Source organism: Pseudophryne corroboree, chromosome 1 (genome assembly GCF_028390025.1).
Source record: "Pseudophryne corroboree isolate aPseCor3 chromosome 1, aPseCor3.hap2, whole genome shotgun sequence".
Taxonomy (NCBI): Eukaryota; Metazoa; Chordata; class Amphibia; order Anura; family Myobatrachidae; genus Pseudophryne; species Pseudophryne corroboree.
In genome coordinates, this window is record NC_086444.1 from 1161773872 (window position 1) to 1162062229 (window position 288358).

General features: G+C 47.0%; 2 protein-coding genes across 5 annotated transcripts; both read left to right on the plus strand.

Annotated features, from left to right (window-relative positions):
* The first annotated feature begins 22513 nt into the window (after positions 1 to 22513).
* Positions 22514 to 192792, plus strand: SPON2 (spondin 2). Of its 4 annotated transcripts, XM_063924956.1 has the most exons (7): positions 22589 to 22660; positions 164104 to 164408; positions 176036 to 176258; positions 180462 to 180685; positions 182225 to 182416; positions 186250 to 186424; positions 191998 to 192792. In XM_063924956.1, the coding sequence occupies exons 3-7, from the start codon at positions 176048 to 176050 to the stop codon at positions 192174 to 192176; spliced, it is 981 nt and encodes a 326-aa protein (XP_063781026.1). In that variant the 5' UTR covers positions 22589 to 22660; positions 164104 to 164408; positions 176036 to 176047; the 3' UTR covers positions 192177 to 192792. The 4 variants fall into 4 exon arrangements, with proteins under 4 accessions (XP_063781017.1, XP_063781026.1, XP_063781020.1 ...); XM_063924947.1 differs by lacking the exon at positions 164104 to 164408 and having other exon boundaries at positions 22514 to 22660; XM_063924950.1 differs by lacking the exons at positions 22589 to 22660; positions 164104 to 164408 and adding an exon at positions 174734 to 174866.
* Positions 192793 to 209879: 17087 nt separating this feature from the next.
* Positions 209880 to 241483, plus strand: LOC135050803 (transmembrane emp24 domain-containing protein 11-like). Its single transcript, XM_063957127.1, has 5 exons — positions 209880 to 210012; positions 211196 to 211296; positions 214080 to 214205; positions 239757 to 239903; positions 241318 to 241483. Exons 1-5 carry the CDS (start codon positions 209880 to 209882, stop codon positions 241465 to 241467), a joined length of 657 nt encoding a protein of 218 aa, XP_063813197.1. The 3' UTR covers positions 241468 to 241483.
* The last annotated feature ends 46875 nt before the right edge of the window (positions 241484 to 288358 follow it).

Sequence of the window (288358 nt, forward strand, 5' to 3'; positions counted from 1 at the left end):
TTGTCTGTGGAATATAATCACCACCCCTCTAGACTTGGAAGAGTAAGAGGCTTGCACACACTCCGCTATCCAGGGGGCACACAGCGTAGACTCATCACCCAATCTCCAATGAGTTTCTGGGTTTCCTGTAAAAAGGCTATAGAGGGGCATTTCCTACGGAGGTGGGTGAGAATCTTTTTCCTTTTAATTGGGGTGTTCAGTCCTCCCACGTTCCAGGATAGTATGGAGCAATGGGAGTTATCCCTAACAGTAGGGACGCCAGAGGTATTATCCGCCATCAGTAAAGAAAATGGTAGGGGAATAGCTACGACCCAACCTCCCTCTCACAAACATAAGGAAAAACCTCCTCATACCCAGGAGGGGAATCGGGTGGGCTCTAAGTACAAGGAGACATGGGCCCCAGCCCCCTCCCTCCACCTCACATCTCTGAATCCCCGACATATAAACAAGGCAGGTCAGTACAGTTCGGTAATGAAATTGAAGCAATACATTAACTTTTTTTTGTAAACATATGAATCTGGGTCAACCAACAGACCCAAAATATATAACTGAGGATCCCCAACTCCGTCAGAGGGGATGCTCCGTCCTGTCAAAAACCATAACACAAGTAACAAGAACCATATCAATGCTTTGTAAAATTGACAAAGCAACATCAAGTTAGAGTAAAAAAATAAATAAAAACAAGTTAGAAGATGTAAACATTCAAGGTCATAAATTGTGACTTATCTATATAATAAGACTCAATAACAGGGGCTCATGATTTATTCGGATACCTCCCAGAGAACCCTTTAGGGAATATAGCAGAACCCGAGCTAGTGGCAATGATAAGGGCAACATTCCCCGAGTAGGAGACCACAAGGCACCCAGACCCCTCAACTGGTAACATTCCCGCATGTTGGGGAAAATCCATGAAATTAGTCATCAGTACTAACGTTAGAGCAAGCCGGTGAAGGAGGGCCATTTTGCAGGAAATGTGATTTCGCCTGTTGAGGGTCAGTGAATAGCTGAGTACGGCCATTCTCAACAACCCTCAATTTGGCCGGGTAGAGCAGTGCAAATTTTATTTTTTTGTTTACCAAGAACTTACAGACCTCCGAGAAGGCCTTGCATTTTTGAGAGACCATGACAGAGAAGTCCTGGAACACTAAGATTTTGTGGCCCTCCACCCTCAGCTCGGGGGCAGCGCGATAAGTATGTAATAATTTCTCTTTATCTCTATAGTCGAGAAATTTGGCAATAGTTGGTCTGTGCTGTGCACCCCTGTCCCTGCGTTGCGCACCTAATCTGTGTGCTCTTTCCACCGGCAGTGGAAGATCTGTATCTGGAAACCCCAGTGCCACCGGAATAAGAGTGCTTACATAAGCCTGCAACTGTGTATCTGAAACAGACTCTGGTATGCCTATAAAGCGCAAATTACATCTCCTATTTCTATTTTCTAAGTCATCAAGTTTCTCCGTCATAACATGAATAGTTTGAGACTTAGTGGCAAGTTCCTGTTGTAAAACATGTATGGAGTCTTCGGTGTCACTGGTTCTCTGTTCCAGAGTGTCAAGTCTAGCTGTGTTTGCGTCTATCTTAGCCAAAGAAGTATCCAGCCTAGTATGCAAGTCCTCAAATTTCATATCAATAAGGGGCATTAACATATTAATAACCTCTTTAGCGTTCTCAGCTGGCGATGGATAGGCAATATTGCGAGGATATGACTGGGAAGCAGAGTCCTCCCCTCCGGATAATGGAGAGGGAGGGGTAGGCGGATGGGTGGAGACCTCTTTTGGGCAGTCTGACGTTTATAGGTTGATTTCGCATTAGAGGTAGGCATGTCTGCTGAGGAATTCTGATGTCTTTCTAGAAATTTGTCCATAACACTATGGGCCAAAATAAAGAAAAACCTCAGGGCAGGCACACCTGTACGGTCAGGCAGGGAAGCCCAGAAAATGTGTTATAGTCTTACTAAAGTGTGCAGATTAGTTTTACCCTAACATCTACATGTCACATAAAATAACGAATTGACAGTGATCGGTACCTTTCAGAATAGCCAAGCAGAAAAGTGGCCGAGCGCCGCTCTCCAGAACACAGTAAAGATAACGGGCTACTCAACACATCAGCTAATGCAGCACATTTAAAAAAATAAATAAAAATAATAATAATAATAATAATAATAATAATAATTTGAACACAGAAACAGTACTACTGGTAAGTATGAGGAAATAAATGAAAAGTGAGAAGAAAAATACACAATTTAACCACAAGGTGGCAGCGTGATCAGCAAGAAAGGAATCTTTTGATACCTGAGGAGAGACAAATGAACAATCCAATGCAGACACTCCCGGCTTGACAGTATGATAGTGCGGTTTGTAAAGAAATAAACAATTAGGACGCCTCCCCCCTTATCCCTGATGGGGTGGTATGGGTGAGCTATTATATACCGTAAGACAATCAAGTAAGGTATTAGAAGTGTCCGACTTGTAAAAAGGTAATATTGAAACTACATCATCGCACCGCCAAATGGCACCACAAGTATAATAAATGCGGTACTCGTCTCCCCGATAGGCATACCCCCATACAAAAAAGTACAATTAGCATGCAGTAATGTTAGTTAAATGTCTAAACAATCCTCTCCAATTTAGATCGCGGCAGAAATGCAGAAACACATGATTACGGAGATAGTGTTTCCATAAACTTCACAAAGGAGAGAGTGTTCAACAGCTCATCAACAGAGCAGACAATATGCAGTCCCCTTCAGAATACTGGGTACTTCTCCGCAGTCCCAAAAGTACCTAATCATATGCGGATTAGCGGGTTGAGACGGTGTAGGGGCCGTCCATTGAACAACCCTATGCAAGTCACCCAGCAGTCCCTCGTAAATATTAGAATAGGAGGTGAGAATCCCCGAATGTGGAGATATCACCACTGTCCTGGAGTAAGAGGAAGAGCAGAAAGGGGACACCAGGGGGATCAAAGAATGGGTAGGGAAGAGAGGTTTGGGGGGCACGGGAGACACACAAGGTGGGAACGGATCAAAGTATAGGGACAATTTAAGGACATCAGAGAGTGTTAGTGGAAGAGAGAGAGTGGTCCACGAACAATATTAGTACCTGGGGGAGAACAAGACCGGGTGCACAGACTGGAAGCTGCAAGTCCTGGTGACAAGGGTTAAATAAAGCCGGCACTACTATCTCCGTGCGAGGAGTCCAGGCACCCCACCTCCGCCGAGAACCAGGAACAGCTCCTCCGACTCCCACCAAACTGCAGCTCACCATCGGAAGCCAATGCTAGCCAGCACCCTCAGGACGGGCAATCGCGGAGGTCCCCCAGGTCGGAGCGGCTCGCAGCAGTCGAGGAGTAAGTGGGACAGAGTTGGGTAGGCAAGCGGCTGTGTCCCCGCCAAGCGCGTCCCGTAGTGCGTCCTCTACTGTCAGTAAGCGGCCTCCGGATTCTGAGCTCCGTGGCCAGATAGGGCTGCTCCGCAGTGTCGAGGCAGGTCCTATCACCTGGGGCAGATCAGCAGGTCATCTCGGTGTGGTGCCGTCTCTCCCGCAGCGGCCCCCCCCCTCTGGAGTAGCCAACCGCACCGGCCGCCGTATCTCACCCGTTAGGCGGGGCGAGACAGCAGTCGGAGACTGTCAGTAGTCCCTGAAGTCTTCTGGTTGTGTGCGTCCCGCTCCAGGCTCAGCACTAGTTTCGCGCCATAATGGCGGTCATACAGGCCGTCTCCTCCGATGTCCGGACTCCGGGGCTATTAGTGGTCCTCTCTAGTAATCCCGCTGTCTCCGTGCTCAGCAATATTGGGGCCACAAAGACATGTAACCCCAATGTAGAAATTGCAGGTGAAAGGAGAGGATTACTGAGAAAACATTCCAGCTCAGGGGAGCCGTGTTAAAAAGCAGCCATGCTCGCTGGCTCCGCCCCCGGAATTCCCTCTCTCCTATTCTTAAAAAAACCTACCCTTGATCCAAACACTCTCTCCAACTACCGACCCATCTCTCTCCTCCCTTTTGCCTTCAAACTCCTTGAGCGTATAGTCTACAACCGCCTTACTTCCTTTCTTTCCTCACACTCACTGCTTGACACATTCCAGTCTTGCTTCCGTCCTCTCCACTCCACTGAAACTGCCCTTACAAAAGTATGCAATGACCTCCATGCTGCTAAATCTAAGGTACACTACTCTCTACTTATTCTACTGGATCTCTCTGCTGCTTTTGACACTGTGGATCATCCTCTCCTACTGCAAATTCTTCACTCCATTGGTCTGCGTGACACTTCCCTTTCTTGGCTGTCCTCCTACCTTTCTGACCGTTCATTCTCTGTCTCTTCTCATGACTCCACCTTCCCCTCACTTCCACTAACTGTAGGGGTACCCCAAGGTTCTGTCCTTGGTCCTCTTCTCTCTCTATACGTCCTCACTAGGTAAGCTCATTAGTTCTTTTGGTTTCCAATATCATCTCTATGCTGATGACACTCAAATCTATCTTTCCTCTCCAGACCCCTCCCCTGCTCTCCTCACTCGTATCTCCAACTGTCTCTCTGCTACCTCTTCCTGGATGTCGCAGCGCTTTCTTAAACTTAACATGTCTAAGACCGAGCTGATCATCTTCCCTCCCTCCCGCATAACCTCACCTCCTACAATCTCATTATCTATTGATGGCACTACTATCTCCTGTAGCCCCCAAGTGCACTGTCTTGGAGTAATCCTTGACTCCTCCCTCTCCTTCAAACCACACATTGAGCACCTCTCACAAACCTGCCGTTTTCATCTAAAAAATATTTCCAGGATCAGACCCTTTCTGACCCAGGATGCTACTAAGACTCTTATCCACTCACTGGTCATCTCCAGACTAGACTACTGTAATCTCCTCTTGACTGGCATTCCTGACAAATACCTCTCTCCACTCCAATCTATCCTCAATGCTGCTGCCCAGCTCATCTTCCTCACCAAACACACTACGTCCACCTCTCCTCTCTTACTAGACCTTCACTGGCTCCCCTTCCCTTTCAGAATCCATTTCAAGCTTCTCACACTTCCTTACAAAGCCCTCATCCACTCCTCTCCCATCTACATCTCTGACCTTATCTCCCTTTACACTCCCACCCGTCCTCTTCGCTCTGCTAATGTACGCCGACTCTCCTGCCTACGGATTACTTCCTCCCACTCCTACCTCCAAGATTTTTCACGTGCTGCACCACTTCTCTGGAATTCCCTACCTCTCAACTTCAGACTCTCCACCTCTCTACAAAACGTCAAACAGGCTCTCAAGACCCACTTCTTCACCAAACCCAGCCAAATCTCATCCTAAACCTCTGTTCCACGCTCTCTATGTACCCCATCTGTCTCACCCCTGTCTGTCTACCCCTCCCCTTTAGAATGTAAGCTCCCACGAGCAGGGCTCTCTTCCCTCATGTGCTTATCCTTTTCTTACTTTAATAATATTCAACTGCACCAAATCCAGCAGTCTTCTGCCACCTGATACTTATTCCAGTGTCATCTGCTGATGTAGCTATGTTTATTTACCCTGTACTTGTCCTATATTGTCGTCAACTGTAAGTTGCTGTTTTCCTGCTTGATTATTTGTTTATGTACTCTGTAATTGGGTGCTGCGGATCCCTTGTGGCGCCATATAAATAAAGGATAATAAATAAATAATAGACAGGTATTAACCCGTGTGTGTGTGTGTGTGTGTGTGTGTGTGTGTGTGTGTGTGTGTGTGTGTGTGTTGGTGGCACTGACCCTTGTGTGTGTGTGTTGGTGGCACTGACCCCTGTGTGTGTGTGTTGGTGGCACTGACCCCTGTCAGCAGAGGTTATAAAAACACGAAGGACTCATGTTTAGAGGAGTCAATCAGTGTCAGTGATCACATAAATTAGTGATATTTTGTGACTGCACATGCCACCCATACACAATCCCCCACTGGCATCATACTGCACTTGGCGGCAATAGACACGCCCATAGGTGGAGCTAGACACACCCTTTAGGCAGAGCATGACACACACCCTCAGTGGCATACCGTGCAAACTCTTTTATACCATCTAGATGCAGAGTCACACATGCAGCAGGTTACAGATGCAGAGTCACACATGCAGTGGGTCACAGATGCAGCAGGTTACACATGCAGCAGGTCACAGATGCAGAGTCACACATGCAGTGGGTAACAGATGCAGAGTCACACATGCAGTGGGTCACATATGCAGTGGGTAACAGATGCAGAGTCACACATGCAGTGGGTCACATATGCAGTGGGTAACAGATGCAGAGTCACACATGCAGTCACATGTGTAGCAACTCCCAGATGCATACCCTCTAACTGTCCATTTTTTGGGCAGGACAGTCCCATTTTTTGGTCACAGTGTCCCGCTGGGGGGAAATGATGGGAAGCGTAATCTCACCGGCTGCTTTACAGAGTGACACAAAATAAAGGTGTGATGCAAGGCCACGCCTCCGTGACTTGCGGCCAGTAACTAATGGACATGCCACTTTTTCACTAAGTCCGGATTTCCCACTTCCAAAAGTTTGTAGGTATACAGATGCAAAGTTACATGCAGTGGGTCACACATACAGTCATACTTGCAGGGTCATACATACAAAGGATCATAAGTGCACCCAGATTCTGAGACACTCACACACACATATACTTACAGGTACACTCCCTCTTACCTTACAGGCCAGGTAGTCCAAGGTGTCACTCTGGGGAGCTGGGACTGCAGCAGTAGGTCCATCCCTATTATCTCCCATGGTACCAGCTGCAGCTAGAAAGACTATTTCTGGGTAGGCTAGCCTCGCCCCTTCTCAGAACACGCCCCCTCCCCAGCTTCTCGGCTTACACTTACAGGCCACTGCAGCCCTGTGGAACAGCTATAACTTAAGTCTGAGGAGGGCCCTCTAAGTGATGGGGGCCCGGGGCACATATACCCTTTCATTATTTAGGCTCTGTTACAGACAGCTCTCTCTATGACAACTTAACCCTATTACAGCTCTCTTTATCTGAAGCAACCATCTTACTATGATATTTAGAAGTACATCTAATAGCTTGTGCGATGAAGGCATCGGCAAGTTTATGGCGAGTCTGCCCGGCGCTGTAAAGTGGCAATATTTAAAAAGGCATCATGCAGGCTATCACAACGTGGAAAAGCTGCCTATAGCACCCAATTGGCTTCTAACTGTCATTACATAAGCTGAGCTAGGTTAAAGATAGCTAGAAGCTGAAGGGCATCTTCTCGACTTTATCTCACTCAAAGATTTGATACATCTCCCATTCTGTCTTTACCCTTCTCTGAAATCATTCTATCCTCTATGTTCAATCTCCTCTGCTAAACATACATATGTGGCAGACTCAAGGGGGTAACTTGGTTACACTTGTAAGGGGAAGAGCCGGATTTATGGGGAAGCACAGGGGGCGAGTGCCCCGGGCCGCCTTCTCTCAGCCTCCCCCTTCCCAGATCAGAGCACAGAGTCAACAGCAGCCTAGAAGTCCAGCGCATGTAGTCAAAAGTCCGACGTTGAGGGCAGCCCCACTATGCTCCCATACAGATCTGCTGAGGCAGCTCTATGAAGTCCCTGAGGACGGCCCAGGGACAGTGGTTACTTGTGAGCTGATTCAGGTGAAAGGACCAGGGCTTCCAGCTGCCAATAACTAATCTCCCTGACCAGGAGTTACTACTCCACTGAAAGTCCAGGCCCAGGGGAAAGACTCAGCCGAAAAGCACAGAGAAGCCCCACACCAAGGGAGCTACAGCCGGTGTAAGGCAGCAGGAGAGTGTCCAGTCGCAGCAGTCGAGGTGTGATTACAATGGCAGCAGGGTCCAGTTGACTTGTGGGACGACACAGACGCTACCCCAACATTACCAAGAAACAGGCAGCTACCAGATATGCTGTAGGTCTCCTGAACTCCCATCAACTGGAAATACTCCCAGAGTTTCCACTTCGCATCGCAGGTACAAGTAACTGAGGGGTAGATGTATTATATTGGCACAGATAGTCCCAGCATAGCTCTTCCTGCTACTGAGGTAAAGCAGGAAGCACTCGCAACGAGATGTATGAACATCAGACCTGATTGTAGATGCGCTAAATTTAGCACATCTACGATCAGCTTCTCTGACATGCGGTGGGACACCTAGAACAGGGCTAGTCCGCCCCGCATGTCAGACCCTGCCCCGTTGTACAAGTACAAAAGTATTGCACGGCGGCGATGCTTTTGTACTTTAAGATTAGCTCCCTAACAGCACAGCTCCTGCGTGCGGGCAAGGAGCTACTCGTCGCTGCCCGGGTTGCATCAGCTGCGTGTGACGTCATGAAGGCGCCGGGGCCACCCCCCCACCTCAACGGTCCGGGCACTCCTGCGTTGCCCGGAACGCGCCTCCTAAACGGCGGCCAAACGCCTGCCCCCTCCCAGCCAGCGACCGCCTCTGCCTGTCAAACAGGCAGAGGCGATCGCAGGGCTAAGACAGCCATTAGCTGTCTGCCATGCGCCGGCGCACTGCGGCACCAGCGCATACGCAGTTCAGACCTGATCACTGCTGTGCGAAAACGCACAGCACCGATCAGATCTGATTCAGCCCCTGAATCATTTACATTTAGCAATGGGAGTACTGTATTTATGCTGAATTAAATATGGCCACAGTGCTATCACTCCTCTGCTGCGATGCTATGTATGAAGCAGTGATAAGAGGGGAGAAGTGAGCCAGTGGAGAAGTTGCCCATGGCAACCTATTAGCATTGAACATTTATAATTTGCATACTATAAAATTGTACAGAGCAGCTGATTGGTTCCCATAGGCAACTTCTCCACAGGCTCACTCCTCCACTCTTATCACTGCTTCATACATTTATCCCATTATGAGAGAGGTTCATTTGAGCATCATTAAAATTGGGATCTGGACTATTGGTTGACATACATAGATCGACAGTCAGAAATTCAACCTCATACGGTCGACAGACACAAGGTCAACATGGACAAAAGGTCAACATATGAAAGGTCGACAAAGACGTCAGGTTCATATGGTCGACATATGTTTTTGGGGGGTTTTCATGTTTTTTTTAATTTTCTCCTTCCTTGACTATCCATGTCACAAATCATAACCTTTAGTAACCTTGTGGTGAGCAAAGCAGAGCGAAGCGAGACACCGTTTCCAAAGAGTAGCAAGTGAAGTGAGCACGCAAATGGTGTTCCCGGATGCCACGCTAACCCCACAAAATGCACAAAAAGTGTGTTGACCATTGCCAGTCATGTTACTGTAAGTTGCCAGGGAAACACAGTTTATATTTTATTCCTATTTCCTATGAGTAAGCAAAAAGTCACAGAAATTCCGACCATCTGTGTTATACAATAAATGCAGCAGGATCATTATTGTGGGATCCGGTCGTTTTACCGACAGTGTCTAGGTCGACAATGTTTAGGTCGACCACTATAGGTCGACAGTCACTAGGTCGACATGGATGGAAGGTCGACAGGATTTCTAGGTCGACATGTACTAGGTCGACAGGTCTAAAGGTCGACATGAGTTTTTCACATTTTTTTTTGTGATTTTTTCATACATAACGATCCACGTGGACTACGATTGGAACGGTAAAGTGTGCCGAGCGAAGCGGTAGCGGAGCGAAGGCACCATGCCTGAAGCATGGCGAGCGAAGCGAGCCATTCGAGGGGACGCGGTGCACTAATTTGGGATCCTGGTCACTTTACGAAGAAAGCGACACCAAAAAAAAAAAATCCTCATGTCGACCTTTAGACCTGTCGACCTAGCACATGTCGACCTAGAAACACTGTCGACCTTCCATCCATGTCGACCTAGTGACTGTCGACCTATAGTGGTCGACTTAAACATTGTCGACCTAGACACTGTCGATAAAACGAACCACACCCCATCATCGTAATCAGAAATGTTTTGCCTAGTGCATTCCGTTTATGTGTCAGTGTCGGCAGTAATACTGGTATAATAATTATGTTGGCAACATTAATTAGAATAAGCTGAATGCTGCTGCTTTTTGAGTTACTGTCAGATAGGGATAAATGGCTTTGAAAAATGTATTTTCACAGATAAACTTGTTTTGTGTTGTTTACATTCCTTGTATACTGTGTGCTGTGATTTTGCATGAAACATATGAACATAAACATACAGTACCGTGTTCTAAAAATATGACATGTCTTTGGACATCATGTGATCCCTAGGAGATAGAACAAAAGAATAGAAAATGCAAATATTCAGCCCCATTTCATTTTCCATGCGGAGAAGGAACAAGTTAAAGGGGAAGACGGAAGGTCATTTTTACCTCAGAAATTACTTTTTTGCTTTGTATATCCTTAAAGCCAGATGGGGAGATGTAATAGTCCTTGAAGAGAGATAAAGCGGAGAGAGCTAAAATAGTAACCAATCATATCTTACCTGCCATTTTTCAGACACAAGCTGTAACATGGCAGTTAGGAGCTTATTGGTTGGTAATTTCTCTCTCTGCAAGGTTTGGTACATCTCCCACATTATCTTGTACCCATAGGTGTTTCTATAATGGGTGCAGTGTGTGAGGTGCATATGGGCCCCCACCGCACCCATAGAATATACTTACCCCTCCGGAGTCCCCGCGGCGGTGGCTCTGCAGTGCGGGCACATATCACTAGGAGAATGGGTGCTGCGGCCATTTCCGTGTGATTTGCGCATGCGTACTGGAGGTGTCCTCGGGGGTATCCGTTCACTTGGTCGACCATGTTATGGTCGACAGTCATTAGGTCGACCACTATTGGTCGACATTGACATGATCGACATGGACACATGGTCGACACATGAAAATGGTCGACACATGAAAGGTCGACACATGAAAAGGTCGACATGAGTTTTTTAACTTTTTTTTCTTTTGGGGAACTTTTCCATACTTTACGATCCACATGGACTACGATTGGAACGGTACAGTGTGCCGAGCGAAGCGGTAGCGGAGCGAAGGCACCATGCCCGAAGCATGGCGAGCGAAGCGAGCCATGCGAGGGGACGCGGTGCACTAATTGGGGTTCCCAGTCACTTTATGCAAAAAAACGACACCAAAAAAAGTTAAAAAACTCATGTCGACCTTTTCATATGTCGACCTTTCATGTGTCGACCATTTTCATGTGTCGACCATGTGTCCATGTCGACCAATAGTGGTCGACCTAATGACTGTCGACCATAACATGGTCGACCATTCATACCGGAACCGTCCTCGGGAACATGGCGCCTGCGCAGTAGGCTCTGACTTTAAGCCAGAATCTACTAGCTGCCGGAGAGGAAGGGGCGCATGACGGTGGCTGCACGTGGGTACCCATCTCTCTTAAAACGCCCCTGCCTGTACCCCAGGGTTAATGGGAAACGTGTCGCATCAACCCGGCAACCCATTCACACCGCACGGCGACCCAGTTTGAAGCCGTATTCAACCTTGGTCTCTTTAATTCCCCTGGGCCCTTTCAGACAGTACAGCAACCCGGGTTACTGCGCACTCATGTGCAACAACTGCGGTTACAAGCTGGTGGCCTGAAAGAGGTATTATTATATACTAGGAGCTTCATCGCGCCCTACGGGCGCTCTTCACACCGTCGCAAGGGGCTACGCCCCCTTAACCCTTGCATGCCTTTCTGGGGTTCAATATTTGTGTTATATGGAGTATCACCTGCATTCCTTTGTTAGTGGTTAAATATTGCACAATGAAAGGGTGTGCGATGGTGAAGGAGGCGCAGCCCCTTGCGACGGCGTGAACAGCACCTGCAGGCCACAATGTACAGAATGCGGATGGTGTCTGTAGATGCTGCGGATGGAGGGGGTGCGGAAGTGGGGGTGGGGCCCGGATGGGGAAGGTTTGGGAGGTGCTGCGGGTGGGGGAGGGGCAGAGGAGTGGTGGATGCAGATGGGGGAGGGGTCCGGAGGCACTGCAGGTGGGGAAGGGGCAGGGGTGCCATGGGTTAGGGAGGGGCACGTGTGGGGATGTTGCAGATGGGCGAAGGGTTCCGGAGGTGCTGTGGGATGGGAAGTGCCGCTGGTGGGGTAGGGGTCAGCAGGCGCCATGGGTAGGGGAGGGGCAGGTACGGGTGTTGCGGCGGATGGGGAAGGAGGTCCGGAGGTGCTGCAGGTGGTGGAGGGGCAGGTGCGGGGGTGCCATTGGTGGGGGAGGGGTGGGTGAGGGGGGGACCGCGGATGGAGGAGGGTGTCTGCAGATGCTGCGGGTGGAGAGGGGCAGGTGTGGGGGAGACATATAAGAGGGGTGAATGGTGGAGGGGGCCTGGAGATTGCTGGGGGTGGTGAAGGGGCGGAGGAGTGGGAGCCGCGGGTGGTGTAGGGGGTCTGGAGGCACAGCATGTTGGGGAGGGGTGGAGTGCCGCATGTGGTGGAGGGGAAGGTGCGGAGGTGTGGTGCATTGGGGAGAGGTCTGGAGGTGCTGCGGGTACTGTACCTGCCAAAAAGGTAGTTGGAGGGTATGCAGTAACAGGGCCAGGGCAGGGGTGACAGGGTCAGAACAGGGTTGACTGGGCCAGGACAGGGGTGACAGGGTCAGAACAGGGGTGACGGGGGCCAGGACAGGGGTGACGGGGCTAGGACACGGGCGACGGGGCCAGGACAGAAATGACAGGGACAGGATAGGGGTGACAGGGTCAGTGTAGGGGCGGCAGGACCAGGACAGGGGTGACAGGGCCAGTATAGGGTTGACAGGGCAAGCACAGGGGTGACAGGGCCAGGATAGGGGTAACAGGGCCAGCATAAGGGTGACAGGGCCAGGATAAGGGTGAAAGGGCCAGGATAAGGGTGGCAGGTCAAGGCCAGGGGTGACAGGGACATGACAGAACACAGGGCACGGGAGAGATTGATATTAGGGACAGAACAGTGGTGACAGACAGATGTGTCTTACCAGAGTCACTGCTGCTGGCTGCTGCTGTTCCACTCCAACCTGTTGGGATCTGCTGCTGGTGGAGACTTGGCATGGCTGACTCTCTTAGGCTGTAGTCCTGCTTCCTCTGCCCGTCCGCATCACTCTCCCCCTCCTCAGTCACACACCGCGGACCTCACGGCTGCTGGGCACTGTGGTAAGGGGAGACTGGGAGTGACTGGTTAGCTCCCAGGAGACGCTGCTGCTGGAGGGAAGAGGGGGTCAGAGTCTGCAAGCAGCGCGGACTTCTGCAGCGCTACCCGCCGGCTAAAGTGTGTGAAGGTGCTGCGCGCACCTCACTGCGGGTGGCAGCGCTGCAGCTAGCGGTGGGGTTGCCGGGGCTGGAGATAACAGAGGCAGTACGGAAAGTGCACAGCGGCTGGTGACCCACAAAACTACAGCTAAGAAGCGTGGAGTGTGCCAGAAAGTGACGCTCCTCCCCGCCAGAGAGACCCTGCTGAGTATGCTGATGTGGGGGTCAAGTATGGCATACCCCCTCACACACCCCCATACCTCCCAAATGTCCTGATTTTCGCGGGACAGTCCCATTTTTTGGGGTCTGTCCCGCTGTCCCACTCGCGGGTCGCAGTGTCCTGCGGTGGGGGGGGGGGGGGGGCAGTTGGAAAGCCCCTGTACTCGCTGTTCTGCTTAGCAGAGCAGCGGTGAATAGTGGAGACAGAGGGAGAGGGGGCATCAGGGGGTACGGATTAAGGGGGGGTTCCATCAGCAGAGCCGGATTAAGGGGGGGGGCAGGCGGTACGTACCGTTGGCCCCACAGTTTTAGGGGTCCCCCCGGCTCGAGTAGCTCTGTCCCAGCTCAGAAGCTCCCCCAGCAACAACGGCAGCATTGTGCTACAGTCAGCACACGCTGCTGCGTATTGGCAGGTCTGTGGTGTTGCAGGGAGGCAGCAGTCTCCCTGCTTTCTTCTGCCTGTGCGGGTGTGTAGGGGGAGCGACCACCTCCTCTGGATTTAGCCCTAGCTGAGGGGCCAAAATTCCATAAAAAAAAAAAAAAAAAAAACCGGAATTTGCATAAGGGGGCGTGGCCTCGCGAGGCGCGATTAGGCCACGCCCCCAACCCCACAGCAGGCACAGCAATGAGATAGGGCTCCCCTGTCTCAAGTACCCTGTGCCCCCCGGACTCATAATCAGCCCCTGGGGGCATGCCAGCAGCTCACAGAGCGCTGGGCATGCCCCCTCACTGACGAAAACGGGGGCCCTCCCGTGAAGCCACGCCCCCTTTTCGCTGTGTGTGTGTGTGTGTGTGTGTGTGTGTGTGTGTGTGTGTGTGTGTGTCCCTCCTTCTGACTGAAGAAAGCTCATGAAGAAAGCTGGGAGGTATGCACCCCTGCCTGTGCCATGTCCATACTATCTGCTTCTGCAGCGGCTCCTAGTGTCCTATAGATTTGGCCAGATCTGTGACTCATTTGAATAACTCCGCCCACTGTTGTGACTCCGCCCAGCATTAGCAAATGAATCACAAAATCACAGATCTGGGCTATTATATAGGAGATAAGTCTAGATTTAAATTTCAGTACAAAACCCAATATTCAGCCAAAACTCACCACAATCATGTCTAACGAGGTCACACACCGTATGTGGTAGACAAATCAATTTGGACATTAGAAATTGCGCTGATCTAGTAACAATTTCTACACCCCTCACAGTGCTTTAGCTAGCCTGATTTTTGACACACCTCCAGTAATCAATGTACGCACTTATGGGGTCATTCTGCGTTGATCGCTCGCTGTTGATTTTCTCAGCGCAGCAATCAGGTAAAAAAACGGCAAAACTGCGCATGCATATGCACCGTAATGCGCACGCGCGTCGTATGGGCACAAAGAGCATCGCTGCTGTGCACTGGATCTAGCGAAGATTCCATTCGCACAGCCGATCACAAGGAGATTAACAGGAAGAAGGCGTTTATGGGTGTCAACTGACCGTTTTCTGGGAGTGTTTGGGAAAACGCAGGCGTGTCCAGGCATTTGAAGGGCGGGTAGCAGTAGTCAATTCCGGGACCTTCGTCACTGCAATCATCGCACAGAATAAGTAACTACAGGGCTGGTCTTGTTTTGCACAAAATGTTTTTGTACCACTCGGCTGCACAGGCGTTCGCACACTTGCAAAGCGAAAATACACTCCCCCGTGGGCGGCGACTATGCGTTTGCACGGCTGCTAAAACTAGCTAGTGAGCGAGCAACTCGGAATGACCACCTTACTAAGGCCTACAACACACAGCATAACTGTATTACTACTTAAGGAAGCCATACACTGTTATTATCGCCTGATCAGTTGATTTAGGATAACTGCACAGTGTATACCTAGCTGCAACCAAGCACCAATTGCCACGCAGTCAGATATAACAAGTCCTTCAGCATGCCAAACTGATGCGGTAATTGCTGCTCATATCTGATGGTGGATATACTCACCATCAGACAGAGAGACCAGTCTGTCAGTGTATGGTAATGTCATATAATTGGTCTGCCTATGGTGAGTTATAGCTCCCATTGTAAGGCCAACACTACTCAGATGGAAACACTGTATTCCTCTATGAATTCTGCTACTGTTTTCCTTAAGTTGTAAAACATAGACACTAAATAATAATACTAATAATACTACTACTACTGCTACTACTACTACTACTACTAATAATAATAATAATAATAAAACATGGATGAACTGTGTACATACAGACAGAAAGGGGTGTGGGGGAGGGGGGGGTGTTGCAAATTCCACCCCTAAATTTCCCTTCATCACAGTAAAAATTACCTGTAACCATACCTGAACCTATCTGGTAATAGAAATTCAGAAAATTAGTCACACATGTTTGCAAACACATGTTAAGCTGCTAAGCCACTTCACGGCTTCTTCGATATCAGCAGTCCTAACACTACATAATAGCAGTATAAATGGTCAGAAGTGTGATCACAATAGGGTGCGCTTAAAACACAGTGTGCAGCCAGACTAAAATATCCTATTTGAAGGATTCCCCAACACCTTCACCAAACATCAGAACACAAATACAAAGTAGGATAAACTTATCTGGCGCTACTGAGAGATTAAAGATCCATGCGAATGTTCTTCAATGTATATCAACCATGAGGATTTGTATCCACCCAAAAGTAAAGCAAAATTGCATATAGTGAAGTATAGTTTTTAATTTTTTAGGGTATTAACAATTAAAACAGATAACGTATAAAAGCTCCACACACAACTACACAAATTAAATGAAAGCCTCAATGACTGTGATTGAATGAATTACCAGAAGCCAAGAACTGACAAATCAGTTCAGTATCAGCATGTGTGTAGTGGGTCCCGGGTTCCCACGGATGTTGTATCACCGCTGAATCAGCTGACCTGGACTTCACCTCGTCACTGTCACGTCGGCTGCCAGATATCGATGTCCCCGCTCCAACGCGTTTCCACCTCTCAAGCTGAGGTCTTTTTCAAGGAGAATCCGGGACGGCTGCAGCATCTGATGGGAGGAAGAATCATACACGGTACGCTGGATTCCAAGGTTTAAGCGGATCCTGCATTCTCAGGCAGGTAACAGGTTAGGTACACGCAGCACACATGTAACAGCGCGGCACTTTACAGTTCAGAAGCAAGTTGGTAACACATCCATATGACTTTCTATCGTATCCCCACAGCCTATCATCTGGGCGACTGGTTCACCATCGGAAGCCTCCGATGGTGAACCAGTCGCCCAGATGATAGGCTGAGGGATGTGGGGATACGATAGAAAGTCATATGGATGTGTTACCAACTTGCTTCTGAACTGTAAAGTGCCGCGCTGTTACATGTGTGCTGCGTGTACCTAACCTGTTACCTGCCTGAGAATGCAGGATCCGCTTAAACCTTGGAATCCAGCGTACCGTGTATGATTCTTCCTCCCATCAGATGCTGCAGCCGTCCCGGATTCTCCTTGAAAAAGACCTCAGCTTGAGAGGTGGAAACGCGTTGGAGCGGGGACATCGATATCTGGCAGCCGACGTGACAGTGACGAGGTGAAGTCCAGGTCAGCTGATTCAGCGGTGATACAACATCCGTGGGAACCCGGGACCCACTACACACATGCTGATACTGAACTGATTTGTCAGTTCTTGGCTTCTGGTAATTCATTCAATCACAGTCATTGAGGCTTTCATTTAATTTGTGTAGTTGTGTGTGGAGCTTTTATACGTTATCTGTTTTAATTGTTAATACCCTAAAAAATTAAAAACTGTACTTCACTATATGCAATTTTGCTTTACTTTTGGGTGGATACAAATCCTCATGGTTGATATACATTGAAGAACATTCGCATGGATCTTTAATCTCTCAGTAGCGCCAGATAAGTTTATCCTACTTTGTATTTGTGTACATAATAGCAGTGCCCACAAAGGGACATGTAATTTGTCACAGTAAGCCTCATGATAAAGGCTATTACTAAAACACATCCAGACAGAGAGCTAACTTGCCCAGGAGCCCCCCCTGGGATCTCCCATTGGCACTACAAGGAACAGCATGCCTTCCAAATACTGCTGCCATTCAATGCCTCTCGCACACAAGCAGACAAACAATGGTAGTTGCTCGGTCATTCCTGGAGATAATTATGTATCAGGTGCTGGAAAGGGGGAGGGGTCACAGACAAACAGACAGAAGGGAGGGTGATGCAAATCTCACCACTAAATTTCCCTTCAGCACACTAAAAATGACCTGTAACCATACCTGAACCTATCTGGTAATAGAAATTCAGAGAATTAGTCACATATGTTTGCAAACACATGTTAAGCTGCTGAGCCACTTCACGGCTTCTCTGATATCAGCAGTCCTAACACTACATAATAGTAGTGCCCACATAGGGCCATGTGATTTGTCACAGTAAGCCTCATGATAAAGGCTACATATTAGTATAGGATATGAAATGTATTACATACAAAATATATAAAATTAAGGACAGATCAATATCACAGTCTTCCCCTGAGTTACACTGCCACTCAAATACAATACCATATATAAATTATAAATGGAAAGGCCAATAAATCGCTGTTTCTTGTCTCCCCGTCCACTTTAAAATGGTGGGGATAGAGTGATATTCCTTTGTCTTCAAGAGATCATCTTCTCCTTCCCGCGCTCACAGTACATAAAAAAAAGGGAGTGGTAGATTAATGAAAACTCCAAAGGTAAGGGCCGTATTCACGGGCAGATGTGGGGAGAGGTGTGTGATGAGCGAACCGCTCAGCACACATCTCTCCCCCTGCTCAGCACAGCGCGATGTGTGCTGAGCATGCGGGAGGGGGGCATTCATTTCACCCAGCAGGTGACATGAGCGATGTGATAGATTGAGCTTGCATGCAGGCCAATCTAGCACCAGCGATAGCGCCGCGTGGGGCCGCGCATCGCTATCGCTGTGTGTGGTACACACGGACAGATCAGATTACTTAGATTGAGTAACCACCTTTACTCTCCTAATACAAGACGTTAAAGTCCAAAGGGACACTCACCTAAAACAGGTGGTAGCTGCTCAGATAAATATTTTTTTGGCGTCTTGGAGTGATGTAGTCACAATCTCATGCCACCAATGTAACGGATGTCTGTCTTAGTTTATCCATATCGGTACCCTAGGATCTACCTGACACAGGCGTGTAGTTGAAACTGGGAGATTTTATAGGGTTTCTGCTCATCTAGAGAACACAAGGACGGGAGTAGCAGTGAAAGGCTCTTGGACCAGGGACTGGATTGTATTGAGGGACTGGAATCCTCCTGAAAGATCCTAGAACTGATCATAATGAACTGATCATGTCTTGGAGTAATCCTTGACTCCTCCCTCTACTTCAAACTACATATTCAGCACCTCTCACAAACCTGCCGTTTTCATCTCAAAAATATTTCCAGGATCAGACCCTTTCTCACCCAGGATGCTACTAAGACTCTTATCCACTCACTGGTCATTTCCAGACTGGACTACTATAATCTCCTCCTAACTTACATCCCTGACAAATGCCTCTCCACTCCAATCGATCCTCAATGCTGCAGCCCGGCTCATCTTCCTCACCAAATGAACTATGTCGACTTCCCCTCTCTTACAAGCCCTTCACTGCTTCCCTTTCAGAATCCAATTCAAACTTCTCACACTCACTTACAAAGCCCTCACCCACTGCTCTCCCATCTACATCTCTGACCTTATCTCCCTCTACACTCCCACCCATCCTCTTCACCCTGCTAATGCACACCGCATCTCCTGCCTACTGATTACTTCCACTCCTACATTCAAGATTTCTCACGTGCTGCTCCCTTTCTCTGGAATTCTCTACCTCTCCCCCTCAGACTCTCCACCTCTCTACAAAACTTCAAACGGGCTCTGAAGACCCACTTCATTACCAAACCCAGCCAAATCTCATCCTAAACCCGTTCCTCATTCACTGTCTACCCCATCTGCGCCACCCTTGTCTGTCTGCCCCTCCCCTTTAGAATGTAAGCTCTCAGGAGCAAGGCCCTCAACCCCTCATGTGCTTATCATTCTCTTACTTAAACCATCTTTGACAGCCCCAAATATCACAGTTTTTTCCACCCTTATACTTATGTTAGTGTCGTCTGCTGCTGTAGCTATGTTTATTTATCCTGTACTTGTTCTATATTGTCTTCAACTGTAAGTCACTATTTTCCTGATTTGATTATTTTGTTTATGTACTCTGTATTTGGGCGCTGCGGAACCCTTGTGGCGCCATATAAATAAAGGATAATAATAATAACTGAACTCCAGCACCTGAACCCAGGAGCTTGCAGATGGAACCCACTACTGGGAACTCGGGAGAATGTGACACAAAGAGACTCAGAACCATACAAGCCTACACTGGAAACTGAGAAGCTAATATCTGGGCACCTCACATACCTAGGACTGGAAATGGAACCTGAGACTCAGCACTAGCCCCGGTTATGGTATGCTAGCTGATGGACTGGTGCGATGGAGTAGTAGCTAGACAGGTGCGGAGTGACGATACAGAGTCCCAGGATGGCATCATAGCGCCCGAATACCTCCGGGTATTTTTTACCTTATTCTTGCAGAGTCCCAGGATGGCATCAAAACGTACTGGACACTTGCAGGAAAACCAGCAGAGCCAGGAAATATCTTTATGATGAATAGAATGTAAATCCAGAAGTGCTACCGATGGACAGGCCGAGTCACTGAAGCGCTTGCAGGTGAATGGGAGCTCATAAGTGAACAGGCTGAGAGAATCCAATATTGCTGCACCCAACAGTGCCAAAGGCAGCCACAAGGGACATCCTGCAAGTAACAGAGTACAGAACCTGATGTTTGACAATTAATAAGAAAAACATTTAAAATCAATAATATACTGTAGATGTCACAATGGATCACTTGAAGATTTATACAGGAATAAGATACACTTCCAATAGAGTAATTGGTCATGTAAATTTTACTGGGTGGTTAATTAATTATCCTTTAATTGCCACTATATGCTCTTGTGTCAATGGCCAAATAAAGTATTGAAATCAAGGCCCCAGAGCGACCAACAAGCCTGAGAACGAGCCAGTTCAAACCATAGGATAATCCTGTGACGTATGACTGACGTCAGCCATGCGCGTACCGTCACCTGCCAACCGCACAGTCAGACTTCATAATGGTCCAACCTGTTCTACTTCTGTCCAAATTGAGCAATGAAGTGTGTGGCTAAATTGGAAAGAGATCCTTTTAGTCAAGATCAGACCACGGGTGGCCTCATTGCACATTTATGGCAGATTTCAGTGGGAGTTTGTCAGCGAAACTCATTCTGACCTCTGGTGTTGTTTTATAGCAGATTACAGGGTTTCCATCTTGCAGTTCCAACATGTGCTTACAGTTTACACTCTGGATTATGTTTATATGACGACCTCCATAACTGCAGCTTCATAATGGGTTCAGGCCAGAGTTATAACATGTCCATGACAGTCACGCACCACTCAGCACCAATTACTGCTGGCATCCACAGGACACGCTAACTCCCCATAATCTAACCCTAAGTAAAACATGAATATGTTAAAGACTTCTATACACATCCTCATCTGTTTCTAATTGGTGTGATGCAAATGGGAAAGACTAGGAAATTAAACAAACTTCATCTCACAATTTTTTGGACCAAACACAGGAAAAGGGCAAAGAAACCAGACACAGGAAACGGATTATTCAGCAACACCATTCAGGCTTGCACTGTATATGCATAGACTCTTGTGCTTGTTATACAACACTAGTTCTGATGTCATCACTTATAACTGGTCAGTTCCATGGTAGACTCTAGGGGGGTAATTCAGAGTTGATTGCAGCAGGAAATTTGTTAGCAGTTGAGCAACATCGTGTGCACTGCAGGGGGGAGGGGGGGGGGGGGGGCAGATATAACATGTGCAGAGAGAGTTAGATTTGGGTGGGTTATTTTGTTTCTGTGCAGGGTAAATACTGGCTGCTTTATTTTTACACTGCAATTTATATTTCAGTTTGAACACACCCCACCCAAATCTAACTCTCTCTGCACCTGTTATATCTGCCCCCCCTGCAGTGCACATGGTTTTGCCCAACTGCTAACAAATTTGCTGCTACAATCAGGTCTGAGTTACCCCCTAGGTGCATACACACTTAGCAATATCGTAAACGATATCTCTCATTTTCCCCGTCCTGAACGATATAGTTTACTATATCGCCCAGTGTGTATGCAGCTGATAGCGGCAGATGCGCGGCCCGCGGGTACGGTGTCGGCCGTGCACACAACTCAATTTGGACTCATTGTCCAAAGCTGCATGTACAGCCTGGCCATGGCATGACGTCACTGTGCCCTTCATCACCGAGCACATCGCCAAGTGTGTACCCACCTTAAGTGGTGCATTGTGATGATTATCTATCTATCTATCTATCTAATCTATCTATCTATCTAATCTATTATTATTACCAGTTATTTATATAGCGCACACATATTCCATAGCGCTGTACAGATAATTTTTTGCCCATTCACATCAGTCCCTGCCCCAGTGGAGCTTACAATCTATATTCCCTATCACATGTACACACAGGCACATTCACGCTAGGGTTAATTTTGATGGGAGCCAATTAACCTACCAGTATATTTTTGGATTGTGTGAGGAAACCGGAGTACCTGGAGGAAACCCACGCAAGTACAGGGAGAACATACAAACTCCACACAGTTAGGGCCATGGTGGGAATCGAACCCATGACCTCAGTGCTGTGAGGCAGTAATGCTAACCATTACACCATCCGTACTGCCCTATCTATCTATCTATCTATCTATCTATCTATCTATCTATCTATCTATCTATCTATCTATCTATCTATCTATCTATCTATCTATCTACAGTATCTAAAAGGATAAGTAATTATAGTATACCCAGGCTTGCCTACCCTCCCGCATTCAGCGGGAGGCTCCCGATTTTTACATGAGCCTCCCGCTGCCCCGCAAACCTCAGCAGACCTCCCGGTTTTTATTTCCCTCTCCGCAAATCTGGATTTCTCACGCGTGGCAGCGGGGGTCAGGGATTGCATGTTAGACGTAATGACGCCTGGCGTCATATTACATAAAGGTCGGCCACCGCGGGGTTGTGTGGGTAGCCGTGGCCGAGCTGCACTGCACTGAGAGAGAGGAAGTGTGGGCGGCAGCGGCTGTCTGTAGGAGGCACACACAAGGAGGAAGTGAGAGAGATGCGATGACTCGTCTCCCGGCAGCATCAGGAAGTGCTGATAAGTCAGCTGCCTGTCAGAGAGGAGCTGAGACTGCGGAGGACAGGAAGGAGGGGGGCTCTTCTACTACTGTAAGTAACTAACTAATGGGGGGAGCTGGATAGGGGAACAGGAGCCCTATAAGGAACATACAAGTGGTGGTGGGGAGGTTGGGACTCATTAGCCATAATAAAGAAAAGAGGTGTCACTACACAGACTGATGGCTCACTATATGCAGACAGAGAGAGGGGTCAGTACAGGGGATATACAGACATGGGGGTCAGTACAGGGGATATACAGACATGGGGGTCAGTACAGGGGATATACAGACATGGGGGTCAGTACATATACCTGCTGTATAGGATAAATTATAGGATATCTATCTTACAGGAAGCCAGCGATCTTCTTCATTCATTGTATATTTCATCATATGTATATTTTATGCTGGTAGAAAAGAATGAGCGCATGATGTACAGTAACATATAATGGCTGCATAGAAACAGAACAATGCAATCGGCTGTTTATCTGTTAATAAACTTTACTTTTGGGAAATGTTGTTTATGTTTACAAACAATGAATATACAAATATATTAATTGTATGATTTTGCTGTGGAGGTATCTGAAGGTGCATACACACTTGCCGAGAAAATGAACGACGTCGCTCATTGCCCCCCTTCCTGAGCGCCGCCGCTCATTTTGCCACCAGAGACGATCGATGCGCGTCCCCGCGGGTCTGCAACGATTGTCGCTGTCGGCAGTGCATGCATGCTCGATCTGGACTGTCGTCCAGGAGCTGCATGCAGGGCCAGCCGCTGCGTGATGTAACTGAGGGATATGAATGGTCATATCGCTCAGAGTGTCGTTGTCTAGTGTGTAGGGACCATCAGATAGGTTGTGTTTTGGAGACTAGATTGAGGTGGTTTAGCGGTTGGGGCAGAATTTTAAATTGCGATTCAGTGCTTGAATTCCAGTATTAATATGTACATTATCACCCAAGTGTCACTGAAGATATATATGTGTTCAGACGATATGTATAGATTGTAAGATTGCGAGCAGGGCCTTCCTACCTCTATGTCGGTCTGTTTTTACCCAGTTTTGTTCTATAAATGTTGTTCTAATTGTAAAGCGCAACGGAAAATGCTGCGCTATATAAGAAACTGTTAATAAATAAATAATATGTGCATGTTTCAGCTGGTGGTATATTATGATGCAATCCCTTTAGTATGGTAACATACCTTGTAGAATGATGTGTTACACACTTGTATTCTGGGAAGGACATTTGAACATTCATGAGGGACATTTTAACAACCAGTACTTCCTTCAGTAGTTTGTTTTTGAGAGTCTTTTTTTTCTGACGGGTAAAAGGAAATGGGAATCATGAGGAGTTCCCAATATCAGCCTGGTTTCCCAGTACAGTATCTGCTTGTTGTAAGAGCTAAATTAGGGGGTTATTCAGGTCTGTTAGCAAACCAAAAAAGCACACTAATGGGCAAAAACCACGTGAACTGCAGGTGGGGCAGATGTAACATGTGCAGAGAGAGTTAGATTTGGGCGGGTTATTTTGTTTCTGTGCAGGGTAAACACTGGCTGCTTATCAGGGCCGGTGCAAGGTTTCTTGGCACCCTAGGCAAAACTTCTGCCTACCGCCCCTTCCCCATACCCACCCTTTAGGTGAAAGGCATGCTGCTGCTCTCCCACTCCCCCAGCATACTTGCCTACTTTTCAAAACTAGTTTCAGGGAGATTATAGGTTCGAGCAGAATGAGGGAGCATGTAATGCTCCGCCCAAAGGGCATGTGTTATATATATATATATATATATATATTTATATATACACACACAATTGGATCCCTCTCAGTATCAATGTGGAAAGAAGCCCATAGGCTTCTATAAGGTAACGCCAACAATAGCTGGCATTACCCTCCGCACTGAGCCCCCGGCTGGGCTTAGAACATATGGAAATGCGGTAAAAACCCAGGAAGCAGGGGTTTTACCACATTTTCCCATTAGTACATACCACCCGGAGAAATAGACAGTGGGAATTGAAGTGGGAAAAGAGAGAGAGACATGGAGGGGATACGGTCAAGATCCTGCCGGACGGAATCCCGGCAGTCGGAATACCGACACCCTGACTGGCACAATCCCGACATATTCTTCCACCTATAGAGGGAGAATAAATTAGTGTGCCAAGTGTACTGAGGCACCGTGCCCGCAGTGTGGTGAGCGCAGCGAGCCCGCAACGGGCTGCGTTGCGCTCCCCCCCGTCGGGATTGTGCCGGTCAAGATCCCGATGTCGGTATTCTGACCGCCGGGATTCTGTCCGGCGGTATCGCGTACTGATCCCACATGAAGGAGAAAAGATGTGTGAGGGAGAGTGAAGGATGTGGGGGAGAGATTGTGAGAGGTGGGGGAGATTAAGCAAGACAGGGAGAAAGAGGTATGGGGAATGTAGGGGGATAAAGAGAGTGTCTGAGGGGAGCAAAGTAAAAAAAAAAAAAACCTGTAAAAGCTAGTGACCCTTCAAATGATGGGTCCAACCAAAATACAGTGTGTGCTGTATGTCCTCAATGTCACCCTCTACTGCAGCCGTGGCCAACCTGTGGCTCTTGAGCCGCATGCGGCTCTTTCTTTATTCAAATGTGGCTCCTGACACTCAAAGTCACCTGACCACAACAGATCCTGGAAACCGGTGCACTCCAACCAGACACACAGCAGCACTACAGCGACTGAAAACTGAGGGAGCCAGATACTGGGCTGTAGTGACATATGAGGGTGGGCTGGAGTGACACAATGGGGTGCTGGCTGGTGTGACACAGAAGGATCCTGGAGACATAATGGGGGAGCTGACTGGAGTGATACAGGAGGGTGCTGGCTGGAGTGACGCAATGGGGTGCTGGCTGGAGTGACACAGGAGGGTGCTGGCTGGAGTGACACAATGGAGTGCTGGCTGGAGTGACACAGGAGGGTGCTGGCTGGAGTGACACAATGGGGTGCTGGCTGGAGTGACACAATGGGGTGCTGGCTGGAGTGACACAGGAGGGTGCTGGCTGGAGTGACACAGGAGGGTGCTGGCAAGAGTGACACAATGAGGAGCTGGCTGGAGTGACAAAGGAGAATCCTGGCAGGAGAGACACAATGGGGAGCTGACTGGAGTGGCACAGGAGTGAGGTGGCTGGAGTGACACATTGACACATAGGGGAGCTGGCTGGAGTGACACAGGAGGGTGCTGGCTGGAGTGACACAGGAGGGTTCTGGCTGGAGTGACACATTGACACATGGGGAGCTGGCTGGAGTGACACATGGAGGAGATGAAGTGTATTATGTGAATATGGCTTTTTCAATATATTTTATGTGGATCTGGATTTTTAAATTATTTTATGTGGAAGTGTCTTTTTCAATGTATTTTATGTTGATTCTGGCTTTAAAATGTATTTTATGTGGATCTGGCATTTTCATTGTATTTTATACCAGGGGTGTGGCCTAGCAGGCACAAGGTCACACCTCCTTCGGCTTGATGTCGGCTCTTTGACATACCTAACAAGATTTGTTGGCTCTTTGTCTCTGACTGGTTGGCCACCCCTGCTCTACTGTGAACAAAATAACCCCCATTTTAGTGCGTTTTGATTATCAAATTAACAGTGCCCCAGAGGATCACACTTACAGTACCAGAATGATTTATCCTGCAGCTGTGGCTCAGGCTCCCTCAGCCACCGGTCCACAGCGTTATCTTCAGAGGAGGAGGAGCAGCTCGTGTCCCGCAGTCAGGAAGGTAGGGGCTGGGCGGCTGTGGCCATACAGGCTGCACAGCCCAATTAACAGTGATCTCAGGCTCTCACCTCCGCTGCCGCTTACATATGCAGCCGTACAGGCACATCTCGGCTTCTGAGAGCAGTGCCCTAAGTGCAGCCGTGCCTGCTGAGTGGAGGGGGTGCCGCGGGCCGCGATCAGTACATGTGTTTGAACTTAGCTGGCAGCGCCTTCAGATGTCATCAGCGTGGTGGATATGTCCTCACATAGCGTGTGCGGCAGAGACAGGCATAGCCAGGGCCTGGCCTGCCCTGTGATTGCAGGAGACAGGAGGGAAATTGTCCGTGACAGCATTAGTTAGGGTGGCGGGGGGCGTGGTCTAGTATGACACTAGCCTCCACTGCCTCAGGCTGCCTATGTACAGTGCGCACTGCTGGATGTCCGACATCCTGGACTCCGCGTTTCTGCAGTTTTTTAGAGTCACGGTCAAAAAACCGGGAGGACAGGCAGGGTTTGAGGGGCAGCGGGAGGCTCAATGAAAAAACGGGAGCCTCCCGCTAAATGCGGGAGGGTAGGTAAGCCTGGACTAAGTAGTCTGTGAAAGAACCTGGAATGAAGAGCAGTGCCGCATGTCAGCCCTGGCCAGTACTCCAGGAGATGTCAGAGTTACTGCCTGTGGCGGGTGGAGGCGGAGCTGGAAGCTGCAATACGAGAACTTGGCAGTCGCAGCTATTGTAAGAGTGCTGGGGGATTGCGGTGGCTGTAAGAGGTAGGACCACGCTACCTTTTTCAGGTAGCTGTAGCAGGCCGCCCCCTCAGGTCCCGGTGCCCCTAGGCAACTGCCTAAAGCTGCCTAGTGGAAGCTCCAGCCTTGCTGCTTATTTATTACACTGCAATTTAGATTTAAGTTTACACACACCCCACCCAAATCTAACTGTCTCTGCACATGTTACATCTGCCCCACCTGCACTGCACATGGTTTTGCCCATTAGTGTGCTTTTTTGGTTTGCTAGCAACACTGAATAAGGTCCAAAGTGTGTAGTTATCAGTGCTACAGTAACATCATTTTGTGATTTAATGAAGTTGGAAGTTTCTGTGGGAATATACTATTGGGCACATGGGAAATTTGCATTCTGGGAAGCATTGGCCATGGGAACTGCTGGGAGGGACTCTGATAAGGCTGATAGATCTTCAGTAAAAAGATAGACAGTCAATAGGTCAACTGCAAATGGTCGACATACAAAAGGTAGACAGTGCTTAAGGTCGACATATTCAAAAGGTCGATATGACAATGGTCAAAAATAATTTTTTTCAACCTTTTCATTATTTACCATCCACATGGACTACAGTTGAGAGTAGTAACCTGTTCCGAGCGCAGCGGTATTGGAGTAGGCAGCTTGCCTGAAGTGTGGTGAGCGAAGCGAGCCTGTGAGGTCACATGTTTCCACTAATTTGGCTCAGGTATAGTAAAACACACAAAATGACACACACAAAAAAACAAAATGCGTTGACCATTTTCTGTGTCGAACATTTTAATATCGACCTTTTTACTCTGTAGACCTTTGGTACCTGTCAACCTTTCCTACTGTCTATCTTCTGACTCTGTTGACATTTTGACCCTGTCCACCTTGCATGTCAACTATTTGGGGTTGTCCTATTGACTGTCTATCTTTTTACTGTAGATCCATTGAACCACGCCCTTCTGATAAATAGGTCTGTGGAGCGCCCATCTCTCTTTCTGCAGTCTGAGACAGCTTCGCAGCCACATTTATAAAGTGATGCCCAGACCGGTCATAGCAAGAGATACTTGTCACTCACTACTGCGGGTTCTGGGGTCTGTCCATTGCCGGCGTGGTTGCTCACGGTGCTGTACGGACATGTGGGGATGCGGCATGATCGGCGGCAGAGGTGATGCAGGTTCTGGGAGCCGGGAGTGCGGGGACCGAATGGCCAGAGGCACCTCTGTGTGTCTGCAATATAGGAGGTGGCCATGTTGGAGACCAAATGCAGCACCTGTGAGCAACTGTGAGCACCTGTGGGTGTTAGCCAATCCTGTGCTTGTGCTGCCTATAAGTAGGCTGGGATTATTTCACTCTTGGCCAGTACTTTGTTGTAGATACTCTGTACCCTAGCTCTGTGCTCTCCCTGTGGCTTTCTGTGTGATTCCAATGATTCTGATATCACCTCCACTCCAAGAGGTCTGCCTGCAGCCTTCACCGCAAGCGATCCACCAGCTCCCAGCTGTGCTGTCAGTCAATCGCTCACCATGTGGCAACAAGTGGATTCCCGGAGGCCCGTGAGAGGTTACCCTGTTCATTCAGTGACTGCCTGCTATAATCACACAGCCTGTGGAAGTTTCTACTTAATCCTGGTCCTCATTCTCTCATCACTCAGCTTAACCCATTCTTCACCGTTGTCGTCTGCTGCAGTTCTTCACAGTGTTTCAAGTATAATCTTCACAACCTGCAAGTACTCCTTTCAGCATTGTATCTACATTTTGCATTATTCAAAGACAATTCTTCACAGTTTTTCAGTTCAGCCTTTTAAGCTTCAGTAACAAGTCCTTACAGTTATTCATCTATGTCTACAATATCCAGTTAAAATGTCTTTTACAGTTTGGCATCAATCATTGCTTTATATTGGACAATTCTTCATTAATCTTCAGGCACATTTTATCTTATTCATATGAATTTTTCTTCAATGCATCTTTAATACTGATCCTGCTTATCTTTATGCCATTCATTGCAATACGTCAGTTTATATATGGTGACTAATGATTGTCATTTAACTCCTTATTGGAATTGTTGCCTATTAATAAATATATGAAACAGAACTATCTTCGGCCTCCCTATTTTCACCATACTCCAGCACCTACACCTTCGGTTGGTCCATGGATCCGTTGGGTGACCAAACCGCAGGAGGCAGTGCTACGGCAAATATTTTCTCCCATCTGGATAATCAGGAGTCTATACAGACACAAATAGTTCAGTTCATGCAAACTATGGCGGATCGTCTGGATGCTCTTCATAGAGCTATATTGACACCACCAGTTCAAGTTCCAACTCCAGTGGTCTCTGCTTTTCGCAGCGGTTCCTCCAGCAAGTTTGACGGGACTCCAAAGTTTTGCAGAGGATTTCAGAATCAATGCGAGATTCAGTTTGAACTGTTGTCTGGTAGTTTTCCATCAGCCCGTTCTAAGATCGCATATATCATTGCCCTCCTGTCCGGTCAGGCTTTGGAGTGGGCGTCGCCGCTGTGGGAGAGGGGAGACCCTATTCTTTCTAATTATAATAAATTTGTATCATACTTCCGGAAAATCTTCGATGAACCGGGAAGAACCACATCAGCGTCTTTGGAGATTCTCCATCTACGTCAAGGCTCACGCCCCGTTAGTCAATATATTATTCAATTTCGCACTTTGTCTTCAGAATTAAACTGGAACGAAGAGGCCCTGGTCGCAGCATTCTGGAATGGACTCTCAGATAGAATCAAGGATGATTTAACCATTCGTGATGTGCCAACTAAGCTGGACAAATTAATTTCCATCTGCAATAAACTTGATCTACGTTACAGAGAGCGTTGCTTAAGGAAATCCAAAGTTGAGCGATTTAACTCGCGTTTTCGACCCAGACCTTGACAAGATGCTTCTTTGTCTCAGTCTCTTGTGACGACAGAAGAGCCTATGCAGCTCGTACACTCTCGTCTTATGGAAAAGGAACAAACTCGTCATTGACAGGGTAACCTCTGCATGTACTGCGGGTCCTCTGAACATTTCATTAACTTCTGCAAACTTCGGCTGGAAAACTCTTGCTTCTAGCTTATTCAAGAGAGGTTAAGCTAGAAGTTACCATGGAATCATGTTCCGGGAAGGAGCCAACTTTGCCTATTTGTTTAGAAGTTCCGAGTTCAACTGTTAAAGTTTCAGCTCTCCTGGATTTCGGTGCAGCCAAGAACTTCCTCACTTCAGCCTTTGTCATACGATCTAAAGTTCAAACCGTGCCTCTGGAAGTAGCAGTTTCTGTTACAGCAGTGGATGGAAGTCGAATTCCAGAAGGCATAATTACTCATCGAACCATATGTCTCAAGATGAAAGTTGGTGTGCTCCATTCCGAATATATTTCCTTCCTCGTGATTCCCAAAGCCTCTCATGATGTGATACTTGGATTACCTTGGCTGCAGAAACATAATCCACAATTAATCTGGCAAACCATGGAAATTCTTTCGTGGAGTGAATCTTGTACCAAGGATTGTTTAGCTTCAGTTTAACCCCTCCAGTCAGTCGGTTTTCCCGAGTTACCTTCAGTCTATCAATCTTTTGTGGATGTCTTCAGTAAACAAGCGGCTAACTCCTTACCCCCTTATCACGAGTGGGACTGCCCAATCAATTTGGTGCCGGGCAAAACACCTCATAGGGGGGCGAATTTATCTGCTGTCCATTCCGGAGACTCAAGCTATGTCTGATTATATACAAGAGAATTTATCCAAAAGATTTATTAGACCATCTTCTTCACCTGCAGGAGCCGGATTCTTCTTTGGTAAGAAGAAAGATGGTGGTTTACGACCATGCATAGATTATCATGGATTTAAAGAGATCACTGTTAAGAATTCCAGAATTATTTGACTGGATAAAGGGAGCTATAGTTTTTATGAAACTAGATCTTCGTGGAGCCAACAATTTAATTCGTATCTGTGCAGGGGATGAATGGAAGACTGCCTTTAATACCCGGGATGGGCATTACGAATACCTTGTAATGCCTTTTGGTCTTTGTAATGCTCCTGCAGTTTTCCAAAGCTATGTGAACAAACTTTTTCGAGATCTTCTCTACAAGTGTTTAGTAGTGTGTTTGGATGATATCTTAATATTCTCCGAGGATCTGAAGTCTCACCGTCTCCAAGTTAAAGAGGTACTGACCTGTCTGAGGAAAAATCGACTATATTGTAAGTTGGAGAAGTGTACATTTGAAGTATCTTCTATACTGTTCCTTGGTTATGTAATTTACAGATCAGAGCTACGTATGGATCCTTTTAAGGTACAAGCTATCTGAGACTGGTCCACTACTACGACTCTTAAGGGGATTCAGCGATTCCTTGGGTTTGCCAATTTTTATAGGAAATTCATTAAGAATTACTCTACTTTGGTTGCTCCTATCACAGGGAGCAAATCCTACAAATGGGTCTTCTGAAGCAATCAAAGCCTTTTTCGATTTGAAGCAAACTTTAGTGTCAGCTCACATTCTTCGACAGCCAGATTTGAACCGTCCCTTTCTAGTGGAGGTAGACGCATCTACGGAAGCAGTGGGAGCTGTGTTGTCACAAGTCTTTGAAGATAAAAAAGTCCATCCCTGCGGATATTTCTCACGTAAGTTTCTACCGGCTGAACGTAATTATGCTATTGGGGAGCAGGAATTACTTTTTATCAAATTGGCATTTGAGGAGTGGAGATACCTTCTAGAGGGAGCACAACATCCCATCACAGTATATACTGATCATAAGAATCTTCTTTATCTGGAGTCTGCTCAGTGTTTGAATCCACGACAAGCTCGATGGGCTCCTTTCTTCACCTGATTTAATTTTAAGCTCGCCTATCGTCCAGGGTCTCAAAACAAAAAAGCGGATGCCCTATCTCGGTCCTTCAATTCTTCCAACTCAAATGATGCTGCCACGAATCAAGCCATTGTAAGTCCTACGTCCTTTTTAACGACTCGAACTTCTCCAATCCCTTTGCCTGGCAAAACTTTTGTCGCCTCAATCTTCGAAACAACTACTTACTTGGGCTCACTCTTTGTCTTTCATGGGTCATCCTGGGGTCCTAAAGACTCTTAAATTTATTCAACAGTCCTAGTGGTAGCCACATCTTAAAGCCGACGTTCTGGAGTTTATAGCAGCATGCCCTAAATGCGCCCAACATAAGAATCCAAAGGGTTCTCCTCCAGGTTTGTTACATCCATTATCTATACCCAAACGACCTTGGACTCATATCTCAATGGATTTTGTGACCGAGTTACCTCCATCAAAAGGGCGGAATACCATTTGGGTGGTAGTGGATCGATTTTCGAAAATATCACATTTTATTCCATTAACAGGATTACCATCAGCTCCTTCTCTAGCCAGATTATTAATTTCTGAGATCTTTAAATTGCATGGCCTTCCTCAAGAGATCGTTTCTGATCGTGAGACACAGTTTGTAGCCAAGTTTTGGAGGTCACTTGGTTCTTCATTAAACATTAAGTTGAATTTCTCTTCTGCATATCATCCGCAGACAGATGGACAAACTGAAAGAGTAAATCAAGATCTTAAAACTTTTCTCCGGTTATAAATATCTTCCTCACAGGATGATTGGATAGACTTTCCATTGGCAGAATTTGCTCATAACAATCATTTTCATTCATCTTCAGAGACTACACCGTTTTATACTAACTTTGTCATCCTCGTGTGCCAGAGTTCCATCCTTTGCCAGCTCAGGAGGTCCCAGCGGCAGAACAAGTGCTTCAATGTTTGTCTAAAATCTGGAGTTGTGATTAAATCTTCTGCTCGTTATAAATCTTTTGCAGATAGAAAACGTAAGGCTGTACCTAACTATAAGGTAGGAGACCAAGTTTGGATTTTTACTCTCAAGTTCAAAGTTCCTTCTAAGAAGTTTGCTCCCAAGTTTATTGGTCCATTTCCCATAGAAAAGGTACTTAATCCTGTAACATACAAAGTCATGCCTTTCATACATCTCTGCTGAAACCTTTGATCCTCAGTAAGTTTCGTGCTGCCCTGCCCAAACCTCCTAAAATTCCCTCTTTGCAGAATAAGGAATTTGAGGTTAAGGAGATTGTGGACTCACGTCGTCATTATAGACGTCTGCAGTTTCTTGTTGACTGGAAAGGTTATGGTCCGGAAGAGAGGTCCTGGGTTTTTGCCGAAGATGTTCATGCTCCAAGACTGGTTCAAAAAGTCTACTCCAAGAATTCTGACAAAATTCAAAGGTGTTCGGAGTCCACCCTTAAAGGGGGGGGGGGGGGGTACTGTCATGAACCGATCACTCGCCACTACAGGTTGACCCGTCCATTGCCAGCGCGGTTGCTCGCGGTGCTGTGCGGCTGTGATCGGCGGCAGAGGTGATGCAGGTTCTGGGAGCCGGGAGTGCAGGGACCGAAAGGCCAGAGGCATCTCTGTGTGTCTGCAGTATAGGAGGTGGCCATGTTGGAGATATAATGCAGCACCTGTGAGCACCTGTGGGTAACTGTTAGCCAATCCTGTGCTTGTGCTGCCTATAAGTAGGTTGGGATTATTTCACTCTTGGACAGTGCTTTGTTGTAGCTACTCTGTACCCTAGCCCTGTGCTCTCCCATTCTTCACTGTTGAAGAATGGGAGAGCACTGTTGTTGTCTGCTGCAGCTCTTCACAGTGTTTCAAATATAATCTTCACAACCTGCAAGTACTCCTTTCAGCATTGTATCTACATTTTGCATTATTCAAAGAGAATTCTTCAGTTCTTCAGTTCAGCCTTTTAAGCGTCAGTAACAAGTCCTTGTAGTTATTCATCTATGTCTTCAATATCCAGTAAACAAGTCTTTTACAGTTTGGCACCAATCATTGCTTTATATTGGACAATTCTTCATTAATCTTCAGGCACATTTTATCTTATTCATATGAACTTTTCTTCAATGCATCTTTAAACTGATCCTGCTTATCTTTATGGCATTCATTGCAAAACGTCAGTTTATATATGGTGACTAATGATTGTCATTTAACTCCTTATTGGAATTGTTGCCTATTAATAAATATATGAAACAGAACTATCTTCGTCCTCCCTGTTTTCACCATACTCCAGCACCTACACCTTCGGTTGGTCCAAGGTTAATGGATTCACAAAATCATTCGGCCCTGACAATACTATCCTAAAAGCAGTGGGTTGTGTCGGAGTGCAGGGGTCTGAATGTGAGGAAACCCCACTCTGAGCCCACCACTGACCTAAGATACTAACTACTCTGCTATTTGTGAGCACAGTGGAATCCAGGAAGCCAAAATGGTACTGCCAGACCTCTACCCAAGTTTTCCTATGGATGTCCAAACTGGGAATTTTTGCAGTGCAAAGGGCATAATTAACCTGCAATGCCTCTGTGGTGAACAGGAAAATGTCCCACTGGTGTCGGGTTCAAATGCAGCCACATTCCGATTGAGGTTGGATTGCAAACGGAATGTTGATAAAATTGTAGGCATCACCCTGACCCAAGAGTAGCCATCATCATTATCAACGGCAATTATAACCTACCCCATTTATCGGTGGAAAAGGCTTCCCTCTCTGCATATGCAAAACTCAAACTATGGTGTTTCTCTGGCAACATGGCCACGACACTTCCACGAGATAACATGCCCAGTTGACAGCTAGAAACATGGCCACATCATGAGCAGACACAAACATTCAGCGACTCAGAACCAAGGGGGTCATTCCGAGTTGATCGCTCGCTAGCTATTTTTTGCAGCACTGCGATCAGATAGTCGCCGCCTATGGGGGGAGTGTATTTTTGCTTTGCAAGTGTGCGAACGCTTGGCAGATGAGCGGTACAAAAAAGTTTTGTGTAGTTTCTGAGTAGGTTTGAACTTACTCAGCCGCTGCGATCACTTCAACCTGTTCGTGGCCGGAATTGACGTCAGACACCCGTCCTGCAAACGCTTGGACACGCCTGGGTTTTCCAACCACTCCCTGAAAATGGTCAGTTGCCACCCACAAACGCCCTCTTCCTGGCAATCGCCTTGCAATCGGCTGTGCGAATGGATTCTGCGTAAAACCCATCGCTCAGCAACGATCCGCTTTGTACCCATACAACACGGCTGCGCATTGCAGTGCACATGCATGCGCAGTTTTGCAGAGTGTTGACCTGATCGCAGCACTGCAAAAAATAGCTAGCGAGCAATCAACTCGGAATGATCCCCCAAGACCGATGTGCAGAACGGGTGTGGTATGGAAGGTAAATAGTAACTAAGTCGACAGTGTCTAGGTCGACCACTATTGGTCGACAGTAACTAGGTCGACAGGGACTCTATGTCGACAGGGTCTTTAGGTCGACATGGTCTAGGCCGACATGAGTTTTTAATGTTTTTTTGGTGTCGTTTTCTTTGTAGAGTGACCAGGAACCCCAATTTGTGCACCGTGTCCCCTCGCATGGCTTTCTTTGCTCGCCATGCTTTGGGCAAGGTGCCTCGCTCCGCTGCAGCTTCGCTCGGCACAGATTACCAATCGTAGTCCACGTGGATTGTTAAGTATGAAAAGGTTAAAAAAAAGAAAAAACATCGTGAAAAACTCATGTCGACCTAGAACATGTAGACCTAGAGACCCTGTCGACCTAGTTACTGTAGACAAATAGTAGTCAACCTAGATAGTCGACCTAGTTACTGTAGACAAATAGTAGTCAACCTAGATAGTGTCGACTTAGTTACTGTCGACCTAGAGATCGGATCCCGTGCAGAACATGTAATTGTGGTAAAAGTGATCTATAACGCACGCTGCTCTGTTATACTTGGTCAAAGAAGAACCCCATGATAACTAACAGCTGAGTTGAGTTTGTAATATGAAAGATAAGGGGTCTATTTATGTACATAACAAAAAATGAATAGTTACTTATCACTATACATTACATAAGTGTGATGCGCTATATAGCTTTGATAAATAGCAATTCATGTACACTCACCTTTCCGGCGATGCGATCCAGTATCCTGGAATCCAGCATTGCTGTCTTCTCCTGCGGTCCCCTCTGCGGTGCTTGGAGTCAGTCGGCGGGTCCTTTCAGCGCATGCGCAGATGGCTGAGGTCTCGGGAGGCTGCTGGTTGTTCAGTGGGTGGAGTTAGTGCCGGGCAGAGAGAGGGGAAGGGCGTTTCCGCACCCAAGTGCACATTACGATAGCGAATCTAAACTCCCTGGAGAAGCGGAAAGCAGAACTTTATGACCTTTCATGAATCGAAGTCAGAAACTTCTCCACGGTAACCTGCTCTTTTGAATAGCCCAAAGTAGAGAAAGCCGTTTCCTGCACAACGGGGCTTTTCTCTACTTTGTGAATAGACCCCTAAAGCGTCGCACATCAGGAGTTGATCAGCCACAGAGTAGATTCCCGGTGGGCTGATGTGTTTGTGGGACCTATTTTGTATGTTGACATGTGAGGGGTGGATCAGGGTATACCTCTGGTATTGCCCATGTGAGGTCAATTCTACAAATTTTTCCAGGGACACTTTTAGTTCCCAATCCGCCCCTGTTCGACTTTTAAAGAAAGTGCAATGGAATATGCTAGCGCTACAAATATGTTAATATATAAATTAATATATAGATGTTACAGCCAAGAATGATAAAACCTCTTGGGGTCACTGGGCCTTTCAAACAGCAGTGGAAATTTGAAACAAACTGTCATACCAAAAGCTGTATTATACATTTTATTTTTATTTTTTTCCTGTGGGGGTCAATATATATAGTAACATAGTTTCTGAGGTTGAAAAAAGACAATTTGTCCATCGAGTTCAACCTATATGTGGTTTCCTACGCTGTATTATTTTTTAGGACTAATTTTGTCTGTTGCTAATGTCGGCCATTGTGTTTATTCCTTATTCCTCTTTTTTAATAACTATAGTGTGTGACTACGCACCATAACCCTGTATATCCTTATCCATTAGGAATTTATCTAGCCCATTCTTAAAGTGTTGACCGAGTACGTCATTACTGCTCTCTCAAGGAATTCCAAACACGTATTGTCCTTACTGTGAAGAGACCTCTGTGTGCGAAATCTCCTCTCCTTTAACCTAAGCGGGTGTCCACATGTCCTCTGTGTCGATCTTACCAAAAAATAGATCCCCTGAAAGCTCTGTGTATTGTCCCCTTATATATTTGTAAAAGTTGATCATGTCCCCTCTCAGTCTCCTCTTTTACAGTGTGAACATGCATAGCCTTGCAAGCCTTTCCTCGTATTCCAACTTCTCCATCCAACCATAATTAGTTTGGTCGCCCGCCTCTGAACCTTGTCTAGCTCCAAGATATCCTTTTTGTAGTATGGTGCCTAAAATTGTGCACAGTATTCAAGATGTGGCCTCACTAGTGATTTATACAACGGGAGTATAACACTCTCATTCCTTGCATCAATTCCCTGCTTTATACATGCTAATACCTTGTTAGCCTTATTTGCTGCAATCCTACTTTGGGTACTGCTGCTTAGTTTGCTACCTATGAGAACACCTAAGTATTTTTCCAGTACAGAATCCTCTAATTTTACCCCATTTAGTATGTAGGTATTATTTTTGTTCTTGCTACCAAAGTGCATTAACTTACACTTATCTGTATTGAAGCTCATTCTCCATTTTGCTGCTCATGCTTCCAATTTAACTAAGTCGTTCTGAAGAGACTCAGCATCCCCCACCGAATTTATAACTTTACACAATTTGGTATTGTCTGCAAAAATTGACACCATGCTCTCTAGATCTACTGCTAGATCGTTAATGAAAATGTTGAACAATAGTGGTCCAAGTACAGACCCTTGTGGCACACCACTTAGTACTTCAGTCCAATTTGAAAAAGATCAATTTACCACAACGCGCTGCTCCCTATTATCTAACCAATTTCTGACCCAAGTGCCTATTGTGCTTCCTAGCCCTAGTTCTTGTAACTTATAGATACGAGTTTCATGTGCGGTACTGTGTCGAAAGCTTTAGCAAAGTGTAAAAAGATTACATCCACCACCTTACCCTGATCAAGGTTTGCACTAACTGTTTCATAAAAGCTAGTAATTTTGTTTGACATGATCTATCCTTCACAAATCCATGTTGGTTTATATTAATAACCTTATTGGCTTCAAGGAACTTCTGTATACTATCTCTTAGAATATCTTACAGTACTTTCCCCACTATAGATGTAAGACTAACTGGTCTATAATTACCCGGTTCAGCTTTACTTCCGTTTTTGAATATCGGCACTACTTCTGCTATAAGCCAGTCTTTAGGAACCATGCCTGATGTACAGGTAAGTGAGTAATTAAAGATCAAAAATAGCGGTCTTGCTAGTTCAGAGTGAAGCTCCATGAGAAACCTTGGATGAATTCTCTCGGGACCAAGTGACTTATTAATCTTTTTTTTTTTTTTTTAACATAATTTTTATTCGTGGAATCACAAAAGCGAACAGAAGCCAACAGATAATGGTTATAACATAATACTTTGCAAATACAACTTAATAGTTGGTAATTATAAAGATAACCAATAAACGGTGATCCATTTTTGACCCATAGAGCGGGTAGTATAAAACAGAAAGAATGGCAGTCAGCAGAGAAGCTAACCGACTGAGATTAGAGAGGAGAGGTAGAAAGAGGTTGAGAAGAAAGAAAGACAGAGAAGAGGAAAGAGAAAGAGTGAAAGACAAAATAGAGTAGGATAGAGACCCCGGGAGGGTCCCAACAAATATAGTGTGAGGCATCACTAATTAAAAGGTGAAGGGGCATGTTGGGTAGTCAGCCATGGGCTCCATATTTTATCGAATGATTTAGAGGAGCAATTTATAATGCTAGTCATGTAGTCCATGCGGTAAACGTACCATATACGGGCAATTATAGATTGCATGGAAGGCGGGATAGAGTTTTTCCAATCTGCAGCTAATTGACATGTCCTTGCAGAGACTATATGACGCAACAGTTTATTTTGAAATTTTGTCAGTGTTGACAGGTTTAAGGGGAGGAGAATGTATTTAGGGTCAGAAGGAATAGGAGTCTGCAATAAACTGGAGATAAAATCAATCACATCCCTCCATATATTCACGATTTTAGGGCATGACCACCATATGTGTAGAAAATAGCCCTCTGCTCCACATCCTCTCCAACACCTATCCGATGTGTCCGGGTACATTTTGCTCAAACGAGATGGTACATAATACCATCTATATAATAATTTATAAACAGTCTCCTTGATTCTAACGCAGATGGAGCTAGACGCCACATTACCCCAGGCTTCAGACCATTCCTCATCATCTAAAGCCGAGCCTAGGTCCAGTTCCCATGCTTTCTAGTGAGAATCACGCTGAGAGGGAGTTTCCCCAATGAGAGTAGTATATAAAAGGGAGATTAGGCCCTTGGTTGAGTGACGTCTGAAACATATAGTCTCGAACATGGTCAGAGGTCTGCTAGAGAGGACGTGGCTCAGTGAGGAGTGAAAGTGTCTGAGTTGTAAAAATGTATAAAAATATCTGGAGGGAATATCAGTATTTTCTTGAATCTGAGAAAATTGAGGAAAGCTAGTGTCCCTGGTGATATCATTCAGATATAAGATACCTCTATCCTGCCAAGGAGCAAACAATGATCTATTTGTACCAGGAGGGAATGCAGGGTTGTGTAATATTGGGATGATAGGGGATGGAGCTGGGGCCAAGCCGTATTTCCTATTGGCAAAGTCCCAAACCGTTAGTGAGCGGGAGACTATAGGGTGGGATGCTACATTTCTAGGGTGGCAAGGTCTCGGAAGCCAGAGAAGAGAGAGTAGAGAGACCTAGTTCAGCGGCTTCTATAGATACCCATACCCTACGAGAGTCGGGGTTGCACCATTGTACGCAGTGTGAAAGCTGCGTTGCTAGGTAATATCTTTTAAAGTCTGGGATGCCTAGGCCGCCACTACATGTGGGGCTCTGTAAAAGTTTCAATCGGACTCGGGGACGCTTATTTGCCCATATGAATTGTGACGTGTGGAATTGCAGAAATTTAAAAACAGATGGAGGAATAAATATCGGGAGGGTCTGGAATAGGTAAAGTATCTGAGGGAGCACGTTAATTTTCACCGAGTTTACCCTACCTATCCAGGAGATAAAGAGGCTAGACCAAGAAGACAAATCCGACTTAATTCGATCTTAAAGTCTAGGGAAGTTAGCTTGATAAAGTTGATGATGGCTATGCGTTAGGAAAATGCCTAAGTATTTAATTTTTTGCTTGTGCCATTGGAATGGAAAGGAATTTTCCAAAGAAAGCTTAAATCGGGCCAGGGATGTAAAAATTTAACACTTCAGTTTTACCCGTATTAAGTTTATACCCTGAGTGTTTAGAATAGAGGTCTATCTCAGAGAGGAGCGGCTGTAACGACTTAGACAGGGATCCCAGGGATATGAGGACATCGTCCGCATATAACGCAATTTTGTGTTCAGAAGAACCTACCCGCACTCCAGCTATAGCCGTATTAGCTCGGATCCTTGCTGCCAGCGGTTCCATAACCAAGGCGAATAGCAGTGGGGAGAGCGGGCATCCCTGTCTGGTGCCGTTAGTGATACCAAATGTGGAAGAGGTGAGGCGATTAACAGAAACCGTGGCAGTAGGGGATCTATAAAGCGCCGAGACACAATCCAGAAATTTGCCAGAAAAGCCCATCCTCCGGAATACCGAGAAAGCAGAGGGCCAGGAAATCCTGTCAAAAGCCTTCTCGGCATCCAGTGCTAGCAACAATGAGGGCAGCTTTTGTTTATGGATGGAGTAAATCAAATCTATGGCTCTCCTGGTATTATCGGAGGCCTGACGGCCAGAGATGAAGCCCACTTGGTCCGGGTGTATCAATTGTGTAAGTAGGGGAGCTAAGCGGTTGGCTAAGATTTTAGCATAAATCTTAAGATCAACGTTCAGTAATGAGATCAGGCGATAGTTGGAACATTGCGTTGGATCCCTCTCCGGCTTCGGAATCACTACAATGTCGGCTTGCACAGTTGCTGGCGCAAATGATGCTCCCTCCAAAATACTATTAAAGAGCGAGGTAAGATAAGGGGCTAATTCCATGAGGAATGTTTTATAATACTGAGCGGTAAAACCATCTGGGCCAGGTGCAGCTGACTACCGCATAGATTTGATATCTGCAACCGTCTCTTCCAGCGAGATATCCTCATTGAGAAGAGAAATCTGTTGCTCTGTCAGACATGGTAAGGGGGTATCTAAGAGGTATGAACATGCTCCCTCCGGACCGTCGGAGGGAAGAGGGGGGGCAGGGAGATTATACAAAGAGATATAAAAGTTCCGAAATCCTCCACCATCAGTTTAGGATCATAAGTGAGTGCGTTTAATGTAGCAGAATGCAGTTTTTCTATCATTCCCATAGCTTGCTTATTTCTCAGTTTATTGGCTAAGAGACTATCTATTTTATCCGCTTTATCGTAAAATTTTTGACGGAGCTTCTGTAGTATAGCTGCCGCTCTTCGTGATAAAAGGGTATTTAACTGACCCCTGAGGTTATTTATCTGAGAGAGTAGGGAGTCACTCAGGGTATTTTTGTGTTGGGCTAAAAGCACAGAAATTTGAGATTCCAATGTGTCACGATCCGGGTATCTGGTCGCCATCGCTTACCCTTCAGATGCCTCCTAAGGCGGGCTCAGCGTTCCAGGACCGGATTCCGCTGTTCCTGAGTTTCCACATGCAGAGTGGTCTTTTCATCAGCCGCGGCCTCCGCTGTGCCCGCGTGGTTAAATGTGCATCTATCAGCCTGGCGTCTCCTGTCTCCGGTGGCCGGCGCCGCCATTACTGTTTCCCAGACCACATGGATTACAAACCAAACTTCCCTCCAAGTGTCTGCATGGGCGCAGCCATCTTGGATTCTGTCATCTGATCATTTCCACCAATCTGCTGTCTGTGTTGTTGATTTGCATAATTGCCTAGCCAACCCCTTCCTTGCTGCAGGTATAAGTAAGCTGTACCTGAGCAAGGAAGACGTCAGTGCTTTGGTTGTCAAACCTAGTTCCTGTTTGTCTCTCTTCTATGATTGTCTTCCAGGTTCCAGCTCCTGTCTCAAGACTTCCACCATAGAGACCCGCACCAGCATTCCACCTGCGGTGTAGCCTGACTCTCCAATCCATTGTGGATTCATCTGTTTCCAGCTACAACACTACCTGCTTCCAGCCTCAGCTTCCAGCAGAGTACAGCTTCCCTTAAAGGGCCGGTGTCCTTTCTACACTTTACCACTCTCCACCGGAATTATTATTTCTCCGCTCTCAAGTTCTACATTTCAGTTCACATTTCATCGCTCCCAAAGTTCATTTATTATTTAACTGGTTCCAGCCAGTATCCACTCCGTGCTAACAACAGTCTGGTTCCAGCCAGTATCCACAGCAGCTGTTTTACCTTCAGCAACCCAGCTCTTCCTGGAACACCAGCTGGTACAATCCTGGGTTATCTCCATTGCTACAGCCGGGCCTGGTAAGGACTTTCCATCTAGAAGATCATAAGAACTATCTCACACTACCAGTGCCCTGTGGCTCCTGCCATGCTGTAGTACTCAGGAACTGTATTTATTCTTTGCTGACTTTTACGTTTTCTTTTATTGCTGCTGTGATGCGGAGTTGTCATAATAAACATCATTGACTTTTATCTAAGTTGTCGTGGTCACGCCTTCGGGCAGTTATTATTCATGTTACTTACATGTCCAGGGGTCTGTTACAACCTCCCAGGTTCCGGTACATCTCAGCCCCTACAACTGAGGCTGCCTCCCGTCAGCTCAGGCCCTCAGTTGTGACAGTAAGCACTGACCTAATGAATCCAGCCGGAGACCAGGATCAAGCGGCCAGGCCGATGCAAGAACTGGCAGCCCGACTAGAACATCAGGAGGCTGCACAGGGCCACATCATCCGCTGTCTCCAGGATCTCTCTACTCGGCTGGATGGGATTCAGACAACTCTCCGTGGATCAGGCGCGTCTGGTGCGTCAACCACAGTGACTCCAGCTATAACCCCACCCACCTTACCCATTTCTGCTCCACGTCTTCATCTTCCAACGCCAGCAAAATTTGACGGATCTCCAAGATTCTGCAGGGGATTTCTCAACCAGTGTGAGATTCAGTTTGAGCTACAACCTGGCAATTTTCCCAGTGACCGTACAAAAATTGCCTACATTATTTCTCTTCTCAGTGGCTCAGCCCTTGATTGGGCATCACCGTTATGGGAGAGGTCCGACACCCTGCTATCTTCTTACACTGCATTTGTGTCAACATTCAGGCGCATCTTCGACGAGCCAGGCCGGGTAACTTCAGCTTCGTCTGAGATTCTCCGTTTACGCCAGGAATCACGTACTGTAGGACAATATCTTATACAGTTCCAGATCCTGGCATCCGAACTGGCATGGAACAACGAGGCCCTGTATGCTGCATTCTGGCATGGTTTATCCGAGCGTATTAAAGATGAGTTAGCTACCAGAGACTTACCCTCCAAGTTAGATGAGCTAATCTCACTTTGTACGAAAGTGGACTTACGTTTCAGAGAGAGAGCAACTGAGCGTGGAAGATCATCTGCTCCAAAATCTTCTACTCCTCCTCCTCGCCAACTGTCACCAACTACAGATGAACCCATGCAAATTGGCCGTTCCCGTTTAACTCCTGCTGAGCGCCGAAGACGTCTCTCCGAGTTTCTCTGTCTGTATTGTGCAGCTCCGTCTCACACCATTAATGCCTGTCCCAAACGTCCGGGAAACTCCAAATCCTAGCTCGCCAAGGAGAGGGCCGGCTAGGAGTAATGATCTCCTCTCCATCTCCTCAAGATTGTAACCTCCCAGTCTCGCTTCAAGTTGCTCAACGTTATCAGAACGTCATTGCCCTCCTGGATTCCGGAGCAGCTGGGAACTTTATTACTGAAGCCTATGTTAAACGGTGGTCCCTACCCACCGAGAGACTTCCTTCGTCCTTTTCCTTAACTGCTGTGGATGGCAGTAAAATTTTTGATACAGTTATTTCTCTAAGGACTCTACCAGTTCGTCTGAGAGTGGGAGTTCTTCATTCCGAACTTATTTCATTTTTAGTGATTCCAAGAGCCACACATCCTGTGGTCCTGGGCCTTCCATGGCTCCGTCTTCACAATCCTACAATTGATTGGACGACTACGCAAATCCTGGCATGGGGTTCCTCCTGTACTAAGACATGTTTGTTTAAAGTGTTGCCTGTCTGTTCTTCCTCCCCCAGGTCGTCTGATGTTCCACCTCCTCCATATCAAGATTTCACGGATGTGTTCAGAAAGCTTCTGCTGATATCCTTCCTCCTCATAGAGAATGGGACTGCCCGATTGATCTCGTTCCAGGGAAGGTTCCACCTCGAGGCCGAACTTATCCGTTGTCTCTCCCCGAGACACATTCTATGGAGGAATACATTAAAGAGAACCTAGCAAAGGGGTTCATTCGACCTTCTTCTTCTCCAGCCGGCGCAGGCTTCTTTTTTGTAAAGAAGAAAGATGGTGGTCTGCGGCCGTGCATCGACTACAGAGGTTTGAACGACATTACCATCAAGAACCGCTATCCTTTACCCCTGATTACTGAGCTCTTTGACAGAGTTAGCGGAGCTACCATCTTTACAAAGCTGGACCTGAGAGGTGCATACAATCTCATCCGGATCCGTGAGGGTGACGAGTGGAAGACCGCATTTAACACCCGTGACGGACATTATGAGTACCTCGTCATGCCCTTCGGATTGAGCAATGCTCCAGCTGTCTTCCAGCATTTCGTCAATGAGATCTTCAGAGACATTCTATACCGTCATGTCGTGGTCTATCTAGATGATATCCTCATTTTTGCCAACGATTTAGAGGAACATCGTTTCTGGGTAAAGGAGGTTCTGTCCCGTCTCCGTGTCAATCATCTCTACTGCAAATTAGAGAAATGCGTCTTTGAAGTCAAGTCCATTCCGTTTCTAGGGTACATTGTGTCCGGTTCCGGACTAGAGATGGATCCTGAGAAACTACAAGCAATCCAGAATTGGCCGGTACCCTTAACCCTCAAAGGGGTCCAGAGGTTCTTAGGGTTCGCCAATTATTACCGAAAGTTTATACGAGACTTTTCCACCATTGTGGCGCCTATTACTGCTTTCACCAAGAAGGGTGCTAACCCGTCCAAGTGGTCTGAAGAAGCCATGCAAGCTTTTCATCTTTTAAAACAGAGGTTCATCTCTGCACCTGTCCTGAAACAGCCTGACATCGACTCTCCTTTCATCTTAGAGGTGGATGCCTCCTCCGTTGGAGTAGGAGCGGTGTTATCTCAGAGGGCTTAAGATGGTCATTTACATCCTTGCAGTTTCTTCTCACGGAAGTTCTCCCCAGCGGAGCGCAACTATGCCATTGGCGACCAGGAGTTGCTAGCCATCAAGCTCGCTCTAGAGGAGTGGAGATATCTGTTGGAGGGAGCTTCTCATTCAATCACCATCCTTACAGACCACAAGAACCTTCTATATCTAAAAGGCGCACAATGTCTCAACCCTCGTCAGGCCAGATGGGCACTTTTCTTTTCCAGGTTCGACTTTAAACTCCAGTTCTGTCCGGGCTCTCAGAATCGCAAGGCCGATGCCCTTTCCCGCTCATGGGAGCAAGAAAATGAGTCAGAGTCTTCAGACAAGCATCCTATTATAAATCCGTTGGCATTCTCCACGGTAGGGATGGACTCTACGCCCCCATCAGGGAAAAGTTTTGTGAAGCCGACACTAAGGAAGAAGCTCATGCATTGGGCCCATGCTTCCCGTTTTGCCGGACATACAGGTATCCAAAAAACCCTGGAGTTTATCTCTAGGTCCTATTGGTGGCCAACTCTGAAAAAGGACGTTTTGGAGTTTATTGCATCTTGCCCAAAGTGTGCTCAACATAAAGTATCCCGCCAGTCGCCTGCGGGGCAACTGGTTCCACTATCTGTTCCCCGTCGACCATGGACCCATTTGTCGATGGATTTTATTACAGATTTGCCCATGTGCAACAAGTTCAATACCATCTGGGTGGTAGTTGACCGGTTCACCAAGATGGCACACTTCATTCCTCTCACCGGTCTTCCGTCAGCTTCCAAGTTGGCTCAAGTATTCATACAAGAGATCTTCCGACTCCACGGTCTTCCAGAAGAAATTATCTCAGATCGAGGAGTTCAATTCACAGCCAAATTCTGGCGAAGTTTATGTCAAGTCCTCCAAGTCAAGTTAAAGTTTTCCACGGCTTACCATCCTCAGACCAATGGTCAAACTGAGAGGGTGAATCAGGACTTGGAGGCCTTCCTCCGCATCTATGTGTCCTCCTCTCAAGATGACTGGGTTCAATTACTTCCCTGGGCCGAGTTCTGTCATAACAACCAGTATCATTCTTCATCTTCCTCAACACCATTCTTCACCAACTTTGGATTCCACCCTAAAGTCCCTGAGTTCCAACCGCTTCCAGCAACTTCTGTTCCCGCAGTGGATATCACCTTGCATCAGTTTGCCAATATCTGGAAGAGCGTACGATCAGCTCTGCTCAAAGCATCGTTCAGGTACAAGAAGTTTGCGGATAAGAAGCGTCGAGCAGTTCCTGCTCTCAAGGTGGGTGATCGGGTATGGTTATCCACGAAGAACTTGAGGTTAAGAGTTCCCAGTATGAAGTTTGCACCTCGCTACATCGGTCCTTTTAAAATTGATCAAGTCATCAATCCTGTTGCTTACAGACTCCAGTTACCTCCCTTCTTAAAAATACCCAGGACATTCCATGTTTCCCTGTTGAAACCGCTAATCTTGAATCGGTTTCATTCCTCACTTCCACCAACTCCGAAAGTCCAAACTCAACGAGGCGTTGAGTATGAAGTGGCCAAGATCCTGGACTCACGTCACCGTTACGGTCAACTTCAGTATCTCATTGACTGGAAGGGCTATGGTCCTGAAGAACGCTCTTGGACCAATGCCTCTGACGTCCATGCTCCTGCCTTGGTCCGAAATTTCCACGCAAAGTTTCCTTTAAAGCCTAAGAAGTGTCCTGGGGCCACTCCTAAAGGGGGGGGTGCTGTCACGATCCGGGTATCTGGTCGCCATTGCTTACCCTTCAGATGCCTCCTAAGGCGGGCTCAGCGTTCCAGGACCGGATTCCGCTGTTCCTGAGTTTCCACATGCAGAGTGGTCTTTTCATCAGCCGCGGCCTCCGCTGTGCCCGCGTGGTTAAATGTGCATCTATCAGCCTGGCGTCTCCTGTCTCCGGTGGCCGGCGCCGCCATTACTGTTTCCCAGACCACATGGATTACAAACCAAACTTCCCTCCAAGTGTCTGCATGGGCGCAGCCATCTTGGATTCTGTCATCTGATCATTTCCACCAATCTGCTGTCTGTGTTGTTGATTTGCATAATTGCCTAGCCAACCCCTTCCTTGCTGCAGGTATAAGTAAGCTGTACCTGAGCAAGGAAGACGTCAGTGCTTTGGTTGTCAAACCTAGTTCCTGTTTGTCTCTCTTCTATGATTGTCTTCCAGGTTCCAGCTCCTGTCTCAAGACTTCCACCATAGAGACCCGCACCAGCATTCCACCTGCGGTGTAGCCTGACTCTCCAATCCATTGTGGATTCATCTGTTTCCAGCTACAACACTACCTGCTTCCAGCCTCAGCTTCCAGCAGAGTACAGCTTCCCTTAAAGGGCCGGTGTCCTTTCTACACTTTACCACTCTCCACCGGAATTATTATTTCTCCGCTCTCAAGTTCTACATTTCAGTTCACATTTCATCGCTCCCAAAGTTCATTTATTATTTAACTGGTTCCAGCCAGTATCCACTCCGTGCTAACAACAGTCTGGTTCCAGCCAGTATCCACAGCAGCTGTTTTACCTTCAGCAACCCAGCTCTTCCTGGAACACCAGCTGGTACAATCCTGGGTTATCTCCATTGCTACAGCCGGGCCTGGTAAGGACTTTCCATCTAGAAGATCATAAGAACTATCTCACACTACCAGTGCCCTGTGGCTCCTGCCATGCTGTAGTACTCAGGAACTGTATTTATTCTTTGCTGACTTTTACGTTTTCTTTTATTGCTGCTGTGATGCGGAGTTGTCATAATAAACATCATTGACTTTTATCTAAGTTGTCGTGGTCACGCCTTCGGGCAGTTATTATTCATGTTACTTACATGTCCAGGGGTCTGTTACAACCTCCCAGGTTCCGGTACATCTCAGCCCCTACAACTGAGGCTGCCTCCCGTCAGCTCAGGCCCTCAGTTGTGACACAATGAGGATATTCCCTGTGCTGCTTTCTTACGTATGGCTGAGGCCTTGGACATGAAATGACCACGAATAGTGGCTTTATGTGCCTCCCAAACTAGACTAGGAGAGACTTCTGGGGATGCATTTTCCTCAAAAAAAATTTCAGGTTTAACTTAGCGTCTAAGAGAGTGGAGGGATGCGAAAGAAGAGTGTCATCGAGACGCCATTTACGTGTCTTATTAGGGGTTCTATAGAGTTCTACCAGGATATAAACCCCCGCATGGTCTGTCCATGAGCAGGGAGTGATACCTGCATCAGAAGTCAATGTTGTGAGTGATTGAGACACATGGATCATATCAATTCGAGAGTAATGCTGATGAGGTGCAGAGAAATGGGTATAATCTCTAGCAGAAGAATGTTTAAGACGCCAGGTGTCTCGTAAATCAAGCTGTGTGAGGGAAGATATTAATGTGAGGGCGGCTTCAGTCGGGGATGCTTCCTTCTTATTTTTAGGAGGGTTAGATTTATCTAAGAAAGGATCAATCACAGTATTAAAGTCCCCACCTAAAATGATGTGGCCCTGCGCTACTCTATTAAGACGCAAAAAGAGTGTGCGGAAAAAACGTGATTGGTCTTGATTAGGGGCGTACACTGACACAAGTGTTAAAATTTCAGTGCGGAGCGTACCAATCACTATGAGGTATCGGCCTTCAAGATCAGCCATGGTCGTAGTGTGCCCAAATGGGACGTTACGGTGGATCAGTATAGCAACCCCCCTTTTCTTACAGTCTGCAGAGGCAAAAAAGGTTTGGGTAAACTGCTTACCTTGAAGTCGAGAGTGTGTACCAGTGAGATGGGTCTCCTGAAGGAAGACTATATCAGCCTTTTCTCTCCGACAGGCGGATAACATCACTATATGTTTCTTGGGAGAATTAAGCCCATTAACATTTATAGAAAACAATTTAAGTGCCATGTGATACCAAAGAAAGAAAAAGGATCAGTGGAAACCCATCCCGGGGAGGAAAGGAAAGGAGAGAAGAAGAAGAACAGCAAGAAACAAGAAGCGGAGATGTAGGAAAAGCGAAATTGACAGAGAACCCATACGGGAAAAAACCCTGAAATATAGGGTCCCAAGCAAGGACCGCTACACAAATGTTAAACATCATACTTCTAAGTAACAAATAAAGGGAGCACGGGGGTAGTGGGAACAGCAAACCAATGTAGGAGAAGCAGGTCCCTCTGGACCGCAATAGTTAAATCGGTCGGAGCCGAAAATTCAGTCATATAACCCAGAATATTGAAAAGAACAAACAAAAAACGTACTGTGTCATAACAAAAAAGGGAGGGGGACGACGACAAAGGAAAAATAAGATGAGCAAGGTAAGCCCATCGCAGTAATACAAAGCTAGGCGTAACATATAATAGACATCAAAGCCTGGTAAACGATCTCAGAACAAACATTAATGTCTGGTAACCAATAACATTCGCATTAAAGAAAATAAGATGGAGGCCAGTGTCCCCACCTTTCAAACAAACAAACAAAAAAAAAACATAATACAAGGAGATGTATCCCTAAAACAGTGAGGACTATCTGATTAGATCTAAAAGTGTCCGCCAAGATCAAGGGGGGTCATTAGTGCCATTGCGATGATGAGTCACCCTTGTCCATTCAGGCGGTGGAATCTAGGGGCGTTTTGGCCCAGAGGAAGAGGCATTACCACCATCAGATGATGATACAGGGAGAAGGTCAAGTGTGACCCTGAGTCAAAGTTTTAACGGAGTGAGTGGAGTTGTTCACTGTAACCTGTAGCATAAAAGGAAATCCCCATCTATAGCGTATTTGATGCTGACGTAGTATCCTAGTAATAGGCTGGAGGTCTCGTCGCTTTTGAATGGTAGAGGGGGCCAGATCCTGAAAAACCTGCAGTTGCATATCTCGGAAATTGATCACTAGGGAGTCTCGAACAGACATTAGGATCCGTTCTTTTGAACGATAATAATGTAGACGAACTATGACGTCTCTGGGTGGTTGAGTCGGAGCAGGCTTTGCCCGAAGTGCTCTGTGTGCTCTATCGCAAAGACAGTCGCCATCTGAGAGATCAGGCAATACGTGCTGAAAAAAGTCTTTCAAGAAGGATGGTAGAGCGGAGCTAAGGATTGATTCTGCCACGTTACATATGCGCAGATTATTGCGACGGGAGCGATTCTCTTGATCTTCTTGACGTTCTTTGAGACCCTCCATCTCATCATGGAGTCTAGAGAGTTCCGAGTCAAGACGTTGCTGAGAGCGGCAGAGGTCATCCATTTTAGATTCAAGAGCGTCCGTACGATTACCAAGGGCCGTGAGATCAGACTTGAAGTCGGCAATGGCTGTGGAGAGTTCTTGTTTAAAGGCAGATTGAACCCCCTCAAGTAAACTGGTCATAACTGCTTGGATCTGTGGGTCTATACCCGTCTCTGAAGAACAGGGGGAGGAAGGAGAGTCTGTAAGCAATGCAGGAGTCGGAGGGCCCTTAGACTTTGAACCAAAAAAAATTGTGGGGGCCTGTGTATTTTTCTTATTTTTTTTGCGCCATTATGGAGGACTAATAGGGTAGGTGGGGAGTCACAAACGTAAAAGGAGGCACAGACGCTGCTTGTGAGATGTATGTTAAGTAGAAAAGGGGAAAGTATAAGGAGAACCATTGCGGTCCAGGTAGGACAAATTGCGCTGCTAGGCCAGCATTCCGGGTAGCAGAGGGCAGGCAGTGCCCTAAGGTGACACTCGTATAATATCAAAACAGAGCCGGCGGCTCAGTGTTGCCCCTGAGCCTGACTCTCTACCGGCCAAATGGAGCAAAAGTCTGGTAGCACCAGAGGGAGAAAAAAGACCAGTGACCCCACTGCAATCTCCTTAGGGCAGCCAACAATCAATGAACAGCATCGAGATCATGCAATTGCAGTGCAGCTCTGGGGCATATATCCCTGTACTCTGGAGGGAGGAAGAATTATGTGACGCCAGGGGAGGAGACTAAAGTGCCACTACCGCACTTGTAGTGCAGCTGACTGTTAGTGGCTGTTAATGAGTGGCACTGGGAGCCAGCAGCTGCAGCGCAGCCCCAGAGTTGGGCTCCCCTCAGGGCAGCTGATAAGCAGTAGATTAATCCAAGAGCCAGCAGCTGCAGTGCAGTCCTGGAGCCTGTCTTCCCCCAGAACGGCTGTCAGGCAGCATATGACTCCAGGATGTAAAAATGAAAGAAATAGGTGAGTGCGCAGTCAACAGCAGCTGGTAGGGGGATGGTCATTTCCTCCAATAATAAAGGAATAAATAAAAAACAGTATAACAGCGATGGCTGAGAATAATAAGACGGTTTGCTTTGATAAAATGATATAGCAGATTTATTATAACATTTAAAAATACAGGAATCGATTCCTATTTCCCATAAATATGGCACTTGCAGATAATATTATCTCACTGGATAAAGGATGATTTTTCAACTCCCCTTAATTGTTCTGTATGAATCCTTATAGCTAGGACAGTCTCCAAATAGCATACACCGGAACACAAAAGTAGTTACCGAATCCACAGTGTGATATGATGGCATCAGCTTTAGGAAGAGTCCATTGCTAGCTGTAGAGATGGATCGGGTCTTTGTTTGCAAAGTGTCCTCAGTGGTTGGAAGTGTCCATTTAAAGCCAAGGTTTAGACAGTCCCAGAAATGGGTATGGGAGTGATATCCAGGTAGATGAATAAGCTCAACGCGTTTCACTGGTAGCAGTGTAATCCAGCATCCTCAGGAGCATGTTGAAAAATCATCCTTTATCCAGTGAGATAATATTATCTGCAAGTGCCATATTTATGGGAAATAGGAATCGATTCCTGTATTTTTAAATGTTATAATAAATCTGCTATATAATTTTATCAAAGCAAACTGTCTTATTATTCTCAGCCAGCGCTGGTATACTGTTTTTTATATGACTCCAGGAGCTGGTGGCAGCCGTGTAGCTCCTGCGCTCCCCTCCCCACCCACTAGAGAGAGAAGGGACCAGGCAGCGCTGGAGGGTATGCAACCCCAGCCGCAGACGTGCGGCGCCGAGGCGATCCCCCTCCGCCGGAACCAGCGGTAATCTCCTAGGGCTGCGATCCTCCGTATGATGCCGCGGGGTCCCGCTGCTCCGTCCTCCCGCCCAGAGACGTCCGCCGCACACACAGATACCTGGGGCTCTGAGGCAGGAATCACAGGGCCGTGGTCCGCTCCAATCCACAGCGCTTCCCCACAGTCGGGACGGAGGGATTCGCCGGCTGCGCCCTTGGCAGCAGCACCTTCGATAACAGGGGGGGGGCGTTGTACCCGAGGTCCCAGTTAGGCGCCGGTGAACAGGCCGCAACCCGCAGGAGCCAGTAGACCGACTCCCCGATTCTGCAGCCAAAGTCCACCAACACCAGAGGCACCCAGCTCTTATAGGCTCAGTCGTGGGGGCCGCAGGTGGGAGCAATAGGTGGTAGAAAAGGGGATTTAGATGCCCGACCTCAGGAGCACTCTGAGGATGCGTCCCACTCGTTCAGCTACCAGGCCACACCCCGTGACTTATTAATCTTAATTTTTTTTTAAATCAGGCACAGACTACCTCCTCACTTAAATAAGCACTTAACAGTGTGACATTATCTTTGTTGAGATTGTGTGTTAATCTCTGCATCTGGTCCTCTCTTGTGAAGACTGATGAGAAAAACTCATTTAATTCGTCCGCTATGTTATTATCATTTTTGATTAAGACTCCCAGCTTGTCCTTTAAAGGGCCTATACTCTCCTTCTTTAATCTTTGCTGTAGATATATATATATAAAAAAAATATATATGGGGGTTTAATTTGCTTTCCTTTGCTACTAGGTTTTCAGTTTCTACTTTAGCCGCTCTTACTTATTTTTTGCATATTTTATTACAATCCTTATACAGTAGTGCTGGAATGACTCCGCATTCCCATCTGATTTGTATTTTTTTTAATGCTCGCCTTTTTTTTGCCCATTAGTTCATTAATCTTTTTGTTAAGCCACATTGGTTTGGAAATTTTAGTCCTTTGTTTGCTGCCCATGGGAATAAATTTGCGAGTATTATTAACGAGCAGTGATTATAATACCTCCCATTTCCCTGTAGTATTTTTTCCTTGAAACAAAATTTCCCATTCAATGTCCCTTAAAGCTTTCCTCATCATGTCAAAGTTGGCTTTGCTAAAGTTTAGAGTCCTAGTTGAGCCAATATAGGGCTGCTTATGAAAACTGATATTGAATGTGTGCATATTGTGGTTGCTGTTTCCCATGGGCTCCCCTACTATAATATTTGATATCAATTCCCCATTGTTAGTTACTACCAGGTCTAAGATTGCATTGTACCTAGTTGGTTCCTCAATTAGTTGAAGTAAGTAGTGATCATTTAGTGTGTTTAAAAACATATTACCAGTACGGATGGTGTAATGGTTAGCATTACTACCTCACAGCACTGAGGTCATGGGTTCGATTTCCACCATGGCTCTAACTGTGTGGAGTTTGTATATTCTCCCCATGCTTGCATGGGTTTCCACCGGGTACTCCGGTTTCCTCCCACAATCAAAAAATATATTGGTAGGTTAATTGGATCCCAACAAAAAAAAATAACCCTAGTGTGAATGTGTGCGCATGTACATGTGGTAGGGAATATAGAGTGTAAGCTCCATTGGGGCAGGGACTGATGTGAATGGCCAAAATATTGTCTCTGTAAAGCGCTGCGGAATATGTGTGCGCTATATAAATAACTGGTAATAAATAAATAATAAATAATTACCACTAGCAGTATCACATGAATCATTTGTCCAATTTATCTCCAGATAGTTAAAATCTCCCATCACTAATACGTCTCCTACTCCTGCTGCTTTTTCAGTTTGCTTCAGTACATTTCCTCATCAGACACATTAATACCAGGCGGCTTGTAGCATAGACCCAATACTATCTTTTTTGTTCCCTTTCCCCCCGCATGCAATTTCTACTCATAACGTCTCAACAGTATTTACAGTCCCCTCGTGAATATCTTCCCATATATCAGGTTTTAAAAACTGCTGTACATAAAAACATACCCCTCCACCCCTTTTATTTAATCTGTCTCTCCTCGTCCCACCAAGTTTCAGTAATGCCTATAATATCATACTGCTTGTTTGCTGCAAGGACTTCTAGTCCCCCTTTTTACCTGTAAGGCTTCTAGCGTTTACATACATACATTTAAGATAAGTATTTCCCCTAGTGCCAGGGACATAATTTTCTATATTCAGTCATGATGATGACCCATAATTGTTGTTAGTTAGTGTTTTGGCAATACCTTTGGTAATACCCTTGTTAGTACCAATGTTAATACCCTTGTCCTTGCTGGCTGCTCTTTCCCTCCCCCCTTCTCCACCCCCATTTTGTTCGCTACCTCCATCCCCACTATTCTCACTGCATGACCCGTAGTTTCTAGCTAAACTCTCCCCCCAGGCACCCCAATTAGTTTTATTGTTTTCTGTGGGGGTCAATGTGTGTGTTTTTTTCATGTGTAGGCCAATGTGTTTTATTTTTTTCATGTGCAATCTTTTTCACCTGCGCTTGCATCTGAGTTGTACCATGCAAGCATGCACCGTCATGTTAGTACAGAGTCATAAACATGCATCAAGAAGTGTATTATAAATGTGTTGGGCATTCCTGTGTGGTTACAGGAGGTTGGCTAATCAGACGCAGATATAACGTAGTGTGGGCGTGTTGCTGAAAGTGGTTGCATATAGAGATGCTGAATTGCTTACATTGGAAGCTATACTCAGATGGATGATCTGCACCTAGCATAGGGCTGGTGAAAGGTTCAATGGTGCAGCATGATTGTAGACACTGAGGGGGGAATTCAAATGTTTGAAAAGTTGGTTGGGTGTCTGGTTTTTCCTGTCTATTAGACAGGAAAAAACAGTCACCAAACTGACTTTTCAAACAATTGAATCTTCCCCTGAAAGTGGCCATCTCAGTACACTAGGGAACTGCACTGTAGCATCATTAGCATAAAGTCACCTACGCAACAACAGCAAAAGCCGCAAATGCGTCCAATTTAGAATTAGACCCTATGAGAAGGAATCCCGCCCCCTCAACAGACCCCACCCCCACAACAGATCTCGCGTCAATTAGGGCGGCCTCCATACATTTCCCGGGCTGGTTTTCCATCTCAATCCGCTTTAAGAACTAGAAAAGGAAAGGATTGTGTTTGTTTTATACCATTTTGAGAAAGAGCTGTCAAGTAATTTAGTAGCGAAATGCCCAGCTGTTTTATACATACACAGAATCACATTGTACTTATTGTTAGCTACCAATATAAGTGAATTATTTCACAATTTGTTTAATACGTTCACCAGGGCAAGTGTAAAGTCCATTGTGAACTCCCATTGCCATACTGAATGACATTCGGTCACTCCCAACATTGCAGCTTATTAATCACATTGACTTCAGTGTCTACTGTTTCTAGTTGAACACCAAATTTCATTTCCATGATCTTGTCATGACATAGACTTCATAGCTTTCTCGTTTTTCTGTCCTAATCCCTTTCTGGGAAAGCTGCTTCCATGTTTGACCTTTTGGCTGCGCATAATCCAGTTAGCTGTTTTTCTATGCTAGTTAAACCTGCATCTGGAAATCTATTTAATGGGCCCACTAGGGTAATTTATTTTACATACTAAACTAACATGCAAAGCTGAGAATTGTGCGGCTGAGCTTTATTTCTCCAATTGCAATCAATTAAAAAGGTTATGATCATCATTTGTGTTTTAATTAGAAATGCTTGTTTCATATTTCCTGGTGATATCAGCCTGAAACCTGTATTTTTACCTAACCATTTTAATACTGGGCAGAACATTTCTGTTGGAGTCTAAAAGTGATGTGTAGTGCGGATGCCTACAGTATATGGTGAGGCCAGGTGACAAGAGAGCAAACTTGCCCATGGTGGAGTGACTGACATCATGGTGGCCGCAGACCCTGCTGTACAATGCCACAATTTGTGTCTCTGAGCCCCCAGACTGCCCACTTATCTGTCTCCCAGACCCAATCACCTTGCCAGAGATCTCCTGCTTACCTTACAGTCCCGATCTGGCCCGCTGTGCCCGTACATTATCCTAAAATTATCAAACTCTGAAAATAGTACATTTTCGAAGCTTGTCAGTGGGAACCGTCAACATTTTCAGAAGGCGCTGATTCCCAGCACCCGCACCTTCCCTGTAGGAAGAAGTACCGGCTTGTGCTAAAGGACCTCTTGGATCCCTCCGCTCCTGTTTAGTTCCCTCCACTGGAAGTCACACATGTGCACTTGTGGCAGTGCTAAATTCACCGCTACCAAAGCTGTCTCTGCACTGGAGCAATGCTGAATTGCCAAAGTGATTTTGTATCCACCGCTGCTGTTTGGATGCTTAGCCACATGGCCCCCAATAATAAATAGGCTCCTAAGCATTGAATAATACGGGTGATTTCTTATTGTTCTTACACTACAAAGAATGAACTAAGTGCTTAGAAGACTTACATACAGTATCCTAGAGGTGGTGTTTTATTTATTTTCTGCTTGCTTTTGTCTCCTATATTTTTCATGGAAATTCCAGTAATTTAAAATGACCCCAAAATAGTCACACTCCTGGGTAGGTCGCAAACAAATAAAATAAAACCTGTGTATTTTTGGCTGTCATCTATTAGAGCTTGTCATGAAGGTATGCATTAATCTCTGTTGCATTATTTAACAACCCCAGATTTTTCTGGAAAGCTTTACGGGTATTAAGTAAAATATGGCGATCCGGAATGCTGGATGTCAGGATTGGTTAGAGGCTACGGCTTCTGCTGGACTGACTGAGACTGGAAAACCTACAATTCCTGCAGGTCATGTGGATCTGTGGGTTGACAGTGAAGTGGGACCACTCTTTTCCAGCAGTAATGTGAAAGGATCCTTGCTAGCCTGATATCATGCCTGAAGTGAATACATAGTGAATAATCTGTGAGACATTGTTTATCTGCAATTATTAAGTACTAGCATTGTGGACCCATCATTAAATGCGTCACTGGCTGTAGCTATTGTTCCCAGAGTTGCAGGGCTTTCCTTTCCCTCGCTCAAGCCCAACCTTCCTATCTCTCGTCTCCTTTCTTCCGTCTCCCTCTCACATCATCTCTCTCTCTCTCTCTCTCGCGCGCGCTCTCGCTCTCTCTCTCAACCTCTTCCTCCTATCTCTCCTCCATTTAAACCTGTTCCTCCCATTTTTTCTCACGTCTCTACCTCTGTAGATATATCCTGTATGTGGATGGCAGAAGTTGGATCACTGCCACACAGGAAATTGGATCACTGCCATCACAGGAAATGCCTCTGCAGCCAGTGTTCAGCATAATGCAGTGAATAAAGAGTAAAGACACACTACCATACCTCTCAACTTTCCAGAGCAGAGATTCAGGACCCTTGCGTGTCAAGGGGAAATGGCCTTGTGTGGGAGGGGCATGGTCTCGGGGCACGGGCCCGTTTTTCTGCATTTTGGGAATGTCCCCAAAGCTCCGCGAGCAGCTGGGCAGCCCCCTGCTCACCTCCATGTACTATATAGATGCAGAGCAGAGCAACGGGTGACCAAAGGATCCCCCAACTGCCCCCACCCCCACCCACGGGACACTGTGGCCCGTGGGTCATTGGGACACTGTCCGAATAGCGGGACTGTCCCGCTGGAATCCGAACAGTTGGGTGGTATGCACTTCTGCAGCTCTCCATGGTGTCAGAAGTCTTGTTGTGATAGCACAAGGTCTCCAACTCATAGCTCCACTGTTTTATGACAAAGCTATAGGGGGTGCATGGCTCAAATTGAAGATGGAATGACGCGTATACTGCTGTGCCACGCTTACAGACAAATAAAAAAATACAGGCATATACACTACACCTAGCTGGTGCTGAAACTTGATATAGCAGGCACATTTGTCTATTTGGAGAGGGAAGATCAGGGAGATCAGACACACTAATAAATAAGTTTTATGCTTACCAGTGAAGAATGTTATAATGGACAGACATGCTTATAACACTGCGGTGCAGATTCCCTCTGAGAGTATCCAGTCATAATGAAACTACTAGCAAAGAAATGTGATAGTGGTGCATTAGCAGGTGAGCTCTTCAGGGACAGGATTGTGTGTGGGACTTATAATGATATTACTCATGCACATTAACTATATGAGGAGGAATTAACACTGGACACTGCTGTACACATATGCATGCTAAATGAGCAGGCCAATAAAAGTATAATGAAGATCAAAAATGACTCTGATATACAGTATGTGACCTCCGGCAACATCTGCAGCAACATACATGCTGAGTGAATTGCGGCGGTTGCCATTCCCATGAACACCACAAATGTCTGCTTTCAATAAATGTTGCTAAGCCTGTGGCAAACAAAATAATTTTGCATGCTGGTGTACTGTAGGTCCAAGCCTAAAGCTGATGACAGACAACCTTACACTGCACGTTCCATCAGCCCACTGCACAGATTTCACACTGAGGACACTCTGCCAGAAAACACCCCAGACATCGGTCTCCACTGCTAGACTACTGACCTCAAGGCCGAAAAAGGGCTAAAATATTTACCACCATAATAGATAAGGAGACAAATAAAGGCATCAAAATAAAAATTTACTCTGGCTTCAAGTGCAACATTATGTCATGTGACCTCCTCCAACGCACAAACCACAAAATACCTACAGATGGCCAGATAATAAAGACCATGTGCGTGGCCACGCTGTACTGCAGTTTCATATAGTGGACAATAATATCAAACTGCTCCTAGGTTTGCCGGACAGAATAATAAAATTGGAATTAATAACTCTGAGTGCTGATATACATGTCATTCAACAGGATGTTTCAGAGTTAAAATATTTACCAAGCTGTTCAAATGTAATACCACTGGGAAACTCCCAGTAACCTAGCACATGCATTTAGACAATACTGTTTCTCCCACAGTATGAGCACCCAGACGTGTTCAATGAAGAACAAAGTGAGTTTAATGACAGCATTGGGGGTCATTTCTCCAGGGGTAGAAGCCACACCGTGGGTGTCGGCTATGGTTGCTGAGGTGAAAAAATATGTTTTTTTACACATCTGCATTGACCCTGTGTCTCTAAGTTGAGTCAGCAATGCATTGTGGGTATGACCAACTGCCTCTCAAAATTTCTGCCACAGTACAGTGAGGTCACCGCGCTGCCATCTTTTGAACAACGATGCTAAATGGTGTTGTTTGGACCATTGCTGTTGTTATTTCTTACCTCAAGGCTATGCTCACTTCCAGCCCGCTGCTCCAATTTTTGATGAGTTTGATCCGGTTATGATGCTGTCTACACCAAAACCATGGAAAGAAACTCCATGTCACTGACACCTCCTGGACTTAGGGCTCCCTGATGCAGATGATGACCTGGATGTCATGGAGATTTATGTCATCTCCTCCAGTCTTATGGAGAAGCTCCATGATGCAACACTCAGGGATGACCTCTGCCAATAGTTGTCTCATGACGGCTTGCACGGCTGGCCTTCTTCCTACAATGAACTGACTCATGACCTCAAGTCTTTCATTGCCATCTGCAATGAATTGACGATTTCAGATGGTATCCTTTTGTGTGGTCAGGGTTTCATGATGCCTTATGCCCTTCAAGGTTTCTGTGCTCAGCAGGCCCACCTGGTGGGCTAAGGTTGCCCTGTTGTTGCCCTCTATGCTGCTGACATGTAGCGGTTTGTCTCAGCCTCTGGTCTGATACTATGATTTACATGAAGTCAAGGAACCAATTACTCTACCTGAGGTTCCTGACCTACCTTGGTCCATCATTACTGCAGACATCTTTGAATAGATTCAAATTCCAGTTAGTTTAGGATAGAGTATCTTTCCAAACCGACAAGTTCCACAGTATATTATCCTCCCAAACTGACAAGTACCACAACACAATGGCAAGTACCACAACAAAATGAAAAGACACTATTCAGCACGTCATACTAAGCAAGCTACTTACTGCTGTTTATTAGTGATGAGTTCCAGACATCCAACAGTTAATGGGCCGTCTTCAGCAGTTTTTGCTATCCACAGTCCAACAGACTAGCAGAATGGGTAGTACTTTCTGTGAAGCACCTGTTAGACAATGTTATAAAAATGGTTCTGGCATGTTTATGGCCCTCCTCAATTTGAGAAATACTCAGAGAGACTGCCTTTCCTTTCCTGCTCAGTGCCCTCTGTCCATGCACCCCCCACTAGCATTCCCACCAGTTCAAACCTTGACCCTAAGTTGAAATTAACGTGCAAGATGCTCTGCAGTATTACAGGTTGTGGCTCCAAGCTACTCCTAATAAAACATCCCATAACTTAGAGCCAGTTGTCCCCTGGACAGATTGTCTGCATCCAGACCCCTGTTGAGTCAGAACTGTGCAGGGTTCTTCCAATAGGCCCAATAGTTAATGGTGCAATCTGGTGATGTTTTGTATGAGTGCAACAAGCACCAATGGGTGTGTGAGCCCTCACCTCCACTTCACCTGACACTGAATGAGGGAATATTGGTATGATTGAGCAGCTTCCAAATTGTTTGTCTGCTTGTGTGCAAGAGGCATTGAATGGGAGCAGCATTTGGAAGGCATGCTGTTCCTTGTAGTGCCAATGGGAGATCCTGGGGGTGGCTCCCGGTTAAGTTAGCTCTCTGTTTGGAAGTGTTTTAGTAATAGCCTTTATCATGAGGCCTACTGTGACAAATTACATGGCCCTATGTGGGCACTGCTATTATGTAGGTTAGGAGTGCTGTATCAGAGAAGCCGTGAAGTGGCCAGCAGCTAAACATGTGTTTGCAAACATTTGTGACTAATTCTCTGAATTTTATTACCAGATAGGTTCAGGGATGGTTACAGGTAATTTTCAGTGTGCGGAAGGGAATTTAGGGGTGGGGATTTGCACCCCCCCTCTTTGTCTGTTGTTAATATTGGAACACCCATCATCATGGACAAATAGTCCCCTGAAGAAGTACCCCTGAAGAAGCACCTATTACGGTGAAGGACAGAACGATTTAACTCAGAGGTATGCCTGCTGACTGTGTATAGAAGCAACTGCATAGTAGGCATAGTACACAACTAACAGTACACAAACAAAATGCATGTTTAACTCCATCTTTGTACAAAGTACATACCAGACAATACAAACATACGTACATGATTAACACAACACAATATAATACACTACAAGCAATATTAAATACAATTTGGACAAAAAGGGTGTCCAGCATGCTAAACCCATATTATCAGTGCCCTGATACATAATGTTACAGTGGGGGAAGTATGGTATGTCGGCGGCAGGGCTCTTGGCGGCCAGCACACCGGCACCGGAATCCCAACCACCGGCATACCGACAGCTGGGCGAGCGCAAATGAGCCCCTTGCGGGCTCTCTGCACTCTCCACGCTTCGGGGACGGTGGCGCGCGCTATCTATTCTCCCTCCAGGGGCGTCATGGACCACCAAGAGGGAGAAAAGGTGTCTGTATGCCGGGAGTCTTGATTCCGGCGCCGGTATACTGTGCGCCGGGATCCCGGCAGCCGGCAACCTAAATTCCACCTGTTACAGTGGACACCACTGTCAATGCACAACTGGGAAAGGGGCTGAATCTATAGTTCTCAACTGAGGAGGACTGAAAGGCATGAATCTCCAATGCCATTGTGCAGGCAGTAACTAGGTGTGTGCGGAGGGGGCACTGCACATAGCGCCGCAGGGAAAGGGGCGCAGTTGGCGGCACTTGTCAATTATCTGCTTTAATGACTTTCACTTGCAGCTTTCCCCCTTTTTGAAGCCCAGCATCTCCTGACCGCCTGTCTCCTACCTTGACCTCTTCTGTCGCTAATACCCACTGGCGTTTCTATAATGGGTGCAGTGTGTGTGGTGCACATGGGACCCTGAGTCTAGAGGGGGCCCACACCGCACACAATGAACCCATTTTTTAAATACTCACCCCTCCGGAGTCCCGCGCCCATTAAAACCCAGTGGAAATGGCGCAGCGGCCATTTTCACGGAGTTCTGTGCATGCGCAGCAGAGAAATCTCTGGGAAAATGGCCACCACGCCATATTCCCGGAGATGTGCGCCCTCTAGTGCTCAGACTCTACAGTGCTCCTACAGAGAGGAGGGGGCCCGTACGGCGAGGCAACACACGGGCCTCCTCCTCTCTTAAAGTGCCCCTGCTAATAACTATACAACATTCTTGATCTCAACTTGACAGCTCTTTGTTATTCAGTCACACTGTCCTTTATTACATTTCAAGATGCTAACATACCCGGGATTCAAACCCATTGCCTGTGCCATTGCAGTCAGATAATATATTCATTGAGCTATCTGCCCTTACATAGACAGCAAGATAATTCTAAGCTAGAGATTTCTAACTATTAGAAGCTTACCTTGTAGTTTGTGAAAAAATGATCAGCATTGCAGCTGAGTAGATCTGTGTAGTGTGTGGCTACAAGTGATTGGATATGTGACTGCACACTACATAGATCTACTCAACTGCAAATTGCAGTGCTGATTTATTTATTTTTACAAAGTACCAATAGCGTCATATACTGTTCATAGTTTTTATGCAGGATCAAATAGCTCAATGAGTAGGGTGTTTGATTAGAATTCAACAGGTTATGGGTCTGAATCCTAGGTATGGCAGTATATTGAAATGTGTTATTTAATAATTAAGTGCAGGAATGTGGTATAAAGAGGATTTGTGTCCAAATCCATTTTCTTGCAGTGGTCTATATATGTGTGTGTACCAAAAAGTCTAGTTACGGCTCTGCCATTGTGTTTTCCCTTATATGCTATACATGACAGAGGTCAGGTTATGTTAGGGATCAGTTGTTTATAAGTGAACAAACCCTTCACTATATTCAATTTTTTTTGTTACATATTGTTAAATGAAGATAGAGTCATATATCTGTTTGAACAGTAACATGATTTCTGTACCCATATAATGGGTACGATGATTACTCCTTCGCTACTTACATCCTAGCTGTATTATGTTTTGAGACTTGTGATGCTCTTTGTTACCTGTACTCTATTTTTGTTATTTATTTACTGTAATGCTAAGTTTTGTTTCCCTGTACTGTCCTGTGTACGGCGCTGCGAAACACTTGTGGCGCCTTAAAAATAAAATGTAGTAATAATGATAATAATAATAATAATGGGTTATTTCCCCTTATTGCAATGACAAGGATTGTAATACACCTCTGCACTGCAGCAAGAAAGAGGCACTTCCACTAGCTTGGCACTGAAGTAGGAAACTGCAGAACACATTTAGCAAAGGTGGAGATAGGATTAGTTCTTAGAAAAAAAAAAGCATTTCTCCAACTTAAAAATCAGATGTTCACAGTGAAGTAAATGTTTAGTGGAGAAAAACAGAAACCCTGTTACTAGGGTATTAGCAATTGTATATTGCAAGCAGTTTATGACATAGTAAAATGACCTGGTGTGAGTAGTAGCCAGAGGCAGGGTTGGACTGGCCCACAGGGGAAATTTCTGGGGGGCCCTACTGCCTGTGGGCACATCCCCTAATCTAGATCAGGTTCCATACTGTGCATTTGTATTACTGTATACATTACATGGGATCTGTTCAGGAAATCGTGGTTTGGCATCCTGGCAGCCGCAATGCCGACCGCGGAATCCTGTTCCAGTTCTGCCAAGACTCCTGTTTGGTAAGCCTCGGGAGGAGGCTAGGTTTTTGTTGCGGGGAATGGAGGGTTAGGGTTAGGCTGAAGGGAGGCGGAGTCAGGGTTAGGCAGCACTAGGGATGGTTACGGTTAGGCTGTGGGGGTGGGAAGGTTAGGTTTAGGCTGCGGGGGTGGGGTGGGGGAAGGGTTAGGCTGCGGGAAGAGGGGGATGGTGGTGCGGAGGGTAAACATACTTACCCGTCCCCTGGGATTCTCAGCTTCAGGATGCCAGTGTCAGTCATATCACAGCCGGCATCACATCCACCGGGATAGCATATGTATCCTTATTACAAGTATATTACATTATACTGTACAGAACTATGGTGTGTTTTCTGCAGTACATTACTGTTATTAGAATACACAGAGCTGATCACACTGCCGGTTCCCCGCCTAGGAGCAGATAAAGCCGTGCAGAGGTACAGGATCCGCAGTGAGCTGAAGCTGGCGTTATTATCACAGGGCCCACTGTGGTGTTTTATGTTTGACAATTTTATTTAGTAAATTCGTCCAGATCGCATTTCTCATTATAAGTATAGGAAATGCGATCTGGTTACTAAAAAAAAACTGCTTCAAAAGCCCTTTAATAGGTGATACTTAAATAATGTGAAAAGGGTGTTTTTAGTAAAAAAAAAAAAAAAGGTTAATAAATATGCTCCTAAGTATTAATATAGGAAGCATGATTATTTAGTAACATCAGCTTCATGTGTTATCTAATTCCTAATGGACTTGGGTTACATTAGTAGGAGCGCAACACTTGTATACCAGACTTGTGACACTACCAGGGTAAGTATGTGCTATTGTGTATTTGCATGTTGGCGTTTGTAGTTCTACAAATGCCTTGCATAAAACAGCAGTCATTGATGAGTGCATGCTGTCACTTTTAGTGCCACAGGTGCTTGCACAGAGTTACAGAATACAAAGAGCAAAACTTGACTTATACCCGGTTTTACCATGCTGTTTCACCTAAACCAGTGGTTCTCAAACTGTGTGCCGTGGCACCCTGGGGCGCCTCATGGCACTTGCAGGGGTGCCTTGGATTGGTGGTCCAGGACCAATTCAAAACATTCATGGTCAATGTAATAGGCAAAACCAGTGCAAAACCATATTTGTAAACATAAAATAAATGTCTGTGTAAATTATTTATTGCTACATTGCAGAATTTGCTCAAATTGACTTTAATGACCATTTTCCCAATTACTGCAACTTCAATGCACATGCAGTGTCGGACTGAAGCATGTAGGGCCCACCGGGGAAATGCAGTGGTAGGGGACCATGTTAGGACTGGAGTGTGGCCAGTCTGCAGAGGGGGTGTGGCCTGCCACCTCATCGGTTTGACTAACCATTAGAGAGTGTAACATCTGGGCCCCTTCATAAATATATACAGTAAATACAGCTGCTGCATGCATGATAATGTGCCAGATTAATAACCTAATGCACTGTAATAAATACACCATAGTCCAGTATAAGGTAACATAGGTATAAATAAGAATTTACTCACCGGTAATTCTATTTCTCGTAGTCCGTAGTGGATGCTGGGTACTCCGTAAGGACCATGGGGAATAGACGGGCTCCGCAGGAGACTGGGCACTCTAAAAGAAAGATTAGGTACTATCTGGTGTGCACTGGCTCCTCCCTCTATGCCCCTCCTCCAGACCTCAGTTAGGGAAACTGTGCCCGGAAGAGCTGACACTACAAGGAAAGGATTTGGAATCCAGGGTAAGACTCATACCAGCCACACCAATCACACCGTACAACTCGTGATAACTATACCCAGTTAACAGTATGAATAACAACTGAGCCTCACTGAACAGATGGCTCATAACAATAACCCTTTTGTTAAGCAATAACTATATACAAGTATTGCAGAAAATCCGCACTTGGGACGGGCTCCCAGCATCCACTACGGACTACGAGAAATAGAATTACCGGTGAGTAAATTCTTATTTTCTCTGACGTCCTAGTGGATGCTGGGTACTCCGTAAGGACCATGGGGATTATACCAAAGCTCCCAAACGGGCGGGAGAGTGCGGATGACTCTGCAGCACCGCATGAGCAAACTCAAGGTCCTCCTCAGCCAGGGTATCAAACTTGTAGAATTTTGCAAACGTGTTTGACCCCGACCAGGTAGCAGCTCGGCAAAGTTGTAATGCCGAGACCCCTTGGGCAGCCGCCCAAGAAGAGCCCCCTTCCTCGTGGAATGGGCTTTTACTGATTTAGGATGCGGCAGTCCAGCCGCAGAATGTGCAAGTTGAATCGTGCTACAGATCCAGCGAGCAATAGTCTGCTTAGAAGCAGGAGCACCCAGCTTGTTGGGTGCATGCAGGATAAACAGCGAGTCAGTATTTCTGACTCTAGCCGTCCTGGAAACATAGATTTTCAGGGCCCGGACTACATCCAGCAACTTGGAGGCCTCCAAGTCCCGAGTAGCCGCAGGCACCACAATAGGTTGGTTCAAATGAAACGCTGAAACCACCTTAGGGAGAAATTGGGGACGAATCCTCAATTCTGCCCTGTCCATATGGAAGATCAGATAAGGGCTTTTGTCATGTAAAAGCCGCCAATTCTGACACACGCCTAGCCGAAGCCAAGGCCAAAAGCATGACCACTTTCCACGTGAGATACTTCAACTCCACGGTCTGAAGTGGCTCAAACCAATGTGATTTTAGGAAATCCAACACAACGTTGAGATTCCAAGGTGCCACTGGAGGCACAAAAGGGGGCTGAATAAGCAGCACTCCCTTAACAAACGTCTGAACTTCAGGCAGTGAAGCCAGTTCTTTTTGAAAGAAAATAGACAGGGCCGAAATCTGGACTTTAATGGATCCCAATTTTAGGCCCATAGTCACTCCTGACTGTAGGAAGTGCAGAAATCGACCCAGCTGAAATTCTTCTGTTGGGGCCTTCATAGCCTCACACCAAGCAACATATTTTCGCCATATGCGGTGATAATGTTTTGCTGTCACATCCTTCCTAGCTTTTATCAGCGTAGGAATGACTTCAACCGGAATGCCCTTCTCCATCAGGATCCGGCGTTCAACCGCCATGCCATCAAACGCAGCCGCGGTAAGTCTTGGAACAGACAGGGCCCCTGCTGTAGCAGGTCCTGTCGGAGCGGCAGAGGCCAAGGGTCCTCTGAGATCATTACTTGTAGTTCCGGGTACCAAGTCCTTCTTGGCCTATCCGGAACGATGAGTATAGTTCTTACTCCTCTCTTTCTTATTATCCTCAGTACCTTTGGTATGAGAGGAAGAGGAGGGAACACATAAACCGACTGGTACACCCACGGTGTCACTAGAGCGTCCACAGCTATCGCCTGAGGGTCCCTTGACCTGGCGCAATATCTTTTTAGCTTTTTGTTGAGGCGGGACGTCATCATGTCCACCTGTGGCCTTTCCCAACGATTTACAATCAGCTGGAAGACTTCTGGATGAAGTCCCCACTCTCCCGGGTAGAGGTCGTGCCTGCTGAGGAAGTCTGCTTCCCAGTTGTCCACTCCCGGAATGAACACTGCTGACAGTGCTATCACGTGATTTTCCACCCATCGGAGAATCCTTGTGGCTTCTGCCATCGCCATCCTGCTTCTTGTGCCGCCCTGTCGGTTTACATGGGCGACCGCCGTGATGTTGTCTGACTGAAACAGCACCGGCTGGTTTTGAAGCAGGGGTTTTGCTTAACTTAGGGCATTGTAAATGGCCCTTAGTTCCAGAATATTTATGTGTAGGGAAGCTTCCTGACTCGACCATTGTCCTTGGAAGTTTCTTCCCTGAGTGACTGCCCCCCAACCTCGGAGGCTTGCATCCGTGGTCACCAGGACCCAGTCCTGTATGCCGAATCTGCGGCCCTCGAGTAGATGAGCACTCTGCAGCCACCACAACAGAAACACCCTGGCCCTCGGGGACAGGGTGATCAGCCAATGCATCTGAAGATGCGATCCGGACCACTTGTCTAACAGATCCCACTGAAAGATCCGTGCATGGAATCTGCCGAATGGAATTGCCTCGTAAGAAGCTACCATCTTTCCCAGGACTCGCGTGCAGTGATGCACCGTCACCTGTTTTGGTTTTAGGAGGTCTCTGACCAGAGATGACAACTCCTTGGCCTTCTCCTCCGGGAGAAACACCTTCTTCTGTTCTGTGTCCAGAATCATATCCAGGAACAGCAGACGCGTCGTAGGAACCAGCTGCGACTTCGGGATATTCAGAATCCAGCCGTGCTGTTGTAGCACTTCCTGAGATAGTGCTACTCCGACCAACAACTGCTCCCTGGACCTCGCCTTTTTAAGGAGATCGTCCAAGTACGGGATAATTATAACTCCCTTCTTTCGAAGGAGTATCATCATTTCGGCCATTACTTTGGTAAATACCCTCAGTGCCGTGGACAGACCAAACGGCAACATCTGGAATTGGTAATGGCAGTCCTGTACCACAAAATGGAGGTACACCTGGTGAGGTGGGTAAATGGGGACATGTAGGTAAGCATCCTTGATGTCCAGTGATACCATAAAATCCCCCTCTTCCAGGCTTGCAATAACCGCCCTGAGCGATTCCATTTTGAACTTGAACTTCCTTATATAAGTGTTCAAGGATTTCAAATTTAGAATGGGTCTCACCGAATCGTCTGGTTTCGGTACCACAAACATTGTGGAATAGTAACCCCGTCCCTGTTGAAGGAGGGGTACTTTGATTATCACCTGCTGGAGGTACAGCTTGTGAATTGCCGCCAGTACTACCTCCCTGTCCTGGGGAGTAGCTGGCAAGGCTGATTTGAGGTAACGGCGAGGGGGAGACGTCTCGAATTCCAGCTTGTATCCCTGAGATACCACTTGTAGAACCCAGAGATCCACCTGTGAGCGAACCCACTGGTCGCTGAAGTTCCGGAGACGGGCCCCCACCGCACCTGGCTCCACATGTGGAGCCCCAGCGTCATGCGGTGGACTTAGTGGAAGCAGGGTAGGATTTTTGTTCTTGGGAACTGGCTGTATGGTGCAGCTTTTTCCCTCTACCCCTGCCTCTGGGCAGAAAGGACGCGCCTCTAACCCGCTTGCCTTTCTGAGGCCGAAAGGACTGTACTTGATAATACGGTGCTTTCTTAGGCTGTGAGGGAACCTGAGGTAAAAAGGTCGACTTCCCAGCTGTTGCTGTGGATACGAGGTCCGAAAGACCGTCCCCAAACAATTCCTCACCCTTATAAGGCAAAATTTCCATGTGCCTTTTAGAATCAGCATCACCTGTCCACTGCCGAGTCCATAATACTCTCCTGGCAGAAATGGACATCACATTAATTCTTGATGCCAGCCGGCAAATGTCCCTCTGTGTATCTCTCATATATAAGACTACATCTTTAATATGCTCTATGGTTAGCAATATAGTGTCCCTGTCAAGGGAATCAATGTTATCAGACAGGGAATCAGACCACGCTGCTGCAGCACTACACATCCATGCTGAAGCAATAGCAGGTCTCAGTATAGTACCTGAGTGTGTATACACAGACTTCAGGATAGCCTCCTGCTTTCTATCTGCAGGCTCCTTTAAGGCGGCCGTATCCTGAGACGGCAGTGCTACCTTTTTTGATAAGCGTGTGAGCGCCTTGTCCACCTTAGGGGATGTCTCCCAGCGTAACCTATCCGTTGGCGGGAAAGGGTACGCCATTAGTTACCGCTTAGAAATTACTAGTTTCTTATCTGGGGAACACCACGCTTCTTCACACAATTCATTTAACTCATCAGATGGGGGAAAAGTCACTGGCTGCTTTTTCTCCCCAAACATAATACCCTTTTTTGTGGTAACCGGGTTTATGTCAGCAATGTGTAAAACATCTTTCATAGCCGTAATCATACATCGGATGGCCCTTGTGGACTGTACATTTATCTCATCCTCGTCGACACTGGAGTCAGACTCCGTGTCGACATCTGTGTCTGCCATCTGAGTCAGCGGGCGTTTTTGAGCCCCTGATGGGCTCTGAGACACCTGGGCAGGTGCGGGCTGAGATGCCGACTGTCCCATGGCTGTCACGTCGTCAAACCTTTTATGTAAGGCGTTGACACTGTCGGTTAAAACCTTCCACATATCCATCCACTCCGGTGTCGGCCCCGCAGGGGGCGACATCACACTTATCGGCTCCTGCTCCGCCTCCACGTAACCCTCCTCATCAAACATGTCGACACAGCCGTACCGACACACCGCACACACACAGGGAATGCTCTGACTGAGGACAGGACCCCACAAAGTCCTTTGGGGAGACAGAGAGAGAGTATGCCAGCACACACCACAGCGCTATATAATCAGGGATTTACACTAACAAAAGCGATTTTCCCTATAGCTGCTTTTATATATAGTTTGCGCCTAAATTTAGTGCCCCCCCTCTCTTTTTTACCCTTGATGCCTGGAAACTGCAGGGGAGAGCCTGGGGAGCTGTCTTCCAGCGGAGCTGTGAAGAGAAAATGGCGCTGGCTGTGCTGAGGAAGATAACCCCGCCCCCTTCTCGGCGGACTTCTCCCGCTTTTTTATCTGTATAATGGCGGGGGATTAAGCACATATACAGCTTAAAAGCTGTATTATGTGTCAATTAGCCATGTAAGGTACTCTAATTGCTTCCCAGGGCGCCCCCCCCCCCCCCCCAGCGCCCTGCACCCATCAGTGACCGGAGTGTGTGGTGTGCATAGGGAGCAATGGCGCACAGCTGCAGTGCTGTGCGCTACCTTAATGAAGACCTAAGTCTTCAGCCGCCGATTTTCAGGATTCTCTTCTGTCTTCTGGCTCTGCAAGGGGGACGGTGGCACGGCTCCGGGACCGGACGATCGAGGTCGGGCCCTGTGTTCGATCCCTCTGGAGCTAATGGTGTCCAGTAGCCTTAGAAGCCCAAGCTAGCTGCAAGCAGGTAGGTTCGCTTCTCTCCCCTCAGTCCCTCGTAGCAGTGAGTCTGTTGCCAGCAGATCTCACTGAAAATAAAAAACCTAACAAATACTTTCTTTTTCTAGAAGCTCAGGAGAGCCCCTAGTGTGCAACCAGCTCGGGCCGGGCACAGATTCTAACTGAGGTCTGGAGGAGGGGCATAGAGGGAGGAGCCAGTGCACACCAGATAGTACCTAATCTTTCTTTTAGAGTGCCCAGTCTCCTGCGGAGCCCGTCTATTCCCCATGGTCCTTACGGAGTACCCAGCATCCACTAGGACGTCAGAGAAATGTATAATTCAAGTGCACAGTCTGGAACCTGATCCTTAGAGCAGAAGGTGGGCCCCCCCAGACAGTAGGGCCCACCAGTGGTTTCCCTGTATCCCTGTGGGCCAGACCAAACCTGTACACATGTGTGAGTTTCTGCAAAGTGCAAAGGCAATGAGCTACGGAACAGTAAGGTAAGGTTGTATGCTCATGAATAGAGGCTCTGTAATCGAAGTGCTTGTTTCCAGCAGAGAAGGATTCTGGGAGCTTTGAAGTTAACCTGGGCCTATATTTACTAAAAATCCGAGTTTGCCCGATTTGTGTTTTTTTTTCTAAGTCCCAATCCGGAAATTCACTAAGCACCAATCTCGGCAGTGTTTGGGCTATTCGTAATGGTTTGATTTGCAAAGTTTAGAAATACGAATGAATAGACCATCGGTCAAACGCGGCTGTTATTTCATACAATACGGGAATGCACTATTCATTCGTATTTGGGTGTTAGTCTCTGAGTGCTCAAATGCGGTCGTATTTTTTTGCGAATCGTTAAAAAAAGCGGCAAAAAAATAGACCTAATTTTTTCAGCCGTGTTTACATGTGTTGCAACTCAAAAATCAATCACACCTGAATACGGATGCCTATAAAAAGGATGTTAGGCCCAATTCAATCCACCTACACTCAGAAATGGCAGCAGGACTGTGGACCAGTGATATTTTGTGTGCTGTGGGATTCCTCAGACTCAGACATCAGCCTGTAAGTAACCAGGGCCAACAAACTGAACATGGTCAGCAGGTTGTACAGGTTCCGCGGAGGCTGCGCAGGCCTCGTTTTTTTAGGGGGCGTTTAAACTTGAACGCATTGTCCGATGATATGGTCATACAGATGTTCCGTCTAAATCGTAACAACATTTTCCGTCTGTATGACCTTGTCAAACTGGGCCTAGACCCTGAGACAGCACGCTCTCGCTCTGTCTCAGGCCTGCACAAACTCCTGGCTGTGTTGCACTTTATGGCTACTGGTAGCTTTCAGGCTGTGTCTGGGGATGTCATAGGAATCTCACAGCCCTCATTTTCGAGAATATTAACACAGGTGATGTATACCTAACTACCTCTTCTTTTTTTTGTTTGTTTTAATTTCTCGGTGGACAGTTCTGTCCTAAAATCTCATGTTTATTGTTCTTTCAAATATATATATATATGTTTTGCAGCCCCACATCAATGCCTCAATCTGCTTCCCTACCCAGGAGTCTCAGTGGCATGCCGTCAGGGTAGATTTCTATGAGCTGGCTGGCATGCCCAATGTGCTTGGAGCCATAGATTGCAGACACATTCAGCTGAGACCACCTAGGGGCAGGCAGCACATATATACTAATTGCCATCTAGAACACTCCACAAATGTGCAGGTGGTTTGTGATGCAAATCTCAAAATAATGAGTGTTGTTGCTGGTTACCCTGGGGGCTGCCATGACTCCTTCATCCTCAGTCAGTCATCCCTCTTTGATAAGTTTGAGGACGGACAAATGCCAGATGGATGGCTGCTGGGTATGTAATTTGATATGTCTAGGCCTGCGTATACTTTGTCCAAATACAGGGGCAGATGTATTAACCTGTAGAAGGCATAAGGAAGTGATAAACCAGTGATATGTGCAAGGTGATAAAGGCACCAGCCAATCAGCTCCAATATGTAAATGAACATTTAGGAACAGATTGTCCGCTGCCTTTATTACCTTGCACATATCACTGGTTTATCACTTCCTTATGCCTTCTACAGGTTAATACATCTGCCCCACAGTGTGTTACTTATGTGTTTCTGTATCTTAACATGAATCACGTTACTATATCTGTCTTTTAGGTGATGGAGGATATGGCTGTTTCTCTTGGCTTCTAACTCCATTGTCCCGACCTGATACCCCTGCTGAACACAATTATAATCATGCACATAAGTCCACGCGGAATGTGATAGAAAGATGTTTTGGTATGCTGAAATCTAGGTTTCGGTGTCTGGATAAGTCTGGTGGCCTTTTGTTGTATAGTCCCTCAAAGGTGACTCAAATTGTGTTCTGCTGCTACTTTCTTCATAACATGTGTTTGCAACAACATCTGCCACATGTTGAGGAGGAGGAGGAGGAGGAGGATGAAGAAAGCAGCCAGCAAGCAGAGGAATTAGAGACATCTGGTGATACTTTGAGTACAGATGTAGGGAGGCAGGTTAGGCAAGAGCTCATCACTCGCTATTTCTAAGGTAAGTTTGGTTTGCTTATTTCATTTGATGTGTAATCATAAATAGATGTTGGCCCATTGTTATTGTAAAAACCATTACTCAGAATGTGTCTGTCTCCTTGAGACATACAAACATACCCTCGCTTTATGCAAAACTAATGTTTCATGTGTATTGTGTTTATTTTAAAAATCAAAACAACAGATTATGAGTGGCATGCATTAAGTCTGGATAAGTGTTCGTAAACTTGCACTGATAATTTATTACAAGCACACATAATCCACATAGTAATTTATTTAGTATTTTACTTTATGATTGTGTGTAACGTCCTAATGCACAGGTTCTCAAACTCGGCCCTCGGGACCCCACACAGTACATGTTTTGCAGGTAACCCAGTAGAAGCACAGGTGTATGAATTACTCACATACACATTTTAAAAGGTTCACAGGTGAAGCTAATTATGTCACTTGTGATTCTGTGAGGAGACCTGCAAAACATGCACTGTGTGGGGTCCTGAGGGCCGAGTTTGAGAACCTGTGTTCTAAATAAACAGTCCTCAACATATAATATGTTAGCCTTGAGGAATACATGTGTCCCTATGTGTGATGCTCCATCATATTTAAGGGACACAAACTTACTCTCATCCAAAATAATTTATTTCGTAATGTTTGCTGCAGTAAACTTGCTGATTTGTAAGTAAATACACAGTTTGCCACATATATACATTATTATACACATTATTATTTTTTTTTGGTTAAAAGTTTCTTATTTTTTGGTTTCTGCATCATGTGTAATAACATTATTACTCATTTTTAACACACACAAACATGGCCCAACAATAATGACATTCATTTTGGCAATGAATTATCTCAATTCAATGACAACATATTAAAAGCTTTTTACGCAACTCAATTGTGTTATTCTTGTAATGTTGTATAGAGAAGAAAGGTAAAATAGTTAACAATCACATTGTAATGTGGATTGCCTGCAGGATAGGAGAATGATTGGAATCTAGAAAGAGTAATGATTAGAAAAAAATCAAGTGGTCTGGTTACTTCCTGCTAACATGTATGTGGCTGCCTGGCAATGATTGTGTGTGCAGGATAGGAGAATGATTGGAATCTAGAAAGAGTAATGATTAGAAAAAAAATCAAGTGGTCTGGTTACTTCCTGCTAACATGTATGTGGCTGCCTGGCAATGATTGTGTGTGCAGGATAGGAGAATGATTGGAATCTAGAAAGAGTAATGATTAGAAAAAAAAATCAAGTGGTATGGTTACTTCCTGCTAACATGTATGTGCAGCTCCAACAACATTTCCCTCCTCCAAAAGAAAACAAAGATGGTAAAGAATAAATGTGCGTACAATTTTTATGCTGTTGTTTGTACCACTTATAATTAATGATGTTGTATAAATTGTCAAGGAGCTAAGTGTTATATATATTTTGCCAAACATACACTTACTAACTATTTTGAATTACTTATCAGAAATGTAAAATTTGTTTGTTTTGTGTTAATTTTTTTTGGGTTCCTGCTTGTCCTGCCCTTTGCCTTTAGCACTGTCATGTTGTCGTGCTCTGGTAGAGCGTCTTCGTGGTGATGAGACTGGTGTGATATTTGGAGTAGTCGTACCAGAACTGCTGCTTGTTTGCTGTTGGTGCATGGATCTGAGTGTTTCATTCAGGTTAGTGAGGGTGGCATTGAGTTCACGTGTAGCAGCATTTTGATTGTCTACAATTCGGAAATAAACTTTTATGAATCTTTTGATTGTTTTGAAAAATGTTCATATAACTTTGCTGTTGTCTGTGCTGTTCTTCCATTATGCGCTGTAAGTTGCCCATGACCTGTGTAATGGCTGTACGCATGAGTTCCATGGTATTGCCAATTCTGGTTGTTTGTTCATTTTGTCTACTCATATTTCTGGTTATTCTTCTGAGATGAAATGGTAGGCTTGAAAACATTTGTGTCTGCCTACGCAGGCAATTTTCATTAGTGGCCTGCTGTCTAGCCCAAATGGTCCAAAACACCTGATCAGGGCCTTGTGTTACTGGTGTTGTTGGGCTGTGTTGTGGTGGTGGTGGTGTGCTTTGCTGTGGTGGTGTACTCACAGGTGCTGGGGGGCTGATTCCTTGGCTTAATGGCTGCATTTCTAAGATATTGTCTCCTCCATGTCACTGTGTTGCTGTTGTTGCGGAGGGATGCTGTTACCAGGACTAGAAGCTGAAATGTCGAAAAATTCGCCGTTAGCTATCCATATGTTTGATAAATGAAAACAAATCACTACACATGGAACACATGTCATTCACTGTTGCTTTCAGATATTCTGCCTAGCAACATCATCACTCATAACTTAAATACATACATATGCCTGTTTGTGGCAAATGTGTCTGGTTACTTAATTGTGAAAGCAAACACTTTAGTTTTATTGTAGATCAGACATACGCCACCATAAAAACACATTGTAATCCATAATGTGTTACCTTATAGCAGGGGTGGGGAACCTTTTTTCTACCAAGGGCCATTTGGATATTTAAAAAATCCTTCAGGGGCCATACAAAAATTATCAACTTAAAAATGAGCCTGCCCCCAGTAGATATGCCTCCAGTAGTTATGCCCCAGTAGATATGTCCCCAGTCAGTTGTTATGCCCCAGTAGATATGTCCCCAGTTACTTGTTATGCCCCATTAGATATGCCACCTGTCAGTTGTTATGCCCCATTAAATATGCCCCCTAGTAGCGACGCTTACACACACACATTAAAAAAAAACAACCCACAATACTCACCAGCCCCGCTCCTGCTTCCGGACTGTTGCCCTCCGCCTGGCTGCTCGCTCCTCAGAACCATGGGAGAGACGTCATGACATCTCTCCCATAACACCGCACAGCTGCACACGCGCACTGCCAAAGCCGGAAGCCAGAGCTCAGGAGTGAGCTCCTGCCTCCGGCTGCTGCTGAGGGTAAGAAGCCGGGCGCCCGCTAGTAACAAGATCTCAGCAGGCGCCCGGCTAGGTGAGCCTGGCCGGGCCGGATCAAGTGGCTCTGCGGGCCTTATACGGCCCTCGGGCCTGAGGTTCCCCACCCCTGCCTTATAGCTTTTCTAAAACAAACATAGTAATGTTTTTATATGTATTTGGCAATGTGAGCTCAAACACACATGTGAAAATTTGATAAACAACCTTACTATTTGCAAACATTAAACATGAGTTTCTGTTGCAGCATCTTACACACAATGTGCTACTGTATGGCTCAAGTGGACATACATATCTTTACTGGATGTGGACAAGGCCATTTTGCTTGGATTCCATTTCATGTTTTACTTACTTCGGTAAGTATATAAGTTTTTGATGTGTTTTGACTTAATGCGGTTAAGAAAAAGTTTGATTACGATCTAAAATTGTTTACATTTATTTCAGTTTGATACTCACAATCAAGATGAGGGGAGTGTGGATGACGTCTTGGAGGTGTGTCCAAAATTTGGAGTGGGGGGACCGAACATACGGTCGATAATCTTCGTGGCGGGGTAGCCTGCTGTGGTTGGCCCTGGACATCAGACCTTGCTTTCTTTGCTGCCACAGGTTTTTTGTGGTGATGTCTTACAGAAGTCCCACTTCTGCTGCTCCAGACTTCTTTTGATGGACCTATTAATGAAAGTGAAATTTTGCTATGGCCATTCCTTTACAAACATACCCTATACTACAATGGACACTTTACCTGCTTCCGCAGCGTCATCATCATCAGATGTGATGGGAGTTACTGGAGGACGAGTAGTACTGCTTTTTTCAAACACTGTAAAAAAAAAAAAAACACTCATGTATTCATGCTATTGTTGATACATCCACCCATTATGCTTATAAACATTTATTCTTTAAGAAATGCTTGCTTTATTTTTATGAAAAACATAAGGACCGGAAACAAAAAAACTACTACATAAAACAATAAACATTGTCCAATAGCCATATACACTATGGAAAGTTCAACACAGGAAAACATGTACAGGACACTGACATAGGCCACAAATAAAAATACATACATTAACAACCACAAACACACACATCTTCATTTTGTAATGAAAGGAAAAATATTACAGATGCAATATATAAATTGCTCTGTGATGTGGCACTCCAAACACACATTACCACTATATGAGCCAAACAAACAAAAAAAAACAAATTAAAAAATTACACTGCAGTGTTGTGTCACGGTACAAATACAAACTCAAACTGAATAAACAAATATTTTTTTTTTTTACTAAAAAATATTACATTCTGTAATAATGACATTACACATGTAAGTGGTTTCCAAACCACTTTCCACTACTCCAGCCTCTAACATGACAACCACTGTTTTTGAAACATTGCACATGAGGGGGGTGGGGGGGAGAGTGGGTTAGCTACGGCTAACCCTCAAGAGGTGGTGGCTAGGGCTAACCCCCTCCCCATAATGCCTAACTCTAATCCCCCCTAATGGCTAACCCAAACCTTCAGACAGTAAAGAAAAAACAACGCAATGGACACAAGGTCAGCTAGGGACACAGAAACAAACCTTAGGCTGTGAAAAGCAAAACATTTGTCCCACTACAGCCCTGCTAGAATGAGCTAGATAAAAACAGTATGTTTAGGCTTTCTGCAAGCAACAGATCTCTCCTCCAGGTTTGCAGCAGAGAATCCACTCCAGTTCTTCTATTGTGTTTTTTTGGTTTATTTTCTTTGGATGGAACTGCAATTATCAAGATATTAATGACTTGTCGGTTTGATTTGAAATTGTATTTGAAATTGCGTCTATTTATAAAATAAATAGTTTCCCGTTCTCTTGTCACTTTGTAAAGAAACCCCAAAAAACTGTTTTTCATAACACTAACGAGCAATACTGTATAATGTCTTGTGGCGCACTTGCTCCATCAGGCCTGATTCAGAGTGTGCGCGAAAATCCCTAAAAATCCCACAGTTAACGCACAAAGGGGCTGATTGACACGTACAGTAACACAAATGTCTTGGATAAGTGCTGGGCATTCCTGGGAGGAGACTGGGCGGTGACTGGGAGGTGGCTAAACAGACGCACGCTGAAAGTGGCTGCATACACAGAAGCTCACTCATTCCCACTGGAGGCACTTGCACCTGCCAGAAGGCTGCTGCAAGTTTCCATGGTGTGAAAATTGTAGCGTCCAAATACGTAAAGTGTCTACAGGTGCTGACTGGGCATCTCAGTCCTTGCAGCTTCCTATGCAGGGACTAGCGTCATTTGCATAAAGTTGCAGATGTTCAACTACCTCTGAATCAGATCTGTCTTGTACATGTAAGAGGTGCGGCGGTGCGTGTGGTGGTGCCTGCTGCCGTGCAGGTGTAGCTTCGGTACTCACCAGGCGCCGCTCCCTCTCACCTTCAGGTACCGGAACCTTCAACGGACCTGGCAATCTTCAGTCGGATCCGGACACGATGACCTAGGAGGAAGGAGATTGCTAAGTGCCGTCCTCCTGACTGTGGACCGAAACGCCCTCCGGAGCCGAGGAAAATAGTGCTTTCGGGCTAAGTGAGGGTCATCCCAGGCGTCCGCCTCAGAGCCCGAATTTCACCTATTGGCACTCTCGCACCAGGTGGAAATTCTACCTTGCACCGGCGTGCAAGGTTCACCGTTCGCCCTGAAGGAAGGGAGACAGATAGGGACACACAGACAGATGTTACTCACCGTCCTACGTCTTGTACTCCGATCTTCTCCACTTACAGGTCCCTGTAAGGAGGCAAAGAGAGAAACAGCCGTGCAGGGCCTACTCTAATCTAGTGTGCGTCCGCTACACTAGCTGCATAACAAAGCCCTCAAACTGGCTCAAGTGTAAGTTGTGCAACACAAACTATGCACAAACTCTAAAACAACATTTTGCCCTGCACGGTAACACACACATCAGAGTACATCATCAAACGGTGCTGTCCCTTTAAATCCCTACCTACCGCTGGAAGGGGGTGGGCGCCACACAGCTTGCCCACCTCCTGTACATTTCCGGGGGCTCAGGTCAAGCGAGCCTGCCTACCTAAACACCCTGGGGTGGACTGGACCTAGTGCCCAGTACCACCTGTATTCACCTTCGGGGGAAACCGCTTATCTACTGGGCCTAACGCCCCCTAACTGCACACAGGCCGGAGGCCTGACTTTATCCCTCGGGCCTAGCGCCCGACTAACTCGTCGCCCGTTGTGTGACCTGGGCCTAATGCCCTGGGTCACCTTGTATCCCTAGCGGCCGCCAACTGAACTAGGGCCTAATGCCCTCTAATGTCCCCCAGGCCTATTGCCTGCGCTTGCCCTCGGGCCTAATGCCCGCCTATCTTGTCCCACAGGCCTGTGGTCTGACTATTCCTATGGGCCTAGTGCCCAAACTGTGCCCCCAGGCCTAGTGCCTGCCTATCAGGGCCACGGGCCGGGGGGGCCCCCGACTACACGTGGCCACGGGCCTGGAGGGCCCGCCTAAACGTGCCCACGGGCCAGGAGGGCCCGACTAAATGCCCCCACGGGCCAGGAGGCCCCGACTAAATGCCCCCACGGGCCAGGAGTCCCGACTAAATGCCCACAGGCCGGAAGGGCCTGACTGTGCCCACGGCCTAATGCCCGAACACCCGGTGGTCTAGGGAGGAGAGGGGGGGGGCACCTTAGAAGGGCCTACCTGCGGTGGAGAAGGCTGCAGTGGGGAACTGCACAGCTCAATTGCTTCCCACCACTGCAGCGCTTCTCGGCCTGGATGAGCTCTTCTGCCGCTGGCCCGTCCTGGCCAGCGGCGCCGCCGTCTCCTCTCCGTGTCCAGCCGCCGCTGGACATCTTCTTTCCGGAGCCTGGAGTCTTCTGGACTCTTCCGTGGCCACTGGAGCTTCTTCCGCGACGTCTTCCTCCTCCTTGCGCCACTCCGAACTTCGCCGCTCTTCGGCACGGCTTCTTCTCTCTTCGGCTCCCGCCCGGCGTCTGACGTCAGGCGCCGGGGCCTATGATGCGGCGAGCGCCGATTAGCTCACCGCGCCCCTCTCTGATTGGCCGCCGCTCCGGGAGCCGCTATTGGCTCCCGGAGGGCGCCAACATTTAAACTCCTCCGCAGCCTCCGGTCCGGTGCAAGGAAAAGGGTAATCCCTGCACCGGACACCCACCGCCGCCACACACTGACAGGCGCTGGGGACAGACAAGCTGCCCCAGCGCTGCCCACAGCCAGGAACTGCAGGGGATGCAGATCCCCTGCACCCTGCCGGTCCGATGTGCCCTGGGACACGGGGCACATCTCCACATTTCCCCCCCCTTTTTCCTTTGTAGTCCCTACAAAGGTCTCCACGACGTCCATCGTCCGCGGGTCAGGGAATTCCGAGGTCCCTCCGGCGAGGTTGTGTTCGAGGGCCCAGCCCGGACAGGCTGTGACCCCACATCCTTCCACCTCCAGCTCCGGGTTCCTCTTCTTACCTCCTGACCTCCATCGGCGGATCCTCTGGGGGAGTGGCATCTCCTCACGGTCGCTCGACGTTGGCCACCAAGGGGAATCTTCCTCCACGGGGACAACAGTCACCCACCCCTGGCCTTCCATATCGTCTGTGGCATCGTCCCTGTCTTCAGGGTGTGGTACCGACCACCACCCAACAGTGGAATCCTCTGGGGCATCCGTTTCCTCCCGGGCAACAGCCACCATATGTCGCATTTCCTCGCGGGGCATCTCCAAAGGTCCTATGTCTTCCTCTGGAACGGGTCCTCCCACGGCATCACGATCCTGTCCCCGTACGTCCGTCCATTTCGGCACTCCCGGTAGGTATTTTTGCTCCAGGACTATCTCCTCCTCTTCACGGAGGGCATTCAACTGGGAGCACGACTCCACCCGATCCTGCCAGTCACTCTCGTCTGCGCTTCCGATGCCAGAGTCGTCCTCCATCTGTTCTTGGGATTCGTCGGCGGACAGCTCACCATAGTCCGAGTCCTCCTCCGATATCTGGACTGGGGTATTATTTTCCTCCTCAGCGTACTTAGTCTCTTCCGCTGGCACCTCTGCTTCCTCAGCGTACTCCTCTTCCGCTGGCATCTCTAGGTACCCAGGACACACCTGTTCCGCACGTCCTGGTCGTGGACGGTTCCATCGCGGGGAGATTCCGGACGTCTCCGTCACTGGGTCTTCACGCTTTTCTTCGCAGCGTGGTCTCTTCACCTCCCAGTCGTCCACCTCTGCCTTATGCGGGAAAGGATTCTGCCTTACTGGGGTCGCTTTCTTGGGACAGAGTAGGTCCACGGCATCTTCCCAGGGGCACTCACTGGCCGCATGTCCTGGTCGCCGACACTTCCAACAAGGGAGGGCCACTGCCACCTTCTCCAAGACGGGTTCCTTGTCCACCTCCTTCACTGAGGGATCTTCACCCGTTGGTTCCGGCTCAGAGGAAATGGGCACCTGCGAACTACCTTCAAGCAGGGTCTTCTGCTCCATTTCCCTGGTTTCCTCCTCCCATCTCTGGGCACGACCATCCGCAATCCTCCGGTCTTCATTCCACGGACAATCGGGAAGCGCGTGTCCTCTTGCCTCGCAGAGCGCACACACGGGCCCTGCAGCCACCCGGTCCCAAAGCTGCTGACGAAATTTCGTCAGCTGCTTCAACGTGGCCTCGTAGTCCGTCCTGTCTTCAGTCCATGGACATTCCGGGAGGCTATGTCGGGGATCTCCACAGCTTTCACACTGGAAATCAACCTCGTCTTGGCTCCACTCTTCATCCCAGGGACAACGGTTATGCTCATGCCCGTAGTTTTCGCAGAGCAAACACCAGGACTCCTTCTTCGCTTGGCCCTTCTGACGTCTACGGTCCGCTTCCTGGACCACCTTCTTTAGGGACGTCTCTCGCCAAGTACACTCGTCGGCAAAGTGCCCCGTTTGCCGACATTTCTTGCAGGGCGTCACAGCGGCCTTCTTGCGCACCTTCTCCCGGCGCTCCTCCTTTTCACGCTGGACCGACCGCTGCACCATTTTCAGGAGGTCTGCCCCAGACACCGTCACCCAGTCGCTCTGGTCCGCACACGTCCGGGGGTGAGTCTGTTCCGGAGCCGTCCGCAGGGAGGTCTTCTTGGTGGCGTTCCACATCGTGTCCGTGATCCGGTATCCTTGATCCTGCCGACTACGCCAAAATGTAAGAGGTGCGGCGGTGCGTGTAGTGGTGCCTGCTGCCGTGCAGGTGTAGCTTCGGTACTCACCAGGCGCCGCTCCCTCTCACCTTCAGGTACCGGAACCTTCAACGGACCTGGCAATCTTCAGTCGGATCCGGACACGATGACCTAGGAGGAAGGAGATTGCTAAGTGCCGTCCTCCTGACTGTGGACCGAAACGCCCTCCGGAGACGAGGAAAATAGTGCTTTCGGGCTAGGTGAGGGTCATCCCAGGCGTCCGCCTCAGAGCCCGAATTTCACCTATTGGCACTCTCGCACCAGGTGGAAATGCTACCTTGCACCGGCGTGCAAGGTTCACCGTTCGCCCTGAAGGAAGGGAGACAGATAGGGACACACAGACAGATGTTACTCACCGTCCTACGTCTTGTACTCCGATCTTCTCCACTTACAGGTCCCTGTAAGGAGGCAAAGAGAGAAACAGCCGTGCAGGGCCTACTCTAATCTAGTGTGCGTCCGCTACACTAAGTGCATAACAAAGCCCTCAAACTGGCTCAAGTGTAAGTGGTGCAACACAAACTATGCACAAACTCTAAAACAACATTTTGCCCTGCACGGTAACACACACATCAGAGTACATCATCAAACGGTGCTGTCCCTTTAAATCCCTACCTACCGCTGGAAGGGGGTGGGCGCCACACAGCTTGCCCACCTCCTGTACACTTCCGGGGGCTCAGGTCAAGCGAGCCTGCCTACCTAAACACCCTGGGGTGGACTGGACCTAGTGCCCAGTACCACCTGTATTCACCTTCGGGGGAAACCGCTTATCTACTGGGCCTAACACCCCCTAACTGCACACAGGCCGGAGGCCTGACTTTATCCCTCGGGCCTAGCGCCCGACTAACTCGTCGCCCGTTGTGTGACCTGGGCCTAATGCCCTGGGTCACCTTGTATCCCTAGCGGCCGCCAACTGAACTAGGGCCTAATGCCCTCTAATGTCCCCCAGGCCTATTGCCTGCGCTTGCCCTCGGGCCTAATGCCCGCCTATCTTGTCCCACAGGCCTGTGGCCTGACTATTCCTATGGGCCTAGTGCCCAAACTGTGCCCCCAGGCCTAGTGCCTGCCTATCAGGGCCACGGGCCGGGGGGGGGGCCCGACTACATGTGGCCACGGGCCTGGAGGGCCCGCCTAAACGTGCCCACGGGCCAGGAGGGCCCGACTAAATGCCCCCACGGGCCAGGAGGCCCGACTAAATGCCCACAGGCCGGAAGGGCCTGACTGTGCCCACGGGCCTAATGCCCGAACACCCGGTGGTCTAGGGAGGAGAGGGGGGGGCACCTTAGAAGGGCCTACCTGCGGTGGAGAAGGCTGCAGTGGGGAACTGCACAGCTCAATTGCTTCCCACCACTGCAGCGCTTCTCGGCCTGGATGAGCTCTTCTGCCGCTGGCCCGTCCTGGCCAGCGGCGCCGCCGTCTCCTCTCCGTGTCCAGCCGCCGCTGGACATCTTCTTTCCGGAGCCTGGAGTCTTCTGGCCTCTTCCGCGGCCACTGGAGCTTCATCCGCAACGTCTTCCTCCTCCTCACGCCACTCCGAACTTCGCCGCTCTTCGGCGCGGCTTCTTCTCTCTTCGGCTCCCACCCGGCGTCTGACGTCAGATGCCGGGGGCGGGGCCTATGACGCGTCCAGCGCCGATTGGCTCGCCGCGCCCCTCTCTGATTGGCCGCCGCTCCGGGAGCCGCGATTGGCTCCCGGAGGGCGCCAACATTTAAACTCCTTCGCAGCCTCCGGTCCGGTGCAGGGAAAAGGGTAATTCCTGCACCGGACACCCGCCGCCGCCACACACTGACAGGCGCTGGGGACAGACAAGCTGCCCCAGCGCTACCCACAGCCAGGAACTGCAGGGGATGCAGATCCCCTGCACCCTGCCGGTCCGATGTGCCCTGGGACACGGGGCACATCTCCACATACGGGTGATTGATTTTGCAACCCCTCCCCCTGAAAAAAGAATTGAAACCAAACCTTGCCTGTCCCTGTCCCACAACCAGACCCACAAATGCTTATGGCCCAAAGGGCAATCTCTTGACCCATCTAATCAGCTGCCTCTTGATCATTGGACTTTTACTTCACGACATTGGCACACATCTAGATGGGCGTCATTGCGTCAGGTATTAATAAATTCTCCCACTGGTGAGAATATCCCTTGGAAGGAATTGTTTCCTACACGTTAAAGCAGGTAAATGTCTTGATTGAGGCTAATCTTGGTTTACTCTGTAAAGAAAGACCTCTGTCTGTATATGGTGTCAGAGAAACATTTCCTCACACACTGAATGTGCTGTATGATTGGTGATTTCACCAGGAAAGTTACCAAAACCATATACTTGTGTATGAACTGTAGATGCGGGCCTGGCTTTGGAGCATGGGGGTCATTCCGAGTTGTTCGCTCGCAAGCTGCTTTTAGCAGCTTTGCACACACTAAGCCGCCGCCTACTGGGAGTGAATCTTAGCTTATCAAAATTGCGAACGAAAGATTCGCAATATTGCGATAAGACATCTCTGTGCAGTTTCTGAGTAACTCGAGACTTACTCTGCCAGTGCGATCAGTTCAGTGCTTGTCGTTCCTGGTTTGACGTCACAAACACACCCAGCGTTCGCCCAGACACTCCTCCGTTTCTCCTGCCACTCCCGCTTTTTTCCCAGAAACTGTAGTGTTTTTTCACACACACCCATAAAACGGCCAGTTTCCGCCCAGAAACACCCACTTCCTGTCAATCACATTACGAACACCAGAACGAAGAAAAAAACGTGAGTTAAATTCCTAACTGCATAGCAAATTTACTTGGCGCAGTCGCAGTGCGGACATTGCGCATGCGCACTAAGCGGAAAATCGCTGCGATGCGAAGAAATTTACCGAGCGAACAACTCGGAATGACCCCCCATGTGCAGTGTGAAAACATGCACATCTGCAAAGCTGACTCAAAGGGGGAGATTCAAATGTCTGAAAAGTCGGTTGGGTGTCTGTTTTTCCCTGTCTATTAGATAGGAAAAAAACACACTCCCAACTGACTTTTCAAACAATTGAATATCCCCCATAGTGTTTGCAAATAAATACCACTGAGCAGTTGTGGTAAGCAGGAATGAAGAGCGAGTGCAAATAGCGCAAGGCCGTAGGATTGCATTGGCCTTGCACAATTAGCAGGTTAGCAAACAGTTAAAGAGGTCTGGGGGGTTGGATGTTAATTAGAATAATGGGAGTGTTAAAGAGGAGCTACTGTAGCAGACATTTTGAGTAGAGCAGGAGTTTCACCTGCCTCTTTCTCTCCAGAATTTTACCGGCCTCCCACCCCAAGTCACCTCACGTTTCCCCACCCATTTTTTTTTTCTTTGCTGGTTGGGGTTTGTCAACCTATCTCTGTGGCGGGAAAGAACGGCAGTTACAGTGGCTATTGCGCCGCTGTTTGGAGGTGCACTCTTTGCCCAATACATTGTATACTCCGGCCCTATTGCGATGTATTGGGGAGAGAGTTGGAGACTCAGCGCTTATTGGCGTAGCCAATGAGATAAATAAAGTCATGTCGTGGACATGCGTAGCAGCAATAAGTCGGAATGTCACTGCTGATCCGGCCGTTCTTTCTTATTTGCCACCATACTTAGTTTAAGTATTATAATTTAAATAAATAACGGTTGACCGATTTTAATGGCATTTCAGTGGTCTGTGTCGTTATTTCTCTGTGTCGTTATTTCTAGATAAGTTAAGTTAGTTCACATTTAGTGGTAAGGTTATTGTGTAATGATGTCATGCGGTCCGACATCGGCCGATAGAAAGTTTATGAAATGGCAATATGGTAACCCTGGCAAATGCTGACGTGCTCTAGTTTATATCCCCATGCTGGTTATATGCCCAACTAGCTGATAACCCCCTTCCCTTCCCCACCCTGGAAAGAAGAGTTAGATAAAAGTAGAGATGTGCACCAGACCTTTGTTTTGCTGGTTTTGGTTTTAGGATTAGGCTACGGGAAGGGGGGTTGGGTGTGTGTGACTGGTGGTCACAATACCGATGCCGGGATCCCGGCTGTGAGATGGCCAGTGGTGGCGAGCGCAACTAAGCCCCTTCCAGGCTCACTGCGCTTGCTACGCAGCATGCTCGGTTGCTTGCTGAGCTCGCGATATGTTATATTCCCACTCTATGGGTGTCGTGGACACTCATGAGTGGCAATAGTCACTGTTGGTCGGCATGCCGACCGGCGGGATTTTGAGTGGGTGGGATGTAGTGGTCGGTATTGTGACCGGCGGTCTCCTGACCGCCTATCGCATAACTACATCCTGGGAAGGGGGGGTTAGGTGTAGGAACTAGTGGGGATGGTTACGGTTAGGATATGGGGGTTAGGGTTAGGCACTAGAGGGACGGTTATGGTTAGGCTATGGTAGGGGAGGTTATTGTGAGTCTCTGGGAAGAGAGTGTAAGGCTAGGCTACAGGAGGGGAGAATTAGGCTACGGGAGGGAACAGTTAGGGTTTGGCACTGGGGGGAGGGTTAGGGGTCAGTGATATACTTCCTGCCAGAGGCACCACAGGAGCCACCAGAAGTCATCCTGACGTCACCGCCAGACCCAGAAGACATTGCAGGAGCTGCGGGACCCACCATACCAGGTAAGTTCCCATTAAACCACCATGGCCTTTTTATTCAAAATTCTATTTATGTCGACATTTCATCAGTGTCAACTTAATAAATGTCAACATGGTCATTGTCGACACGCAGTCTCTCGCACTGGGTGATGGGCATAGCCAGATTAAGGGGGGGGGATGCAGGGCATACTGTACCCCAGGCCCCCCTTTGTCAAGGGGCCCCCCAGCCAGAGCACACTGACATCTCTAGCTTTCCCTTTTATGCAGCAGCAGCAGCCAGAATGCTGGCAGAACAGTATGCACAGTATACAGTGCAGGCAGAGACACAGGAGTATCATCTTTCATGAGCTACCGATGGAGCATTCTGACTAGAGGACAGATAGGAGGGTGGACAGAGCTGTAAGTGACACAGGGATCCCAGCTTCTCCTCCTCTCCACCTGGATGTCTGAGTCCTGTGTTATTTAAGGAGGGTTTAGAGAGACACACACACACACACACACACACACACACACACACACACACACACACACACACACACACACAGTCCTCCTGAGTCCTGTCCCAGTGTGTAAGTAGTAAAGAGGCTGCTGCTATTCTTGCATGTGACAAGATAAATTATAGATTTTATTTTTCTATATGTATTAAAAAGGTTAAGTTGTCTTTGTTCCACTACAAGAAAATTTGATAAAATAGTTGTCTTTCAATTAGGTGACACTATAAACAGTACCCAGGCATTATTAAACTATTAGTTTAAAACTAATATACACCATTGGTTTAAATTTAATAATAAGAATTTACTTACCGATAATTCTATTTCTCGTAGTCCGTAGTGGATGCTGGGAACTCCGTAAGGACCATGGGGAATAGCGGCTCCGCAGGAGACTGGGCACAAAAGTAAAGCTTTAGGACTACCTGGTGTGCACTGGCTCCTCCCCCTATGACCCTCCTCCAAGCCTCAGTTAGGATACTGTGCCCGGACGAGCGTACACAATAAGGAAGGATTTTGAATCCCGGGTAAGACTCATACCAGCCACACCAATCACACCGTACAACCTGTGATCTGAACCCAGTTAACAGCATGATAACAGAGGAGCCTCTGAAAAGATGGCTCACAACAATAATAACCCGATTTTTGTAACAATAACTATGTACAAGTATTGCAGACAATCCGCACTTGGGATGGGCGCCCAGCATCCACTACGGACTACGAGAAATAGAATTATCGGTAAGTAAATTCTTATTTTCTCTGACGTCCTAGTGGATGCTGGGAACTCCGTAAGGACCATGGGGATTATACCAAAGCTCCCAAACGGGCGGGAGAGTGCGGATGACTCTGTAGCACCGAATGAGAGAACTCCAGGTCCTCCTCAGCCAGGGTATCAAATTTGTAGAATTTAGCAAACGTGTTTGCCCCTGACCAAGTAGCTGCTCGGCAAAGTTGTAAAGCCGAGACCCCTCGGGCAGCCGCCCAAGATGAGCCCACCTTCCTTGTGGAATGGGCTTTTACAGATTTTGGCTGTGGCAGGCCTGCCACAGAATGTGCAAGCTGAATTGTACTACAAATCCAACGAGCAATAGTCTGCTTAGAAGCAGGAGCACCCAGCTTGTTGGGTGCATACAGGATAAACAGCGAGTCAGATTTTCTGACTCCAGCCGTCCTGGAAACATATATTTTCAGGGCCCTGACAACGTCCAGCAACTTGGAGTCCTCCAAGTCCCTAGTAGCCGCAGGCACCACAATAGGCTGGTTCAGGTGAAACGCTGACACCACCTTAGGGAGAAACTGAGGACGAGTCCTCAATTCCGCCCTGTCCGAATGGAAAATCAGATAAGGGCTTTTACAGGATAAAGCCGTCAATTCTGACACGCGCCTGGCCGAAGCCATAGCCAACAGCATGACCACTTTCCATGTGAGATGTTTTAAATCCACAGATTTAAGTGGTTCAAACCAATGTGATTTGAGGAACCCCAAAACTACATTGAGATCCCAAGGTGCCACTGGAGGCACAAAAGGAGGCTGTATATGCAGCACTCCCTTGACAAATGTCTGTACTTCAGTAACTGAAGCCAGATCTTTCTGGAAGAAAATCGACAGGGCCGAAATTTGAACCTTAATGGACCCCAATTTGAGGCCCATAGACACTCCTGTTTGCAGGAAATGCAGGAATCGACCCAGTTGAAATTCCTCCGTTGGGGCCTTCCTGGCCTCGCACCACGCAACATATTTTCGCCAAATGCGGTGATAATGTTTTGCGGTCACATCCCTCCTGGCTTTGATCAGGGTAGGGATGACTTCCTCCGGAATGCCTTTTTTCTTTAGGATCCGGCGTTCAACGGCCATGCCGTCAAACGCAGCCGCGGTAAGTCTTGAAACAGCCAGGGTCCTTGCTGGAGCAGGTCCCTTCTTAGAGGTAGAGGCCACGGGTCCTCTGTGAGCATCTCTTGAAGTTCCGGGTACCAAGTCCTTCTTGGCCCAACCCGGAGCCACGAGTATAGTTCTTACTCCTCTCCGTCTTATAATTCTCAGTACCTTGGGTATGAGAGGCAGAGGAGGGAACACATACGCCGACTGGTACACCCACGGTGTTACCAGAGCGTCCACAGCTATTGCCTGAGGGTCCCTTGACCTGGCGCAATACCTGTCCAGTTTTTTGTTGAGGCGGGATGCCATCATGTCCACCATTGGTTTTTCCCAACGGCTCACAATCATGTGGAAGACTTCTGGGTGAAGTCCCCACTCTCCCGGGTGGTTGTCCACTCCCGGAATGAACACTGCTGACAGTGCTATCACATGATTTTCCGCCCAGCGAAGAATCCTTGCAGCTTCTGCCATTGCCCTCCTGCTTCTTGTGCCGCCCTGTCTGTTTACATGGGCGACTGCCGTGATGTTGTCTGACTGGATCAGCACCGGCTGCCCTTGAAGCAGAGGTCTTGCTAGGCTTAGAGCATTGTAGATGGCCCTTAGTTCCAGGATATTTATGTGAAGTGATGTCTCCAGGCTTGACCACAAGCCCTGGAAATTTCTTCCCTGTGTGACTGCTCCCCAGCCTCTCAGGCTGGCATCCGTGGTCACCAGGACCCAGTCCTGAATGCCGAATCTGCGGCCCTCTAGAAGATGAGCACTCTGCAACCACCACAGGAGAGACACCCTTGTCCTTGGTGACAAGATTATCCGCTGATGTATCTGAAGATGCGACCCGGACCATTTGTCTAGCAGATCCCACTGGAAGGTATCTGAGATAGTGCTACCCCGACTTCCAACTGTTCCCTGGATCTTGCCCTTATCAGGAGATCGTCCAAGTAAGGGATAACTAAAACTCCCTTCCTTCGAAGGAGTATCATCATTTCGGCCATTACCCTGGTAAAGACCCGGGGTGCCGTGGACAATCCAAACGGCAGCGTCTGAAACTGATAGTGACAGTTCTATACCACAAACCTGAGGTACCCTTGGTGAGAAGGGTAAATTGGGACATGTAGGTAAGCATCTTTGATGTCCAGAGACACCATATAGTCCCCTTCTTCCAGGTTTGCAATCACTGCTCTGAGTGACTCCATCTTGAATTTGAACCTTTGTATGTAAGTGTTCAAGGATTTTAGATTTAAAATTGGTCTCACCGAGCCGTCCGGCTTCGGTACCACAAATAGTGTGGAATAGTACCCCTTTCCCTGTTGTAGGAGGGGTACCTTGATTATCACCTGCTGGGAATACAGCTTGTGAATGGCTTCCAATACTGCCTCCCTGTCTGAGGGAGACGTCGGTAAAGCAGACTTTAGAAAACGGCGAGGGGGAGACGTCTCGAATTCCAATTTGTACCCCTGAGATACCACCTGAAGGATCCAGGGGTCCACTTGCGAGTGGGCCCACTGCGCACTGAACTTCTTGAGACGGGCCCCCACCGTGCCCGAGTCCGCTTGTAAAGCCCCAGCGTCATGCTGAGGACTTTGCGGAGGCGGGAGAGGGCTTTTGTTCCTGGGAACTGGCTGTTTGCTGCATCCTTTTTCCTCTCCCTCTGCCACGGGGCAGAAATGAGGCGCCTTTTGCCCGCTTGCCCTTATGGGGCCGAAAGGACTGCGCCTGATAATACGGCGTCTTCTTAGGTTGAGAAGCTACCTGGGGTAAAAATGTGGATTTTCCAGCAGTTGCCGTGGCTACCAGGTCTGATAGACCTACCCCAAATAACTCCTCCCCCTTATAAGGCAATACTTCCATGTGCCTTTTAGAATCCGCATCACCTGACCACTGCCGCGTCCATAAACCTCTTCTTGCAGAAATGGACAGCGCGCTAACTCTTGATGCCAGTCGGCAAATATCCCTCTGTGCATCACGCATATATAGAAATGCATCTTTCAATTGCTCTATAGTCAGTAATATACTGTCCCTATCTAGGGTATCAATATTTTCAGTCAGGGAATCCGACCACGCCACGCCCGCACTGCACATCCAGGCTGAGGCGATTGCTGGTCGCAGTATAACACCCGTGTGAGTGTATATACATTTTAGGATATTCTCCAGCTTTCTATCGGCAGGTTCCTTTAGGGCGGCCGTATCAGGAGAGGGTAGTGCTACCTGTTTAGACAAGCGTGTGAGCGCTTTATCCACCCTAGGGGGTGTTTCCCAACGTGCCCTATCCTCTGGCGGGAAAGGGTATGATGCCAATAACATTTTAGGAATGATCAGTTTTTTATCGGGGGAAACCCACGCCTCATCACACACTTCATTTAATTCCTCGGATACAGGAAAAACTACAGGCAGTTTTTTCTCACCAAACATAATACCCTTTTTAGTGGTACTTGTATTATCAGAGATATGCAATAAATTTTTCATTGCTTCAATCATGTAACGTGTGGCCCTAGTGGAAGTCACGTTTGTCTCCTCATCATCAACACTGGAGTCAGTATCCGTGTCTGTGTCTGCCATTTGAGGTAACGGGCGTTTTAAATAGAGATGAGCGGGTTCGGTTTCTCTGAATCCGAACCCGCACGAACTTCATGTTTTTTTTCACGGGTCCGAGCGACTCGGATCTTCCCGTCTTGCTCGGTTAACCCGAGCGCGCCCGAACGTCATCATGACGCTGTCGGATTCTCGCGAGACTCGGATTCTATATAAGGAGCCGCGCGTCGCCGCCATTTTCACACGTGCATTGAGATTGATAGGGAGAGGACGTGGCTGGCGTCCTCTCCATTTAGATTAGAAGAGAGAGAGAGAGAGAGAGAGATTGACCTGATTTACTGGAGCTTAGGAGTACTGTAGAAGTGTAGAGAGTGCAGAGTTTACTAGTGACTGACCACAGTGACCACCAGACAGTGCAGTTTTATTTAATATATCCGTTCTCTGCCTGAAAAAAACGATACACACAGTGACTCAGTCACATACCATATCTGTGTGCACTGCTCAGCCCAGTGTGCTGCATCATCTATGTATATATATCTGACTGTGCTCAGCTCACACAGCTTATAATTGTGGGGGAGACTGGGGAGCACTGCAGTGCCAGTTAATAGTTATAGGTTATAGCAGGAGCCAGGAGTACATATTATATTAAAATTAAACAGTGCACACTTTTGCTGCAGGAGTGCCACTGCCAGTGTGACTGACCAGTGACCTGACCACACTGACCACCAGTATAGTTAGTAGTATACTATATTGTGTGATTGCCTGAAAAAGTTAAACACTCGTCGTGTGACTTCACTTGTGTGGTGTTTTTTTTTTTATTCTATAAAAAACTCATTCTGCTGACAGACAGTGTCCAGCAGGTCCGTCATTATATAATATATACCTGTCCGGCTGCAGTAGTGATATATATATATTTTTTATATCATTATTTATCATCCAGTCGCAGCAGACACAGTACGGTAGTTCACGGCTGTAGCTACCTCTGTGTCGGCACTCGGCAGTCCGTCCATAATTGTATACCACCTACCCGTGGTTTTTTTTTCTTTCTTCTTTATACATACATACTACTACATCTCTTTATCAACCAGTCTATATTTGCAGCAGACACAGTACAGTACGGTAGTTCACGGCTGTAGCTACCTCTGTGTCGGCACTCGGCAGTCCGTCCATAATTGTATACCACCTACCCGTGGTTTTTTTTTTCTTTCTTCTTTATACATACATACTACTACATCTCTTTATCAACCAGTCTATATTAGCAGCAGACACAGTACAGTACGGTAGTCCACGGCTGTAGCTACCTCTGTGTCGGCACTCGGCAGTCCGTCCATAATTGTATACCACCTACCCGAGGTTTTTTTTTCTTTCTTCTTTATACATACATACTACTACATCTCTTTATCAACCAGTCTATATTAGCAGCAGACACAGTACAGTACGGTAGTTCACGGCTGTAGCTACCTCTGTGTCGGCACTCGGCAGTCCGTCCATAATTGTATACCACCTACCCGTGGTTTTTTTTTCTTTCTTCTTTATACATACATACTACTACATCTCTTTATCAACCAGTCTATATTAGCAGCAGACACAGTACGGTAGTTCACGGCTGTAGCTACCTCTGTGTCGGCACTCGGCAGTCCGTCCATAATTGTATACCACCTACCCGTGGTTTTTTTTTCTTTCTTCTTTATACATACATACTACTACATCTCTTTATCAACCAGTCTATATTAGCAGCAGACACAGTACAGTACGGTAGTCCACGGCTGTAGCTACCTCTGTGTCGGCACTCGGCAGTCCGTCCATAATTGTATACCACCTACCCGAGGTTTTTTTTTCTTTCTTCTTTATACATACATACTACTACATCTCTTTATCAACCAGTCTATATTAGCAGCAGACACAGTACAGTACGGTAGTTCACGGCTGTAGCTACCTCTGTGTCGGCACTCGGCAGTCCGTCCATAATTGTATACCACCTACCCGTGGTTTTTTTTTCTTTCTTCTTTATACATAAATACTACTACATCTCTTTATCAACCAGTCTATATTAGCAGCAGACACAGTACAGTACGGTAGTTCACGGCTGTAGCTACCTCTGTGTCGGCACTCGGCAGTCCGTCCATAATTGTATACCACCTACCCGTGTTTTTTTTTTCTTTCTTCTTTATACATACATACTACTACATCTCTTTATCAACTAGTCTATATTAGCAGCAGACACAGTACAGTACGGTAGTTCACGGCTGTAGCTACCTCTGTGTCGGCACTCGGCAGTCCGTCCATAATTGTATACTAGTATCCATCCATCTCCATTGTTTACCTGAGGTGCCTTTTAGTTGTGCCTATTAAAATATGGAGAACAAAAATGTTGAGGTTCCAAAATTAGGGAAAGATCAAGATCCACTTCCACCTCGTGCTGAAGCTGCTGCCACTAGTCATGGCCGAGACGATGAAATGCCAGCAACGTCGTCTGCCAAGGCCGATGCCCAATGTCATAGTACAGAGCATGTCAAATCCAAAACACCAAATATCAGTAAAAAAAGGACTCCAAAAACTAAAATAAAATTGTCGGAGGAGAAGCGTAAACTTGCCAATATGCCATTTACCACACGGAGTGGCAAGGAACGGCTGAGGCCCTGGCCTATGTTCATGGCTAGTGGTTCAGCTTCACATGAGGATGGAGGCACTCAGCCTCTCGCTAGAAAAATGAAAAGACTCAAGCTGGCAAAAGCAGTAGCACCGCAAAGAACTGTGCGTTCTTCGAAATCCCAAATCCACAAGGAGAGTCCAATTGTGTCGGTTGCGATGCCTGACCTTCCCAACACTGGACGTGAAGAGCATGCGCCTTCCACCATTTGCACGCCCCCTGCAAGTGCTGGAAGGAGCACCCGCAGTCCAGTTCCTGATAGTCAGATTGAAGATGTCAGTGTTGAAGTACACCAGGATGAGGAGGATATGGGTGTTGCTGGCGCTGGGGAGGAAATTGACCAGGAGGATTCTGATGGTGAGGTGGTTTGTTTAAGTCAGGCACCCGGGGAGACACCTGTTGTCCGTGGGAGGAATATGGCCGTTGACATGCCTGGTGAAAATACCAAAAAAATCAGCTCTTCGGTGTGGAGGTATTTCAACAGAAATGCGGACAACAGGTGTCAAGCCGTGTGTTCCCTTTGTCAAGCTGTAATAAGTAGGGGTAAGGACGTTAACCACCTCGGAACATCCTCCCTTATACGTCACCTGCAGCGCATTCATAATAAGTCAGTGACAAGTTCAAAACCTTTGGGTGACAGCGGAAGCAGTCCACTGACCAGTAAATCCCTTCCTCTTGTAACCAAGCTCACGCAAACCACCCCACCAACTCCCTCAGTGTCAATTTCCTCCTTCCCCAGGAATGCCAATAGTCCTGCAGGCCATGTCACTGGCAATTCTGACGATTCCTCTCCTGCCTGGGATTCCTCCGATGCATCCTTGCGTGTAACGCCTACTGCTGCTGGCGCTGCTGTTGTTGCTGCTGGGAGTCGATGGTCATCCCAGAGGGGAAGTCGTAAGACCACTTTTACTACTTCCACCAAGCAATTGACTGTCCAACAGTCCTTTGCGAGGAAGATGAAATATCACAGCAGTCATCCTACTGCAAAGCGGATAACTGAGGCCTTGGCATCCTGGGTGGTGAGAACCGTGGTTCCGGTATCCATCATTACTGCAGAGCCAACTAGAGACTTGTTGGAGGTACTGTGTCCCCGGTACCAAATACCATCTAGGTTCCATTTCTCTAGGCAGGCGATACCGAAAATTTACACAGACCTCAGAAAAAGAGTCACCAGTGTCCTAAAAAATGCAGCTGTACCCAATGTCCACTTAACCACGGACATGTGGACAAGTGGAGCAGGGCAGGGTCAGGACTATATGACTGTGACAGCCCACTGGGTAGATGTATGGACTCCCGCCGCAAGAACAGCAGCGGCGGCACCAGTAGCAGCATCTCGCAAACGCCAACTCTTTCCTAGGCAGGCTACGCTTTGTATCACCGGTTTCCAGAATACGCACACAGCTGAAAACCTCTTACGGCAACTGAGGAAGATTATCGCGGAATGGCTTACCCCAATTGGACTCTCCTGTGGATTTGTGGCATCGGACAACGCCAGCAATATTGTGTGTGCATTAAATATGGGCAAATTCCAGCACGTCCCATGTTTTGCACATACCTTGAATTTGGTGGTGCAGAATTATTTAAAAAACGACAGGGGCGTGCAAGAGATGCTGTCGGTGGCCAGAAGAATTGCGGGACACTTTCGGCGTACAGGCACCACGTACAGAAGACTGGAGCACCACCAAAAACTACTGAACCTGCCCTGCCATCATCTGAAGCAAGAAGTGGTAACGAGGTGGAATTCAACCCTCTATATGCTTCAGAGGTTGGAGGAGCAGCAAAAGGCCATTCAAGCCTATACAATTGAGCACGATATAGGAGGTGGAATGCACCTGTCTCAAGCGCAGTGGAGAATGATTTCAACGTTGTGCAAGGTTCTGCTGCCCTTTGAACTTGCCACACGTGAAGTCAGTTCAGACACTGCCAGCCTGAGTCAGGTCATTCCCCTCATCAGGCTTTTGCAGAAGAAGCTGGAGACATTGAAGGAGGAGCTAACACGGAGCGATTCCGCTAGGCATGTGGGACTTGTGGATGGAGCCCTTAATTCGCTTAACAAGGATTCACGGGTGGTCAATCTGTTGAAATCAGAGCACTACATTTTGGCCACCGTGCTCGATCCTAGATTTAAAGCCTACCTTGGATCTCTCTTTCCGGCAGACACAAGTCTGCTGGGGTTGAAAGACCTGCTGGTGAGAAAATTGTCAAGTCAAGCGGAACGCGACCTGTCAACATCTCCTCCTTCACATTCTCCCGCAACTGGGGGTGCGAGGAAAAGGCTCAGAATTCCGAGCCCACCCGCTGGCGGTGATGCAGGGCAGTCTGGAGCGACTGCTGATGCTGACATCTGGTCCGGACTGAAGGACCTGACAACGATTACGGACATGTCGTCTACTGTCACTGCATATGATTCTCTCACCATTGAAAGAATGGTGGAGGATTATATGAGTGACCGCATCCAAGTAGGCACGTCACACAGTCCATACTTATACTGGCAGGAAAAAGAGGCAATTTGGAGGCCATTGCACAAACTGGCTTTATTCTACCTAAGTTGCCCTCCCACAAGTGTGTACTCCGAAAGAGTGTTTAGTGCCGCCGCTCACCTTGTCAGCAATCGGCGTACGAGGTTACATCCAGAAAATGTGGAGAAGATGATGTTCATTAAAATGAATTATAATCAATTCCTCCGCGGAGACATTGACCAGCAGCAATTGCCTCCACAAAGTACACAGGGAGCTGAGATGGTGGATTCCAGTGGGGACGAATTGATAATCTGTGAGGAGGGGGATGTACACGGTGATATATCGGAGGATGATGATGAGGTGGACATCTTGCCTCTGTAGAGCCAGTTTGTGCAAGGAGAGATTAGTTGCTTCTTTTTTTGGGGGGGTCCAAACCAACCCATCATATCAGTCACAGTCGTGTGGCAGACCCTGTCACTGAAATAATGGGTTGGTTAAAGTGTGCATGTCCTGTTTTGTTTATACAACATAAGGGTGGGTGGGAGGGCCCAAGGACAATTCCATCTTGCACCTCTTTTTTCTTTTATTTTTCTTTGCGTCATGTGCTGTTTGGGGAGGGTTTTTTGGAAGGGACATCCTGCGTGACACTGCAGTGCCACTCCTAAATGGGCCCGGTGTTTGTGTCGGCCACTAGGGTCGCTTATCTTACTCACACAGTCAGCTACCTCATTGCGCCTCTTTTTTTCTTTGCGTCATGTGCTGTTTGGGGAGTGTTTTTTGGAAGGGCCATCCTGCGTGACACTGCAGTGCCACTCCTAGATGGGCCCGGTGTTTGTGTCGGCCACTAGGGTCGCTAATCTTACTCACACAGCTACCTCATTGCGCCTCTTATTTTCTTTGCGTCATGTGCTGTTTGGGGAGGGTTTTTTGGAAGGGACATCCTGCGTGACACTGCAGTGACACTCCTAAATGGGCCCGGTGTTTGTGTCGGCCACTAGGGTCGCTTATCTTACTCACACAGTCAGCTACCTCATTGCGCCTCTTTTTTTCTTTGCGTCATGTGCTGATTGGGGAGGGTTTTTTGGAAGGGCCATCCTGCGTGACACTGCAGTGCCACTTCTAGATGGGCCCGGTGTTTGTGTCGGCCACTAGGGTCGCTTATCTTACTCACACAGTCAGCTACCTCATTGCGCCTCTTTTTTTCTTTGCGTCATGTGCTGTTTGGGGAGGGTTTTTTGGAAGGGACATCCTGCGTGACACTGCAGTGCCACTCCTAGATGGGCCAGGTGTTTGTGTCGGCCACTAGGGTCGCTTAGCTTAGTCATCCAGCGACCTCGGTGCAAATTTTAGGACTAAAAATAATATTGTGAGGTGTGAGGTATTCAGAATAGACTGAAAATGAGTGGAAATTATGGTTTTTGAGGTTAATAATAATATGGGATCAAAATGACCCCCAAATTCTATGATTTAAGCTGTTTTTTAGGGTTTTTTGAAAAAAACACCCGAATCCAAAACACACCCGAATCCGACAAAAAAAATTCGGTGAGGTTTTGCCAAAACGCGGTCGAACCCAAAACACGGCCGCGGAACCGAACCCAAAACCAAAACACAAAACCCGAAAAATTTCAGGCGCTCATCTCTAGTTTTAAAGCCCCTGATGGCGTTTGAGACCCCTGGACAGGCACAAGCTGAGTAGCCGGCTGTCTCATGTCGTCAACTGTCTTTCGTAAAGAGCTGACACTGTCACGCAATTCCTTCCATAAGCTCATCCACTCAGGTGTCGACTCCCTAGGGGGTGACAACTCTATAATAGGTAATTGCTCCGCCTCCATCTCATTTTCCTCCTCAAACATGTCGACACAATCGTACCGACACACCGCACACACACAGGGAATGCTCTGATAGAGGACAGGACCCCACTAGCCCTTTGGGGAGACAGAGGGAGAGTATGCCAGCACACACCAGAGCGCTATATATATATATATATATATATATATATATATATAGACAGGAATACCACTATAAAATGTGCTTTTCCCTTTATAGCTGCTGTTATTATTAAAACTGCGCCAAATTAGTGCCCCCCTCTCTTTTTTACCCTTTTCTGTAGTGCAGGGGAGAGTCAGGGAGACGTCCTTCCAGCGGAGCTCTGATGGAAAATGGCGCCCGTGTGCTGAGGAGATAGGCTCCGCCCCCTTCTCGGCGGCCTTTTCTCCCGCTTTTTGGCGAGTTCTGGCAGGGGTTAAAATACATCCATATAGCCCTGGGGGCTATATGTGGTGTATTTTTGCCAGCCAAGGTGTTTACATTGCTGCTCAGGGCGCCCCCCCCCCTAGCGCCCTGCACCCTCAGTGACCGAAGTGTGAAGTGCGCCTGAGTAACAATGGCGCACAGCTGCAGTGCTGTGCGCTACCTTGTTGAAGACTGATGTCTTCTGCCGCCGATTTTTCCGGACCTCTTCTTGTTTCTGGCTCTGTAAGGGGGCCGGCGGCGCGGCTCGGCTCTGGGACCGAGCTCCGAGGCTGGGCCTGTGTTCGGTCCCTCTGGAGCTAATGGTGTCCAGTAGCCTAAGAAGCCCAAGCTGGCTGCAAGCAGGCAGGTTCGCTTCTTCTCCCCTTAGTCCCTCGATGCAGTGAGCCTGTTGCCAGCAGGTCTCACTGAAAATAACAAACCTAAAACTAAACTTTCACTAAGAAGCTCAGGAGAGCCCCTAGTGTGCACCCTTCTCGGCCGGGCACAAAAATCTAACTGAGGCTTGGAGGAGGGTCATAGGGGGAGGAGCCAGTGCACACCAGGTAGTCCTAAAGCTTTACTTTTGTGCCCAGTCTCCTGCGGAGCCGCTATTCCCCATGGTCCTTACGGAGTTCCCAGCATCCACTAGGACGTCAGAGAAATACACAATCCATACCACCCAACATGACCTGTTTCAGGAGGGATAAAATTCTCTCTACCTAGAGTTCCCTCTTAATTTATGATTGCAATCACCTGTGTTGAAATACCCTCTTATAAGTAAAATAGTTCAACACAGGTGACACCAATCATATGTTAAGTGGGAAGTCCAGGTGGAGAGTATTTTGACCCTCCTGGAATGGGTCATGTTGGGAGGTATGCACAATCTAATATACACCTGCCCGCCAACCCCTTTCAGTGCCCTGGGCACCCCACATTCTTAATACGGCCCTGGGGATGGGAAATTGGGAGGACCCCCTGTCACTCACTACTTTGCATTGCATAGATGCTGCGCACAGGTGCACAGCATCTATTCTGTGGAGAGAGGGACTGGGGCATTGACAGCAGCTTCCTGACGCTGGCCATGCCCCCACCATGATGAAAATGGGGGAGTGAGTTGTGGGCACGGCATTTCCTGCATGGCTACACCCCTTCCTGATAGGCTACTCCCCCTAATTTCAGGCGCACACCATTGGTGCATGCAAAAGTCCCAATCTGCAGCAGGAAAATGTTGTGAGGTAAGTGCATATCAAAAAATCTACCACACCAGGTGCAGGACATGTCAGGTGATCTGTTTTACATCACACAGACATAACAGACACAACTGAGATATCAGAACTGAGACTGTGGAAAATAAATAAGGGAGACCTTACAAGTATCTGGTAACTCCTAAATGTATTCCCTTAAAAGAAAAAAAAAAAGAGAAGACAAAAAAAAGGAGAAAAGAATAAGAAACACATACAGTACTCCTGCTTCTGCCCAAACATGTTCCTAAAGCCTTGATCTAAAAAACATTTGGAGCTGATATACTCAGGATAGATCTATGAATACTTCTCATGGTGCTGTCATTTCTGTAATTGCTCTTACTAAGTGAAATGACCTTTTGGAAGAATTCTGGAAAACTGAAATTTTTCTAGGATTTTTGTTTTCCGCTTAGGTAATGGACATATAATAAAAAGTGGTAAATTTCTGTTCAGTACTGGCTTTTAATGATTAATGCACACAGTAGTACTTTTACAAAGCATGGAGGCTCTGTGCAGGTAAGGAGCAGCAGAGGTCTGCTTAGGGATGATAGGGAACCATTGACAGAAAACCACCAAGGTAGATGCTAGAATCAAGTGGGCTAAAGGACCTCTGACATCAGGGGTAGGAGCCACGACACCAGGGGAGGGAGCTATGCCAGCGGGATAGTTCTTCTACTATACACGCCACCAACTACTCCCTTTAGTAACCCGAAGCGTGGTGAGTGAAGCTAGCCCGCGAGGGAACATTAAGGGTACCCTGTTCGGCCATGGCTCCTCCCCCTGGTGACGTGGCTCCTTCCCTGGTGACGTCAGAGGTCCATTCTCCAACTTGATTCTAGCTATAACCATACCACCAATGCTTTGAACCAACGATGAGCATCACTACTGTGGCTTTTGAGAAGGCGTCTGGAGAAGGGTGTGTGGCTAAGTGTCAAAATGGGAGCAGGGCAAAGCGTGTTCGCCAACAATAAAAATCATTGATGGCAGAGAAACATTGGACCTTTGCTATCAATAGCAAAATCTTCAACCTTCGGTGGGAAACTATTGTTGGTTGTTAACCATCGATGACTGATGGCCATCCCTACCTCTGCTCCACTATTATACTTACTGTATGTACTCCATGTATATCTGTCCCTCTGTAAAGTTTAGCCCAACTTTTCATGTAAACTTTCCCCTATATATAAATAGTCACTGCCGGCAGTACTCCCCTCACCTGGGCAAACTGCTGATTGATCGGCATTTGGGTATTACATGAGTGGACGAGCTGCAGCCTGCCTAGAGAGATACAGAGAAAATGGTCTGGAAGACTGATCAAGGTAACCTAACTCCATCCTGGCACTCTGGGGGGAAACGCAGAATTCCAAAGCCACCCGGAATTGACCACACCTATCCTTTCACCAATGCCTGCCGCTGCACTCTACAGCCCTGCATGTTATGCTATGTACACTAACTAGCATAGTGATCTCTGTTCATCATCCCCTCTGTAGCTCTACAGTTGGTTTTTATGTTGTCACGGTCTTATTTTTGAGCTGGTGTCTGAAGTATTTTCCATTAGCGTTACATAGACATATATATAACAGGCTCATATAAAGGTCAAGTATGTGGAAGCAATTTATGTGCATCTTCTGAACTATTCATGGTACATCTATTATGTAACTATTTTTACTGTCATTTCTCTAAGTGCTTATTAAGTACGTACTGTACAGTAGCCATGTATTGCGCCTGACTACAGTGTAGTGATGTATCTATATGGTTCATTCCATGAAATCTAGGACACGACAATACATGAAAGTTACATTTCTATTTCTTTCACATAACCGCTCACATTTTAGTATATTTATGCTGCTTAAAGATCGTAGTATATGGGCCCTCATTCCGTGCTGATCGCTCGCTAGCTACTTTTAGCAGCTGTGCAAACGCATAGTCGCCGCCCACAGGGGAGTGTATTTTCACTTTGCAAGAGTGCGAACGCCTGTGCAGCCAAGCAGTACAAAAACATGTTTAGCACACCCATGTTTACTTAGTTACCTTTCCAGAGCCCTGAGTCGGCACAGTAGCTATGCAAAAATCACTAGGAAAATGGCTGCTGCGCATGTGCTGTAGTTATTAGTAGTCACAACATAGTGGGTGCCATGTTTCCGGAGGCCTGCTCATGCGCAGTAGGCTCAATGCCAGAGTCTACTGCGCTGTAGAGAGTAGGGGGCCCTGGATAGGCTTCCAGCAGGACTCCAGCAACTACAGCCTATGATGAGAATGCAGGTAAGGTGTAAAGATGGGAGAAGAGCAAGAAAAAAGGGGTGACTGGGTGCAGCAAAAAGGGTGGCGAGAGGCACAGAGGAAACGTGGGTAGTGTGATTGATTGGATGAAGAGGTAAGGGGGGTGGAGCTGAGGGGTAAATGAAAACTAGCAGACCGCAAACACTAAACAGGAGCCTTGCTTGGTGGGTGGAGGGGGGAATAAACTTACCAAAACTGTGATGTGTAGGAAACAGGGAAAAGCAGACATCTGGATGTGGTGGCACAGCTCCAGAGAGCGGAGCAGAGGTTAGGGTGAGAAGCATGTGAAGATGAAGAGCTACGACCCATATGGGGATACATTAACCACATGCTGCCTCTGGCAATAGGCATCTTAGCAGCATTCTGCCACCGGGAACCAGATGGGCAATCCCAGCAGCCAGTCACTAATATTGTGTAATATAAAATCATGAGCAGTCTGCACCTGACAACGCTCCCTGTCCCCTCTGGCACCAAGAGCACACGCTCCACTGGCTCCAAGTCCTGCTGTTACATATGAACTTCATAACATAACATGGAGGACTATCCGCCATGTTCTTCAATAGATAGCACTCACACAACAGACAGTGATAACTAGACACAGCGCCACCTACTGTACCCTCCAATATAGCTTCCCAAGCATCACTCAACCTGTAACCTGCTACAGATACTGTAGTTCTCCAAATACATGCTGCACTTGAGCGGTACTGTCAGAGCTGCTGCTTGTCATTATAAGAATTATAAGAACTGTTAGAACCATGCGCCAACCAAAAGCCTCATTACATGCTACCCTACTGAGTCTTGTCTGCAGAATCCTAGTTACCAAATCTGTTTCTTATTTATATCTGCTTTCGTGAAAATTGGCCTATTACTGCCATGTGTGTGACATTTGCATTATTACAGCATTACGGGATCTTTCCATGGTGTTACCACACACACCCTTCCATATTGTCCTGCTACCAGTCAGTCTGTCCTGTCTGGACACACAAGATTCTGCATTTTCCATTCTTAACGTCTGATTTCTTCATAAAACGCCTTTAATTCCCGTTATACGCCTTTTTCCTGATGGCAGTGGCACTTTATGATGAATGGTAACGATAAGCTGCAAGGAAGCTAAAATGACTCAATATAAGGTGGATAGCTACCCGTGCTGTAATCATTCAGTAGGATAAGTATCTTACAATAGACTTTTTAAGGGGGTTGATGTTCGGCTAATTACTAAGCAATCTGACTAGATTGCTTAGAAATTAGCTGAACGTCGCTCCGTGTGTAGGGGTGCCGGCGACAGCGATGCGCGGTCCCGCGCGACGCTGTCACCAGTGCTAGATTGGCCTGCATGCAAGCACAATCTAGCAGGTCACTCATTTCATCGCTGCCCCCCCCCCTCGCCCCTCATAAATAGACAATTGAAGGCTTTAATAGTTTTGATGACAGTTTTATCTTTACTGTGTATTTTAAGCTTGAGTAATGCATTTAGATTATTTCTGAAATAGTGAACTATGGCCCTCATTCCGAGTTGATCGCTCTCTGCCGTTTTTAGCAGAATAGCGATCAGGCTAAAAATCGGCTGTTCTGTGCATGTGAATGGTCCGCAGGGCGCACACGCTAAGTACTTTCACACAAAACTATGCAATTTTACACAGGGTGGTAACCGACCGTTTTCCGGGGGTGTGCTAAAAAACGCAGGCGTACCAGACGAAAACGCAGGAGTGGCTGGGGAAATGGGGGAGTGGCTGGCCGAACGCAGGGCGTGTTTGTGACGTCAAACCAGGAACCAAACAGTCTGCAGTGATCGCAATCTAGGAGTAGGTCTGGAGCTACTCAGAAACTGCATAAAAAATTTTACGAGCAGTTCTGCTAATCTTTCCTTAGCAATTCTGCTAAGCTAAGATACACTCCCAGAGGGCGGCGGCCTAGCGTGTACACTGCTGCTAAAAGCAGCTAGCGAGCAATCAACTGGGAATGAGGGCCAATATGCTTACAACTCCTTTTTGTTTTAGTTAATCAAATCTCTGTCTTACTCCGGATGTAGTTTTTGCTGGAAATGATGTGTGTGCAGGTGTTGATATCGCAGAGTTATACTGTATATAGGAACACACCAGCGGATGACTCAAACTATGAGCAGCCCAGTTACTTAACCAGTGGTGTTGGTTTGTTGAAAGATAACAGGGATAACAAGTACATACAACCGTACTCACTGTTACACACTGGTTCTTCTCACGGAGGGGAGCGGGATGTCATACAACTCATCAATCAATGAGTCTATACTGCAAACAGGTAGGGGATGCGGTCAAGATCCAGCTGGACGGAATCCCGACCTGCACAATCCCAACATATTCTCCCTCTGTGGGTGTCCACGACACCCATAGAGGGAGAATAAATTAGTGTTCCGAGCGTAGCAAGGCACTGTGCTCGCAGCGAGTCCGCAAGGGGCTGCGTTGTGCTCGCCCCCCTGTCGGGATTGTGCTAGTTGGGATTCCGATGTCGGTATTCCGACCGGCGGGATCCCATCCGGCGGGATCTCGTACTGATCCCGGTAGCGGTGCTAGAACACTGGAATCGTTGTGGATTGCAGATAATCGTAGGTCTTTTTAGAGCTTAGTGGATGACATGTGTCTTCCACTGTGAAGTTCCAACACAGTCTCTTACATAGTAAAGAACAAGATGGCCCTTGCACATGCTCAGTAAAGATCTTGGTGGCCATCTTGGCATAAGGCCTAACGCCTCCCTGGAGAACAGGAAGACTGGACTCTGCAGGGCAGCGCACTCCCCTTTAAACATTTTTGAGCATCTTGTATGGTAACTTGATGTATATGGAAAATAAATGTACTTTTTAAACTACAACAACAAGTTGCATTGGAGGATAATTTCTAATTTTTACTTTTTTAAAATTTATCCACTAAACTGGCACATTTATTTATTTTTTTATTCCAAAAACCGCTCAGAAATTGTGATTTATTTTTTTTATGGGTGAATTAGGTGAAGAGCATGTATTTAAACTTATCCAAAAAATAAAAAATACTTTCTTTCAATTTTTGTAAAATATTGGGTTTTCAAACATCAGAATACTGGATCATCACCATCAGAACATTGGAATTTCCTCAGCAGCTCATCTGAGCAGCTGCCAGGTACACACTAGGGGACTGGGCTGTGTGTGTGTTAATTTACGTATTCCCGGGTAGCTGCTTCTCTGTACAGGTGGGTGGTCCTGCTGTGCTGACCGATCAGCAGTGATTGGCAGTGCGGCAGACACTGGGGGAAGGTGCAGGAAGGCCGAAGAGCCGGGAGGTTATCTTCCGGCAGCCGGCCACTCTGTGTATCTGACTGCTTGCATCGTTTGCAACCAGATCATATAACGCAGTGCCTGGTGAGGTCACAAATGATGCAACCATGCCAGGCAAGTGGTTAACCGTACTCATTTCAGTAGATAATAAACTGCACATACTGTAACATGTGCTGGGAAGGATAAACATCTTAGTGATATTTGGTGGACCCCTTTCTTTGAAAGTAAAGCATTCATAGCCAATAACCAGAAATAACGACACTGAGACTTGAATTTTGGCAGAAAATTGCTAGCTATTTATTTGTCCCTAACCATTAGGAAACCTGTAATAAAGAGATTAATTTAATATGCCGCTCCAGTTGGCATATGGTGGCGGCCCAAAAGAACGGCTCAATTAATCTAAATTAACCTTAAATAACTTAACCCTATAAATTTACTAAAAACTTACCATAAACCGGTAATAGGTGACAACTCAACCCCCACAGTGACTACCCACCGCTCCTGGATGCCCTGCCGCTGCCTTCCCGGACGGGTGGTCAAGCGGCCATAAGTCGATGGAGGTGAGTGCACCTAAACCACAACAAACTGTAAAACACTACAGTTTTCCCTACAATACGAAACTGCCGTTCTTTTCCGCCAATAAATAGCCAACGAAAACAGCCAACAACTTAGAGCCAAAGCACCACGTGCCAAAACTTCCAAATACCAGGGCGGGAGGGTGGGAAACCAAATCACCAAGAGACTTAAAATGGCTTCACCTTCCCTATATATATCAAGCCCTCCCCCTAAAGAAGGCTGTACTTTCCTCACAGCTAGGTCCACCCCTCCCCAGATGTTTAACTCTTTTCTCTCCTATGCAGTCAATACTCTCTCCATCTTGATCTAACAGGTTTGTTTTACTTGGTTGGGGCAATTTGCCTTCCTGAAGATAGAGCTCGATTAAAGGGCATCTGGAGCACTTAAGACAGGAGGCCCCTTCTATGATTAAAATAAATAGCATATGTGTAAGAGCTCCCTGATGACTAGTAGGAAACCAATTGTGTGCGTAGGGGTAAACGCACCTCAAGAAGTGCACAAGCCTGCATATAGTCAAATGTATACATTAAATCCATGCACACAGTTCTGGATCAAAATACATTATGCCCAATTTTCATCCACTTCTCCATCAGGCCCTGTGTACTGAATTATATGCTGCTGCCATCTTACTAACACTGACTGCTAGCAAAAGGCAGTAAGGTTCAACAAAATGGGAAGTCTCTGTAAATGGCTGAGGAGGGGCTCCAAACAAAAGGAAAAAAACACAAAAACAAACCTTGTCACAATATGCCTGCAACGCACAATTTATTGTAGTTACAAAGTGTTGCTCATACACATATAAACATACAAATACTCAAATAAACGTACACAAATACACAAACAATATTATCTTGTTCCTGTTTATTTCATTTGAGTCTCCTGGATGGTACAAACCAACAATCACTTCTCTAGCCATCGCTGTTATTACGAGGCCCACTGTCTATCTTCTCTCCTGGCTCCCTTTTATCTGCCAGATAGTTATTTGCAGTTTCATCTGATTTTCTTCCTTCCTTATACTGTACACCCCCCCTCCCCCACGTACACACACACCTGAGCCGTCCTCCCCACCCCAAGCTCTGTATTTTCTAAAGGTATCGTCTAGTTACTCTTCTTGGAGAGGACCTTTCCCATTAGCCCCTGAGTCACACTTGCCTACTTTTGAAAGAGCATTTCAGGGAGATTGTGAAAGTAACATCTAAAAGCACAGACGTGTACTGCTACATCAGAGAGGCGTGTTATGAAAATGACTTACATCCAAATGTAAATGAGCACCAAACTTAGTAAGATCTATTTGTTGAAGAAAAGACACTGATATTTTTCAGGATTTATTTGTGTATTGTGTTTTACAAGAAGTTCCATCTACTGTAGGGGGCCACAGAAACCTTATTTAAAATGCATGTAGCCATAGGGATCATTGGGGCAGATGTATTAAGCCTGGAGACGGCATAAGGAAGTGATAAACCAGTGATAAGTGAAAGGTGATAAACGCACCAGCCAATCAACTCATAACTGTTCATTTACATAATGGAGTTGATTGGCTGGTGCGTTTATCACCTTGCACTTATTACTGGCTTATCACTTCCTTATGCCATCTCCAGGTTAATACATCTGCCCCATTGTGCCTTATAACCAATGTAGGGAAATGGCACTGATGATCCCATTTGAATGTATTTATCTCTGATTTATTTCCCCCCCCCAAGAAAGTAATAGCTACAATGAGAATAAGGTGCAATCGGGGAGATTGCTGGACTATTCAGGGAGTGAGGGAGATTGCTGCTATCTCAGGGAGTCTCCTGCAGAATGAGGGAGGGTAGGTAACTATGCCCTGGGTCCATGACACCAACTATTTGGAATAGTAACCTGTGGCGAGCGAAGCGGAGTGTAGCGAGACACCGAGCCCGAAGTGTGGCGAGTGTACAATGATGCTTAGATAAAACAAAATAACCTCAAACAAACGGATAATAGATAAAACATTAAGGTGCTGTAAGGGCGGAAGTTCGCTTCTGTCTTCTCGTGCTGTCACTTCCTGGTCCTGATCACGAAGGGAACATAGACACAACCATTTTCTAAATTCTCCCCTCAGTTTTCAATCTACCAGCTTGCTTTCTTTTTTACCCCCAGATCTTTTTTGTTCGACATGCAACCATTTATTTTTGTTTTTATTAATTACCCAGCTCTATTCACTTTCCCAGATTTGTCTTCCATCCCTGGTGTTCTCTCCCCATGCTTTCTTTTCTCATAACTCAACCTTTAGTTGATTCCCAATCTCTCCTTTTCTCCCCTTAGCTGGCAGACCCCATCCCTGTCGCTGTTCCTCCATGCCACTGCTTCACAGTAACATGTCCCCTGCTGATCAGACTTTTCCTCCTCAGCACCTCTTTGGCTCCACTGTGAACTGCTGCCAAGGCACACTCCATGCCATCTAATCAGAGGTGACCTGGAGAACACATAACATATGCCTTAATTGGTCTGCACTGTGAGGTAGACTGCCCTGGTTGTGGCACCTCCCTGTGACAAGATGGCTACACTGCGGCACGCACAGGCAGGCACTTCAGCAGCAGAAGCATAATAAAAATATATCTGCCCCTGGTTTGCATATTATATGATTGCAGCACACAGGAGGTTTCTGGACCACAGGAAAACCTCCCAAATTGCACCCCTAATAGGTGTTTTTCACACCAAAGCACTGTAGTTAGTTGTGTGTGTGATGCACATTTTGAGTGCTCTATGAAAGTGAGCCCCAAAATTCATTTACATAACTGTATATTCCCATATTTAATATTCTTTAAAGTGCAAGTGTCACCTAGGGACAGTGAAGGCAGCCATTTTGTGAGCTTAACCAACACTCAAAATGCAGCCATAAATAATGTTAGGAAATGGAGTCACCACAGAATCAATGGGATTTGCCAACAATAGGATCGTCCGTTGCTACTTTTGTGTCTATTCAGGGGAGTAGACAGAACTTTGGTGGCCCCATAGCAACACTTTGAAGGGGCCCCTTCCCAATGCTTCTAGAGAGACACTTCTCTGCATCAGATGTTCATTTTATACCCTATGATAGTGCCCTAGTTCATTTTCTGAACCATAGTAGAGCCTTATTTAATGTTATGCCCCATAGTAGTGCCCTAGTTTTTTTATGAATCGTGGTAGGGCTTAAGTTCAGCCTATGTCACATTTCAGAGCTGCCATTACACATTATGCCGCACAGTACCCCAAATTCACATTATGATATATAGTGCTCCCCGTTCATATTGTGCCTCATTACAGTTCCCCCAGTTCATATTATATAATATAAAAAAATGCCCTCCAATTAATTTTATACCACACTACAATTAGCAAGTCCAAGGGCATACCTAGAAATATTGCAGACCCCAAAGAAAGAGTTTGAAAGGACCCCTACGTACCACCCAATGAAACTTTCACAGGGAAGGTGGGCCCTTCTCAGCTCTGGGCCCCATAGCAGCTGCACTGCCTGCACCTATGGTAGCTACGTCCTTGTATCTATTACAGAGCCGTACCTAGACTTTTTGGTGCCCTGTGCCAGAGAGAGCATTGGCGCCTCCACCATTTTTCCAATAGGGGCATAAGACGCAAGCCTCGTGGGGAAGGGGCATGACAAGAATGATCCCAGAGCAGCCTGTGATATGAATGCCCCCTCCAATATTTTATTTTATGTATGTATATATATATATATATATATATATATATATATATGTCCCTGAGGAAAACCACTCTTGGTTGAAACAGTTGTCAGGCTGCAGCTGTAAGACTGTGTTTGTTATGGACTCTTTTTGAGGAATAAACGCATCACTGCATTCATCTAAATGTGAGTGCTGGTAATTCTTCTTTTGCTAAATTGCTGGGAAAAGTGAGTGTGATTATAAATAGTTTTTCTTACCTTGCACCACCATTTTTTCTTTCTATTTTTTTCTTTTTCTGAGTGCTGTCTTGATCAATATATAGATAGATAGATAGATAGATAGATAGATAGATAGATAGATAGATAGATAGATAGATAGATAGATTGATTACACATACATTTACAGACCACTGCATGAAAATGCATTTGGATACAAATCCTCTTTATATCACATTTATGCACTTAACTTGAGAGATCGTTGTTAATGAGTTACAATAAACTTTATTAAATAATACATTTCAATATACTGCCATACCGTGGATTCAAGCCTATCACCTGTTGAATTCTAATCACACACTCTACTCATTGAGCTATTTGATCCTGCAAAAAAATAATAATATATGAACACTATAAATAGCTACTGGTACTTTGCAAAAAAATAATCAGCATTGTAATTGAGCAGATCTATGTAGTGTGCAGCCACACATCCAATCTCTTGCAGCCACACACTACATAGATCTGCTCAGCTACAGTGCTGATCATTTTTCAACAAAGTATAAGGTAAGCTTCAAATAGTTACAATTTTCTAGCTTAGAATTATCAACCTTTCTATTCAAGGGCAGATAGCTCAATGAATAGATTGTCTGACTGCAATGCCACAGACAATGGGTTTGAATCCCGGGTATGTCAGCATCTTGAAATGTAATAAAGGACAGTGTGACTGAATAACAAAGAAATCTCAAGTTGAGTTCATGAATGTTGTATAGGTATTAGCGACAGAAGGGGTCAGGGTAGGGGACAGGGGCGGACAGGAGATGCTGGGCTTCAAAAAGGGGGAAAGCTGCAAGGGAAAGTAATTAAAACAGATAAATGACAAGTGCTGACAACAGCGCCCCCTACCTTGCAGCACTATGGGGGTCATTCCGAGTTGATCGTAGCTGTGCTAAATTTAGCACAGCTATGATCATCTTCTCATCTTCCCTGACATGCGGGGGGACGCCCAGCACAGGGCTAGTCCACCCGGCATTTAACTGCCCCCCCCCCCCCCCCCCGCAGAAGTGCAAAGGCATCGCACAGCAGCGATGCCTTTGCACTTCAAGAGTAGCTCCCGACCAGCGCAGCTTTAGCGTGCTGGCCGGGAGCTACTCCTCGCTCCCCGGCCTGCAGCGGCTGCGTGTGCCGCTGCGGGCCGCCCCCCGTTCGGTCCGGCCACGCCTGCGTTGGCCAGACCGCGCCTACAAAACAGCGGCCAAATGCCGCCGTTTCGCCCACTCCCGTCCAGCGACCGCCTCTGCCTGTCAATCAGGCAGAGGCGATCGCTGCCCTGCTACGGCTTTCTGCCATCTGGCATGCGCTGGCGCACTACGGCGCCGGCACATGCGCAGTAGAGACCTGTTTGCTCGGCTGCGATAAACAGCAGCGAGCGAATGGGTCAGAATGACCCCCTATGTGCAGTGCCCCCTACGCACACACAGTAGTTTCGGCCCTGGTCTATTATGACTGCATGTGCAGCAATGGCTATAACCTTGTATCCCATGTTTTGAACTGTAAGGGGTACATTTACTACAGCTTCTAAAAATGAAAAGTGGTGATGCTTCCCCTAGCAACCAATCATATTCTGTCTACTGTATCATTTCTCTATTGCATCCTAGAAAATGATAGACAAAATCTGATTAGTTGCTATGTGCAACATCACCACTTTATATTTTTAGAACCTTTAGTAAATAATTTACCCCAAAGGGGGAAATGTACTAAGCAGTGAAAAGAGTGGAGAAGTTGCCCATGGCAACCAATCAGCTGCTCTGTATAATTTTATAGTATGCAAATTATAAATGTTACTTCAATGCTGATTGGTTGCCATGGGCAACTTCTCCACTGGCTCACTTCTCCACTCTTTTCACTGCTTAGTACATTTCCCCCTAAGTCTTTTGCATTGTTTGCACTGCTTCTGTTTACGTACTTTGGGGGTCATTCAGACCTGGTTGCAAGTAGGCGATTTTTGCACTGCTGCGACCACGTAGTCGCTGCCTACAGGGGTAGGGAGTAGTCGCTGTGCAGGGGTGCGATCAGATGTGCAGAGAGCTGCACAAACAAAAGTTTGAGCAGTCTCTGCACAGCTCAGGACTTACTCTTGCCGTGCGATGATCGGGGCCGGAGCTGACGTCAGACACCCTCCTTCCGAACGGGTGGACACGACTGCGTTTTCCCGGACACTCCCTCGAAACAGTCAGCTGCCACCCCCAAATGGCCTCTTCCTGTCAATCTTCTTGTGATCGCTTTCTTCGTTTATCTCGTCGCTGTCTGGCGATCCCCGTCGCCGGGGGAACAGCGCACCTGCGCATTGTGGTGCATACGCATGCGCAGTTTAGGTGCACAGCAGCGATCGGGTCTGAATGACCCCCCTTGTCAGGCGCTGCAGACCGCTTTTGGTGCAATTTAAGTAGCGGATAATAATAACAATAATAATAATAATAATAATAATAATAATAATAATGTCTGTTGATTAAATTCTAAAACATCTCTGTCTTTCACTGCACTGGGCGGAATGAGAACAGGAATATCTGAATATTATACATTGCATACACCTTTTACACGACATGCAGTGTAAATTGAGGGGACCGCTTGGAGGGTGTATGATGAGCAATTTCGGCACAAGCAGGATTGTTTGCGAGTTATAGATTTTGGTTGCAAGGACGTCGAGGTTTGGCTTGACGTTACATGGTCACCTCAGGATGGTAAAGAGATCTCTCGTGTTGCGTCGGAAGTGCAGCATGCGGGGACCCTCGCACTTCGCACTGTTTCAGATGCTCCTTCAGGCTGGAGATCCGGGGTGATAAAGCCTAATATTTATCCTATATAACACACTATAAAGAGGTTAAGAGACACAGTACGCAATTGGCGCACGAGGTACCGTAAGGGTACGCTCTTAGCGTAGCGGACGCTGTATCGGGAGCGAGCCGCTCGAGCGACACAAACGCTCGCGAGAATACGCTGTTGGTATCGGGCACACTATAGATGAGCAACTACCGTAATGCTACGCTATCAGCGTAGCGGACGCTCGAGACCACGAGGAGATCACGAGCGGCGCAGACGCTCACAAGATAACAATCAGTAGACCTTGAATGTAACACACAGAAATTATATTCTTATACTGTAGACCTTGTACTGAAACACTGTAGCGATATAACGCTGCTTAACCTTGTTTACACTAAAGCTGTTTGAGCGATAGAGACGCTCCTATTACCCTCTGCAATATAATGAACACTCAAATACCGGTCTAAGGGTCTAACGCCTTTTAGTGAGAGAATGAACGTTCAATTGCAAAAGAATAATACAATACAAGTTATACACTACCAAGATAACATAAAATATCTAACCAAGTAACTACACATAAAATACAATAAAGATACAATTACTTTTAAAGGGGGAAAGGGGAGAGAGAGAGAGAAAGTGAGAGAGAACGAGAGAGAATGGCTTATAACAATAAAGACAACATGATTGCAGAGAAACTTACGCACAAAGGGAAACAATCGCATGCGCCTTCTATCCAGCTCCCGATTATCAGTGATGAGAACCGTTGAAGAGAATAGAGAGCTGGCCCAGATCGGCTTGTCCTTTTATACACTACACACAATACAGTACAATGGTCCCTATATTCTTATTGTTCATTGGACACAGGAATTCGTCTTCGCATTATAACAAAAGGTCATAGGTTGATTCATACAGGTGGGCTGTGACTATTCCTAACTGCTCAGGTGGGTGGGAAACTAGGTTTCCCGCCGCATGGATAATAAAGTGCAAATACAGTAAAAGTCCATAAACTTCTTATGTCCATAACTATTTGCACGAGCGATTAATCCGCTTCAAACCAACACCGGAATATTGCTAATTAAATACTCTTCCGATGGATACTAAACACCACTGTATAACCCCTGTCTGACCCTTCGTATCAAACAAAGAGGGATCTCTTTGTCTATGAACATGCTACATTAACTAAACTTTCAGATTCTATCAAAGGGACCATAATCTACAAAATACATTATATGGTTAAAATATGTAACGATTGAGTCGCACGCTAGACGTATACAAACTCTACCGTAAATGCGCATACCGCGCGCCTGCGGGTGCACGCAACTGAGAGTATGCGCACGCACGGGAGGGCTCATGCACGCGCAGCGGGGACACGCATGAGGTGCAAATATGGCAATGTGCATCACGATATTTTTCTGACTTTGACAGGGGGATCTGGATGGTCTTCTTCGCTAACCCCTGTGAAGGGCAAATGTTTTGCCTTTAACAATTCTATATGTACCCTGGGACGGAGGTGCCGTTTTCGACACCTCTGCTTGCGTTGCAGTGGTTTTCACCCCGCGTCTAATTGTTTTCGATCAGGTTGGCAGGGGTCCAAGCCTGGGAACTGCACTTCCAAACCAGCAGGGAATTCTGGAGTTAAGTAGGGCTCCTACCCCAGTCCGTTTGGATGCTATGTCCAAATGGCTGGGGTGGTACCCTGACAGAGAGGTTTCTCAGTTTTTGTTTTTAGGTTTTAAGTTTGGTTTTCGTTTGCCGGTTGCAAGGTGGCGGTTGGTTGTCCGAGGAATTTACAGTCAGCGCGTGCTTTTCCCCGAAATCCTTAGGGCCAAAGTTGAAAAGGAGGTGCTGCTAGGTAGTATGGCGGGCCCCTTTGCGCAACCGCCATTGGAGAATTTAAATATTTCCCCAGTGGGGGTGGTGCCCAAGAAGACTCCAGGCAAATTCAGGCTCATTCAGCATTTGTCTTACCCATCAGGGTCATCTGGTAATGATGCTATACCTCCGGAGCACTGCTTGATGGTGTATCAATCTTTTGATGATGCTCTGCATATAGTTCGGTTCTATGGGCCTGGGACGCTGATGGCTAAGATTGATGTTGAGTCGGCCATACGTTTGATTCCTTTGCATCCCGATTCATTCAGGTTCATGGGTTTTCGCATCGGGGAGGAAGATTTCATAGACAAGTGTTTGTCTATAGGGTGTTCCATTTAATGTGCATTTTTTTAAATTTTAACACCTTTTGTTCATTGGTGCGTGAGGTTTTCTTGTGGTGGTTATGGGTTTTGCTCACTATCTTGATGACTTCTTGTGTGTTGGTCTCGCGGGTTCTGGCCGTTGTGGTGAGCTTTTGTTTTCTTTGCGTACCTTCTTTTGCCAGTTCGGTGTACCGGTAGCTGAAGACAAAACAGAGGGCCCCCTCTCTTGTTTGTGATTTCTCGAGATAGAGATTAACACCGTGTCGGGCTCTTGCAGTCTTCCGGCGGAGAAAGTTTCTAAGGTTATAGCACAGGCAGTTGCAGTGCGTAACATAACCCTTAGGCAGGCCCCATCTATTTTGGGGCTGTTGAAGTTTGCCTGTAGGGTTATCCAAATGGGTAGGGTATTTTGCCGTAAGTTGGAAAGGGCCACGGCAGGGGTCTCCAGATCTCACCATTTTATCAGCCTATCTTCAAGGATTGACGGCGGGACCTGGCTGTTTGGGTTTCCTTCCTGGAGGATTTTAATGGTGTTTGGATCTGAAAGGCCAACTTTGTTGATAATGCCGTTTTGCAGCGGGTTCTTCAGGGTTCGGTTGCTACCTTTAGGGATCCTGGTGCATACTTACCTACATTGTATTTCTCCTCTCCGGGAGAAGCCCGGAGAGGAGACGCTGTAGGTGTCTTTGGGGGGCGGACTGTGACATCACTAAGCCTCGCCCCCCGCATCGGGAAATGCCGTGATTCGCGGGTCCGCAGAAGGGAGCGGGGCTAAAATGACGCGATTTGCGTCATTTTAACCCCTTCTCCACCCGACGAAGGTTATCTCTTATCCTGCTCGCATCACTAGGGTATGAGCAGGATGCGGGAGACCTGCCCACTCTTCCGGGGGTGCGGGAGGCTACCTCAAAAAACGGGAGCCTCCTGCAGCTTCTGGGAGAGTAGGTATGCCCTGGTGTGTTGCGCCTTGGCCAGGAGATTGGGTGCATAGGTGTTTGACCAAAGACCTTTTGCTTTTGGAATTGTTCCCAATCATGGTAGCTTGTTCAGATGTGATAATCTAGGCGTGGTACATGCGATAAATAATCAAAGGGCTAAGTCGTTGATGATTTTGCGTGTACTGGCGCAGCTAGTGTTGACTTGCATGCAGCGCAATGTGCTAGTTCACGCTCAGCACGTGCCAGAGGTTGATAACGTGATCGTCGACGCATTATCCAGGTGTAAGTGGGATAGATTTACAGTAGGTTCTTGACACCGGACGCTGACTCTGTTGGTGTGCTCTGCCCCTCGTACTTTGGCAGGTTATCAAGCCGGCTTGGAGGGGTTAGTGGAGCAATCTCTTTCCCCAGGCTACCTCAAGGCATACCGTTAATCGTGGGAAGAATGGGAACATTTATCCCGTGGACAGGGGCCTAGACATAAGAGCGGGCATCAGTTGATGCTTTCTGTCACCAGGTACCTCATGGGTATTTCCTTTTTCTCTAAGTTAAAAGGAATCCCGGCCCTTATTAAAAGTTTCCTTCTGGCAAATGCCCTAAAAGGGTGGGCGCGTTTGGTGCTGGCCCCACTGGATAAGTGGCATCCTATTGACGCTTCACTACTCCTTGAGGTGGTTTTGGGTGTGGCGGACTCGGTTTTCGAAGTGCTGTTATTCCAGATGTTTTTTTTCCATGGCTTATCATGGGACCTTTCGGGTTTTGGAGTTAGTCGCTCCCTCCAAATGGAGGGAGTCGGCTATGTTGCGATCTGTTGTTCAGGTCGGTGAGGAGTCCTTGCTGTGCAGACTGCGTTGATCCAAGACTGATCAGTTGGGCAGAGTTTTGAGTTGCGGTGTGCCATGGTGGTGGATTTAGCCAGTATTTTGGAGGCCTGGCCGGCTTGCAAAATAGTTTGGTAATTTATTGTTCCACGGATGGTTTGGCGAGGAGTGACTGATTGCCGGGCGATTGATACGGCCATAAAAAAGGTTAATGCGGCGGTAGCAACTTGGGTACAATGGAGATGTTGACCCAAATTAGGTTATGTTACTCTTACCTATTTAGGCCTGATGGGGTGCACTTGGCTGAAGAGGGTCTGGTGCTTTTTCTTGAGGCTCTTTTTGTGGTAGTTGCTTCTATACATTAGTGGTGTGGTGGCGGTGCGTGTTTCTGTAAGCAGAAAGAATGGCGGTTTGCCTGTTTTTGGATGCGGGTATCAGTTAAAGTTTGGTTCTTGGTTTCAGGTGCGCTCACTTTCGTTGACTGTTTATATCTGTTGGACTACCTTACCAGGAACAGTGTCACCACCTTACTGGGTGGATAGCCAAGGTGGAGAACATACAGTTTTGATGTTAGTTGTTTTTGAACTGTTTCGATTGAGGTGTTAGTATTTTGGGGGTTTGAGGTTATTTTAGCTGTTTTTTTTCTGTGCCACCATACTTTACTTTTATTCTTACAGTTTTCAAATCATATAAGCTCAGAAATAACAATTTCTGCCAAATTTATGTCTCTCTGGGCGGGATGTACTAAAGCAAAAATGCGGTAAAACCCCCAAAAACAGGGGTTTTACTGCATTTTCATATTTACTAACACCCTACCGCCATGTTTTCGGCGTCCAGGGTATCACCATCTCTGGATGGCGATACGCTATAGAAGCCTATGGGCTTCTTTTCGACGACCTCCGCAACCCGCCGACAACGCCGCAGATGCCGACCCCCCTCCCCCTGGCTTACCTTCCTACAGGCTGCCCTGGACCCGGAAAGTTGTCTCCTCCTCCCCTTAGCAACGCAGCCGGACGCCCTTCCAGCTGCAGGGGAGAGGAGGAGGCGCCAGGGGCAGCCTGCTGCTGCTTCCCGGCGTCCAGCCAGTGTGGGGACCCCTGGGAGGTGATGGAGACCCCCCGCAGACCATGTTAGTACGTATGCGATCAACATGTTAATACATCCCGCCCTCTGTCTTTATTTTATTAAGGTATGTTGTTAATTACCATGATGCATACACAGGGCTTTCCTCAGCCGCTATGAGGTTTAATGTACTTTGTCAGGGGCTGCAGACCCCTTACGGTGCCATTTAAGTAGCAGATAATAATAATACTACTAATAATAATAATAATAATAATAATAATAATAATAATAAAAATAATAATAATAATAGTGTGTTGATTAAATTCTAGAACATCTCTGTCTTTCACTGCACTGGGCAGAATGAGAAAAGCACTGGAAGTTGGACAGTGCAGCACATTCCATTACCCGGGTGACCTTTATAAGGACAAGGTTTTACCAGAAAATTCAGAACACAACCAACAGATGTTTTGCAGATAGCTGCAGTTAAAATCGGACATTAAATACATCGAGAGAGACGGACAGATATTATCATTCAAACAGATGAATTACAGTATACTAGCATTGCTGATCTGGACTGATCTGACAGTTTGTGAATAGACAGTCAAACGTGATGGTTAGTAATCTTGCATTTATACCCTGCACACCAGCTGCAATGTCCAGTGTTTTGGTTTAGAAGTCAAACATGGATCTCAGTAGATTTAGCCCCAGGGTTGGACTGGCACACAGGTGTACAGGGGAAATCCCTGGTGGGATCTATTGTCTGAGGCTCCCACCCCCTCACCTAAGGGTCAGGCTCCAGACCATGCACATTGTTTGTTACTGTACTAGAGGGCAGGGACGTGCAGTCAGGGGAGGCAGTGCCTCCCCTGTCATTCATAATTAAAAAAAAATACAAAGAAGATACTTATGACATATATTCTGTGTGTGTCATAATTACCTGTTTTAGCCTCTATATTATTTTAATAATTTTTAGCTTTGTTAAAAAGTTTTAATAGCGTTTTGGAGGCACCGCTCCCAGTGCCTCCCGCTGTTAATAGTAAAGGAGCGGAAGCGGGATGCGGGCCTAACATCAGGCAGTAAAAGCCCATTCAAAAAAGTCATTGAAAGCTGCACTAGTATAAGTGCCTCTTTGACAGGGGCGTGCTTTTATCCCATATGAAAGCACGCCCCTGTTACTAAGAAAGATGTGATTGGGCAGTGGCGGCTTTGGGGGATACACCAAGGCAGGTGTCCACCCTGTCATCTTGTTTTTTTTCCTATTTATAATATATACATATCTGTCCCCGCCTGCCCTCCAGTCCATTCCGCAGCCCCTACCGTTCACTGTGGTAGAGGAGGGCGCCGCCGGCCAGAGAAGTGGCTGAAGAGAAATTTCACTGCATGCGGCCAGAGAGCCCCCAGTCCCAGAGTCAGCCCGCGCAACTAGGCGGATATGCGGCCCTACTGAGAGGTGAGGGGGGAAGGGGAGGAGGCTGGCTGTGCCTGTGCCGCTGGGAGGCATCACCTGATTCTCCTGTGATGAGAGGGGGCCGCCTATGCCGCTGAGACCGGGTCATCTTCTGTGACTGCGGAAGGGGGGGGGGGGGGATCTGCCTGTACAGTGTGAGGCATACCCTGTGACTTGTGTGGTTAGTAGGCTGTCTGCGCTGGTGGGATGCCCGATGGGATGGGGGGGGGGGTTGTTTGAGGAGCCCGGCTGTACCCTGTCACCCACTACCTCCATCACCCAGTGTCTCCATGTCACCCTCATCATGTCACCCACTATCTCCCTGTCCCCCTGACCATGTCACCCACTACCTCCATCACCGACTATCTCCCTGTCACCCTGACCATGTCACCCACTACCTCCATCACCCACTATCTCCCTGTCACCCTCACCATGTCACCCTCTATCTCCCTGTCACCCTGACCATGTCACCCACTACCACCATCACCCACTATCTCCCTGTCACCCTGACCATGTCACCCACTACCTCCATCACCCTCACCATGTCACTCACTATCTCCTTGTCACCCTGACCATGTCACCCACTACCTCCATCACCCACTATCTCCGTCACCCTCACCATGTCACCCACTATCTCCCTGTCACCTTCTATCTCCCTGTCACCCACGACCTCCATCACCCACTATCTCCCTGTCACCCTCTATCTCCCTGTCACCCTCACCATGTCACCGACCACCTCCATCACCCTCACCATGTCACTCACTATCTCCCTGTCACCCTGACCATGTCACCCACTACCTCCATCACCCACTATCTCCGTCACCCTCACCATGTCACCCACTATCTCCCTGTCACCCACTACCTCCATCACCCACTATCTCCCTGTCACCCTCTATCTCCCTGTCACCCTGCCCATGTCACCCCCCACCTCCATCACCCACTGTCTACGTCACCCTCACCATGTCACCCACTATCTCCCTGTCACCGTGACCATGTCACCCCCTACCTCCATGACCCACTCATTCCCTGTCACCCTGTCCCAGTCACCCACTATCTCCGGCGGAGAGGAGGGGGGGGAGAGGGTGAACACCAGCATTAAAATTGCCTAGGGCATCAAAATAGTTGGGGCCGACTCTGCCCAGTCCCATACCTTGCACCCACCTCCACCTCACTTTCACTGCCTGTCTCTGGCCTACTCTGCCAGACTCCGTGGAAGCCCCGTACAACAAAATTACATTCATGACTTCCTTCCACTTCCTCCCCACCAGTCCCAAAGACTAGTTTTTATTTTATAAAAATTTACAATATATTAGCCACCTGCTCATCACAAGTTTGATGAGCAGGCAGGCTGCAGGCATTGGCGGCGGTGGCATCGGACTGGTACTGTATGCGAATTTATGGCGGGGGGGCCGGGGCATTTGATGGTGGGTGATTTTGTAATCCATTGGTGGGGGTGGTGTCCATTAGTGGCAGGGGTAGCGGGCATCAGGGAAGATGACAGTAGTAGACATCAGCTCAGGGGCAGTAGTGAGCATTGGCTTGGCGGCGGTAGGGATCATCGGAGGGACTCGGCGGACATTATGGCTGTAGTGCCTCACCGCACGCCACTGCTAGAGGGTCAGTAACTTGGTGGAGAAGGACCATTGGCGTTTCTATCATGGGTTTAATGTGTGCGGTGCACATGGGCCCCTGGATTATTTCACAAAATGGCCACCACGCATGCGCATTTGGTAATTAGTCTCCAGACCATGGTGGGTGCCATGTTTCCGGAGACCTGCACACAGAGCCGTAACTAGACTTTTTGGTGCCCTGTGCCAGAGAGAGAATTGGCGCCCCCCCCCCCCCCTCCTTTTTTTTTTTCAATAGGGACATAAGGCGCATGCCTCATAGGCAAGGGGCATGACAAGATTGATCCCAGAGAAAGCCCACACTATGGAGAGCTTGTTGTTAATCAGTTACAATACCCTTTATTAAATAACGCGTTTTAATATATTGCCATACACAGGATTCAAACCTATAACCTGTTGAATTCTAATCCAACACCCTACTCATTGAGCTTTTGGATACTGCATAAAAACTATGAACACTATATGAAGCTACTGGTACTTTGTAAAACAATAATCAGCATTGCAATTCAGCAGATCTATGTAGCGTGCAGGCACACATCCAATCTCTTACAGACACACACTACATAGATCTACTCAGCTGCAATGCTGATAATTTTTTCACAAAGTACAAGGGAAGCTTCAAATAGTTGGAATTCTCTATCTTAGAATTATCTACCTTTCTATGTAAGGGCAGATAGCTCAATGAATAGATTTTCTGACTGCAATCTCACAGGCAATGGGTTTGAATCCTGGGTATGTCAGCATCTTGAAAAGTAATAATGGACAGTGTGACTGAATAACAAAGAAATCTCAAGTTGAGTTCATAAATGTTGTATAGGTATTAGCAACAGAAGAGATCAGGATAGAAGATAGGGGTGGTCAGGAGATGCTGGGCTTCAAAAAGAGGGGAAACTGCAAGTGAAAATAATTAAAACAGATAATTGACAAGTGCTGTTAACAGCGCCCCCTACCATGCAGCGCTATGTGCGGTGCCCCCTTCGCGCACACCTAGTTACGGCCCTGCCTGCACATGCGCAGTAGCCTCTGGCACAATGCCGGAGCCTACTGCGCACTGGAGAAGAGGGGGGCCCACCCTGAGTCTGCACACAGGCCCCCTCCTCTCTTAAAACGCCTCTGAGAAGGACCATGGATGAACTGGGGTGCTTGGTTTATCTATTTCTTTGGAAACTCCACTATGTTTAACCTTCCTTACAATTAAAGTGGGTGTCCCTGACAGCCCCCCCCTGTCCCCCACCGTCCCCCCCGTCCCCTTTTATACAGAGGCCCTGTACTTTGCAGGCTGACTATAGCCCCTCTAATGGTTCGCCATATCCCTCTGTGGTGGCTGGCCATAGCCCCTCTAGTGACTGGCTACACAGTAAGCTTTGGCCCCTACCACTGCATTGACTGGTGGGCCTTTCATGTCCCAGTCCGACACTGTAATTAGCCCTGTGAGTTATATAGAGGAAGGAGCACAGAGTAAATCAGGAGATTGGTGGGTCTGATTCTGAGTTGGGGAAAAAAGTAAATAATAAAAAAAAGGACCAACTTTGCAACTGGACAAGCTCTATGCAAGGGGTGCAAGTATTTAATTTTGCATGCAGGATAAATACCGGGCTGCTTTGCATGTAGCCCACAGATGCTGCGCAGCTTTATTGTTATACTGCAATTCAGTGTTGAGTTTAGTTTTGAGCCTCTCTCACAACTAAAGCTGGGTACCCACTGGCCGATATATCGTGCCCCCGTCAGTGGGTGTGTACCAACGTTCATTCACAGACATATCGCATCTGCTGTGCAGCAGAGCCAATGGCTGATACATCTGCAGATATATTGGTGAATCTGGATGTGTGTACGGTTGGTCCACCGACTGTCCATACACTTGCTGCGGGGGGCTGACGTCACGGGTGGGAATCCTGACCAACGATGAGCGTCCAATGGGTGTGTACATGTTACATCTCCCGCACCTGCAGTGCAGAATTGTTTTACCTAGGTGCTAAGTTACTACGTTTTCTTCTGTGTTCCCAATTGTGAATCAGCATCTCCAGATAGCTTTTAAACAAATAGCAACGCAGTAAATCCCCAAATTATAATTAAATACGATCTGTAGAGGAGTAAATAATGACTTCCTTCTGGCAGTTCCAGGGTGTTTCTATCCCTTTAAATGTATAATCGCATAATTTCATAACTGCCCAACAGATGGCCCTACGTGTGAATATTGTGAGTTCCCAGTATGGGTTCTTCTAAAATAAGTTGCAGATTCCTCATCTACACATGCGAATCCATCTGCAAAGAAGTCTAAGTAAAGTGTGATTACTGTATATGGAATATACAGTCCAGTATAGCTACATGTATTTTTATTTTTTTTTAGGAAACTTTTAAAAGGAATAGCATTTATTACCAAGGGGGAAGTGTATCAAAGCTTCTGAGGAGTAGAGAAACGGAGTAGCTGATCATAGCAAGCAATAGCAATCTATGGTAGCTATCAGTTATCAAGTATTAAGGATACTAGGTGCTTCATCGCACCCTACGGGTGCTCTTCACACCGTCGCAAGGGGCTACGCCCCCTTAACCCTTGCATGATTTCTGGGGTTCAATTTTTGTGTTATATGCATACCTTTGTTAGTGGTTAAATATTGCACAATGAAAGGGTGTGCGATGGTGAAGGAGGCGCAGCCCCTTGCGATGGCGTGAACAGCACCTGCAGGGCACAATGTACAGAATGTAGCGGGTGCGGGGGGTACTGCGGATGGTGTCTGAAGATGCTGCGGATGGAGGGGGGGCGGAAGTGGGGGTGGGGCCCGGATGGGGAAGGGTCGGGAGGTGCTGTGGGTGGGGGAGGGGCAGAGGAGTGGGGGATGCAGATGGGGGAGGGGTCCGGAGGCACTGCAGGTGGGGGAGGGGCAGGGGTGCCATGGGTGGGAGAGGGGCAGGTGTGGGGATGTTGCAGATGGTTGAAGGGTTCCGGAGGTGCTGTGGGATGGGAAGGGGCGGGAGTGCCGCTGGTGGGGTAGGGGTCCGCAGGCGCCATGGGTAGGGGGGGGCAGGTACGGGTGTTGCGGCGGATGGGGAAGGAGGTCCGGAGGTGCTGCAGGTGGTGGAGGGGCAGGTGCGGGGGTGCCATTGGTGGGGGAGGGGTGGGTGATGGGGGGACCGCGGATGGAGGAGGGTGTCTGCAGATGCTGCGGGTGGAGGGGGGCAGGTGTGGGGGGAGAAATATAAGGGGGGTGAATGGTGGAGGGAGCCTGGAGATTGCTGGGGGTGGTGAAGGGGCGGAGGAGTGGGAGCCACGGGTGGTGTAGGGGGTCTGGAGGCACAGCATGTGGGGGAGGGGTGGAGTGCCGCATGTGGTGGAGGGGAAGGTGCGGAGGTGTGGTGCATTGGGGAGAGGTCTGGAGGTGCTGCGGGTACTGTACCTGCCAAAAAAGTAGTTGGAGGGTATGCAGTAACAGGGCCAGGACAGGGGTGACAGGGTCAGAACAGGGTTGACTGGGCCAGGACAGGGGTGACGGGGCCAGGACAGAAATGACAGGGACAGGATAGGGGTGACAGGGCCAGGGTAGGGGCGGCAGGACCAGGACAGGGGTGACAGGGCCAGTATAGGGTTGACAGGGCAAGCACAGGGGTGACAGGGCCAGGATAGGGGTAACAGGGCCAGCATAAGGGTGACAGGGCCAGGATAAGGGTGAAAGGGCCAGGATAAGGGTGAAATGGCCAGGATAAGGGTGGCAGGTCAAGGCCAGGGGTGACAGGGACATGACAGAACACAGGGCACGGGAGAGATTGATATTAGGGACAGAACAGTGGTGACAGACAGATGTGTCTTACCGGAGTCACTGCTGCTGGCTGCTGCTGTTCCACTCCAACCTGTTGGGATCTGCTGCTGGTGGAGACTTGGCATGGCTGACTCTCTTAGGCTGTAGTCCTGCTTCCTCTGCCCATCCGCATCACTCCCCCCCTCCTCAGTCACACACCGCAGACCTCGCGCAGCTGCCGGGCACTGTGGTAAGGTGAGACTGGGAGTGACTGGTTAGCCCCCAGGAGATGCTGCGGCTGGAGGGAGGAGGGGGTCATAGCATGCACGTGGCGCGGACCTCGCGGCTGCTGGGCACTGTGGTAAGGGGAGACTGGGAGTGACTGGTTAGCTCCCAGGAGACGCTGCTGCTGGAGGGAGGAGGGGGTTAGAGCCTGCAAGCAGCGCGGACTTCTGCAGCGCTACCCGCCGGCTAAAGTGTGTGAAGGAGCTGGGCGCACCTCACTGCGGGAGGCAGCGCTGCAGCTAGCGGTGGGTTTGCCGGGGCTGGAGATAACAGAGGCAGTACGGAAAGTGCACAGCGGCTGGTGACCCACAAAACTACAGCTAAGAAGCGTGGAGTGTGCCAGAAAGTGACGCTCCTCCGCGCCAGAGAGACACTACTGAGTATGCTGATGTGGGGGGTCAAGTATGGCATACCCCCTCATACACCCCCATACCTCCCAAATGTCCCGATTTTCGCGGGACAGTCCCATTTTTTGGGGTCCGTCCCGCTGTCCCACCCGTGGGTCGCAGTGTCCTGCGGTGGGGGGGGGGTGGCAGTTGGAAAGCTCCTGTATTCGCTGTTCTGCTTAGCAGAGCAGCGGTGAATAGTGGAGACAGAGGGAGAGGGGGCATCAGGGGGTACGGATTAAGGGGGGGTTCCAGCAGCAGAGCCGGATTAAGGGGGGGGGGGCAGGCGGTACGTACCGTTGGCCATGGGCCGGATTAACAATGGGGCGGATGGAGCTGCGCTCCAGGCCCTCCATTGAAAATAGGCCCACAACCTGCCACAGTGAAGGGGCACATAAACGCTGGCATTACAATGAGTCACACTGACTCATTGTATACCGCTGCCAGCACTACAATCACGGCGACACAATGCCCCTGCCCCAGGCCAGTCCGTGCATTCAAGTCCCGGCCGGTCAGATGAGGAGGGTCCGCTTTCCACTCTCCTCTCGGGCACCTCCCCCCCCCCCCCCCGGACTACTAATGGTGCTGATGTGCTCAGTGACATGCAGGGGGGAGGAGCGATTGTCCCCTCTACTCTCAGCTCCTTCCCCCAGTGCTAGTGATGAGGACATCCCAGCTGGAGGAGGAGGAGGTGCTGCTCCTCCCCTTTCCTAATGCCGCTAGCTGGTAGCCGCACAGAGCACAGCGTGGCTTCGGCGGGGGTTGGTGGAGGGCAGGCTAACCAGCTGTATCCGCTAATATCCCCCACGATGGTACAGCATAGCAACAATGTGGACCTCTGACCAATAGTAAGCCCATTTAGACTTGCCTGGAGGCCCCCTGTATTTTGCCAGAGTACACCGCAAACTGAAGTGTTTCTCCCGGATTCCCACTGCACGTGGGTGGCCCCCAGTCCCCCTTCCTCCCTCACCATGCTTTTAGCAGCCCTCCGGCACCTGTCAGATTCCTGCCCTGCAGTTTGGAGGGGTTTCTGTGCGATCTCCTCTAGTCACCAGTGACCAGTCTCCGGCATCCACTCAGAGCTACTAGCCCAGCACCACAGTCATTGACAGGAACCAGAACCAAAGCGGACCAATCATCCAACAGGTTGGAAGTCCCGCGAATCGCGGCATTTTGGGGGCGGAACCTAATAGAATGGTGCCTTGTCCTGTACACAGCTGATCACCCCTGCTTGGTGAGTGGGGAGGTGGGTGTGGGTATATGTAGGTGTGTATGCATGGACATATATATATATATATATATATTAGGGGTACCCATGAAAAAAATAAGAATTTACTTACCGATAATTCTATTTCTCGTAGTCCGTAGCTGATGCTGGGGACTCCGTAAGGACCATGGGGAATAGCGGCTCCGCAGGAGACTGGGCACAAAAGTAAAAGCTTTAGGACTACCTGGTGTGCACTGGCTCCTCCCCCTATGACCCTCCTCCAAGCCTCAGTTAGGATACTGTGCCCGGACGAGCGTACACAATAAGGAAGGATTTTGAATCCCGGGTAAGACTCATACCAGCCACACCAATCACACCATATAACTTGTGATCTAAACCCAGTTAACAGCATGATAACAGAGGAGCCTCTAGAAAAGATGGCTCACTACAGCAATAACCCGATTTTTTGGTAACAATAACTATGTACCAGTATTACAGACAATCCGCACTTGGGATGGGCGCCCAGCATCCACTACGGACTACGAGAAATAGAATTATCGGTAAGTAAATTCTTATTTTCTCTGACGTCCTAGTGGATGCTGGGGACTCCGTAAGGACCATGGGGATTATACCAAAGCTCCCAAACGGGCGGGAGAGTGCGGATGACTCTGCAGCACCAATTGAGAGAACTCCAGGTCCTCCTCAGCCAGGGTATCAAATTTGTAGAATTTTACAAACGTATTTGCTCCTGACCAAGTAGCTGCTCGGCAAAGTTGTAAAGCCGAGACCCCTCGGGCAGCCGCCCAAGATGAGCCCGCCTTCCTTGTGGAATGGGCTTTTACAGATTTTGGCTGTGGCAGGCCTGCCACAGAATGTGCAAGCTGAATTGTACTACAAATCCAACGAGCAATAGTCTGCTTAGAAGCAGGAGCACCCAGCTTGTTGGGTGCATACAGAATAAACAACGAGTCAGATTTTCTGACTCCAGCCGTCCTGGAAACCTATATTTCCAGGGCCCTGACAACGTCTAGCAACTTGGAGTCCTCCAAGTCCCTAGTAGCCGCAGGCACCACAATAGGTTGATTCAGGTGAAACGCTGAAAACCACCTTAGGGAGAAACTGAGGACAAGTCCTCAATTTCGCCCTGTCCGAATGGAAAATCAGATGAGGGCTTTTACAGGATAAAGCCGCCAATTCTGACACGCACCTGGCCCAGGCCAGGGCCAACAGCATGACCACTTTCCATGTGAGATATTTTAACTCCACATATTTAAGTGGTTCAAACCAATGTGACTTTTGGAACCCAAAAACTACATTTAGATCCCAAGGTGCCACTGGAGGCACAAAAGGAGGCTGTATATACAGTACCCCTTTCACAAACGTCTGAACTTCAGGGACTGAAGCTAGTTCTTTTGGAAGAAAATTGACAGGGCCGAAATTTGAACCTTAATGGACCCCCATTTCAGGCCCATAGACACTCCTGTTTGCAGGAAATGTAGGAATCGACCTAGTTGAAAATTCCTCCGTCGGGGCCTTACTGGCCTCGCACCACGCAACATATTTTCGCCAAATGCGGTGATAATGTTTTGCGGTTATATCTTTCCTGGCTTTGATCAGGATAGGAATGACTTCATCCGGAATGCCTTTCTCCTTCAGGATCCGGCGTTCAACCGCCATGCCGTCAAACGCAGCCGCGGTAAGTCTTGGAACAGACAGGGTCCTTGCTGGAGCAGGTCCCTTCTTAGAGGTAGAGGCCACGGATCCTCCGTGAGCATCTCTTGAAGTTCCGGTTACCAAGTCTTTCTTGGCCAATCCGGAGCCACGAATATAGTGCTTACTCCTCTCCATCTTATAATTCTCAGTACCTTGGGTATGAGAGGCAGAGGAGAGAACACATACACTGACTGGTACACCCACTGTGTTACCAGAGCGTCTACAGCTATTGCCTGAGGGTCCCTTGACCTGGCGCAATACTTGTCGAGTTTTATAAACATGTGGAAGACTTCTGGGTGAAGTCCCCACTCTCCCGGGTGGGGGTCGTGTCTGCTGAGGAAGTCTGCTTCCCAGTTGTCCACTCCCGGAATGAATACTGCTGACAGTGCTATCCCATGATTTTCCGCCCAGCGAAGAATCCTTGCAGCTTACTGCCTTGCCCTCCTGCTTCTTGTGTCACCCTGTCTGTTTACGTGGGTGACTGCCGTGATGTTGTCCGAATGGATCAACTCCGGGTGACCTTGAAGCAGAGGTCTTGCTGAGCTTAGAGCATTGTAAATGGCCCTTAGCTTCAGGATATTTATGTGAAGTGATGTCTCCAGGCTTGACCATAAGCTCTGGAAATTCCTTCCCTGTGTGACTGCTCCCCAGCCTCGCAGGCTGGCATCCGTGGTCACCAGGACCCAGTCCTGAATGTCGAATCTGCGGCCCTCTAGAAGATGAGCACTCTGCAACCACCACAGGAGAGACACCCTTGTGCTTGGTGACAGGGTTATCCGCTGATGCATCTGAAGATGCGACCCGGACCATTTGTCCAGCAGGTCCCACTGGAAAGTTCTTGCGTGGAATCTGCCGAATGGAATTGCTTCGTAGGAAGCCACCATTTTTCCCAGAACCCTTTCATTGATGTACTGAGACTTGGCTCGGTTATAGGAGGTTCCCGACTAGCTCGGATAACTCCCTGACTTTCTCCTCCGGGAGAAACACCTTTTTCTGGACTGTGTCCAGGATCATCCCTAGGAACAGAAGACGAGTCGTTGGAATCAGCTGCGATTTTGGAATATTGAGAATCCAATCGTGCTGCCGCAACACTACCTGAGATAGTGCTACACCGACCTCCAACTGTTCCCTGGATCTTACCCTTATCAGGGAATCGTCCAAGTAAGGGATAACTAAAATTCCCTTCCTTCGAAAGAGTATCATCATTTCGGCCATTACCTTGGTAAAGACCCGGGGTGCCGTGGACCATCCATACGGCAGCGTCTGAAACTGATAGTGACAGTTCTGTACCACAAACCTGAGGTACCCTTGGTGAGAAGGGTAAATTGGGACATGAAGGTAAGCATCCTTGATGTCCCGAGACATCATGTAGTCCCGTTCTTCCAGGTTCGCAATCACTGCTCTGAGTGACTCAATCTTGAATTTGAACCTCCGTATGTAAGTGTTCAAGATTTTAGATTTAGAATTGGTCTCACCGAGCCGTCCGGTTTCGGTACCACAACAGTGTGGAATAATACCCCGTTCCCTGTTGCAGGAGGGGTACCTTGATTATCACCTGCTGGGAATACAGCTTGTGAATGGCTTCCAAAACTGCCTCCCTGTCAGAGGGAGACATCGGTAAAGCCGACTTTAGGAAACGGCGAGGGGGAGACGTCTCGAATTCCAATTTGTACCCCTGAGATATCACCTGAAGGATCCAGGGGTCTAATTGCGAGTGAGCCCACTGCGCGCTGAAATTCATTGAGACGGGCCCCCACCGTGCCTGATTCTGCTTGTAAAGCCCCAGCGTCATACTGAGGGCTTGGCAGAGGCGGGAGAGGGCTTCTGTTCCTGGGAACTGGCTGATTTCTGCAGCCTTTTTCCTCTCCCTCTGTCACGGGGCAGAAATGAGGAACCTTTTGCCCGCTTGCCCACGAAAGGACTGCGCCTGATAATACGGCGTCTTCTTATGTTGAGAGGCGACCTGGGGTACAAACGTGGATTTCCCAGCTGTTGCCGTGGCCACCAGGTCTGAAAGACCGACCCCAAATAACTCCTCCCCTTAATAAGGCAATACTTCCAAATGCCGTTTGGAATCCGCATCACCTGACCACTGTCGTGTCCATAACCCTCTACTGGCAGAAATGGACAACGCACTTAGACTTGATGCCAGTCGGCAAATATTCCGCTGTGCATCACGCATATATAGAAATGCATCTTTTAATGCTCTATAGTCAATAATATACTGTCCCTATTTAGGGTATCAATATTTTCAGTCAGGGAATCCGACCACGCCAACCCAGCACTGCACATCCAGGCTGAGGCGATTGCTGGTCGCAGTATAACACCAGTATGTGTGTAAATACATTTTAGGATACCCTCCTGCTTTCTATCAGCAGGATCCTTAAGGGCGGCCATCTCAGGAGAGGGTAGAGCCCTTGTTCTTACAAGCGTGTGAGCGCTTTATCCACCCTAGGGGGTGTTTCCCAACGCACCCTAACCTCTGGCGGGAAAGGATATAATGCCAATAACATTTTAGAAATTATCAGTTGTTATCGGGGGAAACCCACGCATCATCACACACCTCATTTAATTTCTCAGATTCAGGAAAACTACAGGTAGTTTTTCCTCACCGAACATAATACCCCTTTTTGGTGGTACTCGTATTATCAGAAATGTGTAAAACATTTTTCGTTGCCTCAATCATGTAACGTGTGGCCCTACTGGAAGTCACATTTGTCTCTTCACCGTCGACACTGGAGTCAGTATCCATGTCGGCGTCTATATCTGCCATCTGAGGTAACGGGCGCTTTAGAGCCCCTGACGGCCTATGAGACGTCTGGACAGGCACAAGCTGAGTAGCCGGCTGTCTCATGTCAACCACTGTCTTTTATACAGAGCTGACACTGTCACATAATTCCTTCCAACAGTTCATCCACTCAGGTGTCGACCCCCTAGGGGGTGACATCACTATTACAGGCAATCTGCTCCGTCTCCACATCATTTTTCTCCTCATACATGTCGACACAAACGTACCGACACACAGCACACACACAGGGAATGCTCTGATAGAGGACAGGACCCCACTAGCCCTTTGGGGAGACAGAGGGAGAGTTTGCCAGCACACACCAGAGCGCTATATATATACAGGGATAACCTTATATAAGTGTTTTTCCCCTTATAGCTGCTGTATTGTTTATACTGCGCCTAATTAGTGCCCCCCTCTCTTTTTTAACCCTTTCTGTAGTGTAGTGACTGCAGGGGAGAGCCAGGGAGCTTCCCTCCAACGGAGCTGTGAGGGAAAATGGCGCCAGTGTGCTGAGGAGATAGGCTCCGCCCCCTTCTCGGCGGCCTTATCTCCCGTTTTTCTGTGTATTCTGGCAGGGGTTAAATGCATCCATATAGCCCAGGAGCTATATGTGATGTATTTTTCGCCATCTAAGGTGTTTTTATTGCGTCTCAGGGCGCCCCCCCCCAGCGCCCTGCACCCTCAGTGACCGGAGTGTGAAGTGTGCTGAGAGCAATGGCGCACAGCTGCGGTGCTGTGCGCTACCTTATTGAAGACAGGACGTCTTCTGCCGCCGATTTCCCGGACCTCTTCTGTCTTCTGGCTCTGTAAGGGGGCCGGCGGCGCGGCTCTGGGACCCATCCATGGCTGGGCCTGTGATCGTCCCTCTGGAGCTAATGTCCAGTAGCCTAAGAAGCCCTAATCCACTCTGCACGCAGGTGAGTTCGCTTCTTCTCCCCTTAGTCCCTCGGTGCAGTGAACCTGTTGCCAGCAGGACTCACTGAAAATAAAAAACCTATACTTAAACTTTTACTCTAAGCAGCTCAGGAGAGCCACCTAGTGTGCACCCTTCTCGTTCGGGCACAAAAATCTAACTGAGGCTTGGAGGAGGGTCATAGGGGGAGGAGCCAGTGCACACCAGGTAGTCCTAAAGCTTTTACTTTTGTGCCCAGTCTCCTGCGGAGCCGCTATTCCCCATGGTCCTTACGGAGTCCCCAGCATCCACTAGGACGTCAGAGAAATATGTATTACTGCCCCTATTACAAGTTGCTCCCATGTCAGTGAGTAGCTTTTTTCCTTAAGCTCACTCTTTGTCCCCTCACAGCTCCAACCCCCCTTCCCCATCTGCAGCACCCCCAGTATCCCACACAGATTCCCCTCTCTTGCTTACTCTATCCCCTCACAGCTCCAACTCCCCCCCCCCCACCATTCACCATCCCCATCCACTTCAAAACAATGTAAGAACATTAAAGTTTAAACTTTAAAGTAGTAGTTACCACCAAAGCTGGATTAATGTCTGTCACATTTGTATGTATGTAACATATACTGCATGTGTATAATTATGTAGGTGCGATGTCGGCGTGTAGCCCTGCTGTGTAGAGGGCCCTACAGACATGGCGATCCGCCGCCGAGCTGCCCAACCGCCGATACGGCAGACGGGCGACCCGGTGGCGGGGGGCAGTGACGGGTGGAGTGAAGTTTCTTCACTCCCTTCGTCACCCGGCTCCATACAAGTACAGGCAAATATGGACAGGATCGTCCATATTGGCCTGCATGCACAGCCGACGGAGCACGAGCAGTGAATGAGCGCGGGGCCGCGCATCGTTCATCGCTGGTGCCTCCACGCTTAAAGATATGAACGTTATCTCGTTCAGTAATGTCAGCGTGTAGCCCTGCTGTGTAATGTAGGTGTGATGTCAGCGTGTAGCCCTGCTGTGTAACGTAGGTGTGATGTCAGCGTGTAGCCCTGCTGTGTAATGTAACTGTGATGTCAGCGTGTAGCCCTGCTGTGTAATGTAGGTGTGATGTCGGTATGTAGCCCTGCTGTGTAATGTAGGTGTGATGTCGGCGTGTAGCCCTGCTGTGTAACGTAGGTGTGATGTCAGCGTGTAGCCCTGCTGTGTAATGTAACTGTGATGTCAGCGTGTAGCCCTGCTGTGTAATGTAGGTGTGATGTCGGCGTGTAGCCCTGCTGTGTAACGTAGGTGTGATGTCAGCGTGTAGCCCTGCTGTGTAATGTAGGTGTGAGGTCGGCATGTAGCCCTGCTGTGTAATGTAGGTGTGAGGTCGGCATGTAGCCCTGCTGTGTAATGTAGGTGTGATGTCGGCGTGTAGCCCTGCTGTGTAATGTAGGTGTGAGGTCGGCATGTAGCCCTGCTGTGTAATGTAGGTGTGATGTCGGCGTGTAGCCCTGCTGTTAAACGTAGGTGTGAGGTCAGCGTGTAGCCCTGCTGTTAAACGTAGGTGTGAGGTCAGCGTGTAGCCCTGCTGTGTAACGTAGGTGTGAGGTCGGCGTGTAGCCCTGCTGTGTAATGTAGGTGTGAGGTCGGCATGTAGCCCTGCTGTGTAATGTAGGTGTGAGGTCGGCATGTAGCCCTGCTGTGTAATGTAGGTGTGATGTCGGCGTGTAGCCCTGCTGTGTAATGTAGGTGTGAGGTCGGCATGTAGCCCTGCTGTGTAATGTAGGTGTGATGTCGGCGTGTAGCCCTGCTGTTAAACGTAGGTGTGAGGTCAGCGTGTAGCCCTGCTGTTAAACGTAGGTGTGAGGTCAGCGTGTAGCCCTGCTGTGTAACGTAGGTGTGAGGTCGGCGTGTAGCCCTGCTGTGTAATGTAGGTGTGAGGTCGGCGTGTAGCCCTGCTGTGTAATGTACATGTGTTGTCAGTTTGTAGACCTGCTGTGTGATGTGTGACCCAAGTGGAGAATCCACCCGAAGTTCGTAACTCTGACCGTCGGTATTTGAGCGTCGGTATCTTGAATGCTGGGATCCCGACTGGCGTTCAATTGACTGCCTCCCCATAAACAGACTAGGAGGGGAGGGAGGGGGCACACTGACATATATACAGACAAGTAGGGGACACACTAATACAAAATATAGATTAGGAGGGGGGCACACTAAAACATACACACAGTAAGAGGGGTTGGAGGGCACACTAATACATATACAGACTAGGCGGGGAGGAAGGCACACTGACGCATGCAAACTGACACTTATACAGACTAGGACGTGAGGGGGAGCACTGACACACACACAGGCTAAGAGAGGAGGGGGGGGGGAGAACACACTAATAGGTAGCGCCTAGATCCCCTTTGCCGAGAGGACCTTTCCTATAATGCACTGGGTCATTGTCACCATCTATTGGGAACAGTAACCTGTGGCGAGCAAAGTGAGACTTCGGGCACGAAGTATGGCAAGCGAAGCAAAGCCGCGAGGGTACAATTAAGCCAAACAAGAACAGAAAATAACTTATAACAAATCCAGATTGGAAAAAATAAAAATGCTTTAATGGCATAAGGCAACCTCCGCCCTCATCTGATATCACATCCGGGTCCTTAAGGCGATGGGTATATTGATTCTACCCACACTAATACATATACAGGCAAGGAGAGGAGGGGACACAATGATGCTCATACAAAACAGGAGGGGAGGGGGCACACTAATGCATATACTTTTAAGGACACACATCTTTTCAGTGGCCATGCCCCCTTTTTTGGCGCACGCAACAATACTCCTGTTTCATTTCCCATACACGCACTTCAAAATCCACACTTTAACGACCACTGTATGTATGTGTATGTATGGGTCAGTTGCTCTGTTCCTCTATTAAGTGGTTGAAGGTAGGCACTAGTTATGACCTCCATGGAGATAGCCACACCCATGGCACAGGCCACATCCCCTATTTAGACCACTCTCACCACAGCGCTTGTCACATCTTCTGCCAAGGCACACAATAGGCCCTTCATAAATTTCAGCTCCAGGCCCATGTGGACCTTAATCTGGCACTGCGTTGGCCCCACAGTTTTAGGGGTCCCCACGGCTCGAGTAGCTCTGTCCCAGCTCAGAAGCTCCCCCAGCAACAACGGCAGCATTGTGCTACAGTCAGCACACGCTGCTGCGTATTGGCAGGTCTGTGGTGTTGCAGGGAGGCAGCAGTCTCCCTGCTTTCTTCTGCCTGTGCGGGTGTGTAGGGGGGAGCGACCACCTCCTCTGGATTTAGTCCTAGCTGAGGGGCCAAAATTCCATAAAAAAAAAAAAAACACCGGAATTTGCGTAAGGGGGCGTGGCCTCATGCCCCGCGATTAGGCCACGCCCCAAACCCCATAGCAGGCACAGCAATGAGATAGGGCTCCCCTGTCTCAAGTACCCTGTGCCCCCCGGACTCATAATCAGCCCCTGGGGGCATGCCAGCAGCTCACAGAGCGCTGGGCAAGCCCCCTCACTGACGAAAACGGGGGCCCTCCCGTGAAGCCACGCCCCCTTTTCGCTGTGTGTGTGTGTGTGTGTGTGTGTGTGTGTGTGTCCCTCCTTCTGCCTGAAGAAAGCTCATGAAGAAAGCTGGGAGGTATGCACCCCTGCCTGTGCCATGTCCATACTATCTGCTTCTGCAGCTGCTCCTAGTGTCCTATAGATTTGGCCAGATCTGTGACTCATTTGACTAACTCCGCCCACTGTTGTGACTCCGCCCAGCGTTAGCAAATGAATCACAAAGTCACAGATCTGGGCTATTATATAGGAGATACAGGGTTATGGTGCGTAGTCACGCACTAAAGTTATTAAAAAAGAGGAATAAGAAATAAACACAACGGCCGACAATAGCAACAGACAAAATCAGTCCTAAAAAAATAATACAGCGTAGAAACCACACATAGGTTGAACTCGATGGACAAATTGTCTTTTTTCAACCTCAAAAACTATGTATTATATAAAGTTATTGGTATATGCTTATTGGTTCCTATAGGAAACGTCTCCATTTTGTCACTTTTTTTTTTTTTTAATCAAGTGGTTTTTTTTATTGGTACAGTATTTTGAAAGTTTAAGATACAAACCCAAAAAATAATAAGAAAAATAATACTAAAACAAACGTTAACGGAAGATATAGTAAAGATATGAAATATATAACAAAGGTACAGTCAGGCAATGTATACAAGTAAAAGACAAATGAGAAATGTTTTAAGGGCCCAATACACTAGAATGATAATGCCCGATTTGAGCCAATTTAGGGCATTCTGGGCGGGATGTACTAATGTCCATGCCGCCCATCGCCGCCCTGCGCTACGTTGCTGATCGCATATGTACTAACATATGCGATCAGCATTGCGGAGGACAGCTCTTCCGATAAGAGCTGTCCTCCGCGATGCGCAGCGGCAGCCTGACTTCCGGGATTCGGCCCCAGAAGTCAGTCTGCGCATGCGCGGGGTGACGGGGGCGGCCGCAGGGCATGTTGGGAGGGATCCGATCGGATCCCTCACACAGCGCCGCGGAGAGAAGCCAATAGGCCGGGGGTTAGTACATCCGGAAAATGCGGTAAACAGGGAGTTTACAGCATTTTTCGTTTAGTACATCCCGCCCTCGGGCTGATATAGCGGGTGAAATAGGGCATTTTGGATGTGTTTCCGATCCGATGCGCGTTCCCGTGAGGGTCGGATCGGCTCCCCTAGATCGTTAGTGCTGCACTCGTGATATGTCGGTTCCCACAGGCTGGGATCGCATACGATATATCGCATGCAAAATGTACCAAATCATATGAAATCATATGGAACCACTCCCGGGAAGCTCCTGGGAGAGTTCAAGGGAAATCGCCTCCGACTTCAGCCTCAGACATATCGTTCTAGTGTATGGGGACCTTTAGGGTATACATAACACCCCTCAGCATAACAGAAAGCAACAAGAGCCCACAGACGCCACATGAGCTTGCAAACCATGTAGTAAATTAAAGTGACCAATACAGGGAACATAAAGGAGTACAGAGATATCCCGCATAATAAAGTAAAATAATCGCATTGCAGTACAGAATAAAATGAACAAATCCTAAATTAACTACCAAATATCAAAACATAACAATCCACCCTAAAACCCCCCACCCTTTGTGGCCTAACCCCAACCCAGGCATACTTGGTTCCCAGTTCCCCCTTAACAAACCTACAACAACCTAATTAACCCCGCCCCCCCTCTCCCCCCCCCCCCCCCCCCACACACACACACACACACACACACACACACCTGAATAAGGATGTTAAAGACACATGACTAACGAGGGCAAAGAACCAAATTACCTTAAGCTGGGTTTAGCCCTCCCTCTAAACACAAAAACAGACCACCAACCAAAAACCATTAGCCATATTTGCAAATTTCCATTCCCCCCTAACCAACTAACAACAACTTGACTAACCTCCTCCTCACCTAGATAAAAGATATCAAAGACTCAGTGAGAGTGAAGAACCGTACGACATTAAACTGGGTTAAACCAGTCCCAGCTCTCCTGCTACACATAAGAACATCAACCATAAAAAATACTTGCAATATTTTACAGACACACATAGAGCCTATAAAAAAAAAATCTAACTAGTATAAAATTAACAGGATAATACCCAGACATACAAAATCACAGCTGTATGAAAAATAATAAAAATATAAGGAGATAAAAACTATCCCCACCATCCAAGCGTAGCAATATATGCTGACAAGCTGTAGTAATACATTAGTCTGGCCAAGACTCAGCTCCTTGGTAGGATAAGCCTAAAGGAATAAACCTGGTCCAGCACATACAATGAACAATAGAAGAATATCCAGATAATTCAAGTAGCAAATCCCACAATGTTGGCGCAGACACAGGAGATACAGTATAGGGGTAGATGTAAGAAGTGCCGGTATGTGGACGACGACGGTATCAGCGTGTCACGGTTCGGGTAACTGGTCGTCATTTCTTACCAGTCAAGTGTCTTCTGAGGCTGGCTCTGCGTTCCAGGGTCGGGTCCCAGCTGTGTTGCTGATGTATATATTCTTCATCGCTTCAGTGTTGGCACGCAGCGCTGTTACAGTGCCCTTCTCAGTATACTTGTCAGGTCCCAGAATGGCGTTCTCATCCCGCCGCGACTGCCGCTGCCGTGCCTGTGCTTTCAGTGTGCAGAGAGCTGGGAGTCACGTCTCATGCTCACTGCGGTCTCTGTCACTGTCCTTGTAGCCTTGCTGCGCGGGTGAACAGGTGTGGCGTCTTCTGCCCGCCGTGACTTCCGTTGCCGCCGGTCCTGTGCCTTCAGTGTGCAGAGAGCTGGATATGACGTCTTCTGCCCACTGCGGTCTCTGCCGCTGTCCCTGTGGTCTGGCTGTGCAAATGGATAGTGTGGTGTCTCCTGCCTGCTGCGGCCTCCGCCACCATTGCTGTTGTTTTCCACATGGTTTTCCCCAAGCTGACTTTCCCTCCAAGTGATAACATGGGCGCAGCCATGTTAGTTCTGGTCACATGCTGTTGTTTCCTCCAATCCACTGCGCTACAGAACTCTGCTTAATTGATTAGCCAATGCCTGCATCCCAGCAGGTATAAATATCCTGTTTCACAGCTGGAGGATTGTCAGTGCTTCAGTTGTCATCCCAGTGATACTAGTCTCTCCTCATTGTGGTTGTTCCTGTCTTCAATACTCCACTAGAGACTCGCACCAGACCTACTCCTCATGGTGCAGCCTGACTCTGCAGTGTCTCATCATTGCACCCTGCGTCTGGCAGATTACTAAACACCGGCTTCCAGCATTTCAGCTTCCAGCGGTGCCCTGTCTCTGTTCTACATCGATGCCCTGCCATCATTCTCCAGTAATCTGCGATCCCAAGCATCACCTGTGATATTTCTTCGCTCCCTTGCTACATTAGTGCACTCCAGCACTTCCACTACAGCTGTTCAGTTGGACCAGTCCCATCTGGTAAAACCCGTCAGTTTACAACACAGTCACCAGCTTCTGTATTACCTCAGCTGGCCAGTTCCTGTTTACAATCCGCTTCTAAGCGCATAGGTGTTGGTAAAGGACATACCACCTCCAGGTCCTTTGAGACTGTCTCCTGATTGTACCACACCTAGAGACTTCCTAATGCACTTGTTATCTTTTGAATATCATTCTGCAAACTGCCAATACACCTGTTAAGCTGTGTTCTTAATAAAACCCGTTGAATATATCTTCAGTTGTCGTGGTCACACCTTTGGGCACTGGTACTGCAAGTCCACACGCATGTCCAGGAGTCCTATCTTACCTCCCAGGTTTAAGTACTCCTCAGCCCCTACAACTGAGGCTTCCCATAGTCAGCACCAGCCCTCAGTTGTGACACAGTGTACATTATGTGCACTGATACCGCTTCCCCCCATGTATGACAGCTGCGGTATGTGTACAGTGTGCCTGCTATCTTAAAGATAGCAGGTCAATATGCAGGGGCAATGTAAGAACGGTCAGCCTAAGACCTGCAGCTATCCATTTCAATAGCTGCAGGTGTCAAAGCCCTATCGCTATAGCAGGGACCGCCCTTACCTAGCTGTGGTGGCTGTCGGCTCTGGGATGTATTGGAGATCTCACGTGAGCAGAGGCGTAGCACCTGCAGCAGGGTCATGTCACTGCACCCCCACCACCACCACCCATACACAAAATATATATATATATATATATATATACACACACACATACATTCACACTAATAGGCAGATATACACAAACACACACACATATACACAGATATATACACAGACATATACACACAGATATGCACATACACATATACACACAGACATACATATACACACATATACACAGACATATACAGTACATACAAACATACATAAACACATACATATACAAATACATATACACATAAACATACACATATGCACACAAATATATACACACATATAAAGTTTTAAACACTATATTTTTTTATACTGTGTACACACACAGACATATACACATAAACACACAGTATTCACAGACGAACACACAGTATACACAGACTTAAACACATACTCATAAACACAAAAATATACACCTAGTATACACACATCATTTCTCACCAAGTAGAGGGTAGCAGCTCCTCGTTTTAGCATGGAGGAGCAGAGCTTGGTTGTGTCTATGTTACCTTCGTGCTCACGACCTGGAAGTGACAAAACGAGAGGGCAGGAGAGAACTTCCGCCCTTACAGCGCCTAAATGTTTTCTTTGTTCTCTGTTTGTTTGGGGTAATTTTTTTTCCTATGCAGCATTGGACCCTCGCGGGCTCGCTTCGCTCGCGGTGTCTCGCTCTGCTCCGGTCGCCACACTTTACTATTCCAAATAGATTGTGACATGGTCCCAGGGGGTTATGGGAAAGGTCCTCTCCACGAAGGTAAACTAGATGCTACCGCAGAGCTTCTATGTGATTGACAGGCTGGGCCTCCGTGGGTAGGAGGAAAGGACTGAGGAAAGAGAGGGGGTGGCCACCACACTGCCTGTATGTTCCATATCACTGAATATAGATAAAGTACCTGACAGCCAGGAAGGTTCTTCTGACAAGCCTCCAAACCTCCCCTCTTCCCTAACAACACACCGCACTCCACTGCACTTGACTTTCTGCATTGCAATCAGTGACATGGAACATGCAGGCAGTGTGGTGGTCACCACTTTTCTCTTTTCCAGTCAGATCCTCCTACCCTGAGTCCCTGCTCTCAGCTCTGTTGCGGAGAGCTGGCGCCTTCTGCCCCAGCGTCGCCTGGAACTCAAGCTCCACTCACTCTACCCTCGCTACGCCCATGCATGTGAGTAGGGAGAACTTGTGCATGCCCAGAGAGCCGCCGGGGGAGTGACACAGTGCATCATCTGTGCTAGTGCTTCCCCTCAGTAAAGAGGCGAAGCGGGATGAGTGATACCTGCACGATATGTGCCGGTATCATACATCTACCCCATAGACCAGTTTTTTGGAGAGTACGCAGCGAGCCCAATCCATGCACAGTATTTAAATTCCAAGGTCCATGAGGCCGGCTCAGTGACAGGAGATATAGACAAATATTTGGAGAGGACACAGCATTTTCGGGACAAGTGGGAGTTGTACTAAGCAGTGATAAAAGTGGAGAAGTGAGCCAGTGGAGAAGTTGTCCATGGCAACCAATCAGCTTCTCTGTATACTTTTGTAGATACAAATTATAAATGTTACGTCAATGCTGATTGGTTGGCATAAGCAACTTCTCCTCTGGCTCACTTCTCCACTTTTATCACTGCTTTGTACATCTCTCCCAAAGAATTGGATCTTTGGATAGTCTGCAAGGGAGTCGAGGCACCCCAGGAATTGGATCGGTATACAGTACAACAGTATCCACATCTCCTGGACAGGATGCAACTGGAAGCTGTTCTTTTGCAGGGAATACACTGACAGCAACTATGGAGCTCGGCGCTATAGAAAATAAATCATTTTGTGAATCTTAGTAATAAGTCTCTCAGTGGAAGCATTTACGGCCACAAATGTTCCAGAACAGCAGGAGTCTCAAGGCACCAGGTAGAATAGACCTCAAGGGGCAAGATGGCAGCGGATAGCACGCCACCAAATCTCACCCAGCTGGGAGCACAGATAAAGCAACTGGCTAATGGCAGCAAGCACACTAAACTAAAGTCATGTACACAGGGCAGCCGGCAGCACCTCTCACCAGCAAAGCACGCCGAGCAGCAGGGATATCCGGAGGGCCGTCAGGGGAGAAGTCAGCAGCTAAATGACGGCGTTCTGTGTCTCACACCCATAATAGGGTACAGTGGGAGCTGGATGGAGGATCCCTGGAGAGACAGCTGAAGAATGGTACACAGCGGCAGGTAAGACCACACACAGTACCGCAGCTGTTGGAACCGGAGGCAGAGGCACCGGGATTCTGTGCAGAGATTGCTTTGTCCGGAAGATCTCTAGAATGCACACACGGGAATTTCCGAATATATCGCACTCCAAGGAGCCCCTTATCAGCAGGAGAGGATAAACCTCCTAATGGCTGATGTGTGCCTCCATTCTAACAGTAAAAACATCCTATACCCTTATACTAAGAATTAAGACACGGAGACTTGAATTTGGCAGAAAATTGTTAGCTATTTATTGTAACCCTTTCCACTAGAAAAACCTGTAAAAGAAAATATTAAATTAGCATATAATATTAACCGAATATGGTGGCAGAAAAAAGAACGGCTAAAAACCCACTGAAGATAACCTCAAAGACATTAAAACTAAAACAATCCTAATCTACCACAAAAACCATACATAGGTATCCAACTTAGACCTCCACGCTGACTGGCCACCCTGATGGGTGATGACGCTGCCCCATGTTGGGTGATCTAGCGGCCTTAAAAGTCAATGGAGGTGAGTGCACCTAAACCACACCAACACCGTAAAAACTGTGACTAACAAGCCAAACTAGAACCTGCCATTCTTTTCCGCCAACAGCAAAAGACTCTTCTACAGAGGCTTCGCACCGCCACCATACCCCCAACCTAATTTATGCAAACCCTCAAACAGATCCTCAAGGAAAAACATCATCCCTTCCTTGGACAAATGTACAACATCAGGCCGAAAAAGGTGAGTGTCACGGAACCGAATCCTAGCGTGGCGAACCACTGACCCACTTTGCTACCGCGGAATTCACCTTTTACCTGGCCTCATCAATAGGGCGACCATCCGCCACTCCTCACCAACGCAACCTTGGCACAATCATGGAGGACACCAAAACAAAGCTAGGCCAAGCTGTGGCAATACTTGACAAATCTTCCACCATGGACCATCTCAAATCTAAAGACGTCCTTGTACCCAGATTATTACCACCCAAATGGACAACCAGGACCCTAGGGACTCCACGCTCCCTGGCTTGACTGACCAACCTACCCTTCAACTCATGCCACATCATTCCACGCCAACCAAGCCAACCAACACTATGAGCCAAAAAATACTCCCCAAACAGCACATGACGCAAAGAAGAAAAAAAAGAGGCGCAATGAGGTAGCTGTGTGAGTAAGCTAAGCGACCCAAGTGGCCGACACAAACACCTGGCCCATCTAGGAGTGGCACTGCAGTGTCAGGCAGGATGGCCCTTCCAAAAAATACTCCCCAAACAGCACATGACGCAAAGAAAAAAAGAGGCGCAATGAGGTAGCTGTGTGAGTAAGCTAAGCGACCCTAGTGGCCGACACAAACACCTGGCCCATCTAGGAGTGGCACTGCAGTGTCAGGCAGGATGGCCCTTCCAAAAAATACTCCCCAAACAGCACATGACGCAAAGAAGAAAAAAAAGAGGCGCAATGAGGTAGCTGTGTGAGTAAGCTAAGCGACCCTAGTGGCCGACACAAACACCTGGCCCATCTAGGAGTGGCACTGCAGTGTCACGCAGGATGGCCCTTCCAAAAAATACTCCCCAAACAGCACATGACGCAAAGAAAAATGAAAGAAAAAAGAGGTGCAAGATGGAATTGTCCTTGGGCCCTCCCACCCACCCTTATGTTGTATAAACAGGACATGCACACTTTAACCAACCCATCATTTCAGCGACAGGGTCTGCCACACGACTGTGACTGAAATGACTGGTTGGTTTGGGCCCCCACCAAAAAAGAAGCAATCAATCTCTCCTTGCACAAACTGGCTCTACAGAGGCAAGATGTCCACCTCATCATCATCGTCCGATTCATCACCCCTTTCACTGTGTACATCCCCCTCCTCACAGATTATTAATTCGTCCCCACTGGAATCCACCATCTCAGATCCCCGTGTACTTTCTGGAGGCAATTGCTGCTGGTGAATATCTCCATGGAGGAATTGATTATAATTAATTTTAATGAACATCATCTTCTCCACATTTTCTGGAAGTAACCTCGTACGCCGATTGCTGACAAGGTGAACGGCGGCACTAAACACTCTTTCGGAGTACACACTGGAGGGAGGGGAACTTAGGTAGAATAAAGCCAGTTTGTGCAAGGGCCTCCAAATTGCCTCTTTTCCCTGCCAGTATACGTACGGACTGTCTGACGTGCCTACTTGGATGCGGTCACTCATATAATCCTCCACCATTCTTTCAATGGTGAGAGAATCATATGCAGTGACAGTAGACGACATGTCAGTAATCGTTGGCAGGTCCTTCAGTCCGGACCAGATGTCAGCATCAGCAGTCGCTCCAGACTGCCCTGCATCACCGCCAGCGGGTGGGCTCGGAATTCGTAGCCTTTTCCTCGCACCCCCAGTTGCGGGAGAATGTGAAGGAGGAGATGTTGACAGGTCGCGTTCCGCTTGACTTGACAATTTTCTCACCAGCAGTTCTTTAAACCCTGCAGACTTGTGTCTGCCGGAAAGAGAGATCCAACGTAGGTTTTAAATCTAGGATCGAGCACGGTGGCCAAAATGTAGTGCTCTGATTTCAACAGATTGACCACACGTGAATCCTGGTTAAGCAAATGAAGGGCTCCATCCACAAGTCCCACATGCCTAGCGGAATCGCTCTGTTTTAGCTCCTCCTTCAATGCCTCCAGCTTCTTCTGCAAAAGCCTGATGAGGGGAATGACCTGACTCAGGCTGGCAGTGTCTGAACTGACTTCACGTGTGGCAAGTTCAAAGGGCAGCAGAACCTTGCACAACGTTGAAATCATTCTCCACTGCGCTTGAGACAGGTGCATTCCACCTCCTTTGCCTATATCATGGGCAGATGTATAGGCTTGAATGGCCTTTTGCTGCTCCTCCATCCTCTGAAGCATATAGAGGGTTGAATTCCACCTCGTTACCACCTCTTGCTTCAGATGATGGCAGGGCAGGTTCAGGTTTTTTTGGTGGTGCTCCAGTCTTCTGTACGCGGTGCCTGAACGCCGAAAGTGGCCCGCAATTCTTCTGGCCACCGACAGCATCTCTTGCACGCCCCTGTCGTTTTTTAAATTATTCTGCACCACCAAATTCAAGGTATGTGCAAAACATGGGATGTGCTGGAATTTGCCCAGATGTAATGCACGCACAATATTGCTGGCGTTGTCCGATGTCACAAATCCCCAGGAGAGTCCAATTGGGGTAAGCCATTCTGCGATGATCTTCCTCAGTTGCCGTAAGAGGTTTTCAGCTGTGTGCGTATTCTGGAAAGCGGTGATACAAAGCGTAGCCTGCCTAGGAACGAGTTGGCGTTTGCGAGATGCTGCTACTGGTGCCGCCGCTGCTGTTCTTGCAGCGGGAGGCAATACATCTACCCAGTGGGCTGTCACAGTCATGTAGTCCTGAGTCTGCCCTGCTCCACTTGTCCACATGTCCGTGGTTAAGTGGACATTGGGTACAACTGCATTTTTTAGGACACTGGTGAGTCTTTTTCTGACGTCCGTGTACATTCTCGGTATCGCCTGCCTAGAGAAGTGGAACCTAGATGGTATTTGGTAACGGGGGCACACTACCTCAAGAAATTGTCTAGTTCCCTGTGAACTAACGGCGGATACCGGACGCACGTCTAACACCAACATAGTTGTCAAGGCCTCAGTTATCCGCTTTGCAGCAAGATGACTGCTGTGATATTTCATCTACCTCGCAAAAGACTGTTGGACAGTCAATTGCTTACTGGAAGTAGTACAAGTGGTCTTCCGACTTCCCCTCTGGGATGACGATCGACTCCCAGCAGCAACAACAGCAGCGCCAGCAGCAGTAGGCATTACACTCAAGGATGCATCGGAGGAATCCCAAACAGGAGAGGACTCGTCAGACTTGCCAGTGACATGGCCTGCAGGACTATTGGCTTTCCTGGGTAAGGAGGAAATTGACACTGAGGGAGTTGGTGGTGTGGTTTGCGCGAGCTTGGTTACAAGAGGAAGGGATTTACTGGTCAGTGGACTGCTTCCGCTGTCGCCCAAAGTTTTTGAACTTGCCACTGATTTATTATGAATGCGCTGCAGGTGACGTATAAGGGAGGATGTTCCGAGGTGGTTAACGTCCTTACCCCTACTTATTACAGCTTGACAAAGGCAACACACGGCTTGACACCTGTTGTCCGCATTTCTGTTGAAATACTTCCACACTGAAGAGCTGATTTTTTTTGGTATTTTCACCAGGCATGTCAATGGCCATATTCCTCCCACGGACAACAGGTGTCTCCCCGGGTGCCTGACTTAAACAAACCACCTCACCATCAGAATCCTCCTTGTCAATTTCCTCCCCAGCGCCAGCAACACCCATATCCTCATCCTGGTGTACTTCAACACTGACATCTTCAATTTCACTATCAGGAACTGGACTGCGGGTGCTCCTTTCAACACTTGCAGGGGGCGTGCAAATGGTGGAAGGCGCAAGCTCTTCCCGTCCAGTGTTGGGAAGGTCAGGCATCGCAACCGACACAATTGGACTCTCCTTTGGGATTTGGGATTTCGAAGAACGCACAGTTCTTTGCTGTGCTTTTGCCGCAAGTCTTTTCTTTTTTCTAGCGAGAGGATGAGTGCTTCCATCCTCATGTGAAGCTGAACCACTAGCCATGAACATAGGCCAGGGCCTCAGCCGTTCCTTGCCACTCCGTGTCTTAAATGGCATATTGGCAAGTTTACGCTTCTCCTCAGACGCTTTTAATTTTGATTTTTGGGTCATTTTTTTACTGATCTTTTGTGTTTTGGATTTTACATGCTCTGTACTATGACATTGGGCATCGGCCTTGGCTGACGACGTTGATGGCATTTCATCGTCTCGGCCATGACTAGTGGCAGCAGCTTCAGCATGAGGTGGAAGTGGATCTTGATCTTTCCCTATTTTTTTAACCTCCACATTTTTGTTCTCCATATTTTGCGCACAACTAAAAGCCACCACAGGTATACAATGTAGATGGATGGATAGTATAGTAGGTTGAGTATCCCTTATCCAAAATGCTTGGGACCAGAGGAATTTTGGATATCGGATTTTTCCGTATTTCGGAATAATTGCATACCATAATGAGATATCATGGTGATGGGACCCAAGTCTAAGGACAGAATGCATTTATGTTACATATACACCTTATACACACAGCCTGAAGGTAATTTTAGCCAATATTTTTTATAACTTTGTGTATTAGACAAAGTGTGTGTACATTCACACAATTCATTTATGTTTCATATACACCTTATACACACAGCCTGAAGGTCATTTAATACAATATTTTTAATAACTTTGAGTATTAAACAAAGTTTGTATACATTGAGCCATCAGAAAACAAAGGTTTCACTTTCTCAGTCTCACTCAAAAAAGTCCGTATTTCGGAATATTCCGTATTTCGGAATATTTGGATATGGGATACTCAACCTGTATTACTTATACTTATGGACGACGAGTGACGACACAGAGGTAGGTACAGCCGTGGCCTACCGTACTGCTGCTTAGTGCTTATATATATAATATACTGTATAACGGACCTGGTGGACACTGTCAGCAAACTGAAAACTAGTATGAAGAAAGAAAAAAAAAAACACCACAGGTATACAATGTAGATGGATGGATAGTATAGTATTACTAATACTTATGGACGACGAGTGCACTGACGACACAGAGGTAGGTACAGCCGTGGCCTACCGTACTGCTGCTTAGTGCTTATATATATAATATACTGTATAATGGACCTGGTGGACACTGTCAGCAGACTGCTAAACAAACAAGCATGAAGAAAGAAAAAAAAAACACCACAGTGTTTTTCAGGCAGACAAACGTATACTGGACTGGTGGTCACTGTCAGCAAAACTGTGCACTGTACTCCTGCTATAACTGCTCCCAGTCCCCACAATTAGGCAGTGTGAACAGAGCAGTGCACTCAGAGTCAGCACAGATATATCATGCAGCAGTGCAGCACACTGAGTGAGCACAGCCACAGATATGGTGGAGCGTTTTTTTTCAGGCAGAGAAACAAAGGATTAAAATCACTGGTGGTATAATCAAAACCCTGCACTGTACTCCCTAACAGCTGCTCCCCATCCCCAATCCTCCCCACAATTATAACAATGTCACTTAGTCTTTTCTATTACGGAGAGGACGCCAGCCACGTCCTCTCCCTATCAATCTCAATGCACGTGTGAAAATGGCGGCGACGCGCGGCTCCTTATATAGAATCCGAGTCTCGCGAGAATCCAACAGCGGGATGATGACGATCGGGCGCGCTCGGGTTAACCGAGCAAGGCGGGAGGATCCGAGTCGCTCAGACCCGTGTAAAAAAAAGTGAAGTTCGGGCGGGTTCGGATTCCAAGGAACCGAACCCGCTCATCACTACTTAATACATGACTTAACCTGAAGGATCTGCCAAAAAGAAAAAAGGTTTTCATTTCTCATTGAGACACGGCCTAGCCGTGCTAAACAAGCTTCAAGCCAATCGAAGCGTAACATAAAGGCACATAGGGAAAGATCAAATAAAACAAAGCAAAAGTAAAAAAGGATGGAAATGGGGAAAACATAGAAGAACTCAGCTGGAGGTGAAAGCTTAAAAGACCTGCCGAGGGACTTTTAATTGGAACCAATCAGCCGAATTATGGTAAAATTGAAATTCAGTCCGTCAGGTCAGGCAAAAAGTGCAAAAGAACTCCAGACCCCCACTGCCAGCAGTGGCGAGTAGCTAATCCCTGAGTAGGATGAACAGGGGAGACAAACGGACACAAACTGAACAATGACGGACACAACACATCCAACAGAAAAAACCTCTTAACACTTGCTAAAACAGGAACTCATAAAACCAGGCGAATATATCGCTTGTAACTGGAAGGCTTCCAGCGCCTGAATCTCCGCAACGGAAAAACCAGCTGACGCAGCCAACATCGCAGTCCCGATTCGAAAGGAATGTGTGCCAAAAGCAGAGGGTGAAAAGCCCAAGCCGGCCAGACAGCGACTCAGCATCCAGCGAAATTGATACTTCGTCAATGGTAAACCGTCATAATGCAGCAGCCAGGATCCCCTCGCATCGGGCCGTACTGCCGCATATCTCATTGCCAACTTTACTGGGCAAATGCGCTCATCCAAAGACGAAACCAAAGTGACCCATCGCCCTCTACCCACTTGGTCCATCTTAGAGCGACGCAGTCTACACAGCAAAGACCTCTCACCCACCACCACATCGTCTCGGAGCATGCGCGAATCTGTCCATTTAGAAGGCGCCACCAGTTCCGAAACCCAAAAGGCCCCATGATAAGCCATGGAGAACGCCAACTCGAACAACAACGACTCAAAAAGTGAAGACTCGACCTCGGCCACCACACAGATGACCACCGGCAGCAGAGCGACATCGATCCAGCGCCGCCTATCCGGCGGAGCTGGTGCCACACGCGCCCTCCCTTTCATCGCTTTTGCAAGGAGGCCGCTCTTTGTCATGTCAGGAAAACCCTTTAGTTTACTAAAAAATTAAATCCCTGCCAGGTACCGTGACACCATGGCTCTAGACCTACCCGTGACAAAAAGCTGCCAAATAAAAGAAAACATCAGCCGATGCCTGCTCTTACCTTCTTGCCCCCGCGCTTGGACAAACTCTTCCCACTCACTCCAAGCTTGACTGTAAGTCTTGAGCGTGTTCGGAGCTACTGATCGCATAGCTAAGCTCTCCAGTCCGGACCGATCACCTGCCAGACATAATCAGGACATTGATAACCCCGCGCATCGGCCTTGGGTGCTAAAAACCGAAATCTTTCCCACTGCCCGTGGGACAACGCGTCGGCAATTCCGTTCTCAATTCCTGGAACATGGTGCGCTCGAAACCATACATTCCGACGCAAGCATGTCAGCAACAGCTGCGCAAGCACCCTCAATACCACAAGCGACTTGGCCCTCTGATTATTAATCACGTGCACCACGCCCAGATTGTCGCTTCCGAACAAAATGCTGTGATCGGCCAGACGCTCGCCCCAAACATCCAAGGCCACCATGATGGGGAAAAAACCCTACGCGAGACCATTCCTCAGGCCAAGGGGCCACACACCAAGATCTTTCTAGGTAGCATCCGAACCCAGAGGAACCCGCCGCTTCGGTAAATAGCTGCAAAATCCAGCATTGTCGACCGTTGGGGCCAACCAGATACACACTCCATTGAATCCCTCCAGGAACGAGGCCCAAACGGCCAAGTCCCTCTTAATCTCAGAGGACAAGCGAATGAAGTGATGCGGTCTGGCACACCTCGCCGTCGTCCTTTCCAACTTTCTGCAAAAAACCCTGCCCATCGGGATGACCCGACAAGCAAAGTTCAAGAGGCCCAACAAAGACTGCGCCTGCCGCAGCGTAACCATGCATGACGCCACGAACAGTCCGATAACCTCACGAAGCTTGGCAACCTTGGCCTGAGGAAGGTGGCAGGAGCCCGCCACCGTGTCGATTTCAATCCCTAAAAACGACAAACAGGAGACCGGCCCCTCTGTTTTATCCTCGGCCCCCGGGACCTTAAAGTGATAAAACAGGGCACGGGTGCTAAACAACAAATCGCTGCAGCGCAGGGAATTCGCCGGTCCCACGCACAGTAAATCTTCAAGGTAATGTGCTACCCCATGACCTCCCATAGAAGACTCAACGCACCAGTGCAAAAACGTGCTAAACTTTCCGAAGAATGAGCAGGAAACGGAACATCCCATTGGCAAACATATGTCAATGAAATATTCCGCTCCGATCCGAAAACCCATAAAACGGAATGAATCCGGATGCAACGGAAGCAACCTAAATACGGATTCAACATCAATCTTAGCCATCAGGGCTCCGGGGCAATAAGTCCGAACAATCCCCAGCGCCTCGTCAAACGACTGGTACACCACCGAACATTGTTCCTGCGGTATTGCGTCGCTGACTGACAATCCCGATGGGTAAGAGAGATGCTGAATGAGCAGAAAGGCACCCGGAGTCTTCTTAGGAACCACCCCCACAGGAGAAATAACCAAATCATCCAACCGGGACAGAGGAAATGGGCCTACCATACTACCCAGTGGCACTTCTTTCTCCACTTTTTAGCGAAAAACTGATGGAAAAGTGCGAGCCTGATTGATGATTCCTGAGGGCCCTAACACTGACATCGCCCGTAACCGGCAGGTGGAAACCAAACTGGAACCCTTGAGACAAAAAACTAGCGACTTAATTGGCGTTGGAGCCCTGCTAAGTGCTCCCGCTCCCAGGGGTTTTACCAAAGCCTTGCTTACTGCCTCTTGGCCCCTGCCAACTCCCCTTAAAACAGTTGGAGGCTAGGTGAAAACCGCCGCATTGCAATCATGAGTGTCGAAAACAACACTGCCTGCCGAAGGAACAGGTTGCGTTATTATAAGTGAAGCACATTCTCCCTTTGCCGGCGCCTGACCCCCCCCCCTGCGTGAGTAGCAGCACTACCTTTCCTGTTCAACCCCGCCTCCGCGCTAGCTCCCTGGGCGACTGACCCAGCATGCTGAACATCCGCCCCCGGGGTCCGGGGATCTTTTCAGGGGCAAACGCAGGATTTACTTGGGGGGGTTTCCGTATTTTAAATATATATGTAAAATATACATATATAGCAAGCGGTATTGGCGGCACTCAGGTAGTGAAAAGACTTTTCAGTACCTGAGTGTCGCCGACACCACTTGCTATATTTGGGAAAATGCCGCTCTAATCCCTCCAAGCTACTGGAGTATCGCTAGAACTACTGGTAAACAAATGGAGAGCGCATTTGTATGTGGTATAAAAGCACAATCTTTACTTAAAACATATGCTCACGCACATTCTCCCTGACGAGGTCCCCCACTGGACAAAACGCGCTGGACGTGGCCTAGACGTGGACGCTGTGACGTCATCTGCCGAGACCAGAGCGGATGCTGAGACAAGTCTGCCTTACAACCGGAGCGGCTAAGTTGCAGCGATCCATTCATGCTGTTCATTTTAAATTTGAATGTACGTGAGCATATGTTTTATGTAAAGATTGTGCTTTTTAACCACTTACAAGTGTGCTCTCCATTTGTTTACTATATATATATATATATATATATATATACACACACACACACACACACACACACACACACACACACACACACACACACACGTGTACCGCATGCACATGGCGTCTTTAAAATAGAGAGTGCCCAGTAAATGGATTGTATATACATACACATATTTTGTGTGTGTGTGTGTGTGTGTGTGTGTGTGTGTGTGTGTGTGTGTGGTGTGTGAGTATAAAAAAAAAATCTATGGGGGTCATTCCGAGTCGTTCGCACGGTAATTTTCTTTGCATCGCAGCATTTTTCAGCTTAGTGCGCATGCGCAATGTTCGCACTGCGACTGCGCCAAGTAATTTTGCTATGAAGATAGTTTTTTTACTCACGGCTTTTTCTTCGCTCCGGCGATCGTAGTGTGATTGACAGGAAATGGGTGTTACTGGGCGGAAACACGGCGTTTTATGGGCGTGTGGATAAAAACGCTACCGTTTCCGGGAAAAACGCGGGAGTGGCTGGAGAAACGGAGGAGTGTCTGGGCGAACGCTGGGTGTGTTTATGACGTCAAACCAGGAACGACAAGCACTGAACTGATCGCAGATGCCGAGTAAGTCTGAAGCTACTCTGAAACTGCTAAGTAGTTTGTAATCGCAATATTGCGAATACATCGTTCGCAATTTTAAGAAGCTAAGATTCACTCCCAGTAGGCGGCGGCTTAGCGTGTGTAACTCTGCTAAAATCGCCTTGCGAGCGAACAACTCGGAATGAGGGCCTATATACAGTATGACACACAAATATTCATAACACACCACACACACTGTACATACATATAAACACACAGACAAACACGCACACATACTGTACCCCAAGCTGAGAGGAGACTGGTGGCCGCTTGGTCCTTGTATATCAGGTGATCATGCACAATAGAGAAGAAGCTGCTGTCTCTCTGAGCATGCGCAGCAGCACCTGCCCGGAATACAGTGTTCTGTGCAGAGAGCTCTGACTAATAGAGCTCCCTGCAGCAGCAGAAGCTGTGATCGCGATTGCGGTAGCGCGGTTTGTATTGAGACGGAGACACAGCTGTCTCCGTCTCTGAACACAAGAATTTGCACTAACAAGGGGGGTTTCTGGGTACTCAGAAACCCTCCCTGCGTGCGCCACTGCCTTTGCAGCTTGAGAAGCTCGAGTGACCTGAAGCCATACCTCCACGTATTTGCACCCAAAATCAAGTATATGCAAGCAATCCTGCTTCTCCCTAAACTTCTCATCATACGTGTGCCACTCAACTCCTGTCGATGTCCGCTGCATATCGTGTATCAGGTGCAAGTACCGGATGACATTCATGTGCTCATCCGGCCTATCCTCCAAATAACACGCCGCAAAGACGCAGAAGCCAGCCAGCCAATTGTCAAACGACCGGAACGCCTCAGCTCCTATGCCCTTCTTAGCAGCTATCCCGCAACCCCCTTAACACTGCCGTGTAGTCACAGTGCACCACTCCCGGCAAATTACGGCATTTCTTGGCCCTGCGATCGCTCTCACTAAGCTGCTTGCGCCTTTTACGCTTCTCCCGCAGCCCAGCCGCCTTTTTTGCGTACTTGGCAGCCCGCTACTTCGCTCTAGTCGTCCTACTAACCTTGGATTCTTGCAATGATAAAGATGAAGAAGAGGAGGAACTGTCAGAACTAGGGCGTGCGGAGGAGCCCGATGCCGAAACCTCCACCTCACCTGACGATGACGACCGCTCTGACTCGGACGCCAGAACTGTGTGAATCTCAAAATCCTCATCCCCATCATCTTCCATCTCGCCAAGCCCTCCTGAAAAAGAAAACAAAGAACGGGAATCGGAAACCCCTGCCGGGCCCGGCATACCGATCCGAGAAACCCCCGCCTGCTCAATACGCAAGCGCTTCACCCCCATTAGCGGTTTGCCCAACTGCGCCGTGGCCTCCTGCAACTCCTGGTAAGTGCGCGCTATCCGCTGCACCGCCGATCCCAAAGACGCAGCAGAAGCCCCCCTTACCCCCCGCGAGCCGCAGAACGCACCGAGCCCGGGGAGGCAGCTGCCACCAATGGGGCCAAAGCCAACACCACTGATGACTGTGCAGATGCCAGGTCCCCAGTGGCGCCCCGTTTGCCTCTATCCTCCCGGCCACTGCCAAGCGAGACTTTCGGGGCCTCCGGTGCCTTCTCCGCCTCCTACCCTGGCCTACATAAGGTGCCAGGGAGGGCCCTGCCCCTAAAAGGTCAGATCGCCGGGGTGACCTTCCGGTCCCCACTCTGATCCCCTGTCCTGCCCTCCACACCCCGCCCCCTTCACTCATCCCACCCCCCCAATGCCCGGCCGCCACTGCCAGCTCGAACCCGTGCTCCAACATTAGCCCCCAGCCAGGAGGCTCCAGGTTCCTGAAACGCGATAGGGAAAGCAGCCCCCTCAGCCAAAGCATCATCAGAATTATCAGTGTAATCAATACGGCCCGCCCCCTCCGCCGTCTCCGGCCGTACTCCGGCACTGAGGGAGGCAGCAGGGGAAAGAGACCATCAAAAGCCGCAGCTGTGTGACCACGTGCGCGAGCGGGGCCAGAAGCAGCAGGGATGGCCGCACATGACCCCTGCAGAGTGCGCCCCCCCCCCCGTGCCGAGGAGAAGTTCGGCCTGCAGGGGAGAGAGCCGCCGGCTGAGATCCGGCCACCGCCTCCCCATGCCTTTCCGGCGTCCGCCGTCCATGGGCGGCAGACAACAGCGGCCCAGCTACAGGCAACGGAGGTGGCACGAAACCCCCTGCAGGAAGGCGCGTAGGCCCATCCCGGCGCACACGCGCATGCGGGCCTGCGCAGAGTGGGCACAGACGGAGGGAGAACGGGTGGTCGCGGTCGCTGACCCCACAGTGGCACCCTCCTCACCACCCCCTGAGCGGTAGCGAGCAGGAGCCCGGGGGGAACGCTGGGGTAGGGCTGCGGCAGCCATGACACAAGAAGGGACAAGGAGGGGGAGGTGAACAGAGTGCTGAATCCCCTCAAAGCTAAGTAAAGCTAAAGGCAACAGCAAAAGTATACTAAAACACTCAAAGCACTACCTAAATCACACAGCAAGCAATAAACTGACCTAATCAGGACAGCATACACTTGCCAGCAAGGAAGGCAAACTAAAAGAGACCCCTAATGCCTTATGCATCCCCTATATATATATACTGATCCCTCCCCTACCTATAATTGGCTGTCACCTGTCATGCCATTTTGGTCCACACCCATCACAGGAGGTTTAACGCTCTCCATTCCAATGTCTGTCATTCTGTTCTCCTTCTGCAGAAATACAAGGAGTCTGGGGGAGAAAAAAACCACTTACTGTATAGGATATTTTCCAGGATATCAGTGAGAGAGCCAGATAAATGCTGCCTGTCCCCAGCTCTTCCAGGCCACACCCCCCACTATATCACTCTTTAGAAGGTTTGATACTTCTCCCCCATAGTGTCCCATATAAAACATATTGGAAAACAACTTACTAGATAGAGGCCTCTCGCGTGCACCAAAGCTTACAATATTCGGTAATGTAAAGTCATGTAAAGCCTAAATAATATAAAATGTGTACAGAGGTAAGTTAGGGGTCTATTCATGAAGCAGTGAAAAGTGTGGAGAAGTGAGCCAGTGGAGAAGTTGCCTATGGCAACCAATCAGTGCTGAGGTAACATTTATAAAATGCATTCTACAAAATTACACGTAACAGCTGATTGGTTGTCATGGGCAACTTCTCCACTGGCTCACTTCTCCATACTTTACTCTCTCCACATTTTACACCGCTTCATGAACAGACTCTTTGCACTGCTTCATGAATACTAACAACGTGGAGATAATAGCGAATACCGCAGTAGGCGAGACCTTGGGTAACAGTGATCATAATATGAGCACATTTGACATTAGCATTCAAAAGCAGCACTCTAAGGGTAAAACTAATGGGCCCTACACACTTACAGATCTCACTACACGATATGAACATCTCGTACAATGTGTAGGCACCAACGATTAACGATGTGCGGCCCTGCGCTCCTTAATTGTTGGTGCCAGGCCGCTTATGCATGCAGGCCAATATGGACATTCTCGTCCATACTAGCATGCACTGCTATGGAGCCGGGTGACTTCACTCCCCCCCCCCCCCCCCCTGCCCGTTGGGCAGCTCGCCGGCGGATCTCCGCGTGTGTAGGGCCCTTAAGACTCTTAACTTTAAAAAAGCTAATTTTAACATGCTGAAACATGCACTAAGGGACATAGATTGGCGAACTTTGTGTCAGGGAAAAAACACGGCCGAAATGTGGGATGTTTTTAAAACGATGCTTGACAAATATAGCCATAAGTGCATCCCCTTGGGCAGTTGAAATAAGAGTACTACATTCAAACCAATGTGGTAAAGAGGTGAGCATTCAAAGCTTTCAAATCAGACGGGAAGGCGGAGTCATTCCAGTACTACAAGGAATGTAACAAAAAATGCAAAAAGGAAATCAGAGCAGCTAAAATAGAAAACAAAAAGCAAATCGCTAAGGAGAGTAAAACTAATCCTAAAAAAAATCTATAAGTACATAAATGGTAACAGGCTAAAAAAAGAGAATATAGGAACATTAAAAAGTGAACTGTGATTCCTGATAAATGACAACAAAGAAAAAGCTGAAATATTGAACAAAATTTTCTCATCAGTGTTTACTAGAGAGGACCAGATTGTGGGATTAGTGAGTAACAATAACAATAGTATTGATAAAGGCCCATTGCTTAATACTCTATCTGAGGAAGTAGTCCATGAACGATTAAAAATGAAGACTAAGTAATCTCCTCGTCCAGATGACCTACATCCTAGGGTTCTGATGGAGCTAAATGCTGAAATAGCAAGGCCTCTGTATCTGATTTTCACTGAGTCACTTAGATCAGGCATGGTACCAAAGGACTGGCGTATAGCGGATGTAGTCCCAATATTTAAAAAGGGTATTAAAGTTCATCCTGGTAACTATAGACCGGTTAGTCTGACATCAATAGTGGGGAAACTATTGGAAAGTATACAGATGGGTCCACGTTTATCTTGGCCTTTAATAGGATTATTTGAGCCAGGTCCATCAGACTTAATCCCCTGCTGTAATGACTTAATCCCCTAATGTATTGTTCTCTGTATTGTACTGCAGCTGAGAACAATAATTGAAGGGCTTATGTTAATAAACCACGGTGTGTTTAGGCACAGCAAAAAAGTCAAGATAAATATGGACCATCTGTACTAGGGGACAGCATACAGGACTACTTGGAGAACTCACATGCTATTAATAAGGACCAGCATGGTTTTGTGAGAAATAGGTCATGCCAAACTAATTTGATTAGCTTCTATGAGATAGTAAGCGACAATCTCAACCAGGGTAACGCAATAGATTTGGTTTATCTGGATTTTGCAAAAGCTTTCGACACAGTACCTCACAGAAGGCTGATTTTCAAATTAAGGAAGCTCTGTATAGGAGACACTATTTGTACATGGGTGAGTAATTGGCTCGATAACAGGGAACAGCGAGTGGTGATTAATGGGGTGTTTTCCACCTGGGCTAAAGTAATTAGTGGAATACCGTAGGGTTCTGTGCTGGAGCCACTATTGTTTAATATATTTATTAATGATTTAGGAGAAGGACTAGAAAGCACAGTGTCAATTTTTGCAGACGATACTAAAATATGTAGGGTAATCAAGTCAGATGTGGATGTGGAGTCTCTTCTGAGCAATTTATTTAAACTGGAAGTTTGGGCAATGAAATGGTGTATGAGGTTTAGTGTGGATAAATGTAAAGTTGTGCACTTTGGGATTAAGAATAAACAGGCAACCTACCAATTAAACGGGGAAAAAATAGGGTATACTGTATTAGAAAAGGACACTGTAAAAAGAAAAACCTAGTTTTTGCGCAATAAACACTCTAAGTGCGGCCAAGTTTTAGACAGAGGGTTCACCAAAGCCCAAGATACATGCAGAATACAGAATGTATTCTGTATTAGAAAAGAATTTGGGGGTGTTATTTGATAGTAGATTTAGCGGCAACACACAATGTGTATCTTCCATTAGGCGTTGTAAATTGCCCATGACGTGTCATGTCTGCCCGCATGATTTCCATGGTGTTTGCCATTCGCGTGGTTGGCTCATTTTGGCGGCTGATATTTTTGCTGATTCTTCTGAGGTGAGATGGCAGGCTGGAGAAAATTTGTGTCTGTCTACGCAGGCAATTCTGATTAGTGGCCTGCTGTGTAGCTCAATTGTCCCAAAACACTTGATCAGGCCCTTGTGCTACTGGTGTTGTTGGGCTGTGTTGTTGTGGTGGTGGTGGTGTGTGTTGCGGTGGTGGTGTACTCACAGGGGGTGGTCTTCAGTATGCCGACTGTCGGGATCCCGGCGCACAGTATACCGGCGCCGGAATCCTGACAGCCGGCATACCAACACTTTTTCTCCCTCGTGGGGGTCCATGACCCCCCTGGAGGGAGAATAAAATAGTGCGGTGCGCGTAGCGCGCCACCGTGCCCGCAAGGGGCACATTTGCGCTCGCCACACTGTCAGTATGCCGGCGGTCGGGCTCCTGGCGCCGGTATGCTGGTCACCGGGAGCCCGGCCGCCGGTATACCATACTACACCCCTCACAGGTGCTGGGGGGTGTTTCCTTCAATTATTGGCTGCAGTTGTAAAATGATTGTCTCATCCATGTCACTGTGTTGAGGAAGGATAGTGGTAGCATAACTTGATTCTGGAAGGACAATGAATTTTTGGTTAGTTACCCACATGTTAATAAAATGATTCAAAAACAAGAACATTGTACACATGTATTTGAATGCTGATTGTACATATACTGCATTGCAACAACATCATTCCTGACTTAAATAGAACCATATGCCTCTGTTGTTTTTTTTTTAATTTGCTGTTTACCTCATTGTCAAAGCAAGCACATGATTTGTCTGGTATATCATACATACTCCACGAGAAATGTGTGTGTTTTTAAATAAAGTGTTGGCTTTTACTGTGATAGGCAAAAACATTGTAATGTTGTTGCATGTTGAAGGCAATGTTTGGTCTAAAACACATTTAAAACATAGGATTACAGCCTTACTCTTTGTCAAGCTTACACATCTGTTTATGTTGCAGCATCTTCCAGACAATCTGCTACTGTATGGCTGAAGTCGACATACATATCTTTACTGGAGGCGGAAAAGGACATTTCACTTTGTTTCCATTTGATGTTTGTTGTTCTTCTGTAAGTATGGATGCTTGGCCTTTGTGGCCAGTTTATGAATGTAATTTAATTGATAATTAAGAGATGACTAATATTATATTTGTTTATAGATTCTTACTCACCATCAAGATGAGGGAAGTGTGGCTGGCGTCTTGGCGGAGTGTCCAAAATTTGGAGTGGGGGAACAGAAGAAACTACTGACAATCTTTGTGGCGGTGTAGTCTGCTGTGGTTTGGCTTGGACATCCGACCTTGCTTTTTTTGGTGGCACGTGTCAGTTTTTTGTGGGATTCAGGAGGCCGTCTTCTGCTGGTCAAGCCTTATATTGAGGGACCTAGTATTTAAGTGAAAAAGATTGTATGTCCATTCCTTTACAAACATAACCTGTACTACAATGGACACTTTACCTGCTTCCGCAGCGGAATCATTATCAGATGTCATGTGACTGACTGTACGGCAAGCAGTTGTGCTTTTTTTCAACACTGTACATCCGGAAACAAAACAAAAAACAAGATATTAATTTGTATAATGCATTTGTTCTACATTTGAGGCATTATGTTTATAAAGATGACACCAACTTCGTATTTTGTGTGCTGTATTATTTTTTACTACGACATTATTAGTTAATCTGAGATTGAGAACACACACACACATTACCACAACAATATTGCACAATAGCCATATGCACTCTGGAAAGTGCAACCCAGGATATAATGTAGAGGCCACAAACATCGGCCTACATTACAAATACATACACTAACACCACAAATCACACACATATTGCTTTTAGAATATAATTAACTTAATGATACCTGATATTTGTTTAAACCTCTGTGATATGCCACTACAAACACACACTAGCACAATATCACCAATAAGTTAAGTAAAGCCTTGAAGATAATTATTAACCATCCGAATATAACTGCAACTGATAAAGCAGTGTTGTGGAAGGTGACAAATACAGGCTCCAAACGAGCCACAATATAGTGAGGGTTTTTTTTCAACATGATTAAATTCAGTTACAATTATGAACCACATGTCACTGGTTGTAAAGTGTCTTAGGAGTCCTAAGACACTTTACAATTAGGACTACTCCATCCTCTAACATGTAAACCACTGTTTTGGTAACATTACACATGGCTAACTGAAAAAAAAATACAGAGTCCAAGTTTAAATACATAAAATGTGTTGAAGGACAATCTTGCTGCTTTACAATTAAATGACAAACACACTAAAAAATTACTTCTTTTAATATTCCAAATCATCACATACAATTACTGTTATGTGCTACATTGGCTTTTGGATTATCCAGTAACAAAACCACGGGTTTTGGTGAGGTGCACTTGAAGATAGTAGTAATGCGCTACATCACATGACACACATTTTCAATATACATTAATACATTAAAAAAAGCTTAAAAATGTTATTAAGAAAACACATGCTCACCATCCTTCCTGGGCTGATCGGAATAACAGACATGGGTTGCTGACTTCAGGAGGTATTAAGCTCCGCATGGGCTCCTCGTAGTCCAGATATCTGGCAATGAAGGGCTGTCCACCACCGGTCTGGTGAGCCGACTTCGAAAAAGAAGCAAGACTACAAGAATGACAAGACTACTTTCAAACACAATACTACACTCAGAACTCGCCAAAAATACTCCTCAAAAAAAATACTACTCACCAACCTCCACAGCACAACCTCTCTCCTCACCACTAACTAAACCCACGAGGTGCGTACGGTTTGGGGCATATTTATATGGTTGCGCACAGACACTCCAGGGCCAAAACTAGGATTTTCGTCACCCAGGGCAAGGCAGTAATTTGGCGTCCCACACCCACCAAAAAATAATAATAATAATAATAAAAAAAACACAAAAACACGAAACAAACCCTATCAGACTAAAATAATCAGATTATCTAAACATTTTAAAAAAGGGGATACTACTGGACAATATTCCCCTATGTGTCTCAAATGCCGAATGCGTCACATGCGCCGCCAGCGTGTTCAACTACAGGACATGCTCCTCTGTGTGTCCCCATACACTGCACTCTATTATAACACTTCATCACTGAACTACATTCCCCTATCCACTGCACTACATCACTATACTACATCCTCTACACCCTGAACTACACCACTACACTACATGCCTCTATGCTCTGCACTACATACCCTATATGCTACACTACATCACTACACTACATCCCCTTATATGCTACACCACATCAGTGCACTACATGCCCCTATATACTACACTACATCACTATACTACATCCTCTACACCCTGAACTACACCACTACACTACATGCCCCTTTCCACTACACTACATACCCTATATGCTACACTACATCACTACACTACATCCCCCTATATGCTACTCCACAACAGTGCACTACATTCCCCTATCCACTGCACTACATCACTATACTACATCCTCGACACCCTGAACTACACCACTACACTACATGCCCCTTTCCACTACACTACATACCCTATATGCTACACTACATCACTACACTACATCCCCCTATATGCTACTCCACATCAGTGCACTACATTCCCCTATCCACTGCACTACATCACTATACTACATCCTCGACACCCTGAACTACACCACTACACTACATGCCCCTATCCACTACACTACATAGCCTATATGCTACACTACATCACTACACTACATCCCCTTATATGTCACACCACATCAGTGCACTACATGCCCCTATATACTGCAATACATTACTACACTACATACCCTATAATGGTACACTACATCACTGCACTACACCCCACTATAAGCTACACCAAATCCCCCCATCTGGGAGGCAAAGTGGAGTTTGATACTGCCAACTGGGAGCACAGTGCACTGCTATTTGCACCGCACGCTAGTCGCAGCACTGAACGGCAAATAAGAGAGTTTAAGACAGTAGCCAACATAGAAGAGATCCTAGGTACTCAAGATCACCCTCACAGTGTTGGAGCCAGCTGCGGGCAGACAGATGGATCAGATACATTGCCCTGGAAGCTGTCTGCTGTCTCACTGGAGCAGCACAGCACAGCACTGCCGGTTAAAAAAACCCTTGCTCCTCTAACTCCTTGGCACCCCCTGAAATCCTGCACCCAGGGCGCATGCCCCCTTAGCACCCCCTAATTACGGCCCTGGACACTCCTACATCTGAAACACAACCAATCACGAACGTAGGTGAAAAACGAAAGTAAAAGTGCAAATGCGTCCGTAGTTGCCGAAGAAACACTGCCGCGTTTAACATAGTCAATATTCAAGTTAAAAACCCCAAAAACACGAACGAAAAAGTGATTGACAGCCGTAAATAGAAGAAAAAAACACGACATACATCGACATCGGAAAATACGAAAACAAATAACTCGACAGCTTAGTAAATTAGCGTAGATAGATTCAAAAAGTTGCAGGAAAATGCGTCCGATAAAAAACGAGTTTAAAATCTACACAAAGCGACTCAAACACGAATATTAGTAAATAAACCCCATGGTGGTTAAAACAGATATTACTCTATTATTGCAACAGAAACCGAACACATCTTATAAAAAGCCTGGGTGTTATAAATGTGTCACTTGCAATTATCTTGATGTGGGTTCTACATTCAACCACCCACATACAGGTAAAAAATACAAGATCAATCATGTATTAACTTGTACCACCAGATACTTTGTATATATGATTACCTGCCCATGCGGGTTATGGTATATCGGCCAAACTACACACGTTTAAAGAATGCATGGCCATGCACAAATCTTCCATCAAACAAGCATTAGCAGGCAAACCGCCTGATCAACCCGTGGCAAGACATTACAAAGAAGCGGGCCACCAATTGTCCCATTTACGTTACATGATTATAGATCATGTACCCCCCTCAACTAGGGGAGGGGATAGGATTCATAAATTGCTACAGATAGAATCAAAGTGGATTCATACCTTGGACACTGTACACCCTAAAGGACTTAATGAAAAGATCATGTGGAGTATATTTCTATAATTATTTCATCTTAGGTATTGTATGTGCTTCTGCTATGAAGAGGGTATCCCGGTATCCTATTTTCTACTAATAATATTATTTTTTATAATTCTTATAAACGTTCCATGTATATGTTTTGGTTACCTTTGTTATCATTTATCATGTCACACTTTAATTTTTTACCATGTACTCCTACATTTGCCTAGGTTATGTACATGGGGGGTAATTCTGAGTTGATCTCAGCAGGAACTTTGTTAGCAGTTGGGCAAAACCATGTGCACTGCAGGGGAGGCAGATGTAACATGTGCAGAGAGAGAGAGATTTGGGTGTGGTGTGTTCAATCTGCAATCTAAATTGCAGTGTAAAAATAGAGCAGCCAGTATTTACCCTACACAGAAACAAAATAACCCACCCAAATCTAACTCTCTCTGCACATGTTATATCTGCCCCCCCTGCAGTGCACATGGTTTTGCCCAACTGCTAACAAAATTCCTGCTGCGATCAACTCAGAATTACCCCCATGGTTTGACAAACACTCATATTTGTTTATTTGTCTCCCTCCTCATCCAGGGTGCCGCTGGACACTGTGTACGCCTAGACCTCTACATACACTTTTTGTGTATTATCCTATTGTGGTCCTGAATGCTGCCATGCCGCTGTTAGCAACCAGCCTCTGGCTTCCTTAACTACCCACCCGGCAGCGACATGCCTTCCCCAGCAACCGCCTGCTGGTGTCCTTAGTTACGGACCCAGCATGCATCTCATCCAGCTGCCCGGCATCACGTTCAGTGCGCCGGTTACGTCACAGTAACGGCGCCACCCACGGAGAGGCGGGAGAGACACACTGTTGGACTCACAGTCCTCTTATATATAAGGTATGTTCATCTTTTATCGCTTTTATTGCACCTGATAAAAAGGCCATTGGGCCTTGAAACGTCGTTCTATTAAAAGGAACAGCTTATTTGAAAAAGTCCGGAGGAGTGCCGCCTGTTCCTTTCTCTAAGGGGGGACACCTGCATTCGTCTATTATTCATATAGGAAGGCACTCCCCGGCTCTTACAACGGATATCCCAGAGTGCCCTTTCCAGGGACTGTATGTATATATATATATATATATATATATATATATACACTGCTCAAAAAAATAAAGGGAACACTTAAACAACACAATGTAACTCCAAGTCAATCACACTTATGTGAAATTAAACTGTCCACTTAGGAAGCAACAGTGATTGACAATTAATTTCACATGCTGTTGTGCAAACGGAATAGACAACAGGGGGGAATAATAGGTAATTAGCAAGACACCCCCAATAAAGGAGTTGTTCTGGAGGTGGTGACCACAGACCACTTCTCAGCTCCTATGCTTTCTGGCTGATGTTTTGGTCCCTTTTGAAAGCTGACTGTGCTTTCACTCTAGTGGTAGCATGAGACGGAGTCTACAACCTACACAAGTGGCTCAGGTAGTGCAGCTCATCCAGGATGGCACATCAATGCCAGCTGTGGCAAAAAGGTTTGCTGTGTCTGTCAGCGTAGTGTCCAGACCATGGAGGCGCTACCAGTACATCAGGAGACGTGGAGGAGGCCGTAGGAGGGCAACAACCCAGCAGCAGGACTGCTACCTCCGCCTTTGTGCAAGGAGCACTGCCAGAGCCCTGCAAAATGACCTCGAGCAAGCCACAAATGTGCATGTGTGTACTCAAACGATCAGAAACAGACTCTATGAGGGTGGTATGAGGGCCCGACGTCCACAGGTGGGGGTTGTGCTTACAGCCCAACACCGTGCAGGACGTTTGGCATTTGCCAGAGAACACCAAGATTGGCAAATTCGCCACTGGCGCCCTGTGCTCTTCACAGATGAAAGCAGATTCTCACTGAGCACATGTGACAGACGTGACAGAGTCTGGAGATGCCAAGGAGAACGTTCTGCTGCCTGCAACATCCTCCAGCATGACCGGTTTGGCAGTGGGTCAGTAATGGTGTGGGGTGGCATTTCTTTGGGGGACCGCACAGCCCTCCACGTGCTCGCCAGAGGTAGCCTGACTGCCATTAGGTACCGAGATGAGATCCTCAGACCCCTTGTGAGACCATATGCTGGTGCGGTTGGCCCTGGGTTCCTCCTAATGCAAGACAATGCTAGACCTCATGTGGCTGGAGTGTGTCAGCAGTTCCGGCAAGACGAAGGCATTGATGCTGTGGACTGGCTCGCCCGTTCCCCACACAATCCAATTGAGCACATTTGGGACATCGTGTCTCGCTCCATCCACCAAAGCCACGTTGCACCACAGACTGGAGTTGGCGGATGCTTTAGTCCAGGTCTGGGAGGAGATCCCTCAGGAGACCATCCGCCACGTCATCAGGAGCATTCCCAGGCGTTGTATGGAGGTCATACAGGCACGTGGAGGCCACACACACTACTGAGCCTCATTTTGACTTGTTTTAAGGACATTACATCAAAGTTGGATCAGCCTGTAGTGTGTTTTTCCACTTTCATTTTGAGTGTGACTCCAAATCCAGACCTCCATGACTTAATACATTTTATTTCCATTGATAATTTGTATGTGATTTTGTTGTCAGCACATTCAGCTATGGAAAGAACAAAGTATTTAATAAGAATATTTCAATCATTCAGATCTAGGATGTGTTATTTTAGTGTTCCCTTTAATTTTTTGAGCAGTGTAGTATATATATATATATATAGTGTGTATGTGTGTGTGTGTATATATATATATATATATATATATGTACTGTATGTATATATAAAACATAGTGTGAAATCCATGTGTACTGATCAGCAATCAGGTATTGCTGATCAATACACATGTATTTCACACTATGCTAGAAAACTGAATGTGTCGCTTGACGTACAATATATATTGTTACTCTGTTAAAGCTGGAAGTCGGTACACACTTTAATAACAAGTGATTAGTCATCCAAGAAAAAGTGATTGTTTATGGTATGGAAAGATTTTTTTATAAATTAGTTTTTAATAAAACTGTAATACTTGATTCAATTGTCATATGATGTTGTTATAGGGTAGAAAAATGTAAATATTGCTATATCAACGTTCATATGTGGGAGTAAACAGATCACCAATGTGATAAATTAAACAACAGCCACTACATAGTGTCTATTACAGCGCCCTCTTGAATACAATTTTTAGGCTATCAAAAGGTAGAACTCTGGCTGGTGAGCTCCTTTCAAGAGGTGCAGCTAAAGCTCTATAGATATACACCATCATTATTGTTAGCAGAGTATTTAAGTTATTATATGAAAGCGCAATGGGGACTACTTTTGTGTATACAATATATACACAAAAGTAGTAAATGAGGGAAGTGAAGCATAATAAACAAAATACAGCAGATAATGTTTCTAAGAGACCTGCGGTTTAGTCAAAATAAAACCATATGTGTTTCCAGACTGCCACCAGATATAAATAACAGCACAACCATGTTTGGAATTAAACACAAAAAAGTAACCCTTTATATATTCAATAAATCCTGGAGAAAACAAATATCATGTTCCGGTTTCATGCATTGCACCAAGTTTATCAATTTGTAGGATCACCTTTCTTACAAATTAGCTGAAGTTGTATTACCTCACAGCAAGGATAACATGGTAGCTGAAGCATTGATGTTAGTTACATACAGCGCTAAAAGTGGTCCTAGAGACAGGGCCGGTGCAAGGTTTCTCAGCACCCTAGGCAAATCGTCAGCTGCCCCCCCCCCCCCAATACCCAGCACCTCAGGTGAAAAAGTGTGGAGTCAACGTCTTATAAGTGCCACTAATATATATTTATTTTCACATATTAATGTTTTGTCATGTTAGTTTGGCCATCTACAGAACTAGAGAGGCGCTGCTGCTGCAAATCTCCTGCTGGTCAAATGAATGGCTGTCAGGCACTGAATGTGGTTATCCTCCTGGCTAATGCTGTGGCTCTAGATGAGGGTGGACATCCTCAAAGTGCCCTTTAAAATGCACTTGTAAATTGCCGGGCTTGGACTCCCTGTCGCCGGTGTCTGTCAGGGCCGGCTGGGAGGGGGAGCAGATCATCTGGTGTTTAATAAAGCCCTGGCCACCCAAGGTGAAGGTACCGCCCCCGGTCATGGCCTCTTCCTCGGACTCCAGCAGCTCCCCGCAAGTCTAAGGGAGTGGATCTTCTTTCCAGTCATCGGGTCGAGGAAAGGGGAGCGAGCGGAGCAGGAGGGGGTAGTGGCAGACAGGCACCTGACATGCGGCTCCAGCCCTGGCCCGGCAGATTCAACATGGGTGATCATAGAGCGACTGCCTCACAAGCAAAGCACACATCTTGTCACAGCCTTGTCATCTTGTCACCATTAGGCAGCTGCCTAAGGTACAATGCTCACAGAGGTACATGATACATACAGTCCCATCTACTTAAAGATACACAATGTACCTGATGTAAGCTGTCTCATCTATATACACATACACAGAGGCACATGATCTATAGACTACCACCTACATACATGTATGATTGATGTATATAGTCTCATCTCTACATACACACTCGGGGTCATTCTGAGTTCATCGTAGCTGTGCTAAATTTAGCACAGCTACGATCATGTTCCCAGACATGCGGGGGAACGCCCAGCACAGGGCTTTTCCGCCCCGCATGTCTGTCCGCCCCTCCCCCCGCACAAGTACAAAAGCATCGTACAGCGGTGATGTTTTTCTACTTGTAGAGTAACTCCCGGCCAGCGCAGCTCCTGCGGCTGGCCGGGAGTTGCTCGTCACTGCCCCTGCGTTGAAGTCACACCTGCGTTGGACGGACAGCGTTCCCATTACGGTGGCCAAATGCCACCGTTCCGCCCCCTCCCGCCCAGCGACTGCCTCTGCCTGTCAATCAGGCAGAGGCGATCGCTAGGGAACAACGGCCTTCGGCCGTCAGCATGCGCCAGCGCACTGCGGTGCCAGCGCATGCGCAGATCCGACCCGATCACTGCGCTGTGATAAACTGTAGCGAGCGATCGGGTCGGAATGACCCCCACTGTTGAAAGTGTATATATCATGATATAACAGTTTGTATACAGTACATCATGTATGATATATATATATATATATATAGAATAGTGGGGAACGGCGGCACTCAGAGTCTTTCACATCCAGGTTAATCAAAGCAAAAAGTGCATTTATTGGTCAACGTTTCGGGGGACGGACCCCCTTCCTCAGGACACTGCAAACGTTTGCAGTGTTCTGAGGAAGGGGGTCCGTCCCCCGAAACGTTGACCAATAAATGCACTTCTTGCTTTGATTAACCTGGATGTGAAAGACTCTGAGTGCCGCCGTTCCCCTCTATTCTGCATATTGGGGCTACCACACCCCTAGGAGGGCACCGGAGCGATACCCCTACGGGGACAACGGAGTGCCGGGCTGTTTCCATGGACTATATATATATATACATTTACATACATTTACATGATATATGCAGTGTCATCTATATATGCACACAGGTAAATTATCTCCACCCTGATATGCAGATACGCCGCTAAATATAGCATAGGGGGGAGAATATATGCTGGGTATGCGATCGCAGGGTGGGGGGTGTAATTGCAGGAGGGGGTTGAGATGTAATATGAGGGATTCAATCGTTGTGGGGGCTGCTAACATATGTGGGGTGGGGGTATGGTGCAGGGGGGGCAGTTAACATGAGAGTCTGAGATCTCGAGTGTGGGAATAGCAACATGCTGGAGACTGCGCTCGCGGCAGGATGGGGGGGATGTGGTGAGTAACAGATTGGAGCCTTCACTCGCAGCAGGGGGGATCAGCAGGCAACCTGCGGGAGTATGTCGCTGGGGGGCTGGCTGGGAGTCACATGCGGGCGCCAGGAACTGAACCTGCACTGGCGGCAACGGGGGGCAGCCAAACTGCAAGAGTCCGCAATTGCGGGGGCTAACACGCGGGAGCATAGCCTCTCAGTCTGTGGAGGAGGGGGGGGGGCTAGTAGAGATATGCGGGCGGCGGGAGCCTGCACCACCTGAGTCCGCAATTCGCGGGGTGGAAGGAGGGATGTGGGCATCACGCCAAGTCCACAATCCGTGGAGGGGTGGGTGCGGACATCGGGCCAGTCCGCAATAATGCCGAGTCCGCAATTCGCGGGGGGTGCAGGCATCATGCGAGTCTACAATTTGCGGGGGGGGGGGGGTGCTGGGCATCATGTAAATGAGCCGGCTCATCACCCACTGGGTTGCACTCACCAGTGGGCGGCCACGACATCCCTGCTCCTAATCTCTAGCTCGGGTGAGCTGAGGCGGAGGGAATAATTATGTAAGCATTTTCAAATCATCGTGTTGTGGCGCCCTCCAGTGGCCGGCGCTCATAGGCAGCTGCCTAAAGCTGCCTAATGGTAGCGCCGGCCCTGCCTAGAGACGTGGTGGAACTCCCCCCTCCCCCCCATCTCCCACGCTTGTGCAATAAAGGGATTGAAAAGGGGTGTGGTCACCCAATAGTAACCCCATTTCAAATTATACTGCACATGTAGCACAATCTTATTCACATTACACCACATAGTAGTGTCCCTTATTCATGGTATGACCCTTATACACTGACCTCAGTAGTAGTGCTCCTTATGCAATGCCCACTGTAGTGGTTGTGCCCACAGTTGTAGTGCCCCTTATGTGGAGCCCATAGTATTGGTGCCCCTTATACAGTGCCCCAGTAGTAGTGCCCCTTATGTCCCCAGTAGTTCTGCCCCTAGTAGATATGCACCCTGTAGTTATGCCCCCAGTAGTTCTGCCCCATGTAGTTATGGCCCCTGTAGTTATGCCCCCAGTAGATATACCCATTGTACTTATACCCCCTATAATTATGCCCCCAGTAGTTTTGCCCCCAATAGATATGCCCCCAGTTGGTTTGTCCCCAGTAGACATGCCCCCAGTTGGTCGTCATGACGTCTCTCCCATAGTGCACTCTCCACTGAGCTCCTGCCACCGGCTGTCGCTGAGAGGAAGGAGTCGGGCGACCACTGGTAACAAATCTCAGCGGGTGCCCAGCATCTCCCTGGGTTAAGGGAGCCGGAGGAGGCGGAACTGACTGAACGCAGTTCCGGCTCACTTTAACCTCTGGTTTCATATCCATGTGTGTATGAAGATCCTCATACAATTTTGGAGGGTACTTCAATTCCAGACATCTATGTACAGTATTGTGCTGTTATGGAACTACACAATGTATTCTACCAACATCGAAAGTCTCCCTCGCACCTGATAGCGATGTTGTGACTACTGTAATTTGACCGATATGTGCACAGCCAGGCAGGCGTCACATCATACAGAATTTAATTCCCCTGGGAGAGGGAGACATCTTTACAACTGGAGGACACAATGATCTATTATTTGCTTTGCAACACCTCCTTTCGATGAAAAAACTGTGCAAAGTGCCTTGCCCCATTTCTATTCATTTACCCACCACCAACTGTGAAGGCTCAGATGATTATAAGACAAGGTTATCTAGCTTCTTATCTAGGCTAGGACGGCCAAACTACAGCCCTGCTGGAGTTCAGCCCCCCCCTGTATGGACATGCTCGGGAGTTCTGACAGAGGTGTCTGGAGCTCTGGAGGTAGTGTAGATTTAGTGGTGCAGGCTGGTGATGGTGTCATCACTAGTCTGGACACCTGTATTGCTGCATGTGACCTGGTTGGTTTTGCCTTGTAAATGATCGCTGCTTTAAAAATACGGGCTTGCACAAAGTCCCACACCTCTGGCAGCTCGCCGGCTATTACATTTAGCCCTAGGTGACTTTCAGTTCTAACTTACTGCAAGCTTGTAGTCTTCTACTTTTTCCCAACATCTGCCGTTTGAATGTTACTGTAGGTGGACGATGTCGGCACAGTTTATCTGCAGTACCAGGTGGCATCTATAGGAGCTTCCATTCAACATCTACGCCTGCCGTCAATGATAATTTGTTTCTCCAGACTTGCCGGGCTCTTGGGCAAAAGACCCCATGGTTCTGCTAGTTGGAGGGGGAGGGGAGGAAGCTGTTTATTTCTAAAATAACAAGTTTTAGGTGGAGTTTAAGTAATAGAAATATCCAGCTTGTGACTCAGTGGGAAGTACAGTAGAAATTCCAAAGTTGCAATAATCTTCTAATGATGGAAAGAAGAGTTTTGCAAAGCTCCGAGCAGAGCATGGAACATATTCCTAACATCAGTTTCAGTTAAAATGTGATGGTAAGAATATTTTGAAATTGATAGTTTCAGTAAGCATAGATGAGTTATAGTCAGTACTGGAAGCCTGACTAGAATACAGGGTAAATGTATCAAGCAGTAAAGAGTAGAGAAGTGGCCTAATGGAGAAGTTGCACATAGCGGTCAGTCATCTTACGGTACTTTGATATCTGTCATCATTATCAGTAATGACTTACACCGGATCTGATTGCTTCAGTACCTTTCCCCATTCAAACAGTGACGCCTCTCATCTACAGGCTCAGTGGATTTGGCTGCCCTTTTCTCTGTCTAAAATCTGCTCCACTTGGTATGGTGATGGTCCCAGCATTGGCAGAACCTACAACCTTTATGCCCACACTGTCCCACGTCTCCTCTTTCTTTGGTGCCAAGCTTCAGTGATTGGTGTCCTGGGATTTAATTTCCATAGTCCTCATGCGAGCTGGAGAGTACAGTATAGATGCCGGCAGCTGTGGGAGCATTAAATGATCCACTCCTGATAGTGCCTCCTCCACAGGGCCATCTTAACAGCATTTTAGGCCCTGGGCAAAGCAATGTATTGGGGCCCCTACCCAATAAATAAAATATTGCGGTTCCTGCTCTATCTCTCTACATGCTTTCATACAGTTATTGGCTGTCAGCACCATTGTTGGTGGATAGCTCCAGCCATCTACCAATCAGCATGCTGACAGGATCCACCAATCAGCATCCACCAATCAGCCACTGTCTGGCTGCAGGGTGGTAGAGAATGCTGCCTGGTCCCTCTGATTGTGTGATAATGCTGGACAGTATTCTCTGCCTGCCTCCCAAGAAGCTCCAGAGGCACCAGCCCAATGGTCAGATGCCCAGTGTGTCTATACGTTTAGATGACCCTGTGCCTCCATCCCTCTCTGTTTACTCCTGAGACACAGGTGAGCGTTGCAGCTGGGGATGAAACGGAGTTGCTCTTCAGTGATACAGTGACTGTTCAGCACACCAACCCATATAATCTCTCTTTTCTGGTCCCATACCCTTCACACAATGGAGTGATAGGAGTTGTGACATACTGTAGGTAGGGTTGCTACCTCATCCCTTTCATTCTGGGCACATATTAATTACACAGGTTCTGTGGCTGATTAAAACCAGGTGAAATGGAGTCTTGAAGTCAGCCTGCCAGCCACAGAACCTGTGTAATTAATATGTGTCCAGAATTAAAGGGATGAGGTGGCAACTCTAACTGTGGGTATTAGAGGCCTCACCCAGTTTATCTCTGTTTGGTGAGCATGGGCATCAGGATTCCTCTCATCTTACTATGACTCTCTGTTATCGTCCCGTGGCATTCCTGACTATGGTCCAGAAGTCCCTTGTCTTCTTCCAGAGTCTTCCTCTGTCATCTCTGGCACCTGAGGCCTAGTCTCTCTGGGTCCACTGCTTCTGGCCCAGTAACAGATTCTTTGAATCTCTTTTGGCCAATGTTCTCTGATCAATATATGATTTATCCATTGACTGTCAGGATTTATTTCTCTTCCTTGGCTTTTCTGAAGCTTCTTCAGCTTTGTGGTAAGTATCTCTCAATTCCTTCTTTAATCATTAAATATACTGGAGGTATGAGACATCGAGCTGGTCCCCAGCTGTTACTGCAAGGCATAAATTGATTTGCAATCTGGTTTCTCATCCACACAATCTCTTATTATATGCCTGCTCAGTGGATGTGACTCCTCTGCTCTCTGTCTCCGATCAGCTGCACTTGGCAATAGACGGACCCATTACTGATGGCATATATTTCCTCTACGCCTTCCATCTCACACTTCTCCTTCTTTGGTGTGAAGCTCTCACCCATTGATGGTAAGGAAGATATCTCACCTCTAATCTTGTCATTGGGCAATACTGTAAATCAATGGTAGAGTTGTCTCTCAGTAGCTCCCAAAGTGTCAGTGCATTCACATGGTATGGTTTTCCTTCCTTCCCCTAAGCGATACTGTATAATTCACTTCTCCATATCTTTCATGACTTGACGTGGCACACCAGGTTTGTGTGAATATTCAGTGTCTTCATCATTGACGCATTTATAAGCATTAAAGAATATCTAATGTCTAAATTTGGAGCCAGCCACGATCCAATCAGAGCTCCCGAGCCGGCAGCCAATCATGAGCGGCCGCTGCAGCAGCTCTTGATTGGCTGTCAGCTCACGGCAAGCTCCAAATTCAAAATGCTGCCGGCGCTGTCCCTCTATGGCTGCCTGCTGTGCGTGACAATCTACACCCCTGCTAACAAGGCCCCCTTATGGCCTAGGCCTGGGTCTCCAGTCCTAGCAGCCCCCCCTGATAGCAGCCCTGGTGGCATTTAGGCAAGCACCAAGCCGTATTGATATGCACAAGAGAAATTTTTTATATAGTGTCATCTACATAAACTCACAGAGGGGCGACCGCCAATAAATGCCCAATATGAAAGCAATGGTCGAAGACACAAGCAGGTTTTGATACTATATTTCCCTTTTTTTAGTTACCCAGCCCTTCTTACTGCATATAGAATGCATGGTTAATGTCTTTCTTCAATCTTTTGTTCTCAGAAAAAGGAGGGAGCACCCCCCCACCCCCCCGCTTTTCACAACATACATGCACCAGGGGAATCATCTGATTTTATTTCAAACCATATATTAATCACACAAAAGAGTGACATCCCTTCCCCCAAGTTCAACGGTTAAATTCCCCCAGAGAGCATTATTGCTTTAATGTATAAAATGTTTCACACCGTGACTTTCAGGAAACATTTCCCAAATGTATCACAAGAAAAAGGACTGGGAAGAGGTGGGGGGGGGGGGGGGGGGAGAGGGGAAGGGGGGCTTTGGGACTTAGAGCCCTGCAGTCTAGCACTTAGCGAAACCTAATTTGTTTAGTCAGCGTTCTCACATTTATTTTTATTGGAGAAACTTCTACCAACTGGCTCGCAGGAGGTTCCAATAATTCCTCCCCCCCAAAAAAAACAAAACCCTCAGAGTAAATGGATGTTGAATGCTCCATTAAACCGCAAGGTCTTAAGGTTATAATCATTGTTGGACAAAGGGGACCCTGGTGAAGCATAAATAGCCCAGTTCCTCCTTTCCCCCTCACCAGAAGAGATCAGCTGCCAGCAGACGCAGGTGTCCCAGCCTGACGGAGCCCTACAAAACAAAACTTGTAAGTAATAATGCACAGTTTTCTTATGTCTGCATACACTGCTACAGGATGAGGGAAGAGAAAGACGAACAGGCATCTGTACTTTATTATACACTGATCAGGAATCTGGCCTGGGCTGCACATCTTTAGCAAGACGTAGCACTACATTTCAATCTAGGGATTTTCATAGTAAGTTACTTGACTTTAAGCTTTCAAAAACATTGTCCATGTTTGAATATTTTTTAGTATTACAGGTTGAGTCACCTCTATGCACCCGTATTCCCGAATACAGAATTTTGTGAGCGCAATTGAGATAGTGACACATTTGCTTTCTGATGGTTCAGTGTAGACAAACTTTGTTTCACGTACAAAATTATTAAACATATTGTGTCAAATGACCATCTGGCTGTGTGTATAGGGTGTATATGAGACAGATGAATTTAGTGTACAGTATGAACACAAACTTTGTCTAATGTACAAAATGAGCACAAATATTGTACAAAATGACGTCCAGGCTATGGGGGTCAATCCAACTATATGCGTAGCACTGGCACCCACACTTTACAGCGGCCGGATCTAGCACAAAAGTGCTCGCTGCCCCATAGGCTTTGAGCAATTTTGTGTGAATTCGGGTAGAAATCAGCCGCGAGAGGTGCGAGTTTGGGTGCTGTTGCCAGCGTTGAAATACCGCAGCAACGGCAATTGGTAAGATGCATATGAAACATAAATGCTTTCTGTGTTGAGACTTGGGTCCCATCGCCATGATATCTCATTATGGTATACAAGCATTCCAAAATACAGAAAAATCTGATCTGCAAAATACTTCTGGTCCCTAGCTTTTTGGATACAGAAGACTTAACCTGTGTTATTATTATTATTATTATTATTTAAAATGGATCAAAACTAGTGCTGGTAGTTTATATTAGTAGTCGTAGTGCTGGTGGTTTATATTAGTAGTATTATAAGGTTTTTGACTTTTTTTTTCTTCTGGAAGCAGACTCCGGAATGTGAGTACGTTTTAGACGATTTATGGCACTCAGATGAACGTACGGTGATCTGGTTCTCTGCCGGTGCTTTTACGCAGATGGCTGTCAAATGCTTTGTGAATGGTTTTGGAGTGAAAAAGAGAACTGTGCTTTTTTCATTTCTTTACGTTATTCATTTTCTTTTTGTGTGTTTTTGTTTTGCAGAGAGTGGAAAACATGGCCCTTCTGTGCGCATGCTACAAAGTCTTCCTGACTGTGCTATCGATTATTGTGGGATATTCCAGCTGCCTGCCGCTGAGCGAAGATATGTGTACCGCAGAAGAGATTGCTAAGTATAGTATAGTCTTCACTGGTAAATGGAGCCAGTCTTCCTTCCCTAAGCAGTATCCTTTGTACAGGCCCCCGGCACAGTGGTCATCGCTGTTAGGTAAGTGATCGTTGCACGCTAAGGTAACACGCATACCTATTGTACTTTATCTCTCTCCACTTTATCTCTCTCCAAGGTTTGATACATCTCCTCCTTTATACTTTAGCAGTTAAATAAAATGTATTACATTATATAACTATGAATATGTGCATTCATGGTCATTTTAGTGCACTTAGGGGTGGGTGTATTTACTAAGACTTGGATGAAGACAATAGTGGACGGAGATAAAGTACCAACCAATCAGCTACTAACTGCTATGTCAAAGACTGGGTTTGAAAAATGACAGTTAGGAGCTGATTGACTAGTACTTTATCTCTGTCCACTTTATCTCCATTCAAGGCTTAGTAAATGGAGCCCTTAATGGTATTTTTTTTGTTTGTTTCTGTGGCACTTACAATTTTACGCAGCATACAGTAGTACAGAGAAGTGTTGAGGTTTCCATGGCCAGCAAAGCGGGTTCATTATGATTTACCGACGGTCATAATCCCAACAGCAATTGGTCTACAGTCAAAATACCGACACGGTCAAAATACCGACATTCACTATGCCGATATGTTCAAAATACCGACGTAGTCAGAATACGACATTTGAAATGCCGAAATGTCAAAATACCGACATGAGTTTTTCTGTGTTTTTTAGTGTCAATGTGGATATAGGTCGACATGAACACCGTCTAAGTGTTCCGCGTCCGCCTGCATGGCTCCCTGCGCTCGGCACACTATTATATTCCCTCTCCAGGTCCACTGGGATGGTAAAGTATGAACAAGTCGGTTTTTGTGCAAAAATTCCTTTAAAATGCATGTCTGCATTTTGACATGTCAGCATTTCAAATGTAGGTATTCTGACTATGTCAGCATTTTGAACATGTCGATATAATGAATGTCAGTATTTTGACGGCGTCGATATTTTGACTGTCAGTCAATGGCTGTCAGGATTATGACCATCGGTGTTGTGTCCGTCGGTAAATCAGCTGCTACTCAGCAGAGCTTACAATCTAATTTTAATGCACAAAGTTACTTTTCTAAGATCCCAAGGTCTGGGGTGTTTAGTGAGTCTGCCATAGCCACTGCTTTTCAGTCAGTAAATGTATCCGCTGAGCATTCTTAGAAGAACAGTATAGCTTATATTACAGAGTCATTGACCACGGATTTGGTGTCTGTTTTTCCCCTGTCTATTAGATAGGAAAAAACAGACACCCAACTGACTTTTCAAACAATTGAATCTTCCCCATTGTGTGTTTGTGAGTCACATTCAGTATACAGTATTCCTCCCAAACTGGGGCACCATGCGCAATAAACTATTTCTGTGTATTTTTACCTAGTTACACAGGCAGTAAGGAAAAAAAGATACACAGGTCACACAAGTCCGTCAGCAGAGCCGGATTAAGGCGATGGGGGGCCCGGAGCACTACAGACAGTGGGGCCCCTAATAAAGAGGCAGGCAGATAAATTATATAATCACAGGTATATATACACATATATACAGAGAGAAAGCAGGCCGGCACTCCAATTGTACATTTAATACTTGCCAAGGTGCTCTCCTGAGTGACGAACACCCATAGTACATCAGTGACTTAATACAGAAAGAATCACACGACTAACAAGTCCTTCTTAGTCCAACGTTTTGGTGTTGCCACTTAAAAGTGGCAACACCGAAATGTTCGACTAAGAAGGACTTGTTAGTCGTGTGTGATTCTTTCTGTATTAAGGTGGTCATTCCGAGTTGATCGCAGCCAGCAACTTTTTGCTGCTGGTACGATCAACTAATCCACGCCTATGGGGGAGTGTATTTTAGCTTAGCAGGGCTGCGTTCGCTTGTGCAGCCCTGCTGAGCTAAAAAAGTTATGTGCTGCTGAGGAGTAAGGCTGGTTATACTTACCCTGTGCGACGGATCCAGCGACGTTCCTCCCTCCCAGCTTTGACGTCAGACATCCGCCCTCCATTTGCCTGGACATGCCTGCGTTCGGACGACCACTCCTCGAAAACGGCATCCAACGGTGAGTATCCGCCCCGGAAAACCTCTCCGATGTCAATCTTCTTGCGTTCGGCGCTGCGTCTTCTTTGTTCGCTGTGCGCGCCTCTGTCGCCGGGCAACGACGCGCGTGCGCAATGCGCACGCCATGCATGAGCAGTTCCGACCCGTTCGCACCACAGCGAAGAACCCCCTAAGGACAAAGAGTGCCCCAATCAGTCACTGCTATATATATACACACACACACACACACACACACACACACACACACACACACACACACACACACACACACACACTATATAGTATATATACACACACACACACACACACACACACACACTATATAGTGTATATATATATATTTATATATACGTATATATATATATATATACACGTATATATATATGTATATATAAATACATATGTATATACAGTATATATATATATATATATATATGTGTGTGTGTGTGTGTGACCCACAGCCTAAGATTTAAATTTTAATGTTAGCAGCAGGGGGAAGAAAAATCTTATAAAAAGCCAGCCTTACTGTTTGCAGACAGGCTGCTCTGACACAGGGCTCCACATGCCGCCCGGGATCAGCCCTCCTCCTTCTTCTCTCTGCTGTGCAGCCTGCGCGTCCAGCCAATGACTGAGCGCAGGCTGCTGTTTCACACGCTATTGGACAACTGAGCCGTCGCTCAGCTGTCCTGTAGTGCTATGCGGCGCCGGCTCTGTCTGTACGTGGTTGTGTCTATGTTGCCTTCGTGCTAAGGACCTGGACGTGACAAAACGAGAGGGCAGGAGAGCACTTCCGCCCTTACAGCATCTAAATGTCTCCTTCGTTCTCCGATCGTTTGGGGCAAATTTATTTCTCTATGCAGCATTGGACCCTCGCGGGCTCGCTTCGCTCGCCACGCATTGGGCTCGGTGTCTTGCTCCGCTTCGCTCGCCACACTTTACTATTCCAAATAGATTGTGACATGGACCCAGGGGGTTATGGGAAAGGTCCTTAGCGCGAAGAGAATCTAGACGCTACCGTCTGTACGTACAGCAGAGAGCAGGGACCGCAGCACCGTAGATCAGATCGGATCTGCGGTGGGCGGCAGGGGGCCCTTTTGGAAAGGGGGCCCAAGGTACTTACCCCCTGGGCCCCCGCCTTATTCCGGCTCTGTCCGTCAGTCTCAACTTTTTTTTTAAAGGTTTATAAATGATTGTACCCCATGTAAGCGTTGCCAGCGATGATCCATCCCAGTAACAGAGAACTACCATCTTTACTTCCATGCTAGTTACCAGGAGCTATAATAATAGACCAGAGACAAGGTATTCTGATTCATGTTCAGCCACTATCCACCACATGATTGGCTGATACATAGACTCACATCTCCGTCAGCCAATCACATGGCTATGATGGGCAGCAGAACACAATTTAAACTGCACCTATCCTGGTCTGCTTTATACTTCTTCCCAGTCTTTCAATGGCATAGGGAGATTTATCAAAGCTTGCAGATAGATAAAATACTAAACAAACAGCTTCTGTCATTTTTCAATCTCAGCCTGTATAATGACAGGTGGTACCTGATTGGTTTATTATTTATTTATTTTATTAACAGTTTCATCTACCAGTTGCCTAGGAGGGATCTGAAGATCCCTCTCCGTCAATGCTGTAGTCTATAGGCAGTGTTGGACTGGGGCATGAAGGGCCCACCGGGGGAATACAGTGATAGGGGCCCATACTTAAGGGTGTGGCCATCCTACAAAGGGGGTGTGGCCAGCCTCCACAGGGGCTTGAAATACACAATAGTCTAGTGCTGTGTACTGCAACATATCTACTATGTATAATACAAGTGCACAGTCTAGAACCTGATCCCCAGAGGAAGGAGTGGGCCTTCAGGCAGTGGGGCCTACCGGTGGTTTCCCTGGTACCCCTGTGGGCCAGTCCGACCCTGTCTATAGGGGGTAAAGCTACCTCTGATATCATCTACATTCAGCATTTGGTAGATGGCCCTGATACCTAAACAGTGCGATAACCATACCTTATAGTTAGATGTTTTAGTTAGCTGTAGCAGCCGTTATACGATTTGATTTCTTTGCACCGAACAAGTTAAATATTTTCCGCTGCCCTGCTATTATATCCCGTGTGTCTGGATGAGGTTTGTTATACTTTACAAACAGTCCAGCTTGAGAAAACCCAGCCGCGCAGCATGACAGTCCATTTATCTCATCCAACAGGCGTGAGTCATAGCTCTGACTACCACATGTGGAAAAGGAATAAGCATGCCAGCAATGGCGTGCGGGACTTTGCAGAGAAAGGAGAGGCCTGGGCATTGATGAAGGAGATAGAGGCGGCCGGGGAAAGAATCCAGAGTGTGCATGGAATATTCTCGTCCCCGTCCATCTCCAGCGGGACAGGACAGACCTCTACGGAGCTAGAGGCACATTCCAGGCACCCTTTTGTAAGTATTGGTATTAGCGGCACGTCTTTAGAGAAAACAACAGTTCTATTTTTTTTTGCATGTGCAGCTAATCAAGATTAGCTAGCGGACTGAAAATGAACCTCATGGGATCATGTGACTGAGCTTGGCCAATGAGAGATTGCATTCTAAGATTCTCAAAAACTCACTTTGGGAATGTTTCATGTATTTCTCCATAATACAATAAGCGACTCCTCATGACGCCAGCTAATGGAAATGGTTTGGACTCATGTTATAACAAATGATATGCTGTGGTTACAGACTATGGAGTTGAAAGGTCTAGAACAGAGGTTCTGAAACACAGTCTTCAACCATCCTAACGGTCCAGGTTTTAAGTTTATCCATGCTTGGCCACAGGTGACTTAAACCTTAGTCAATCTGATTTACCCATCTGTGCTGAGCCATGGATATATCTAAAACATTGGGGTGCCTTGAGGATCATGTTTGAGAACATCTGGTCTAGAACATATTCTGGGGGAAATTTATCAAGCCTCGGAGAGAGATACAGTGAAGTTGTCCAAAACAACCTACCAGCTTCTTATTGTCATTTTAAATAATGACAGTTAGAAGAGCAACTTCTCCACTTTATCTCTCTCCAAGGCTTGAAACATCTCCCCCTCTATGGTGTTATTGTTTTAAAATGCTAATAAATTCTATAGACACACTATAATTACGATCACACTGGTTGTCCACGTGTCAATCCTGAAACTCAAGCAATAACAGAAGATATAACTCTGGAATAAGAGATAAAATATGGCGTAAACTAATTTACTAATGCTATTTATTTATTGCTCATGGTACGCAGTCACATTGTTGACGTTCACTATGGTGATATTTATGATATTGACATGGTTAAAATAGGTATGTGCGGGTTCAGATTTCCACGGATTTACACGGATCTCAAAATGGCATCTTATTGCCTCTCGGATATCTTGTGTTTTGAATAGCCAATAAGAAAAATCTGGATAAATCCGAACTCATGTTAATTCTGGCGTATAGAACCGAGTAAACCAGAACCTGCACTTCTCTAGTTAAAATGTCGACGTGTCTGCACATTTTTTTTGCCCACTTTGTAGCCATGTGAAGGGGCAACAATAAGGTTTAACTTGTGTAATAATGTAAAATATTGTGAATTTACTGCAGGAACAGTGGAACACCGTTGTAGTCATGCCATACCTCTAGGCATGCCATACCTATCAATATTATGAAACAGTCCTCACGGGGGTACCCCATGTGTCAGTGGGTGTGTGGACTGGGAGAGTTTCTATGCCAGACCTACAGTAGTACAACCAGATACACGAGTACCCAGGATGGTGGGTCAGAAATACTTCTTTAGTATTCCTGTCCCTGATCCTCCTGTATCTGTCAAACTTCCCAAGGACCAAACAAAATGTCTTTGTAGGCCTCATTCTGCCTTTACCTCCTACATTGTGCATCAGTGGTTTAGCCGTTACTGCTTTGTGAATATGGATTTGGGGAATCTATTGGTAATCTGTCATTCTCCATGTTCCCCCCGATCAGGTGTCATTCATGGTGAGGATTGTGCCGAGTCCTGACTGGTTTGTGGGAGTCGATACTCTCAATCTCTGCGATGGGAAAGAGTGGAAAAAATCGGTGTCGCTAGATCTCCATCCTTACGATGCTGGAACAGACAGTGGATTCACGTTCTCTTCTCCAAACTATGCCACCATCCCGCAGGACACAGTTACAGCAGTACGTGCTATAGTCCAATGTGACTGGGGAATGGCAGAAGAAAGGGTGTGGGGCTGATGTGAAGGAACGAGAGGTGGGCAGAGCCCTGGTGGGATCACAGAGAGAATACATGGATGTGATGTGATACACTAATAATAACCAGCAGCTATGAATGATGAGTTGTGTATTGGACAGAAAGGACCAGGAACCTGAGGTAGAGCAGAAAAATAAAAGGGAGCGAGATGGCGGTAGGGAAGGACAAGATAAAGCGACATACAATATCTGTAAATAGGAGTAGGACATAATGGGGCAGATGTATTAACCTGGAGAAGGCATAAGGAAGTGATAAACCAGTGATAAGGGCAAGGTGATAAACGCACCAGCCAATCAGCTCCAATATGTAAATTACAGTTTGGAGCTGATTGGCTGGTGCATTTATATTACCTTGCACTTATCACTGGTTTATCACTTCCTTATGCTGTCTCCAAGCTTAATACATCTGCCCCAATGGGCCGTATGTAATGGCGTCCAAGTCCGGCAACCGTGCTGGATGCTGGACGAACTCAGACTTTTATTTAAAGGGGCAATCACTTTACAACAGGGATGGGGAACCTTCGGCCCTCCAGCTGTTGTTGAACTACACATCCCAGCATGCCCTGCAACAGTTTTAGCATGGCCAAATAGCAAAACTGTAGCAAGGCATGCTGGTATGTATAGTTCAACAACAGCTGGGGGGCCGAAGGTTCCACACCCCTGCATTACAAGGCATGGTTTTGCCTTGTAAGTGATTGCCCCTTTAAAAATTGTCCGAGTTCGGCCAGCATTCCGCATGGCCACCAGGCTCGGGCACCATTACATCCGGCCCTATATGTCAACTTAAAAAAATAAAGATCATTGAGATTCTGCATTCGGACCCAGCTCTCTTCATAGCCTATAAATTAACTTTACAAATGTTGATTCAGACTTAGCGGCAGGTCAAAAAAGGAGCAAAACAAAGGCAGCATTTTGCACCTTGGTAGAACCATGTTGCACGGCAGATGGTGCAGATTTTAAATGTGCAGTGAGACTTACCATTGGCAAGGGGCAAGGGCTAGCCTACTTCTAAATTCCAGAGTAAAGTCAGCCGCCCCGTATCTGCGCGCTACATGAAGAAGCAGCCAGTATTTCACCTGCATGCCCCAATGAAAGCCCTTGCACCCCTTTCACTGCAACATGGGGTCGGATGAAACGATGCTGGCCGAACTCAGACATTTATCACTTAGAGGGCAAAACCATGCCTTGTAAGTGATTGCCCCCTTAAAAAACCCACTGGCACTAAGAGTAGGGCACAGCATCCCTAGGACACTTTGGGCAGCTCTACAGGCTACAAGGAATGTCTGCAGGGTCCCTTGTATGCCCCAGGTGGCCCTGCAGCAGTAGTGCTACTGGCTGCTGTGTGCAATTCCAGGCACCTTGTAAGTCAAATGCAGGTGTCGTGAGCCAGCAGATGTGCTGCCTCCAGGGCTCTGCACCCTGAGCGACAGCACCTCTGTACCTCCGAAATAGCATTCTGCACTGCAACTTTCTTCATTCCAATTAAAACATTCCTAAAATGAGCATTAAGTTGTGTCCTGTTTGTCCCAGCAAAAAGGAAAACTGGAGCACTGACGGTCATTAATCTATATGAGAGAAAGACCTGTCTGGCCATGTACATTTACTGGTCCCCTTTACCACTTCCCCGATAGCCCCACTTTACATCAGAAGGCTGGTGTGCACAGATCCATGACCCACTTGTGGTCAGAGCCGGCTCCAACCAGTATGATGCCCTAGGCAAGATTTTGGCTGGTGCCCCTTTGCACAGACACTAGTTCCGCCTCTGATCCTGTACCCCTTTCACAGCACCATAGTTTGCCTATGCCTAGGGCTGACTCTGCTTGTGGCACCCCAAGAATCCATCTTCCATATACTGATGAAAAAACAGACTGCAACGTCAGGGCTGGTTCTAGCCCATTTGGCGCCCTGGGCGGAAAATAGGAGCGTGGCTTCATACAGGGGGCGTAGTCAGTTACGCCCCCTGTAGAGTTGTGTCCCCATTTGTGCCCCCTGTAGGAGTAGCGCCGCTTACACACAAAAAAATACTTACTATCCCCGCTCCTGATTCCCGACCGCTGCAGACCTCCGCCGGTGCCGCTCCTCTCCTCGGATCTATGGGACAGATAGACACTAGAGGTCAATTATGACCCCTAGCGTCTGTGTCAGTCCCACAATGCTGTGCGGTGCGCGATGACGTCATCACGCACCGCACAGCAAAGGTCCTCTCCACGAAGGGAAACTAAACGGGTAGCGTCTAGTTCCCTTCACAGCGGAGGACCAGCGGGGGGCACAGTAGCACAGTAGCGGATCTTGCCATGGTGCGGCGCCCTCCGGATGGCACCGACACCCTCCGGAAGGCGGCGCCCCGGGCAAAAGTCCTGCTTGCCCGTGGCAAGATCCGCTACTGTGTAACGTGGCACGCCTAGATGGAAATTTCCCATTAGTGTAGGCATTGTCACCAGTATGTTCCTGCTGGAAAGATTTATCAAAGCTTAAACGGAGATAAAATAGACGGAGATCATTAAGTAGCAGCCAATCAGCTACTAACTGTCATTTTTCAAACGCAGCCTGTAACATGGTAGTTAGGAGCTGATTGGTTGGCACTTTATCTCTTTCCAAGGCTAGAGACATATAAAATGCCAGATTCTTAGCTTTTAGCATAATAATTGTTAGTATTAGTAACATGTGAATGATTGAGAGGGGACCGTGTTACCCGCGGCCGGGATCCTGTCGGTGAGCATCCCGACCGATACCCACGAATGAGAATAGTCCCTTCTTGTCGGCATGCCGACTACTGGTATTTTAATTGTTCAGTATGCAGGGGCAGGTTATGTGATCGTCGGTCACATAACTACATCCCGAATGATCAGCTTCTCTTCATTCACTATAAAAGGGACAGCTGATTTTAATAACAGCATTTTTTTTATAACAGTGCATGCTGAGAATTGTAGTTCCACAAGTTGCAAAGCCTTAGTTTTATGTTATTTCTGTGTATGTATTGGACCTTTTTTGCTTTATCTGCGGCTGATTTTGAAATGAAAGAAAATGAATCATTAGACAGCAAAGAGTATGTAAATCTGCAGAAAGAATTTTATTCTGTGCACATGGGGGGTCATTCCGAGTTGATCGCTCGCTGGCTAGTTTTAGCAGCCGTGCAAACGCTATGCCGCCGCCCACTGGGGAGTGTATTTTAGCTTAGCAGAAGTGGGAACGCATCTGCAGCCGAGCTCTGCAAAAACTGTTTGTGCAGTTTCTGAGTAGCTCTGAACCTACTCAGCGCTTGCGATCACTTCAGCCTATTCGCGTCCGGATTTGACGTCATACACCCGCCCACCTAACACCCAGCCACGCCTGCATTTTTTCAGACACGCCTACGTTTTTGCAAACACTCCCTGAAAACGGTCAGTTGACACCCAGAAACGCCCCCTTCCTGTCAATCTTCTTGCTTCTGTCAGTGCACAGAAAAACTTCGCTAGAACTGGAGCACAGCCACAAAGGGCTTTGTACCGGTACGTCGCACGTGCGCATTGCGGGGCATACGCATGCGCATAAAAGCCATTTTTTTACCTGATCGCAGCGCTGCAAAAATCGGCAGCTAGCGATCAACTCGGAATGACCCCCATGGTCCTGTGTAGAATAATAGATATATGTATATTTACACAGATGCTGCGGCTTTCTCACAATCAGCAAAGCTAACAAATGTCCAAATAAACTATTAAAAGTTGCCCCGAAGTTCAGGAAATAAAATTGCAAATGTTGAAATATTTCTCTCTCCCTGACAGATTACATCTTCCCTGCCAAACCATCCGGCAAACTCATTCTTTTATCCCCGGCTAAAGAGCCTGCCGCCAATTGCAAAAGTGACATTTAAGAAACTGAAAGGCAAGATAACATCATTTCTTGATATAGCATCAAACGTGACTACTACAGGGAATGAGATAGAGGACAATGTCTCAGGTAAGCACCAGCCCTCTCCATCCAGATAGGAGTTATCTTAAGTATACGTCTTTGAACATTAAATACAGGTATTAAGAGTAAATACATTCAGCTCCAGGCTATATTTCTGCACATCAGGAGATGTTTAGGAAATGTTGCAATTAAAGTCAGTCTAACACAAAAATGTCCTTAATACATTGGGAGAAAGATTTGGGGTCTATGTACGAAGCCTTGGAGAGAGATAAAGTGGACGGAGATAAAGTACCAGCCAATCAGCTCCTAACTGTCATGTTACAGGCTGTGTTTGAAAAATGACAGTTAGGAGCTGATTGGTTGGTACTTTATTTCTGCCCTGTCCATCCAAGGCTTAGTACATAGACCACTCAGTACCAAGTAATCAGCTCCTGTCATTTTCACACACAGCCTGTAACGTGGCAGCTATCAGCTGCTTTATCTTTCTACACCTTGGGGTCTATTTACTAAGCCTTGTAGAGATATTAAGTGGAGAGAGATAAAGTACCGGCCAATCAGCTCCTAACTGTCATTTTTCAAACACAACCTGTAGCATGGCAGTTAGGAGCTGTTGTCTGGTACTTTATCTCCATCCACTTTATCACTCTGCAGGGCTTAGTAAATAGATCTCTTTATCTCTCTCCAAGCACAGATAAATCTCCCTCTTGAGTGGAATGTGGATGGGTAGGATGTGTGCCGGCATGGGTAGGACATCCCTCGCGTACGCGTCTAGTTTCCCTTCGTGGAGAGGTCCTTTACTGTGCGGTGTGCGATGACGTCATCGCGCACCGCACATCATTTCAGTCTGTACAGGGGGCGTAAATGACCACGCCCCCTGTACGAAGCCACGCCCCTATTGTCGCCCGGGGCGCACAGCGCCCAAGAACCGGCCCTGCCCTACACACGGAACGATGGTCAGCTAATCTCTAAGCAATCTAGTCAGATTGCTTAGAAATTAGCTGAACATTGCTCCGTGTGTACCCCCCTTAAAACACTCTGTACAAAGCCTTTGTAACTCCCTTTTGTTGCATCAGTAAAATAAGGAATGAAAAATACAGTAGTGTTAGTGTTCCTTTAAGCGGACAGGTAAACCTGACTGTTGAATATGAGATATACTGTATGTTCATTGATGGATATCATTGCGGAGATGGTTCTTGTGCACCTATGTGGCAGAGCAGGCTTGGTACTGTGTTTGCTGGTTCTCCTAGCACCAGGGCCGGCTCCTGGCATGTTCCAATAGAGCGGCCGCGCAGGGCGCCACCCTTAATGGGCGCCGCGCGCTGTCACCGCTATATTGGAGCCTGGTCCTGTGTGCCTCCGTCCCCGGCCCGCCTCCTGGTCCCACTCTCAGCCAGCAGCCAGTGGTGCGCGTGCGCGCGCGGCGTCAGGTCCTGGCGCCGCATAGCGCGCGCTGAGTTTAAAGTGTGGAACTGTGCGCCCACCCGTCCTCACACAGCAGGAGCAGCAGCCGCCTCCGCTTCTTCCTCCTTCCCGCCCAAGCGAACCATCGGCATGGGGGGGGGGGTGTATCTGGCACTTGGGACATATTTGGCACTTTGAGCATATCTGAGACTGTGTGGCACTGGGGGGCATGGTGTATCTGGCACTGTAGGGCATATAATTGGCACTGGGGGCATATCTGGCACTGGGGGGCATGGTGTATCTGGCACTGTGGGGCATATCTGACACTGGGGCATGTGTATCTGGCACTGTGGGGCAGATGTATCTGGCACTGGGGGCATATCTGGCACTGGGGGGCATGGTGTATCTGGCACTGTGGGGCATATCTGACACTGGGGCATGTGTATCTGGCACTGTGGGGCAGATGTATCTGGCACTGGAGGCATATCTGGCACTGTGGGGGCATTTATCTGGCACTGTGGGGGCATTTATCTGGCACTGTGGGGGCATTTATCTGGCACTGTGGGGACATTTATCTGGCAGTGTGGGGTATTTATCTGGCACTGGGGACATTCATCTGGCACTGTGGGGGCATTTATCTAGCACTGTGGGGGCATTTATCTGGCACTGTGGGGACATTTATCTGGCACTGTGGGGCGCACTGTGGGAACATTTATCTGGCACTGTGGGGGCATTTATCTGGCACTGTGGGGACATTTATCTGGCACTGTGGGGCGCACTGTGGGGACATTTATCTGGCACTGTGGGGCATTTATCTGGCACTGTGGGGCATTTATCTGGCACTGAGGACATTTATCTGGCACTGTGGGGCGCACTGTGGGGACATTTATCTGGCACTGTGGGGGCATTTATCTAGCATTGTGGGGGCTTTTCTGTATCTACATATATGGCACTGTGTGGCCATTTATGTATCCGGCATTGCTGGGGGGCATGTCATGTGTATGTCATGTGTAGCTGGCACGGCTGGGGAGCATATCATGTAGTGTTCCCGCTAGGCGTCTGTGGCTAGGCAATGTGTCTAACGTGCTCTGCCTGGTGCAAAGTGTCTAACATGCTGTGCCTGGCGCAAAGTGTCTAACGTGCTCTGCCTGGCGCAAAGTGTCTAGGAGGTTCTACCTGGTGCAGTGTGTATTAACTGCACTACTGTGTGGTGTAATGCGAATTGCCACTATTATGTGGCCACGCACCTTCCCCACGAAGCAACGCCCCTAAATTTTTGCTGCGCGCCTTCGGCGCGCACTGTCCATGCTTTCCCATGTAGGTAGATGAGCACCAAGCATTACAGTATGTACGTCATTTTGCCCTCCTAACTTAAAAATGTGCCCTCCCTGCCCTAAAAAGTGAACACTATCGTGTAACTGGCACTGCTGGGGGGCATATTGTGTGTAGCTGCCACTGCTGGGGGGCATATCATGTCTATCTGGCACTATACTGGAGACATTGTGTGTAAGGAACACTACTGTGGCTGCTATGTGTAAGGCTGCTAATTGTGTGCGTAGAGAGGGTGTGAAAACATATTTATTTATAGCCTTAAGGGGGGTACTCACGGAGCGATATTCTAAGCAATCTGACTAGATTGCTTAGAATATCGGCAGGATCGCTCCGTGTGTAGCCCCCTCGGCGATAGCGATGCGCGGCCCCGCACATCGCTATCGCCGCTGCTAGATTGGCCTGCATGCAGGCCAATCTAGCGGGTCGCTCACTTCACCCGCTGGGTGAAGTGAGCGGCCCCCCCGTCTCCCCCCGCACGCTCAGCACAGATCGCGCTGTGCTGAGCGGCAGGAGAGATGTGTGCTGAGCGGTTCGCTCAGCACGCATCTCTCCTTGATCGGCCCGTGAGTACTGGGCTTAATAATATGAAGTTATGAGGTCACGCCCACTTCCCAAGAGGCCACGCCCACTTTTGCTGGAGTGCATGGGAGTGGGGGGGCGCTTTTACATGTTTTCGCTCAGGGTGCTAGTAGGCCTGGAGCCGGCCCTGCCTAGCACCTTCTAGAGGCGAGATACCGGGTGTTTAAGCATCTCAAACACCTTGTGCCTGGAGAATCGTCAGTATACTGGGAGTATGATGCTCCCATTCTGGGTCAGGAACATGTAAAAAAAAAAGTATATTCGAAAGTGGGTCACTAGTGCTGGCAGCTTCTGATCATCATCCCTACATCCACCTGCCCCTGACCACCCGCAAATAATGCAGTTTTCTCAGACATACTGTATATGCCTCTGTCCCCCTGTCTGCGTGTTCACAAGTCCGCAAACATGCCCTTACATCGATCGGCCTACGGGAGAACAATCCGGTCCTGCCCCGTTACACCTATACTGGTGTTGTTTGGCTTAAGTGGCGGAATCGTGCAGATCTGCACGTACAATACATGTTTTATATATATATATATATATATATAGCAGAAAAATATGAAGAGGGGGCGCTTCATAGTGTAAAACCGTTTTATTCAAAAACTCTCAGACACAGACAGCACTTTGAGACATCAAGACTCGTACCGCAAATCAACCAGGGTGGACTGGTTGAAACTGTTTTACACTATGAAGCGCCCCCTCTTCATATTTTTCTGCTAGATCCATTTACCCGAGGAGTTCCGGGGACACAGAACGAGGGAGAGCTGCAGTCCAGGAAATTTAAAGAGGACTTTTAGTGATCAGTATATTAGGAGAAAATATTGTATACCTATTGTGGCCACAGATGTGGATTTAATTCATTTAATCAATTACAAGTGAACGAGCGCACAGTCCACATTTTACCTGTATATATATATATATATATATATATATATATATTTCCACAGCAGTCGCCACTCCTTTGCTGTTGGATCAGCTAGCCCCCGTGCCAGCTCATGCATACAAGTACAAAGTCCAAAAAGAACGGCACTGGGGGCAATTCGTACTGAAGATAAAGCTTGTATTAAAGCAACATTTTTGCCTGTGGAAGGGGCGGAGGCCCTGAAACGGCTGTTGCTTTAATACAAGCTTTATCTTCAGTACGAATTGCCTCCAGTGCCGTTCTTTTTGGACTTATATATATATATATATCTACACACAGTATTCTGCGCATATGCGTGGCAAATGCATGCAAACTGACTCTACACAAACTGGCAAGGTACTACCTCTGCATCAGTTCCAGTAAACTGTATGTACAAGATCTGCTGGTATTGCGGGACAGTAATGCACTTGTATCAACGCTTGGAGAGAGTGGAGAGACATAAAGTACCAATCAATCAGCTCCTGTAATTTTAAAGACTGAGGGCCCAGATTTATCAAGCCTTGCAGAGTGATAAATTGCGCGGTGATAAAGTACCAACCAATCAGCTCCTAACTGCCATTTTCAAACACAGCCTGTAATATGTAATATGTAATATGGCAGCCATCAGGGGGGGGGGGGGGGGGGGGACTGTGGGGACTAGTGTCCTGGGCTCTTACAGAGAGGGGAGCCCACCCCTGGCTCCTACTACCAATACCTGTAGAGCTGCAGAGTGAAGACTTCTTAAGACAAGCCTTCAACTGCGCATCAGCTCTCTGTGAACCTTTCCTGTAGGTCCACAACACTCCACCGAAATGTAATATCACAATATATGACATCACATAGGTGTGTAGTGGTGTGGTAGAATCTTATTTTTTGGGGTGAGGGGCCCTGTTTCTTTTGTTAGTCCCAGACCCCACAATTTCAGATGGCAACCCTGTTTATCACCATGCAATTTATCACTCTCCAAGGTTTGATAAATCTGGGACATTTAAAAAATGACAGTTAGAAGTTGATTGGCTGGTACTTTGGGGTCTATTCATGAAGCAGTGAAAAGAGTGGGGAAGTGAGCCTGTGGAGAAGTTGCCCTTGCCCATGGCAACCAATCAGCTGCTCCGTACAACTGTATAGTATGCAAATTATAAATGTTCTTCAATGCTGATTGGTTGCCATGGTCAACTTTTCCACTGGCTCACTTCTCTACCCTTTTCACTGCTTCATGAATAGACCCCTTTATCTCTCTCCAAGCTTTGATAAATCTCCCCCCTTGGTGATTGCATAGCTGTACTCAGGGGTAGATAGATCCCATAAACCCTTATGCTGTGGTGTGCTGTGTTCTCACCTTATTGGTAGAAATCGGAAATGTTGGAGATGACTGTCGTTTAAGGCTTATATATCATCTGTCTTTCAGAAACGCCCCTGGACTGTGAGGTCTCCACGTGGTCGCCATGGGGTCTCTGTAAAGGCAGCTGTGGATCCACGGGACTGAAAAACAGGACTAGATACATTCGCCTGAAACCGGCCAACAACGGGACAGCTTGCCCGTCGCTGAGCGAAGAGAAGCAATGTGAACCAGAAAACTGTGTATAGGAAATATTGAATGGATGATAAGTTATTTTAGGAGCAGAATCAATGCGTTCGTTGTAAATAAACCAAAGACTATATAAATTCATTAATTGATGGTCATGTATAGTATTTCACCAGGCTAGAATATATATATATATATATATATATATATAAAAACAAACACATGTCGGCAGCAGGTCGGCAGTGTCCACTGAGAACATTAGGAAAACTATGTGGAAATCTGAAGAGGAGAACTTTAATATTACTTATGATTCCTTATTTGGCACCAAAATATTCCACCATTTCTTTCTTAGCTGAGGCCACCTAAAACAGACCTGAAAGCTGAAACCAGCACACTGCCCACCACAGGTACCCAGATATAGGTAATGAAATGCCAGACTGATATAACAGTATCATCATGTGCTGCCACTGCAGCTAGTTGTCGTTTGGTCTACTGAGGAGTTTGCTAATTCCTGTAGCACCCTCTTGTGGTCGGATACGGAATCTTTAAACATCTGTCTTGCTTTGTCATCAAATGGAAATATCCCTATTTAATTATCTGCTGTATATATTAGCTCAAATATTGAAAACGTTTTGTCAACATGTTGGAATTAAAGACAGATTTGTTATGTTTCCGAAATGCCTTTTGTTTTGTTTTCATGACTATGTGAAGTGTTAATATAATGAGGAATAGAAGGATTTTAGGATTTAGTCATACAAAATGACATTAACACTGTGGCTCATAAGTTAAAAGCTGCAATTTTCTTGTTCCTGCGTGATTTCGGCGCAACAGCTGTTATTTTAAATTTAGCAGCTATATCGCCAAAATCTCAGCGGGACAAGAAAATTGCAGCTCAATAAACATGCATAGCACACAATGATAGCAAAAACGTGACAATAATGGTGGGTTCACCACACTCCAAATTACACACCAGATTCTGGGGCAAATGTATTAACCCTGGAGAAGTGATACAGCAGTAATAAGTGGAAGGTGATAACACACCAGCCAATCAGCTCCTAACTGTCATTTTTCAAACCTGTAATGATTGGCTGGAGCGTTATCACCTTCTACTTATCACTGCTTTATCACTTCTCCAGGCTTATCACATCTGCCCCTTTGCCTACTGTAGTCACTTCAAACCGGTATCCGGACTCTGGGTCGACACCAATTAGGTTGACACCCAGTGGATAGGTCAACACTAGAAATAGGTCAACGCTGCCATTAGGTCGACATGAACACTGTCGACGTGAAAAAAGGTCGACATTAGTTTTTCACTTCTTTGGGGGGGGGGGGGGACTTTCATACTTTACGATCCACGTGGACTACGAATGGGAACGGTAACCTGTGCCGAGCGCAGCGATAGCAGAGCGAAGCACCTTGCCCCCAGCATGATGAGCAAAGCGAACCATGCAAGGGGACGCGGTGCACTAATTGGGGTTCCCGGTCACTTGACGGAGAAAACGACACCAAAAAAACATTAAAAACTCATGTCGACCTTTTTTTCCCTATCGACCTTGTTCATGTCGACCTATTTCTAGTGTCGACATATCCACTGTCGACCAATGGGTGTCGACCTAGAGTCCCATACCCCTTCAAACCCCTTCAAACCCCAATCCCAGATACAAAGTCGTCGGGTTTATCACCCTCTACCAACCTTTTTGGGGTTCAGAAAGAAGCACATTTCAAGGCAGCTTCACTATCCACTTGAGGTCATACCTTTTCTGGCCTGTGACCAGTCCAGCCGGAGCAGTATCCTCCGGTTGACTGCATATTTGCCGCTATATTATATGATACACAAAAGAACATTTAAGCTTTTTCTATAGTATAATGCCAGAAAAAAATAATTAAATATATCTAACAGCAACAACAATTATAATATACTGATTGGTGTAAGCTTATCTATCTGCACAGGGCTTTCATCATTGCAGTTATTATGTGTATTATGTATTTACTAGTTACCAGCCCGTCAAAATGACGGAACAACATAACCATAATCTCAGTCTCGGTTGCTGTGCGCGCCTTAACAGAGTAACACTTGAGTTGCTCTGTCGGGCACCACCTAGTGGCCGCCGGCGCACAGAACACTTGAATTCCCCCATGGAGGTAAGGAGCGGTGTTAGCCCTTTATTATATAGGATTTCATTGACATTTACTTATTTAGAGTCAGTATTTTCCATTGCACTTTACAATAGGGAACAGAACAGTAATAACAGGCGGGAAAAGAGGGTAATGCAGTCCGCAGTCCATATGGTGACGTCAAAATCCATTATATAACTGCATTACTAAGTCCATGAACTTTGCTGAATTTACCTAATTTTCAAATAGAGTACTGCTTACATGTGCAGTTATTACACTCCCATGGGAAGGACATTTCCTATTACTGTATATAAACCCAACCAGATGTGACGCTTCTAAGGCAATAAGACATGATAAAGCAATCTGCAACATCTTCATATATTCTGTATATGTAATTAGTTATACTGTAGTCATCCATTTATCATTGTCTACAGTAGTTGATTAAATGAATTTGTTATAAATTGTACACAACATTGGTTTCTTTACACGTCAGTGGTTATGAGTTACCCATGCAGTTTCATCCTATTGAATGAAGTAATTATAAGTATCTACATTGAGAAACAGCACTGATTATTATCCTTCTTATATTGTAAGTACACAGGGGCAAACGCAGGATTTAGTAAGGGGGGTTTCCGTGGGAGGGTGGGTGCTTGGGTTGCAAATGTCAATTTGCTTTCTAACAAATATTTAAAATGCCCGTTCTAATATATACTGTAGACACCTGCGCATCTTATTACCATGTGCTATGAATGTGTGTTATACATCGCAAAACACTGCATCCCATAAGAGAAAACAATACACCCACACATTGGGGTAAATTTACTAAGATGGGAGTTTTATTTAAGATGGGATGTTGCCCATAGCAACCAATCAGATTCCAGGTACTATCATCTAGAACACAGGTTCTCAAACTCGGTCCTCAGGACCCCAGACAGTGCATGTTTTGCAGGTCTCCTCACAGAATCACAAGTTAAATAATTAGCTCCACCTGTGGACCTTTTAAAATGTGTCAGTGAGTAATTAATACACCTGTGCACCTGCTGGGTTACCTGCAAAACATGCACTGTGTGGGGTCCTGAGGACCGAGTTTGAGAACCCCTGATCTAGAAGGTGCTAGATAAATTAGAAGTAGAATCTGATTGGTTGCTATGGGCAACATCCCATCTTAAATAGAACTCCCATCTTAGTAAATTTACCCCATTATCTGAGTTCCAAAGCTCATTGATGTATATATTTGTTATTAAAAGTATGTTTGCAGCATACAGGATGGTATATCCAGTCGGTGTGCTGAACCATTACTATATCCAAGTGCTAAACACTGGACTGTTATTATATACCACTGGTCCTGTATGCAATTCAGTTTATCAAGCTGTGTCAGGAAGAGATTGTGGACTCTATTTTTTCGGTTTTAATCTGTTGATCCTGGTCGCTGTCAGCCACTATGGATCTTCTATTCCTCTAAAGGGTGGCGCATTGTCCATTTTATTTCCCAGGGCTTCAGTCAGCCAATATCCTTATTGTCTTAAATACGAATTATATCCATTTCTCGGATTCAAAAATTTCTGTGAGACACATTGAATTCCAGCAGATTGTGTTTATATCATAAATATTCCCAGTGGAATTTATTACATCTTATACTTCTGGATCCAATTCCATATGCGACACACTGAATTCCAGTAGATCAAGTTTGCATTACAAAGTATTCTTTGTGGAGTTTATCACATTATAATTTTAGACATATTTTACCCCTGAAGAAGTCCGAGTGGACGAAACACGTAGGGTTTATCAATTATTGTACACTATCCCTTTGCCCTCGAATTTTCCTCCGAGAGCTCACACCATTAAGGTGAGGAGGATTATCTTGTAACATCTAAAGCATTTCAGTGTGTGTCCATATAATTGTTGTCTTATGTTTTATATCATGTCAATTTTATGACTGGATTAAAAATTATTTTATATAAAGACTTCCTGTAACCAAACTGTGAATTTTTTTGTCGGGTGATTTCTTTGGTGAGAGGGTTTCTCTATAGGCCCCAATCAGGAATTTACTAAGGAGAAAAGAATTCAAGAGAAGTCCCGCCCATGAATCTGGAATCAATCAATTTTTAACCAGTTGTAATATTAGCGCACTCTGTACTTGTCTGTTTCTATTTCTAAGATCCTACCGACAGGGGATCTTTCAGTAGTGCTGCTGAATTTTAGCGCAGGAAGGGTATTTTTGTTGTTTGCTTATATATATATATATATATATATATATATAGTTACATGGTTACAATTTACACAGTAAGCAGTTAATACAAACTAATTCAAATACATACATGGCCAGTAATACATCACCATCTCCCTCAATGCACTTTATAATCGCTCCAGTTCCTCCATCTTTAGCTGTATCTCAACTCCAGCTAACAGAAGCAAAACATTACCATCACTCCATCTTGCTCAGGACCCAGGGAAAAACAGCAACTTCTGTGTGTCTGATCAGCAATACACTGAGAGTTGGGGGCGTGCACAGATCTCTTGTGTCTAGTCTAGGGGAGGGAACTTTCTCATTCATGATGAGTCATTTGTCAGTTCATATGCAAGCCTTGAAGACATCAAAAGGGCTGGCATGAGTTTCCTGTCCATCACATGCTTGGAATGTCCATTGTTCTCATCAGAATTGTGGCTTTAGATTCCTACATTCAATCATATCTACTAATGGCAATGTGCTACAACTTAATAACAGGCATCAAATTGATATATACATTAATCTGGTTGCTTTGATACCAAACACGCCATGTCCATCTTGCTTCATTCCAATAATACACATACATGACATTATATTCCATTATATAATTTAAAACTTTATGATGTCTGGTGCTTGATATGTACAAATTATGTGCTGTATGAAATATGTGTCGAATCTATCTCTATGGCATGTCTGTGTAAATGCGTATATTACCATATATTGCTGTGCTCGCTGCACGTATTTGCAAGCATAGCGACTCATAATGTGTGGAGTCTGTATGTTCTCTCTATGTAATATTTTTGACTTTGACAGTCCACCCTTTGGCAGTAAACAATAACTGCCATAAATTTTTAACATAAGAAAAATATTTCAGACAATAATCGGTGACCTAGACACACGTATGTATTCATTTCACAAATCAGACATTTGACTATATTTGGGGAAGACAGGGAGGAGGACGAGACATCCTCTATATGCACTCGGCGGTCACGGGACCACTGGTTGGGTGTGGGACAACATTCAACCTATAGAGTATGCTGGAACAGTGCTTTGGCCTATAATGTCTGATTTGGACGAACATTTCACACATACATGTACCTACGTCTTTGTACACTGATGTTCGGATTCGATTGAGGTTCTGCTGGGTAGAGGGAGAAGACACAAACAAATCGTGAAAGTGACATATAACATTTTCATGATTTACATATTACTATCATTTTGTGAACATTGTTTCCATTTCTGGAACGTATGCTAGGTCTGTTTAATCATTGAACAAGGGTTATAAGTAGTTTCCTTCATAGATAACATAAACCTTCGGAGTTCGGGGAGAGCCACTCATAAACCTTTCTTCCACATGTATTAATGAGCTCTTTATCTGCTATGCATGAACAGCCATTGTCTGATTGTTCCTGATTACCTCCCAATTTCCTGAAATTGGTGAGATTTAAACATACCAAGGATTTATCTATGGTACTGGTGGATATTAAGACTAGGGGGGTCTAGTTATATTATAATCTTTGTCCACCGGTCCCCTCCCCCTTCCGTGTAATTCAGGTACCTCAGCTAACTCTAAAAAAAATAAAAATATGGCACTAATCCTGCATCTTTTTGTCGTAGAGGTACCTGTGAGCACATCCATCATTCCGTTTGGTTTAAGACCTTACCCACTAGTGAGTGGTAATCACTCAGGGGATGTCTGTCACCTTATTGCTAGACTGACATCTCTGGATGCTCTCATCTTCAAATATGGTGTCACAATAACTATAAAATACAGTATTCCTCAGACAATAGCCTATCACGTTACCTCCGAACTCCGTAACTACTAGACCTTTGATTTTTCTCTGGCTTTAACAAACTGATCGGCTAATCTTGGGATCCTTTAAGGAAATCACTCCTTCCTCCAGAACCAGTTCCAGTCCCACACTCGACTCCTCATGAAAAACCTGGCAAAAATAGAATGTCCTGGAAAAAAAATGTTTGTCAGCGGGAAAGAGAGAAAAGAGAAATAGAACAAAACAATTCTTGTCCATAGCAAATCAATTACAACGACTGGTCTTTCTGTAATCCTTTAGTACGCTCAGGTAGTGTTCAACAGTGCCGCCTCTCAGTCTTCATGGAACAGACTCTCTGGTGATACTTTTGCGATCTCACTCCATTTACGAGTTCCTTCCGGACTACCGACTTTCCTGCAATGGGAATCGTGGACCCAAGTCTCTCTCTCGGCTACTTTCACTGGGATAGTGCTGTCAACAAAACTTGTTATGGTCCTTCCCACCTGTCTATTAGGCAACCTGAGCGTAAGAACAATCACACAGTCTCTTGGTTCACAATCAAGACAGTTAGTATTTGGCATACTAGGAATCAACAGTTTCAAGTTCTTTTGTCAAGTTCTCAAATGCTGGCTCATCTCAATAAGGTACTGTACTGTCACCTCATTGGTGTATTTCTGATCATTGTGCGGATCAATCATGACATGATGTTGTCTTCCAAAAAAAAAACAAAAAAAAAAACCCTAAACCAAAATAAAAACAAAAACTTCGAAGAGGGTGATTCGTTAAGTGAAGATCTGGGAGTGGTTCCGATGCTACATAATACTAGTGGCAGTGTCTATGACCACAATAGTCCAATTTCAAGCTTTGCTCCTACTCCTAGGTGTACCATTATCTACACACAAATTTCTGCGCAATTTTCTTTGCAGTAAACACAGCAGCATCCGTGGCGGCAGGAAATGCCTCTACCCAGTTTGAGAAAACATCAGTACACACCAATACATAACAATAACTCCTAAAGGGTGTTAACTGTCCGAAGTCGATTTGTATTAACTGAAAAGGTCCGTCTGCAGGAGGGATATGGGATGGCTCTGTTAGTACTACCTTACCAAATGTTCTTCCTCATGCAAGTAAGACAGGTCATTGCTTTCTTGTTTGCCTGAGAAGAGAACCCTGGTACATGCCAGTAAGCTCTTACCAATTTGCACATACCTTCCTTACCCTAGGTGAGTCAGACCATATGCCGCCTCAGCTAGGTTTGGGAGATACGTCCTGGGGGCCCCTGGCTTACCTTGTCCATCTCTCCAGAGTCCTGGGGGCTCCTAACCATACCCCTTCGACTTCCAGACCTCCTTTTCCTGTAGGGAACACAAATTTGTATCTTAATTTTAACTGTTGTGTGTTTGCAATGTAGAGTACCATGAGCATAACTCAAAAAAAAGAAAGAAAAAAACATCTCTAGAGGAGAGAAAGAAGAAGAAAATATCAGGTCTGCGTTCACCAATGGGCAAATCAGTGTCTATACAAAATTTCCTTTCACCAGTATTCTCATCCTTCCTCCACCCTTTGTGCATGACAATGCACACTGCAGTAATACAGGTTGAGTATCCCTTATCCAAAATGCTTGGGACCAGAGGTATTTTGGATATCGGCTTTTTCCGTATTTTGGAATAATTGCATACCATAATGAGATATCATGGTGATGGGACCTAAATCTAAGCACAGAATGTATTTATGTTTCATATACACTTTATACAGACAACCTGAAGGCAATTTTAGCCAATATTTATTATAACTTTGTGCATGAAACAAAGTGTGTACATTCACACAATTCATTTATGTTTCATATACACATTATACACACAGCCTGAAGGTCATTTAATACAATATTTTTAATAACTCTGTGTATTAAACAAAGTTTGTGTACATTGAGCCATCAAAAAACAAAGGTTTCACTATCTCACTCTCAGTCAAAAAAAGTCCGTATTTCGGAATATTCCGTATTTCGGAATATTTGGATATGGGATACTAAACCTGTACTGGTGTTATCGTGTTGGTGAGATATACTGGGTTCGGGCAGAAATCTGAAGGACCAATTAGGCATGTAGTGTTTGAACTGTAATTGGGTCTCTGTATTGAACCCTCCTGTGTGAACGCAAAAGATGAAGAGGAAACTGTGGAGAAACAGAATAGAGATTGGATGACAGATAAGTTTGTAGAGGTGGAGAGGATTTTATTAAAATGACAAATGGATTGGGCACAACAGGGAATTGACTCTCAACTATCTTGCAGAACATACACTTATATAAATATACACATAATAATATATATATATACATACACACACACTATACGCCTATGAGACACCTCACCTCTTCACTGCCGGTTTCGTCGTAATAGACTTCGCCCCCTGACGAAGTCTATTACGACGAAACCGGTCGGGACATTTACACCAAGTACTGAACGAGCGGCCGCATGCTCTATGACCGAGTGCGTGGATGTAAGCACAGCCGGATGCAAACCATTTGAAGTTCCCCGTCTGAATCACTGCTGGGCACGATCCGGAAACGTTTCCTGTGGGGTTTTGGAGGAGGGAGCCGGTACTTACTTACCTCGATGTATGTGAGCTTTTATCTTTTTATTAGTAAAGATTTCAAACTTTGCTTATTTGTGCGCCTTCCTTTTTTCTGCTTTTTCATATATATATATATACACACACACACACACACACACACACACACACACAGGTGTGGTATGTTAGATAGACAAGACTTAGGTCGACAGTGTCTTGGTGGACCACTATCGGTCGACAGTAAGTAGGTCGACATGGTTTCTAGGTCGACAGGGACTCTAAGTCGACATGTATTAGGTCGACATGACAAAAGGTCGACATGAGTTTTTTCACTTTTTTGTGTTATTCTCTCCGTACAGTGACCGGGAACCCCAATAAGTGCATGGTGCCCCCTCGCTTGGCTCGCTTCGCTCGCCATGGTTCGGGCAAGGGCAGGTTACCGTTCCCGATTGTAGTCCGCGTGGATCGTAAAGCATGAAAAAGTTAAATAAAATGACATTTTTTAAAAAAAAACTTGTGTCGACCTTTTGTCATGTTGACCTAGAACATTTCGATCTAGAGTCCCTGTCGACCTAGAAACATAGAATTTGACGGAAGATAAGAACCACTTGGCCCATCTAGTCTGCCCCTTTTTTTTTTACATTATTTTTTTCTCTAACCTTGTATGATCCTTATTTCTTTGTAAGGATATCCATATGTCTGTCCCATGCATGTTTAAATTGCTCCACTGTCTTAGCCTTTACCACCTCTGATGGGAAGCTATTCCACTTCTCCACTACCCTTTCTGTGAAGTAATTTTTCCTCAAATTTCCCCTGAACCTCCCTCCCTCCCTCCAGTCTCAGTGCATATTTGAAAGTTTCTATCATGTCTCCCCTTTCCCTTCTCTGCTCCAAACTATACATATTGAGATTTCTTAGTCTTTCTGGGTATGTTTTGTGATGTAGGCCATGCTCCATTTTAGTTGCCCTTCTTTGTACAGTCTCTAATGTAAGAATATCCTTTTGAAGATATGGCCTCCAGAATTGGACACAGTATTCTAGATGAGGCCGTACCAATGATCTATACAGTGCCATTATTACTTATTTCTGCTGCTGATTCCTCTCCCAATGCAGCCAAGCATCTGACTAGCCTTCCTCATTGCTTTGTTACATTGCTTACCTGCCTTTAAGTCACCTGAAATAGTGACTCCTAGATCCCTTTCCTCCTCAGTAGTTTCCAGTATAGTGCCATTAATACTATATTTAGCCTTTAGATTTTTGAGACCCAAGTGCATGATTTTGCATTTTTTGGCATTAAACTGTAATTGCCACACTCTTGACCATTCCTCTAGTCTACCTAGATCCTCAATCATTTGTTTTACCCCACCTGGTATGTCTACCCTGTTTCATACCTTTGTGTAATCTGCAAAAAGGCATACTTTCCCTTTAGTGCCATTTGCAATGTCACCAATGAAGATATTAAAAAGCACTGGTCCAAGTACAGATCCCTGGGGTACTCCACTGGTAACATTTCCCTCCTGTGAATGCACTCCATTTACCACAACTCTCTGTTTTCTATCCTTCAACCAAGATCTTATCCATTCAATAATCCTAATATCCAATCCCAAACTTTCAAGTTTATTTAACAGTCTGCGATGTGGAACAGTGTCGACCTACTTACTGTAGACCAATTAGTGGTCGACCTAGACATTGTTGACCTAAGTCTTGTCGACCTAGAGAGCGGATCCCTATATACACACACACCCTCCATGCAGTAGAAACCAGAAGGCACTCAGCGGTCTTTGTGAGTAAATTAATGTAGAAAAGTACAAAAGGCATATTGTACCGATGTTTCAACACCGAGCAGGGTGTTTTTTTCAAGCCTACAGCATAGCACCTTGAAAAAAATGCCCTGCGCAGCGTTGAATAGTTGGCACACTATGGGGTCTATTCATGAAGCAGTGAAAAGTGTGGAGAAGTGAACCAGTGGAGAAATTGTGCATGGCAACCAATCAGCTGCTCCGTACAATTGTATAGTATGCAAATTATAAATGTTACTTCAATGCTCATTGGTTGCCATAGGCAACTTCCCCACACATTTTCACTGCTTCATGAATAGACCCCTATGCTTTTTGTACTTTAATACAGTAATCTACTCACAAAGGCTGCTGAGTGCTGCCTGGTTTCTACTGCATGGAGGGGAGGGGGAAGGGGGGGGCAGTCTCCACCCAGGGAACCATTGCACCTATATATATATATATATGTATATATACAGGGCCGTCTTTTGTATGGGATCAATGGGCTCTTACCCAAGGGCCCCAGGAGTATAAGGACCCTATGTTTATAGCTGAGGGTCCCCTCTTTCCAGGGATACCAGATTTTTGAAAATCGGCCCTGGGGAACCGGAGATAATCGACTTGAAAGCAGTGGCCCCATCCAAGCCTGTTCATTGCTCTTCCCAGACAGATATCTCAGGTTCTGTCTGACTTAGAGTTTTTTTGATGGTATAAAACAAAAGCTGAGACTGTCCCCTTTTGGTGAACACTGGCAGCTTGTCTCTATTATGCCCAGAACCAGAGATATCAGCCTTCAAGTAGCTGGCCCCTGTTCCAGCTCCACAAGCCTAATATGCAGTTTTATATTTTCATGGGTGAATTGCTCTGGCTCCTGAGCTCTGATACCTAATCCCCAGTACCTCCAGACTGGTGGGACTCTCAAGCTTTTTATCCAATTCAATGCTAAGAAATCTATTTTCAGGAACTGGAGATATCTGCAGTCAAGCAATCTGCCCTCCCACCAGAAAATGATGAATATTAAGCCCACTCCACCATACACCCTCCCCTACGTATTAAACACACCCTACCACCCTGGAAGTCATGTACCAGGGCTTCTTCATTCAGCCCAATGCCCCCATCTACAGTTTAGCCCTATCTGTGCAGTAAAGGAGTAATTACTTAGCAGAAATTACTGCTCCAGGTCCTACATGTGAGCGGAAGATAGAACACCCCCTACCACCGCTGATAGCACCCCAAATCCCTACCTCTGGAGGATGGATAGGGGGCCCAGTGCATTGCTGTGCCCAGGGGCTTACACTGCTGTTAAGACGGCCCTGTATATATATATATATATATATATATATATACATTCATACATACATATATACACGGGTGTGGATCATTAGATCGACAGTGTCTAGGTCGACAATGTATGTATGTATGTATGTACTGTATGTGTGTTTGTGTGTATCTGCTTGTGTATGTATGTATGTATATGTGTATATGGGATCCGGTCTGAAGATCGACAGTGTCTAGGTCGACAATGTTTAGGTCGATCATTATAGGTCAACAGTCACTAGTTCGACAGGGTTTCTAGGTCGACATGTTCTAGGTCGACAGGTTAAAAGGTCGGCCCGTCCTCATTTTTCGGTTTGCAGCGTTGCGTGTGACCTCACGCTGCTGCCTCGAACCCGCCCCCATTTCCGATGCCATGCATGCCCAAAACTGGGTTGCCTCCCCGGTAATGCTGCCCCGTGAACGCCTCTGCCTGTTAATCAGGCAGAGGCGTTCCCATCAATGCAATGCAATCACACTGGCCGAGATCTGCACATGTGCACTGCAGCTAAAACCGGCCCAATGCGATCACATCACATTAGCATAGGGTCCCTACAAAAGCAGGTCTGGATGAAGAGGCAGAGGGAAGTGTGCATCTATGGAGAGATTCTGCAGATCCGAGAACCAATGGTGTCTGGGTCATGCTGAAGCCATCAGTATGAGTGTGCCGCCGTCCTCTTTGAATTTGCCCAGTTCTCTGGGAAGGAATGTCACTGGAGGCAGGGCCGTCTTAACAGCAGTGTGGGCCCCTGGGCACAGCAATGCACTGGGGCCCCTACCCATCCTGCAGCGGTAGGGGTGCTATTAGTGGCAGCTTTGATGTCCCGCGGTCGGTAGGGGACGTTCTATTTTCCACTCAGCATGTAGGACCTGGAGCAGTAATTCCTGATAATTACTCCTTTGCTGTACATATGATGGGAGATGGGGCAGGAGGGAGAACACTAAACTGTAGAAGGAGGCATTAGGCTGAATGAAGCAGCCCCGGTACATGACTTCCAGGGTGGTAAGGGGTGTTTTATACGTAGGGGATGGGTCGATAGTGGAATTTTCTCAGGTGGGAGGGCAGCTTGCTTTACTGCAGATATCTCAAGTTTCTGGAAAAAGATTTCTTAGCTTTGAATGGATAAAAGCCTAGAGAGTCCCACCTTTCAGGAGGTACTGGGGACACCTTTCAGGAGGTACTGGGGACTTGGGGATCAGAGTTCAGGAGCCAGAGCAATCCACCAACGAATATGTAAAACTGCATCCCAGGGGTCTGGAGCTGGAGCAGGGACCAGCTGCTGGAAGGCTGATATATCTGGTTCTGGACATAGTAGAGACAAGCTGCCAGTGTCCACCAAAAGTGGAGAGTTCCAGCTTTTGGAATATACCATCAGAAAAACTCTAAGTCAGACAAAGCCCGAGAGATCTGGCTGGGAAGAGCAATTAACAGGCTTGGATGGGGACCACTTTTTTTAAGTCGGATATCTCCGGTTCCCTAGGGCCGATTTTAAAAAATCTGGTACCCCTGGAAAGAGGATCCCTCAGCTATCAGCCTAGGGCCCTTATACTCCTGGGGCCCTTGAGCAAGTGCCCATTAAGCCCATACGAAAAGATGGCCCTGACCGGAGGGAAGAGATAGGACAGAGGAAAGTTCCATGGAACTGTGAGTGCGTCCATGAATATCGCTTCTAGATGTCTTGTCCTGGCCCTGCACACTGGAACTTTTTGGTAAGGTCTGGAGGCCATGAGATCCACGTCTTGCAACCCCCATTTGTGCACCAGAATCTGAAAGACCTCTGTGTACAGAGACCACTCTCCGGCGTGAAAATCCTGGCGACTGAGAAAGTCTGCTTCACAGTTGAGGACTTCTGGAATGAAGATTGTGGAGATGGCTGGAAGACGGAGTTCTGCCCAAGCGAGAATCCGAGAGATTCTGTATATCCGAGCTGAATAAGGCCCAATAGCTGGAGAACGTCTGTGTTATTCCATGATTATTTTCATAATTTTTTTTTTTACAATTAAATATGTAATTTTGTTTTCATAATTTTATTTTATTCATTAAGCATTTTGACTTTCTTTGTTATACTAAACTCTGATTTGTAAGCTTCTGTCTTAATGTTCTTTCAAAATTCACATGCTAGAAAGTAAGGCTGAAATAAATCATAGATTAATGGAAGACTTCTCAAAGTGTCATGTAGGAAACCAAATCGTCTTGTGGCAGAACAGGGTAGTTAATAAGTATGAGATAACATTATCAGATACCTTAATTATGTTTAAACAGACAGGGTGGTTTCGTGTTGTTTAACCCTTTACATCCACACATCATGTATGCTCAAGAGATTCTTGGTATGATCATGAAATGATTTCCATGATAGCATCCCCGGAGTGCTAAACCCCAGCCTCATGTGTGGCTGTATCTAATAAACAATAATATTTAATATAACTATAGATCCTTTATGATTGCAGTTTAATATTTATTGACTAGAAGTCACTTTCATGTTTGGGAATGTATTACTTAGAAGTGTATGATACGCTACTAGTTTAATACTCTAAATAACACATACCCTGTATGGGAATTCCATTATTACTATTTATTCCATGATTTCCTGTTTATGTACATCATGTTTTTTCTTCTCAATGACATAAGATTTATTATCTGTGGATTTATTTTTTCATACTTCTGTGACTGTGAATCCAGCTGTAATTCTCATTATGAGATGAAAGCTACACGTGATTACCTTGGTAAAACCTTTTCAATTCCTTCATTATATTCAATACAAACAAAGCTCTGCCTTGTATGTCCGCTGTTATTGGAATAAACAGACACTTTAAAGTGGTGTTATTATTATTATTATTATAATTATTATTATATGTACTGTATATACCAGGGGGTAAATTTACTAAGATGGGAGTTCTATTTAAGTTGGGATGTTGCCCATAGCAACCAATCAGATTCTACTTCTCACTTATCTACCACCTTCTAGAAGATAATACCTGGAATCTGATTGGTTGCTGTTAGCAACATCCTATGTCAAACAGAACTCCCATCTTAGTAAATTTACCCCCAGGTCTATAACAGTAGCAAGGTGAGATTATTGTGGCATGAAAAACATATTGGGCCTAATTCAAGGTTGATTGCAAAACAACATATTCCTCTAATGGGTAAAACCATGTGCACTGCAGGTGGGGCAGATATAACATGTGCAGAGAGAGTTAGATTTGGGTGGGTTATAGTGTTTCTGTGCAGGGTAAATACTGGCTGCTTTATTTTTACACTGCAATTTAGATTTAAGTTTGAACACACCCCACCCAAATCTAACTCTCTCTGCACATGTTACATCTGTCCCACCTGCAGTGCACATGGTTTTGCCCATTAGAGGAAAATGTTGTTTTGAAATCAACCTTGAATTAGGCTCATTGTGGGAAATTCGCTCTACCAGTCCTTCAAATTGGTTGGTGTATGTATGCCGAATGGCGGTTGTGGTTTAATAAGCGGCATGGTTGCTACCCCAGTGGCACCTAATGACATGCCCAGTGCCGTTCTTTCTGCTCTCAGTGCCTGTTCTGCGATGTCAAGTGTGTCTGTGGTGGGCACCAGGGTGCTATGAACTGGCATCCTGGCATGAGTGTCCGTCCGATGTATATGGGGGAGTGTATTAAACCTTGGAGAGAGTTAAAGTGGGGAGATATAAATGATCAACCAGTCAGCTTCTGTCATTTTTTAAACACAACCTGTAAAATGACAGCAGCTGATTGGTTGGTACGTTATCTCTCACCACTTTATCTCTCTCCAAGGTTTCATACATATTCCCCTTTATCTTTCTCCTTTTTATCTCTCTCCAAGCTTTGATCCATATCTCCAAAGGACAGAATTCAACACTGGGATATGATATTTCATGTTTAACATCTCCGGGGTTAGCTCTGGTCCGAGAGAGCTGGGGTTATCAAAAATGAGGATTTCAAAAGAATTTACATTAGTCTGTTATTCCCAGATATGTGTATGGTTCATCACATGGACAGTTTCCCTATTACCTGTGCCATACACACAGTGTAGACACACACAAGCAATGCTGGATCATATATAAAGTTGTATGCATCTACTGTATGCGACTACACCACCCCTAGCTGTAGTCATTATCACACACTCGCGTCAGCCCTATCTTTGGGTCTGGGACTGAGGGTCGACAGCACAAAGGTCGACACACCTTAGGTCGATGCCAATTGGTCGACACACCTTAGGTCGACATGGACAAAAGGTCGACATGGACAAAAGGTCGACAGGAACAAGGTCGACATGGAAAAAGGTTGACATTAGTTTTTTATGTTTTTTTTGGTGTCGTTTTCTTCGTAGAGTGACCGGGAACCCCAATTAGTGCACCGCGTCCCCTCGCATTGCTCGCTTCGCTCGCCATGCTTCGGGCATGGTGCCTTCGCTCCGCTACCGCTTCGCTCGGCACACTTTACCGTTCCAATCGTAGTCCACGTGGATCGTTAAGAATGAAAAGGTTCAAAAAAAGAAAAAAATCGTGAAAAACTCATGTCAACCTTTTTCCATGTCGACCTTGTTCCTGTCGACCTTTTGTACATGTCGACCCAAGGTGTGTCGACCAATTGGCGTCGACCTAAGCTGTGTCGACCTTTGTGCTGTCGACCTGGAGTCCGGATACCCTATCTTTGGTGCGAGAGATCCGCCTGAAAACAGATGGCACTTTGCATGCACACAACCGAGCAGATCTGTCAACGCGAAAACACGCAAGATCTGTACGCAAAACAGACTTGCTTTCAACTGGACATCGGCCTCACAGACAGTGAACCCCCGGCCAGGCGTTCGGGAAAAGGAATGTGGTTGTTAACATGATACCTTCCGCCTTAGCTAAGGCAAGATTCTAGCTGACTACATTATTATTATTATTATTATCCTTTATTCATATGGCGCCACAAGGGATCCGCAGCACCCATTACACAGTACATAATAAAATGAGCAAACAAGAATACAGCACTTACAGTTCAAGACAATATAGGACAGGTATAGAAAACCCGGGGTTAGGTGCCATCAAAGGGAGTATGGAGTATAAGATAGTGTAAGTAAGAAAAGGAAAAGCACATGAGGAAAGAAGTCCCTGCTCTTGCAAGCTTACAATCTAAAATACATATGTCATTTCTTGTTCCACTATTACAATAACATAATACTTACCAAAAATGGCGGAACCTTCATTACTCTTACAGGTACAATAATATATACATCAGTTAATGGAAACATTATCATGTGGAGGAAGGTGGATCCATTACAGACACTACATAACATGAGCAGGCGTAACAAGCGCAGACACAAACACGGCATGTGACTCTGGAAGTAATGCATTGTTATCTTTCAGATTATAGAGTCATTTAATTTCTTTCAATATTTATAATTTATTATTATTACCAGTTATTTATATAGCGCACACATATTCCGCAGCACTGTTCAGAGAATATTTGGCCATTCACATCAGTACCTGCCCCAGTGGAGTTTACAATCTATATTCCCTATCACATATACACATTCATGCTAGGGTTAATTTTGTTGGGAGCCAATTAACCTACCAGTATATTTTTGGATTGTTGGAGGAAACCGGAGTACCCGGAGGAAACCCACACAAGCACGGGGAGGACATACAAACTCCACACAGTTAGGGCCATGGTGGGAATCGAACCCATGACCTCAGTGCTGTGAGGCAGTAATGCTAACCACTACACCATCTGTGCTGCCCATATCAACAATGTTAATTCAATCTAATCTTTTTATAGTACATTTTTCTGGTGCAACTGGATACGGTCATTCCCATGCACAGAACACAACTTCGCTGCCCACCTATTAACCTTTCATGTACTTTTAGTAGATTATTAACCAGCAAAGAAGAACCAGATGTGCATTCCCATGGGAAGCAATATCTTGGTGTCACTAATGAGCCTCATTGCAGAGGCTGACTGCTACACAGCGTGCGTGCTTTCCTCCCACTCTGGCTACAGGCATGGCAGCACAGGTGGCACGGGTGATAGTGGCTTTCTGTCTCTGCTCACTGGGACATGCAATGTACTACCACTCAGCCGAGAGAGAGGAGAAGTGTGTTATAGAGGACATCCCGTCTGACATGCTGGTCACAGGTATGTACATATATGTGGCTCTGCTCGTATGACAGGTGTATGGGCCTGATTCAGAATTAGATGCAATGCTGACGTTTGCGAAATTGAGCCCGACGGAGCAACACTTGAACTGTTCCGTCGGGAACCATCTAGTGGCTGCCGGTGCACAAAACACTTGAATCCCCCCATAGAGGTGTGGAGCATTGTTAAGGGCCCTACACACTTGCTGATGATCGATATGAACGATAAATTGTTCATATCGGTCAGTGTGTATGCATCAACGATGAATGATGTGTGGCTCCGCAGTCGTTCATCGTTGATCTATGCTCGTTTATACATGCAAGTCAATTTGGACGGTATAGATGTATGTACTCTCATATCATCCAAACTGACCATCGTTGGTGTATAGGCAAAAATCGTTGGCAGCAAAATCGACCATCGATAACATCGTTGGCTGATAATATCGGTAACATCACCCAGTGTGTAGGGCCCATTAGTCTTTTATTGTATAGGATACAGTCCTAGCTTACCCATAACACCTAGCACAATGGCCTTCCAGCTGGTTGTGTAACAATAATTTATATCAGCCCTAATATCCGCAAATAAATAGATTATTAGATGAGAAGAACAATGGGATAGCTCTCCGAGCACAGCCTTCCATTTATGTTTATGTGTGATACTATTATATTAGAAGCTACATATATCTCACACATTTACATAGGGGTCACTATGAGGACACACAATTTATCTCCATTCTGTGCAGAATTCTCTAATTTGTCATTGGAATAATACAAAGCAATGACACATTGCGTTCTCCGATCAGTGTTCTACAGGATCCCAAGGCTATGAGAAATGATTTAGCATTGAAATGAATACGACATACACATCGTAAAGCATTGCAGAGCTAGATTCATATATAAAGAAAGACGTGGAACGCAATGCAGTTATTACGCTGATTTTCTATGTTTTCAAACCCGTTAAAAAAAACGAGAAAAGAAAACCGGTATAATTATTTTCTACTATATTGGAATGTGAATATATGATCTAATTATCACAGCTGTAACTAGTGCTCTGTTTTTATATACATACAGATACTTGCCGCTGTCTAAACATATTTTATTGGCGTTCCCCTCTCAGCGTTGTTTACAGTGCATTTTATTTCCAGCTAAACGTGAACAAAATGTTGTTTTTTTTATCTGTTAAGGTCGATATAAGATTCAACTATGGGATATGAATCAGCATGATTACCTCCCATCTGCTCCGGGCCTAGGAATGTTTGTGACGGTCAGAGATCCGAGTAAAGAGGTATATATACTCCGCCACATACTGCTATTACAGAGCAACCCGGGTTATGTCCTAGCCTAACACATACAATATGGAATTATTCCACCCATATGGGCGATAGCTAGTTTGAAATCATGTCATTACTGGAGAAGGTCCTGGGCTCTTCTCATTGGCTGCACTGCATGATCCCAGCCAATAAGAAGAAAACCATGTTCACATTAGTCTATATGAGTAACTGCCACCGGCTCCTTCTTCATCTTCATTGAGTTACATTATTCTTTACGCGTGTACTCAGTCATATATTCAGATTTAACTATGTAAAGAACACTGGGTTTTCTCTGCTAGCCTATTTCATTACCATCTGCCCATTTCATTTCAAGATGGTGGTATTGGTGGTTCAGTTCAACTTTATTGACATTGTTCACCATATCCAACAACTCTGCATTAGCACTCCGGTATCCTGTCTTAGGTCAACATTCATTAGGTCGACCAATATTGGTCGACATGGTCATTAGGTCGACCTGACAAAGGCCGACACATGAAAAGGATTGACATGAGTTTTTCACCTTTTTTTCCATTTTTAAAAAAACTTTCTTACTTTACAATTCACGTGGACTACGATTGGGAGTAGTAACTTTGCTCGAAGCAGTGCGAGCGAAGCGAGGGGACACAGTGCACTATCTGGGGTTCCCGATCACTTTACGAAGAGAACAATACCAATAAAAAACAAACAAACTCATGTTGACCTTATCTATGTCGACCTAATAACAGTGTCGACCTAATCACTGTTGACCAATAGTGGTCGACCTAATGACTGTCGACCTAGTTACTGTCGATCCACACCCAGCACTCCATTGTAACTGGATCACCAGTGATCACGTGTGGATAAATACCAGCTTGTGCGACAGACAGTTTGGGGCGAGATCCCCCTAGTTGATCATTCTGGGTGGTCTTCAGTTTGCCGACTGTCGGGATCCCGGCGCACAGTATACCGGCGCCGGAATCCCGACAGTTGGCATACCGCCACTTTTTCTCCCTCTTGGGGGTCCACGACCCCCCAGGAGGGAGAATAAATAGCGTGACGTGCGTAGCGCACCACCGAGCCCGCAGCGAGCCCACAAGGGGCTCATTTGCACTCGCCCAGCTGTCGGTATGCCAGCAGTCGGGATTCCGGCGCCGGTATGCTGGCTGCCGGGAGCCCGGCCGCCGGCATACCCTACTACCCCCGATCATTCTTCATAGACCACAAACACTGCTGGCAGGCATAGGGGTACAGTGGGACTTCAGTGGGTTTCTCAAATTCAAGAACACAGGCAGAATATCAGTGTTAGGCAATGCTGCTGTTTACAGCAGACTGAGTGATTGATCAGATAGCTATCACAATATCCTAAAATAATAACCAAAATGGAATAAAGGGGAAAAAGTAATAATTGTATAAATATACTGTAAAAATATTATTGTTACCAGGCTTTTCCTAGTTTCTGTGATGGCTCTTAAAAGTTTGTTTGCAGAGCTCACTACTGTATTTATCACAGTTCCATTGTTGTACTGCTCCTCCCCAGAGTAGCTTTATCTCTCTCAGACTTTTCTTGCCATTCAGTTGATATGTTCCAATCTTCTCATAGTACAATACTGCGGCACATGGCATAGAGGTGAGGGGTATGTGTGGCATGTGAGCATGTGGAGTAGCCCATCGTAAGTAAGGCCACTTACGATGAGCAACGTCTTCACTTTATCTCTCTCCAAGACTTGATACATTTCCCCTTATGCCACACCGCTTAGAAGCTAGGGTGTTGGTAGCACTAAAGGGCCCTACACATATCACGATGCGCCGCCGAGGTGCCCGACGGCCGATACGGCCCACGAGCGACCCGGCGGCGGGGGGGGCAGTGACGGGGGGAGTGAAGTTTCTTCACTCCCCCCGTCACGCGACTGCATTGAAGTGCAGGCAAATATGGACGAGATCGTCCATATTGGCCTGCATGCACAGCCGACGGGAGACCAGCGATGAACAAGTGCGGGGACGCGCATCGTTCATCGCTGGAGTCTCCACACTGAAAGATATGAACGAGTTCTCGTTCATTTATGAACGAGATCGTTCATATCTTTCTGAAAATCGGCCAGTGTGTAGGGCCTATTACATGAGTCAAAGGCACACCAAGGGAAAAGGTGTAAATTGAAACGAGAAGGGGAGCCAAGGACACAACTATGAGAGATAAAGAGAGGGGTAGATGAAGTCAGGAGATGAGAAAGAGAAGGAACAGGATGCGATCAGAATCCCAGCTGTCGGGATGCTGGCGATCATGTGACTGACTGGGCCTCAGACCCAGGGTTGAACTGGCCCACGGGGGAACAGGGGAAACCACCGGTGGGCCCCACTGCCTGTGGGCCCTCCTCCTCCTCTAGGGATCAGGTTCCAGACTCTATCCTAGTGCACTTGAATTATGCATTATACTTACAGTATGTTACATTATACTTCACAAGAATATGGTTTATAATATATTTACCAAGGGGAACAGAACATGTACTTGTAATGGTTAGTCAAACCTCTGTGGTGGTTGGCCACACCCCAGTGGAGCCTGGCCACACCCTTAAGCATGGGCCCCTACAACAGCATCCCCCCAGTGGGCCCTTCGTGCCCCAGTCCGTCACTGCCCAATACCGTACACCCTCTGTATCACTCTGTTATCTGTCTCCCTCCTAATTCTTATGAGTAGACATGGTGAGGTGCAGTGTCCTTCTATTATATAATGAGAGTGACTTTTCCCTATGAATAAGTTGTGTTGTCATTGATATATTTACAGGTACTCATATCAAAGCTGTATGGGCCTGACGGAAAATTTACATTCACTTCGCATTCCACTGGGGAGCATGTTATCTGTATGCAGTCCAATTCTACCAACCTTATAGCATTCGCCGCAAGCAGACTGGTAAGTGTCCAAGTTTAGCGGTAAGTCTCAGAGGTCAGAGTAAGGAAGTCCCTGTCCGTCATTGGCTTTGCTGGTGCCATATAGGAGGCACCATAATTTACCTAATACCCTAAAATGCCTGGGATATTCCCAAATACTAGGGTGCCCTTCCACACTCTGGAGATACTGTAGCAGACAGTTCTACCACATTCAACGGGGCAGATGTACAAAGCCTTGGAGAGATGCTAATTGGCTGATACTTTATCACTCTCCACTTTATCACTCTCTAAAGGGGGGTACACACGGAGCGATGTTAAGCTAATTTCTAAGCAATCTGACTAGATTTCTTAGAATATCGCACCGGGTGTAGGGGTGCCGGTGACAGCAATGCGCGGTCCCGCGTGTCGCAATCGCCGGTGCTAGATTGGCCTGCATGCAGGCACAATCTAGCAGTTCGCTCATTTCACCGCTGTGTGAAATGAGTGGCCCCCCGTGGCGTCCTCCCCCCCTTCGCTCAGCACATCGTGCTGTGCTGAGCGGGGGGAGAGATGTGTGCTGAGCGGTCTGTGCTAGACCGCTCAGCACACATCCCTGGGGAAATCTCCCCGTCAGTACGGCCCTTAAGGCTTAGTACATCTCCCGTCACTTGTCTACCTGGGAGGTGGGCGGGGCTGTGTTGTAATGACCACTAGCCTTCTACAGTCAATCTATCAGCCATACAGCCATACTAGAGATAGATGGCGCTGTCACTTCCAGGTTCAGACCTGGCTTTTGTTAATGCTCACTTTCCAGTGTTAGATACTGGGAAGGAATATTGGGGATTCTTCTCCATAAAAAAATAGCAAAAATATACCCTATAGGTCACAATGGCTAATAACATGGAAAGAGCAGACTGGTATCAGTACCTTCTAAGTACATTGAGGAGATGCGTAATTAATGCACAAATCCTATAAAAACTGTAGATTGCATTAGTGACTGCAGTCAGGCTCCTAAAACTTTTAAATGAGTGTACGGGTACGCGTGGTACACCGGGACTGTGCTGTATGATAAATAAGCCCTACAATATCAGCATTCCCATTATTCAAATATAATCATTATCAAAATTCCGCTCGTTATTTGTGAAATGTTTAAAACACTCACAGACATATTGTCAGTAATCTCCAATAGCAAGATTTCACATCTTACCCTGAGTTTACTTCTTCAAAACTTTCTGCATTGTCTGAAGCTGAGAACAACAAATCGCACACACATTTGACACCTTTCACGAATGTTTTTGATTTTGCGCACCAAACTAACACAGGCAGGGGTGCAGCAGTGTGATATTACAAGGCCACTGGGACCAGGAAGGAGATGAGCATAGGACCAAGGGGGCAGATGTATTAAGTAGAGATGAGCGCCTGAAATTTTTCGGGTTTTGTGTTTTGGTTTTGGGTTCGGTTCCGCGGCCGTGTTTTGGGTTCGACCGCGTTTTGGCAAAACCTCACCGAATTTTTTTTGTCGGATTCGGGTGTGTTTTGGATTCGGGTGTTTTTTTTTAAAAAAACCCTAAAAAACAGCTTAAATCATAGAATTTGGGGGTCATTTTGATCCCAAAGTATTATTAACCTCAAAAACCATAATTTCCACTCATTTTCAGTCTATTCTGAATACCTCACACCTCACAATATTATTTTTAGTCCTAAAATTTGCACCTAGGTCGCTGGATGACTAAGCTAAGCGACCCTAGTGGCCGACACAAACACCGTGCCCATCTAGGAGTGGCACTGCAGTGTCACGCAGGATGGCCCTTCCAAAAAACCCTCCCCAAACAGCACATGACGCAAAGAAAAAAAGAGGCGCAATGAGGTAGCTGTGTGAGTAAGATAAGCGACCCTAGTGGCCGACACAAACACCGTGCCCATCTAGGAGTGGCACTGCAGTGTCACGCAGGATGGCCCTTCCAAAAAACCCTCCCCAAACAGCACATGACGCAAAGAAAAAAAGAGGCGCAATGAGGTAGTTGTGTGAGTAAGATAAGCGACCCTAGTGGCCGACACAAACACCGGGCCCATCTAGGAGTGGCACTGCAGTGTCACGCAGGATGTCCCTTCCAAAAAACCCTCCCCAAACAGCACATGACGCAAAGAAAAAAAGAGGCGCAATGAGGTAGCTGACTGTGTGAGTAAGATAAGCGACCCTAGTGGCCGACACAAACACCGGGCCCATCTAGGAGTGGCACTGCAGTGTCACGCAGGATGTCCCTTCCAAAAAACCCTCCCCAAACAGCACATGACGCAAAGAAAAAAAGAGGCGCAATGAGGTAGCTGACTGTGTGAGTAAGATAAGCGACCCTAGTGGCCGACACAAACACCGGGCCCATCTAGGAGTGGCACTGCAGTGTCACGCAGGATGTCCCTTCCAAAAAACCCTCCCCAAACAGCACATGACGCAAAGAAAAAAAGAGGCGCAATGAGGTAGCTGACTGTGTGAGTAAGATAAGCGACCCTAGTGGCCGACACAAACACCGGGCCCATCTAGGAGTGGCACTGCAGTGTCACGCAGGATGTCCCTTCCAAAAAACCCTCCCCAAACAGCACATGACGCAAAGAAAAAAAGAGGCGCAATGAGGTAGCTGACTGTGTGAGTAAGATAAGCGACCCTAGTGGCCGACACAAACACCGGGCCCATCTAGGAGTGGCACTGCAGTGTCACGCAGGATGTCCCTTCCAAAAAACCCTCCCCAAACAGCACATTACGCAAAGAAAAAAAGAGGCGCAATGAGGTAGCTGACTGTGTGAGTAAGATAAGCGACCCTAGTGGCCGACACAAACACCGGGCCCATCTAGGAGTGGCACTGCAGTGTCACGCAGGATGTCCCTTCCAAAAAACCCTCCCCAAACAGCACATGACGCAAAGAAAAAAAGAGGCGCAATGAGGTAGCTGACTGTGTGAGTAAGATAAGCGACCCTAGTGGCCGACACAAACACCGGGCCCATCTAGGAGTGGCACTGCAGTGTCACGCAGGATGTCCCTTCCAAAAAACCCTCCCCAAACAGCACATGTCGCAAAGAAAAAGAAAAGAAAAAAGAGGTGCAAGATGGAATTGTCCTTGGGCCCTCCCACCCACCCTTATGTTGTATAAACAGGACATGCACACTTTAACCAACCCATCATTTCAGTGACAGGGTCTGCCACACGACTGTGACTGATATGACGGGTTGGTTTGGACCCCCCCCAAAAAAGAAGCAATTAATCTCTCCTTGCACAAACTGGCTCTACAGAGGCAAGATGTCCACCTCATCATCATCCTCCGATATATCACCGTGTACATCCCCCTCCTCACAGATTATCAATTCGTCCCCACTGGAATCCACCATCTCAGCTCCCTGTGTACTTTGTGGAGGCAATTGCTGCTGGTGAATGTCTCCACGGAGGAATTGATTATAATTCATTTTAATGAACATCATCTTCTCCACATTTTCTGGATGTAACCTCGTACGCCGATTGCTGACAAGGTGAGCGGCGGCACTAAACACTCTTTCGGAGTACACACTTGTGGGAGGGCAACTTAGGTAGAATAAAGCCAGTTTGTGCAAGGGCCTCCAAATTTCCTCTTTTTCCTGCCAGTATAAGTACGGACTGTGTGACGTGCCTACTTGGATGCGGTCACTCATATAATCCTCCACCATTCTTTCAATGGTGAGAGAATCATATGCAGTGACAGTAGACGACATGTCCGTAATCGTTGTCAGGTCCTTCAGTCCGGACCAGATGTCAGCATCAGCAGTCGCTCCAGACTGCCCTGCATCACCGCCAGCGGGTGGGCTCGGAATTCTGAGCCTTTTCCTCGCACCCCCAGTTGCGGGAGAATGTGAAGGAGGAGATGTTGTTGACAGGTCGCGTTCCGCTTGACTTGACAATTTTCTCACCAGCAGGTCTTTCAACCCCAGCAGACTTGTGTCTGCCGGAAAGAGAGATCCAAGGTAGGCTTTAAATCTAGGATCGAGCACGGTGGCCAAAATGTAGTGCTCTGATTTCAACAGATTGACCACCCGTGAATCCTTGTTAAGCGAATTAAGGGCGCCATCCACAAGTCCCACATGCCTAGCGGAATCGCTCCGTGTTAGCTCCTCCTTCAATGTCTCCAGCTTCTTCTGCAAAAGCCTGATGAGGGGAATGACCTGACTCAGGCTGGCAGTGTCTGAACTAGAGATGAGCGGGTTCGGTTTCTCTGAATCCGAACCCGCACGAACTTCATGTTTTTTTTCACGGGTCCGAGCGACTCGGATCTTCCCGCCTTGCTCGGTTAACCCGAGCGCGCCCGAACGTCATCATGACGCTGTCGGATTCTCGCGAGACTCGGATTCTATATAAGGAGCCGCGCGTCGCCGCCATTTTCACACGTGCATTGAGATTGATAGGGAGAGGACGTGGCTGGCGTCCTCTCCATTTAGATTAGGAGAGAGAGAGAGAGATTGACCTGAGGCTGATACTGTAGAAGAGAGTGCAGAGTTTAGTGACTGACCAAAGTGACCACCAGCAGTGCAGTTGTTTTATTTAATATATCCGTTCTCTGCCTGAAAAAAACGGTACACACAGTGACTCAGTCACATACCATATCTGTGTGCACTGCTCAGCCCAGTGTGCTGCATGCCTGCATCATCTATGTATATATTATATATCTGACTGTGCTCAGCTCACACAGCTTATAATTGTGGGGGAGACTGGGGAGCACTGCAGTGCCAGTTATAGGTTATAGCAGGAGCCAGGAGTACATATTATATTAAAATTAAACAGTGCACACTTTTGCTGCAGGAGTGCCACTGCCAGTGTGACTGACCAGTGACCTGACCACACTGACCACCAGTATAGTTAGTAGTATACTATATTGTGATTGCCTGAAAAAGTTAAACACTCGTCGTGTGACTTCACTTGTGTGGTGTTTTTTTTTTTATTCTATAAAAAACTCATTCTGCTGACAGACAGTGTCCAGCAGGTCCGTCATTATATAATATATATACCTGTCCGGCTGCAGTAGTGATATATATATATTTTTTATATCATTATTTATCATCCAGTCGCAGCAGACACAGTACGGTAGTTCACGGCTGTAGCTACCTCTGTGTCGGCACTCGGCAGTCCATCCATAATTGTATACCACCTACCCGTGGTTTTTTTTTCTTTCTTCTTTATACATACATACTACTACATCTCTTTATCAACCAGTCTATATTAGCAGCAGACACAGTACAGTACGGTAGTTCACGGCTGTGGCTACCTCTGTGTCGGCACTCGGCAGTCCGTCCATAATTGTATACCACCTAACCGTGGTTTTTTTTTCTTTCTTCTTTATACATACATACTACGACATCTCTTTATCAACCAGTCTATATTAGCAGCAGACACAGTACAGTACGGTAGTTCACGGCTGTGGCTACCTCTGTGTCGGCACTCGGCAGTCCGTCCATAATTGTATACCACCTAACCGTGGTTTTTTTTTCTTTCTTCTTCATACATACATACTACGACATCTCTTTATCAACCAGTCTATATTAGCAGCAGACACAGTACAGTACGGTAGTTCACGGCTGTGGCTACCTCTGTGTCGGCACTCGGCAGTCCGTCCATAATTGTATACCACCTACCCGTGTTTTTTTTTTCTTTCTTCTTTATACATACATACTACTACATCTCTTTATCAACCAGTCTATATTAGCAGCAGACACAGTACAGTACGGTAGTTCACGGCTGTGGCTACCTCTGTGTCGGCACTCGGCAGTCCGTCCATAATTGTATACCACCTAACCGTGGTTTTTTTTTCTTTCTTCTTCATACATACATACTACGACATCTCTTTATCAACCAGTCTATATTAGCAGCAGACACAGTACGGTAGTTCACGGCTGTAGCTACCTCTGTGTCGGCACTCGGCAATCCGTCCATAATTGTATACTAGTATCCATCCATCTCCATTGTTTACCTGAGGTGCCTTTTAGTTGTGCCTATTAAAATATGGAGAACAAAAATGTTGAGGTTCCAAAATTAGGGAAAGATCAAGATCCACTTCCACCTCGTGCTGAAGCTGCTGCCACTAGTCATGGCCGAGACGATGAAATGCCAGCAACGTCGTCTGCCAAGGCCGATGCCCAATGTCATAGTACAGAGCATGTCAAATCCAAAACACCAAATATCAGTAAAAAAAGGACTCCAAAACCTAAAATAAAATTGTCGGAGGAGAAGCGTAAACTTGCCAATATGCCATTTACCACACGGAGTGGCAAGGAACGGCTGAGGCCCTGGCCTATGTTCATGGCTAGTGGTTCAGCTTCACATGAGGAAGGAGGCACTCAGCCTCTCGCTAGAAAAATGAAAAGACTCAAGCTGGCAAAAGCAGTAGCACCGCAAAGAACTGTGCGTTCTTCGAAATCCCAAATCCACAAGGAGAGTCCAATTGTGTCGGTTGCGATGCCTGACCTTCCTAACACTGGACGTGAAGAGCATGCGCCTTCCACCATTTGCACGCCCCCTGCAAGTGCTGGAAGGAGCACCCGCAGTCCAGTTCCTGATAGATTGAAGATGTCAGTGTTGAAGTACACCAGGATGAGGAGGATATGGGTGTTGCTGGCGCTGGGGAGGAAATTGACCAGGAGGATTCTGATGGTGAGGTGGTTTGTTTAAGTCAGGCACCCGGGGAGACACCTGTTGTCCGTGGGAGGAATATGGCCGTTGACATGCCTGGTGAAAATACCAAAAAAATCAGCTCTTCGGTGTGGAACTATTTCAACAGAAATGCGGACAACAGGTGTCAAGCCGTGTGTTCCCTTTGTCAAGCTGTAATAAGTAGGGGTAAGGACGTTAACCACCTCGGAACATCCTCCCTTATACGTCACCTGCAGCGCATTCATAATAAGTCAGTGACAAGTTCAAAAACTTTGGGTGACAGCGGAAGCAGTCCACTGACCAGTAAATCCCTTCCTCTTGTAACCAAGCTCACGCAAACCACCCCACCAACTCCCTCAGTGTCAATTTCCTCCTTCCCCAGGAATGCCAATAGTCCTGCAGGCAATGTCACTGGCAATTCTGACGAGTCCTCTCCTGCCTGGGATTCCTCCGATGCATCCTTGCGTGTAACGCCTACTGCTGCTGGCGCTGCTGTTGTTGCTGCTGGGAGTCGATGGTCATCCCAGAGGGGAAGTCGTAAGCCCACTTGTACTACTTCCAGTAAGCAATTGACTGTTCAACAGTCCTTTGCGAGGAAGATGAAATATCACAGCAGTCATCCTGCTGCAAAGCGGATAACTGAGGCCTTGACAACTATGTTGGTGTTAGACGTGCATCCGGTATCCGCCGTTAGTTCACAGGGAACTAGACAATTTATTGAGGCAGTGTGCCCCCGTTACCAAATACCATCTAGGTTCCACTTCTCTAGGCAGGCGATACCGAGAATGTACACGGACGTCAGAAAAAGACTCACCAGTGTCCTAAAAAATGCAGTTGTACCCAATGTCCACTTAACCACGGACATGTGGACAAGTGGAGCAGGGCAGGGTCAGGACTATATGACTGTGACAGCCCACTGGGTAGATGTATGGACTCCCGCCGCAAGAACAGCAGCGGCGGCACCAGTAGCAGCATCTCGCAAACGCCAACTCTTTCCTAGGCAGGCTACGCTTTGTATCACCGGTTTCCAGAATACGCACACAGCTGAAAACCTCTTACGGCAACTGAGGAAGATCATCGCGGAATGGCTTACCCCAATTGGACTCTCCTGTGGATTTGTGGCATCGGACAACGCCAGCAATATTGTGTGTGCATTAAATATGGGCAAATTCCAGCACGTCCCATGTTTTGCACATACCTTGAATTTGGTGGTGCAGAATTATTTAAAAAACGACAGGGGCGTGCAAGAGATGCTGTCGGTGGCCAGAAAAATTGCGGGACACTTTCGGCGTACAGGCACCACGTACAGAAGACTGGAGCACCACCAAAAACTACTGAACCTGCCCTGCCATCATCTGAAGCAAGAAGTGGTAACGAGGTGGAATTCAACCCTCTATATGCTTCAGAGGTTGGAGGAGCAGCAAAAGGCCATTCAAGCCTATACAATTGAGCACGATATAGGAGGTGGAATGCACCTGTCTCAAGCGCAGTGGAGAATGATTTCAACGTTGTGCAAGGTTCTGATGCCCTTTGAACTTGCCACACGTGAAGTCAGTTCAGACACTGCCAGCCTGAGTCAGGTCATTCCCCTCATCAGGCTTTTGCAGAAGAAGCTGGAGACATTGAAGGAGGAGCTAACACGGAGCGATTCCGCTAGGCATGTGGGACTTGTGGATGGAGCCCTTAATTCGCTTAACAAGGATTCACGGGTGGTCAATCTGTTGAAATCAGAGCACTACATTTTGGCCACCGTGCTCGATCCTAGATTTAAAGCCTACCTTGGATCTCTCTTTCCGGCAGACACAAGTCTGCTGGGGTTGAAAGACCTGCTGGTGAGAAAATTGTCAAGTCAAGCGGAACGCGACCTGTCAACATCTCCTCCTTCACATTCTCCCGCAACTGGGGGTGCGAGGAAAAGGCTCAGAATTCCGAGCCCACTCGCTGGCGGTGATGCAGGGCAGTCTGGAGCGACTGCTGATGCTGACATCTGGTCCGGACTGAAGGACCTGACAACGATTACGGACATGTCGTCTACTGTCACTGCATATGATTCTCTCACCATTGAAAGAATGGTGGAGGATTATATGAGTGACCGCATCCAAGTAGGCACGTCACACAGTCCATACTTATACTGGCAGGAAAAAGAGGCAATTTGGAGGCCATTGCACAAACTGGCTTTATTCTACCTAAGTTGCCCTCCCACAAGTGTGTACTCCGAAAGAGTGTTTAGTGCCGCCGCTCACCTTGTCAGCAATCGGCGTACGAGGTTACATCCAGAAAATGTGGAGAAGATGATGTTCATTAAAATGAATTATAATCAATTCCTCCGCGGAGACATTGACCAGCAGCAATTGCCTCCACAAAGTACACAGGGAGCTGAGATGGTGGATTCCAGTGGGGACGAATTGATAATCTGTGAGGAGGGGGATGTACACGGTGATATATCGGAGGGTGATGATGAGGTGGACATCTTGCCTCTGTAGAGCCAGTTTGTGCAAGGAGAGATTAATTGCTTCTTTTTTTGGGGGGGGTCCAAACCAACCCGTCATATCAGTCACAGTCGTGTGGCAGACCCTGTCACTGAAATGATGGGTTGGTTAAAGTGTGCATGTCCTGTTTTGTTTATACAACATAAGGGTGGGTGGGAGGGCCCAAGGACAATTCCATCTTGCACCTCTTTTTTCTTTTATTTTTCTTTGCGTCATGTGCTGTTTGGGGAGGGTTTTTTGGAAGGGACATCCTGCGTGACACTGCAGTGCCACTCCTAAATGGGCCCGGTGTTTGTGTCGGCCACTAGGGTCTTCTAATCTTACTCACACAGTCAGCTACCTCATTGCGCCTCTTTTTTTCTTTGCGTCATGTGCTGATTGGGGAGGGTTTTTTGGAAGGGACATCCTGCGTGACACTGCAGTGCCACTCCTAAATGGGCCCGGTGTTTGTGTCGGCCACTAGGGTCGCTAATCTTACTCACACAGTCAGCTACCTCATTGCGCCTCTTTTTTTCTTTGCGTCATGTGCTGATTGGGGAGGGTTTTTTGGAAGGGACATCCTGCGTGACACTGCAGTGCCACTCCTAAATGGGCCCGGTGTTTGTGTCGGCCACTAGGGTCGCTAATCTTACTCACACAGTCAGCTACCTCATTGCGCCTCTTTTTTTCTTTGCGTCATGTGCTGATTGGGGAGGGTTTTTTGGAAGGGACATCCTGCGTGACACTGCAGTGCCACTCCTAAATGGGCCCGGTGTTTGTGTCGGCCACTAGGGTCGCTAATCTTACTCACACAGTCAGCTACCTCATTGCGCCTCTTTTTTTCTTTGCGTCATGTGCTGATTGGGGAGGGTTTTTTGGAAGGGACATCCTGCGTGACACTGCAGTGCCACTCCTAAATGGGCCCGGTGTTTGTGTCGGCCACTAGGGTCGCTAATCTTACTCACACAGTCAGCTACCTCATTGCGCCTCTTTTTTTCTTTGCGTCATGTGCTGATTGGGGAGGGTTTTTGGGAAGGGACATCCTGCGTGACACTGCAGTGCCACTCCTAAATGGGCCCGGTGTTTGTGTTGGCCACTAGGGTCGCTTATCTTACTCACACAGTCAGCTACCTCATTGCGCCTCTTTTTTTCTTTGCGTCATGTGCTGATTGGGGAGGGTTTTTTGGAAGGGACATCCTGCGTGACACTGCAGTGCCACTCCTAAATGGGCCCGGTGTTTGTGTCGGCCACTAGGGTCGCTTATCTTACTCACACAGTCAGCTACCTCATTGCGCCTCTTTTTTTCTTTGCGTCATGTGCTGATTGGGGAGGGTTTTTTGGAAGGGACATCCTGCGTGACACTGCAGTGCCACTCCTAGATGGGCCAGGTGTTTGTGTCGGCCACTAGTGTCGCTTAGCTTAGTCATCCAGCGACCTTGGTGCAAATTTTAGGACTAAAAATAATATTGTGAGGTGTGAGGTATTCAGAATAGACTGAAAATGAGTGGAAATTATGGTTTTTGAGGTTAATAATAATATGGGATCAAAATGACCCCCAAATTCTATGATTTAAGCTGTTTTTTAGTGTTTTTTAAAAAAAACACCCGAATCCAAAACACACCCGAATCCGACAAAAAAAATTCGGTGAGGTTTTGCCAAAACGCGGTCGAACCCAAAACACGGCCGCGGAACCGAACCCAAAACCAAAACACAAAACCCGAAAAATTTCAGGCGCTCATCTCTAGTCTGAACTGACTTCACGTGTGGCAAGTTCAAAGGGCATCAGAACCTTGCACAACGTTGAAATCATTCTCCACTGCGCTTGAGACAGGTGCATTCCACCTCCTATATCGTGCTCAATTGTATAGGCTTGAATGGCCTTTTGCTGCTCCTCCAACCTCTGAAGCATATAGAGGGTTGAATTCCACCTCGTTACCACTTCTTGCTTCAGATGATGGCAGGGCAGGTTCAGTAGTTTTTGGTGGTGCTCCAGTTTTCTGTACGTGGTGCCTGTACGCCGAAAGTGTCCCGCAATTCTTCTGGCCACCGACAGCATCTCTTGCACGCCCCTGTCGTTTTTTAAAAAATTCTGCACCACCAAATTCAAGGTATGTGCAAAACATGGGACGTGCTGGAATTTGCCCATATTTAATGCACACACAATATTGCTGGCGTTGTCCGATGCCACAAATCCACAGGAGAGTCCAATTGGGGTAAGCCATTCCGCGATGATCTTCCTCAGTTGCCGTAAGAGGTTTTCAGCTGTGTGCGTATTCTGGAAACCGGTGATACAAAGCGTAGCCTGCCTAGGAAAGAGTTGGCGTTTGCGAGATGCTGCTACTGGTGCCGCCGCTGCTGTTCTTGCGGCGGGAGTCCATACATCTACCCAGTGGGCTGTCACAGTCATATAGTCCTGACCCTGCCCTGCTCCACTTGTCCACATGTCCGTGGTTAAGTGGACATTGGGTACAGCTGCATTTTTTAGGACACTGGTGACTCTTTTTCTGAGGTCTGTGTACATTTTCGGTATCGCCTGCCTAGAGAAATGGAACCTAGATGGTATTTGGTACCGGGGACACAGTACCTCCAACAAGTCTCTAGTTGGCTCTGCAGTAATGATGGATACCGGAACCACGTTTCTCACCACCCAGGATGTCAAGGCCTCAGTTATCCGCTTTGCAGTAGGATGACTGCTGTGATATTTCATCTTCCTCGCAAAGGACTGTTGGACAGTCAATTGCTTGGTGGAAGTAGTACAAGTGGTCTTACGACTTCCCCTCTGGGATGACCATCGACTCCCAGCAGCAACAACAGCAGCGCCAGCAGCAGTAGGCGTTACACGCAAGGATGCATCGGAGGAATCCCAGGCAGGAGAGGAATCATCAGAATTGCCAGTGACATGGCCTGCAGGACTATTGGCATTCCTGGGGAAGGAGGAAATTGACACTGAGGGAGTTGGTGGGGTGGTTTGCGTGAGCTTGGTTACAAGAGGAAGGGATTTACTGGTCAGTGGACTGCTTCCGCTGTCGGCCCAAGTTTTTGAACTTGTCACTGACTTATTATGAATGCGCTGCAGGTGACGTATAAGGGAGGATGTTCCGAGGTGGTTAACGTCCTTACCCCTACTTATTACAGCTTGACAAAGGGAACACACGGCTTGACACCTGTTGTCCGCATTTCTGGTGAAATACTTCCACACCGAAGAGCTGATTTTTTTGGTATTTTCACCAGGCATGTCAACGGCCATATTCCTCCCACGGACAACAGGTGTCTCCCCGGGTGCCTGACTTAAACAAACCACCTCACCATCAGAATCCTCCTGGTCAATTTCCTCCCCAGCGCCAGCAACACCCATATCCTCCTCATCCTGGTGTACTTCAACACTGACATCTTCAATCTGACTATCAGGAACTGGGCTGCGGGTGCTCCTTCCATCACTTGCAGGGGGCGTGCAAATGGTGGAAGGCGCATGCTCTTCACGTCCAGTGTTGGGAAGGTCAGGCATCGCAACCGACACAATTGGAGTCGGACTCTCCTTGTGGATTTGGGATTTCGAAGAACGCACAGTTCTTTGCGGTGCTACTGCTTTTGCCAGCTTGAGTCTTTTCATTTTTCTAGCGAGAGGCTGAGTGCTTCCATCCTCATGTGAAGCTGAACCACTAGCCATGAACATAGGCCAGGGCCTCAGCCGTTCCTTGCCACTCCGTGTGGTAAATGGCATATTGGCAAGTTTACGCTTCTCCTCCGACAATTTTATTTTAGGTTTTGGAGTCCTTTTTTTACTGATATTTGGTGTTTTGGATTTGACATGCTCTGTACTATGACATTGGGCATCGGCCTTGGCAGACGACGTTGCTGGCATTTCATCGTCTCGGCCATGACTAGTGGCAGCAGCTTCAGCACGAGGTGGAAGTGGATCTTGATCTTTCCCTAATTTTGGAACCTCAACATTTTTGTTCTCCATATTTTAATAGGCACAACTAAAAGGCACCTCAGGTAAACAATGGAGATGGATGGATACTAGTATACAATTATGGATGGACTGCCGAGTGCCGACACAGAGGTAGCTACAGCCGTGGACTACTGTACTGTGTCTGCTGCTAATATAGACTGGTTAATAAAGAGATGTAGTATGTATGTATAAAGAAGAAAGAAAAAAAAACCACGGGTAGGTGGTATACAATTATGGACGGACTGCCGAGTGCCGACACAGAGGTAGCTACAGCCGTGGACTACTGTACTGTGTCTGCTGCTAATATAGACTGGTTGATAGAGATGTAGTATGTATGTATAAAGAAGAAAGAAAAAAAAACCACGGGTAGGTGGTATACAATTATGGATGGACTGCCGAGTGCCGACACAGAGGTAGCTACAGCCGTGGACTACTGTACTGTGTCTGCTGCTAATATAGACTGGTTGATAAAGAGATGTAGTATGTATGTATAAAGAAGAAAGAAAAAAAAACCACGGGTAGGTGGTATACAATTATGGATGGACTGCCGAGTGCCGACACAGAGGTAGCTACAGCCGTGGACTACTGTACTGTGTCTGCTGCTAATATAGACTGGTTGATAAAGAGATGTAGTATGTATGTATAAAGAAGAAAGAAAAAAAACCACGGGTAGGTGGTATACAATTATGGACGGACTGCCGAGTGCCGACACAGAGGTAGCTACAGCCGTGGACTACTGTACTGTGTCTGCTGCTAATATAGACTGGTTGATAAAGAGATGTAGTATGTATGTATAAAGAAGAAAGAAAAAAAAACCACGGGTAGGTGGTATACAATTATGGATGGACTGCCGAGTGCCGACACAGAGGTAGCTACAGCCGTGGACTACTGTACAGTGTCTGCTGCTAATATAGACTGGTTGATAAAGAGATGTAGTATGTATGTATAAAGAAGAAAGAAAAAAAAACCACGGGTAGGTGGTATACAATTATGGACGGACTGCCGAGTGCCGACACAGAGGTAGCTACAGCCGTGGACTACCGTACTGTACTGTGTCTGCTGCTAATATAGACTGGTTGATAATGAGATGTAGTATGTATGTATAAAGAAGAAAGAAAAAAAAACCACGGGTAGGTGGTATACAATTATGGATGGACTGCCGAGTGCCGACACAGAGGTAGCTACAGCCGTGGACTACTGTACTGTGTCTGCTGCTAATATAGACTGGTTGATAAAGAGATGTAGTATGTATGTATAAAGAAGAAAGAAAAAAAAACCACGGGTAGGTGGTATACAATTATGGACGGACTGCCGAGTGCCGACACAGAGGTAGCTACAGCCGTGGACTACTGTACTGTGTCTGCTGCTAATATAGACTGGTTGATAATGAGATGTAGTATGTATGTATAAAGAAGAAAGAAAAAAAAACCACGGGTAGGTGGTATACAATTATGGATGGACTGCCGAGTGCCGACACAGAGGTAGCTACAGCCGTGAACTACCGTACTGTGTCTGCTGCGACTGGATGATAAATAATGATATAAAAAATATATATATATCACTACTGCAGCCGGACAGGTATATATATTATATAATGACGGACCTGCTGGACACTGTCTGTCAGCAGAATGAGTTTTTTATAGAATAAAAAAAAAAACACCACACAAGTGAAGTCACACGACGAGTGTTTAACTTTTTCAGGCAATCACAATATAGTATACTACTAACTATACTGGTGGTCAGTGTGGTCAGGTCACTGGTCAGTCACACTGGCAGTGGCACTCCTGCAGCAAAAGTGTGCACTGTTTAATTTTAATAATATGTACTCCTGGCTCCTGCTATAACCTATAACTGGCACTGCTCCCCAGTCTCCCCCACAATTATAAGCTGTGTGAGCACAGTCAGATATATACATAGATGATGCAGCACACTGGGCTGAGCAGTGCACACAGATATGGTATGTGACTGAGTCACTGTGTATCGTTTTTTTCAGGCAGAGAACGGATTATATTAAATAAAACTGCACTGTCTGGTGGTCACTGTGGTCAGTCACTACTAAACTCTGCACTCTCTACAGTAGTCCTAAGCTCCAGTAAATCAAGTGTCTCTGTTTAAAATCAATCTCACTCTCTCTCTTCTAATCTAAATGGAGAGGACGCCAGCCACGTCCTCTCCCTATGAATCTCAATGCACGTGTGAAAATGGCGGCGACGCGCGGCTCCTTATATAGAATCCGAGTCTCGCGATAGAATCCGAGCCTCGCGAGAATCCGACAGCGTCATGATGACGTTCGGGCGCGCTCGGGTTAACCGAGCAAGGCGGGAAGATCCGAGTCGCTCGGACCCGTGAAAAAAAACATGAAGTTCGGGCGGGTTCGGATTCCGAGGAACCGAACCCGCTCATCTCTAGTATTAAGCCTGGAGAAGTGATAAAGCAGTGATAAATGCAAGGTGATAATGCACCAGCCAATCAGCTCACTGCTTTATCACTTATCCAGGCTGAATACATCTGCCCCTTATTCAGTAAGGATTGCAAAATTTGCGTTCGCATTGCACAGGCATGAAGGGAAATAGCGAAATAGCGACAGAAATTGCGTACACATCGTGAACGCAATGCAGCTGCTGTTTGACTGACAGGAAGCCGGCGTTTCTGGGCGGAAACCTGACGTTTTCTGGGTGTGCCTCAGGCGTTTTTAAGGAGGGCCTCTGACGTCAGCAACGACCACTTCTAGCCTCTTGTGTCGCAAGATTTGTGTACGACCTTCCCTGGCGCAGATAGGAGAAATCTGCGATGTCACGGTAATTGCGTATGGTCTTGCGATCAGTGCGCATATTGCGATGCATTTGCAATTTCTGCAATGGGAGATTTTTCTCTATTTCTGGGCGGTAATTATTTGATTGCAGCAACTGCTTTTTAGCAGAAACTGCAATCCTTATTGAATAAGGTCCTAAGGGTCTTGTTCAGGTGATGCGACCACATATTTTGAGAAAGGTGCGCTCTGCAAACGTGCAGCTTCCGTCCTGTGAGTGCACGAGCAGTTAATGCGAGTGGATCGAATTAACTGCAATGCCTCTTCATGATTGACAGGCAGAGGCGTTCGAGGGGGCGGGCGGGGGCGGCGACCGAGAGATTTCAGGGCAGCATTGGGGAAATGGGGGCATGTCGTGATGTTTTAGGGGCGACTGCGTGCCGTCACATGCAGATGCTCCGATCGAGAAAATGGCGTCGAGAATTCCTGACGTCGAGACAGGCTGCGCCGGCAGAAGGTATCCACAATTTCTGCAACCACGCTGTAATTGCGGTGGGCGTCTGGTCGCATGCTGGGCGACCTTGCCCTGCGATGGGCGGCCTCAGCATATGATTGCAAGGATTGCAGATACTGCTAAAAAGCAGAATCTGCAATCCTTACTGAATAAGGTCCTAGGAGCAGGGCCGGTGCAAGGTTTCTCAGCACCCTAGGCAGATCTTCAGCTGACTCCCCCCCAACAACCCCCCCCCCCCATAGCCGGCCCCTCAGGTAAAAAAGTGCGAAGTCGGCATCTTATAAGTGTTATATATATATATACATTAATGTTTTGCCATGCTATTTTGGCCATCTACAGTCAGCTGACACCTCTCAGGCACTAGAGAGGCGCTGTTGCTGCAAATCTCCTGCCGGTCACATGAATGACAGCCAGCTGAGGTGCGAGGCACTGACTGTGGTTGTCCTTCTGGCTGATGCTGTGGCTCTGGTGAGGGTGGAAAGCGGGCGGATATTGCCCTTTAAAATGCACTTGTGCACGGGGTAGGGATTGCCAGGCTTGGACTCCCTGTCGCTGGTGCCTGTTAGGGCCGGCTGGGAGGGGGGGGCAACATGAGAGGGTCTGCAATCTTGAAAGGGTAGGGGGGGATAGTAACGTGCTGGAGTCTGCACTCATGGTGGGGGTGGCGCCGGCACTGAGTATAAGATGTAATACTTAAAAACCATTATCTAAAATTAATATTGGATGAAATACAGTAAGATAAAAAAAAAAAGATCAAATGGGTACCATGCAAATATCCTACATAACAGTGCCCATGTATCTCTAATAATAAATAAATGCCACAATAGGAATAAGTTATTCAATACAATACTATAGAATTTTCATTATAAAAATTCAAGGAGGATCTGGAACTTAGCAATAAATGAAACTCATTTTACTTCAGCAACAATTTAACTTTACATATAACTTATAGATGCTTAGTTCATGTTTTATGGGACCATGAATTTATCTAAGAGCCTTTGTATTCAGGTGTAGCCATGTTAGAACTTACAACATCCGCACGGTTAAACTTCTCCAAGCAGCATTATTCCCAAAACAACACAGTGTTCCAAAGCACTCATCTGTGTTGTTTTGGGAATAATGCTGCTTGGAGCAGTTTAACCGTGCGGGTGTTATAACTAGAAATTCTTCAAAGGACTTTGCGCTTTGGACCACTTATCTGTGTTGAATGTGGGGGGGGAATGTGGTGAGTAACACACTGGAGCCTGCACTTGTGGCGGGTCCCACACCCGCCACGAGTGCAGGTTCCAGTGTGTCACTCACCACATAACCCGCTGGAGCTGGAGGGGGGGAGAGTGTTAATAACACGCTGGAGCGGGGCGGGGGAGAGAGTGTTAATAACACGCTGGAGCGCGGGGGGGGGTTAATAACACGCTGGAGCGGGGCGGGGGAGAGAGTGTTAATAACACGCTGGAGCGCGGGGGGGTGTTAATAACACGCTGGAGCGGGGCGGGGGAGAGAGTGTTAATAACACGCTGGAGCGCGGGGGGGTGTTAAGAACACGCTGGAGCGGGGCGGGGGGGGGAGTGTTAATAACACGCTGGAGTGCGGGGGGGGAGTGTTAATAACATTAATAACTGGCTGGAGTCTGTCATAAGGTGTCTCAGTGGCTGGGAGTAACACGCGGGGGGGGGGGGAGCAGCGGGAGACCAATAGCTGTGAGTGCCTGTGCCAGTGCTGATCAGATGAGGGACCAAGTCGCGGGATTGCATGGAGGGGGGGAGCGCGGATGATAACAAGTTGCAGTCGATCGTAGTGGGAGGTGGCGCCGGAGCGATAATATGATGCGGCAGCGGAGCGGACCAGGCCAGCGGGTGACTGCTTCATTTGCCCAAATGCAGGAAGGATGGGGGGGACGCCGGAGCGGGAGACAATCGCGTGGGGGAGCGGCAGTCAGTGATAGCTCATAGTGTGGGACCCCGGACTCAGGAGCACATGCGCCAGGTGGCAGCAGCCTGAACATAATACATTCCACTATGTGGGCTATCGCAGAGGTGAGGGGGGAGGGGGGGCACGGCAGGCTTGCAGAATCAGGGACTCACACTCACATACAGTCAGTCAACACACTCACGTTTGAAGACAGACGGACGTGGTGGGTGCCCACGAGCTGCTCCTCTGTCTCTTAGAGAATAGGAGGAGTCTGGCTGGGCTGAGGCGAGGCAGATGATAAAGTGTTCTCTTTCAGGAAATTTATTGTTTAGTAATTTATAGTGCTGCATGTAGTGTCACATAGGAATTGAAGTTACGCTTCTTGCATCTAGTAAATTACTCTAGAACTCACTGACAGTTGATACTCCTACAGCGCCACCTACCAAACCCTACACAAACAACAACCAGTGTATTTATTCTAGAGATGTGCAATTCGGTTCTCCATAAATTTTGTTCTGTCCGAACCAACGAGAAGATGTGCATCAGACATCTTGATGTAATAATCCCATTTATTGGAAAAATATCTTATTTGTGCAGGTTTAAAAATAATTATTGGGAACACAATCCTATGGAATTATTCCGTTAGATTTCAAAAGGACATAGAACGTCACTCTAGAATCTAGAGTGACGTTCTATGTTCTTTCGAAACATAACGGAATAATTCCATAGGATTGTGTTCCCAATAATTAGAGTCTAGATGGTATCCTGCAGGTATTCCCAATGTCAAAACCACAATGTCGATATGGTATTGGTAATTATGAATGTCACACGTACAAAAGGTCAAAACAAAGGTCAAGACAAAAGGTCGACGTTCTCACCGTCAGAGCACAGGGAACCCCAATAAGTGTTCCGCCTCTCCTTGCATGGCTCGCCTTGCTCGCCATGCTGTGGGCATGGTTACTTTTCCCAATCTTAGTCCACATGGATGGCAAAGTATGAAAAAGGTGTAAAATATGTAAAAAAAACCTTCAAAAGCTGTGTAGACATGTGCCGACCATATGTGTGTTGACCATTAGCATGTAGACCATTTGAACCTGTTGACATTTTGTCAGTGTAAAACTGATGCATGTTGACCTTTTGTCAGTGTTGACCTAATGTCTATCAACCATATAGGGTCGACCTAATGACTGTCGACCTAGACAGTGTCTGTCTAAACATTGGAACCCTTCAGAATATGACTGACATAATGTCAACATTCTCTACATGTCAACATTTAGACCAGATGGAAATTCTGAATGTCGACTTAATGTACGACTCCAATACCTGCACCCTAGGGAGCAAATCCTTTGTACTATATTCAGGGCTGAATTAAGGAGGGGGCACAGGGGGTGAGTGCCCCTAGCCCCCCACTCTCAGGGCCCCCACCCCCTAGTTGAAGCACTGTGCAGTCCTGCAGTGGGGACGGGCCAGTTAATCTTAGGGACACAATCCCGACTGTAGCTTCTGCTCCCCAGCCCTGGCACTGCTTGTCAGCACAGTCAGGGAGGACGGAGAAATGACAAGAGAGGAGGCCGGGGAGTTGGGTGGGGACCCCTGTTCTAAGCGTTTTGGGTCCCCCGGAGGCTTAAATCAGCCCTGACAATATTGCATTTGGGGGGGATCTTGGACTCCCCATATAATTTCAAAATGGCTACAAATATTACAACCAACACACTTTATACCAGCGGAGACACTGTAAACCAAATATTCATGAACATGCAGCCTATTCATTTATTTACTAATGTTATTACTGAGGCATGCGGCACTTAGGGGGAACTGAATTCCAGGCAAATTGCCATTGCAGCGGCATTTAAACATTGGCAATAGCACAGCATCTCGCACCCTTCACCCACCCGGCCGAACCCAAATTCACACAAAATTCAATTCCAGGTGAATACACCTGCCCGGCCGAATCAATGGGAGGTGGTTGGTTGGTTGGTTGATAGACAGTCAAAAGGTCGACACCATAAAGTCGACATTCAAAGGGTCAAAAGGGTCAAAATGTCGACATGGTCAAAATGTCGACATATGGTCGACAACTTTTTTTTAAGGGTTTTTTTCTCAATGTTTTTACAACTTTTGCTGCATTTACTATCCATGTCACAAACGGGTGTAGTAGGGTATGCCGGCGTCCGGGCTCCCGGCGGCCAGCATACCGGTGCCGGAATCCCGACCGCCGGCATACCGACTGCTGGGTGAGCGCAAATGAGCCCCTTGCGGGCTCGCTGCGCTCGCCACGTTGCGGGCATGGTGACGTGCTACGTGTGCCACGCTATCTATTCTCCCTCCAGGGGGGTCGTGAACCCCCCAGAGGGAGAAAAAGTGTTGGTATGCCGGGATTTCGGGATTCCAGCGCTGGTATACTGTGCGACGGGATCCCGACAGCCGGCAAACTGAAGACCACCCGTCACAAACTATTACATTTAGTATCCTTGTGGCGAGCGAAGCAGGCCTGTGAGAGGAACCATTTCAACAAATTTGGTTAAAAAATGTTGAAACTCACAAAATAGCACACAAATTTTTTGTGTGTCGACATTATGACCCTGTCAACCTTTTGACCCTGTCGACCTAATGACTGTTTTTTTAATGTCTATCACACCCGAATCCATGCTTACAGCAGCCGATCTCACACAAAAGAGATCGGGTTGCCGTAAAGCACGGCTATTGGCGCTTAGATTTGGCTGGGCGGATGTATTCGCCTATTACTGAATTCCCGCCTTAGTGCCTCTGTATTTTATTTATTTGCATTTTGAATTCATAGGCTGAATATAGCTTCCGCCCACACAATGGCTGTCTCCCAGCTGCGTACTGCAAAGGGATGGGTCTGCTTAAGCATTCCGTCGCTGTCTGACATTTGTGTACTGCAGACTATTGAAAACGTACAGTGAAGCGTGCAACAGCTGTTATCCATCAATTATCAAATAAGGACACATTAGACAAAATAATTCCGAACTTCTAAATCTAAATCCTTCACTGTAGAAACATAAAATATTTAGACAGTTATTATACTGAGACTAAAAAACAGTGAGGCAACAAATCCACTTAGAGTTAGACAATTTCACAGTCCATTTTCCCAGGAGCCAGACGGAGAGGCTGCTAAAGTGGATGCGATCATGCTTCAGAAATGTAAAATGAAAGTAATATTGCAAAGACATGCTGAAAATCAGCGCGGTATCTGCTGAATTATCCTGAGTCAGTGATGTAGAGAGTAACGGCACAGACGGGGGAATAGTCTACACTGCCATAACGAAAATCAGTGTAAGCCACTTAATTCCTGCCCATTGTCTGCTTATTGGAGGATTCACAATAAGCTTCCTGTCACTCCACTCGAGGATGCACACTATACGTTTTATGGGTTGTTAGAAATTACATGGATGTAGTGTTATTGGGGTCTATTCATGAAACAGTGATAAGAGTAGAGAAGTGAGCCAGTGGAGAACTTGCCCATGGCAACCAATCAGCTGCTCTGTCTAATTTTATAGTATGCATATTATAAATGTTACGTCACTGCTGATTGGTTCTTCTTGATAAAGTCAATTATTTACCTTTTAACCTAAGCTATGTCCTAATACCGTGTAGCCGTAATGGCCGCTAAAACCACGTGCATGTGCTATGCACTTTGTACGCTATTTGCGCACAAAGACTTCGCACGTGGTACGCAAGTTACGTACACACGCTGCGCTGGGTGTATGGACTACACACAGCGAGTGCACACACAGTCAATAACCTTTTAAACCATAAACACAGAGTATGCTTATACTGTAAACCTTAATATCAAGATACTGCAATAATGTAACACTAAACCTTGTGATTAAGCAACCTGTTTGAGCGATTGAGATGCTCAGAGACCTTTAGCAATAAATTGTGAAACACACGACACTCAGTGAGGTTCCAACACCTTACTAGATGATTTTAGTATGTAAAAAGGAAAAGAAACAGTTACAGCTTATACACTACAGACCTAACATTAATAACTAAACAGAATAACTAAACAGAAATATACACAATAGCGAACGATCGCAAATAATAACAACAGAGAGAGAGAGTAAATGGCTAAAGATAGAAGGATAAAAATGGCCACAGAGAACTTACACACGTGGGAATGAATCGCAGGCGCTATCTGGAAACCAGCTCTCAGTCATCACCGGGAAAACCTTTGTAGAGAGAAGTGAGTGAGCTGGCCCAGGCTGGTGGTCTTATATACACAACATACAGTAACAATACAACGGTCCCTACAATCTCATTGTTCATTGGACACCGGAATGGGTCTCTGCATTATGACAAAAGGTCATAGGTGGATTCGAACAGGTGGGCTGTGACTATTTCAAACTGCTCAGGTGGGAGGTACCCACAGGATTTCCGCCGCATGGATAATGAATTGCAAATACATTTAATGTTCCAAATATACTTTTGTGCATAACTATACGCAGCAGCGAACAATCTCTTCCTAACCAAGACCGGAATGTTTCTAATAAAATACTCTTCCGTTGGATACTAGACATCACCGTTCAACCTTTGCCTGACCCTTCGTATCATGCAAAGAGGAATCCCCATGTCCATGAACCAGTTACACTAAACATACTTGCAGATATTATTAAGGGGACTATTACTTATAAAACACGCTATATGGGTTAACTATGCTATAAACGAGTCGCCAGCTACAAGCTCATAAACTCTACCGTAAATATGCATGTAACGCGCGTAATCGCCGGAGCGAGTTTACGCAATTTGCGACATGTGCACGCACGGCAGACTGAATGCACGAGCAGCGGGCATGTGCATTGGGGTTAGTACAAGGCATTGTGAACTATGATATTTTTCGACTTTTACATTCTTCACTGGTTCACTTCTCCACAGTTTTCACTGCTTCATGAATTGACCCAATTGTCTTGTAATTAGTAACTGGTCTGGTATAGAGCTACAGGGTCTAGGCAGATAGTCATGAGGTCGATCCAATATGGTCAACATGCAAAAGGTCGACAGGGTCAAAAGGTCGACAGTTAAAAGGTAGACAGTGGGTAAGGTCAACAGGTACAAAAAGTTGAAAGGGTCAAACGGTCAACTTGGCAATGGTTGATACAGAAATGGCTGACACAAGATTTAAAAAAATAAAAATTTTGCGGGTCTCATTTTGTATGTGAGCATAACTAGTGGAAACGTGCCCTCATGGGCTCGCTCGGTTTTGCCACGCTTCTGGAAAGGAGGCTTGTTCCGCTACTGCTGCGCTCACCACACGTTAGATTCCCAATAGTAATCCACATGGATAGTAAATCAAGCAAAAGTTGGAAAACATAAAAAACAAAACAAAAGACTTGTGTTGACCATTTGTGTGACAACCATTGATCTGTCAACCTTTAGTACCTATCAGCCTTAATGCATGTTGGCCTTTCATCTGTCAACATTTTGTACCTGTTGACCTAATGCATGTCGACTATATGGTGTTGACCTATTGTGTCGACCTCTCTTTTGGATACCATTAGTAACAGGATGCCGTAACACAGCCAAAAAAAACCTAAAAAAATCTGACATAGAGGGAGTGTAGTCAAAAGCTTGACAGTGACAATGTCAAAATACATATTGTCAACACCACAATGTCAAAGTGACCACGTTGACATTGTCGACATCAGGGTTAGGCTGTGAGCAGGAGGGTTAGGGTCGGGATGGGGGAAGGTAAAGGTTAGGCACAAATGGAAGGGTTAGGCTTCAGGGTAGGTATTAGGTAGGATAAGGAGAGAAATACTCACCAGGAAGCTAAATGATTGGAGATTGCATGACTGCCCGGACCCGGAAGCCGCACTGAGCCGTCAGGGCCATCAGGGACGATATGTCAACATTCTATCATGTCGCTATTTCATCAGTGTGGACATGATGAACGTCTACATGGTCAATGTTGACATTATGACAAATAATACATCACCCAAAAATGGAAAACCCACAACATTCATTCCTCAAAGCTATTAACATTCCCATGGGCAGCAGATGGAGAGACCAGGGTTAGGACAACCTGTAACCAATCAGATTATTAGATTCTCAATAGCAGAACAGATTATTTCAGATCAACAAGCTTCTTCATGTCCATATGTGAGTCAGTCTAGGTGAGAGAGGCTAGTAGAATACGTAGTGTTATCTAATAGCTATCTATTCACAACATCACAGAGTAGTGACAGCAGACTCCAGCCTTACTGGTGCAGAGCTCATTCACGTTTTCTGCATTCAGTAAGGTATTGTAAGTACCTTAGTCCCACCAAACTCCTTAATAGATTATATACCTTTGTAAATTATTTCTTTCTATATTCCTTTGTGCAGTGTTTAGTTCCTTGTTTTATCTTGCCCTGCTTTGCTTTTCAAGAAAACATTTATATCATCCAGGAATGTTCTATTTCAATTTTAAAATTGTATTCAATATGCAGAGTAGAATTGATCCGTGCCATATCCAAAGGCAATTAGAAATAAACAATGTACTGTGTGGCTATGAAGGACTCTGAAAATAACAGAAGCAACCGAGAAAAACAAAGCAATGTATTTGTCAGAATGGTTTGACAGTGGACCTTTAAGTTAGCAGGTTTTTTCTTCACCAACAAGAACCCTGTCATTAATTATTTGGAATACTGGGCCATTCTGTTAATGCTGCCTCTCTTTCATGGGGGCTTTTTTATGTAGAAACAATGGGGGTTATTCAGCAATACGCGGGCGCGTCGCATGGGTACAAAGCGGATCATTGCTTTGCGATGGGTTTTACGCAGAATCCATTCGCACAGCCGATCGCAAGGAGATTGACAGGAAGAAGGTGTTTGTGGGTGTCAACTGACTGTTTTCAGGGAGTGGTTGGAAAAACGCAAGCGTTCCCAAGCGCTTGCAGGGCGGGTGTCTGACGTCTATTCCTTCCCCGAACAGTCTGAAGTGATCGCAGCGGCTGAGTAAGTCCTGGGCTACTCAGAAACTGCTGCAAAAAGTTTTTTCGTACCGCACGGCTAAATATGTGTTCGCACACTTGCACAGCTAAAATACACTCCGCTATAGGCGGCGACTATCTGCTTGCAGCAGTACAAAAAACCCTAGCAAGCGATCAAGTCTGAATTAGGCCCAATATTAAAAACACTAAGGGGGAAGATGTGTCAAGGCTTGGAGATAGATAGAGTGGATATGTTGCCCATAGTAACCATCAGTTTTTAACTGTTATTTATTTATCACAGTCTTTGAAAAGGCAGTTACAAACTAATTGGTTGCCTTGGGAAACTTCTCATCTTTATCTCTCTCCAAGGCTTGGTACATCTCCCTTAACAGATTTATGATATGCTTTCAGCGCATACACCTGGACATTCAGATCGGAGAGAATCCTTTTGATTATGCAACTGTTGACCCAAAAGACAAAGTGAAGGACGTCGCCTACAGTCTGGGACATCTACGAGGGGAAGTGGATCATATTATGAAAGAACAAGAGTATCAACGGGTAAGTATTACTCCCACCCTCTCTGAGCAAAGATCTGGTGATCTCCCTGCCCATTTATATAACTCCATTCTAAAAGTATGTCATGAAATGATCACAGTCAGGGGAGGGCCACCACCTCAAATAATGGGACAGATGGTGAGAAAAGAACCCATCACCGTATTCCCCTAATTCCCATTCAAAGACACTCAGCCACCTCTCTCCTCCATAGCTCACGCCAATCTAATACTCACCACTGCTCAGACTTTGCTCTAGAATGACACTCCAAAGTACATAGGAATATTACACTATCCTTTTGTCACATGTCTACCTTATCATTTTCACATATGTCCCCCATTGTCACCTACAACTCCTGAGGTCCATTATCGCATATGTCCCCATCCTCCTTCCCATTGCCACATTTGCCCCCTAGTCTCCCATAGTAACATATGATCCAACTTCCACCTCTTTGTCACATACAGTATGTCGCCCAGTTTCCCCTAGTAACATATGCACACATCCTCCTACCTTCCCATTGTCATAAAGTCCACAAGTCAGGATGTGGTCCAGTCCCCCATAGTAACATATTTCCCATCCTTCTTCCCACTGTCACATATGTCCCCCAGTCTCCCCTAGTAACATATGCCCCAAGCCTTTTTACAATTGTAACATACTGTATGCCGCCAGTCTTCTTCCAACTGTCATATACAGCATGACCCAACCTCTCCTAGTGACATATACCCCCATCCTCCTTGCCATTGTCACATACTGTATGACCCCCGTCTCCTCTAGTAACATATGTTCCTGCACCATTCTTCCCATCACATATGCCTCTCCCATACCTCCACATGTGCACTGCCCCCAAAGCTTCCTGTCTGCCGTGATGTCCGATAGTGTTTAGTGTACTCGACAGCGGCTCCCATACTGGTGCTCCATGTTGGAAGTAACATTGTGCAGAATCCTGGAGACCCCATCCACAGGGTAAGAGCTGCTGGTGCATACTCTATGATGGATGGGAGTTGCATTTGGACACCTCCGTCATGCTGTTCCTGGACTCCCTATTACCCCATTCTGGAAACAGCCCAGATCTCATGTGCGTCTATCATCCACCAGAGTTTCTCCATTCTTGTGCTGATACACAACACAACTCTACTCATTAGGTATAATTGTGTCCCATACAGATAGCACAACAGATGTGTGTCATATCACAGAGTCACGCAAATAACAGAGGTGACTGCCATGTGTTTCTAGCCCTCTGTGCGTTAGAGATGTTTGGAAGAATGACTGTATACATAAACATGCCTGTAATATAAACAAGGGGAGCCTATACGTTTATGCGGGGACGGTTGGGCGGTTCTGACATGCATCTTGCTCAGCGTGTATAACACGTAGGATGTGTCGATTGCACAATGATGCACACTTGCTCTTCATTTCACAGGAGCGCGAGGAGTACTACAGACAAAAGAGTGAAGACATGAACAGCAACGTCTTGTGGTGGGCAATCGCACAAACCTTCATCCTCTCAACTGTTGGCATTTGGCAAGTCAAACGCCTAAAAGATTTCCTCATAGCCAAAAAAGTGGTGTAAATAAAATAAAAATGTTCACAAGAGAAAAGTAGACTTTGTCCAATGAAAGCCTTGTTTGCTTTTTCTTTTAATAAAAACCTCCCAATAATCAAGCATACCCCCCAAACATAACAAACAGGTAAGGTAACCACGTAAGTCCCTCTTGTTACCTGGAGTTGAGAACTACTATATACAGTGTCGGACTGGGGTATGAAAGGCTCACCGGGGGAATGCTACAATAGGGGCCCATGCTTAAAGGTGTAGCCAGGTTCCAGTGGGGGCGTGGCCAGCCACCACAGAGGTTTGGCTAACCATTAAATGTTCTGTGCCCCTTGGTAAATATATAATAAACCAAATTTTTGTGAAGAATAATGTAACATATGTATAATGCATAAATCCAGTGCACTAGGATATTCTGGAACTTGATCCCTAGCGGAGGAGGAGGGCCCACAGGCAGTAGGGCCCACCGGTGGTTTCCCCTGTTCCCCTGTGGGCCAGTCCGACCCTGACTATATATATATGGAACCATGGGTCACAATCCATCCATAGAGCTACAGAAAGTCTTCTAGAGAGCCTAGGTGAGGCGCTAGTGATGCATATATTTTTTATTCGCAATCCCCCACTTGTAGTGATTCCCTTGCAGTGCCTGTATTCCAGCTGTACTCAAAATAAACAGACAGGAACCGCCATAGTATAATATCCTTTTTTAATGAAAAAATGGCAAAAGAACAATTGCGCTTACACACATACATTTAAAACAGTGTATCACAGTTCCGTCCAAAGTCTGTGAGTCTCTCTCCCATTCCGATGAATCATTATAGAATGTAAGATTTAGGGGGAGATGTACTAAGCAGTGATAAAAGTGGAGAAGTGAGCCAGTGGAGAAGTTGCCCATGACAACCAATCAGCATTGACGTAACATTTATAATTTCCATACTACAAAAGTATACAGAGCAGCTGATTGGTTGCCATGGGAAACTTCACTTTTATCACTGCTTAGTACATCTCCCCCATAATCCAGGTGTTGTACCTCCCTCTGTCTCTGTCTTGAGGGATCGAGACTGGCAGAGTCAATCTTTTCCACCAATGCGTTTCTACCTTTCTTCTTTTTCAAGGTAGTGTGGAGTGAGTAGTCATGTCCAGTATTTAAGCTTCCCTCAACCAATCGTCTTTCCGATTAGCCATTCATTTGAGCCAACATGGAAGTCCAGTAGTAAAGGGCAGATAGGAAGTAGATTTTCTACCTCCAAATTGTATAACCATGGGCGTAAGATACAGATTTCAATCCCATCCCTCTAAACTGCTAATATCCTTCCAAAGTCATGACATTCGTTTTCCCAGCCTTCGGTTTTATCCACTATTTTATCATTCCAACATCATCTATTCTGTTTGGATGACTCCTAGCGTTTGTACATCATCTTATAGCTTTTTTCCAACCATCCCCCCATACTTCCCTAAGGTCTTGGATGTTACCTGTCTGTACTGTATTACACACTGATTCTATCTTCACTCTCTCCCCAGTTAATTTAACATATCTCCTCTCCACCAGACTATGTTCTCCCCCACATAGCTGTACCTATGAGAAGATACAAAGAAAAAGCTACAGCAGGTGTTGTAGGTTGAGTTTTGGAAAATGTTAAATAGGTATAGGCAGTACGGATGGTGTAATGGTTAGCATAAATGCCTCACAGTACTGAGGTCATGGGTTCGATTCCCAGCATGTGGTAGGGAATATAGATTGTAAGCTCCACTGGGGCAGGGACTGATGTGAATGGCCAAATACTCTCTGTAAAGCGTTGCGGAATATGTGTGCGCTACATAAATATCTGGTAATAAATAATAATATATGGCAAAATTAATGAAAGCACTAAATGTGAGTTAACTGAAACTAATTTTAGTGTCCTGGTATATACGGTTTTCATCTTTTATGTGGACACTTTCCTCATTACATACTATTATTAGAGATGAGCGGGTTCGGTTCATCGAGATCCGAACCCCCCCGAACTTCACGTGGTTTACACGGGTTAGAGGCAGCCTCGGTTCTTCCCGCCTAACACGCAAAACCCGAACGGGGGAAAACGTCATCATCCCGCTGTCGGATTCTCGCGACATTCGGATTCCATATAAAGAGACGCGCGTCGCCGCCATTTTCACTCGTGCATTGTCGATTGAGCGGAGAGGACGTGGCTACGTTCTCTGCCTGAAAAGCTCAATATCTGTTCTCAGTGTGCTGCATTGTGGGGACCAGTATATAGTAGTACAGTGCTGCATTGTAGTGACCACCAGTATATAGTAGTACAGTACAGTTGTCCATTGCTGTATCTTGCAGCTCCGTGTCAGACTCAGTTCTATTCTCCGGATCAGTGCTCAATATCTTTGCTGCATTGTGGGGACCAGTATATAGTAGTACAGTGCTGCATTGTGCTGACCACCAGTATATAGTAGTACAGTACAGTACAGTTGTCCATTGCTGTATCTTGCAGCTCCATGTCAGACTCAGTTCTGTTCTCCGGATCAGTGCTTAATATCTTTACTGCATTGTGGGGACCAGTATATAGTAGTACAGTGCTGCATTGTGGTGACCACCAGTATATAGTAGTACAGTACAGTTATCCATTGCTGTATCTTGCAGCTCCGTGTCAGACTCAGTTCTATTCTCCGGATCAGTGCTCAATATCTTGGCTGCATTGTGGGGACCAGTATATAGTAGTACAGTGCTGCATTGTGGTGACCACCAGTATATAGTAGTACAGTACAGTTGTCCATTGCTGTATCTTGCAGCTCCATGTCAGACTCAGTTCTATTCTCCGGCTCAGTGCTCAATATCTTTGCTGCATTGTGGGGACCAAAATATAGTAGTACAGTGCTGCATTGTGGTGACCACCAGTATATAGTAGTACAGTACAGTAGGCCATAGCGTTATCTTGCTGCACCGTGTCACTTCTAGTATCCTGATCAGTGCTTAATATCTGTGCTCAGTGTCAGTGCTGCATTGTGGTGACCAGTATACTACAGTACAATAGTCCAGTGCTGTTCTCGCTGCTCAGTGTCAGTTCTCCGTAGTATCATCAGTGATCAGTATAATCAGTTCTCAGTTTAATCAGTGCACTTTTAGACGTGCGCCTGTTTTCCGCCATTAGTGCATTGGGATTTAGACAATTGAAGAAGTTATTGTGTCCACGGTACAAAATCCCATCTAGATTCCACTTCACTAGGCAGGCGATAGTGAGATTTTACCAATTAATATCAGTGATTTATAATTATTAATTACAGTGATCTTGCCAAATAATTCCAGTGATTTTGTCATTTTCTTCCAGTGATTTGGACCAATAATACCATTGATTAGAACGAATAATTCCTGTGATTTTGTTATTTTCTTCCAGTGATTTGGACCAATAATACCATTGATTAGAACAAATAATTCCTGTGATTTTGTCATTTTCTTTCAGTGATTTCGACCAATAATACCATTGATTAGAACGAATAATTCCTGTGATATTGAGGTGCTTGTGTCGCTTAGCTTAGCCATCCAGCGGTCACAGTGCACCTCTTTTTCTCTTTTCTTTGCATCATGTGATGTTTGGGGCCAATTTTTTTAAGTGCCATCCTGTCTGACACTGCAGTGCCACTCCTAGATGGGCCAGGTGTTTGTGCCGGCCACTTGGGTCGCTCAGCTTAGTCATCCAGCGACCTCGGTGCAAATTTTAGGACTAAAAATAATATTGTGAGTTGTTCAGAATAGACTGGAAATGAGCAGAAATTATGGTTATTGAGGTGAATAATACTATAGGATCAAAATTACCACCAAATTCTATGATTTAAGCTGTTTTTGAGGGTTTTTAAAAAAAAAAAAACACCCAAATCCAAAACACACCCGAATCCGACAAAAAATTTTAACGAGAGTTTTGCCAAAACGCGTCCGAATCCAAAACACGGCCGCGGAACCAAATCCAAAACCAAAACCCGAAAAATTTCCGGTGCACATCACTAACTATCATAGCTCTTTTTTTTTTATAATGAAGTTGATTTAGTACAGGTCATACAGTTGAGCCAGTTCAAAAGCAGACGCAACCCACGAATATTTGCAGACTGTGCATGGGCCATACCATGCATAGAGGATACAATAGTTGCGACAGTACACATGAGGCAGTATGGGTATTTGCACTAGCATTAGGCAGTAAATCTGGCTGCCATTGATGCTCGCACTTGCTGGCAATTTGCAACCAACTCAGAATCAGGTCCTGTGCCAAAATCTATATATCTATATATACAGTATATATAAAATTGCTCATTTTAATGTATGTTTGTGATAAACTCGAGAACTACTGAAACGATTTTGAATAGGTTTTCACTGAAAACCGACGGTGACAATCCGATGGTCAGGATCCTGACACCTTTTCGGTACATATGCTAACCCTCATCCCCTACCTCAGAGCCGGCCCTAATCAATATGATGCCCTAGGCAAGATTTAGGCTGGTGCCCCCTAGCACCGCCGCTAGTTCCGCCTCTGACCCTGCACCTCTTTCCCAGAACCATCACCCCTCACCAATAGCAGTCCTCATTTTGGTGCTCCTAACCCCTATATTTTAAATAGGAACAGTGTGCACATTCGGTGCGCAGACCAAAAAGGGGCGTGTTTTTGCTGGTAAGGGGCATAGCCACACAATTGTACCAACAGTTCAAATTACGCTACACAGTAGTGCAACTTTATTAACATTATATCATGCGATAGTGTTCTTTATTCACATTACGTCACACAGTAGTACCATTTTACCTTATATATGTTACTCCTCACAGTACTGCCCCTTATTCACATTACATCACACTGAATTGCTCCTTATTCACATTACACCACATCTTATTGCTCTTTATTCCCATTAGACCACACAGTAGTGCCCATTCTATACATTACGCCACACAGTAGAGCACCTTATACACATAATGCCACACATTAGTAATGCATTTACACATAATACCACACAGTAATGCCCCTTACACATATGACACACATTATTAATGTCATTATAAACATAATGCACCTTACCCATATGCCAACCTTTATTAATGCCTTAATACATATAATATCCCTTACACATATGCCACACATTATTAATGCCTTTAAACTAGTGATGTGCACCGGACATTTTTCGGGTTTTGTGTTTTGGTTTTGGATTTGGTTCCGCGGCCGTGTTTTGGATTCGGACGCGTTTTGGCAAAACCTCCCTGAAATTTTTTTTGTCGGATTCGGGTGTGTTTTGGATTCGGGTGTTTTTTACAAAAACCCCTCAAAAACAGCTTAAATCATAGAATTTGGGGGTCATTTTGATCCCATAGTATTATTAACCTCAATAACCATAATTTCCACTCATTTTCAGTCTATTCTGAACACTTCGCACCTCACAATATTATTTTTAATCCTAAAATTTGCACCGAGGTCGCTGGATGACTAAGCTAAGCGACCCAAGTGGCCGACACAAACACCTGGCCCATCTAGGAGTGGCACTGCAGTGTCAGGCAGGATGGCACTTCAAAAAAATAGTCCCCAAACAGCACATGATGCAAAGAAAAAAAGAGGTGCACCAAGGTCGCTGGATGGCTAAGCTAAGCGACACAAGTGGCCGACACAAACACCTGGCCCATCTAGGAGTGACACTGCAGTGTCAGGCAGGATGGCACTTCAAAAAAATAGTCCCCAAACAGCACATGATGCAAAGAAAAATGAAAGAAAAAAGAGGTGCAAGATGAAATTGTCCTTGGGCCCTCCCACCCACCCTTATGTTGTATAAACAGGACATGCACACTTTAACAAACCCATCATTTCAGCGACAGGGTCTGCCACACGACTGTGACTGAAATGACTGGTTGGTTTGGGCCCCCACCAAAAAAGAAGCAATCAATCTCTCCTTGCACAAACTGGCTCTACAGAGGCAAGATGTCCACCTCCTCCTCATCATCCGATTCCTCGCCCCTTTCACTGTGTACACCCCCCTCCTCACAGATTATTAATTCGTCCCCACTGGAATCCACCATCTCAGGTCCCTGTGTACTTTCTGGAGGCAATTGCTGGTGAATGTCTCCACGGAGGAATTGATTATAATTCATTTTGATGAACATCATCTTCTCCACATTTTCTGGAAGTAACCTCGTACGCCGATTGCTGACAAGGTGAGCGGCTGCACTAAACACTCTTTCGGAGTAAACACTGGAGGGTGGGCAACTTAGGTAAAATAAAGCCAGTTTCTGCAAGGGCCTCCAAATTGCCTCTTTTTCCTGCCAGTATACGTACGGACTGTCTGACGTGCCTACTTGGATGCGGTCACTCATATAATCCTCCACCATTCTTACAATGGTGAGAGAATCATATGCAGTGACAGTAGACGACATGTCAGTAATCGTTGGCAGGTCCTTCAGTCCGGACCAGATGTCAGCACTCGCTCCAGACTGCCCTGCATCACCGCCAGCGGGTGGGCTCGGAATTCTTAGCCTTTTCCTCGCACCCCCAGTTGCGGGAGAATGTGAAGGAGGAGCTGTTGACGGGTCACGTTCCGCTTGACTTGACATTTTTCTCACCAGCAGGTCTTTGAACCTCTGCAGACTTGTGTCTGCCGGAAAGAGAGATACAACGTAGGTTTTAAATCTAGGATCGAGCATGGTGGCCAAAATGTATTGCTCTGATTTCAACAGATTGACCACCCGTGAATCCTGGTTAAGCGAATCAAGGGCTCCATCCACAAGTCCCACATGCCTAGCGGAATCGCTCTGTTTTAGCTCCTCCTTCAATATCTTCAGCTTCTTCTGCAAAAGCCTGATGAGGGGAATGACCTGACTCAGGCTGGCAGTGTCTGAACTGACTTCACGTGTGGCAAGTTCAAAGGGGTGCAGAACCTTGCACAACGTTGAAATCATTCTCCACTGCGCTTGAGTCAGGTGCATTCCCCCTCATTTGCCTATATCGTAGGCAGATGAATAGGCTTGAATGGCCTTTTGCTGCTCCTCCATCCCCTGAAGCATATAGAGGGTTGAATTCCACCTCGTTACCACCTCTTGCTTCAGATGATGGCAGGGCAGGTTCAGGAGTGTTTGCTGGTGCTCCAGTCTTCGGCACGCGGTGGCTGAATGCCGAAAGTGGCCCGCAATTCTTCGGGCCACCGACAGCATCTCTTGCACGCCCCTGTTGTTTTTTAAATAATTCTGCACCACCAAATTCAATGTATGTGCAAAACATGGGACGTGCTGGAATTTTCCCAGATGTAATGCACGCACAATATTGCTGGCGTTGTCTGATGTCACAAATCCCCAGGAGAGTCCATTTGGGGTAAGCCATTCTGCGATGATGTTCCTCAGTTTCCGTAAGAGGTTGTCAGCTGTGTGCCTCTTCTGGAAAGCGGTGATACAAAGCGTAGCCTGCCTAGGAACGAGTTGGCGTTTGCGAGATGCTGCTACTGGTGCCGCCGCTGCTGTTCTTGCTGCGGGAGGCAATACATCTACCCAGTGGGCTGTCACAGTCATATAGTCCTGAGTCTGCCCTGCTCCACTTGTCCACATGTCCGTGGTTAAGTGGACATTGGGAACAACTGCATTTTTTAGGACACTGGTGACTCTTTTTCTGAGGTCTGTGTACATTTTCGGTATCGCCTGCCTAGAGAAATGGAACCTAGATGGTATTTGGTACCGGGGACACAGTATCTCAATCAAGTCTGTAGTTGCCTGTGAATTAACGGTGGATACCGGAAACACGTTTCTCACCGCCCAGGCTGCCAAGGCCTGAGTTATCCGCTTTGCAGCAGGATGACTGCTGTGATATTTCATCTTCCTCGCAAAGGACTGTTGGACAGTCAATTGCTTACTAGAAGTAGTACAAGTGGTCTTCCGACTTCCCCTCTGGGATGACGATCGACTCCCAGCAGCAACAACAGCAGCGCCAGCAGCAGTAGGCGTTACACTCAAGGATGCATCGGAGGAATCCCAGGCAGGAGAGGACTAGTCAGACTTGCCAGTGACATGGCCTGCAGGACTATTGGCTTTCCTGTGTAAGGAGGAAATTGACACTGAGGGAGTTGGTGGTGTGGTTTGCAGGAGCTTGGTTACAAGAGGAAGGGATTTAGTGGTCAGTGGACTGCTTCCTCTGTCATCCAAAGTTTTTGAACTTGTCACTGACTTATGATGAATGCGCTGCAGGTGACGTATAAGGGAGGATGTTCCAAGGTGGTTAACGTCCTTACCCCTACTTATTACAGCTTGACAAAGGCAACACACGGCTTGACACCTGTTGTCCGCATTTGTGTTAAAATAATTCCACACCGAAGAGGTGATTTTTTTTGTAATTTGACCAGGCATGTCAATGGCCATATTCGTCCCACGGACAACAGGTGTCTCCCCGGGTGCCTGACTTAAACAAACCACCTCACCATCAGAATCCTCCTTGTCAATTTCCTCCTCAGCGCCAGCAACACCCATATCCTCATCCTGGTGTACTTCAACAGTGACATCTTCAATTTGACTATCAGGAACTGGACTGCGGGTGCTCCTTCCAGCACTTGCGGGGGGCGTGCAAATGGTGGAAGGCGCAAGCTCTTCCTGTCCAGTGTTGGGAAGGTCAGGCATCGCAGCCGACACAATTGGACTCTCCTTGGGGATTTGTGATTTAGAAGAACGCACAGTTCTTTGCTGTGCTTTTGCCATCTTAAGTCTTTTCTTTTTTCTAGCGAGAGGATGAGTGCTTCCATCCTCATGTGAAGCTGAACCACTAGTCATGAACATAGGCCAGGGCCTCAGCCGTTCCTTGCCACTCCGTGTCGTAAATGGCATATTGGCAAGTTTACGCTTCTCCTCAGACGCTTTTAATTTTGATTTTTGGGTCATTTTACTGAACTTTTGTGTTTTGGATTTTACATGCTCTCTACTATGACATTGGGCATCGGCCTTGGCAGACGACGTTGATGGCATTTCATCGTCTCGGCCATGACTAGTGGCAGCAGCTTCAGCACGAGGTGGAAGTGGATCTTGATTTTTCCCTATTTTACCCTCCACATTTTTGTTCTCCATTTTTTAATGTGTGAAATTATATGCCAGTATCAATAGCAATGGCCTACTACTATATATACTGCGCACAACTGAAATGCACCACAGGTATGGATGGATAGTATACTTGACGACACAGAGGTAGGTAGAGCAGTGGCCTACTGTACCGTACTGCTATATATTATATACTGGTGGTCAGCAAACTGTGCAAAACTGAAATGCACCACAGGTATGGATGGATAGTATACTTGACGACACAGAGGTAGGTAGAGCAGTGGCCTTCTGTACCATACTCCTATATATTATATACTGGTGGTCAGCAAAATTATGCACTGTACTCCTGCTATATACTACAATGCAGCACAGATATGGAGCGTTTTTCAGGCAGAGAACGTATAATACTGGTGGTCACTGGTCAGCAAAACTCTGCACTGTACTCCTCCTATATAATACTGCTGGTCCCCAGTCCCCACAATAAAGCAGTGTGAGCACAGATATAAGCAGCACACTGAGCACAGATATGGAGCGTTTTTCAGGCAGACAACGTATAATACTGGTGGTCACTGGTCAGCAAAACTCTGCACTGTACTCCTCCTATATAATACTGCTGGTCCCCAGTCCCCACAATAAAGCAGTGTGAGCACAGATATATGCAGCACACTGAGCACAGATATGGAGCGTTTTTCAGGCAGAGAACGTATAATACTGGTGGTCACTGGTCAGCAACACTCTGCACAGTACTCCTCCTATATAATACTGCTGGTCCCCAGTCCCCACAATAAAGCAGTGTGAGCACAGATATATGCAGCACACTGAGCACAGATATGGAGCGTTTTTCAGGCAGACAACGGATAATACTGGTGGTCACTGGTCAGCAAAACTCTGCACTGTACTCCTCCTATAATACTGCTGGTCCCCAGAATAAAGATATGCAGCCCCCTGAAACAAAGTAAGAGGATGCCAGCCACGTCCTCTCACTATCATTTCCAATGCACGAGTGAAAAATGGCGGCGACGCGCGGCTCCTTATATAGAATCCGAATCTCGCGAGAATCCGACAGCGGGATGATGACGTTCGGGTGCGCTCGGGTTAACCGAGCCATACGGGAGAATCCGAGTATGCCTCGGACCCGTGTAAAATGGGTGAAGTTCGGGGGGGTTCGGATTCCGAGGAACCGAACCCGCTCATCTCTACTTTAAACACATAATGACACATAGTGCTCCTTACACATATGCCACAGACTATTAATGCATTTATACACATGACACACACAATGCCCCTTACACATATGACGAATACTATTGCACAACCAAGCCACCCGCACACAGCACTCACACGGCCGCTAACACTGTGACCTCTGCCTCTGCTGGGATACAGGTGTGTCCTCATACATCTTACCTCAATACACCATGCAGCAGGAGATGCCTGGCGTGAGTTAGCTGGCAGCTCCCGGACAGCTCTGCTAACATCGGGCACCTTTTTTTGACGAAAATGCATCTTATTTACATTGCTAGGGTGCACACGCAGCTTCTGCTGATTAAAATGATATGCAGCATGCCTATATTCTGTGTGCGACTGTGGCTGTATCTGTATACGGAATGCTACATTACAGTCAGAGGCGTCACTCACCTCCTGGACACCTGATGCGGTGGCAAGGGGAAAGGGGTGGGGCTTCGTGGTAAGGGTGTGGCTTCATTTGGGGGGGCTTCGTGGCTTGGCACCCATTTTTGGCATGTGAATGCCCCAAAAGTGGGCGGGGCTTTACAGGGTGGGGGTGGGGCTTCACACCCCGACACCCATTTTTCATCACTTGGGGGGTTTGGGAGGTGGGGGCTGACTCCCGGGGAGTGCTGTGCCTGCAGTGCTGGCTCCTGCACAGTGACAGGAGCCGAGTGCTGCACATAATGTTACAGTGCCGCACTCAGCTCCTGTCACTGAGCAGGAGCTGGCATTTTGGTGTCATCCCTCGGCGGGTGACACCCGGGAACGGGCCGCACCCCCGCACCCCACTTGTTATGCCACCTATTACAGTGATTTCCAAGAATACACTATAACATAGCATTTCACATGCAGACACAGCCGCAGTCACACACAGGATATAGACATGCCCCATATCATTTTAATCAGCAGAAGCTGCTTGTGCCCCTAGGCATTCCAAATTCCCTAGGCATTTGCCTAGTTTGCCTATGCCTAGAGCCGGCTCTGCTTACCTACCCCTCCCTCTAGTGCCTAAACCTAATCCCCCCTACCCACAGCCTAGCCCTAAACCTCCCAAGCATCCTGTAATTACCATTGGAATGCCAAGCGCCTGCATTATGATCGATGTTGGGATCCTGGCATCGGTTTTCTGACTAGTGTCGGTATTCCGGCATCGGTTTTCCAACTGCTGGTATCCTGGCCGCCGCTATGCTTACCAGATCCCCCTCTGAGTAGCATCTCACTATCATAATTGGCAAATTAGCAAACAAAATAATCAATGCATTGAATCATCTCTGCTATTGTGCTACAGAGCAGGTTTTGCTGGGGTCAGAACTACACATGGGTAATGGGAAAGGGGGGGGGGCAGAGGCACACATGGTAATGGGGCACATAATAAAGGGGTACCCCCGTATCATTTAGGAAAATTTTAATTTTATTTTATTCAAGGGCGGCACCACAGTGTGCAATGACAAGAGGGACAAGGGGGCACTGATCAGTGCCGTGGGGTCAGGCGCTCTGAGGAAACAAATACCATTTGCCGGTCACCTGCATGTTTCTAACTACAGTGCTGCTGACTCAGGCCCCCTCCTCCTCACGGGTGCATGTCTTTGCACACTGTGTTACTGTACTGGAATAAAATAAAAATGTTCAGAATTAAACAGAGTGGTTTGTGCCTTGTTGCCCCCCCTTGAATTTACCTATGCATTGTTGCAGCGTCAGTACCACCACCCGATAAAGTCAAAACTTGTGCAAGTGAGATAAACTCAAGTCTACGTCTATATTTTGGGCTTCCAGTCGCACGGGCACTGTACGTACGGGCTGCTTATGCGTCAGACGTGTCGATGCAATCCATACAAATTTTCATATTACGACATCTTCATTGCAAAAATAAATATTACTCAAATAACTAGAAGATAGCATTTAATAGCCATAGTATCAATATATAAGCAGTTGTGTTTCTGCAATTTCTATTACAGATAACTGTCGGGATGTAATGAAGTCCGAGGTCGACGTCTGTGTGGGGGGTCAAGCACCAGACATTATAATGTATTTATATAAGAGAGTTATAACATCATATATATGTGTATTATTGGAGCGGAACAGGTTAGACATGTCATGCTTGGTGTCAAAATGATCAGGAGAATGTGTGTGTTAATTTTATAGCAATGGTTAGAGTGTAGCACATTGCAATGATTAGTTATGATTAAATGTATGAATATGAAGCCACATTCTAAAATGAACAAAAGAATATCCTGAAAGACAGCATGGCTAACACCTATAATTACATCATCAAATTGGACGCTGCTTGCATATGAACTGACCAATAACACATCATGAACAAGAGATCTCCATCCCCTGGACCAATAACAGAAGACTCAGTCCCAGGCATGCACCTCCCCCAATACACAGTATATAGGTATTTCCCCTGACCCAGGAAGCGCTGTTTGTTTCGTTGCTGTTGGTGCAGATTCTAAAATGGAGACGACTGTTCACTGAGCATGGGACAGGATGATGTATGCTGGCTGTAACGGATTCTTTTGTGACTACAACTGCTTCTTGAGTAATTGCAACTCTGTAACCATATATATATATATGTGTGTTATAACTGAATGATATATTGTACATATGTTACATTGTATGCATACCCTTTTAATATCAAATATATACATCTCTGAGCGTTGGACCTCAACCTACAATGTGTGCGAGTACTTGTTTTCTCTTAAGGGATGTAGGGTTTGCGACGTACAGTGCACTTTTATCATATATGGTAATAAGATGCGCCATGCGTCCACAGCATATATTAACGCTGGCATTTGAAATGTTTCTTTTAAAATAATTGGAACTTTACAGTTATTTTAAAATATATTGTGACAGGGTAAGCATGAACTTACCTGGCAAGGATATAGAGCAGCAGGGTTTGGTTTTAATTCGTCTAAGAAATAGCAATTCTGATTGTAGACACCTGTCAGCTTGTTTCAAAAAGGTATCAGACAGAAGGAACAGGGCTCTTGACGATGAACTAGTCGCCCTGGTAATAGGTAATAGTTTATCCATTTACTGTATACAATAATGTTTGCTCAAGACATCTACAAAGGGAACAAAAGAATATAGTGTTAGGATCCATTTAAGGGAATGTATGCTGTCACTTCTAATCTTTATAGCCATTTCCAGCAAGTCACACTTTTTTGCCGTCGTTTATGCTTTTTCCGACTACCGCTGAATAATAAATAACACGGCATCTCCCGCTCATATATAAAAACATGCATGATCTCTCAGTACAAAGCAACCTCATATCTTTTACTGTCATGCCAAGCACAAATAAATGCCAGTATGGTGAAAATAAGATTTTACTTACCGGTAAATTTATTTCTCGTAGTCCGTAGTGGATGCTGGGGACTCCGTAAGGACCATGGGGATAGACGGGCTCCACAGGAGACATGGGCACTTTAAGAAAGAATTTAGGTTCTGGTGTGCACTGGCTCCTCCCTCTAAGCCCCTCCTCCAGACCTCAGTTAGAGAAACTGTGCCCAGAAGAGCTGACAGTACAAGGAAAGGATTTTGGTAATCCAGGGCAAGATTCATACCAGCCACACCAATCACACCGTATAACATGTGATAACAACCAGTTAACAGTATGAAAAATAACAGAGCATCAGGTCAAACCCTGATGCAACCATAACTTAACCCTTATTGAAGCAATAACTATATACAAGTATTGCAGAAGAAGTCCGCACTTGGGACGGGCGCCCAGCATCCACTACGGACTACGAGAAATACATTTACCGGTAAGTAAAATCTTCTTTTCTCTAACGTCCTAGTGGATGCTGGGGACTCCGTAAGGACCATGGGGATTATACCAAAGCTCCCAAACGGGCGGGAGAGTGCGGATGACTCTGCAGCACCGATTGAGCAAACACAAGGTCCTCCTCAGCCAGGGTATCAAACTTGTAGAACTTTGCAAAAGTGTTTGAACCTGACCAAGTAGCCGCTCGGCAAAGCTGTAATGCCGAGACCCCTCGGGCAGCCGCCCAAGAAGAGCCCACCTTCCTAGTGGAATGGGCCTTAACTGATTTTGGCAGCGGCAATCCAGCCGCAGAATGAGCCTGCTGAATCGTGTTACAGATCCAGCGAGCAATAGTTTGCTTTGAAGCAGGAGCACCAAGCTTGTTGGAAGCATACAGGATAAACAAAGACTCTGTTTTCCTGACCCTAGCCGTTCTGGCTACATAAACCTTCAAAGCCCTGACCACATCAAGTAACTCGGAATCCTCCAAGTCAGTAGTAGCCACAGGCACCACAATAGGTTGGTTTATATGAAAGGATGAAACCACTTTCGGCAGAAATTGTGGACGGGTCTGCAATTCTGCTCTATCCGCATGGAAAACCAGATAGGGGCTTTTATGTGACAAAGCCGCCAACTCTGACACACGCCTAGCCGAAGCCAAGGCTAATAGCATGACCACCTTCCACGTGAGATATTTCAACTCCACTGTTTTGAGTGGTTCAAACCAGTGGGATTTCAGGAAACTCAACACCACGTTAAGATCCCAAGGTGCCACTGGAGGCACAAAAGGAGGCTGAATATGCAGCACTCCCTTTACAAACGTCTGAACTTCAGGTAGAGTAGCCAACTCCTTTTGAAAGAAAATGGATAGGGCCGAAATCTGGACCTTAATGGAACCCAATTTTAGGCCCAAACTCACTCCGGACTGTAGGAAGTGAAGGAAACGGCCCAGCTGGAATTCCTCCGTAGGAGCATTCCTGGCCTCACACCAAGCAACATATTTTCGCCATATACGGTGAAAATGTTGAGCTGTCACGTCCTTCCTAGCCTTTATCAGCATAGGAATGACCTCATCCGGAATGCCTTTCTCTGCTAGGATCCCGCGTTCAACCGCCATGCCGTCAAACGCAGCCGCGGTAAGCCTTGGAACAGACAGGGCCCCTGTTGCAACAAGTCCTGTCTTAGAGGAAGAGGCCACGGGTCCTCTGTGAGCATTTCTTGCAGATCTGGATACCAAGTCCTTCGTGGCCAATCTGGAACAATGAGTATTGTTCTCACTCCTCTTTTTCTTATTATCTTCAGCACCTTGGGTATGAGAGGAAGAGGAGGAATTACATAGACCGACTGGAACACCCACGGTGTCACCAGGGCGTCTACAGCTGTTGCCTGAGGGTCTCTCGACCTGGCGCAATACCTCTGTAGCTTTTTGTTGAGGCTGGATGCCATCATGTCCACCTGTGGCAGTTCCCACCGACTTGTAATCTGTGCGAAGACTTCCTGATGAAGTTCCCACTCTCCCGGGTGGAGGTCGTGTCTGCTGAGGAAGTCTGCTTCCCAGTTGTCCACTCCCGGGATGAACACTGCTGACAGTGCGCTTACGTGATTCCTCGCCCAGCGAAGAATTCTGGTGGCTTCCGCCATCGCCACTCTGCTCCTTGTGCCGCCTTGGCGGTTTACATGAGCCACTACGGTGATGTTGTCTGACTGAATCAGAACCGGTTGGTCGCGAAGCAGAGTCTCCCCTTGATGTAGGGCGTTGTATATGGCCCTTAGTTCCAGGATGTTGATGTGAAGGCAAGTCTCTTGACTTGACCACAGACCTTGGAAATTTCTTCCCTGTGTGACTGCACCCCAACCTCGGAGGCTTGCGTCCGTGGTCACAAGGAAAAGTCCTGAATGCCGAATCTGCGGCCCTCGAGAAGGTGAGCGCTCTGTAGCCACCACAGGAGTGACACCCTGGCCCTGGGGGATAGGGTGATTAACCGATGCATCTGAAGATGTGATCCGGACCACTTGTCCAGTAAGTCCCATTGAAAAGTCCTCACATGGAACCTGCCGAAGGGAATGGCCTCGTATGATGCCACCATCTTTCCCAGGACACGAGTGCAGTGATGCACTGACACCTGTTTTGGTTTTAATAGGTTCCTGACCAGTGTCATGAGTTCCTGAGCTTTCTCCATCGGGAGATAAACCCTTTTCTGGTCTGTGTCTAGAATCATGCCCAAGAAAGGCAGACGAGTCGTAGGAGCCAACTGCGACTTTGGAATATTTAGAATTCAGCCGTGTTGCCGTAACACTTCCAGAGAAAGTGCTACGCTGATCAGCAACTGCTCTCTTGATCTTGCTTTTATGAGGAGATCGTCCAAGTATGGGATAATTGTGACTCCTTGCTTCCGCAGGAGTACCATCATTTCCGCCATTACCTTGGTAAATATTCTCGGTGCTGTGGAGAGACCAAACGGCAACGTCTGAAATTGGTAATGACAATCCTGTACCACAAATCTGAGGTACGCCTGATGAGGTGGATAAATGGGGACATGAAGGTATGCATCCTTTATGTCCAGAGACACCATAAAATCCCCCCCTTCCAGGCTTGCGATGACCGCTCTTAGCGATTCCATCTTGAACTTGAACCTTTTCAGGTATATGTTCAGGGATTTTAAATTCAATATGGGTCTGACCAAACCGTCCGGTTTCGGGACTACAAACATGGTCGAATAATAACCCCTTCCTTGTTGAAGGAGGGGAACCTTGACCACCACCTGTTGAAGATACAATTTGTGAATTGCAGTTAACACTATTTCCCTCTCGTGGGGGGGAAGCTGGCAGGGCCGATTTGAGGTATCGGTGTTGGGGCATCTCCTCGAATTCCAGCTTGTATCCCTGAGACACAATCTCTATTGCCCAGGGATCCAACTGGGAGTGAACCCACTTGTGGCTGAAATTTCGAAGACGTGCCCCCACCGGGCTTAGCTCCGCTTGTGGAGCCCCAGCGTCATGCAGTGGATTTTGTAGAAGCCGGGGAGGACTTCTGTTCCTGGGAACTAGCTGTGTTGTGCAGCTTCTTTCCTCTGCCCCTGCCTCTGGCAAGAAAGGACGGACCTCGGACTTTCTTGTTTTTCTGGACTGCATTTGATAATACGGTGCTCTCTTAGGCTGTGAGGAAACATATGGCAAAAAATTTGACTTTCCAGCAGTAGCTGTGGAGACCAGGTCCGAGAGACCCTCCCCAAACAATTCCTCACCCTTGTAAGGTAAAACCTCCATATGCCTTTTTGAGTCGGCATCACCTGTCCATTGTCGAGTCCACAGGACCCTTCTGGCAGAAATTGATATAGCATTTATTCTAGAACCCAGTAGACTAATGTCTCTTTGAGCATCTCTCATATATAGGACAGCATCTTTAATATGCCCCATGGTCAACAATATAGTATCCTTGTCTAAGGTATCAATTTCCTCAGACACGGTATCCGTCCATGCTGCTACAGCACTACACACCCAGGCCGACGCGATCGCCGGCATCAGTAAGGTACCTGAATGTGTATGACTTCAGGGTACCCTCTTGCTTTCTATCCGCAGCATCTTTGAGGGTAGCCGTATCCTGTGATGGCAGGGCTACCTTCTTGGATAAGTGTGTTAAAGCTTTGTCCACCTTAGGGGAGGATTCCCAGCGTAACCTGTCCGTTGGCGGGAAAGGATACGCCATAAGAATCCTTTTGGAAATCTGCAGTTTTTTATCTGGAGATTCCCAAGCCTTTTCACATAACTCATTTAGTTCGTGTGAGGGGGGAAAGGTTACCTCCGGCTTCTTTTCCCCATACATATAAACCCTTGTGTCAGGGACTGGGGTTTCCTCTGTGATGTGCAACACATTTTTAATTGCTATAATCATATAATGGAGGGATTTAGCCAATTTTGGCTGTAACTTTGCATCATCGTAATCGTCACTGGAGTCAGAATCCATGTCGGTATCTGTGTCAACAATTTGGGATAGTGGGCGCTTCTGAGACCCTGACGGCCTCTGCGACATAGGATCAGGCACGGGCTGAAACCCTGACTGTCCTGAGGCTTCAGCTTTTTCTAACCTTTTATGCAAGAAATTAACATTATCATTTAAAACCTTCCACATATCCATCCAATCAGGTGTCGGCGCCGTCGGCGGAGACACCACATTCACTTGCTCCCGCTCTGCTTCCACATAGCCTTCCTCATCAGACATGTCGACACAAGCGTACCGACACACCACACACACAGGGAATGCCCTTTTTGAAGACAGTTCCCCCACAAGGCCCTTAGGAGAGACAGAGAGAGAGTATGCCAGCACACACCCCAGCGCTATCAACCCAGGAATAACACAGTAACTTAATGTTAACCCAGTAGCTGCTGTTTATATATTGTTTTTTGCGCCTAATTATGTGCCCCCCTCTCTTTTTACCCTCTTCTACCGTGTATCTGCAGGGGGGAGCATGGGGAGCTTCCTCTCAGCGGAGCTGTGGAGAAAAAATGGCGCTGGTGAGTGCTGAGGAAGAAGCTCCGCCCCCTCGGCGGCGGGCTTCTGTCCCGCTTAAATATGCAATTTTTGGCGGGGGCTCGTACATATATACAGTGCCCAGCTGTATATATGTTTAACTTTTGCCAAAAGAGGTCCCAAATGCTGCCCAGGGCGACCCCCCCCCCCCCCCCTGCGCGCTGCACCCTTACAGTGACCGAAGTATGTGAGGTGTGTGGAAGCAATGGCGCACAGCTGCAGTGCTGTGCATTACCTCAGTGAAGAACGGAGTCTTCTGCCGCCTGTGAAGTCTTCTTTGCTTCTCATACTCACCCGGCTTCTGTCTTCCGGCTCTGCGAGGGGGACGGCGGCGCGGCTCTGGGGTCGGACGGCGAGGGTGAGATCCTGCGTACGATCCCTCTGGAGCTAATGGTGTCCAGTAGCCTAAGAAGCAGGACCTAGCTTCAGAGCGTAGGGCTGCTTCTCTCCCCTCAGTCCCACGATGCAGGGAGTCTGTTGCCAGCAGAGCTCCCTGAAAATAAAAAAACCTAACAAAATACTTTCTCTCAGCAAACTCAGGAGAGCTCACTGAAAAGCACCCAGCTCGTCTGGGCACAGTATCAAACTGAGGACTGGAGGAGGAGCATAGAGGGAGGAGCCAGTGCACACCAGAACCTAAATTCTTTCTTAAAGTGCCCATGTCTCCTGCGGAGCCCGTCTATCCCCATGGTCCTTACGGAGTCCCCAGCATCCACTAGGACATTAGAGAAATACATTTGAGGTAAATGGTTCAGGAGGCACTGGTTAGTACCAGAGCCAGATTTACACAAAATTTATGAGCCAAGGGGTACATGTGGGCATTATACACAGGTGCAGCAGTATATACATGTGGGCATTATACACAGATGCAGCAGTATATATATGTGGGCATTATACACAGGGGCAGCAGTATATACATGTGGGCATTATACACAAGTGCAGCAGTACATACATGTGGGTAGTATACGCAAGTGCAGCAGTATATACATGTGGGCATTATACACAGGTGCAGCAGTATATACATGTGGGCATTATACACAGGTGCAGCAGTATATACATGTATGCATTATACACAGGTGCAGCAGTATATACATGTGGGCATTATACACAAGTGCAGCAGTATATGCATGTGGGCATTATACACAAGTGCAGTAGTATATACATGTGGGCATTATACACAGGTGCAGCAGTATATACATGTGGGCATTATACACAGATGCAGCAGTATATACATGTGGGCATTATACACAGGTGCAGCAGTATATACACGTGGGCATTATATAACCAGGTGCAGCAGTATATACATGTGGGCATTATACACAGGGGCAGCAGTATATACATGTGGGCATTATACACAAATGCAGCAGTACATACATGTGGGCATTATACGCAAGTGCAGCAGTATATACATGTGGGCATTATACACAGGTGCAGCAGTATATACATGTGGGCATTATACACAGGTGCAGCAGTATATACATGTATGCATTATACACAGGTGCAGCAGTATATACATGTGGGCATTATACACAGGTGGGCATTATACACAGGTGCAGCAGTATATACATGTGGGCATTATACACAGGTGCAGCAGTATATACATGTGGGCATTATACACAGGTGCAGCAGTATATACATGTGGGCATTATACACAGGTGCAGCAGTATATACATGTGGGCATTATACACAGGTGCAGCAGTATATACATGTGGGCATTATACACAAGTGCAGCAGTATATGCATGTGGGCATTATACACAAGTGCAGCAGTATATACATGTGGGCATTATACACAGATGCAGCAGTATATACATGTGGGCATTATACACAGCAGTATACACTGCTGGAAATTTGGTGAGCTTTGATCAGAGATGTGCGGAAAAGATAGCAGGTGAGTCACAACCTGTAAAAATGACAGTTCGGAGGACAGTTATCTCTTCTCTTTATCTCTCTCCAAGGTATGATACATCCAGGGCCGGTTCTTAGCCTTGTGGCGCCCCGGGCAAAATATAGGGGCGTGGCTTCAAATGGGGGCGTAGTCACGACGCTGAAAGAAAAAATAAAATAAAAAAAAAGTATACTTACCATCCACGTTCCTGATCCAGACCGCTGCAGACCCCTCCGCCGGCGGCGCCGCTCTTCTCTTCGATCTATGGGAGAGACGTTATTACGTCTCTCCCATAGAACAGCATAGACACTAGAGGTCAATAATGACCCCTAGTGTCTGTGCCACTATGCTGTGCGGTGCGCGATGACGTCATCGCGCATCACACAGCAAAGGTCCTCTCCATGAAGGGAAACTAGACCGTAGCGTCTAGTTTCTCTTCATGGAGAGGACCTTTGCTGTGCGGTGCGCGATGACGTCATCGTGCACCGCACAACTAAGGTCCTCTCAATGAAGGGAAACTATACGCTACGCGTCTGGTTCCCTTCAAAGCGGGGGGCACAGTGGCGGATCTTGCCCTGGTGCGGCGCCCTCCTGAAGGTGGCGCCCCGGGCAAAAGTACCGCTTGCCCGTGGCAAGAACCGCCACTGGATACATCTTCCTCTAGGTATTTATCAATTCTGTAAGAACTGAATATAAAGGTTAGTAGCAGGGAGCAGTGGTGGATTTTACCTATGGACTGCAGGACTACTTCCCCCCTCCCCAGGTAAAATCCACCACTCAGCTCAGTGTCAGTAAAGCCAGATGCACTGGCTTCACTCTGACTGGCAGTGACTTCCTATTGGAAGTCCTACCTGCCAGTCACAGACACTACAGGCATTGGGAGGTGTTTCTTCCCTCTGGGGCTGCCAGACCAGGCTGCAATTAGCAGAGAGCCGGGTTCCTGTAGGAAGCCACTTCCTACCTCGTCAGCCTTAGCTGGCTTCTATGGGCTGCAACCAATGCAGTCCATAGAAGTCGGGGGATTGCGCATGTGCAGTCCAGCCGCCACTGGCGCGCATGTGTCGGTCCCGGCACCTGCCTGATCCATTGCACATGTGCCAGGATCCGGCTGTCGCGCTCTACTCCTCTCCAGGCAAGCAACATGGGGCAATATGGGGACAAGTCGTTAAAGCTCAGTTCCGCTCATTTCACCATACTGGTAATAAGACTGTTGGGTACGTCTCAGCGTCATCTGTCGTTGCGTCAGCTTCTGCCTCTATTGTTAGCTACTCCTTTGTTCAACAAGGTCAAGATGGTGCATTTTGTGACAAATGGTGTGATGGATATACTGACCATGACCGTGTCCATTCCTAGATATACAATTTAGATTACATTGACAGGATTTTTTTCCATTTTAATATAAATGCTCTCATTTGCCAATTAAGGGGCAAATTCAGTAAGGATTGCAAAAATTACAAATTAGCAAAAATTGCGAGCAAAAGCAAAATTGCGAAAGCACGCCCAAACGGAAAAACTGAAACACAAATTTAATTGAACAAAAAGAAGGTGGCCTTGTGAAATGTGCAAATATTGTGAAAACCATCCTAGTAATCACAATTTCTCTGACGTCCTAGTGGATGCTGGGGACTCCGTAAGGACCATGGGGATAGCGGCTCCGCAGGAGACTGGGCACAAAAGTAAAGCTTTAGGACTACCTGGTGTGCACTGGCTCCTCCTCCCATGACCCTCCTCCAAGCCTCAGTTAGATTTTTGTGCCCGAACGAGAAGGGTGCACACTAGGTGGCTCTCCTGAGCTGCTTAGTGAAAAGTTTAGTTTTAGGTTTTTTATTTTCAGTGAGACCTGCTGGCAACAGGCTCACTGCATCGAGGGACTAAGGGGAGAAGAAGCGAACTCACCTGCGTGCAGAGTGGATTGGGCTTCTTAGGCTACTGGACACCATTAGCTCCAGAGGGATCGAACACAGGCCCAGCCATGGAGTCCGGTCCCAGAGCCGCGCCGCCGGCCCCCTTACAGAGCCAGAAGCAAGAAGAGGTCCGGAAAATCGGCGGCAGAAGACATCCTGTCTTCACCAAGGTAGCGCACAGCACTGCAGCTGTGCGCCATTGCTCCTCAGCACACTTCACACTTCGGTCACTGAGGGTGCAGGGCGCTAGGGGGGGGCGCCCTGAGCAGCAATAAAAACACCTTGGCTGGCGAAAATACATCACATATTGCCCCCAGGGCTATATGGATGAATTTTAACCCCTGCCAGAATCCATAAAAAAGCAGGAGAAAAGTCCGCGAAAAAGGGGCGGAGCCTATCTCCTCAGCACACTGGCGCCATTTTCCCTCACAGCTCCGTTGGAGGGAAGCTCCCCTGGCTCTCCCCTGCAGTCACTACACTACAGAAAGGGTTAAAAAAAGAGAGGGGGGCACTAATTAGGCGCAGTATTAACAATACAGCAGCTATAAGGGGAAAAACACTTATATAAGGTTATCCCTGTATATATATAGCGCTCTGGTGTGTGCTGGCAAACTCTCCCTCTGTCTCCCCAAAGGGCTAGTGGGGTCCTGTCCTCTATCAGAGCATTCCCTGTGTGTGTGCTGTGTGTCGGTACGTTTGTGTCGACATGTATGAGGAGGAAAATGATGTGGAGGCGGAGCAAATTGCCTGTAATAGGGATGTCACCCCCTAGGGGGTCGACACCTGAGTGGGTGAACTGTTGGAAGGAATTAACAGTGTCAGCTCTTTACAAAAGACAGTGGTTGACATGAGACAGCCGGCTACTCAGCTTGTGCCTGTCCAGACGTCTCATAGGCCGTCAGGGGCTCAAAAGCGCCCGTTACCTCAGATGGCAGATACAGACGCCGACACGGATACTGACTCCAGTGTCGACGGTGAAGAGACAAATGTGACTTCCAGTAGGGCCACACGTTACATGATTGAGGCAATGAAAAATGTTTTACACATTTCTGATAATACGAGTACCACCAAAAGGGGTATTATGTTCGGTGAGGAAAAACTACCTGTAGTTTTCCTGAATCTGAGAAATTAAATGAGGTGTGTGATGAAGCGTGGGTTTCCCCCGATAAAAACTGATAATTTCTAAAAAGTTATTGGCATTATATCCTTTCCCGCCAGAGGTTAGGGTGCGTTGGGAAACACCCCCTAGGGTGGATAAAGCGCTCACACGCTTGTCAAAACAAGGGCTCTACCCTCTCCTGAGATGGCCGCCCTTAAGGATCCTGCTGATAGAAAGCAGGAGGGTATCCTAAAATGTATTTACACACATACTGGTGTTATACTGCGACCAGCAATCGCCTCAGCCTGGATGTGCAGTGCTGGGTTGGCGTGGTCGGATTCCCTGACTGAAAATATTGATACCCTAGATAGGGAAAGTATATTATTGCCTATAGAGCATTTAAAAGATGCATTTCTATATATGCGTGATGCACAGCGGAATATTTGCCGACTGGCATCAAGAGTAAGTGCGTTGTCCATTTCTACCAGAAGAGGGTTATGGACACGACAGTGGTCAGGTGATGCGGATTCCAAACGGCATATGGAAGTATTGCCTTATAAAGGGGAGGAGTTATTTGGGGTCGGTCTTTCAGACCTGGTGGCCACGGCAACAGCTGGGAAATCCACGTTTTTACCCCAGGTCGCCTCTCAACATAAGAAGACGCCGTATTATCAGGCGCAGTCCTTTCGTTCCCATAAGGACAAGCGGGCAAAAGGTTCCTCATTTCTGCCCCGTGACAGAGGGAGAGGAAAAAGGCTGCAGAAATCAGCCAGTTCCCAGGAACAGAAGCCCTCTCCCGCCTCTGCCAAGCCCTCAGCATGACGCGGGGGCTTTACAAGCGGACTCAGGCACGGTGGGGGCCCGTCTCAAGAATTTCAGCGCGCAGTGGGCTCACTCGCAAGTAGACCCCTGGATCCTTCAGGTGGTATCTCAGGAGTACAAATTGGAATTTGAGACGTCTCCCCCTCGCCGTTTCCTAAAGTCAGCTTTACCGACGTCTCCCTCCGACAGGGAGGCAGTTTTGGAAGCCATTCACAAGCTGTATTCCCAGCAGGTGATAATCAAGGTACCCCTCCTGCAACAGGGAAAGGGGTATTATTCCACACTGTTGTGGTACCGAAGCCGGACGGCTCGGTGAGACCGATTTTAAATCTAAAATCTTTGAACACTTACATACAGAAGTTCAAATTCAAGATGGAGTCACTCAGAGCAGTGATTGCGAACCTGGAAGAAGGGGACTACATGGTGTCTCTGGACATCAAGGATGCTTACCTTCATGTCCCAATTTACCCTTCTCACCAAGGGTACCTCAGGTTTGTGGTATAGAACTGTCACTATCAGTTTCAGACGCTGCCGTTTGGATGGTCCACGGCACCCCGGGTCTTTACCAAGGTAATGGCCGAAATGATGATACTCCTTCGAAGGAAGGGAGTTTTAGTTATCCCTTACTTGGACGATCTCCTGATAAGGGTAAGATCCAGAGAACAGTTGGAGGTCGGTGTAGCACTATCTCAGGTAGTGTTGCGGCAGCACGGTTGGATTCTCAATATTCCAAAATCGCAGCTGGTTCCGACGACTCGTCTTCTGTTCCTAGGGATGATCCTGGACACAGTCCAGAAAAAGGTGTTTCTCCCGGAGGAGAAAGCCAGGGAGTTATCCGAGCTAGTCAGGAACCTCCTAAAACTGAGCCAAGTCTCAGTGCATCAATGCACAAGGGTTCTGGGAAAAATGGTGGCTTCCTACGAAGCAATCCCATTCGGCAGATTCCACGCAAGAACTTTCCAGTGGGACCTGCTGGACAAATGGTCCGGGTCGCATCTTCAGATGCATCAGCGGATAACCCTGTCACCAAGGACAAGGGTGTCCCTCCTGTGGTGGTTGCAGAGTGCTCATCTTCTAGAGGGCCGCAGATTCGGCATTCAGGACTGGGTCCTGGTGACCACGGATGCCAGCCTGCGAGGCTGGGGAGCAGTCACACAGGGAAGGAATTTCCAGGGCTTATGGTCAAGCCTGGAGACATCACTTCACATAAATATCCTGAAGCTAAGGGCCATTTACAATGCTCTAAGCTTAGCAAGACCTCTGCTTCAAGGTCAGCCGGTGTTGATCCAGTCGGACAACATCACGGCAGTCACCCACGTAAACAGACAGGGTGGCACAAGAAGCAGGAGGGCAATGGCAGAAGCTGCAAGGATTCTTCGCTGAGCGGAAAAATAAGATTTTACTTACCGATAAATCTATTTCTCGTAGTCCGTAGTGGATGCTGGGGACTCCGTCAGGACCATGGGGATTAGCGGCTCCGCAGGAGACAGGGCACAAAACTAAAGCTTTAGGATCAGGTGGTGTGTACTGGCTCCTCCCCCTATGACCCCCCTCCAAGCCTCAGTTAGGATACTGTGCCCGGACGAGCGTACACAATAAGGAAGGATATTGAATCCCGGGTAAGACTCATACCAGCCACACCAATCACACCGTATAACTTGTGATCTAAACCCAGTTAACAGTATGACAAACGTAGGAGCCTCTGAACAGACGGCTCACAACAATAACAACCCGATTTTTTTGTAACAATAACTATATACAAGTATTGCAGACAATCCGCACTTGGGATGGGCGCCCAGCATCCACTACGGACTACGAGAAATAGATTTATCGGTAAGTAAAATCTTATTTTCTCTGACGTCCTAAGTGGATGCTGGGGACTCCGTCAGGACCATGGGGATTATACCAAAGCTCCCAAACGGGCGGGAGAGTGCGGATGACTCTGCAGCACCGAGTGAGAGAACTCCAGGTCCTCCTCAGCCAGGGTGTGCCCCTGACCAAGTAGCAGCTCGGCAAAGTTGTAAAGCCGAGACCCCTCGGGCAGTCGCCCAAGATGAGCCCACCTTCCTTGTGGAATGGGCATTTATATATTTTGGCTGTGGCAGTCCTGCCACAGAATGTGCAAGCTGAATTGTACTACACATTCAACTAGCAATCGTCTGCTTAGAAGCAAGAGCACCCAGTTTTTTGGGTGCATACAGGATAACAGCAAGTCAGTTTTCCTGACTCCAGCCGTCCTGGAATCTATATTTTCAGGGCCCTGACAACATCTAGCAACTTGGAGTCCTCCAAGTCTCTAGTAGCCGCAGGTACCACAATAAGCTGGTTCAGATGAAACGCTGACACCACCTTAGGGAGAAACTGGGGACGAGTCCGCAGCTCTGCCCTGTCCGAATGGACAATCAGATATGGGCTTTTGTGAGACAAAGCCGCCAATTCTGACACTCGCCTGGTCGAGGCCAGGGCCAACATCATGGTCACTTTCCATGTGAGATATTTCAAATCCACAGATTTGAGCGGTTTAAACCAACGTGATTTGAGGAATCCCAGGACTACGTTGAGATCCCACAGTGCCACTGGAGGCACAAAAGGGGGTTGTATATGCAGTACTCCCTTGTCAAATTTCTGGACTTCAGGAACTGAAGCCAATTCTTTCTGGAAGAAAATCGACGGGGCCGAAATTTGAACCTTAATGGACCCCAATTTGAGGCCCATAGACACTCCTGTTTGCAGGAAATGCAGGAATCGACCGAGTTGAAATTTCTTCGTGGGGCCTTCCTGGCCTCACACCACGCAACATATTTTCGCCACATGTGGTGATAATGTTGTGCGGTCACCTCCTTCCTGGCTTTGACCAGGGTAGGAATGACCTCTTCCGGAATGCCTTTTTCCCTTAGGATCCGGAGTTCAACCGCCATGCCGTCAAACGCAGCCGCGGTAAGTCTTGGAACAGACATGGTACTTGCTGAAGCAAGTCCCTTCTTATCGGCAGAGGCCCTGAGTCCTCTGTGAGCATCTCTTGAAGTTCCGGGTACCAAGTCCTTCTTGGCCCATCCGGAGCCACGAGTATAGTTCTTACTCCTCTACGTCTTATAATTCTCAGTACCTTTGGTATGAGAAGCAGAGGAGGGAACACATACACCGACTGGTACACCCATGGTGTTACCAGAACGTCCACAGCTATTGCCTGAGGGTCTCTTGACCTGGCGCAATACCTGTCCAGTTTTTTGTTCAGGCGGGACGCCATCATGTCCACCTTTGGTCTTTCCCAACGGTGCACAATCATGTGGAAAAAACTTCTCGATGAAGTCCCCACTCTCCCGGGTGGAGGTCGTGCTGAGGAAGTCTGCTTCCCAGTTGTCCACTCCCGGAATGAAAAACTGCTGACAGTGCTATCACATGATTTTCCGCCCAGCGAAGAATCCTTGCAGTTTCTGCCATTGTCCTCCTGCTTCTTGTGCCGCCCTGTCTGTTTACGTGGGCGACTGCCGTGATGTTGTCCCACTGGATCAATACCGGCTGACCTTGAAGCAGAGGTCTTGCTAAGCTTAGAGCATTGTAAATTGCTCTTAGCTCCAGTATATTTATGCGGAGAGAAGTCCCCAGACTTGATCACACTCCCTGGAAATTTTTTCCCTGTGTGACAGCTCCCCAGCCTTTCAAGCTGGAATCCGTGGTCACCAGGACCCAGTCCTGAATGCATAACTGTGGCCCTTTAGTAGATGAGCACTCTGCAGCCACCACAGAAGAGACACCCTTGTCTTTGGAGACAGGGTTATCCGCTGATGCATCTGAAGATGTGATCCGGACCATTTGTCCAGCAGATCCCACTGAAAAGTTCTTGCGTGAAATCTGCCGAATGGAATCGCTTCGTAAGAAGCCACCATTTTTCCCAGGACCCTTGTGCAATGATGCACTGACACTTTTCCTGGTTTTTGGAGGTTCCTGACTAGCTCGGATAACTCCCTGGCTTTCTCCTCCGGGAGAAACACCTTTTTCTGGACTGTGTCCAGAATCATCCCTAGGGACAGCAGACGTGTCGTCGGAGACAGCTGCGATTTTGGAATATTTAGAATCCACCCGTGCTGTCGTAGAACTACTTGAGATAGTGCTACTCAGACCTCCAACTGTTCTCTGGACCTTGCCCTTATCAGGAGATCGTCCAAATAAGGGATAATTAAGACGCCTTTTCTTTGAAGAAGAATCATCATTTCGGTCATTACCTTGGTAAAGACCCGGGGTGCCGTGGACAATCCAAACGGCAGCGTCTGAAACTGATAGTGACAGTTTTGTACCACGAACCTGAGGTACCCTTTGTGAGAAGGGCAAATTTGGACATGGAGGTAAGCATCCTTGATGTCCAGGGACACCATATAGTCCCCTTCTTCCTGGTTCGCTATCACTGCTCTGAGTGACTCCATTTAGAATAGGTCTCACCTAGCCGTCTGGCTTCAGTACCACAATATAGTGTGGAATAATACCCCTTTACTTGTTGTAGGAGGGGTACTTTGATTATCACCTGCTGGGAATACAGCTTGTGAATTGTTTCCAATACTGCCTCCCTGTCGGAGGTAGACGTTGGTAAAGCAAACTTCAGGAACCTGCGAGGGGGAGACGTCTCGAATTTCCAATCTGTACCCCTGGGATACTACTTGTAGGATCCAGGGGTCCACTTGCGAGTGAGCCCACTGCGTGCTGAAACTCTTGAGACGACCCCCCACCGCACCTGTTTGTACGTCCCCAGCGTCATGCTGAGGACTTGGCAGAAGCGGTGGAAGGCTTCTGTTCCTGGGAATGGGCTGCCTGCTGCAGTCTTCTTCCCTTACCTCTATCCCTGGGCAGATATTATGGGGACGAAAGGACTGAGGCTGAAAAGACTATGTCTTTTTCTGCTGAGATGTGACTTGGGGTAAAAAAGGTGGATTTTCTAGCTGTTGCCGTGGCCACCAGGTCCGATGGACCGACCCCAAATAACTCCTCCCCTTTATACGGCAATACTTCCATGTGCCGTTTGGAATCTGCATCACCTGACCACTGTCGTGTCCATAAACATCGTCTGGCAGATATGGACATCGCACTTACTCTTGATGCCAGAGTTTCACATATATAGAAATGCATCTTTTAAATGCTCTATAGTCAATAAAATACTGTTCCTGTCAAGGGTATCAATATTTCCAGTCAGGGAATCCGACCAAGCCACCCCAGCGCTGCCCATCCAGGCTGAGGCGATCGCTGGTCGCAGTATAACACCAGTATGTGTGTATATACTTTTTAGGATATTTTCCAACCTCCTATCAGTTGGCTCCTTGAGGGCGTCCGTATCTGGAGACGGTAACGCCACTTGTTTTTATAAGCGTGTGAGCGCCTTATCCACCCTAAGGTGTGTTTCCCAACGCGCCATAACTTCTGGCGGGAAAGGGTATACCGCCAATAATTTTCTATCGGGGGAAACCCACGCATCATCACACACTTCATTTAATTTATCTGATTCAGGAAAAACCACATGTAGTTTTTTCACACTCCACATAATACCCTTTTTTGTGGTACTTGTAGTATCAGAAATATGTAACATCTCCTTCATTGCCCTTAACAAGTAACGTGTGGCCCAAAAGGAAAATACGTTTGTTTCTTCACCGTCGACACTGGAGTCAGTGTCCGTGTCTGTGTCGACCGACTGAGGTAAAAGGACGTTTTAACGCCCCTGACGGTGTTTTAGACGCCTGGACAGGTACTAATTGGTTTGCCGGCCGTCTCATGTCGTCAACCGACCTTGCAGCGTGTTGACATTATCACGTAATTCCTTAAATAAGCCATCCATTCCGGTGTCGACTCCCTAGAGAGTGACATCACCATTACCGGCAATTGCTCCGCCTCCTCACCAACATCGTCCTCATACATGTCGACACACAAGTACCGACACACAGCACACACACAGGGAATGCTCTGATAGAGGACAGGACCCCACTAGCCCTTTGGGGAGACAGAGGGAGAGTTTGCCAGCACACACCAAAAACGCTATATTATACAGGGACAACCTTTATATAAGTGTTTTTCCCTTATAGCATTTTAATATATATATATATATATCGCCAAATAAGTGCCCCCCCTCTCTGTTTTAACCCTGTTTCTGTAGTGCAGTGCAGGGGAGAGCCTGGGAGCCTTCCCACCAGCATTTCTGTGAGGGAAAATGGCGCTGTGTGCTGAGGAGAATAGGCCCCGCCCCCTTTTCGGCGGGCTTCTTCTCCCGTTTTTTTGAGACCTGGCAGGGGTTAAATACATCCATATAGCCTCCAGGGGCTATATGTGATGTATTTTTAGCCAGAATAAGGTATTATACATTGCTGCCCAGGGCGCCCCCAGCAACGCCCTGCACCCTCCGTGACCGTTGGTGTGAAGTGTGTGACAACAATGGCGCACAGCTGCAGTGCTGTGCGCTACCTTCATGAAGACTGAAAAGCATTCTGCCGCCGGTTTCTGGACCTTCAATCTTCAGCATCTGCAAGGGGGGTCGGCGGCGCGGCTCCGGGACGAACCCCAGGGTGAGACCTGTGTTCCGACTCCCTCTGGAGCTAATGGTGTCCAGTAGCCTAAGAAGCCAATCCATCCTGCACGCAGGTGAGTTGAACTTCTCTCCCCTAAGTCCCTCGATGCAGTGAGCCTGTTGCCAGCAGGACTCACTGAAAATAAGAAACCTAAAAACTTTTTCTAAGCAGCTCCTTAAGAGAGCCACCTAGATTGCACCCTGCTCGGACGGGCACAAAAACCTAACTGAGGCTTGGAGGGGGGTCATAGGGGGAGGAGCCAGTACACACCACCTGATCCTAAAGCTTTAGTTTTGTGCCCTGTCTCCTGCGGAGCCGCTAATCCCCATGGTCCTGACGGAGTCCCCAGCATCCACTTAGGACGTCAGAGAAATCATGTGATAGCACTGTCAGCAGTATTCATTCCGGGAGTGGACAACTGGGAAGCAGACTTCCTCAGCAGACACGACCTCCACCCGGGAGAGTGGGGACTTCACCCAGAAGTCTTCCACATGATTATAAACCGTTGGGAAAAACTCGACAGGTATTGCGCCAGGTCAAGGGACCCTCAGGCAATAGCTGTAGACGCTCTGGTAACACCGTGGGTGTACCAGTCAGTGTATGTGTTCCCTCCTCTGCCTCTCATACCCAAGGCACTGAGATTGATAAGATGGAGAGGAGTAAACACTATATTCGTGGCTCCGGATTGGCCAAGAAGGACTTGGTAACCGGAACTTCAAGAGATGCTCACGGAGGATCCGTGGCCTCTACCTCTAAGAAGGGACCTGCTCCAGCAAGGACCCTGTCTGTTCCAAGACTTACCGCGGCTGCGTTTGACGGCATGGCGGTGGAACGCCGGATCCTGAAGGAAAAAGGCATTCCGGATGAAGTCATCCCTATCCTGATCAAAGCCAGGAAGGATGTAACCGCAAAACATTATCACCGCATTTGGCGAAAATATGTTGCGTGGTGCGAGGCCAGTAAGGCCCCGACGGAGGAAATTCAACTGGGTCGATTCCTACATTTCCTGCAAACAGGAGTGTCTATGGGCCTGAAATTGGGGTCCATTAAGGTTCAAATTTCGGCCCTGTCAATTTTCTTCCAAAAAGAACTAGCTTCAGTCCCTGAAGTTCAGACATTTGTAAAAGGGGTACTGCATATACAGCCTCCTTTTGTGCCTCCAGTGGCACCTTGGGATCTCAATGTAGTTTTTGGGTTCCAAAAAGTCACATTGGTTTGAACCACTTAAATCTGTGGAGTTAAAATATCTCACATGGAAAGTGGTCATGCTGTTGGCCCTGGCCTGGGCCAGGCGCGTGTCAGAATTGGCGGCTTTATCCTGTAAAAGCCCTTATCTGATTTTCCATTCGGACAGGGCGGAATTGAGGACTCGTCCTCAGTTTCTCCCTAAGGTGGTTTCAGCGTTTCACCTGAACCAACCTATTGTGGTGCCTGCGGCTACTAGGGACTTGGAGGACTCCAAGTTGCTAGACGTTGTCAGGGCCCTGAAAATATATGTTTCCAGGACGGCTGGAGTCAGAAAATCTGACTCGCTGTTTATCCTGTATGCACCCAACAAGCTGGGTGCTCCTGCTTCTAAGCAGACTATTGCTCGTTGGATTTGTAGTACAGTTCAGCTTGCACATTCTGTGGCAGGCCTGCCACAGCCAAAAATCTGTAAATGCCCACTCCACAAGGAAGGTGGGCTCATCTTGGGCGGCTGCCCGAGGGGTCTCGGCTTTACAACTTTGCCGAGCAGCTACTTGGTCAGGAGCAAATACGTTTGTAAAATTCTACAAATTTGATACCCTGGCTGAGGAGGACCTGGAGTTCTCTCATTTGGTGCTGCAGAGTCATCCGCACTCTCCCGCCCGTTTGGGAGCTTTGGTATAATCCCCATGGTCCTTACGGAGTCCCCAGCATCCACTAGGACGTCAGAGAAAATAAGAATTTACTTACCGATAATTCTATTTCTCGTAGTCCGTAGTGGATGCTGGGCGCCCATCCCAAGTGCGGATTGTCTGCAATACTTGTATATAGTTATTGTTACCAAAAATCGGGTTATTGCTGTAGTGAGCCATCTTTTCTAGAGGCTCCTCTGTTATCATGCTGTTAACTGGGTTTAGATCACAAGTTATACGGTGTGATTGGTGTGGCTGGTATGAGTCTTACCCGGGATTCAAAATCCTTCCTTATTGTGTACGCTCGTCCGGGCACAGTATCCTAACTGAGGCTTGGAGGAGGGTCATGGGGGGAGGAGCCAGTGCACACCAGGTAGTCCTAAAGCTTTACTTTTGTGCCCAGTCTCCTGCGGAGCCGCTATCCCCATGGTCCTTACGGAGTCCCCAGCATCCACTACGGACTACGAGAAATAGAATTATCGGTAAGTAAATTCTTATTTTTTGCGTACATATTACAAATGTACGCAATTTTTGCCTACAAGTTTCTGATGTTGCATTTTTTGCTAACAAAAGTGTTTTTCCCTTAAAAATTGCACAATCTACTTTCCTGCTCCCAAATTAAAGAAACTACTCAACAATTGTAAATCAATTCAATCATCACTTAATTGGTCAAATGATCTTGTGGTAATTTAGCAATTATTATCTTAAAGACACCATAGTGTTTTTCTTCAAACATTGACTAATGCCCATAACTGTGTTCAAATATATTCAACTAGAGAGAGTGTGAATTCTAGCCTCTAAGTCAGTGATTTTCAACCTTTTCTTACTCGCGGCACACCAAACAATATTTTAAAATTGCCAAGGCACACCATCAGTTCCCCACAGAAAAAAACAAAAAACACACATTGGCCCTCACAGTAAAAAACAAATCCACACATACATTGGCCTACACAGAAAAAACAATCACATTGCTCCCCACATAAATCCTATTGCTCCCCACATAAATCATGTTGCCCCCACATGAATTATTCACATTGTTCCCCCCATAAATCCTATTGTTCCCCACAGGAGAAATAACATAACAAGTATTAGCCCCTACTGGTCAGCTGTCCTCCTCTCTGTCCCTCAGTGGCGGGGGATGTTCATAGTGGAGTGCTGTGAATACTGAGCAGCGGGCGGTCGGGCAGGTGTGGATGTGGGTGGGCAAGGAAAGCTGTGTATGCAAGCAGGAACTGGAAGATGTGTAGGCTGGCTGAGTGGTGAGACGCGGCGGCCGTGACTTATTATATCACACCGCCGCGTCACCAAGGCATAGGTCATGGCCGGAGCATGACTGATCCTCTAAGACAGGCATGTCCAAACTGCGGCCCTCCAGCTGTTGAAAAACTACACATCCCAGCATGCCCTGACACAGCTTTAGCATTCTCTGACAGCAAAACTGTGTCACGGCATGCTGGGATATGTAGTTTCTCAACAGCTGGAGGGCCGCAGTTTGGACATGCCTGCTCTAAGAAGAGCCTGGGCCAACAGTTCACTCTGAAGGTGCAAGAAGCTGCTCTGGCTCCGCGGCACACCTTGCAACTGGTCGCGGCACACTAGTGTGCCATGGCACACTGGTTGAAAAAGCCTGGTATAAGCCCTACACAACAGCAATTATTGGTATATGTTTTAACACACACACTTTTTTTGGAGTCAAAATATTTTAATTCGGAAACAGTAACATTTTTAGAAAAAGAAAATAGTGTTTTTTTTGTTTGTGAAGTGGTCAAACATTACATATTATTGTTAATTTGCTTTTATTTACATACCTTACTTTAAGGAATTATGTGTAAATATTTGTTTCAATAAGTATACAAATGGAGCAGAATTTGCAAAACTTGAAAATAAAAAGATGGTGTTGCTGTTCTTCAACATATGTTTAAGTGTGTAGCGCACAAATAAAAAAAAAAAAATGGATGTGGGTATGTTTTGTTTAACAAAAAAATGTTAGTTGTTTAAAAAAAAATGTTAGGAAGCTAAATGTCATTCAGGAGATACTACTAAGCAAAATGCTTGTAAAGGTTATTTTACATTTGCTTCTATCAAATAGTGTGGTTGTCAAACCTCCATTGTTAGTAAGTGTAAACACAAATCGGTTAGTAACATATATTTTCACAACCAACATGTGTTACAGAGTTAAACATTACCTTGCATGTTTCTAAGTTCCAATACAGCTGAATGAAGTGATTTGTGGTCTGAGGTGTGAGCTTCTTCAGCTGGGTGTAATGGAGCAATGATTGCAGTATACATGCAGTATCAGAGCTGGCCTTAACCAATATGATGCCCTAGGCAAGATTTTGGCTGGTGCTCCCTAGTAGGATGCACAAGCAGCTTCTGCTTATTAAAATGATATGCAGCATGCCTATATTCTGTGTGTGACTGCGGCTGTATCTGCATACGAAATGCTACATTACAGTGATTTCCAGGAATACACGCAACGTAGTATTTCGTATGCAGAAACAGCCACAGTCACACACAGAATATAGGCATGCTGCATATCATTTTAATCAGCAGAAGCTGCTGGTGCCCCTAAGCATATCAAATGCCCTAGGCATTTGCCTAGTTTGCCTATGCCTAAGGCCGGCTCTGTGCAGTCTACAACTGAGGTCAGCTTGTGCAATTTTTAAGGTAGACCTGTAGTCACTCAGAGGCCCTCAACGTTTTGCTGCTGCTGCGTTCAACTAATCCCCGCCTATGGGGGAGTGTATTTTAGCATAGCAGGGCTGCGATCGCTTGTGCAGCCCTGCAATGCTTAAAAAGTTTCCTGCAAAACAAGACCAGCCCTGAAGCTACTTACCCAGTGCGACGGATCCAGCGATGAAGGTCCCGGTCCTGACGTCAGACATCCGCCCTCCGTTCGCTTGGACACGCCTGCGTTCTTCTTACCACTCCCCGAAAACGGCCTCCAACGGTGAGTATCCGCCCTGGACCGCCTCTCCGCTGTCAATCTTCTCTCCGTCCATCGCTGCATCTTTTCTACACGCTAGGCGCTCCGTTGCCTGGCGACATCTGTCTCCAGGCAACGACGCGCGTGCGCAATGCGCACACCGCACATGCGCAGTTCTGACCCATTCGCACCGCAGCGAACAACCACTGCGTGCGAACGGGTAAGAATGACCCCCTAAATGCGGCCTATTGTGTTACCATTAAGAACTAACTATGGCGATCACTACGATACAGTATGAACTTGGCAGAATTTGATGGTCCTCTTACTCCCTCTAGTGAGAAATTGGTAAACTGCAGTCCATGGGCGATCACAGCAATGAGGCAAAACATAGGGCTTCAGTACCCACCAGTTGTTTCCCTCCAAAGAGGGACACAAAGTTTCAACACCCTTTGGCCACGTCTATATGTCCCCTCTGACCCCCGCCAAACCCCCGTCCTGGCCCCTTTGTGGTAGGGAGTTGCTAGTGCAAGTTGCCAAGAATAAAGGACGTCAGGGCCGGCTCCAGGCATGTTCGACTAGAGCGGCCGGGTGGGGCGCCACCCTTAATGGGCGCCTTGCGCTTGTGCCACCATATTCGTACCTGGAGCCGGCCCTGTGCACTGCAGCTCTACCTGGCCTTAAACTGTGTGTGCGTGCTGTGCGTCCTATGCGTGCTGCGCGTCGCCGGTGTCTGACGTCAGACACCACACAGCGCGCATAGAGCACTCAACCGTTTTGGAAGAGTCCTCCAGTCCCGCACCCTCAGACAGCAGCACTCCCCCTCCCAGCGCCACAGGTATTGTGGGGGGCATTTATTGATCGGGCACTGTGTGGGGGCATATCTGTCACTCTGGGGGCATATCTGCACTGTGGCGGCATATCTGGCACTGTGTGGGGTCATCTGCACTGTGGGGGCACTGGCACTGTGTGGGGGCATATCTGGCACTTTGGGGTCATCTGCACTGTGGGCGCATTTATGTATCTGGCACTGTGGGGGCATATCTGCACTGTGGGGGCATTTATGTATCTGGCACTGTGGGGGCATTTATGTATCTGGCACTGTGGGGGCATTTATGTATCTGGCACTGTAGAGGCATATCTGCACTGTGGGGGCATTTATGTATCTGGCACTGTGGGGGCATATCTGCACTGTGGGGGCATTTATGTATCTGGCACTGTGGGGGCATATCTGCACTGTGGGGGCATTTATGTATCTGGCACTGTGGGGGCATATCTGCACCGTGTGGGCATTTATGTATCTGGCACTGTGGGGGCATTTATGTATCTGGAACTGTGGGCTCATTTATGTATCTGGCACTGTGGGGGCATTTATTTATTTATCTGGCACTGTGGGGGCATTTATTTATCTGGCACTGTGGGGACATTTATGTATCTGGCACTGTGGGGGCATATCTGCACTGTGGGGTCATATCTGGCACTGTGGGGGCATTTATGTATCTGGCACTGTGGGGGCATATCTGCACTGTGGGGGCATTTATTTATCTGGCACTGTGGGGGCATTTATTTATCTGGCACTGTGGGGGCATTTATGTATCTGGCACTGTGGGGGCATTTATGTATCTGGCACTGTGGGGGCATTTATGTATCGGGCACTGTGGGGGCATTTATGTATCGGGCACTGTGGGAGCATATCTGCACTGTGAGGTCATTTATTTATCTGGCACTGTGGGGGCATTTATGTATCTCGCACTGTGGGGGCATATCTGCACTGTGGGGGCATTTATTTTTCTGGCACTGTGGGGGCATTTATTTATCTGGCACTGTGGGGGCATTTATGTATCTGGCACTGTGGGGGCATATCTGGCACTGTGGGGGCATTTATGTATCTGCCACTGTGGGGGCATTTATTTATCTGGCACTGTGGGGGCATTTATGTATCTGGCATTGCTGGGGGGCATGTCATGTGTATCTGGCACTGCTGGGGGGCATGTGATGTGTTGCTGGCACTGCTGGGTGGCATGTCATGTGTAGCTGGCACAGCTGGGGGGCATATCTTGTAGTGTTCCCGCTAGGCGTCTGTGGCTAGGTAATGTGTCTCAGTGCTCTGCCTGGCACAATGTGTCTTAGTGCTCTACCTGGCGCAATGTGTCTCAGTGCTCTACCTGGCGCAATGTGTCTCAGTGCTCTGCCTGGCGCAATGTGTCTCAGTGCTATGCCAGGCGCAATGTGTCTCAGTGCTCTGCCTGGCGCAATGTGTCTCAGTGCTCTGCCTGGCACAATGTGTCTAACGTGCCCTGCCTGGCGCAAAGTGTCTGACGTGCTCTGCCTGGCATAAAGTGTGTAGGAGGTTCTGGTGCAATGTGTATTAGCTGCACTACTGTGTGGTGTAATGCGAATTGCCACTATTATGTGGCCACGCACCTTCCCCATGAAGCAACGCCCCTAAATTTTTGCTGCGCGCCTTCGCCGCGCACTGTGCATGCTTTGGCATGTGGGTAGGTGAGCACCAAGCATTACAGTATGTACATCATTTTGCCCTCCTAACTTAAAAATGTGCCCTCCCTGTGATCAGCACCCTGTCCTAAACAGTGAACAGTATCATGTGTAGCTGGCATGGCTGCGGGGCATGTCATGTGTAGCTGGCACTGCTACAGGGCATGTCATGTGTAGCTGGCACGGCTGCGGTGCATGTCATGTGTAGCTGGCACTACACATTATGTGTATCTGGCACTATACTGGAGACATTATGTGTATCTGACACTATACTGGAGACATTGTGTGTAAGGAACACTACTGTGGCTGTTATGTGTAAGGCTGCTAATTGTGTGCATAGAGGGGGTGTAAAAATATATTTATAGTCTGATAATATGAAGTTACGAGGCCACACCCATTTTTCCAGGACGCCACGCCCAATTTTCAGGGAGCCCACGCACACTTTTCTTGGAGCGCGGTTTGGGGGGGGGCACTTTTGCATTTTCTCGCTCAGGGTGCTAGTAGGCCTGGAGCCGGCCCTGAAGGACGTGCATTGTGAAAAGACAATGTCAAAGTCGAAAAATATAGAAGAACACACAGCACGTATAAACTGCACACACATGCCCACTGCGCGTGCACTTGTTCTGCCGTGCGTGCACATATCCGCAATTTGCATATGGTCGCTCCCGCGGTCATGCGCGTGGTATGGGTATTTACGGCAGAGATTGTGAACGTATGGAGAGCTATCAAAACATTACATATTTAATCCAAATAGTGCACATTGTACACATAGCCCCCCTGCACCACATCAGAAAGTAACAATAGTTTAAATGATTCCAGAACAAAGGGATTCACCTTTACAGGATAAGAGGGGACAGACTAAGGTTATAAGGTGGTGTTTGGTATCCAGCTGTAGGGTATTTTAAGGGTAACATTCCGGTGTTGGTTTGCGGAAGATCGCATGTTCCTGCGGATAGTTAGGTCCAGAAGCAGAATATAGATATAAACTGTATTTACTGTATATTATGTATGCGGTGGGAATCCAGAGGAGACCACCCACAAGAGCAGTTGAGAAAGACATCGCCCACCTTTTCAAATCAACCTATGACCTCTCCTGTACTGTAAAAGTGCATTCCTGTGTCCAATGGACAAAGGGATTACAGTATCCATTGTATTGCTTTTGGAAGACTTGTATAAATAAAGCCTGCTGCAGCCCGGCCTGGCACAAGACTCTCAACATTATCAACCTGATAGCGGAGGACTGGACCGGGAGGCGCACGGTAATATACTCACGTATGTACATTGACTGTAGCCATTTACTCTGTTGTATTGTAGTGCATAATTTGTATTGTTAACCCCCTTTCAGAAATATTACTCTGTGGTGTCGGAACCCAGTGATTAACTACAAATCGGTGTTGTGTCTTCCTTTTCCTGCTAAGGTTTAAGAGTGTATTAGTAATGCATCGCATTGCTGTATAAGGTTTAAAGTGAATCTCTGGGTGTGTGCGCGCTGTGTGTACTTTGTACCCCCAGCGCGGCGTTTGTACGCTAAGTCCGTACAGTGATACAGGACTCCGTACGCAGTGTATAAAGTACGTAGCGTGTCTATTACGTATAGCGGGCCGGCCGCAGCGGCTAAAGGTTTAAAGTGTATTTAAGGTGTGTTTAAGGTATAGCTTTATGTTTTAAGATAAAATCGACATCAATTGGGGGCATCGTCCGGTTTTTCCACATACCCGCAGCCTAGCAGGTTAAAGCAGACTTTATCAGCAAAGGGCGGACAAGTATCCTACGTAAACCTTTTTCTGGCCGGTGGATACACTGGAAACCCTAATTTACTGCTGATTAGATGGCGTCTGCTCTGCATGGTTTGTAGGGATGCTGGTAGGACCCGTAAAGTAAATACGCAAAGCTATTTAAAAAGTCTGCGAATTTCTGTTTTGGCGCTAAATGCGCACACAACACAAGCGTACACCTGTACTCTGTATACCCGCTCACATTGTTGCCATAAGTACTGATTACTAGATTCATTTAGACCTGTGTAAAAAAAACGGAGAAATTTGTTGCTATTTAGTTAAAATATAGAACAAATATTAAGGAAGTAAACGTAAAACACAAACAGTCTGGCCTAGTTAAAAAGGTTTATACAGAAAGAAACTGTGTTGTGTTAAGTAAGCGATTATAGGTAATATCGCTTACATTTATAGAAGTGTGGGATTTGTACTATTGCGGATGTACGGTGTTTGTACACGTGTCGCGGACAAAGTACGGGACTGCATATGCAACGTAAAGATATACGCATGGTCGCGTGTTTACGCAACGTGCGTAAGGGTACGGCTGCTAAGTACAAATTACACAATAGTATCGTTTAGTTTAGGGGTGGGACAGTAGTCACGCTACATTAGCACAAATTGCTCGGTTTCCAAGATTTAGTTTAAATAAAACCTTTTTTACTGTACTGCCTCTGGGAGTAAAGCTGTTTATCTGAATGAAAGATAATTTTCTGTACAGAAAAACCAAAGTGTATTTGAGTGAGCGAACGTGAGTGAGCGAACGTAACAGAGAACGTAGTGGACCCCAGGAATTCGGGATCCCGTCGAGTGGTACATCAAGTGAGTGGAGACTTGGTGGCGTGAGGCAGCTGCCTCATGTTAATATAGATTGAAGTACAAAGGAGCAAGGTTTAGAGTACCGCGGCCCAGGAGGTCAGCGAGGTTTAGAGTACCGCGGCCCAGGGGGTCAGCGAGGTTTACCCATATAGTTTTTGATACGCTCCGGCTGAGGTTTCGCAGCTTGTGATTCGATTCCAGTGGTCGTACGGCGGATAAGTAACAAGTACCTATACGCTGTGCGATTGGACCGCGTGTTCGTGGGTGCAATATTTAGCGCAACGTGATACCCTTTTTACGAGCTTTGCGTAAAATCGCGGTATCATTAGCGCTGTATATAGCATACGCAAGCCTGATTTGTGTATAATAAAGGTTTAGGGAGTTTTCGCTGGTCTCTCTCAGGAAATCTCCAACGGCCTATATTTACTGGAAAGGGTAAGTTATTCCTAGAAACTTCCAGTAAATAGAGGTTACATAGGGTCCCTAGGTTAGGTACATTGCCTTCGCTATCAACAGTGTATGGTAGTACTGGCCAACGTGGGTGTGAGTGGGTGAAAGCACTCGGAGAACTTTCACCGTTGCCTTATATTGATTATTTTTTTTTTTTTGTGGGATTAGCCGAAAGGGCAATACCTGCAAATTATGGGGGCCAGTTGCTCAAGTAAGGGACGTTCAACCAGGGTTCAGGTTGACATACCGCGGCCCAGGGGGTCAGCGAGGTTCATTATGTGTGAAAAGTATGGTTCACACACAGAAGTTTTATGCAATGAATGGGAACGTATGACTGCGGAAGATAGGGAACCATTCCCTAAGGTAGGCAGTTTTGAACCAGAGGTATTGCAGAATTTAAGGATTAGGATATGTCTGATAAAATCCCGAAAACAAAGGGTCAGACACACAGATTGTTTAAATTTATGGCAGCAAGAGGGTGATATGCAAAGAGAATTAGCTCACGCAGCAGGTTCCAAACCTAGCAGGAAAATGATGGCAACCGCACCACCACCACCGTATATTGTGGGGGAGAAAGTGGCTACAGACAATGGCATATTGGTATCAGATAAAAGTATAGGTGAGAAATGTACTAACGCTAATCCTTGCCAGTTGTATCCCATTTTAAATTTTCCCTAGGACTGCGAGCAGGAAGATGAGCCCAGCACGATATCGGCACTCTCTCTAACAGCCACCAGACAGAATACTCAGGTGGGCACGGCCCAACCAGCAAGAGCAGTAGTAAGGACCCCTAGCGGAGGGATAAGTGAGGTCGTGTCTACAGGTAAGTACGGTACCATACATTATGCAGAGACAATAGCACCTCACATTGTGGAGTCAACTCAGAATGACGTAGTTGAATTAAATCCTGTCAGGGTGATCGCAGTCCCCAATGGGAGGACTGACGCTCAGGGAGTAACTCCCGTCAGGAACATTGCCATGCATTGTCCCTGGTCCCGGACAGAATTGAGGTCAATTATGTCAGAATTTCCGATCCCAGTGTCACGATCCGGGTATCTGGACGCCATTTCTTACCCATCAGATGCCTCCTAAGGCTGGCTCAGCGCTCCAGGACCGGATCCCATCTGTTATCCTAATGTTCACATTCCTGCATCCTCTCCTGTCTCTCTGAGACGCTGTCACAGTAACGCCTTATTACATCTGGCATGGCGTCTCCCGCGGCCTCCGCCGCCGTCCCTGAGCTTCTGCATGAAGAGTGTCAGAGTGGCGATTACGTCAGCCGCGGCCTCCGCTGTGTCCGCGTGGTTGGATGTGCACTTGTCAGCCTGGCGTCTCCTGTCTCCAGTGGCCGGCGCCGCCATTACTGTTTTCATTATCACATGGATTACAAACCAAACTTCCCTCCAAGTGTCTGCATGGGCGCAGCCATCTTGGATTCTGTCAGCTGATCATTTCCTCCAATCTGTTGTCAGTATTGTTAATCTGCATAATTGCCTAGCCAATCCCTTCCTTGCTGCAGGTATAAATACACTGTGCCTGAGCAAGGAAGGCGTCAGTGCTTTGGTTGTCAAACCTAGTTCCTGTTTGTCTCTCTCCTGTGATTGTCTTCCAGGTTCCAGCTCCTGTCTCAAGACTTCCACCATAGAGACCCGCACCAGCATTCCACCTGCGGTGTAGCCTGACTCTCCAATCCATTGTGGATTCATCTGTTTCCAGCTACAACATTACCTGCTTCCAGCTCAGCTTTCAGCAGAGTACAGCTTCCCTTAAAGGGCCGGTGTCCTTTCTACACTTTACCACTCTCCACCGGTATTATTATTTCTCCGCTCTCAAGTTCTACATTTCAGTTCATATTTCATCGCTCCCAAGTTCATCTATTATTTAACTGGTTCCAGCCAGTATCCACTCCGTGCTAACAACAGTCTGGTTCCAGCCAGTATCCACAGCAGCTGTTTTACCTTCAGCAACCCAGCTTTTCCTGGAACACCAGCTGGCACAATCCTGGGTTATCTCCATTGCTACAGTCGGGCCTGGTAAGGACTTTCCATCTAGAAGATCATAAGAACTATCTCACACTACCAGTGCCCTGTGGCTCCTGCCATCCTGTAGTACCCAGGAACTGTATTTATTATTTGCTGACTTTTACGTTTTCTTTTACTGCTGCTGTGTTGCGGAGTTGTCATAATAAACATCATTGACTTTTATCCAAGTTGTCGTGGTCACGCCTTCGGGCAGTTATTATTCATGTTACTTACATGTCCAGGGGTCTGATACAACCTCCCAGGTTCCGGTACATCTCAGCCCCTACAACTGAGGCTGCCTCCCGTCAGCTCAGGCCCTCAGTTGTGACAGTAAGCACTGACCTAATGAATCCAGCCGGAGACCAGGATCAAGCGGCCAGGCCGATGCAAGAACTGGCAGCCCGACTAGAACATCAGGAGGCTGCACAGGGCCACATCATCCGCTGTCTCCAGGATCTCTCTACTCGGCTGGATGGGATTCAGACAACTCTCCGTGGATCAGGCGCATCTGGTGCGTCAACCACAGTGACTCCAGCTATAACCCCACCCACCTTACCCATTTCTGCTCCACGTCTTCATCTTCCAATGCCAGCAAAATTTGACGGATCTCCAAGATTCTGCAGGGGATTTCTCAACCAGTGTGAGATTCAGTTTGAGCTACAACCTGGCAATTTTCCCAGTGACCGTACAAAAATTGCCTACATTATCTCTCTTCTCAGTGGCTCCGCCCTTGACTGGGCATCACCGTTATGGGAGAGGTCCGACACCCTGCTATCTTCTTACACTGCATTCGTGTCAACATTCAGGCGCATCTTCGACGAGCCAGGCCGGGTAACCTCAGCTTCATCCGAGATTCTCCGTTTACGCCAGGGGTCACGTACTGTAGGACAATATCTGATACAGTTCCAGATCCTGGCATCCGAACTGGCATGGAACGACGAGGCCCTGTATGCTGCATTCTGGCATGGCTTATCTGAGCTTATTAAAGATGAGTTAGCTACCAGAGACTTACCTTCTAAGTTAGATGAGCTAATCTCACTCTGCACGAAAGTTGATTTACGTTTCAGAGAGAGAGCAACTGAGCGTGGAAGATCATCTGCTCCAAAATCTTCTGCTCCTCCTCCTCGTCAACTGTCACCATCTAAAGATGAGCCCATGCAAATTGGCCGTTCCCGTTTAACTCCTGCTGAGCGCCGAAGACGCCTCTCTGAGTCTCTTTGTCTTTACTGTGCAGCTCCGTCTCACACCATCAATGCCTGTCCCGAACGTCCGGGAAAACTCCAAACCCTAGCTCGCCCAGGAGAGGGCCGGCTAGGAGTAATGATCTCCTCTCCATCTCCTCATGATTGTAATCTCCCAGTCTCGCTTCAAGTTGCTCAACGTTATCGGAACGTCATTGCCCTCCTTGATTCCGGAGCAGCTGGGAACTTTATTACTGAAGCCTATGTTAAACGGTGGTCCCTACCCACCGAGAGACTTCCTTCCTCCTTTTCCTTAACTGCCGTGGATGGCAGTAAAATTTTTGATACTGTTATTGCTCTAAGGACTCTACCAGTTCGTCTGAGAGTGGGAGTTCTTCATTCCGAACTTATTTCACTTTTAGTGATTCCAAGAGCCACACATCCTGTGGTCCTGGGCCTTCCATGGCTCCGTCTTCACAATCCTACAATTGATTGGACGACTACGCAAATCCTGGCATGGGGTTCCTCCTGTGCAGAGACATGTTTGTTTAAAGTATTGCCTGTCTGTTCTTCCTCCCCCAGGTCGTCTGATGTTCCACCTCCTCCATATCAAGATTTCACGGATGTGTTCAGTAAAGCTTCTGCTGATATCCTTCCTCCTCATAGAGAATGGGACTGCCCGATTGATCTCGTTCCAGGGAAGGTTCCACCTCGAGGCCGAACTTATCCGTTGTCTCTGCCTGAGACGCATTCTATGGAGGAATACATTAAAGAGAACCTAGCAAAGGGGTTCATTCGACCTTCTTCTTCCCCAGCCGGCGCAGGCTTCTTTTTTGTAAAAAAGAAAGATGGTGGTCTGCGGCCGTGCATCGACTACAGAGGTTTGAACGACATTACCATCAAGAACCGTTATCCTTTACCCCTGATTACTGAGCTCTTTGACAGAGTTAGCGGAGCTACCATCTTTACAAAGCTGGACTTGCGAGGTGCATACAATCTCATCCGGATCCGTGAGGGTGACGAGTGGAAGACCGCCTTTAACACCCGTGACGGACATTATGAGTACCTCGTCATGCCCTTCGGATTGAGCAATGCTCCAGCTGTCTTCCAGCATTTTGTCAATGAGATCTTCAGAGACATTCTATACCGTCATGTCGTGGTCTATCTAGACGATATCCTCATTTTTGCCAACGATTTAGAGGAACATCGTTTTTGGGTTAAAGAGGTTCTGTCCCGTCTCCGTGTCAATCATCTCTATTGCAAATTAGAAAAATGCGTCTTTGAAGTCAAGTCCATTCCGTTTCTAGGGTACATTGTGTCCGGTTCCGGACTAGAGATGGATCCTGAGAAACTACAAGCAATTCAGAATTGGCCGGTACCCTTAACCCTCAAAGGGGTCCAGAGGTTCTTAGGGTTCGCCAATTATTACCGAAAGTTTATACGAGACTTTTCCACCATTGTGGCGCCTATTACTGCTTTCACCAAGAAGGGTGCTAACCCGTCCAAGTGGTCTGAAGAAGCCATGCAAGCTTTTCATCTTTTAAAACAGAGGTTCATCTCTGCGCCTGTCCTGAAACAGCCTGACATCGACTCTCCTTTCATCCTAGAGGTGGATGCCTCCTCCGTTGGAGTAGGAGCGGTGTTATCTCAGAGGGCTAAAGATGGCCATTTACATCCTTGCAGTTTCTTCTCCCGGAAGTTCTCCCCAGCTGAGCGCAACTATGCCATTGGCGACCAGGAGTTGCTAGCCATCAAGCTCGCTCTAGAAGAGTGGAGGTATCTGTTGGAGGGAGCTTCTCATTTAATCACCATACTTACAGACCACAAGAACCTTTTATACCTGAAGGGCGCACAATGTCTCAACCCTCGTCAGGCCAGATGGGCACTTTTCTTTTCCAGGTTCGACTTTAAACTCCAGTTCTGTCCGGGCTCTCAGAATCGCAAGGCCGATGCCCTTTCCCGCTCATGGGAGCAAGAAAATGAGTCAGAGTCTTCAGACAAGCATCCTATTATAAATCCGTTGGCATTCTCCACGGTAGGGATGGACTCTACGCCCCCATCAGGGAAAAGTTTTGTGAAGCCGATGCTAAGGAAGAAGCTCATGCATTGGGCCCATGCTTCCCGTTTTGCCGGACATACAGGTATCCAAAAAACCCTGGAGTTTATCTCTAGGTCCTATTGGTGGCCAACTCTGAAAAAAGACGTCTTGGAGTTTATTGCATCTTGCCCAAAGTGTGCCCAACATAAAGTATCCCGCCAGTCGCCTGCGGGGCAACTGGTTCCACTATCCGTTCCCCGTCGACCATGGACCCACTTGTCGATGGATTTCATTACAGACTTACCCATGTGCAACAAGTTCAATACCATCTGGGTGGTAGTTGACCGGTTCACCAAGATGGCACACTTCATTCCTCTCACCGGTCTTCCGTCAGCTTCCAAGTTGGCTCAAGTATTCATACAAGAGATCTTCCGACTCCACGGTCTTCCTGAAGAAATTATCTCAGATCGAGGAGTTCAATTCACAGCCAAATTCTGGCGAAGTTTATGCCAAGTCCTCCAAGTCAAGCTAAAGTTTTCCACGGCTT

Bases quoted from the DNA above. Each gene is read 5' to 3' on its own strand.
- SPON2 (XM_063924947.1), top strand. From the start codon at position 22,556: ATGACTCGTCTCCCGGCAGCATCAGGAAGTGCTGATAAGTCAGCTGCC. The intron at 176,259-180,461 runs GTAAGTGATCGT...CTCATCCAACAG, and splicing joins ACAGTGGTCATCGCTGTTAG to GCGTGAGTCATAGCTCTGAC. The intron at 180,686-182,224 runs GTAAGTATTGGT...CCCCCCGATCAG, and splicing joins CACATTCCAGGCACCCTTTT to GTGTCATTCATGGTGAGGAT.
- LOC135050803 (XM_063957127.1), top strand. From the start codon at position 209,880: ATGGCAGCACAGGTGGCACGGGTGATAGTGGCTTTCTGTCTCTGCTCA. The intron at 214,206-239,756 runs GTAAGTGTCCAA...ATATGCTTTCAG, and splicing joins CATTCGCCGCAAGCAGACTG to CGCATACACCTGGACATTCA. The intron at 239,904-241,317 runs GTAAGTATTACT...TTCATTTCACAG, and splicing joins AAGAACAAGAGTATCAACGG to GAGCGCGAGGAGTACTACAG.